General features: G+C 49.8%; 4 protein-coding genes and 1 non-coding gene across 6 annotated transcripts; 4 read left to right on the top strand and 1 right to left on the bottom strand.

The window, feature by feature from the left end:
* Positions 1 to 21,936: 21,936 nt before the first annotated feature.
* On the top strand, positions 21,937 to 94,233 carry Ap2a2 (adaptor related protein complex 2 subunit alpha 2). Of its 2 annotated transcripts, none has more exons than XM_059264408.1 (22): positions 21,937 to 22,128; positions 47,665 to 47,733; positions 58,712 to 58,854; positions 60,211 to 60,404; positions 63,670 to 63,799; positions 66,793 to 66,894; positions 72,436 to 72,544; positions 74,485 to 74,632; positions 77,009 to 77,177; positions 78,553 to 78,690; positions 80,692 to 80,874; positions 81,329 to 81,426; positions 81,663 to 81,894; positions 81,988 to 82,161; positions 85,015 to 85,178; positions 87,233 to 87,315; positions 89,000 to 89,091; positions 90,321 to 90,442; positions 91,188 to 91,304; positions 91,415 to 91,484; positions 91,563 to 91,697; positions 92,455 to 94,233. In XM_059264408.1, exons 1-22 carry the CDS (start codon positions 22,062 to 22,064, stop codon positions 92,530 to 92,532), a joined length of 2,817 nt encoding a protein of 938 aa, XP_059120391.1. In that variant the 5' UTR covers positions 21,937 to 22,061; the 3' UTR covers positions 92,533 to 94,233. The 2 variants fall into 2 exon arrangements, with proteins under 2 accessions (XP_059120391.1, XP_059120382.1); XM_059264399.1 differs by having other exon boundaries at positions 74,482 to 74,632.
* On the bottom strand, positions 92,945 to 123,804 carry Muc6 (mucin 6, oligomeric mucus/gel-forming). Its single transcript, XM_059255261.1, has 35 exons — positions 123,744 to 123,804; positions 120,503 to 120,556; positions 120,112 to 120,352; positions 119,916 to 120,042; positions 119,518 to 119,608; positions 119,323 to 119,432; positions 118,949 to 119,156; positions 118,701 to 118,823; positions 118,243 to 118,363; positions 118,001 to 118,139; positions 117,816 to 117,920; positions 117,635 to 117,707; positions 117,402 to 117,539; positions 116,987 to 117,148; positions 116,803 to 116,897; positions 116,583 to 116,715; positions 116,095 to 116,344; positions 115,956 to 116,008; positions 115,745 to 115,854; positions 115,133 to 115,284; positions 114,802 to 114,943; positions 114,609 to 114,719; positions 113,876 to 114,061; positions 113,535 to 113,774; positions 112,686 to 112,842; positions 112,312 to 112,455; positions 111,408 to 111,470; positions 110,929 to 110,964; positions 110,347 to 110,523; positions 109,563 to 109,781; positions 108,073 to 109,163; positions 97,755 to 97,888; positions 95,798 to 95,900; positions 95,209 to 95,293; positions 92,945 to 93,129 (listed from the first exon to the last, which is right to left on the bottom strand). Exons 1-35 carry the CDS (start codon positions 123,802 to 123,804, stop codon positions 92,945 to 92,947), a joined length of 5,619 nt encoding a protein of 1,872 aa, XP_059111244.1.
* Positions 123,805 to 130,791: 6,987 nt separating this feature from the next.
* Positions 130,792 to 130,898, top strand: LOC131902822 (U6 spliceosomal RNA). Its single transcript, XR_009377108.1, has one exon. It is a non-coding gene; the product is annotated as a U6 spliceosomal RNA (small nuclear RNA).
* A 26,111-nt stretch (positions 130,899 to 157,009) lies between these two features.
* Positions 157,010 to 189,851, top strand: Muc2 (mucin 2, oligomeric mucus/gel-forming). Its single transcript, XM_059255137.1, is given in 50 exon segments — positions 157,010 to 157,085; positions 157,881 to 158,142; positions 159,243 to 159,357; positions 159,746 to 159,836; positions 159,930 to 160,039; positions 160,182 to 160,392; positions 160,753 to 160,878; positions 161,053 to 161,170; positions 161,254 to 161,392; positions 161,586 to 161,696; positions 161,780 to 161,849; positions 162,052 to 162,189; positions 162,291 to 162,455; positions 163,000 to 163,094; positions 163,314 to 163,440; positions 163,817 to 164,072; positions 164,299 to 164,351; positions 164,463 to 164,563; positions 164,941 to 165,095; positions 165,368 to 165,506; positions 166,226 to 166,333; positions 166,415 to 166,594; positions 166,713 to 166,952; positions 167,631 to 167,787; positions 168,013 to 168,144; positions 168,557 to 168,704; positions 169,229 to 169,272; positions 169,717 to 169,929; positions 171,553 to 172,287; positions 172,570 to 178,506; positions 178,735 to 179,013; positions 179,641 to 179,919; positions 180,531 to 180,811; positions 181,091 to 181,265; positions 181,754 to 182,001; positions 182,611 to 182,794; positions 183,076 to 183,292; positions 184,046 to 184,224; positions 184,424 to 184,493; positions 184,625 to 184,722; positions 184,853 to 184,884; positions 186,078 to 186,255; positions 186,570 to 186,674; positions 186,879 to 186,919; positions 187,039 to 187,161; positions 187,421 to 187,519; positions 188,154 to 188,282; positions 188,448 to 188,487; positions 189,089 to 189,215; positions 189,480 to 189,851. Coding segments are annotated over 50 exon segments (13,653 nt in total). The 3' UTR covers positions 189,697 to 189,851.
* Positions 189,852 to 224,900: 35,049 nt separating this feature from the next.
* Positions 224,901 to 256,405, top strand: Muc5ac (mucin 5AC, oligomeric mucus/gel-forming). The gene is given in 52 exon segments (XM_059255017.1): positions 224,901 to 224,973; positions 225,650 to 225,724; positions 226,530 to 226,589; positions 226,916 to 227,177; positions 227,474 to 227,588; positions 227,967 to 228,057; positions 228,910 to 229,019; positions 229,139 to 229,352; positions 229,450 to 229,575; positions 229,766 to 229,883; positions 230,075 to 230,213; positions 231,543 to 231,653; positions 232,155 to 232,224; positions 232,308 to 232,445; positions 232,526 to 232,690; positions 234,213 to 234,307; positions 234,850 to 234,976; positions 235,248 to 235,503; positions 235,652 to 235,704; positions 236,151 to 236,251; positions 236,569 to 236,720; positions 236,944 to 237,082; positions 237,169 to 237,282; positions 237,391 to 237,570; positions 238,967 to 239,206; positions 239,541 to 239,697; positions 240,306 to 240,434; positions 240,712 to 240,883; positions 241,577 to 241,620; positions 241,718 to 241,903; positions 242,649 to 245,855; positions 246,930 to 247,292; positions 247,839 to 248,564; positions 248,786 to 248,985; positions 249,311 to 249,485; positions 249,811 to 250,061; positions 250,161 to 250,344; positions 250,609 to 250,807; positions 251,315 to 251,493; positions 251,871 to 251,961; positions 252,090 to 252,190; positions 252,331 to 252,362; positions 252,856 to 253,018; positions 253,381 to 253,485; positions 253,716 to 253,753; positions 254,301 to 254,426; positions 254,506 to 254,620; positions 255,073 to 255,182; positions 255,379 to 255,436; positions 255,544 to 255,652; positions 256,022 to 256,157; positions 256,159 to 256,405. Coding segments are annotated over 52 exon segments (10,827 nt in total). The 3' UTR covers positions 256,306 to 256,405.
* Positions 256,406 to 261,448: the final 5,043 nt, after the last annotated feature.

Below are 261,448 nucleotides of genomic sequence, written 5' to 3'. Positions count from 1 at the left end.
TCCCTTGTGTGTGTGTGTGGGGGGGGGGTCGGGAGGCTTTTCTCCCTCCATGGTGTTGGATTTGAACTCAGGGCCAAACACTTACTAGGTAAGCACTCTACCACTGAGCTACATCCCCTGCCCAAAACTGATTTCAAGTAGCTACCCACCTTTTAGTCACACAAGAATTACAAAAGGACCCAGCAGTGGTGGCGCACGCCTTTAATCCCAGCACTCAGGAGGCAGAGCCAGGCGGATCTCTGTGTATTTGAGGCCAGCCTGGACTACAGAGTGAGTTCCAGGAAAGGCACAAAGCTACACAGAGAAACCCTGTCTCGAAAAACAAAACAAAACAAAACAAAAAAAAGAATTACAAAAGGATAGATAGAAAGTCTAAGAGAATCAGAACCAAAGCAGCAGCACTTTTGTATTAATGAATCCATTCCATCTTTATGTTCCTGGGATATTTAAGGTAACTTCAGATTTCATGCATCTATTTCCTTATTTGAAAAATATGCCATCCTTTTACATTTATTTATTTGGTGTGTGTGTGTGTGTGTGTGTGTGTGTGTGTGTGTGCAGCATGCAACAGCAGGAGGTATGAGGACTTTCTCCTTCCCCCATATGGTTTCTGGGGATCAAGCTTGGGTTGTCAGGTTTCTAGTCAAGTGCCTTTACCCACTAAACCAGCTGCTTGGCCCAAGGAATTGATTTTTTTTTTTTTTTTTAAATTCAAGTTCTTGAGATTCCTGAGATCTTGTTGCTCATTTAAACAAAGTACAAACAAACAAACAAACAAAAAAAAAAAAAAAAAAAAAAAAAAAAAAAGAAAAAGAAAGAAAGAAAAAGGAAAAAGAATATTTATTTTTGAAATTTAGGCCAGATGTGGTGGTACACGCCTCTGGAATATCAGCGCTTAAGGACTAGTACAAGAGGATTAGCCACAAGTGCAAGGCAAGCCTGGGTTATTTACCAATATATACATACACATACATATATGTTCATTTTAAAATGTTGAAAATCCTTATTTATATTTAACTGTGTTTGAAGTGGAACAAATTTATGATGCAAAGGCATCTAAACAGTGACTAAAAAGGCAGGCATAGTGGCTCACAATTGAAATCTGATATTCAATGAGTTCAAAGCCAGCCTGGGCTAAAAGAGACCCTGCCTATTAATAAGAAAACAAGCTAAATTCTAATTATTAACCTTTAATGTAAATCTGAGTATGATTCCCCTGCTTTTACTTCAGCGCTTTCTCAACCTTTGCTACCACAGCAATGTTGGAATGTTCTGACCAAGGTTCAAGCTCTGACTCTGAGCTGTGGGCCCCAGGCTGGTGTTCTGAGGCTGTTTGTCTGCAGTTGTCACTGGAAAGCAGACAAGAGCAGGAGCAGTTGCTGTTCATCCAGTGGCCTTTCTGCTGCCAATGAGATCCCTGCTTCTGTTCTGGGAACACACCACCTTCATGCACACGGTCAGTTAAGGATCTTCAGCCTAAGGCTATTTCATGGGGACAACCTAAGAGGTGTCCCTGAGTTACTACAAGAAACCCAGCATGTGATTGTCACCTCAACAGTTCCCCTAGAGTCCTAGTCTTAAAGGTGGCTCTGTGCCACTTCTCATTTGCCAAGTCAGCACCAACACGGCCCTGCCTGACAGTGAAGACCCACATCTCTACTCTGTTTTAACCAAAGGTTTGACCTGGGTCATCTGGAGTTGTCTGTTTGATGCCATTCCTGGATTAGAGACACCCCAGTGTGAAGGGTAGAAATCCAGAAAGATGGATGGATGCACCCAGCAGTCCCTGCTACAGATCCCTCCCCCATTGTGGATAGAGACATCCTTTCTCAGTGCTGGAATAAGCAATTCCAGGAAAGAAGGAAGAAGGAAGCTTCTGGAAAGAGCTCCAGGGCCAGCACAGCAAATTGTTTGTGTCCCACAGGCTGGCCCGGCTGACCTTGGCCATGATGATTGCTGTATATAGGTGTCTGGTCAGCAGCTGGGCAGCCATCTGTAATGGCATGTGGCCCTATACCTACAGAATTTGGACTTTGCAAAGAGCTGGTGCCTCAAGGTATCCACAGGGGATTTTTTTATGCTTCTTAGTATTCTGAAACTAACCTAAAACCCAAAACTAAAGTGGTTGGGTAGGTGGCGACGATAGGCAAAGAGGCATTACTTTTTTTTTTTTTAAAGATTTATTTATTTATTATATATACAGTATTCTATCTGCACACCAGAAGAAGGCATCAGATCTCATTAGGTGGTTGTGAGCCACCATGTGGTTGCTGGGAATTGAACTCAGGACCTCTGGAAGAGCAGTCAGTGCTTTTGACCTCTGAGCCATCTCTCCAGTCCGAGGCATTACTTCTTACTGGATGATTATGTTGAATGGTGCCCCCTCCTCAAAGCACTGTGTGAGTCCTAACTTCTACTACTTTTCAGTGTGACCTTATTTGTCAATAAGAACCACACACATATAATTAAATTAAGACTCTTGGATTAAGGATTAGGGTAGACCTTAAATCCAGTGATGTGAGGAGAGGGTGTCCTTATAAGAGGATGAGAGGGAGATTTGAGGCAGACACAGGTAGGAAAGCCGTGTGAGGGTGAGGACAGAAGGGAGTAACACACCTCCAAAGCCAGGAATGCCCAGCAGCTAGCTGCAGCTGCCTTAAGGCCGACAGAAGAACCCCACCTGGATGCTAGCTTTATTTTGGACTTCTGGCCTCCAGAACTGTGAGAAATAAACTCCTGTTGTTTATAAGCATGCTGTGATAAAACACCATGACCAAGACAAACTATATAAAGTGTTTAATTTAATAACACAAGAAAGAAAGTGTTTAATTTAGATTACGATTTCAGAGGATTAGAGTCCACAACAGCAGAGTGAAGGAACAGCTGAGTGCTCACATCTTGATGCACAACCACGAGGCAGAGAGAGAGTGAGCACTGGGACTCACACAAGGGTTTTGAGACCTCAAAGCCTTCCCCTAGTGACATACCTCCTCCAACAAGACCACACCTTCTATCCTTTCCAAATAGTTCTATAAATCGGACTTTCCTTTGAGCCACCAGCTCACAAATAACGACACTGAGACATTATTAATTATGAAAACTTGGCCTTTTGCTTAGGCTTGTCCCACTAGCTCTTTTTTTTTTTTTAATTTTTTTTATTTTTGAGACAGTCTTTCTCTGTGTAGTTTTGGTGCCTGTCCTGGATCTCGCTCAGTAAACCAGGCTGGCCTCGAACTCACAGAGATCAGCCTGGCTCTGCCTCCCGAGTGCTGGGATTAAAGGTACGCCACCACGGCCTGGCTCCACTAGCTCTTATAACTTAAATTAACCCGTTGCTGTTAATCTATGTTCTGTTACGTGGCTTCTTACCTCTCCTTAATTCTGTATGTCCAACTCCCTCCTTGTCTTACTGGCATCTCTACCTCTCTTCTTCCCAGAGCCCTTTCTCTCCCTGGAAGTCCTGCCTATTCTCTCCTGCCTAGCTATTGGCCATTCAACTCTTTATTAAACCAATCAGAAGGTGCTTTAGGTGGAGACACATCTTTACAGTGTACAAAAAGATTATCTCACAACAGTTCTGCCAACTGGGGAACAAGTGTTCAAACGTATATGCCTAAGGGAAGCATTCTCGTTCAAACCACCACAGTCCACACCCTGTCCCCATAGTCTTTCCCGGTCTCAACACCATTTTAATGTCCAAAGTCCAAATTTCTTTTGACATTGAAGGAAATCTCTTAATTGTAGCCCTATGTAAAACCAAAATGCAAATTATGTACTTCCAACTTACAGTGGCACAGACTATACATTACCATTCCAAAAGGAAGGAATTGAGGTCTAATGAGGAAATCCTGGACCTAAGTAAGACCGAAACTAGCAAGGCTGTAGCTCCATGTTCAATGTCAAAGGCTTTGATGACTCCTCTGCCTTTCTAGCTTTGCTCTCTGCAAGACACATCTCTGTTTCCAACTGGTTCTATTCCCTGTGTACAGCTCTACTTGGCAGATATCCCACAGCTCTGGCAACTTCTAATATGCAGGATTTACAACACAATCTAGGCTTCACTTTTACAGCTTCACACAATGGCATTTCAGGGCCTCCACGCAGGACTCCCCTGCCATCCTGGCTTCAGTGCCTCTCCTTAACTTTGAAGGAGGACTCCACAACACCTTTACTCATGTATCCTTCATGACTCTAAAGCTGGAACCACTTAGAAGATACTGCCAAATTTGATGACCAACTTGGAATGAACTCTGGACCCCTTAAATCACATTTGTAACAGCTTTGATTTGTTGTTGTTTAGGAACATAAATTTCTTTGTGTCCTTTTCCTTTTACCGGTGGCAGGATTCTCTGGGTAGGGTCTTGCCCTGAGAACACCACTCCCTCTGTTCCATTATGGGTCAGGGCACTCTTTGGTCTCTTTATCTCTTTTAGCACAAACCTTAGTTTCAACATTAAATTTCCTGGTGCTATTTTTTTTTCCTCTTCAAATTGTACATTTTGTATTTCTTTTTACCCCACTTGCTCTTTTTCATGGTAGAACTGCATAAGGGGGATTACTAGTAACCATGCAACTAGTAACCAACCAGTCAATACTAGACTGTCTTGAAATCTCCTTCAAAGAAATTAGCCCATTACTTTTTAATTTAGCTTCAGGCAAATTATTGAAACAATGGAAAAAGGCAGTTACATTTTTGGCCAAAATATCACAAGAATGTCTCTTGCCACGTTGCTAACACTGTTCTCTGAAACCCCTCCAACTAAGCCTCCACAGTTTACATTAGCTCTCAGCACTGCTGTCTTCCACGCCTAATAGGATAGCCCATTAAGATCTGCTTATTGGGGTTGGGGATTTAGCCCAGTGGTAGAGCGCTTGCGCAAGCGCAAGGCCCTGGGTTCAGTCCTCAGCTCTGGAAAAAAAAAAAAAAAGATCTGCTTACAAAAGCTAGGTAGTGGTGGTGCACACCTTTAATCCCAGCACTCGGGAGGCAGAGGCAGGTGGATCTCTGAGTTCAAAGCCACCTTGTTTTACAGAGTGAGTTCCAGGACAGCCAGGGCTACACAGAGAAACCTTGTCTCAAACAAACAAACAATGATCTTCTTACAGTATTCAACTGCTTTTCTAATCCAAAGTCCAGAAATCTTCCAAATTCCTTCAAAAAAAAAAAAAACACCCCCAAAAAGTTAACTTTTCTATTATTGTGATAAAATACTGTCAAAGGCAGCTTATAAAATAAAGTTTTTTATTTGGCCTACAGTTTCAGAGGGTTAGAGTCCACGATGGTGGAGCAAAGGAGCAGTTGTGAGTTTATGTCTTGATTCACAACTATGAGGCAGAGAGAGAGCACTGGGAATCCCATAAGTCTTTTCAAACCTCAAAGCTCACTCCCAATGACAAACTTCCTTCAACAAAGCTACAGCTCCTAATCCTTCCCCAAGGTTTCCATCAACTGGGGACCACGTATTCAAACATATAAACCTATGGGGGCATTCTCATTCAAACCACTACACATCTAATTGGATGATAACATCTCAACAGCTCCAGGAAAATCATTTAGTGGTGTTGAAAGGCCCAAAGCACTATTCCCAGCATCCTGGGTTTCTGTTGTTATTATTGTGTTGTTTTTTTTTGTTTTTTTTTTTTTTTAATGTTTGAACTTGACACAAGCTGGAGTTATTTGTGAAGGAACCACAATTAAGAAAACACCTCTGATCTATAGGTAAGCACATGGGGCATTTTCTTAATTAGTGATTGATCTGGGAAAGACCAGCTCATTGTGGGTGATGCCACTCCTGCCCTGGGCAGGTGGTTCTGGGGTATGTAAAAACACAGGCTGAGCAAGCCATGGGGAGCAAGCCAGTAGGCAGCATTCTTCCAATTCCTTTGTTTTAGTTTTTGCCTCCAGGTTCCTGCTTTGAGTTCCTCCCCTGACTTCCTTTCATGATTACCTACAAATTGTAAGATGAAATATACCATTTACTCCCCAAGTTGCTTTTGGACATGGTGTTTTTATCACAACAATAGAAACCCTAACTAAGTCTGGCATGGTGGGTTTAATCCTAGTACTTGGGATGCAGAAGCAGATGGGTTTTGTGAGTTCTAGGACAGCCAGAGTTACATAAAAGAGAGCCCCTGTCTCAACAAATAAATAAATAAAGAAAGAAAGAAAGAAAGAGAAAGAAAGAAAGAAAGAAAGAAAAAGAAAAACCCAATTAAGACACCTACATACCTAGTCAGCATGCTCTTTCTATAAGTTCTTTTTCTAGTCAATCTTAAAATGACAATATAGTCTATTAGCTCACCCTGACTGGGCCCTCAGAGGAAGAAGTCAGGGCTAAGAGAGAGACATAGGGGCCTGCCTTTCAGGTCAAGGGGAATATTTCTAGACAGGTTTCTCAGGGATCCTGGAGGCCTGGGTTTGTGATCTGTGGAAATGAGAAGCCTGGAGGGTCTCTCTGTCTCATCTTGTTTCGTCTCTGTTTCATTTCTGTCTCTGTTAGTATCTCTCTTTCTCTGTATCTCTTTTAACAAAGTGGGAGTCCATTAAGAAAAGGTCTTAACCATACTGACTCACATACACCCAGTACTTTGGAGATAGAGACAGAAGGATCAGGAGTGCAAGTTCAGTCTACCCCAGACAGGAGATTACCATAAATTTGAGTATAGCCTGAGCTACATAGTGAGTTTTAGGGCAATCAGAGAAACAAAATAAGACCTAGTTTCAAAAACCCAAGCAACCTAGGGGCTGGAGGACTGGCTCAGTGGTCAAGACAACTGGCTGCCCACTCTTTCGGAAGACCTGGGGATCTGCTGCTCTCTTCGGACTTCCAAGGGCACTGCATGCATATGGTGTGCAGACTTACATGCAGACAAAACAACCATCTACATAAATAAAAATAAATAATATGTTTTTAAAAAAAGTCAAAGAGGTTTGGCTAGATGGTCCTATAGGTAAAGGCACTTGCTGCCAAGCCCAGGGACCCTTGTTTAATCCCCAGCACCACATGGTAGAAGGAGAGAACTGGCCTCCACACATGTGCTGTGGCACTCCCACAAACTTACCCCACCACACAAAATAATTAGTGAATTAAATGTTAAAAACTAACAAGCAAACGTTTAAAATACTAGGTTTCAAGGAGGGGTCTAGGAGAGAGGAAGGTTAGGAACTCAAACCATGTCTCCAAATATGCACACAATACCTCTATTATGCCTTGAATTGTATCTTTAACAATTCCTATGTTGAAGTCCTGACTGAGTACTTCAGAATGAATAGACAGAATTAGGTCAAGTGCAATTATTTCAGATAAAGCCACTAAGGAAAGATGGTTCCTAATCATATATGGTAGAATTAAGATTTATTTTTTTTTTTATGTGTGTGCTGTGGGATGTCTTTCTGTATGCTGTGATTATATACTGTTCCCATTGGTTAGTAAATAAAGCTGTTTTGGCTTATGGCAAGAAAGCTTACAGCCAGGTGGAAAATCCAAGTGGAGGGACAGAAAAAAGGGCGGGGGGGGGGGGGAGAGAGAGAGAGAGAGAGAGAGAGGCAAGCTGCCGCCAAAGGAGCAGCAAGATGTTAGCAGACTGGTAATACCACAGCTACGTGGCAACTTATAGATTAATAGAAATGGGTTAAGTTATAAGAGCTAGCTAGCAAGAAGACTGCCATAAGCCATACAATTGGTAATTAATATAAGCCTCTGAATGATTATTTTATATGTGGCTGTGGGACCTTAGGGCTCTGCGGGACACAAGAAAACTTCTGGCTACATTTTGGCACCCAACGTGGGGCAAACTCCAAAGGCCTGGGTGGCCTCCGCCCTCAACCTCCATGGCTGCTATAGCACACTTCCCATGCTTCCCTGTCTCTTTTAAAATGTTTTGAAAACTTAGACTTTTCTGAATAGTGAGGCATTCCTGCTTCTGGCAGCACCGATTTACTTCAAAGAGGATGATGGGCATCAAAGACAATTCACATGGAGTTTATCTTCTTCTTGGCAAAACTGGCTATTTGGACAAGAAACTACTCATGCCTGGACTGCTTGATAATATGTTGTATAAACTGGACATGCAGGACCAATAAGAAAATGACCACTGAATTCTGATAAAACAAGATGAGATGGTCCTTCAGGTTCCTGAAGAGGAGATTACCAGACATTCTGCAGGATACAGGGAGAAGTGACTGAGAAACTCCAGGCCTATAGGCTGATGATGGATGCCCCAACATTGCAGAGGAACTTTGGGTGACTGTCCAGGCAGCCAGCTGTCTCTATCATTTCTAGAATTATGGAAGTTGCTTACAATGCACTTCCTGTTTACTCAGGTAATATAATATCTTTCTGGGGTCTTTGATGTAGTTAAAGTCTAAATAGTTATATTTTTGGTTATGATAAAAGATAAACTAGACATGAAACCTTAGACTCACAAATACAGGATAGATAGAATATTTTCTTTAATTTTGCCAAATACAAATAGACTAGATATTATATATAATTCCTGCTTGATAAGTATTCTATTATACACAATTTTACTATGGTAAAGTTTAAACCTTCCTTTTTGATTAGACAAAAAAGGGGAATTGCTGTGGGATATCTTTCTGTATGCTGTGAATATATACTGTTCCCATTGGTTAGTAAATAAATTGTTTTGGCCTATGGCAAGAAAGCTTACAGCCAGGTGGGAAATCCAAGAGGAGGGACAGAGAGAAGAAGGGAAGAGAGGGAGAAAAAGAGATGCAAGCCACTGCCAAAGGAGCAGCAAGATGCCAGCAGACTGGTAATGCCACAGCAACTTATAGATTAATAGAAATGGGTTAAGTTATAAGAGCTAGCTAGCAAGAAGCCTGCCATAAGCCATACAATTGGTAACTAATATAAGCCTCTGAATGATTATTTTATAAGTGGCTGCAGGACCTCAGGGCCATGCGGATCACAAGAAACCTGGCTACATAAGTGAGTGCTTTCTTGCATGTATGTATGTATGTATACCACATGCATGTGTAGATATAACCAACCATCTTATTAAATAAGAAACACAGAACCAATGCAAAGAAGAAAGCCAAGAGATCAGAGCTAAGAGCCTTACCCGTCTGCTGCAGCTAGCCTCTTCAGCCAAGAGAGACCTACTTCCTGAGTGTTTGTCTTTATATAGACTTTCTGTTCCGCCTTCCTACTGGTTGTAAACCCAACCACATGACTGCCTCGTCACTGCCTGTCTGTACAGACCTCCAGATCTTCTATGGTTGGTATTGAGATTAAAGGCATGTGTCTCCACTGCTGGCTGTACCCTTGACCACACAGAGATCTACCTAGCTCTGCCTACCAAGTTCTGGGATTAAAGGCGTATGCCACGAACGCCCAGCTCTGCTATGGCTTACTATTAGCTCTGACCCCCAGGCAACTTTATTTATTAACATACAAATAAAATCACATTTCAGTACAAATAAAATATCACCATATGCATGCTTGGTGCCTGTGGAAGCCAGAAGAGGGTGTCAGGTCCCCTGGAACTGGAGTTATGATGAATTATGAGCTGCCATGTGGGTGTTGGGAACTAAATCCTGGTTCTTTGCAAGAACAGTACATGCTCTTAACCACTGAGCCATCTCATCAGTCCTGGTAGAATTCTTAGAAGAAGAGGGAATGGGACACACAATCAAACAGAATACCACTATGTGAGGACTCACGGAAAAGATGCTACCTACAAGCCAGAGAGAGAGGCCTTGGGAGGAGCCAGTTCTTGATCTTGGAATTTTAACAGTGTAAAAGAACTCCAGGACTGTGCGAGAACCAGTGCTTGCTGTATTCAATCTAGCTCACTGTGGTACTAGCTACGGAAGGTGCAAGAAATGAATACCATCCTTCATGTTCTGTTATCACCTGGCAATGTCTAGATACAGAGAAGGCTGGGACATTTATTCTGGGTGGCTGTATGTCCACTTAGGGTTAGGCTGAGGAGTTCACTGGTGTAACAGGAGGAAGATTTAGTGTGAGCAATCAGCTGCAATCTCTACCAGTGGCATACAAGTCCCCCCAGGACTACTTCCTGCTCAGCAGGTCCTCTTTGTGTAATGGCTGTGGGATGATGCAATGAACAAAGGTCTCAGAAACTCAACTCTGCAGAGAGGTCTCAGGAGGAGTTCTTTTGTGGCTCTATGGGGGCTTTTCTTTTTTTCTGGTGGTGGTTGCTCATGCCTTTAATCCCAGCACTTGGGAGGCAGAGGCAAGTGGATCTCTGAGCTCAAGGCCAACCTGGTCTACAAAGTGAGTTCTAGGACAGTCAGGGCTATGAAGAGAAACTCTGTCTCGAAAAACAAAACAATTTACCGCTGGGAGGTGGTGGCATAAGCTTGTAATCCCAGCATTTGGGAGGCAGAGGCAAGTGGATCTCTGTGAGTTGGAGGCCAGCCTGGTATACAAAGCAAGTTCCAGGACAACCAGAGTTGTCACACAAAGAAACCTTGTCTCAAACAAACAAACAAACAAACAAACAAACAAACAATTTATTTGTGTGTGTATGTGTCTGTGTCTGTGAGTGTGTGTGTCTGTGTCTGTGAGTGTGTGTGTCTATATCTGTGAGTGTGTGTGTCTGTGAGTGTGTGTGTCTGTGAGTGTGTGTGTCTGTGAGTGTGTGTGTCTGTGTCTGGGAGTGTGTGTGTCTGTGTCTGTGAGTGTGTGTGTCTGTGTCTGGGAGTGTGTGTGTCTGTGTCTGGGAGTGTGTGTGTGTGTGTGTGTGTGTGTGTGTCTGCGTCTGTGTCTGGAAGTGTGTGTGTCTGTGTCTGGGCATGCAGGTGCTCTCAGAGGCCAGAAAAGGGTGTCAGATCCCCTAGAGCTGTTGTGAACCTACTGATATGGGCACTGGAAATCTAATGGGTTCCTTGCAAGAGCAGCAAGCACCTTCAGCTGCTGAGCCGTCTCTCCAGCTTTCCTGTCCTTCCTTATCTTCTTCTTCTCCTTCTTCTTCTCCTTCTTCTTCTTCTTCTTCTTCTTCTTCTTCTTCTTCTTCTTCTTCTTCTTCTTCTTCTTCTTCTTTGGTTTTTCGAGACAGGGTTTCTCTGTGTAGTTTTGCGCCTTTCCTGGAACTCACTTTGGAGACCAGGCTGACCTCGAACTCACAGAGATCTGCCTGCCTCTGTCTCCCGAGTGCTGGGATTAAAGACGTGCGTCACCACCGCCTGGCTGCTTTTTTAAAAAATCATTTTAAATGTATGGTTATTTTGCTTCTGTGTAATGTCTGTGGACCATGTGCATGCCTGGTGCCCACAGAGGCCAGTAGACGGCATTGGATTCCTTGGAATTAGAGTTACACATAGTTATAAATCACCTCATGAGTGCTGAGAATTGATCCTGGGTCCTTGGAAGAGCAACAGGTACTCCTAACCACTGAGACATCTCTCTAGCCCTCCTGAAGATCTTACAGTGTAGCCCATAATAGCCTGAAATTCACTAGGTAGCCAGACTAGCTTTGAATTTGTGACAATCCTCCTGCCTTAACCTCTTGACTGCTGGGATTGCAGACTTAAACCACCAAGCCCAGTGCCCTGTATAGTGCTAAGGATCGACTCAGAGCCTCATGTATGATATGCAAACCCCCAGCTCTACCCGTGCCTTTTCTACTACCTGAGAATGACAGATGAAACAACTATTCAGAAGCCAGACAAGTGATGTGTGTTGGGGAGCACAGAGCCCTCTGCCAGCCCTGCAGTGTGGACCAGTGGACATTCCATAAAGGAACAATAACATTCTTCTTTAAGGTACTATATCTGAAGTCCCTTGTTAATCAGCTTGGCCTCTGTCCTCATGCATTTGAGAAAACAAAGGACTTTTAGCCAGGTCAACAGCTATGAGTGTGGGCCTGAGCTGAGGAGATTTGTTGCAGAAGGAGGAGAAAATGTTTCTCTTGGAGTCCCCAGCAAGGAAGTTAATGCTGAACCAGAAGGAAAAAAAAATTTGAGATAGGGTTTCTTTGTGTAGCCTTGGCTGTCCTGGAACTAGCTTTGTAGACCAAGCAGGCCTGAACTCAGAGATCTGCCTGCCTCTTGTCTCCCCAGAAAGAATTTTAACATGTAACCTATATGTAACTTATATAATGTCCCTGCTGAGAGTGGGACAGCCTGGAGCATAGCCGCAGGAAGAGCTGCCTTTCCCCTGGAGAGGGCACTGATTTGTCTCATGGCTGGACTTACGCACTTGTGGTGTTACATCTGTTCTCAAAACTGTTAAGACTGAGGGACTGGAGATGTAGCCCACAGCCAGTGAAGGGCTTGTTTTCAGGACCTGAATGATACAGGTACCTAAGCAAAATGTTGGCCATGCTGGCATGCCTGTAAACTCAGCATTGAGGAGGCAGAGACAGGAGGATGGCTGGGCTTACTAGCCTGTCTGTCTAGCCTAATTAATGAGCTCCGGATCATTACCAGATTCTGTCTCAAAGAAGGTGGATGGCATCTCTGAGGATGGTACCCAAGGTTTTTCTTTATCTCCACATACATGTGCACATAGACAGACAGACAGACAGACAGACAGACACACACACACACACACACACACACACACGGCATACACACATACATAATTTAAAAATTATAAGAATACCACAGGAAAGGTAGAGAGAAATTAGGATGATTTTTGTTGTTTTCTAGTTCAGGTTTAGCCAACCTGTAATCAATCCCATGTCCTTTATCAAGTTTTGGTCTCTCAGTTTTTATTTATTTATTTATATTTTGTATATCTTTATGCGTGTGTGTGTGTGTGTGTGTGTGTGTGTGTGTGTGTGTGTTGTAGGTCAGAAGACAACCTTGAGTGTCACCCTCAGAAATCAAGCTACCTCTTTGAGGAATAGTTCTATCTGCCCACAGCTCACTAATTAGGATAGACTTGTTCTCCAGTGACCCCAAAGGATCATCCTATCTCCACCTCTCTCCTGGCTAGGTTTTTTGTTTTTTGTTTTTTTGTATTTTGAGACAGGGTTTCTCTGTGTAGCCTTTGGCTGTCCTAGAACTCACTCTGTAGACCAGGTTGGCCTCTAATTCACAAAGATCCATTTTCCAAGTTCTGGAATTGAAGGTGTGTACCACCACCTCCCTGCTTCTCCTGGCTAGTTTTATGTCAAGTTGACAGATGCAAGAGTGAGCCAAGAAGAAGGAACTTCAATTAAGAAAATGCCTCTATAAGATTGGGCTGTAGGCAAGCCTACAGGGCATTTTCTTTTTCTTTCTTTCTTTCTTTCTTTCTTTCTTTCTTTCTTTCTTTCTTTCTTTCTTTCTTTTGGTTTTTTTCAAGGCAGGGTTTCTCTGTGTAGCTTTGGCCTATCCTGGAACTTGTTCTGTAGTCCAGGCTGGTCTTGAACTCACAGAACTCACCTGCCTCTGTCTCCCGAGTGCTGGGATTAAAGGTATGCGCCACCACCGCCTGGCTTAGGGCGGTTTTCTTAATTAGTGATTGATATAGAAGGTCCAGCCCATTGTGGGTGGTGCCATCCCTGGGCTGGTGGTCTTAGATTCGGTAAGAAGCAGGCTGAGTAAGCAATGGGGAGCAAGCCAATAAGCAGCACCCCTCTATGGCCTCTGCATCAGCTCCTGCCTCCAGGTTCCTGCCTTGCTTGAGTCCTTGACTCCCTTCTGTGATGAACTGTGATATGGAAGTGTAAGCCAAATAAACCCTTTCCTCCTCAAGTTGGGTTTGGTCACCATATTTCATCACAGCAATAGAAATTAAGACAAGCCCTTCAGTACTGGGATTAGGGATGTCACCATACCCGGTTTCTTCACCTGGTTTCTAGGGATTGGAACTTAGGTGCTTGCACAACAAACATTTCCAACCTTGTTTGTTTTCTGAGACAGGGTTTGAGGTAACTCAGTCTAGCCTTGAACTCACCACTTAACCGAGGCTGACACTGAAGTCCTGTTCTTCCTAGCTCCTTCTCCCAAGTGCTGGGACTATAGATCTTGACACCAAGCATGGTAAATGTTGACTGTTTTTTCTCCAGTGTCAGAAATTGAACCTAAGGCCTCATACATGTTAGGCAGTGTTCTATTCTCATTCTGTTGCTGTGATAACACACTGACCAAAAGCAGCATAAGGGTTTATTTGGCTTACATGCCCAGGTCACAGTCCATCACCAAGGGAAGGTATGGCAGGAACACAAGGCACAAACCTGGAGGCAGGAACCATGAGAGAATGCTGTTTGCTGGCTCACCCTCTGGCTTGCTCATAACCTCTTGCTTAGTTAGCTTTTTTATTCAGCCCAGGATGACTTGTCTGGGGATAGTGTCACCCACAGTGGGCCAAGCATTCCTTCATCAAGACAATCATTCAGACATGCCCACAGGCCAATCTGATCCAGATAGTTCCTCAATCAAGGGGCTTTCCTCTCAGATGAGTCTAGACTGTGTCAAGTTGACAAACCTAATTAGGACAGGTAAAAACTCTACATCTGTGCTACATCCTAGCATTTATTTACTTAATTGTTTATTTTTGAAGTAGAGTCTCTTGTATTCCAGGCTGGCCTCTAATTCATAATCCAGCTGAGGATAGCCTTGAGGTTTTGATCCTCCTGCCTCTATGTCCCAAGTGCTGGAATTACTGGCATATTATTTATATGGATGTGTGCTTGTATGCATGTCTTTTCCTATTTGGAGACAGAGTCTTGCTGTGCAGCCCCATCTGGTTTGTCATGTACTATGTAGCTCAGGTTGGTCTCAAACTCATGGCAATTCTCCTGCCTCAGCTTCCTGAGTGCTGGCATTCCAGGTATGCATCATTATACATAGAACCAGTTTTTCTTTTCTTTTCTTTTCTTTTTTTTTAAACAGGGTCTGTGCATTTATAAGTGGACTAGTTTTTCGTTTAGATGCTGTTAACAATAAAACTGAGATACCATTACCATTACAGCCATATACCTGACAATCCATAACACTACCTGAGTCCTGCTCCTTTAAGCTGTGGGCAGAGCAGTTAAAGAAGCCTGTGCTACAGACCACACTCCGTCTCCAAAGAGTCTGGTCCTGAAGGTGTCTAAAAAACTTCCAGCACTATAGAGCTGGGAATACAGCTGAATTGAAGAGCACTTGTCTGGCATGTGGGAGGTTCAACCCCCTGTAAAACACACACACACACACACACACACACACACACACACACACACACACACACCCAGCATTACTGAAAACAGAAATGCCTTCCTACAACTACAATCCTAGTGCTTTGGAAATGGAAGCAGGAGGATCAGGAGTTCAAGATTATCCTCATATTTATTATGTATTATCCTACATTTTTAGTTCACCAGGCCATTTCATCAGAACTTCTGAAGGAGGGACTGGCATCGGCAAGCACCAAGGGTGTTCACTCCCAAGGTCTCCACCTAGCTACCCCACCCTAGTCCTTACCAGTGGTCATTTCTTACTCTCTCAGCCAGGAGGCCAAAGGGGGATTTCTACTGTAGAGTCCAGTGCTTTGTCTACTAACTCTGACCTTCAGGTGTCTCTTTCCCCTGTTTTGCTGGTAATCCACCAGGAAGGGGGGGGCAGGGTTGAGATGTTACTGCAGGCGGTGCTTCTTCTCAGCAGCACCCATCTCCTCTTCTGGCAGTCTCTGGGGTCTGGATCCTGGCCTGTCTTTGGAAATCATGGGGGAACTAGTGGCTTATACTAGGCATGATTCACCAAATCTGGGATTTTCTTGACCAATTGGGGATTAGAGAGTTGACAATTTCCCGGTGGTGGTGCACACCTTTAATCCCAGCACTTGGGAGGCCGGTGGATCTTTATGAGGCCATCCTGCTCTACAGAGGGAGTTCCAGGACAGCCAGGGCTGTTAAACAGAGAAACCCTGTCTCAAAAAAAAAAAAAAAATCAAGAGAGAGAGAGAGAGAGAGAGAGAGAGAGAGAGAGAGAGAGAGAACAGTCGGTTGGCTCAAAGGTCCCCTGTGCAGGTGACCCCCTTCCAGTGCCATCGCTACACAGATCATTTAATGATGTCATAGACTCTGAGGCTGGGAGGATATTGTTCCTTGGGCCATGATCATCTTGGCCAACCGCTTTTTAAAGCAAGGAGCTCACCATTTCTGGCATTTCTGCCAGCCTAAGGGGATGATCTCCAAGAACCTGAGAAGACGCTGACTTTCTGTGTCTTATATAGTTCCAAAGTCAAAGGAGGGGCCAGGCAGGTTCAAGCACTGACATCTGTAAATTCCTTTCTTTGCATTAATTCTAGGAATTCCTGGAATCCTAATTGTATTTGATAACAATCGCAATGATAGGGATGAGGGACTGCCCGAACAGAACATGTTTATGTCTTTCCACTGTGTTAGACTTTATTGAATAACAATAAATTCACAAGTCATGTCAGTTTTGCTGCCTGTAATTTACTAAGTATTCCCAACTTCTCTTGATAATAATTAGCAACCACAGGTTCTTTCTTTTCCACTTTAAAAAAAGGATTTATTTTTCTGTATGAATATTTGGCTGCATGTATGTATGTATATCACATGTGTGCCTGGTGCTCTTGGAAGTAAGACGAGAGATCAGATCCCCTAGAATTGGAGTTGTAGATGGTCATGAGCTACCACCACATGGGTGCTGGGAACCGAACCCAGGTCCTTCAAAAGAACAGCCAGTGAACTATCACTCCAGTTTCCACAGGTTCTTTTGTACAAATCTTTTATTTTTGGAGACAAGATATCATATAGCTCAGGTTGTCCTTGAACTTGCTAAGGAGCAGAATATGAGTCTGAACTTCCTGATCTTCTTGTCTCCATTTTTTCCAATGCTGGACTTAGAGGCATACACTATTACACCCAGTTTTATGTCCTACTGAGCATCAAACCCAGGGCTTTGTTCATGTTAGGTAAATACTCTACGAACTGAGCTTTATTCCCAGTCTTTTGTGGTTTTTTTTTTTTTTTTGTTTCAGTATTAATTACTAATATTAACTCTTAGATCACACATTACACGTCATATAGCAACACACACAAACAAACGTGTGTTTATGTCTTTCTGCAATGTCAGAATGTTGGTTACAGAATGGCTAATAAAGAGTTAAAGGGATAGCATTTGGGAAGTGAAGTAGGAAAACCGACAGCTGAAGTTCGTTCTTTTTTTTTTTTTTTTTTTTTTTTTCGAGACAGGGTTTCTCTGTGTAGCTTTGCACCTTTCCTGGAACTCACTTGGTAGCCCAGGCTGGCCTCGAACTCACAGAGATCCGCCTGGCTCTGCCTCCTGAGTGCTGGGATTAAAGGCGTGCGCCACCACCGCCCGGCTTGAAGTTCGTTCTTAACTCCATAGTGAGTCTGAGACCTATCTGGACTACAGAAGACTCTGTCTCAAAACAAAAACAAAAACAAAAACAAAAACAAAAACAAAACAAAATCCCAAACAACAACAAACATCCCCCCAATCCCAAAACCAAAAATAGAAGCAAAAACAAACACATATAAAACAAATAAGGGAGCTAGAGACATGGCTCAGTGGTTAAAAGAACTGGCTGCTTTTGCAGAGGACCCAAGATCAGTTCCCAGCACCCACATGGTAACTCACAACCATCTGTAACTCCAGTCACAGGGGAGCCAATGTCCCTTTCTGTCCTCTACAGGCACCCACCTGGCACCCACATAGTGTATATATATACATGTAGGTAAGCACTTATACCCATAAACTAAAAGGAAGTCTTTTTAAAAACAGCAACGATAACAACAAAAAGGTCGTGTGGGCTAATTTTATGCCAAATTGACACAAGCCAGAGTCTCAGAAAGGAGGGAACATAACAGAAGAAAACACTTCCATAAAATTGGGTTGTAGGCAAGCCTGCGGGACATTTTCTTAACTAGTGATTGGTATGGGAAGGCAAAGCACATTGTGGGTGGGGGACATCTCTGGGCTGGTGGTCCTAGGTTCTACAAGAAAGCAGGTTGACTTGAATTCAGTGTTGCTCATCTTTAATCCCAGCACTCAGGAGACAGAGGCAGGTGAATCTCTCTGAGTTCAAGGCCAGTCTGGTCTACAGGGCGAGTTCCAGGACAGCCAGGGCTACATAGAGAAACCCTGTCTCAAAAAAAAACAGAGAGAGAGAGAGAGAGAGAGAGAGAGCGAGCCCTGAACAAGCTATGATGAACAAGCTGGGTTTGAGTTTCCTGCCTTGGCTTCCCTTAATGGATTGTGACTCCAGATATGTAAACCAAACAAACCTTTTCTTCCTGTTTTTGGTCATGGTGTTTCATCACAGCAATAGTAACCCTAACTAAGACAGAAGTAAGAGGCCTCTGAATTCAAAGAGGTCTTACTGAAGACAGAGGCAGAGAGCTTATACGCATGTGGTTAGATAAGATATTAACTAATGAAAAGGGAGAGCTGCTGAAGATGTGCAGGAGCAGGGCCATGGAGATGAAGGGCAGGACCAGGTTCAGATGGCAAGATGGACAGACTGAAATTTGAGTGGGCAGGGACAAGTAGTCAGATATCATGCCCCAGGGGACAATAAGGAGTTTTTTTGCCTGTCCATTCCTTGAGGCACATACTTCATGGGATGGTCAGATGACAGTTTATTAGGGACTATCTCTATCACCACTGCTGCCATGGCAGTGTTAGGTGTCTCTTCTTTTAAGTAATCCATTGCATCCTTTTTGGTCTGCTGTATTCAATACATTCAAAAGATCTGGCTTTTCTTTTTTCTTTTTGGTTTTTAGAGACAAGGTTTTTCTGTGTAGCCCTGGACCAGGCTGGCCTTGAATTCAGAGATTCACCTGCCTCTGCCTCCAAAGGGCTGCTGGGATTAAAGGTGTGCATCACCACCACCTAGAAAGGCCTGGCTTTTCTGAGACCTTTTTTAATGAACTCATGGGTCCCTGTGTTCCAATACACTTTGATAAGTTCATAGGTGGTAACTTTGCAACTTGTTAGGAGTGTCATTTATCAGTCTGTGCCTCATGGGTGGTGCTGGAAAGGTGGTGGTGCCTATGTGCATGAATGAGATACAGAGTCGCCATGCCTCTACATCTGCACTCAGATCCAAACGCTGCCTGTAAAATGGAGTCATCCAAGGCAAAGCATGGCCTGAAAGCCATGGTTTCACATAAAATGTAGTAACTTAGAGCAGGGCACGGCCTGATCTCTACACTAAGTAAGCACTTTGCCACTAAGCTACATCACCAGCCTTTAAAAAAGCTTATTTTGAAGCCCAGTCCCAGCTACAGAGCAAGTTTGAGACCAGCCTGAGCCACACAAGACCCGGTCTAAATGAAAATTAATTTTGAGACAGAGTCTCATTAACTTGCTTGTCTGGTCTTATACCTCCAATCCTCTTTCCTTAGCAACTGAAGTAGCTGGGATTATAAGATATGAACTACCATGCTCAATGACATTTATTTTATTTTCCTGTGGTCCTGGGGATGGAATGCATGGTCTCATACATTCAAGGAAAATATTCTACTACTGAGGCACACCCACAAACCACTGTAGAGTTTTTGAATCCCTCCATATGTACACATTGTTTTTGGCAGGGGTTATTCCACTTTTGGAACCTGGCCTTCCCTGGGTTTTTGTCACTTCTGATGACCACAGGTAATTATCTATCACAGAGATAGCCACTGGGTCTGAGGACTTCTCCATCCCTGTCCTTTAATAAGCTCAGGATCTAGGCACACCTGTGCTAGACAGAGAACCCCAATATTCTGTAAGGTTCATTATCTGTAACTCACAGAAGAAATTATAGGATGAAAACTGGGCCATCTGTAAAACTGACAGGAGGTGTGAGCAGATCTAAGTGAGCATAGGAACCGAGACAAGGCCAGGCAGGGCTGCAGAAGCTGTTTGTCAGGGATGCTCTTCTGTTTGCTCTAAACAACCTCTGCTGGAGCTTGCAGAGCCCTTACTACCTTACCTAGTGCTGATGGTGGAAGGCAGGGCTCTCAGTACCGTTCTGTCCTGGGGGAAAAATACTGTGATGAGGCTAATGTGACAAGTCTCTAGTTCAGACAACTCACGAAAGGGAATTGTTACCATTGCACATTAGCAGCCCCTCTTTCAGTGGGGAGTGAGTGGCCTTTGTTTGGAAGCACCATGTGCTCAGGTTCCAGGCTTGGGTGGGGAAAGTGATCTGGGTACTTGTGTATCTGGGAGGGCAAAGGCGCTGGCAGGAGGTGGAGTCTTTCCTATAGCCACTTGAGGGTCCTGATGTGGCACACTTGTGTGACCCTATATTAGTGACTGTTTTTTTTTTTTTCTGTTATCTGACAAAAGCAAGTTAAGAAAAGGAGGCTTTGTTGACGCTCACAGTTGGAGGATACAGTCCACCACAGTGGGGAAGTCAGGGCAGTAAGAGCTTGGCAGCTGCTCACATTATGACCACAGCCAGGAAACAGACGAAAGCTGCCGCTCAGTTCCCTTGCTTTTCAATCAGTGCAGGACCCGTCTTGCCTATATTTATGGTGGGCAATCCCATCTCAATTAAACTAATCTAGAAACTTCTTGACAGGCTTGCAAATTCCATCAAATTGACAAGCAAGATTAACCATCTTTTGAGATGGCTCAACAGGTAAAGGGGCTTCCTGGGACTCACAAGATGGAAGGAGAGAATCAGCTCTCACCATGTGTCCTCTGATCTCCACATTGCATACCCCTCAATAAATAAATGATAATAAAGTTTTATTTAAATATTAACCATCACAGATAGAATGGTTGTGGTGAATCTCAGAGTCAGTGCAATGGAGGAGTCTGAGACCCTCCTGCAGCCTTGTTCTTGTTGGGCATAGGTGTTAGGGGTTCCTATTGCTGTCTGCCCAGCACTCCTCATATGGTCCAGAAGCATCCTTTTGATGGGGGAGGACAAGCTGGAGGGCAAACACTTCTGCTAGGAGGTGGCTGTGGAAGTTTATTCTCTGATGCTGGCTCTTTGCCTCTTAGAATCTCGTCAGGCAAACTCAGCAGTCTTGCCAGACATTTGGTTTATTATGTTCTCAGTTTCTTCCATCAGTCTTGGGGCCTTAGTGGGGTGCCTGATTCCTGGGAGGGTCCTGTCTCTTCCATCTCCTGGGTAGGCTCCACCCGGACTGTGTAAAAGAGCATGCGAAGGGACAAAAGTTTGCCTCGTGGGTCTGGGCCAGGATAACCACCTGAGGTGGGGAGCTTCCTCTTCAAAACCATCTGGTTTCACAGAAGAGAGCTGGGGAAGGGCCACCATACTCTCCATTTCCCGGAGTGTCAGGCTCAGCCAGGTCCTCTGCAAAATGGGTTCATAGGAAGAATCCAATGGGTCCTCTCGGCTAGAGAAGGGGACAGGGGAGCCGAAACAAGAAGTAAAGGGGCCTGGATGGGTGCTGAGAGGTTGTATACCACATAGCAGTCACCTTGGCAAGGGTGGTCAGTCTATCTTCAGGCCTCAGTTTCCCCATTTGTAAAGGAAGTGGGGTCCTGGAACAGCGCTTCCTTTTGTCCCAGCTTAGAGGCTCGCAAATGTCTCAGGCTTCGGCTCCACTCGGATGGCTTGGGGAAGGAGGTTAGTCCCACCACAAGGGAGCTAGGCTGGAGCCGGTTTGACAGGTGAAGGTTGACTGCTGTAGGTGCTAGTGCAGCACCTCCTGCCCCCCCGCCCCCTCTCCTTGGCCCACCATTTGTGTGACACAGGGTTGGTCCGGCTCTGGTGTCGGTATCCCTGTCTGCGTAAAGCCGGGCCCACCCATGACAGCGAGATCCGGGGGCTAGTCAGGTTTACATTAGAAGGATCCTTCTCCTGGCACTGCTAACAGGAGGCGCTGCGCTTGCGCGCTCCGCACAGCTTGGGTTCTCCCGGCTGGGATCCGGCCCCATCCAGAGCCACTCCCCCTTACCCCCCCCCCCCCGCCCAGCACCGCGAGAATGCGCACGCCCTCTTGCCCCGCCCATCGCCGGGCGCGAGGCTCAGCGTGCGCGTCGGCGCGTGCGTCGTGCGTGCTCGCGCGCGCGGCCCAGCGAGCGGCGCTCGGGGCCCCGAGTCGGCTGTGGCTAGGCGGCTCCGCGCTCCTGGGCTCTTCGGCGTGACGGCCGCGCCCGCGCTGTTCCAGCCCGCCGCCGAGGCCGCTCCCGGGGCGCGAAGATGCCGGCCGTATCCAAGGGGGACGGGATGCGGGGCCTAGCGGTCTTCATCTCCGATATCCGTAACTGTGAGTGCCAGGCGCCGGGCGGGCCTGAGCGGGGGCGCGGCTGGGGGTCCGCAGGTGCGGCCCGGAGCCTGGGGGTGCGGTCCTGACGGAGAGGGGAATGTGGGCAGCCACGTGGGTCGACGCAGGCCTGAGAAGGAGGGCTGTGGGGTGCAGATCGCGCGGTGGGGCGGGGGTCCCGCGCGGGCACTTAGGGTGCAGAGCGCGCGTCCTGGATGCACATCTGGCGGGAGTTGGTTGCCTGCTGCGGGGGCCCAGACTGGGGCGGGGGTAGTGGTGTCCCTGCTACTGGACCGACAGTGGGGTGTGGAGTGGAGATTCAGGCCAGCGTGCGGGCCAGGGTCCTGGACGTGCAGTCTGGCAGTAGGGTGGGGATAGGAGCTGAGGTGCTAGGCAAAGATCAGGGAGTGCGGACCCCTGGTAGAGTGGGTGCATGTATCGGTTTGGACTGCTGGGGATTGCCTGTGGGTGTTCAGATTGAGCTGCGGGGTTTAGGTGTCTTGAGATCTAGGGGTAGCGATGGGAGTTTGGGGCGGGGTGGGGTGTCTGTGGGGTTTGTGGCACCGCCGAGGGGCTTCCGGCCCAAGACGCCCCTCCCCAGCATGATGTCATCTTGGTCTTTCTAGTAATGGAGCTTTTAACCCAGCCTTTTCCAAAACAGCGTGGATTTTCTCTTTGGGTGGGGATCGGGACAGCGTACGTCTCGGACCTGATTGAGGCGGCATGTTGGGCGATGATTAGATCTCACCCACTGCGATTAAAGTGACTCATTCCCCCAGGGAACCGGCAGCAGCCGGGTGTGGATGCTGGAAGCTGCTCCTTCTCTGCTGAGCAGTTCTGTAGCCAGTGTCCCCTGGGTGGGGAAAAAAAAATCCGCCCAAAGTGAAATGGGTAGAAAGGTTAAAGGTCAGGCAGGGCGGGTGCCCAGGACTTTGGCTTACAGAAACTTCCGAGGGTTATCAGACATCCCCTTACTGAAGAGAAGAAAAGCCATTTTCCTGTCAGTTGTTTATTTTTTTTCCCCTGGTATCCAGCAAATAGCTGACTCCATGACTTTTGTTACTTTAGAGGTTAATGTGTGTCCTGAGGAATTTTGCCCAGTTTTCTCGTCACACTAACATGTCATTTTATGCGGTATCCCTACGACTGGGTGCAGGACCCCAGCTTGCCTGTAGGACTGTAGGATTCTGGAAGAGTAGACTTCTATCCCTCCCTGCTCTGCAAAGATACAGGCATCCTTGGACTAGGGCTTACCAAAATTTTAAACAGTAACATTCATAGACATGATGCATTTTTCTTAAAATTTTTGTAATAAACTACATTTATAGGTATGTGTGTGTGTAGGTGTATTCATCTACAAGCCATGGTGGCTGTGTGGTGGTCAGAGGACGACTCTCCCTGAGAAATCTCTTTTCCCCTTCCATCATGTGGGTCTTCAGGTGTGGCATCAAGTACCTTTACCCCCATGTCCCCCCTCCCCCATTCCCCCAGCCTTCCCTCCCTCCAGCCATCACCCCAGTCCCATCCTTGTGTTTTCTGAAGAGGGTAACACTGAGCAGGTCGTTGAAAGTGAAAGCCAGTTTCTCACCCAGCTAGTTACCACTTGTTAGACAGGTGTCCTGTGTTTGATCAGAGAGGGCACATGGTGAGAACTTGGCAAATAACTTATTGGCTGACTGTAGAGCAGGCCTTCCCTGCCTTGGCACAGCTCATCTTTGGGGAATGCTTGGCATTTGTTGTGGGGGGGTCATTCTGTGTGAGTATGTTTGGCAGCACCAGGTGTCTCAGTTGTAGTAGTGGTAAATTGTTCCCCAAAGGGGTAGGGGATGTATAAGACTATCCCTAGAGGAGCCACTGAAAGGCAGCTATGCTCACCACTGTACCACCAATGCTCGCTATGGAGGAGCCATTGAAAGAGGGGGTACCTGGGCCTCTCTAGGAGCCAGGTCTCTGTGTAACCCAGCCATTATCTCTGAAGTACCTTCCTTCCTCTCAGGCCTCCATAGACACTGTGGCCCTCTCCCAAGAGCGTGTCCTCTGTTGTGATGTTGGCTTTTCCAGTGGAGTCTATGTCCTGCTGTACAGGAAGCACCAAAGTAAGGGCCTCTGTGCCTTGCTCTTCACTTCACCCCTTCCGTGCCCCTCAGTGTCTGGCACACAATATGTGCTCTGTGAGTGAGTCAGCTCCAAGCAAGACACAGAAGCTCTCACTTGGGAGCAGGGACCAGAGCTGGTGTGAACTTGATCCCTAGGCCGTGGGGAGGGGGTCACTGCTTCCCCTTTTTCTGACTTTGTGTTTGTTGTTATCTCATGATGAGAGTGAGTGGTGGCTCTGTGGAGAGGGGGTCCCAGGTCAGCCCCTAAGGTGCAGTGCTGGATTGGCTTCACTACCAGCCCAGTAGCTGGGAGCCATCAGCCGGTGGGCCTTGGTTCTCAAGGGTTGCTTGTAACCTGCAGTGTCGTAGAGTCTGTTCCGTCTGTTTCAGCAGCATTGTTACCCTGATGTTTCTCTCTGAAGGCCTGTGGTGAACACTGAGAGAAAGGGAACGGTCAAGGTGGGCAGGATGTGAGCTGGGAGGTTCGCCATCTGTTTGCACTTGGGTTACTAGTTTACCCTCTTAGAATAGGCAACCACCAACCTGCTCCCATGTCACTTAGACCTGTAGCTTTGCAGCTCAGGTAACAGATAAATAAAACTGACTTGCTCCTTCCTGATCTACTTCAGCCAGGGCTATGAATTCGGTAATGTGATTTCAGTGTGTCAGAGTCCTGTAAATTGCTTCTGTTTCTCTTGCCTTTATTTTTAATCTATGTGTATGTATGTGTATGCCTGCTTGTTTATATGTACATCATGTGCCTGCAGGTGCCAGAAGAGGCCAGAAGGCATTGAAGTCCCTGGAACAGGAGTTACAGGTGGTTGTGATCTACCCATGTGGTTGGTGGGTGCTGGGAACTGAACCTATTCTTTGCAAGAACAAGTGTTCCTGATGACTGGGCCATCTCAGCTTGTTTCTTTCTTCTTTAAATAACAACACATACACAATATATATATCTATCTATATATCTATCTCTCTCTATATATATACAGTGTATGAGTGTTTTGCCTGCATGTTTGTCTGTCTGTATATATGTATGTATGTATGCCACATATGTGCCTGATGCCTGTAAAGGTCAGAAGAGGATATCAGGTCCCTTGGAACCGGAGTTATAGACAGTTCTTAGCAGCCATGTTGGTGTTAGGAATTGAACCAGTATCCTCTGCAAGAGCAGCCAGTATTCTTTTTTTTTTTTTTTTTCCTTGAGACAGGGTTTCTCTGTGTAGCCCTGGCTGTCCTGGAACTCGCTCTGTAGACCAGGCTGGCCTCGAACTCATAGAGATGTACCTGCCTCTGCCTCCCGAGTGCTGGGATTAAAGGCATGTGCCACCATCCTCGGGATAGCCAGTGTTCTTAACTGCTGAGCCATTGCCATTTCTCTCTTAAGTTGTCATGAAAAAAATTTTGGGCTGGTAAGATAGCTCAACTGGTAAGGGCACTGGCTGCCAAGCCTGATGACCGTAGTTCCATCCCTGGAACCAACATGGTGGAAGGAGAGAACTGAATCACAAAATTTGTTCTTTAACATCTACATGCACATTGGCGTGTTTGCTGTGGCACATGTGCCCCACCAAATGTTAAAAAAGAAAAAATCTAGTTTTTTTTTTTAGGTCCAAGTTTTAAAATAATTTTTTTCTTTTCTTCCTTTCTTCCTTCCTTTCTTCCTTCCTTCCTTCCTTCCTTCCTTCCTTCCTTCCTTCCTTCCTTCCTTCCTTTCTCTCTCTCTCTCTCTCTCTCTCTCTCTCTCTCTCTTTCTTTCTTTCTTTTTTTTTTTTTTTCCAGACAGGGTTTCTCTGTGTAGCTTTGAGCCTTTCCTGGAACTGGAACTTTCCCAGGCTGGCCTCAAACTCACAGAGATCCGCCTGCCTCTACCTCCCAAGTGCTGGGATTAAAGGTATGCACCACCACTGCCTGGCTATAATTTCTTATTTTGAAATAATTATGGATTCATAGGAAGTTGTCTTAGTTAGAGTTTTTATTGCTTCAATGAAATGCCATGACCAAAAAGCAAGTTGGGGAGGAAAGAGTTTATTAGTTTTATTTATACTTCAGCATTGCTGTTCATCACTGAAGGAAATCAGAGCAGGAACTCGAACAGGGCAGGATTGGAGGCAGGAGCTGATGCACAGGCCATGGAGGGGTGCTGCTTACTGGCTTATTTCCCATGGCTTGCTCAGCCCACCTTCTTATAGAACCCAGGACCACCAGCCCAAGGATACCACCATCCACTGTGGGCTGGGCCCTCCTCAATTGATCACTAAATGAGAAAATGCCTTACAGCTGGATATCATGGAAGCATTTCCTTAACCGAGGCTTCTTCCTCTCTGATGACTCTAGTTAGTGTCAAGTTGACACACAAAACCTGTCAGTACAGAAGTTGTGAAGAAATTGACAGGAAGGTCCTTGGCATCCTTTACCCCACCTTTCCTGATGTGGACATCATTTGTAAATAGGGTATTTTCAACATGGGAAAACAGGCAGTACAAACCACTGGGCTATTTATATTTCATTATTTTATTTACTTATTTATTTATTTATTTGCTGCTGGGGAGTAAACTGAGGGCCTTGAGTATTTCAGCCCTAGATGTCAGTAGTTTTACCTGTACTCGTGTGTCTGAGTGTATGTGTGTGTGTGTGTGTGTGTGTGTGTGTGTCTGTGTGTGTGGTGCTGCTGTGTGGTTTTAGTTTGAATAGCTTCGTGTGACTTACACATCTGTGAGAGACTGCTCTGCTCTGTTACCATGAAGCTCCCTGGCATAAGCGCTCATAGCCACACCTACCGCCTCCCACCATGGCAACCGCTAATCTGCTCGCCAGCTCTGTAATTTTGTGATCTCAAGGATGTCACATAAATGGAATTATAGAGCGTGTGACCTTTGGAGGTTGGCTTTTTCACTCAGTATGGTACTTGACACTCATATAGGCTGTTGTGTTCATAGTATTCCAAGGAAACCACAACCCTTCTGACGTTGGGGGTTTGGAATTTTATGTACTTTTCCATGGATGATGTATGTCCATGAAGGAGAACCATATATAACTTATTTAGCATGTCTTCCTCTTTAGTTTTTGCAGTGCTGAGGGTGGAACCCAGGCCTCACTCATATTAGGCTAGAGCACTGTCACTGAGCCACAACCCCAGACAAGTGGAACTTATCTTTATGCACTGCCCTTGACATACCAGCAGTCCAATATGATTGGGAATACCAGTGATCCCCGATGGTTTGGCCTGATGGGGTTTTTGTTTTTGTTAATATGCATGAAAACAATGCACAGTCAATGAAAATCTGGCTTTGAATTTGGATCTTTTCCTGGGCTTCTTGTGTCATGATCCTTTCATAGCACTAAGCAGTGGCAGTGAGAATAACATCCCCTTAGTCCCTGGTCACCAGTATAGACAAGTGTGACTTTGCAGTGTGCTGTGCTGCTGAGCTTGAGGCTCTGGGTTAAGTGTATTCGGTGCCTTTTCTGATACACTATTTTCACCTTACTGTGGATTTACTGGGGCATGGCTTCATCACAAGTTGAAGAACATCTTTTTATAACAGTGCTGAACATGGCATATTCTAAGAATTGATGTAGAACAGGCCGGACTGCCACAGAAAGACAGAAGGTCCTTGTGAGAGTAGTCATTTGCCATGGCAGGAAATTGCAAAAATTGCCGTTTATCCCTGTGTGGGGATGGAGCTTGGAGACAATGTAGGTGCTTTTGTCATGCTTGGATGCCTCATGGTTAATTACTGTAGGAGCTCAAGTGAAGGAATACAGGAGGGTGGTCAAGTGGTGTCTCTTACGTTCCTAAGAGAAGAATGTAGTTTGCTGTGCTCAGCTGGCAGGGTCTACTGTCTTGGATGCCCCTTTGAATTGTACTTTAGCATTACTAAAGTCTCAAACATTTATTTATTCATAGAATCTCAGTTATTAGCCATAAGTTGGACATGGAGAAATGGAACATAACAATTCAAATTCTGCTTAAGTTCCATGTAAACATTAAATATGAAGTTGGTACTTGATTTTCCTGTGTAATGGTAAAGGTAATAAATTAGACCTGGTCTGTTGAATGTTTTTATTTATTTATTTAAAGACTTATTTATTTATTTGGTTTTCTTTGAGACAGGGTTCTCTGGTTTTATTTTTTTGTTTGTTTTGTTTTCTTTGTTTGACTTGCTTTATTATTTATTTATTTAAAGAGTGAGCTTCAGCTGTCTAACTCAGGGTTAGAGGACAGGTTCAATTTTTTTTTAAAGATTTATTTATTTATTATGTAAGCCTGCACACCAGAAGAGGGCACGAGATCTCATTACAGATGGTTGTGAGCCACCATGTGGGTGCTAAGAATTGAACTCAGGACCTCTGGAAGAGCAGCCAGTGCTCTTAACCTCTGAGCCATCTCCCCAGCCCTGACTTGCTTTATTTTTAATTGTGTTTGTGGTTAGGTGCCCATGAAGGCAGGTGCCTGTGGGGCATCAGATGCTCTAGGGCTGGAATTGAAGGTGGTTGTGAGCTTCAGGTCCTCTGGAAGAGCAGAAAACTCAGTTGGGTGGTGGTGCACGCCTTTAATCCCAACCCTTGGGAGGCAGAGGCAGTCTGTGAGTTCAAGGCCAGCCTGGTCTACAGAGCGAGTCAGGACAGCCAGGACTGTTACACAGAGAAACCCCATCTCGGGGGTGTGGGGGTGTGGGGGAGAGAGCAGCAAGCTCTTACAACTGCTGACCCATCTCTCCAGCCCTTGTTTTAATTTTTGAAAAAATTTTACTTTTGTGAGACAAGGTCTCATACTGTGTCCAGGCTGACTTGGAATTTACTGTGTAGTCCTATTGTCTTAGCTCTCTGAGTATAGTGTGAGCTATCATGCTTGGAATATTTATTAATTGACTAATTAATTAATTTGGAAATAAGGTCTTCCTAGGTAGCCCAGGCTGCCTCTGTAGTGCTGAGATTATAGTCATGTGTCACCATGCCTAACTTTTTGTTGAATTTCAAAAGAACCTTCAAAGTTAAAGTCCATGCAGTTTACTTTGTCATCTTCTCTGACTTCCCATTGAAAGTGCTGACTTTTTGAGAAGAATGCTTGCCTTGCTCATTTTCTTTTGCAATCTTCTGCATAATTCATATTCCTTAGAAACCCATTTTGAAAACTTGTGACAGTATGAAGAGGGATGAGGAAGGAAGTCTCTGCTACAGGCAGGGCTCCTATGCTACACTGTTGGTTGGAGCTTCCAGGAAATGCCCACATGATCTTCATAGCACTTTCTCTCCCTCCTCCTCTGAAGGGTGGTATCACTGTCTCTTTTATGACAAGTTGGCTATCCCATCGGTAGCATCTTCCCATGTCAGTACCTAACAGTAATCTCAGCTGCCCTCCCTGCCCCCAGTGTATCCCAGGCTTGCCTTGAATCCACGTGGATTGCTAGGATGGCAGTTGTGTGGCACCATGCTTGGTACCTCTTAGAGAGATGCTTCTGCTGCTTTGGCAACTGCTTGCAGCAGGGTTCTTAGAAAGGCTGTCTCTGTGGGATTAAATGGCATTTCCTTGGCTCTTTGAAAAACAAATGAGTCAGAGTAGAAGGGCAGATGAGCATCTGCTGTAGAAAATGGTTATTTAAAAAAAAATTAGTTTTATTTTATGTGTATGAGTGTTTTGTTTGCATGTATGTCTGAGCACTGAATGCATGCCTGGTGCCTGAGATCAGAAGGTGTTGGATTACCTGCAACTTGAGTTCTGGATGCCTGTTAATGCTATGTGGGTGCTGGGAAATGAACCCTGGGCCTCTGCAGGAAAACAAGTGCTCTTAACCACTTAACCATCTTCTCATCCCCGAAAACAGTATTTTGGAGAGAGTTTATACTAGTATGAGTAGAGGTGAAATATATAGTATGAACTCTTGAGCAGAAGGGCTGAGCTCTGGTGGATCTTACCTGTGGCAGATTCTTGAGCATGAGGCCAACTCCAGAGCTCAAACTTTAGGATATATAAGGTTCTAAAAACAAAAGTATTTTTGTTAATCTGTAGTAAATTTGTCAAAAATGTTGGTTGGCCTAGACGGCCAAGATAGCTGAGAGGGTTAAGGTGTGTGTGTGTGTAGGACTGACAACCAGTTTGCTCCTTGGGATCTCTGTGAAGGAAGGGAAGAACCAGTTCCCTCAGGTTGTCCTCTGACCTCAACACATGTCCGACAGCACATGTGGACGCTCACACATGCACAGAGAAGTAGATGTAATTTAAAAAGAAAGAAAGAAAGAAAACAAAAACTATGCTGAAGCCATGCATGCTGTGTAAACCTTTAATTCCAGAGGCAAGACTGCATTTGATGTCAGCCTGGGTTTCACAGTGAAATACCATCACAAAGAAAAAACCCTCTTAAATCAGAAAACAAACAACAAAACAGTGGACCAGCACTGCCATTGGGATGGACATGATGGGCCCTTGCCTGATCGATTTCTCAGGTCTGGAGGTGGAGTGGGATGGACACCTTTCTTGATGGAATTCTCTGATTGGAGGTGTGTGGTCCTACAGGAGTCATAGAGAAATAATAGAGATACATAAAGTATTTGGATATTATAAATCGGCAATTCCAAGGTAACTTTGGAGGACTGTGTGCTTGGGTGCGGCCTTGCCCAACAAGCATTCTTTTTCAGGTGGAAGTGTATGGTGTAGTCCCTTCCTGACTGAAGGTTAATAAAATACTGGACTGTTCCCCTCCCACCCTCCCATTTGGTCAGCAGTGAATGGCATGTGGCCTGATAGAAGGCCTGATATGGAAGCTATGGGAGGTTCAAAGTTGGATGGCTTCTTTCAGCTTCTGTATGTAGAAGCTAAATAAAAATCGCCCCAGTTGGAAAGCAATTCAGATTGAATGGCATTCACTTAAAACACAGATGATCAAGTTGGGTGTTCTACATACCTGTAATCCCAACACTGCAGAGGCTGAAGCAGGAGGATCATGAATTCTAGACCATTCTGGGCTACAAGACTGCCGAAAACAGCAGCAACAAGAACAAACCCCAAACCAAACCAAAGAGCAAAACCAAACGGTACTAAGTTGTGTGCGGCCTTAAACTCAGTTCACAAAAATACATAAGGGTTTGCTTTCTGTGCTTTCCTGACTTCCACGTGGAGGCCAATAAGGCTGACATGTCCTGAAAACAGTGCCACATGTCAGTTTTATTCTGGGAGAGTTTCGAGGTATCTAGGATTAATTGAGTGTTCCTATGCTGAGATGGGGGCCACAGCAGTGTTTCATAATTAGTCCTGGGGTGGATGTCACATTGTTAGGCTTGGCTAAACAAGATGCATAAAATATATAGCTTGTGAGTAGACAGCAGCTTCACTGGAAATAGTGCTCTGTACACAGAACTGCTGAAGATGAAGAGAATGTGGAGCCTGAGGTCACAAAGTCAGTGCTAGCATAACCCTTCAGGGAACTGGGTGGAGAAGGGTGTTACTCCTGCCTACACTGTGGCCCCTGCAGCCATGAATTCACCAACCTCACCCATTTCTCTTTAGTATTGTTGAAGAAAAAGAGCTAGGGGATTAGAGGTGGGAATGAGGGTAGGTTAGGTCAGGAGGGGTTCTGTGGGGGTACAAAGCTAGGCTGGTAGTAGTAGTGGGATTTTCAGAGGGGTGGGCAGGGATGTGAGCACATCTGCCTGGTGCCCCTATGGAAAAGGGGTCCTGCTGTGGAGGTCCCATTCTTTGTTGTCAGGTGCTGTTGTCATGCAGTTCCCAAGGCCACCGAAGCTTTGGGCCAGTGGCTCACTTCCTGCATTGTGTGCTCATGTGGAAAAACCTGTAGCCAGGGTTTCATGTCAGTCTGGTTCCTCTGCCCTGTGCGTGTCTAGACCCTGAAACTTCAACCTGGTGAGAACCACCATGGCTCTGCATTTGCCCTTCTCCCATTTACCTTTCTTGGCACTGGCCCCAAGGTTGGGTGTCTGTCTACAGGTTAGCTGAAAGGCTGGGAGGCTAGATTTACATTGGATTGTCTTCTGATAAAAGTGAGGCAGGTGGGATGAACCCTTAGGTCGCCCTGGGGCCCAGGCTGCTGGCTTTCCAGGCTCCCAGGCAGCTGCCTGAGGGCAGGCTATGCTTTCTTCTGTGAAGTGATGGAAGCAAGTCTGTTCCAGTTGCAGTTTAAAAAGTACTAGATTGATGGTGAAATCTTTTAAAATGATAAAAATATATGATGAGTATTTTGGAATTTTTCTGGTTTGCATTTTATTTTTTTTTATACTTCAAAATATAGTTCTGAAGCTGGGTGTGGTGGTTTATGTCTTTCCTTAATCCTAGCACCTGGGAGCAGAGGCAGGTGGATCTCTGAGTCTGAGGCCAGCCTGGTCTACACAGTTCCAGGACAGCCAGAGCTACGTAATAATAGAGACCCATCTCAAAAAACAAAAACAACAAGCAAGCAAGCAAGAAAATAGTTCTGAAGTCCAGCATTGTGCATGCCTGTAACCCTAGCACTTGGGAAGCAGAGGCAGGCAGGAGGATCAGGCAATCCTTGGCTACATAGCAAGTTTGAGGCTAGCCTTAGATCACTTGAGAACCTTTCTGAAAACAAACCAAATCAAACCATAGCAAAAACACCAAACCACCCACAAAACAATAACAAAAACCAGTTCAGTAGCTTTTTTTTTTTTTTTTTTTTTTTTTTCTCTTTTTTTTGAGACAGGGTTTCTCTGTGTAGCTTTGGAGCCTGTCCTGGAACTCGCTCTTAGACCAGGCTGGCCTCGAACTCCGAGATCCACCTGCCTCTGCCTCCTGAGTGCTGGGATTAAAGGCGTGCACCGCTTCCCCCCCCAGCACTTTTTTTACTTTTATTTTTGGTGGAGATGGTTGTTGCTGGCCATCGTATCAACAGATCAGAGCCTAGCTTTGAACCCCATTGTGCCTATAGAAATTAGAAAATCTTTGACCAGTTTTAAGCTTATTGGTACTGTGGGCTGTTGTGAGTCCATTTACAAGGAAGGTATCCTCAGTATGTTCTCTCTCTGGTAGATTCCTCACCACTATTAACACATACCAGACTCTTCACTATTAACACATACCAGACTTTTCACTACTGCTACTACTACTGCTACACACACACACACACACACACACACACACACACACACACACACACACACACGCTGATGGCTACATCGATTAGGCTGGCCTCCATTTCCTGGGTTCAGTCATTTTCCTGCCTCAGCTTCAGGAGTAGCTGGGAAGACGGGTGTACTCCACCCTGCTGGCTGCATTCAGTCCGTGTTACACTTTTGTTGCTGTATTTAACTGCATCCTGAATTGTCCCTGCATAGAGGAGCAAATCCCTTTCTCCTAGAAAGTGAGAGCATAGCTGGAGGGAGCTGCAGAGTAAATATCCCTGCCAGGGAGTACCAGGTCCTTCTGCCTCTGAGGCTGGCTCAGCCTCTGAAGATCGCATTCATTTTTTTTTTTTTCTTCCTTTAAAGATCAGGTCACGGGGCTGGAGAGATGGCTCAGAGGTTAAGAGCACTGACTGCTCTTCCAGAGGTCCTGAGTTCAATTCTCAGCACCCACGTGGTGGTTCACCACCATCTGTAATGAGATCTGACACCCTTTTCTGTGTACATAATAAATAAATCTTAAAAAAAAAAAAAAAGATCAGGTCACACTTAGTAGCTCTGGATGTCCTGGAACTCACTATGTAGACCAGGCTGGCCTGGGATTCTCTGGGATTAAAGGCATGTACCACCTTGCCTGGCTTCTGAAGCTGACATTGTTTTCCTTATGGTGGGAGGGTGTATCCAGCTCTGTGAAGTGCTATTTCCTTGATATTCTCTGATGTGACATTGCTGCAGACCTAATTTAAATGTGCTGCTGCTTCTTCTTCTTCTTTTTTTTTTTTAAAAACAAGTAACCTAGAAAATGTTCAGGATGTGGAAGTGCACCCTTAGGATCGCAGCACTCTGGAGGCTGAGGCACGAATAGTGGGTTTGAGGTGAGATTTAGTGAGACTCACAAAAAATAAGACCACAGATCTGTATGTTAGGCTCCTTTGCTATACTTTTATTCTTATTTTCTTTTAGCTTTGCTAGGGGTGGAAGCTGGGGCTGTGGGATCCTAGGCACATGCTCTCTGTACTCCTATATAGTAAATTACAGGTGATTTTTTTTTTCTTTTTTCTTTTTCAAACCAAGATCTCACTATGTAGCCTAGATTGGCCTTGATGCTTGATCCCCCTGTCTTAGCCTTCCTAGTGCTGGGATTCCAGGTGCTACCACATCTGACTTGTGTTGCCTTTTTTTTTTTTTTTTTTTTTTTAAGACAAGGTCTCACTGTGTAGACCAGACTGGTTTTGAATTCAGAGATCCATCTGCTTTTGCTTCCTGAGTGCTGGGATAAGGCTTTTATTGGCTATGATTTTGATGCAACCCCATCCTTGAAGGGTATTCTGAGGGCATATAATTCAAATTTCCTTTAATTTTTTTTCTAGATTGTGTGTATACATGGGCACTGGAGTGCATATTTTTTTTAAAATTAATTGGTTAGGAATGGTTATACACACCTTTAATACCAACACTAAATAAATACATAAAATTATTTTATTTTTTTGAATTTTCAGACAGGGTTTTTCTACATAACCCTGGATGTTCTAGAACTTGTTTTATAAATTAGGCTGGCCTCAAACTCACAGAGATCTGCCTGCCTCTAGCTCCTGAGGGCTAGGATTAAAGGCGTGTGACACCGCACCCATCTAAAATGGATTTTTTTGACGTAGGTTGCACTATGTAGCCCTACTGGTCTGGAACTCCATGTAGACCAGGTTAGCCTTGTTCTACTTCCTTAGTGCTTGGGTTAAAGGCATGGGCCCTGTACCTGACCTAGATCTACCTATTCTCCCCTGTCACCTTCCATCCTGAATGATACAGCAGGAAGGCAGGCCCTTGTCAGCTGCCTGATCTCTTAGCTATGGCTTGTCTGAAATAGAAACTGAAGAGATTGATCCACTTATATAGTGGATATAAGCATGTGCTGTTCTTGCAGACGACACCTAGTGTGCCACCACCGCCCGGCTGATGTTAGTGCTCTTATCCTTGGGATTGGAGTTTTTTAGATCAGTGAGTTTATAGTTCCGAAGTCTGAAAGACAGACTTAAACAGAGAAAAGATTGATTTTTTTCACAGCTTTGGAGTTTTCAGTTCTTTTTTTTTTTTTTTTTTGGTTTTTCGAGACAGGGTTTCTCTGTGTAGCGTTGCGCCTTTCCTGGGACTCACTTGGTAGCCCAGGCTGGCCTCGAACTCACAGAGATCCACCTGGCTCTGCCTCCCGAGTGCTGGGATTAAAGGCGTGCGCCACCACCGCCCGGCTGAGTTTTCAGTTCTTGAGTGGTTTGGTCCTATTGTTTGTGGGTGGGTCTGTGGTGGGACTTCATGGAAGGAACACATGGAGCAAAGTCACTTAACTAAGAGAAAGAGGTAGAGGAGGATGGGGACTACAGTCCCTTAGAGCAGGCCCCATGACTCTGGGTCCCCCTTCTTAGGTTGCTTCCACCCATGGCCTCCCAAAATTGGGGAACAAGCTTTTAACAACACATTGGCTTTTGGGGGACACCCAGATTTAAATAGTAGCTTCATCAATTTTGAAACACGTGTCTGCACTGTCCTTCCAGCTGCTCACCTGCAGTGTTAGATCCCGTCGACATGCTGTGCACCACGTGCCTCAATCTCTTTTGAGTACCCTGTGCTGCCCTACCTGCTCTACCTTCTGCTGTTCACAACCTCTGCCTAACTGTTAGTTGCCTTCTTGCTCCTTTTAAGTTGCTTCTGTTTTTTTTTTGTCCATGGGGTGACATTTTCCTGGGATTTAGACAGTGTGAGTCCCACCGTGGTTTTGAATCATCCTCCTGTCTATAAATACCACAGAGCTTTGTTCTGGGCTGGGGACAGTTTGGTGTGGCAAGGAAGGACCAGAGTAGCCTTAGGCCTGGGGCTGATTTCACTCTTCTCTCTCTCTGTCTCTCTCTCTCTAAGAGTCTTATAGGCTAAGCTGACCTCCAGCATACTGTGTACTTACTATGTAGTGGACACTGAACTTGAACTCGTGATTTTCCTGCCTCCACTTACTAAGTACTGGAATTACAGGTGTGAGCCACAATACCTGGCTTTCATTTCCACTTTTACGGCAGGTTCTTTCTCCAGGGGGAGGCCACATTGGGCTTATTGGAGCTGAGTGATTTTCTATTAACCAGGCAGTGCTTGTCAAGTCTTCCCACAGACTCCCTTCCCTCTCAGTGAGACAGCAGGCCTGGATCCCCTCTCCTGGGCAGGAGGCTGGAGTCAGAGCTTAGCTCTGATGTCGGTCTTCTCTCTTTTTTTTCTTTTTTTGTTCTTTGAGACAGCGTTTCTTTGTGTAGCCCTGGCTGTTCTAGAACTCACTCTGTAGACCAGCTTGGCCTCAAACTCAAGAGATCCGCCTGCCTATGCCTCCTGAGTGCTGGGATTAAAGGTGTGCGCCACCACTGCCTGCCTCTCATGTGTCTTAGATCTTTAAGAGAGGGTAAGTCTGGGCCCTGCTTGTGGCCAGTAGGTTTGGGGAGATATTTGTTACAAAAGAGTGGAGTTTAGAGAAGAGGTAGAAATGTAGGGTACCATTACAGGTGACATTTAAAGCTGGAGTGGAGGGCTCACTGGGTGAGGGCATGAAGGTACAGGCCCAGGAGGAGAAATGGAATCATCACTCTGGCCACCCTAGTTTTGCAGCTGACTGCAGGTTTTGTGCATGTCCCTACTCTGCTGTGGCTACTGCTGCTGCTGAGTGCTGGGGCCCAGATTTGGATCATGTATGCTACAGACTGCAGTGCACACCCTCTTTTGAGGGTGTCCTAGGTGTATTGGGGTGGGGAGGATCATAGGCCAGTAAGGAAGGAGGTTTAGATAAGTCTGGTGGGTTGTAGGGGACAGTAATAATTAACTTAACCCTTCCAGAAGTTTTGCTGTAAGGGGCAATGAGGATGGGTAGTGACTGCAGAGGTAGTGGGTGTGTTGGCTTTCTGTCACTTCATGTCACATCATTTAAAACCATAGCATATCCAGGCACCATTGGGGCTTGGGAAATAGCTCACTTAGTAAAGTGTTTGCCTCGTAAGTGTGGGAGCCTTACTTAAACCCCCAGCACCCATGTAAAAAGCTGTGTAGGGCTAGTAGTGGTGGCATAGGCCTTTAATCCCAGCACTGGAGAAGCAAAGGTAGGCAAATCTGAGTTCGAGGCCAGCGTAGTCTACATAATGAGTTCCAGGCCAGGCAGGGCTACATAGACTATGTTTCAACACCCCTTTTCAACCAAACAGAAAATTGCCTGTGATGTTGTCCTTTGGGGGGGGGGGGGGCGGCAAGGTATCAATATGTAGACCATGTTAGCCTCACCTCAAACTCACAGAAATCTGCCTACCTCTGCTTTCTGAGTCCTGGGATTAAAGGGCATGCACCACCATGCCTGGCTGTGGATTATACTTTTAATACCAGCACTGGGAAGGAGGTGATGAGGAATTTCTGGGGCTGGCTGACTAGCCAGTCTAGCCTACTTGATGAATTCTAGGTTCAGTGGCCAAAACAAACAAGCAAGCAAGCAAGCAAACAAACAAACCATAAAACAAATAAACAAAAATAAAGGTGGACCGGGCAGTGGTGGCCCATGCCTTTAATCCCAGCACTCAGAAGCAGGTGGATCTCTGAGTTCAAGGCCAACCTGTTCTATAGAGCAAGTTCCAGGGCTACACAGAGAAACCTTGTTTTGAAAAACCAAAACTAACCAAGCAAAAAACCAAAACAAGGTGTAGATGGTGCCTGAGAAATGATGCCCGAGGGTGATCTCTGGCTTCTACATGTACACATGGGCAGGCTCATCCACATAGACATGTGTACATATACATACATGAAAGAGAAGGAAGGAATGAGCCCTAGTCACTGTGGTTCACAGCTTACCTGAGTGGGTGTCATAGATTGTTCTGGTGTCTGAAAGAGATTTGGGGTAAATTCTCTAATTTACTTAGAAGCTATGTGCTGATTGTGGCTACTGTGGAAGGGCCTAAGTCCCCTCCTTGACTGGCTGCGAGTCTAGGGTGGGTACATACAGTGGGGATGGTGGCTCAGTCTTAAATATGGTTACCATATGACCAGGAATTCCTCTGTGAGGTATGTGTCTAAGAAAAAGGAAGTATGTATACAGAAACTTACATGTGAATATTCCTAGTTTTTTTTTTTTTTTGGGGGGGGGAACAGACAGGGTCTCACTGTAGCTTTGGCTGGTCCTGTGGGATGTTAACTTACTTACTAAATTTTGTTTTGTTTTGTTTTTTGAGACAAAGTTTCTCTATGTAGTCCTTGCTGTCTTGGAATTTGCTCTGTAGACTAGGCTGGCCTTGAACTCAGAGTGATCCACCTGCCTCTGTCTCCCAAGTATTGAAATTAAAAGGCATGGGCCACCAGCGCCTGGCAGGTTTTTTTTTGTTTTGTTTTGTTTATTTTCTTTTTTTAGATTTATGTATTTTTATCTTATGTGTATGGGTGTTTTGCCTGCATGTGTGTCTGTGTACCTCATATGTGCTATGCCTGAGGAGGCCAGAAAAGGACATTGGATCTCCTGGAATTGGAATTACAGACAGTTGTGAACCACCATGTGGGTGCTGGGAGTGGAACCTGGGTCCTCTGCAAGAATAAGTGCACTTAACTACTGAGCCATCCCTCTAGCTTCCTAAATTTTTTTCTTTAAGATTTATTTATTAATTTTTTGTCAATGACTGTTTAGTCTGCATGTATATATGTGTGCCCTGTGCATGCTTTGTGCCCATGGAGGTCAGAAGAGGGTGTTAGTTACCCTAGAGCTGGTGTTAACGAATGCTTGTGAACTACCATGTGAGTGTGGGAACTGAACTTAGGTCCTCTGCAAGAACAAGTGCTATTTACCACTAAGCCATCTGTCCAGTCCCCAGGATGTTGTTCTTGATAGCCTAAAAGTAGAAAGAACCCAAAAACCACTAGGTAACAAAATACAGAACACAGTGGCACATCACTAATAAATTGAAGTGCTGTGCTAACTGCTGCTTGACAGCATTGTGCTGAGGGGAAGAAGCCAAACTTGGATCACATATCCTGTACTTTCCCATTTAGATGAAGGACTGGGAAGAGGCAAGCCTATTAAGAGCCAGTTGAGATTGCCAGGGCTGGGGCAGGGGATAGTGAGTGACTGCTAATGGTTATGGGTTTCCTTTGGGGAGATAAAGGACAGACAGATCTGAATATGTTGGAAGTCAATGACGTACATGTTTTATGTGAGTGAACGATGTGGTTTGTGAATCATATCCCAAAAAGCTGCTGAAAAAGGTGGGCCCACTAGTATGTCAATGCCACATGGGTTTATCTTCTGGGCTTATCAGCAGAATGATTTTTAATGTTCTATGAATTAATTCTCCCTCCCTCCCTCCTTCCCTGCTTCCCTCCCTCCCTCCCTCCCTCCCTCCCTCCTTCCTTCCTTCCTTCCTTCCTTCCTTCCTTCCTTCCTTCCTTCCTTCCTTCCTTCCTTTCTTCCGCTATCAAACTTGCTTTAGCCTCACATGCTCAGGATCACAGGCATGTGCCATCAGGCCATCTGTGCACTCTTTCACTTGGATTTGTTGGTGTGGATTTTGATCAGGACCCCCCACCCCCATGCCACACACATACATTAACACAAACCACAGAGGCATCCCTAACCATAGCCATGTCAAGCCCATGGCCACTCATTGTCTTCTGCCCATTATCTGAAGTTGTGTTCCTCAGAGCATTCTGATTGATGGCAGTCTTGTCAGTAGGAGATCTGAGGTGGGAAAGTCCAGCAGCCTGAGCCTTGCAGCTTGTGGGTGAGTTGTGAGTGGCTACTATGGTGAACACCTTCAGTGCTTATCAAGAGTCTCATCTTCATTAAGGTGGACGGCCTAGAATAAAGAGTTTCAGTCTTTACATACATTTGACTGAAACTCTTCACTTTAGATAGTTTTATTGTACATGTCAAAGCTCACAGTTTTAATATCTCTCTGTCTGTCTCTTTCTGTGAGGTCTTACTTCGCTGTCCAGGTTGGCCACGAACTTGTGATCCTCCTGCTTTAGCCTCCTGAATGCTAGGATTAGAGATGTCTGCCAGCATGCCCAGGCTAGGCAGGTATTTTGTAATCCAGGCCATTCCCTACCAGTACCAACAGGGATGAGTTTGATCTGTGGAGAAGAAATGATTAACTAGCCTGTTGCTGAGGAATGATTTTCTCCAGATGCTCAATCCCAGCCTGTCCCCATTCTGTGCATTCTTTGAGATTCACTGAGGCAAATTACAGCTTGCTCCTGGCCAATGTCTGTAGCTAGTCTGGGTCACTTATTAGCCAGTGGCACTCCGAAGTCCATGCTGAAATTGCTGCTGCATTTCAGAGAGTCAAGGTAGCTAAGACCAGAATCCCATAGCTCAGACTGTCTGGCAGGCTTGTTGACACAGGTCTGTTAACCACTCAGGCTGGTGGTTACCCTTTCAAAATTGATTTCCAAAGTCAGAATAGGTCAGTAACCCCTGTCCTTCCCTATATCTATCTAACTTTAATTTAATTTATTTATTTGGACAGGGCTTCACTTTGTAACTCTGACTGGTTTAGAACTCTCTATGTAGACCAGGCTGACTCCAGTGGGCTCAAACTCACAGACATCTGCCTGCCTCTGCCTCCTGAGGTTAAAGGCATACACCACCACATCTGGCCCCAAGCTAATTCTTTGTCACAAGAGTGTTTTTTTCCCCCCTCCTTATATCTATTCTTAGATATAAGATATAAGAGATGAGGCCCTCTGCCTGAGGGTTAGAAAGGTGACATGAGGGGCTGGAGAGATGGCTCAGAGGTTAAGAGCACTGGCTGCTCTTCCAGAGGTCCTGAGTTCAACTCCCAGCAACCACATGGTGGCTCTCAACCATCTGTAATGAGATCTGGCGCTTATAATAAATAGCTAAATCTTTTTTTTTTTTTTTTTTTAAAAAAAAGAAAAGTGACATGAATGAGGAGCATGGGCCAGGTGCTGCTGTTCAGTGGCACATTGGTAATATGTGATGCAGATCAGATGCCTCCTGCAAAATATCTGGACATAGGAGGGCAGGTCTGCTAGTATTCCCTGCACTCTAAATTCTGTGTATCACTTTATCTGGTGGGACTTCCTCTATGGCATTTCCAGAGTTCAACATTTGGTGACCCCTGTACTCAACTGAGGGAAAGTAACACTCTGTGGAGGGCAGTGTTTATGGCCTGTGTCACTCATGGGTTCCTCTGTGTCAGACCAGGCCTAGAGCTATCACAGAGCTAGGAAAACATGAGCCCATCTTGGGGCAGCAGTACCGGAGTCTGTGTCTACATGCTTAGCTCATGGTTACTCCTCACATGGGAAGTTTTGACCTGCTCTCCTCTCTCTAGCCCCTGCTGCTCCTCTGTCTGCCAGTGCTGGGAGGTAGTAGACATAGGGGCTCCTATCCAGGGAAAGGAGAGATGGCCTGAGGGCATCTGATCCAGGAGAAGGTGAGATGGTCTCAGTTTCTAGTGGAAGAGGCAGCAGGGACAGCCAGACGGATGCCTGAGGACAGGAGTACATTAGGGGCCTTATCTCTTTGAGCTGCTCTAGGAGTGTGTTGGTGGCAAATGGAAGTTCTTTAAAGGGATAGAGTCATTCCTTGTTCTTGGAAGACTTGAGTTTTCTGTAGGGAAAGCCATGGTCAGATGGATTGAAGGATCCAGATGAAGGCAGGGATGTCCTTATGTCTATTATGGAGAGTGCCTGAGCAGACTCAGGTGACTGTGGAGGACTTAGGGTGATACCAGGATAGTGGGGCTGGAATGGCCTGGCTAGGGTCCCATAGAGCAGAGGCAGGGTAGGTCAGAAACACAAGGAAGGCCAGGCCCACTGAGAGTGAGCTTGAGATCTCTAGGTGTGTATTCATCATCTGTACTTGGGGTGGTTCACTGTTCCCTGTTTTGGGACCAACCACATTGAGCTAGGGCTGACCTGTGCTTTGAGGATAGTACTGCTTCTGGGTTGTGGGTGAAACAGGTCTTCCTTCCCACTGGGAACAACTGAGTAGGGAAACTTAAGTTTTCTGAGTGATCATTCTGGTAGCTAGGTGCTGCTACCCCAGGTGAAGGCTGAGCTACTGCCACCTCCCTGTTGGGCTGTGTTCCTGTGGGAGGTTGTGTGTGACAGTTGCACATTGTTTACATTGCCTGGACACAATGGTTCTGTAGTTACTTTCTTTGTACACTCATGCATGCCCTCCCCTTGCACACTCACCCATCCTGTACATTTAGACTGTCTCCCAAACACTTATGCTCACTCTTGCAATCACCCTCTAACTCATGCTCCTCTGCACACTCATATTCATATGTTGATGTTTTCTGTGGTCCTTCATGTGACTCTGGATGTCTACGATCCATGGCCCACAAAGCATTTAGGGAGCAGGGTGGTCTAGTGTTAGGGGTCTTTCTCTGTCCCGCCAGCTAGCTCCCAAATAATGACGCAGAGAGACTTCTTATTAATTATGAAAGCTCGGCCTTAGTTTAGACTTGTTTCTAACTTGCTCTTATAACTTAATCCATTTCTGTTAATCTACTTGCTGCCACATGGCTTGTGGATTTTACCTATCCTCATGTATGTCCTGCTTCCTCTGCATCCAGCTGGTGGCCCCCCTTTCTTCCTTTTTGAGTCCTCATTGTCCCCAGAAGTCTGGTCTAACCTCCTCCTGCCTAACCATTGACCATTCAGCTCTTTATTAAACCAGTCACAGAGACACATCTTCACACAGTGTAAAGGAATATTCCGCAACAGTCTGGACTTAATGTATGTAGTTGGTCTATGACATTTATACTTGATGATAACTTTGCTGGATATAAAGTCCTAATGTCTTGTTTCTTTTGCTTGAGTATCTTAGATATATTATACCTAGTCTGATGTCCAACACTATCTGGTGTCCCAAGAGCTCCATGTAGTACTTCCTTTTTTTAATTACTATTATTTTTAAGATATGGTCCTGGAACTTGCTGTATAGACCAGACTAGAAACTTACTGTGTAGACCAGGCTAACCTTGAACTCAGAGAAAGTCACCACACCCAGCTAATTTTTCTTTGTTTTTTGAGGCATCCCCCCGCTTCACTACGTGAGATCCTGCCTAAGAAACTAAAGAACAACAAACAACTTGCATGTACAGCACCCACACACGAAACAAAAGCTGCTGTGTACAGTAGACCTTTCATCATACTCTGAAGCTTCATTTTGTATACGTGGGGTTGCTAGTGCCACTGTGCTTGTCAGGTTAGTGGGCAACTTGTAGGGATGGCATTTAGTTCTTCAGTTTGGTAGTAGATGCCTTCGCTCACTACTATCTCACCAGCCTTTTTTAAATTTAAAGACAAAGTGTCACTCTGTACTCCAGGCTGTTTTGAACTCATGGCAGTCATCCTGTCTTTTTTTGTATGTGTGTGGTGCTTGGAATTGAACCTGGGCATTGTCATGCCAGGCGGGCATTCTTACCTCTTCAGTCCATTCTTTTTCATAAGATTGTTTCTTATTGTCTGACTCTTGTTAGCCAGTATCTTGAGTTTTTAAGTTTTTTTTTCCTGAAAGAGTATCATTTTTTAATTTAAATAACACATTTAGAACCTGTAATTGCACACCTAGCTTAAAGGATGTTTGTATTACATCACTACAGAGCAGATTTATATGGAATGATCAATTATAGATAATACCAGAAAGAATTTCTATGTTTCTTGATAGAGGTCCCCTTTCCTTTGTTATAAGAAAAATGAGAGCCAGATGTGGTGGCTGACATCAAGGCAAAAGGATTATCATGAGTATCATGAGTTTCAGGCTAGTTGAGGCCACTACATTCTTTGCCAGACTCTGTCTCAAAGTGGGGGAGGGGGGAAAAAAAAAAAGAGGGAGTATGAAATGCTTTTCAGGTTAAAGCTGTTTTAGTTTATGTAAAACACAAAACAATTTAAGAAAATCCTTTCATTTTTAAGATTTTTTCTTTTCATTTCTTATTCATGGCCTAAATTTTAATTCTCTCTAGAACAACTGAAACCTCTCACAACCCTTTCTGCACTATCCAGTAGGCAAATTGCTTCTGGATAAAAAGTAGGTTCACAAACATCTTTTTCCTTCAAGCATCTCTTTGCTGAAATGAAACTGCAGCCCGTTTTCTCTGTAAATGTTGTCTGTGTTGCAGTCCATAGCCTCTGTCCTGGAAGGAGGAGCTGCCTTAATGGCCGTTTCCACAGCCGTTCTACACAGGTGGTCCTGTATCACCACAGGAACTGTGCAGCTGCAGCCTAAGTTTTTTTTTTTGGACCTCAGGTGACATCTGTGTGTTCCAAGAGCCTCTCTACTAAGGCTGGGCCACTTGCAGGGGATACCTCGATATCTCTTTAGAGCAGATGTGGCAGAACCTGATGCTCAAAGGAGATGTAGAGATGAGGCCTATGCTAGGTTTACGGTAGGCGTGTCCTACCAAGCCTGGCTTTTTATACTTAACTCTTTTTTTCTTTTTCTTTTTTTGTTTGTACTGTTAGGCCAGGCTAGCCTCCAACTCCGCAGCCTCCTGAATACTGGGATTATAAAGTTGAACTACTATACCTGGTTAAACCAGGATTAATGAAAGAAAGCTTTAGAAAAAACAGCTTCTTACCTTGCCCCTGGCAGTTTACGAAGCACCAGTGCTAAGCATGTGCTGGCTGTGCCCACCTGGATGAGCCTTCAGCTGCTCAGGCATGGCAGATGGGAGCCCAAGTCCTAAGACCTGCTCCATCAGGGTTGGTGACAGTGAGGGGAGGATGTTGGGCTCTAGGCCTTGCTGCCCTATACCCCAGCTGCATAGAATCCTGTTAGCCTGTCCTGCTCACCCATGCATCTAGAGCTTGCTAGGACAGAGCTGGACTCACATGCTCTCAGTTCAGCCATAGTGAGTGCTGTTCATGGGCAAGTATGCACAGGAGATAAGTGATGCTTGGGCCTGTCTTGCTGGGAAGCTGATAAGCTGGGCAGCAGCAGTGTGAAGCCAGGCCCTGCAAGGTTTGCTGTGGGATAAGTCAGTGTTGGTGCTCTGACAGCCTTGGGCCTGAGTCGGCCTGTGCTGTGGTTTTGTGTTGCAGATGGGTTGTTCCTTCAGGACTAACTTGAGAGGGTCCTTTATTTTTATCTTTTTTTTTTTTTTTTTTGAGACTGAGTTTCTCTATGTAGCCCTGGCTGTTCTGGGACTCACAGAGATCCACCTGCTTCTGCCTCCTGAGTGCTGAGAATAAAGGCGTTCACCACCACGCCTGACTTATTTTTTCTTTTGTTTATATATTTTATTATAACTTCACACATGAATGCAGTGTATCTCAGTCATATCCACTCTCCTCAACCCCAGCACTTTTATTTCTCACTACCATGGAGAGGGTTCTTTAACTTTTTCTTTAAAACTTTGATTTATGTATTTCATGTGTACAGGTGTTCTGCCAGCACATATGTCTGTGCATGGGAGGGCTTCGGATCCCTGGGACTGGAGTTACAGATGGTTGTGAGATGCCATGTGGATGCTGGGAATCAAACCTTGGTCTTCTGAAAGAGCAGACTATGCTTTTAATTGCTGAGCCGTCTCTCCAGCCACCCCCCCAAGATTTACTTTTATTTTATTTGTATGAGTGTTTGCTGTATGTATGCTGTGTATATACACCATGTGCATACAATGTTCTCTTAGGCCAGAGTGGGGCATCAGATCCCTTGGAGCTGGAGTTAGAGGAGTTGTGAACTGCTCAGCTGAGTCCTCTGCAACAGCAGCAAATGCTTTTAACCATCTGTCTGGCCTTGGATTGGTTTTATTTTTTATTTGAGGCCATTTTAATTACTTTATTTTTAAGTTGTACATAAAAAACACAAAGATCATGCATATTGATTGGGTACCATGTGTGGTACTGTTTGTGTGTTGTCTGTAGTGCTTTTATGCATATAACTTTTACATTTTTCTTTTGCTTTTTTATTCTTTTGAGAATTTCATACATGTATACAATGAAATTTCTATCATATCCGTTTCTCATTTCCCTCCTTCAATTTCCCTTGTATTCCTTCCCCTACATATCTCCCTCTCAATTTTACATTGTCTTCTGTTTTGTTTTTGTCTGATAACTAAGTCCAGTTAATGTTGCTCATATGTACTTGTGTGGGGCCATTTACTGGTGCTCAGGAAACCTGCCAGTGAGCACCCACACTCTCAGAGAAGGAGGATTCTTTTACGTCTTTGAGCAGCTCTCAGTTGTTGAGATTTTGTTTTTTTGAGACATGATCTCACTAATAGACCAGGCTGGCCTTACCTCTGCTTCTTGAGTGCTCCACCATGCCTGGCAAAGCTATTTTTAAAGTTTTCATTTTATTTATTAATATTGCATGTGTGTAAGGAGTGTGATGTGCATGTAGAGGCCAGAGGACAGACAACTGGAGCCAGTTCTCACCTTCCACCTTTACCTGGGTTTCTGGGGATCAGTCTTAGATTGCCAGGCTTGTCCAGCAAGTGCCCTACCCACTGTGCTGCCTTCTGGTCCCTTTAAATTGTTTTCTTGCTGTTTCAAAAAGTGTTTTAAACATACAGACTTGTTTTTACACAGTTATCCTTACCTGGTAAGATGTGTGGTCCCGGTTAATTTCCCAGCACTCTCTAGACTGATTTACATGCCAGTCCAGGTAAAGTTAAAAGACAGGCATGTAACAAGCCAGTGTTTGTGGAAGGCTGGGTGATGTCCAGCAGTGGATATCACATGTGGTAGAAGTTTGACTGTGAAGTAGCTGTTCTTCCATTTCTTCTAATTTCATTTCGTGTTGGGGGCAGACTTGCTAGGTTTTACAGGATTGTGAGTTTCATGAGAGAAGACACTTGGAAGCCTGTGGGTTACACTGTTATTTCATCTGTGCTCCTGGAAGTCAGCTTCTGTGAGCTATAGCTGATGGCTTACTGGGGAAGCCCTCAGTGGGTGCTGTGGACCTTTCTAGCCTCAGAGCTACGGCCACAGGTAGGAAAGAATTGAACCAGTGGTGTAGTGCACCCCTTGTGAGGTGCTGTGGACCTGGTTCATCACTGTCCTGATGGGGTACTCGCCTTGCTGTGATTATGCTAGGCTAGTCAACTAGGGTCTTGGGTTCTGCTGCTGGTCTTGAAGCAGTTTACTTCATTCCTTGGTCTTGCCTCCTGTCTTCCAGTTATGAGGCTGAGTGGAGACCCCAGGGCTTTGTCTGAGTTCATGTCCCATGTAGTTAGACATCCATGTGCCTCACAGCCCTTCCCCACCCCAGCACCACTGAAAACCGTGGTCTGGCATCAGTTCTCAGTGTGGGTCCTAGCAGGAATGAGTGCTTCTTTAGAGGCCATGAAACAATGTGTTTATATTCTTTTTTTCCTAGGTAAAAGTAAAGAAGCTGAAATAAAGAGGATAAACAAGGAACTGGCAAATATTAGATCAAAATTTAAAGGTAAGTGCTGCTCTTTCCTACAACATAGTAAGGGCCTTGTGATGATTGTTGATCTTCGTTGTCAGCCTGATGAGATCTGGAATCCATCTGGGCATGTCTGTGAGGGATCTAGATTAGGTTCATTGAAGAAGGAAGACACCCTAAATGTGTGTGGTACCATTTCATGGGTTGAGGTCCTGGACTGAATTAAAAGAAGAAAGTGAGCTGACTACATCCCTCCAGCTTCAAGAGTGTTCCCAGTTCAGCCCTAGTGATCCCTGCTTATAGAAGCAAGTGTGCACAGGAGATTAGTGATGCTTAGGTCTGTCTGTGGGTTCATCTTACTTGTTTTCTGACTGGATGCAGTGTGACCAGCCACCTCAAGTTCCTGCACTGACTTCTTCATCATGATGGACAGACCTTTGAATTGTGAACCAAAATAAACCCTTCCTGAAATTGCTTTTGTTAGGTGTTTCTGTCGCAACTGTCAGAAAAGTGAGAAAGACAGAAACAGTCTTAACATTCTTTTGTTTGCTTGTTTTTCAAGACAGGGTTTCTCTGTGTAGCCCTGGCTGTCCTGGATCTCGCTCTGTAGACCAGACTGGGCTCCAACTCATAGAGATCCTCCTGCTTCTGCCTCCCTGGAGTGCTGGGATTAAAGGTGTATACCACCACCACCCAGCTTTTAACATTTCTTTAAAACTCCTAAAACACATCAAGTTTTTAGTATAGTGCATCCAGCCACTGCGGGATCCAGGCAGTAAGAACAGCTTGTGTTGAGTTGGGTGGTCGGCCCCTTCCTAGCTGCGATATTGCTCTTTCCTTGGGGGGTGGAAATAAAACTGACCTGGTGTCTTGTCTGGAAAGTGCTGCTCAGCACTATGCTGAGGTGGAGCTGCCTTGACAGGCCAGGGATCCCTGGGTACCTATGTCTGTTAAATACACTGAAGGCCCTTGCTGTTGTTTATCTAAAGTGTGACGAATAACCCCAGTGTATCTGCCCTGTCAGTTGAAGTCAGAGACCTGCTTTACCATGCTGCTTCTGTTAAAAAGGTATGTCTTCTCTGAGCACTCTTACCTGTACTGCACACAACAGCACAGGCTTAGACTCCTGTCTGCAGGACCTTTGGGGAAGCCCAGCTAACTCTCTAAGTTGAGTGTGCTTTAACCATGAGAACAGCTGTAATTTCCTCGAAATGATGAGTAGAGGAGAAGCTTGGAGAGGTGCAAGGTCAGTAAGTGTTAGCCTTGTGGTCTCCTAGAATCTCAGGATTGGCATCCTCAGGGGCCTTGAAAGTGGCATTTCTGGATGATCAGGCAGTGTGAAAACTAGTAGAATTTAAATTATTACTTGTCAGAGTATTTGCTGTTGAGCTGGCAAAGTATGAAATTTGAGTATTTTAAACAGACCTCTGAAAGTCCTGACACTGTACATGCAGTGACTATTGTATTTTTGTGAGTCTGTCACTCACTGCTTTGTAAGGGGTGGGGCTGCCCGTTTTTTGCTTCTCTGCAATGCAGAACCCAGGATGGGTTGCAATGCCGAAGATTTATAGAGGATACACAGTACACTATAATGTAGAGGGAGGCCGTGGGCAGAAATACTGACTGATAGTCACCTGTATCCCACGGGGGAGCTGTGGAGTCAGGCCCGCGTATGGGGCCTTAGGTCATCCATGCTCAGGCTCAGGCAAACTTGAGCAGAGTTGGACACAGCCACCCCTCCAGCTCTCACATGCTGGCAGCTCTCGGCCCTCACTGAAGTACCTGTGTCTGCTGCTCTAACTGTGTTATATGAGGAAACGCATATTGCTTGCTCACTTGATAAAAGATGAGCACCATACTTTTTGTTTGTTTGTTTTTTTGAGACAGGGTTTCTCTGTGTAGCTTTGTGCCTGTCCTGGAATTCACTCTGTAGCCCAGGCTGGCCTCGAACTCACAGAGATCTGCCTGCCTCTGACTCCTGAGTGCTGGGATTAAAGGCGTGTGCCACCACTGGCCGGCACATTTTTAATCTATATAATTAATACAGAGTTTGTGACTTTCAAAGTGGGAAGGATCAAGTTTGGATGTTGAAATAGGAAAATTATTATTATTATTATTATTATTATTATTATTATATATTTTGTTTGTTTTTCGAGACAGGGTTTCTCTGTGTAACAGTTTTGGCTCTCCTAGAACTTCCTTTGTAGACCAGGCTGGCCTTGAACTCACAGAGATCCACCTGCCTCTGCCTCCCAAGTGCTGGGATTAAAGACATGAGCCACCACTGCTGGCTGAAAAATTATTATTTTACCCTTTATCCGCTGAAACATTATTTTTTATCCTGTGTGTATGGGTGTTTTGCCTGCATGTGTGTTTGTGCACCATGTGTGTGCCCACTGCCTACAAAGGCAAGAAGAGGGCATCAGATCCCCTGGCACTGGAATTAGATGGTAGTGAGCTGCTAGGTGGATGCTAGGAATTGAACCTGGGTCCTCTGGTAGAATAGCTAGTGCTCTTAACCACTGAACCATCTCTCCATCCCCAAATGTTGATTTTTTTTGTCAGTTTTATTATCAATAATCTAATTTGTTCATGTGTAAGTTAAAGATTAAAGACTTTGGGGCCTGAGAGATGCCTTATTGGTTATGGGTACTTCCCCAGCTTGACAACCATCCCTGGAACTCACATTGTAGGGGCAGAGAACTGAGTTCTGTAAGTTGCTTTCTGACCTACACATGTGCACCCTGGCATGTGTGCTCCCTCATGCACACACACACACACAAACAGAAAATGAACAAATGTTAAAAAAGAGATTAAGGACTTTGGCTGGGGCCGTAGTGTTCCCCTGACATGGTACAAAGTCCTAGATTTGAATCCCAGCCCCCCCCCCCAAAAAAAAAAAGAAAATCAAAGGAGGTGTTGTTAAATTATCCATTCTATAAACATTGTTGTGGAACTAGGAAGTCTTGGGAAACTTAGCTGTCCTGTGCAGGAAGGAAGGCACTCCTGTGCATTAACGAGATAGAAAGTCTGTCTGTTCTTGGTGAGCCTGTGGCTCAGGTGTCCCCTCTGGTCAGAGGAGTCCAGTTGGCTTAGGTCTGCACTGCTTGGAAGCCTGCAGTAGATGGTACCTCCTGAGTCCAAGTTTCCTTCCTTCCTTCCTTTCTTGATTTTTATTATTATTATTATTATTATTATTATTATTATTATTATTATTATTTAGACAGGCGGTCTCTGTGTAGCCCTTGCTGTCCTAGAATATGCTCACTCTGTAGACCAGGCTGGCCTTGAACTCACAGATATCTGTCTGTCTCTGCCTCTCAAGTGCTGGGATTAAAGGTGTGTGCTATCACACCTGGCATTAATGGCTCACTGAAAAAAGTAAATAGACATAGATGAAGCTAACTTTGATAGCATACTCTGTGTAGCCCAGGTGTTGCACAAATCCTGATTGGTCTTATAATAAAAACCTGAAGCCAGATATTGGGGTAAATGCTGAAAGATCAGAGGAAACAAGTCACAGCCACTTCTCACCTCGTCAACCCCTCAAGCTGAAAGGGGAAAATCCTGTCTCCTCCTGCCTTACATGCCTTTCTCTACCCAGCCATATCACTTCCTGTCTCAACCTTCCTAGTGCTTGGATTAATGGCGTGCATGCTTCCCAAATACTGGGAGCAAAGGCATGAGATCCCAAGTGCTGGGATTAAAGGTGTGGGCCACCACTGTCTGGCCTCTCTGTTTAATCTAGTGGTTGGCTCTGTCCTCTGATCTTCAGGCAAATTTTATTTGTTAGAGAACAAACAAAATATCATCACACCCAGGCTTCTGAATTGTCGCTGCAACATGTTATTGACAGCAAACATTGCAGAGGTGTACTCTGTTTTTTCATGTAACCCTTTGACACCTCTTGTGTTTCTTTCACATTTGGAACCCGTCTCCATTTGGACCCATTGCCTCCCCAGGTGTCTGACGGCATGGGAGGCTTGTGCAGGTGGCGTGTGCCACCTCTGCTGAATACCACAGGAGACCAGTCCTGCCCTTGGAAGTCAGCTGAGGAGTAGACAGTGTTCCAGGGCCTTCTGAGAGCATCAGAGCATCAAAAAGAAACATTCCCAGGGTACCCAGGAGGAGGCTATGGCTTGTGAGGCCAGGACCAGCACTGTTTGTGCCTTTCCCTTACTACCCTGAGAAAGGGAGTCCAGACACAGCCGTTTGGGTGGCGTTAAGGACTTTAGAAATGCACTTTTGATTGTCAGCTGGGGTAGGCTATAGCTAACATCTGGTAGGCAGAGGCTAGAGGCTTTGGACACCCATAGAACATAGCTCCTTCCTACCAAGAAATACCTGACTCAGAATATTGGGAACCCCTGCGTAGAGGGATCAAAGTCAAAATCTGGAGCCCACCAGATTGGAGACCCTCTTCTACATCAAACCAAAATCCCCCTAGAGCTCTGAAACTGGTGGTCCCATTGGCCTCTCCCAGACTGCAACTGGGCTCTGTTGGCATGTGGCACTGCACACAGCCTCACACCTAGACTTGTGTTGAGGCGAGGAACACAGTCCCTTTGGTAGGAAAGTGTTATCTCCCTGACCTGGATGCAGTTGGTTTAAATACGCTCTTTAGTGTGTGGGCAGAGAGAACAAGGGTGCTCAGAGAAACGAGATCCTGTGAGCCAGAGCCCAGAGGCCTAAGAGACGGAGTCATGAAGACTTTAAGTCAGGTTCATGTTACAGTGAACTAGGTTTACAGCAGTTAGAGGGTTAGAAGACGGACTCGATAGGAAACTTCGCCAGTGTCAGAAGTGAGGACAGACTTTGAAATAAGACCAGTTGCAGTAACTTCAATATGTAGTGGATGGCTGTGGGGACAGGGGGTAATTTGAGAGAACTTTGGTGTTCTGCAAGGCTAGTCAGATGAAAACTGTAGCTCTGAGGAGGAAAAGATGGTGGCTAGACGGTGGGAGGTACAGACTGGAGTTGATGCCTGGAAGGTTGCTTGGTGTCTTGGAGGAACCCGGTGGGAGTGGGCAGCTCTGATGGATAGACTTTAGAAAACTAAGAGTTTATGGAAGAAGTAGAATAGGTAAAAGAACCTCCACTGACTGTGTTAGCATACACTGTGTAGGTTCAAAAACAGATGCTCTGAGCAGTGAGGGCAGAGGGCCTGTCTCCACAGCAGCTGTGCAAGGCTGGCAGCTTTGGAGCAGGAACAGCAGGGAGCAGGAAGAAGGACGATAAGTCCAGACATTGAGGAAGTCCATTCTAGGGGTGACTCTGGGAAAAAAAAATGTCTTATTTAAAAAAAAAACAAACAAAAAACCAAAGCTCAAGGAAAAGAGGATTTAAAACAACAACAACGGGAGTGGGGAGGAGGAGGGAAGTAGGAGGGAGGAAGAGAGAGGACAGGAGAAAGTGTGAGCTTGCATATACAAACACTTGTAAAACTCAGGAGGCTGAGGCAGGAGAATTACCAGTTCAAGGCCAGTCTGGGTGTTATAGTGAGACCTTGTCTCAAAAAATGAAATAAGGCTGAAGAGATGGCTCAGTGGTTAAGAGTCTTGCTCTTCCAGAGTACCTGGGTTTAATTTGATTCCTAGCACCCATGTGGTTGCTCACAACCATTTGTGACTCCAGTTTCAGGATATCCAATATCCTTTTCTGGGATTGAATGCACGTGATGATGCATGCAGGCAAAATATCCATACTCATAAAACAAAATAAACCAAATAATAAGTCTAGGCATGGTGGCACATACCTTTAATCCCAGCACTTGGGAGGCAGAGGCAGGTGGATCTCTGTGAATTTGAGGCCAGTCTGGTCTACATGGCAGCAAGTTCCAGGCCAGCTAGTAACACATAGTGAGACCCCATCTCAAGAAAAACAACCTCTTCAAAACTCTAAAATAATAATAATAGTAATATAATAATAAAGCTTAAAAAGATGTTTTAAAGACAAAAATGGAAGAATTTCCTAACAGGCCTCTCTGATAGAGGAACTTTTACAGACTCATGATTCCAAGTACAAGGTCAGTTACACAGAAAGGAATGATAAAGCAAAGGATGCTGGGTAAATTTAGATGGTGATTGTGTATGTCTTGTGTGGGGTTTAAAGTCTATGTAGAAATTAAGTCCTTGATAGCAAGCAGATAAAATGTGAGCAGTGAACATTGGAGAGTTGAATCTGTATCTGTTTATTTTTATGGCAGTCTAAACTTACTGAATGATTGATGCTGAGTTATGCAAAAGGGCACTACTTTAATTAAGACTTAGGACCAGGCTGGCCTAGAAGGACCAAACTGGCCTAGAAAATGTGACGTTATGAAGGTTGACTTTGAACTTCTAACTCCCCTCCACCCTAGTTCTGAGATTATAGGTGTCTGCTGCCACACCTGGTTTCTGTAGGGGATCTGTGGGGTCAAACCCAGGTCTTCCTTCTATTCAATGAGTTTTGTTTTTAGCCCTTTTAGTTCACACTTGGCCACCTCAAAATAGTTATAACATTGAGTTGGTCGACTTAAATAGAGTGGTTCTCAGCTAGACATACAATATTTAAATTTTTTTAACGAGGCATGATCTAGGAAAGCTTCAAATTTGCTATGCAGCCAAGGCTGGCCTTGAACTTTAGATCCTCTCGTCTCTTGCCAAGTGTTGGAATTACAGGTGTGCTGCTATGCCATAGGAATATTACTGTAAGTTCAAGGCCATCCTGGGCTACATAGTGTGTTCCAGGCCAGCCTGGGATATAGAATGAGGCTTTGTTTCAATCAACACCCCTCCAAAAGTTACACATGTGAAACCTTCACTAACAGGCAGAAACACCAAACCTGCATATTTGATGTTACAAACCATATCTGTGCATGAGCAAGCCAGGGATTCATAGTAGGAGTCCATAGTTGTACAAGCCTGAGAGTGAGTTAAAGGAATTGTGAAATTATTAAAACATCATTCTGGAAATAAGTACTTCTTATTGTAGCCTCCTGCTGTTCACAACTACAAATACTGTTCCCTATGTAAACAAAAAAGGAACAAGGAGATTTGAAGAGTCTGGATGAGGAGTTAGGATGTCCTAGAACCCACAGAGATCCATCTGCCTCTGCAGAGGTTCTGAGTGCTGGGATTATAGGCGAGTACCACCACGTCTGGCTGGGATTTTCTTAAATTAACATTGTGATACTTTTAAGATTTACCATTTTAAGCCGGGCGGTTGGAGTGCCTTTAATCCCAGCACTTGGGAGGCAGAGGCAGGCAGATCTATATGAATGAGTTTGAGGCTAGCCTGGGCTATGGAGAGAGCTCCAGGACAGCCAGGGCTACACAGAGAAACCATGTCTTAAACAAACAAACAAACAAAAAACAAAACAACAACAACAAAAAACCCCCAAAAAACAGAAAACATAAAAACTAAAAACAACAATAAAAACTTTTACCATTTTACTTTCCTGCTGTGGGATGTCTTTCTGTATGCTGTATGTGTTGCTCTGATTGGTTGATAAATAAAGCTGTTTGGTCAATGATGAGGCAGAATAAGGTTAGGCGGTACATTCGAGCTGGAGAGAAGAGAAGAAAGGAGAGTGGGGCAGATACCAGCCTGCTGCCAAAGGAGGAACAAGATGCCAGCAGACTGGTAATGCCACAACCACGTGGCAACATATAGATTAATAGGAATAGGTTAATTTAAGATGAAAGAGCTAGCTAGCAAGAAGCCTGCCATAGACCATACAGTTGGTAATTAATATAAGCCTCTGAGTGATTATTTTATAAGTGGCTGCGGGACTGCAGGGTTGGGCGGAACCTGAGAAACTACAGTCTCTCTAGTATAAAGTATAGAGCGTTCTGGTGGGTGAAGATTGTCTCTCAGCAGTAATAATGGATGGATGTAGGCTTTGACCTTATAAGCTGAATATTCTAAGACTATGATACAGGTAAAAGTCTGTGATTAGAATGTAGCTGGTACAGTGGTATTTCTCCACTGGTTCAAGGTTACCAGCACAGGAAGTCTATTTAAGATGATGGTAAGTTTGAGGCTGGAGATTAGGGTCTATTGCTCAAGTGCTTTTCTAGCTCACACAAAGTCCCAGATATGATTCCTAGCACCACATAAAACCAGGCATGGTGGTGCTAACCTATAAGCCCAGCACTTAAGAAGTAAAGGCAGGAAGATCAGAATTTCAAGGTTATCCTCTGCTACATAGTGAGTTTGAGACTAGCCTGAGTCACATGAGATCTTGTTTCAAAAAAAAAAAAGGTAGCAGTTTGTGTACTTATGCATGCTCAGAGGTCAAAAGGGGGTGTTGAATCCTTCATATGTAGACTTACAAGTGTTTTCAGAACACCCAGTTTGTTACATGGGTCTAGAATCTGAATGCCAGTCCTCTTGAGTACCCTGTAAGGACCCCCCACAGTTGAGCCATCCCTCCAGCCTGATCATGGTAGGTTTAACAGAATTGGACTCTTGCCCTGTTTAATTGGGCATCAGAGCTACAATGTATTTAGTCTATTAAAGGAGCAGACAAGATGACTTTGACTTTCATAGGCCTTCCCAGACTCTGGAGGTTTTCTGTTAATTTACCACACTAGATTATAAAAAATTTCATTAACTTTTATTTTTGGTTTTGCAGAAGAGTCTATGAATATGTACTGTTCATTGCCTTGCTAGATTTTGACGAGTTCCTTTCCTGCAGCTCTTTCATCGTCCATCCAGGTCACATTGCCACCAAACAGGAGGATGTGATTGGCACATCCTCAGTGTCTTTTTAAAAAGTTTTAATTTTAGCTGGGTGGTGGTGGCGCATGCTTTTAATTCTAGCACTTGAGAGGCAGAGGCAGGGGGTTCTCTGAGTTTGAGGCCAGCTTGGTTTACAGAGTGAATTCCAGGATAGCCAGGGATACACAGAGAAACCCTGTCTTGAAAAAAAAAAATTAATTATTATTATTATTATCATCATCATCATTATTATTATTATTATTATTATTATTATTATTATTTTTGAGACAGGGTTTCTCTGTGTAGCTTTGGAGCCTTTCCTGGAACTCACTCTGTAGCCCAGGCTGGCCTCGAACTCACAGAGATCCGCCTGGCTCTGCCTCCCGAGTGCTGGGATTAAAGGCGTGCACCACCACCGCCCGGCAATTTTTATTATTTTTAATTATGTGTATGTGAGTGTTTTTATGTGGGCAGGGGCTAGAGGTGTTGGATCCTCTTGGAACTGGAGTTAGAGGTAGTTGTGAGCTGCCTGATATGGTGCTGGGAATGAACTCTGGTCCTCTGGAAGAGCAGTGCATGCTCTCTTAACCCCTGAGCCATCTCTCCAGCCTCATCCTCTGTGTCTTTAACTCAGTTTGCTCTCTGAGATCCTGTATTGTGATAGAATAAATGAAAGCAAAGCTTCATTCATGTTTGATGTGCAAATAAATCTCTCATTGGTTTAAACTGTTCTGCTCTCTGTGTGCTACCGTGTTTGAGCACGGCCTGCCACAGGCAGTTATCTCCTTCTATTATGTGGTACCAGGGATTGAACTCAGGTCATCAGGCTTGCATTAGATGCTTTTAACTGCTGACATTTCACTATTCCCAGTCTTGCTATATTCAGGCTGGCCTTGTACTTACTATATAGCGGAGGCTGGCCTTGAATTTCCTGATCCTCCTGCATCCACTTCTTGAGTTCTTAGATAACAGTCATGTGCTACCATGCTTAACTTCCTGATCTATAGTCTTTGAGGCATACCTCAAAATGGAATTTATTAATTTACTTTTTTTTTATTTATTTTTTTTCGAGACAGGGTCTTTCTGTGTAGCTCTGGCACCTGTCCTGGAACTCACTCTGTAGCCCAGGCTGGCCTTGAACTCACAGAAATCCACCTGCCTCTGCCTCCCGAGTGCTGGGATTAAAGGCGTGCGCCACCACCGCCCGGCCATAACCTTATTTTTTTGAGACAGGGTCTCACTGTGTAGCCCTGACTAGGCTAGAACTCACTATGTAGACCAGGCTGGCCTCAAATTTGGAAAGACCTGCCTGTCTCTGCCTCCCTGCGATTACTCAGGCCACATACACAGAGCACTGAAGATAGCAATAGGCTGAGGATAAGTAAGAGGTACACCCAGCTAGATAGGGCCTCTCAGTGTTTGAGTTTTAGTTATATTCTGCTGCTAGAAAGGAAGAATGATTTCTCAGGGGCTCCACAAAGTCACTTTGAGTTGGTCTTTACCCAACATGTAGGGTGTTTGTTCTGGACATCCCTGGAAGGTCCGCAGTCCTATCCATAGAGATGCCACTGCTCAGCCCTTAATTAACAAGCAGAAGGAAAATGTTGCCGCTTGGTCTTGACCAGCCACATACCTTTATATGTATCTTATACTGACTCAGTGTCACCAGAAAGGCCCAGCTCAGTGAGAAGAGTATATGCCAGCACCCCCCTTACTGCTGCAGGTCGGCTCAGGAATATTCCTGTGCTTCCGATGAAGTGAGCCCCAGTACTGATGGCTCTGGGTTACATATGGAGCTTTGTGCTATAGTAAGTCTCTTGTTGGACCTGCTTTGCTGTGATTAGGAGGGAGTTCAGCCATACCACGTGTTCCTGGACTGTGTGTGTGGTTTTATGGCTAGGTGATTTGCCCCATAATTGTTGTGAAATGGAAGATAATTTATAGTAAGTGTATCTGCCTAAGGCAATAAGCCTGTTTAAAGGATTAGCTTGATGGCTTATGCAGGGCTTGCAGATCTATCCCTTTGGGACTTTTGGGGCCAAGGCAGGTTGAAAGAGGTCAAGGCCCCACTGACAGGCACTAGCAGGTCTTCTTGGGTACAGAGCACTAACTGCCAGGTATTCTGGATTCTGGTGTGCACGGTGATTACCAAGTGAGATAGCTGCTCTGTCTGTGTCTGTAGCTGGATGTCTGACTGGAGGCCTGTGCCCTCATTGAGGCCTTTACTGCAGTCTGCTACACTCTGCTACACAGGTCTCTGCCTTCCTCACCTTGCCCACCAGATATAAACCTTTCTTCACCTTTTCTGTAGGTGACAAGGCTCTTGATGGTTACAGTAAAAAGAAGTATGTCTGCAAGTTGCTCTTCATCTTTCTCCTTGGTCATGACATTGACTTTGGACACATGGAAGCTGTGAATCTTCTGAGCTCAAACAGATACACAGAAAAGCAGATTGTGAGTATGATCGAGGGGCAGGGCCATGTGCCCTGTGTGCAGTTTGCAGACTCTCCTCCTTCACTCTGTTCCATATTGGGTACTAACCACCTGTGCTTCTGGCCTGTGTTCCTGCCTGGTGCTGGTACCTAGCAGCCATGCTTTGCTTCTAGGGGGCAGTGGTGCCAAGGATGGACTTTGGTGGGGTGGCCTTCTTCCCGCTGCTCTCTGGCTTAGACTGGTAGATTCTCTGTGCTCACACCCCTGTGTCTGCTGCCTACAGGCCTCATTGCCTTTTCACAGGACCTTGGTAGTGAGTATAGTGCCAGCAGTGACTTTACTGCATGGCCTTTTACATGACTGTCTGAACAGAATCTGTGCCCACAGAGGCAAGAAATAAAGCCATATGGGGCTGGAGAGATGGCTCAGAGGTTAAGAGCACTGGCTGTTCTACCAGAGGTCCTGAGTTCAATTCTCAGCAACCACATGGTGGTTTACAACCATCTATAATGAGATCTGGTGCCCTCTTCTGGCATACAGGCATACAGGCATACATGCAGACAGAACACTGTATATGTAATAAATAAATTGTAAAAAAAAAAAAGAATAAAACTGTAAAAAAGAAAAGAAAAGAAAGAAAGCCATAGCCGGTGCTGTCCCTTCCTTCCCTGTCCCTGCACCAGAGTGGAAGGGTCCCCGTTACGCAGGCTACTCAGATTTGCTTAGGCTTGGTGTTTTAGCTCTACATTCTTTTGTATGTAGTAAGGCTGTTTGTGTTTCAATTAATAGCTTTCTCTTTTGGTTAAAAATTTAACTTAACAGAAATTAAAAAAAAAAAAAAAGCCAAATGTCTTAGGATTTTCGTTAAGGAAATTAGCCTTCACATCTTCACCTTGTGACAGGCTGGTGATATAAGACGGGGTGTGAGCAAGTAGTGGGGTAACAATGGGGATGAACTTGAGAGGAGGGAGAGCAGTAAACTGGGTTTCTGGACAGACATGTATGTTTATTAGTGAATGGTGCCAGGCTTGGTTCTTGCAGTGACAGCCCCCTCCCATTCTGACCTGAGGATGCTGTGGCATCTGGACACAGATGTGTGAGCTACTGAGAGGGAAGTGAGGCTTGGGAAGGACTGAGTGGTCAGGTTTCCTTGTGCCTCTCACAATGCACACATTTTAGTGGGAATGTTGCATCAGGGCTGGATGGTAGCAAAAGTATTGTTCACTGGTATATCATCTGAATGTGGGCCATCTTCAGGGACCAGACTCTGTGGCACCCATTGGGATGGCACTTGAGGCTTTCCAGGCTTGCTTATATGCGCATTGTGTGTTAGGCTTCTTGTCATAAGCTTTTTGTCCCTGCCTTCTGGGAATACAGGGCTACCTTTTCATCTCTGTATTGGTGAACTCGAACAGCGAACTGATCCGCTTGATTAACAATGCCATCAAGAATGACCTGGCCAGCCGCAACCCCACATTTATGGGCCTGGCCCTGCACTGCATTGCCAATGTGGGTAGCCGTGAGATGGCAGAGGCCTTCGCTGGAGAGATCCCCAAGATCCTCGTAGCAGGGTATGTATCTGGGTGCTTTTGACAGACAGCATGCTCTTTCTAAACACACTCCACTATATGTAGTGTGGGATGTCACAAAGTCCTAGTATAGAGCTCAGAGGCACCGCCAGATTCTCTTCCTGAGACCACTGAGATAGCAGATCATAGAAGAAAGCCCTTCTTAGCCCGCCAGCCCAGAAAGGACTCCAGCCTTGCATGGACTCCAGGGAGAAAGAACAAAGTTGTTTGGCATAGCCCTGAGTCTTATCCCTTCCCAGAAGTATTGGGGCAAAGGCCAAGCTCTTGTATCTTGAGAATTTGAATCATCTCTTCCCTCAAGTGGTGCCAAGGGGCTGCTCTGGAAGAGTTTGAAGCAGCCCTGGGCTGTTTGGGGCCTCAAGGTTGGCAGAGGCAAGTCTAGCTTCTGCCTGGTCACATGCTTTATGTTGTTGTCTAGCCAATCAATAGACATAGTAGTTACATTCATCATGGTCCAGGAGACAGATAGGATAGTTGTTAGTGAATTGAAAAGGGTATCAAGACCCTGGGAGATGTGGCCACATCCCTCTGCTGCCTATGAAGCTGGCGTATAGGTAGGGGGTCCCAGAGGTCAGAGCTAGCCTACATTCTCTACTTAGTCAGCTATCTGAGGGGAAATGGATAGGGCTGGCACTGAACAAAGACTCAGAGCACTCACCATTTTCATAGTGGAGGGCCTACTTCTGTTACTAGTAGACAGAGACCAAAGGTGTTACTAAATGTCCTGTGTATAACACAGACACAAGTAGAGAACAGTGCAGGTCTCTGTCACTGTGTTGTGGTATAGGAGCTTTAAGCCAGCCTTGGCACCTCAGCCCTGAGTATTGTGAAGCACAGGAGTAGAGGAGCCAGGCTGGAGAGAACCGTTCTGTGGAGATGTAGGTGTGGACCACAGGAGATTGATGCAGACAAGCATTACAGAGCTGAGTTGCATTGGGAACTTGAAGGTTTATTACTATAGACTGTAAGCAGAAATCATAGAGAACACCAGGGTACTTGAGGTAGGAGATCACAGTGGATGTTGGTAGAGGAAAGGCTAGAGTTCAGACCAGAGAGAAAGGAAGTTGGGCAGACTGCAAGTGTGAGCTGCCAGCAAGGCCTCCCTGGCCTTCTTCCCTAATAGTCACCATGGAGTCCTGTGGACAGGACACCTGAGTGTTGCCTGCTGTGCTCCATGAGGGCTTCTGGCTTGGATGTCTCTGTTATGTTGCTGCCTTCTGGCACTGCCTCAGGGCTGTTCCAATGGAGGAGGTGTGGACAGGGCAAGCCTTGAAAACCATTGGAGGAGCAGGCATATTTCCTGAAATACGCAAGAGCACATGCAGAGTGACCACAAGGCCCAATGCTGAGTAAAGGTTCTTTAGCAGAAGACAGGTGGTGCCTCCCAGTTGGAGAATGTCGGGCTGTAGGGACAGTTCATAGGCAAAGCTTACCATGGCACCTTACCATGAGATGGGAGGTGGCATTGGTGCTCTAGGATACAGTAGAGGATCAGAAAGAATGCCTTTGACAGGTGGGAGCTGCGCTGGGCTCAGTGGGTATATGAGGATGTTCTGTGTCTTACCTCTGAGCTGGCAGGTACTTGCTCCTTTCTTTTGAGCTTTCTGGGAATAAGGGGAGATGGTCTCCTGGTTCAGCGTCCTGGTTGAACGTGTAGAAACAAACATAGTTCTTGTTGCACAGACCCTGCAGGTATAGCCTACAGTGAGGGCACCTGCAGTGGCTCCCATGGGATTGATATGAGGCCAGAATGAGGCATGGGCCTGCTCTTCTCCCCATGGGATGAGTATCTAAAAGGACTTTCAGCCTAGGCTGCAACTTAGTGGTGAGCATTTATCTAGTACGTGTGAAACCCTAGTTTCCATTCCCAGCATTACACATAAACCAAAATTATTCACAGTAGTAATTTTCTTCATTGGAATAGTCCTGGGGGAGATTTAAAAGGTTTTTCATTTGGGAATAAAAATCCAGTAACTAAAAAAAGTTGACTGAGCTGGAGTCCACAGGCCCTTCTCTTCCTTCTCATCAAAGCCACAGTTCCTACCTCAGTCATAAAGACTCCAGCTGGTTCTTATGGGATGTTCTGACCAACCGCCTCCTCCAGCTGACTTGACCAGCCTGTTTGTTTTCCTACTGCTTGGTTGTTTGTTTGACTGTCTTTGAGAGAGGGTCTCAGTATGTAGTCCTGTTTGGCCTGGAACTCACAGAGATCCTTCTGCCTCTGCCTCCTGAGTGCTAAGACTAGAGACATGTCACTACACCTGGCCTCTTTCCTACTTCTTGGCAGGGTCTGGTAGGGTGAAGGGGAGTTCCCAGAGCTCCTGTCTTCAACAGAGCAGAAAACAGTCGCCTCTCCTTGGTGTCTGCACTCACTTACAACTTTTGTTTTGGCCTGGGTGGCCTTGGAGGGAGTAGAGAAAGGGCAGCACTCCCTGACACCAGAGGCTGCCTCAGGCCCTCACATGCGGTGTGTCTGGAAGGCAGCAGCTGTGTGTCAGGTGAGGGAGGGAGCACAACAGCTGCATGACGATGCTGATGTGAGGCTGCATGGCGATGCTGATGTGAGGCTGCGGGCCGGGCCAGGCCACTGTGCTTTCTCTTAAGATTGACTTAGATTTGGGCATGGTGACGTATACTTGTAATCTTAGCACTCAGGAGATTGAGACAGGGGAATCTTGAGTTTGAGGTAGTGTAGGATACATGATGACACCCTGCACCAAACAGCAGCAAAAATCCAAAGCAATAGAAAAAGAGACCCCACTTCCTCACCAGGACAAGACAACTTGAGCCTGCTTCCTCAGAGTAGGGAAGCAGGGTGAAGTGTGGGGAGCAGGACACATTTTGTAGAAACCACTCTGGTATTTCAGGTCTTCAATCTGTTCTTGCTGTAACAAATTGGGGGGGGGGGGTTGTCCTGTGGTTCAGAGAGGAGCATCATAGACATGGCTGGCCTCCATTGTCTATCTTGTGTATTCAGTGTCCAGGAAGGGATGAGAGTTGAAGCCTTTGGAGGTCAAAGAGCAAACAGTGCAGGCTTTTGTCTGTGGGCCGGTGTCGTGCTTGAACTTTGTCCTTCAGAGTGACCTGTGCAGGGCTGGCATGTTGAGCTGTGCAGGCCCTCTTGACCCACTAGTCTCCTGGTAAACCTGATATGCTCTCTACGCAGCTCCATGCTCTGCTTGGCTTAACTTGTGGTACTGTGAGAGTTTGCCATTCTCCTGAGTGAATGATGATGTCTGTTTTCCAGAGACACTATGGATAGTGTGAAGCAGAGTGCAGCCCTTTGCTTGTTGCGTCTATATAGGACATCACCTGACCTAGTTCCTATGGGTGACTGGACATCCCGAGTGGTACACCTCCTCAATGACCAGCACTTGGTAAGTGTCTGTGTTTCATTCCATTCTTAACCATCCAGTAACCTTTTCAGAAGAGCGCTGTAGAAGTGGCCTTTTGAGACTCTCAGGATGATGAAGGTCTCCTCTGCAGCTAGACACATAGGATGCCAGCCTCTCCCTGCAGCAAGACATTCTCCAGGGATTCCATCTATTCAGGGTGATTCCCATTCAGCATCTATGTCCTTATAAGCGGCTTGTGTGGGACTGTGACGGGTGTGTTCCACCTCTTGGTTAAGCTTCAGTGTGCCAGTATTACTAAATTACCATTTTATAGAAGAGGATTGGAGGTTTGTAATGGTGACTATGGCTGCTCAGCTGGGTGGGAAACAGCTGAGGGCCATGGCCTCTGCTGCTTGGACTGCTGAGCAAGTGAGTCTAATGGGGTCAGGCAAGTGTATTTGCTAGTTACTTTTTCCCCCCAGGATGATCTGCTGTGAAAGTTAAAGATTGTTACATGAACATTCAGAGAACAGTAGATGGGGCTTGCATTGGACGTTTTACTGTGTAATGGCAGCCGTTCAAGCTGTCCTTGTGTTGTGACTTCTTGTGCTTGTTGAGAGAGGAGTTGAGTAGATCTTGAAGGGAGTTCAGAGAAGGCAAGGGCCCTGGAGGTGAGCCAGTAATGCTGCTTTGTGAGTGGGCCCTGAGCACTGGTGCAGATAGCTTAGACCCTGCAGGTTTGAGTACCATCTGGGGGTCAGAAGATGTTGCTGGAGGCCATCAACTGTGTCAGGTAAATGGTAGTTCACCATCAGTAGACTTGGTAATTATAAACAGTGGGAATTTCCCAGTTTTTTTTTCTCGAGACAGGATTTCTCTGTGTAGCCTTGGCTGTCCTGGAACTCTCTCAGAATGGCCTTGAACTCACAGAGATCTGCCTGCCTCTGCCTCCTGGGTTCCGGGATTAAAGGTGTTCGCCACTACCACCAGGTAGGCATTTCCCAGTCTTACAGCTAAGGAAACCAAGGCTCAGAAAGATTAAGATTCTTGTAGCCATAGTAGTCCAGACTTAAACCAGCTTTTCAGAGGCTGTGAGAGTCAGATGTCATGCCTTGGTGCAGGTGAGCTAGCTGTGAAGAGCACTGAGCAGCATTTACTCTGGTAAGATGTCAGATGCTTTCTTATAGCTTGGTGACTTCTTCTGAGAACAGTGTATAATCCCAAGGCCAAGGATCTGCAGGTGAGATCAAGAACACACAGAGGCCTCTCAGTAGAGGGATATACTGGTAAGGAGGCAGGGGTCAGCCCTGATGACCCATAAGGGTGGTGAGATGGAACAGATGACTTAGAGCTATGAGGACTGAATGGCCACCTGGGGAAGAGATTTGAAGAGGGAGCAAAAGGCCAGGATTGCCCTATATCCACCTGAGGCCAGGGGATACTTGAGGACCATGTGTTTGCATATGGCAGTGTGCTTCTTGTTTTTAGCTTCCTGTGAGATCATAGAAGAACAAACCGTGATGTGAAGAGAAGCTGAGTTGGTGGCCAATAGTTAGGTGTTTGCACATAGCTTGAGTAGCTGTATTTCTTTTTTTTTTTTTTTTTTTTTTTTTTTTAAGATTTATTTATTTATTATGTATACAGCTTGTATGCCTACAGGCCAGAAGAGGGCACCAGATCTCATTACAGATGGTTGTGAGCCACCATGTGGTTGCTGGGAATTGAACTCACGACCTCTGGAAGAGCAGTCAGTGCTCTTAACCTCTGAGCCATCTTTCCAGCCCGAGTAGCTGTATTTCTTATGAATTTGGCCTATTCCAAATGCTAAGAATCCTGAAGTACCTGACTGTTGCATGAATCCTAAATGGTCTTAATAAAAACCCGGAGCCAGATACCTGGGGTAAATAATAAAAGATCAGAGCAAGCCATAGCCACTCCTCAGCTAAAAGGGGAAGATCCTATCTCCATGAATCTTCAGACTGAATGCCCTAAGTCCTCAGCTGAAAGGGGGCCGAACTCTCACCTTATATTCCTTTCTCTGCCCAGCCATATCACTTCCTGTCTCAACTTTCCTAGTTTTGGCATTAAAGGCATGTGACTCCCAAGTACTGGGATTAAAGGTGTGAGCCATGGCTGTGTTTCTCTTTTAGACTGGATTAATCTTGTATAGTCCAGAGTGGCCTTGAACTCACAGAGATCGGTCTGCCTCTGCCTCCCAAGTACTAGGATTAAAGGTGTCACCACTGCCTGGCCTCTGGCTAACTCTGTGGCTGGCCCCATCCTCTGCTCTTCAGACAAGCTTTATTTGTTAGAGGATATACAAAATATCACCACACCTGACTCCTAACCTGATGGAATTTACTTTTGTTTTTGAACCAGTATCTTGCTATATAGCTTTGACTGGCCTTAAAGAAACATTTCTTCCTCTTTCTCTGAAGTGCTATGATTACAGGTGTGCCATACTGCCAGGCTAGAGATTTCTTAACCAAAATCTTTCAAGAGATAATGTACTAGAAATGGCTATTTGTTTTCCTGGGACAGTGAGGGAACTGCCATGCTGCACTGGGGAGCAGTGCTCCAATCTGAGTCCGTAGGGTGTGGGGACTCGGCAGGGGAGCAGTCTTCAGCCCTGGGTCTGGGATCTATCCAAGTTAAGATACAGCAGGACTGTGAAAATTCAAGTAAGTTGGAAGGTTCTGTCTCCCACTACAGTGGGCACAGTGATTTAAATGAAAAGCAACTGGAACAGATGGGGACAGAGGCACACAGGTGACAAACAGAATAGGGCTCACAGGCTTTCTAGTTGCAGCCCTGCTTTACCTGCAAGTACCTGGGCCAAGCTAGACTAGATTGCCAGTTTCCAGAGGGAAGGTGGACCCAGAAGGAGCCAGTGTGCCCTGTCTCAGTTTTGCAAACCTCATGGGTCAGTCAGGGCAGGCTTGGGGCTCAGGTGGCTGTGTACTGTAGATTGTACTTTATATGTACTGTCACCTGTGGTGCCTGTGGGCCTCCTGATTGGAGTTTTTGTCTTTCAGGGTGTAGTGACTGCTGCAACTAGCCTCATTACCACACTGGCCCAGAAGAATCCCGAGGAGTTCAAGACTTCTGTCTCCCTAGCTGTCTCTCGACTGAGCAGGGTAAGTCCATTGTGGGGACGGACAGACAGCAGGGGATCTTGATCTTCATTGCTTGACTGAAGTATTTCTTTATGCTTTAGAATGCAGGATCTTTGGCCCAGTTTGTAAATTCCAGGATAAAAATAGTCTCTGCCAGTTCTTGATGTTTCTTTCTCCTATAGTTGAGAAGCACCCTGCCCTATCCAGTGTGCACGTTGGGGGGCAGCTGCCAGTGGCAAGTATTCTCCTGTCCCCTCTCCTAAAGAGGAGAGCCTGTTAGCTGGTGTACTCCCTACCCACCTTCACTGTAGCTAGGACTGGCCCTGGCTTTGTGTCTTGGATTTTGTCAGCGGGTCTGTGCGGCATGTTTATTTTGTGTGTGTCTATCTGGCAGTCTTGGGTGTGAACCCCTCACTTTTGTTTGGAGTAGCTGTTACTGCTTTCCTGATTCTGCAAAGAAGTGGCCATTCGATGGGCTGCAGTATAGTCATCCCTGTTCTCTCAAGTCTTGTTACGTTCTGCTTGGAGACGGTCATTAGTGACGGACTGTGAGCAGCCCAGGATGTTTTGTGGTCTAGGTGTGAAATGTTGGAAGCAGTAGGATGGCATTGCTCAGGCTGTAGGGGTGTTCAGTAGCTTCTACACTAGTTGCTGTGACACCTGCAGCAATGTGGCTGGTTCCTCTGATTTGGTCTTGCCTGAGGGTGCTCACACTGGCCTCTTGGACTTGTATTTTGTTGTGATAGGGCCTGGTAGTCACGGAGACTGAGAAGCATTCACATGGATTTGCACTGTCAGCTGCATTGGATTGGAACATACAACTTGCCACCACTTACCCTTTATTGTTCTTAAAAGGTGGTGAGTGTATATAGCCTTCCTTGATCTGTGTGTAGAAGTTGGTGTGACATGCTATTTGGCTTTCTTGTTGCTTTGAGACAGGCTCTAACTGTGCAGCCCAGGCTGGCCTTGAACTGACAAACTTTCCTCCATGGCTAGGTGTATTACCATGTCACTGTTTTGTAGAGTCCTCTGGTTAGAGACTTAAGTTGCTGAGCCTCCTGTGGTCAGAGCACTAAATCCTGCTTGAGAAGTCAGCTGCTCTGAGGCCCCTCCTAGGTGGCACAGCTGGCCCTGTACAGATGTGAGGGACCCAATACCCTGGACCACACTGGAGAGCCTGCTACTCTGTGAGTTCTACTTCCTGTTCTCCCTACACTGCTCTCTGAAGCTTTGCCAGTCTTCGGTCTCACAAATCATCTGTGTACCTGTCCCTACCCCCCAAAATCCCACGGGGTCATGTACCTTTACAAACAAGGTGTCTCTAACCTTTTGTAGCTTTTCTTTTTCTTTCTTTTTTTTGAGACGGAATTTCTCTGTGTAGCTTTAGACCATGTCCTGGAACTTGCTCTATAGACCAGGCTGGCCTTGAACTCAGAGATCCGCCTGCCTCTGCCTCCTGAGTGCTGGGATTAAAGGTGTGCGCCACCCACCGCCAGATGTCCATGTTAGTATGTTGGATAGGATATGCTACCGCTTCAAGGTTGGAATGGTCTTCCAGTCACCATAGCATCCACTTGCTGGCCTTAGTTCCAGGTCTTGAGGAAGCTGTCCCAGGACCCTGTTGCCACAGCCATACCATCCTCAGTCACCCCCAAGTGCCTTATATATTAGACTGACAGCTCTGTTTTAAAATGCTGTTCTCAGAGATTGCTTAAAATTTTTACTTTTTTACTTTTTTTTTGAGGTTCAGGGGATTGAATCTAGTACCTTGTGTATGCTAGGTAAACATTCCACTGCTGAGCTGTATTACAAGTCTAGAATTTGTACTTTAACTATTATATGAGTTATCTTTTTTGTTTTGTTTTGTTTTTTTGAGACAGGGTTTCTTTGTGTAGTTTTGATGCCTGTCCTGGATCTTGCTCTGTAGACCAGGCTGGCCTCGAACTCACAGAGATCTACCTGGCTCTGTTTCCCGAGTATATGCCATCGCTACCCAGCATATGATGTTATCTTATGCAACTGATTAAACAAAATTTTTCTGGGGCCAGGTTTGGTTGCACCTGCCTTTAATCCCAGCACTTGGGAGACAGAGCCATGAGTTCAAGGCTAGCCAGGGATACATAGTGAGACTCTGTCTCAAAAAAAAAAAAAAAAAAAAAAAAAAAATTAGTGTGGTGGAATACACATAAAATCTATTATTCTGACTTTAAAATGTATATAGTTCATTTGGTGTTAATTAGATCCATAATCTCTGTCTATTGCTACAACTTCATTTCTAATATGTATTTATTATTTGTGCACACTTGTGAGCCATGTATGTCATGGCATGCATGTGGAGGTCAGAGGTCAGCTTGTGGGTGTCAGTTCTCTCCTTCCATGTGGGTCCCAGGGATCAAACTCAGGTCATTAGGCTTAACTGTAAGCACCTTTACCCCCTGAGCCATCTCACTGGTCCTCTATTTCTCTTTTCACCCTGTGAACTTGTCCTCATTAGACATTGATACTCCACTTATCCCCTTGCCAACCTTTGGCACCTTCTACATGACTGTCTCTGGCTTTGACAACACTGGCTACCTTATGCAAATAGAATCACATAATATTTTCCATTTAACATAATGCCCTTAGGGTCCACCTGTGTCGCTAGACTTCTCAGTATTTTCTTTCTTCCTAGGCCTGAATAATTACTTTAGATGTGTGTGTGTGTGTGTGTGTGTGTGTATACACATGTATATTCATACTGCTTACAGAGGTTAGAGAGAGATGGGTCCCTAAGGAGCTGAAGTTACAAGCAGTTATGAGCCACCCAACATGGGTGTTGGGAACTGAACTAAGGTCCTCTGGAATAGCAGTATGTCCTCTTAACCACTAAACTGTCTCTTCAGCTCTGAGGGATGAATAATATTCTGTCTCATATGCCTTTTGCTAACTCCTCAGCCTTGGGCTACCTGGCTTCTGGGTTGCCATGTTTTGGCTGCTGTGGATAGTGCTGTTGTAAATGTGGCTTGGTTGTGCATAATGTGTCTCCTACATGCTGCTTTTTCTTTTGGGAGTGGAGTTGCTGGATTATATGCTAATTTCATTTTTATTTATTTTTGTTTTTTGTTTCTTGAGACAGAGTTTCTCTGGGTAGCTTTGCGCCTTTCCTGGATCTCGCTCTGTAGACCAGGCTGGCCTCGAACTCACAGAGATCCGCCTGCCTCTGCCTCCCGAGTGCTGGGATTAAAGGCATGCGCCACAACTGCCAGGCGCTAATTTTATTTTTAAAAGAAACTGACATACTGTTTGCAGAGTACCTACACCATTTTACATCCCCATCAATGGTACACAAGGGTCTAATTTCCTGTTTCCATGCAGGCCAGAAGAGGCACCAGATCTCATTACAAGTGGTTGTGAGCCACCATGTGGTTGCTGGGAATTGAACTCATGACCTCTGGAACAGCAGTCGGTGCTCTTAACCACTGAGCCATCTCTCCAGCCCTAATGTTTGTCTTTTAGTGTGTATGTGTGTGCACATCATGACTCATGTGGAGGTCAGAGGCCAACCTTTAGGCGTTGGTTCTCCCATTTTTTTTTAAAATACATTTTTATTTTATGTGCATTGGTGTTTTGCCTGCATGTGTGTTTGTGTGAGGGTGTTGGATCCTCTGGAACTGGAGTTACAGTCAGTTGTGGACTGCCGTGTGGTTGCTAGGAATTGAGCTCAGGACCTCTGGAAGAGCAGCCAGTGCTCTTAACCACTGAGCCACCTCTCCAGCCCCTCCCATTTTTTTTTTAAAAGGATTTAATTTTGTTTAGCTTTGTGTGTTTGCATGTGGTTATGTACATGAGACATCAGCTCCTCTAGAGATGGAGTTACAAGTAGTCATGAGCTGCCTGATGTGGATACTGGGAACTTAACTTGGGGCCTCTGGAAGAAACACTGAGCCATCTCTCTAGGTCTCTCCTTCCATCTTTACATGGGTTCCAGGGATTGGTCTCAGGTTGTCAGGCTTGTGAGACAGACAAGTGCTTTTACCCACTGAGCCATTTAGACCACCCTCCCATCCTCCCTTATTTGAGACAAGGTTTTGCTCTGTAGCCCAGGCTGGTCTTGGAGATCCCACCCCACCCCCAAGTGCCGGGATTATAGGTATGTACCATCATGCTACTATGCATCTTTTCATTGCTTATTGGCCATGTGCTTATCTCATCTGCAGAAGTGGCAAGTCTCAGGGTTTTCTTTTTTTTCCCCTTGGGAGGAGGTGTTGGGATTGAACCTAGGGCCTGAGTCTGTGGAAGTTTTTCTATCACTGAGCTACATCTCTAGCCCCCTCTCTATTGCAGCTTCATGGACTATGTCTGAGGTGTGCTGTATTGACTGTACTAATTCCTCTGAAAGCATTCACTTTTGATTTTCTTGGTCTTCTCTATTGTGTTTTCCTATATTGTTCCTGTTTATGTCTTTATTGTCTTATTTCTTCCTAAACATTCAAGAGTTATCCTTGCCTTCCTGTTGTAAATAAATGCATTTAAAGCTTCAGGTTTCTCTCTGAGCATGATGTAGCTGGAAAGAACACGTTGGAAAGACAAAACATATTTTTGCTTCTCTGTGCATTTCCTGGAGGTGGTTTGGGGCTTGTTTTTTGCCTGGTTTGGCTGCTTGCTGTCAACTTCTTGCCCTGTTTAGTCCTTTCCTGACTCTCCAGCTAACATCAGGATGAGCTTTCTAGAATGTGCTCACATGGCTAAAGGTCACACGGGTGCACTTTTAGGGATGGAGCAACTCTGAGTCCCTAGAAAGAGAGGTAACAGGCAGCCAGGTGTGGTGGTGCAGGTCTTTAATCCCAGAACTCAGGAGGCAGAGATTGTTGGGCCTCTGTGAGTTCTAGGACAGCCCGGGCTACAAAGCGAGTTCCAGGACAGCCAGGGTTGTTGCACAGAGAAACCCTGTCTCAAAAACAGCAGCAACAACAAAGAAAGGTACATGAGGTGGAGAGGACACGGAGCTGTCCGTGCAGACAGCTGTTGTCACAGCTAGGCCAGGGGACATAGTGGATTAGGAGGTGGAGATTGTAAGCAGAGCAAGTACTGCCCGGCTCAGCAAGCTCACAGCATGGCTCAGGCTTGGGGGCTCTGGGCGTGGGTCAGAATGTCAGCTTCTTAGCTTGTCGCCTCCCTTCTGAGTGGCCCTGAGGCACTTTCTTTAGTGTTTGTTCATTTTCTAGCCCACAAACGAAAGACTGATTTCCTTCTTCAGGTGTCAGTGTTTAGTACTAAGGGATGGTTGCTGCTTGGTTATTGCTTGGAAGCAGCCTTGGTCATCTGTGCCTCAGGGCACCGTAGCCCTCCTGGTGACAGCATTTGGAGTTGTCCTCTGAAAGGGGTGCACCGTCCCTTTCAGTGTGAGCTGATGTGGCCATGCCAGCTTCTTTTCAAGGGGAGACAGGAAACGGTATTGAAATAGCTAACACTGCAAACTACTGTCCTCAGAAGGCATGGTTCGGGGAACCAGTGTGGCTCTTCTAAGGGTCCCCACAGAGGCTCCTGAGGACAGTGCCTGTTATCCACTCACCTGTTTTACAGATCGTGACGTCTGCATCGACAGATCTTCAGGATTATACTTACTACTTTGTCCCAGCTCCTTGGCTGTCAGTCAAACTTCTGAGACTGCTGCAATGCTACCCACCCCCAGGTAATGTTGCCTACAGCCCTTCTATGTTTTTTTTTTTTTTTTTACAGCAACCCCCTCTCCCCTGCAAGTAGTATTCCCCATATCCCCTTCCTTGATGCTCCCTGCAGCCCCCTACTCCATGACCACAGACTCAGTTCACCCCAGACTCTTTATGAGGGAGAATTTAATTCCTTAGTTGATCAAAATCTTGTTTATTAGATTTAAAAGTTTATTAGGTGCTTCAGAGAGAGGTTAAATTAGTGAAGTGCTGGCATGATAGACAGCAAGGACTTGAGTTCAGTCTGAAACCAGCATAAAAAGCCAGGCTTAGTAGTACATACTTGTAATCCTAGTAGCAGGAGGGAGAGACAGGAGGATCTAGTGTAAGCTACTGGCAAGACTCCTGTCCCATTGAGTGACCCTATCTCAAAAGTGTGGATGTGGGTGGAACCGGAGGCTGACCCCTCCCACATGCACATATATCCACACATAAAATTCATTGGGAGCCTTGGCTCTGTTCTGTCCTTTTCCTCCTTCTCTTTTTTGCAATAGGTTGTTTCTTGTTTGTTGGTTTTTCCAGGCAAGGTTTCTCTGTGTAACAGCTCTGGCTTTCCTAGAACTCACTCTGTTGACCAGACTGGTTTGAACTCACAGAGATCCTCCTACCTCTGCCTCCCGAGTGCTGGGATTAAAGGTGTGCACCACCATTGCCTGGCAGCAATAGGTTCTTATTGTACAGCCTAGACTGTCCTGGAATTCACTGTAATCTTCCTGCTTCAGCCTCTCAAGTGCTAGGATAACAGGCTCCCACCACTATGACTTGAATTTGCTCTCTATAGGTTTTTGTTTTATTAGTTTTTACATTTACATTTATTAGTTTCCATATTTTACAGTGTGTGTGTGTGTGTGTGTGTGTATGTGTGTGTGTGTGTGTGTGTGTGTGTATTGTGGGTGCATGTGCCACAACATGCATGCAGAGGTCAGAGGGCAACTTGTGGGTGTTGTTGGTTCTCTCTTTCCACATGTGGGTTCTAAGGATTGAGCTCAGGTTAGAGCACTGGCTGCTCTTCCAGAGGACCTGGGTTCAATTTCCAGCACCCATATGACAGCTCACAACTGTCTGGGACCTGTTTGACAAATTGATGAGAAATGCCTTTATCCACTGAGCTGTCTCACTGGCCCTAGTTTTGTTCTTCTTTTTTAAAATTTATTTTTATTTCTTTATTTTTTATGTGCATTAGTGTTTTGCCTGTGTGTATGTCTGTGTAAGGGTGTCAGGTCCCAGACAGTTGTGAGCTGTGATGTGGGTGCTGGAAATTGAACCCAGGTCCTCTGCAAGAGCTATCAGTACTCTAAACCACTGAGCCATCTCTCCAGCCTCCCTAGTTTTGTTCTTAATGAGACAGGGTCTTATGTAATAACTCAGTCTGTTCTTGGACTTACTATATAGTCTTGACCTCCTAATCCTTCTGCCTCTGTCTTCTGAGTGCTCTGAAACAAGTGTGTACCACCATGGCTGGCTTTAGTTTTTGCACATTGTTTTTTCCTTCTGCTTTGAACCAAATTAAAAAAAATTTCTTCCTCTTTATGTTGCTGTATATTTTCTCTATTTCTGTGGGTAATAACAGAAAAAAGTCTCCTTGTCTCTGAAGCTTCTTAGATGTTTCACCCATAACTCTTGGATTTTATGACTAATATACTCTTGTCTCAACGGAGGTACTTTGGTTCCATCTGAATCAGAAGCAGGTGTGGCTACCACAGCTGCTCTGTCTCCACCTCATGTTTATGAAACTGAACAGGGAGCTGTCCCATGGCAATTAACAAATGCTCCCAGCTATGTCTGCAGCTGGGAGTAACTGTCAATAGGACAGTGTGTTGGAGGCCTCTTGCCCAGGTGTGGGGTTGGGCTGGTGGGATGTATGCTTTGGTAGCCCAGCCGACAGTTGTGTCTTGCCCAGAAGACCCTGCGGTGCGTGGCCGTCTGACTGAGTGCTTGGAGACCATCCTGAACAAGGCCCAGGAGCCACCCAAGTCTAAGAAGGTCCAACACTCAAATGCCAAGAATGCTGTTCTGTTTGAGGCCATCAGCCTGATCATCCATCATGACAGGTGAGCCACTGTCAGCAACACGTCACTCTCAGAGGTAGCAGGTGGAGGCTGGCACTTGGTGTCTGTTGTTTGTGCAGATGCTGACAGGTAGATGCTGACAGGTAGCTGCCTTCTAGGTTTGGCCTGTGTCAGGTAAGACCACTGACTCCTCATGCTTCTCCAGCTGATGTTCCGTCTCTGGCTACAGGATGTCCCCTCTAGATACTTTGGCTGTAGCAAAGTATCCCTGTCACCAAGAGGCTTCTCTGAAAGGAAGAAGTACCTGTATGCTGTTAGCTTTGCTGCTCAGGAAGGCACACTCCAGTATTCTGAGGTCTCCTGAATCCTGACTCCCAGCCCCTGTAGAGGGCCATGGCTGGGTCACAGGCAGTGGTTGTCTTACATAGCACAGGCTTGCTTCTGGTCTTTGATGCTCAACCCTGGTGGCATGCCCTCGTGTATGCTTGTGGCACTGTGCTCTGGATCTGTGCCAGAGGCATGAGGCTCAGGAGCAGGGCTGTAGAAGACAGCAACTCTAGCTGGTTGGAACCAGCTGTTTTTACTAAATCATTTAGATAAATGTTACTGGGACAGAAACAGTTTGTCAAACTGGAGCAGGGTTGAGAATGAACTGTTAAAAAACAATGTGAAGGAGATCTTATTTGTTCTTTTTATTTGTTTTCTGTTTTTTCGAGACAGGGTTTCTCTGTGTATTTGGTGCCTGTTTTGAATCTCGCTCTGTAGACCAGGTTGGCCTCAAACTCACAGAGATCCACCTGGCTCTGCCTCCCTAGTGCCGGGATTAAAGGCGTGCGCCACCACTGTCCAGCTCTTATTTAAGAAACGTGTAAGGAGGAATTGTGACGATTTATCCTGAGTTCCCCATTAGCCCTCACCACTTACTGTTTGCCCTAGCCTGGTCCAATCCTGCACAGCCCTGCTCTAGGCTGGCTGCTGTTCAAGTCACTTTTCTGGACACAACTTGAAGAAAGTGAAGCCTTGGTCTACCAGAACTTTCTGGAGTCCACACAGGAGTAGGGGAAATCCTGCAGACTCACTAGAAAGTCACCCTTCTTCACTGTAACCCCTCTTTACAACCCTTCATTGTACTCCTTCCTTACAGCTCCCCTTCCTCACTCACTTCTCACTGCACTTCTACTACCTCCTTACTGTGCCCCTCCCCACAGTATCTCCTTACTGTGCCCCTCCCCACTGTGTCTCCTTACTGTGCCCCCTCCCCACTGCATCTCCTCCTTACTGTGCCCCTCCCTACTTCATCTCCTCCTTACTGTGCCCCTCCCTACTTCATCTCCTCCTTACTGTGCCCCCTCCTCACTTCATCTCCTCCTTACTGTGCCCCCTCCCCACTGCATCTCCTCCTTACTGTGCCCTCCCCACTGCATCTCCTCCTTACTGTGCCCCCTCCCCACTGCATCTCCTCCTTACTGTGCCCCCTCCTCACTTCATCTCCTTACTGTGCCCCTCCCCACTGTGTCTCCTTACTGTGCCCCCTCCCCACTGCATCTCCTCCTTACTGTGCCCCTCCCTACTTCATCTCCTCCTTACTGTGCCCCCTCCTCACTTCATCTCCTCCTTACTGTGCCCCCTCCCCACTGCATCTCCTCCTTACTGTGCCCCTCCCCACTGCATCTCCTCCTTACTGTGCCCCCTCCCCACTGCATCTCCTCCTTACTGTGCCCCCTCCTCACTTCATCTCCTCCTTACTGTGCCCCCTCCCCACTGCATCTCCTCCTTACTGTGCCCCCTCCTCACTTCATCTCCTCCTTACTGTGCCCCCTCCCCACTGCATCTCCTCCTTACTGTGCCCCCTCCTCACTTCATCTCCTCCTTACTGTGCCCCCTCCCCACTGCATCTCCTCCTTACTGTGCCCCCTCCTCACTTCATCTCCTCCTTACTGTGCCCCTCCCCACTGCATCTCCTCCTTACTGTGCCCCCTCCTCACTGCATCTCCTCCTTACTGTGCCCCTCCCCACTGCATCTCCTTACTGTGCCCCCTCCCCACTGCATCTCCTTACTGTGCCCCTCCCCACTGCATCTCCTCCTTACTGTGCCCCTCCCCACTGTGTCTCCTTACTGTGCCCCTCCCCACTGTGTCTCCTTACTGTGCCCCTCCCCACTGTGTCTCCTTACTGTGCCCCTCCCCACTGTATCTCCTTACTGTGCCCCTCCCCACTGTATCTCCTTACTGTGCCCCCTCCTCACTGCATCTCCTCCTTACTGTGCCCCTCCCCACTGCATCTCCTCCTTACTGTGCCCCTCCCCACTGCATCTCCTCCTTACTGTGCCCCTCCTCACTGCATCTCCTCCTTACTGTGCCCCTCCCCACTGCATCTCCTTACTGTGCCCCTCCTCACCATGTCCCCTGTTCCTTGCAGTGAGCCAAACTTGCTCGTCCGTGCCTGCAACCAGCTGGGCCAATTCCTGCAGCACCGGGAGACAAACCTGCGCTACCTGGCTCTGGAGAGCATGTGCACACTGGCCAGCTCTGAGTTCTCTCATGAGGCTGTAAAGACCCACATTGAGACTGTCATCAATGCCTTGAAGGTGTGCTCCTTGTTGGTCATGTGTGGCTGCCTTTATGTGGATGCCAGAAGATTAGGAGGTGCCTCCTGTAGGCATAGATGAGTTCCTTCAAGCTGTTTAGTTTGGACCCTAGGGTGTTTGCCTGTTTCTTGCTGACATGTGGGGTGGATGCAGCAATTGGGGGAGAAAGCTGTCTGTCTTCCTGCAGTGAAGTCCTGCTATTCCCTGAGAACAGAGTTCTAGCCAAGTACCTTTACCTGAGTTTGTCTCTGTTGTGACAGTTTTGTCCCATGAGATGGATTCATGTGACACCTGCCTTAAGTCCAAGATAATATAGTTCAGTAAACATAAGTAGTTTGCTTTTGGTCAAAAGATGAAATACTTTGTTCTTATCTCCAGGAAGCTTCACCTTTTACAAAGCAAAATTCCTTGTCAAGGATTTTAGATTTTTTTTTAAGGATTAGAATTCCAGAATTTAAAGAGCCTAGCTGAGGTTACCTGTTCTCATATGTGCTTCTGAGTGTGAGTGACATTGCTGGTTTGCTTCTCTGGAACAGCACACACTGTCCACTGTACCCGCTTGTTAGGATAGTTCAGTAGGGAACTGTGGATGCAGACCCTTCTTCATCTTGGTGAGTCTTCAGCTGCAGTGAAGCAGGTCTGGCCCTGGTCTGTGTTTGTATAACTCAATAGGCATTTGGTGCCTGTCTTGAACATGAAGTTGCATTCTTCCCAGTCCTGATCGATGTCTGTTCTCTTCATTCCCTTTGATCACAAAGCTCTCATCTCAAGCTTCTCTAACCCTTGTTAGGTCCCTCTGCCCTGCCCTGGGTCATCCTGTACTGTTCTCTACCACTGCAGGGGGCTACAGATACCTGCACCATGCTTCTCAAGCATTGTGTGTGGTAGGGTTTCTGGAATCTCTTTCCCATGCCAGCTGGAGAGGGGCCCAAGAACCTGCCTCGGAACCAGCTCCCGGGCAACACGGAAGGTGCTGGTCTGTGCCCACACAATGGAGAGGCCTTAGTGACCACCTGCTCACTAGGCCCGAGTGTAATCCTCAGAAGAGCTGATCGGGGAGGAGGGAGAGTGAACAAACAAGGCTAGAACGGGATTATCCTGACTGAACTAAGTATGAGGGGCAGGCAGTGAGTTGTGTGTGGGTTCCAAGTGGCCTAAATTGTTGGGTCCCATATATTGATAGTTAGGTGGCCCAGTAAGGGACTTGGAGATAGGGGAGCATCCTGCCTGATGGGCACAGTGCTGTAGGGTGCCCCAAGATAGCGCCTATGGAATAAATAGATGCTAGCTCATGGACTGACCTACAGCAGTGGATAGGCACTGTCCACCAACCTGTGCTTTGCAGGAGTGGCTCTGACTCTGCCTTGTTTCCCAGACGGAACGAGACGTGAGTGTGCGGCAGCGGGCAGTGGACCTGCTCTACGCCATGTGTGACCGCAGCAACGCCCAGCAGATTGTGGCTGAGATGCTGAGCTACCTAGAGACGGCTGACTACTCCATCCGAGAGGAAATTGTGAGTCCTGCAGCCTGAAGGCTGCCCGAGCTGCTCCCTACTGTGGATATGAGTTCCAGTGGATAAAATTCCTGGGTGGTTTTCAGTGTCTGGCAGGCTTGCCTGAGTGTCTATGAGACACTAGATAAAAGATTGCTTGGCATCAGCTTCCTTGTCTCTGGCCTTCCAGTGTGGGTGTTTGGCAGTGCAGGGTGTGGTCATCTGTGCTAGGCAGGCATGAGCTGATTCGTGAGGGAAAATCCTCCAAAACTATTAAGAAGAGTAAAATGAAATTCACAGGCAAATGGATGGAGCTAGACAAAAGTCATTATCCATCCATCAGTTGATGGACATCTAGGTTGTTTCCAATTCCTGGCTATTATGAATAGAACAGCAATGAACATGAATGAGCAAGTATCTCTAGTAGTAGGATATAGAATCCTTTGGGTATGAGCGGTATAGCTGGATCTTTTTGAGGTTTTTTTTTTTTTTTTTTTTTTTTTTTTTTTTAAAGACATGCCTTCTTTATGTAGCCCTGGCTATCCTGAAATCCTATGTAGATTTGTTTCCAGTTTGCTGAGGTTCTGAGAAACTGCCACACTGATTCACTGATTTCCTTAGTGGCAGTATGAGTTTGCACTTCGACCAGCAATGAATAAGTACTCCCCTTTCCCTGACTCCTCGCCAGCACATGCTGTCATTTGTTTATTGATCTTGGACATTCTGACTGGGGTAGGATGAAATCTCAAAGTAGTTTTAATTTGCATTTCCTGGATGACTAAGGATATTGAACATTTCTTCAAGTATATCTCAGCCATTTATATTTCATCTTTTGAGAACTGTCTGTTTAGTTCTGTATCCCATTTTTATTCATTCATTCATTTATTTACTTATTTTTTTGTTTCTCTGTGAAACAGTTCTGGTTGTCCTGGAACTAACTCTCTGTAGACCAGGCTGGCCTTGAACTCACAGAGATCTGCCTACCTTTGTCGCCTGAGTGTTGGGATTAAAGATGTGCACCACCACCACCTGGCCTTGTATCCCAATTTTAAATTGGGTTGTTCATTTTTTTTGTTCTTTATTTTAGATACACTCTATTAGATGTGTAATCTGTAAAGACTTTTTCCCATTCTCTAGTCTGCGCTTTGCTGGAATGATGGTGTCCTTGCCATACAGAAGCTTTTAAGCTTCATGAGGCCCCATTTATTAATTGTTAGTTTTAGTGTCCATGCTGTCAGTGTGAAGAGACACCATGACCAAGACAACTTTTAAAATAGAGAATTTAATTGGAGGCTTGCCTATAGTTTCATAGGCTTAGTCCATGAGCATCATGGCAGGGAGTGTGGTGGCAGGTGGGCAGGCATGGCTGCTGGAGCAGTAACTGAGAGCTTGTATGGCTTGCAAGTTGTAGGCAGACTGGGCCTGGCATGGGCTTTTAAATAAAACTTCAAAGCCACCCTGTTCCTCCACAGTGACATACCTCCTCCAATAAGGCCACACCCACTCCAAGGCTTTCCCAAACAGTTCCACTAACTGGAGACCAATCATTCAAATGTAAGAGCTTATGAGGACTATGTATAGGCTCATTCAAACCACCACACTTTGGAAGTATTATGGAGTCAGGGAGGTAAGGTGATGCAGGGTTGGGGTATGGCTGACCTCAGCCGATTGTCTTGAGTGTTAGCACCTTGTCCCAGGTGCACTGTTGTGTCCCTGGAGTTGACCAGCTTTCCTCACCTGAATCAGCTGCTCTCACCTTGTCCCAGGTGCACTGTTATGTCCCTGGAGTTGACCAGCTTTCCTCACCTGAATCAGCTGCTCTCACCTTGTCCCAGGTGTACTGTTATGTCCCTGGAGTTGACCAGCTTTCCTCACCTGAATCAGCTGCTCTCTACTCTCTGGGCCTCTAAAGATCTGCTGAAAGCTTCCTGTCCACTCCAAGCTTTAGGTCCTTCTGCAACCTGGCATAAGCTGTGTGCCAGCCTTGGTAGCACCTTCATGAGGGCCCTGTCTTCCCTGCAGGTGCTGAAGGTGGCCATCCTAGCTGAGAAGTATGCAGTGGACTACACTTGGTATGTGGACACCATTCTCAACCTCATCCGCATCGCAGGCGACTATGTGAGCGAAGAAGTGTGGTACCGTGTCATCCAGATTGTCATCAACCGGGATGATGTGCAGGGTTATGCTGCCAAGACAGTGTTTGAGGTATGGTGGAGAAGAGTGTGCACCCTCACTAGGGCCAGTGGTGTCTGAGCTTAAGGGGACAGAGATGGGCCTCAGTGGTGTTGATTTTCCCCCTTCTTGGTCTCAGTAGTGGTTATGCCCTTCTTGAGCTAATGCCCCCGCCAAGCTGCAGCTTGCTCTCACCCTAATCTCCAAAACCATATTAGGGCTGATGAGGCTGTTGAGCGACCTACGTGCTATCCTATGCATGAGGGACATCATATGTCTGCTGTATCTCAGGCTTTGCTGTTGGGCCCTCTGCTGTTGGCACTGCAGCCAGCTGCAGGAAGCCAGGGTCTGCCAAGGCTTTAGGAGGAAGCTCTCACTGACTTCAAAATACACCTTTCAAGGAAGGACCCAGCTGTCTTTGTTGTAGCTTCACCTTGTGCCAGCTGCCTGTTCTGTGGCCTAGCTCCTGGTGTTCCCTATTTCACAGGCATTGCAGGCTCCAGCGTGTCATGAGAACTTGGTCAAAGTGGGCGGCTACATCCTGGGGGAGTTTGGAAACTTGATAGCTGGGGACCCACGATCCAGGTAAAAGACCCCAGGGAACCAGGGGTATGCACTGCACTGGACTGCCCTGCTCTCTACACTGCTTTGACATCCCGAGGGAGGAGGAAACCCCTACACTGGGAGCTGGCAGTGTGTCCTCCTTAAGGAGGTACTGCTTTAGCGTAGGGTCCCCACTGCAGGTGCAGGCTGAGCACAAGGCAGCACGTGAGACAGATGAGATAGTGTGACTCCCGTCTGTGCTCTCTGCCCCTCTCAAGCCCTCTGATCCAGTTCAACCTGCTCCACTCCAAGTTCCACTTGTGCAGCGTCCCCACCCGGGCACTCCTGCTGTCCACCTACATCAAGTTCGTGAACCTCTTTCCAGAGGTAAAGGCTACCATTCAGGACGTGCTCCGCAGTGACAGTCAACTGAAGAATGCAGATGTGGAACTGCAACAGCGGGCTGTGGAGTACCTGCGGCTGAGTACTGTTGCCAGCACTGACATCCTGGTGCGGGCTCCGGGCTGGGCTGTTTGGTGCTGGGGCCGCTGGGCTGGTACTGGGTGCCAGGGTGGCCACACCAACCTCTAGTCTTTTTAATAGGCAACTGTCCTAGAGGAAATGCCACCCTTCCCTGAGCGTGAGTCCTCCATCTTGGCCAAGCTAAAGAAGAAGAAGGGCCCGAGCACAGTGACTGACCTGGAAGAGAGCAAGCGTGAGCGAAGCATTGACGTGAATGGGGGCCCTGAACCCGTTCCAGCCAGCACCAGTGCTGCGGTGGGTTCCTGCCACTGTGTACCTGGCGCCCATCAGGGCCTTATATCCCAGGGTTGGGAATGGCAGGGCTGGTGTCTGTGGGAAAGCTTGTGGGTAGGTACTCAGAAGTGGAGTCTAGCGCTGGACATGTGGTCAGGTGTGCCCCTGAACTTAGGGTCTCCAGGGCAGCCTATTCTATGAGACGAGCTTATGGATTCTTGGGGCCAGGCCAGGACCCGTGGCCTGAGACTCCACACTTCTGTAGGAGAGCTGGTGTGTGTTCTCTATAGATTTGGAAGGGTTTGCCTTCTTCCTCTGGGAGGTTTCCGGTAGTGACTAAAGTAGAGCAAACTTCCCCCTGATGTGGCACAGTGAAGACATTCCTGTGGGTGGAAGAGGTGGGAATGCCGTTGGAGCGGTACTGTCTTTCTCCAACTAAAACAGGACTAGGAATGTGGTCTTGTGACCACTGGGGCTGTGACCTGGGCTGCTCTAGATGTGCTTCATCAGATGCTGTGATCCCAGGTTTTTCTAGTTCTTCTCTAACCAGCCTCGCTGTGACCCTGTCCGCTTTGGGAGGTGAGGGGTACCCCTGTGACAGGACATCTGTGTTGCTACTTTTGGTGGCCCTTTTGAAAGAGTTATGCAGCCACATGGGGGTGGGGAGAGGCCAGGAGCTCCCTCTGTCCCCAGCCTCCCCATTCTCTTTTTTGTGCTGGCCAGCAGCAGCAATTAGGCCTGTTCCTGGCCTGAGGCCTGGCAAGGCTGTCATTCATACCTGTGCCCCTTGCATGACAAAGACTTTGGGTGTATCATTTATTTGAAATAATATTCATACACGTTGTCACATGCCTACCTACACATGAACACATGCTTTATACAAAGCACAGCATATTACATCTATTTCAAAGGATAAACATTTTGGCTTCCCTGCTAATATACTTCTACCCTCCGCATTCTTTGCTGAGGCACACTCCAAGACCTGGCCCTACTTGAAGGAGTTCCTATGGCTGGGACAGACCATTGCCACCTGTGTGCAGGGTACATGCAGCCACAGAACAGGGCTCTGCACAAGATGTACTGTATTAGAATGGCTTCAGGATCGAGTTTCCTCATGTTTGCCTTCGTGAATGACCAGCAGGATGTTCAAAAGTCATTCAAAGTGACTCTTGAATACAGGGTCTCATGCCAGTAGCACCCCACATTTATAGACTGGTCTGGGGAGTTCTGTGGATAGCACACAGGTGTGTGAGTCAGCTTTGGTATGGCAGGGTCACCTTTGGGTAAGTCAGGTCTGGGAATTGAATGTGGGGTGACAAGCTGTGCCCTTGTCCTGTGTGATGTAGTAATGACTCAAGGCCGCCTCCGCCTCCGCCGCCACCTCAGGGTTTCTCTGTGTAGCCCTGGCTGTCCTGGAACTCGCTCTGTAGACCAAGCTGGCCCAGAACTCAGAGATTCCCCTGCCTCTGCCCCTGAGATTAAATGCATGTGCCACCACCGCCTGGCTTCAAGGGCTCTTTTCTTGTGCTGTCTCCTGGACTGGACAGCAAGGGTTTTGTAAGACGTTTGTATGCTTGTTCATCTGCTTTCTCTCATAATGGAACTGGACTTAAGCTGAGCCGAGAATGCATCCAGCAAGCTGATTGCTTACCTTTGCATCTTTTTATTTTATTTACTTTTTTAAGTCTTACAGGTTTATTGATCAAATTTGTTCTTTGATAATTTCACACATGTGTATAATACATACTGATTACTGTCTTCCCACCCTCCTATCTCTCCTCCACCTCCTCCACCTACTTTCCTTCCTGGACATTTCTTTCATTCCTATCAACAATCAGTTGTAGATGAGGGAAAGATTCACAGGGCTCTAACCCTTTCTGATGAACTTTTGGCTATTGACAGATTCTGGGAGGGGTAGAGTCATTGTCCTCACTTGTGCACCCACTGCTGAGCCTACCAGGTTCCAATAGATAGCTCCCAACCATGCTTATATAGATGGGCCCTGTTAACCTCAGATCACACACCAAAACTTTTCTGTTGTTGTTTGTTTGAAACCAAGTCTTCATATTGTAGCCTGGAATTCACTGTGCTGCTCAGGCTGGCTTAGAACTTGCTATGTAGCAGAGGATAACCTTGAACTCCCTATCCTCCTGCTTCCACCGTGTGTAAACCTTACTCTTTTTGAACAGTTGACAGTAATGTGCATGGACTTACTTCTTTTTCGAGACAGGGTTTCTCTGTGTAGTTTTGGTGCCTGTCCTGGAACTCCCTTTGTAGCCCAGGCTGGCCTCAAACTCACAGAGATCCGCTTGCCTCTGCCTCCCGAGTGCTGGAATTACAGGTGTGCACCACCACTGCCTGGCTGGACTTATTTCTTCTTCTTCTTTTTTTTTTTTTTGGTTTTTCGAGACAGGGTTTCTCTGTGTAGCTTTGCGCCTCTCCTGGAACTCACTTGGTAGCCCAGGCTGGCCTCGAACTCACAGAGATCCGCCTGGCTCTGCCTCCCGAGTGCTGGGATTAAAGGCGTGCGCCACCACCGCCCGACTGGACTTATTTCTTAACCTGTACATTTCAACCTTTTTGATGGCAAGACTTTTTTTTTTTTTAGAACTTTGTTGTTTTATTCAAATAGCATTTGCGGGGAAAATGCAGACAATTTTCTAGTTGTGTGAAATTATGATGGTATTGTGAGGTGAATGTCTTCATCTGGACTCATGGGTAGGGAGGTGGCCAGCAGCCCTCTCTTGTTGATCTGCAGTCTCTGGACTGCTCACTGCCCCTTCCACCCACCTCCCTATTACTTGACCTGGGAGTGGACACAGGGTTGTGTGGGTCCAAGTATCCATGCTGATGTACCCATGTCTTATCTTGCAGTCTACACCTTCTCCGTCAGCAGACCTGCTGGGTCTGGGGGCTGTTCCCCCTGCTCCTACAGGGCCCCCTCCCTCCTCTGGCGGGGGCTTACTAGTGGACGTGTTCTCAGACTCAGCTTCTGCAGTCGCACCTCTTGCACCCGGCTCCGAAGACAACTTTGCCAGGTAGCTCAGTTTCGGAGTACTGCCGGGGAGGCATGGTGGGAGCTAGACCTCGTGGGTGATTTTCTGCTTAGTCCCCAGCACCTAATGGGTACTATTAGAGAGGGGGCTGGTGTTCTTGCAGACAGAGAGCATATGAGTGGCTGTGCTTTGCTTTGGAATCTGATGGTACCTTTACTGTTTCTTTTCTTTGAGACATTTGATAAAAACTCTGAGCTTGTTTCTTCTTCCCACTTATTCCCCAGCCCCGCCCCATGTACCTTGTGCTTCCAGCTCTGTCAAGTTGTATTTTTTGTCTTCCTCTGGCGTAGTCCCTTTATAAGGAAATCCCCTTCAGCTCTGTGCATAGATAGCTGCCTTCTCACCATAGCCTCAGGCTGCCTGGCTCTCTCTTGCTGACTCCATGTATGTCTTCCACTTACATGGCCTTTGTCCAGCTACTTGCTCTGTTTCCCACTTGGAAAGGTTTGGGATCACTTTCCTTCTTGTTGGATGGTTTTGCCGGCTTCCCTGCTGCTACTTACCCTGCTTGTGTCCTGGTTCATGGCTGATGTGGGGCTCCTCACTTTACCTCCAGTGGCAGTGGCTTTTGTCTGGGGAGATTAGAACACATCATAGGATGGCCTTTGTTTCCTGCTGGAGATGATACCAGGATTCTTGTGGTTTCAGAGTTTTCGTTTCCTTGTATTCATTTTGCACACGATCCTTCCTTCCTGTTAGGAAATGTGTGTTTGGAGTGTGTGTTGGAGCAGGCTGTGAACAGACCTCTGATGGCTTGAGAGTTGCTGAGCTTGGTATTTGACATCTGGAAAACTCAGCTTCCCCGACCCTTGTTGAAGAGGCAGCGTGGGGTCCAGCCATGTCCCCTAGTGTTGACAGGGTCCGTATCCAGAGTGCCTTAGCCTTGCTTTGTTGTCGTCGCTCCATGGCAGCCATGGGCCCTGGGTCCCTGGGTCCCTGGTGTCCTGTGGTGATGGCCGTGGGGAATGGAAGTGATAGTTGTTTGCAGACTTGAGTCTTCCTCTGTTGGTGTAAGCTTCTGGTATGTGCTCCCAGCTCCAGGAGGTCATGCACCTTTATTTTTTCCTTACCCTGACCTGCTGGTCTGGTCCTTGATCCCATCTCTTAAGGTTCTATGGCAGTTTTTCAGGACCTGTGCAGGGATTTGCCTGTCTTGGTTTTGATGTGGCCACACAGGGTTACCACATGATGTTTATTTGGTGCATTGTGGAAGGACCTGTTGCTTTGGGCAGTGCAGCAGGCATGAGGGAGGTTGCATCCTCCGTAAGCCTGACATGACTATTCACCTGTGTTCCCTTAGGTCAAGTGCAGTTGAAGTGACCTTTTGGAAATAGTCAGCCATACATGGATGGCAGGGCTTCTTTATCATTTGGATGACAGGTTGATAACCCAGATCCAAGTGTGTGAGCCCCCTAACCTCTGCTCAGGCTCCTTGAGTAACATTCAAGCTGGGCCTGGGTAGAGTGCTGGCCTAGGATGGCGGGCCTTATGCTAGTGTTTGGAGCCTTAGGCCAGGCTTATGGCCTACGAGGGAACATCCTATGAGGGAACAGTCATTCTCATGTGCATTGTTATAGATTCTCAGAAGTGTTTGGAAAATGGCTTCTTATACTGAATAGACAGTGTTTTATTTTGAGACATCTCACTGTATCCAGAGCTGGGCAGACAGCTGTTGGTTGTGGCCTAGATGACTTGGAAGAGCTGGTGACATTTGGGCCTTTGGTGTGTTCAGAGGGGACTCTTTTTCCATTGCTCTTGTGGCATAGTACAGAGTGGGACCAGGAGAGCCCTTCTGCCCCGAGTGCCCCGGCACAATGTGATGGCTTCACTGCAAAGAAACAGCTCTTACATACCCTAGAGACAAGTGTGGGAAAGTTGGTTGAGTTGATTGATCTAGGGCAGAGGTCACTCACCTTGGTCCCTGAGTCTACTCAGGTGTGCATTGAGACGCCCCCAAATACTTTAAGCCCTTTCTGAAACAAATTTTATTTCCTGTGGGTGGCTCTAAGTAATGCTTCACTATCCTTTTCTCCTAGGTTTGTTTGTAAAAATAATGGTGTTTTGTTTGAAAACCAGCTGCTTCAAATTGGACTTAAGTCTGAATTTCGGCAGAATTTAGGTATGTATTTTCCTTAATGAAAATTTCTTTAGAAATTATTGGAAATGGCCAAGCATGGTGTCACACATCTGTGATCACAGCATTTGGAGGCAGAGACAGGAGAATTGTGCGTTTGAGAGCACTCTGGGCTATATAGCACGTTCCAGGAAAGCAAAGGTTATTTAGCAAGATCTCCCCCGAAACAAAACAAAATTTTTTTAAAGGCAGGTATGTTGCTTACATCTCTAGTTCTAGCACTTGGTAGACTGAGGCAGTGGGATTGTCATATGTTCCACGCCAGCCTTGGCAATGTGTAAGATCCTGTCTTAAAGAAAAAATAAAAAAATTTTAAAAAAGGAGACAAAAAACAAACAAAAAACCCCAAAAGGAATTAGGGGGAAATTATGTAATGAGAAATGTTTGTAATTTATACACTGACAGGTAACATGGAAAATTGGATGGTGGGGATGGCTATGCATTACTAAGCCATTGCACCTAGCAGGACTTAAGTTATATGTACTTTATCACGATTAAAAAGGGAGGGGTTTTCTTGAGTCCTGAAAGAAAACATTTTGCCCATCAAACTGTTGGAGTTGCTACTAAGATGGGTTTGCTGTCTGTGAAAAGGGAGTAGGAATGTGGAAGATTAAGAACAGCATACCTGTCCTGCAGGAGCTGTGGGATGCTGGGCACCAGTCGTATTCCTCTGAGAGATGCCAAGTTGATGAGAATGCCCCCCTGTGCCTGGTGATTTCACCAGGTTTGGTTGAGGAGGGAAGTTAAACTGCTCTCTTTTCCAGAACTTTTGGTGTTTGGTTTCTTTTCTGAACCCTAAGGGTATAAGTGTCAACACAGGGTCTGGCCCATAGGTACAGGGAGCATGTCCTGATTGGTCACTGGAGGGGGCATGGCAAGTTTGAAGGACGGTCCTGGCTGTTAGTATCACCAAGTGGGTCAGCTGGTAGACACCAGTGGAAGATATCTGGGTAGGTCTAGGTGGCTTCAACACAGGGCAGGCTGGTCCTCCGAAGGCTCTGGGTGTCCTATTTGTGCCATTCAACCTCCTGACCTGGTGTCTGTGGTTCTGGTTCTAGTTTACAGAAATGTGGCTTTCACCCTTGAGTAACTACGTAAGAAGGAGGCCCTAGGGCAGGTGTGAGAGGAAGAAACCTCCTATTCCCCCATTTCTAATCTTACCATGCTAATTTTTTTTTTTTTTTAAAATTTGGCTTTAGTTTTGTGTTTGAAATAGGTTCTCATGTAGCCCAGGCTGTCCTCAAATGTACTATGTATCTGAGGCTGGCCTTGAACTCCTGATCTTCCTGCTTCTACCTCTCAAGTGCTGGGATGAAAGGCGAATGCTATTGTGCCTGACTGCCGTGCTACTTTTAAACTAGAAGCTTGGTATGATGGCTCATGTGTATAATCCTAGCATTTGGAAGGTTGAGACAGGAGGATTGTCATGAGTTCAGGGCCAGCCAGAGATACATAGGGAATTCTAGGCTAGCGTAAGCTACATACTGAGACCAAACAATTGTTTGGTTAACCAAAAATTTAGAAAAAAAAAGTTGTTTTTAATTTTAGCAATCGTCATAGCTCACAATAAATACATTCAACTGGGAATTGCAGGGGCTACTTTTGACTGACTATTCATGGTAAGTGTGACATATTGTATATAAAATAAACTATCTCTGTTTCCTCTTAGGCCGGATGTTCATATTTTATGGTAACAAGACCTCCACGCAGTTCCTAAACTTCACTCCAACGCTAATCTGTGCTGATGACCTTCAGGCTAATATCCTTGATTATCTCTAGGCTCCCGGACAGCAGACAACAATTGGGGTTAGAGGAAGCTTTAAGGGGGGGCTGCTCCTGTTCATATGGCAGTGTTTTCCATGGCTTAGTAAAATCAGGGGCCTTCACTTTGAGTTGACCTGATGGTGCATCAGACACCACCCACACAGCTGTCCCTTTCATCTGGTTATGTGAGTCACTCTCTTTCTTATTTTGCTCTCCTGTGGATATCATTTGCCCTTTACCCTGTGAAGTCCCCCAAAAGGAGCTGTGGCCGAAGGCAGAGTGAGTCTATGGTAACTAGCCAGTATGGAGCATCTCCTGCCTGCTGGGCTTATGTGTGCTTTGGCACATATTTTGCTCAAGCAGAGGATGGCTCTATGTGGCCACTAGGAACGGTGAGGAATGTTGGATGGCTTCAGCTGAGCGCCTGTGAGAGAGGGACAGCTGGGGTCTGCTGCAGTGTGCAGAGTAGGGTTCACAACAACCGGGGATGCATGCCTTGGGCTCACCTCATAGTATGTAGTAGACCTGTGTTCATTTGGAGATGATATATTTAAATATAGAACCATTTGGAAACAAGTCAGAAACAGTGGTGTGGTGTTTAGGCATGTGGCTCAGTGGTAGAATGCATAAGCAAGAACCAGCTCATGCTGGTTCCATCTCCAGCATTTCCCTACTATACACACAAAAGGACTGATGCATGTAGAACTACCGTCTGTGTGTCTCCTTCTCCTGGGCTCCAAGGAGTTATGAGCTGTGGATACAGGTTGCCATGCAGAATGCACAGGGAAGCAGAAACTGCCCAGGTCGAGCTATGGTTGCATAGATCCTAGATGCAAGGGTGTTACAGTGAACTTAGAGGCTCCTGTTCAGATGTTTCAGTCTCTGGCTTGCATAAGTGCAGAGCTACACTGATCTGTAAAGCTGTGTGCCTTTGAGTTAGTAGGCATGGTTTCTGCTGAGCACAGCGGGAGTCATCACAGAGTTCCAGAGCTTAGTTCTGCAGTGCCAAGGCCAGTATGCTGCTAGTGTACAACTTCTAAGGTCTTTTAGAGAAAGGGAATAGCCAGATACATATGACTGTGGGTGGTCCGGGCCAGTGGGATATGTTGAATGGTGGAAGGACAGGTTGGCAAAGTGATGTGTAGGGGACCCCGCTGCTGTCCGTTGTGGGTGGCTGTGCTGGGCCCGTTCTCCCTGCCTGCTTGGACTCCTTAATGTTCTCACATCTGAACCTGCAGACCAAGCCTGTGGACCCAACTGTGGATGGGGGCGCACAGGTGCAACAGGTGGTCAACATTGAGTGTGTATCTGATTTCACAGAGGCACCTGTTCTCAACATCCAGTTCAGGTGAGGGGTGTGTGCCTCTTGTGTCCTTTCCCAACCTGTGTGCTCCTCAAGGGAGTTCATTAGTTACTGCTGTGCCACTGTGCATGCCTGCAGAGTACTGCCAGACCTGGAGCTTCCAGAGTATAGGAGCAAGTGGAGAGGGAGCTGGTTTCTGTGACCATGACGTGGTACCCATGGGGTTGAGTCTCCTGTGTGGTCTGCAGGCTAGGCTATTTCTGAACCAGATGATTTTGTGGTGAGAAATGGAAGGTCCTGCTTCTGGGAGGCAGAGAGCCAGGCTCTCTGTGCTGCCTGCTGAAGCTGGCTTTAAAGGCCATCTTGAGGGATAATAGTAGCTGGTTTGGAGCTAGACTTCTGGGTCATAGCATGTAGCCTTCTTTTTAGTCATTACAGTGGTTCCTTGTTGGGGAGCTACAAGGCTAATTGATTTGGTAGTCTACTTGGGCCTGTCCTGGGTCTTCATTTGCCAAAGGAGTAGGACTGAAAGGAACTGGTCCTCTGACACTTGGCACAAAGCAGTTGCTTGGTCCCTTGCTCACCTGTGAATGGTGTAGATATGGACTGCAGCAGGAGGGATGGATGGAGAATGTGGCTTAGCCCCTCCAGGAATACTGCTGGTATGTAATCTTTGTGGCTATTATTGAGATGGGTGGCCACATGGCTCTTCTCTAAGTGCTGAAGACTCAATTAACTGGAACATTTTAGCCAAGCATTTGTTCTCCATAACATGACTCTATTGTTACAGGTATGGTGGGACCTTCCAGAATGTGTCTGTTAAGCTGCCCATTACACTCAACAAATTTTTCCAGCCCACAGAAATGGCTTCTCAGGATTTCTTTCAACGTTGGAAGCAGTTGAGCAAGTGAGAGGGCTGTACTATGGGTGGAGAAGGGAATTGGGGGGGCTGTCCCTGGACAGGATGCTCAATGGGTCTCAGCATGGCTTTTAGTACTAACATGCTGTTTTTTATAGCCCACAGCAAGAAGTGCAGAATATCTTCAAAGCAAAGCATCCGATGGACACAGAGATCACTAAAGCAAAGGTAAAGGGTGTATGGTGATGTAGCTGAGGCAGATGTTGTTACCAGTGCATCCTGACCTGCCTCTTCACTCTTGTACAGATTATAGGATTTGGTTCTGCACTCCTTGAGGAAGTTGATCCAAATCCTGCAAATTTTGTGGGTGCTGGCATAATACATACCAAAACCACCCAGATCGGCTGCTTGCTGCGCCTGGAGCCAAATCTGCAAGCTCAGGTGAGGTCTCCACAGTAGGAGGATGGATATGATTGTGTTGCTTTTTATTTTGGTGAGGTTTATTTATAGAGACACGCAGATTCTAAGTGTTGGTGGTCATGGTGATGGTGCAGACACTTAGACAGCTACTGGCCATCAGAGCACATGGATTCCCCTCTCCTCACAGAAGGCCTGGTGTGCCACCACATGCCCATGTAGCAGCCTAGCCTGAGCTGTGTGTGCGCAGCTTTCCTGGTGTTGTCTTGTTCTGCCTCCTGTGAGTGGCACGCATTCTGTTTGCCTCAGCAGTGCTCCTCTGGAGACTCCAGCCTGTGTGTTCCGTTGTTTGTGGATGCTTGTTTTCCCAACACTGGGGTGCTTTTGGGGGTGTAGTGGTCAGCTCAAAGGTCATGCATAGTTAACTTGATGAGAAGCTCTCAAACTGGTTGTGTATGGTGGTGCATGCCTGTAATCTCAGTACTCAGGAAGAGAAGGCAGCAGGAGTACCAGTTCAAGGCCAGCCTGGGCCACACAGTAAGACTGTGTCTCAAAATACAAAAGAGAGAGCTTTCCAGAGTGACTGGCTGACCCCCACCTCCGCTAACAGCCACTCTCCCTTGCTGCAAACATTTGCTTTTATTAGACTTTTCTATTTTGACTGGTGAAACAGTGGTGCGTCGGGAGGGGCTGCTGCGAATAGTGAGGCCTGGACCACAAAAGTACCTGCTAAGAACCTGGGGCTCAGTGCCCGCTCACCTGCTGCTGGTCTCTGTTTCAGATGTACCGACTCACGCTGCGTACCAGCAAAGACACCGTCTCTCAGAGACTATGTGAATTGCTGTCGGAACAGTTCTAATCCACAGGCCAGAAGATCAGGCTCTTTGTTTGTGCGTCTCTCTTGTCTCTACCGTTGTCTTTGTACCACACTGCAGATAAACACCCCTTGTCTGAAAAACTGCCGCTCAAGGCACCTCCAGCCCTACACCTACAGCCAGCCCCTTGGGTGTGGAGAGAATACAGGACACAGTTTGAGAAGGGCTGCAGCAGGCCTGCCCCGTCAAAGAAGGGTGCCTGGGCCTGGAAAATCAAGACAGCCCTGTGGTTCAACCTACAAATTAAAGGGAAATTAGAAGTTTGAACGAAAGTGGAAATTTTGTTCAAATTTTATTAAAATGCCACTGACTCATTCTCAGAATCCAGAAACAGCGCCATGTGCTTATAGGGTTAACACAGGATGTGTGGCCCTGCAGGACGTTTACAACAGTGGCTTAGAAGTGTGTGGCCTCATGGGTTGAACAGTTGATGGGGTTTGCTATAGCACTACTGATGGTGCCGAAGTGCTTGTGTTTATGACTGTTGGCAAACTCCATGCCCCACTCCCGGCAGGGTCCTGTGCCTAGCATACCAATGTTCTTGAAGGGACAGTTGAAACATTTCACCACATAGTTGAGACCTTAGGTTTGCAGCATGGTGGGTAGAGGGGTTCCTATTGACTTTGGAAGACATGGACATCACCCATCTTTTGTTTTTAATGAATGTACTGTCTCTGTGGTACATTCTGGGGACTTGAAGGTTAATGGGTCAGGTGGTGAAGTAATAATTCATAAGGTGTGCTTCTCTCCAGAGGGTCTTAGTTGGTGCCCCAGTATTGCATTCTCACTTCTGTGAAGCCCTTGTGGTTGGGTGGAAAGGGAGACCTGAGTGTGGTAATGGAGGGAGAGGCTGGGGTGAGAATGGCAACCCAGGCAGGTGCTGTGCTAAGGATGCACTGGACTGCCTAGCTTGAGCACTGGCAGCTCAATTGTTAGTTAACCTCTTGTGAGCATTGCACTGTATGTGCAGCCCATCAGGGGTGAGCATAGACCATATCAGAAGCCTTGGGAGCCCAGGCTGGGACCCTGCACTCTGCCTTGAGATGATGCCCAGGATTGCCACAGACTCAGCTGTACAGGTTTATCTGTACTTACACAGCAGTGTTGATGACCCTTGCTCACTAGAGCACTCGGTATGGTCACATATGCATGAGGTTTTTTGCCTCAGCCTTAGGCTGCCAGCCTGCCATGGTGGGTTTGAGGACAGTGGCAGGGCTCCTATCCCACTCAAGCTCCTGCAGCCCCGCTCTGTACAGCCCAGGCAGTTAGTTTCAGAACAACCAATACCTGCTGTGCTGACCCCTTGTGTTCCATGAAGCCCTTGGTCTGGCTGTCATGTGTTGTGATCCACACTTGCCATGGCACAGGCTTGTGTTGCAGAAGAATGATCTGGCTGTGGCCACAGTGAGCCTCTGGAGTTCTCTTGCTCCAGTAGCTGGACAGTGTGGCTCTCCATTATGTGCAATTCATGCACTACTGCAAGGACCATGTGGATAGCTCAACATGTGTGGCTGTGGCTTATGTACCATGTGCTATCCAGTGGTGGTGTCTAGATCAGTAATGCCCCAGCACATGGAAGCTGCTGGGGCACAGGCCTGCCCTCTGTGACTCCTGGGCCTTCATCAGTACAGTGTGCTTGTTCTCAGAGATTAAAAAAAAATAAATGCTAGGACAGGAAACTGGAACATGTGTGTGATCTTTGTGGGGAGTGTCCTATACTGCCCTTAGTCTGTGCCCTGTGGAATTGAGTACTCCTCTCCTCTGCCCCAGTCTGGGGCTGCACATGAGAGATGGTCCATGTCTGGGGAGCCTGGAAGATAATGGGTTTCCCCACAGAATCCCAGATGGGTGCAGCTCAAGACCAGGGCTGGTGGTCTTTCTGTCTTAGTCCCACATGGACCTGGACAGTCCCAGGTCCTAGTGGCCTGGCCTGTGCAGGTGTTTGTGATATCATGCTCAGGATTCTGGAAGACAACAGCAACATGTACACACCAGGTTCTGCCTTGAAAAGAACCAGTTTATTTGCAATCTACTGACTGGTTGGGTGATGGCCTCCTGCCCAGTGGGTACCAATGCCTTTTGCTTCTCCCTGCCTCTGGGGAGAACTCCTTTCCTTGTGCCTCTTTGGTGTTTACCCTGCTGCCTGTCCCTACCCAAGGCTCATACCCCTGCATCTTCTTGTTATTCCCCATGTCTCCCCAGATGCCCTGCCCAGTCTTCCCAGCATCTGCTTTGGGTGTTCTGATTTCTTGGGTAGCCTCTTATAGCCAGAGGCTGGGAGGTGCTATACAGGTGGACAGGAAATTCCCAGGGCATCAAGGTTGAAGAGATGTTGGTAGTTCATTTCCACTGAAGGCCTGTTTTGCTTGGTCAAGGTCCGCAGGAGGTAGGTGGTAGGAGGCTTTGCGTGACAGCTGTTGCTCTGTTTCTCTGCTGTCTCAGGATGAGCCTTGTCCAAGGTCTCCTTGAGGCCATGCCCATGGCCAGTAAGGGGATTGATGGTTACAGGTGTTAGGGAAGTATCAGGAATGGCTGTGTGTGTGTGTGTGTGTGTGTTCCCTTGTGCTCAAGAAACCACTTGGCTGTTGTTTAGTCCTTGCATTGCAGGGGGCTACATACACAGCTGCTGAACACTTGGAGGGTGAGTGTGAGCTGCTGACCTGGTGCATTGGGATCGGGGCAGGGCAGGGAGAGTCGCTTCTCGTAGGTGCTAAGGGGCTGGCAGCAGCCACAGCGGGTCTCCAACTGCAAGGTGTCCGTATTGAGACTGCCAAGAAGCAGAGACCAGCAGGGTCAGGATTGAGCCTCTCCTCCTAGGCCAGTTCCAAAGTAGAATGGATACTAGCTGATTTGTAGGCCAGGCCCTCAAGAACCAGCGTCTGCTCACAGGCAAGGAAAGTGTGGCCAGAGTGCACTGCCTAGACCAGTGGTTCTCAACCTTACTAATGCTGCAACCCTTTGATATAGTTCCCTGTGTTGTGGCAACGCTCAACCATAAAATTATTTTCACATACTTTATAACTAATTTTGCTATTGTTATTAATCATAAGTAAATATTTGTGTTTTCTGATGATCTTAGGTGACTCTGTGAAAGGGTCATTTGATCCCCCCCCAAGGGTAGTGACCCACAGGTTGAGAACCACTGGTATAGACCTATGTTGGTCAGAGTAGGTGTGGGAAACACTGAGAGCCCAGCTCCTAGGAGGGTTCTGGTCCCTGCAGAAAGGAGGGTGTTTACCAACAACTCACCTGACAGAGGAGGCGCAGAAACCCTGGCAACGAGTTAGAGTCACGTTTGCCACGCAGCCCTGGTAGATAATCTGTTGCTCCTCTTCCTGCAAGCTGCAGGCTCCTGGAGATGGAGATGGAGGCCCAAGAGCAGGTCTCAGTCACTTCTAGTCTCCACCCCCCCCCCCCCAGCTCTCTCCTCTTTGTAGCTCCTTATCCCTCCAGTATTCAAGGCTTTCTGAAAGAATCTGGCAATGAGCCAGGCCCAGGTAGATCTGAGTCAGTCCCCAGTAGTCCTCAGTAAAGATGTCTTATGTCTGTTGGATATAGGACATGCTAAGGGCCAAAGGAGGGTGTTGAAGAATGTCCATGTTCCTCACAAAAGAACACACAGGATCTGAGAATAAGCATTCATTGTGCCACCTGGGTTAAGGAAGAGCAGAGAAAACCTTTTGCTCTGGGCTTCTGGAAAGGTTTCAGAGGCCACGGCAGCCAGTGACAAGTGGTGGTGGTGTTGCCTCATCAGGCAGGCAGACTGTTGACCTTAGGAACTGCCAGTGTGGGCAGTGTGTGTTGGTGGACACCTGCATATGTAGGAAGTCTGGGAGTTCAAGAAGAGGCTGGGTTACAAACTGCCCATGTGGTACTTAGATTAAAAAGTTAAAAATTGGGGTTGGAGGCCGGGCGGTGGTGTCGCACACCCTTAATCCCAGCACTCGGGAGGCAGAGGCAGGCAGATCTCTCTGAGTTTGAGGCCAGCCTGGTCTACAGAATGAGATCCAGGACAGGCGCCAAAACTATACAGAGAAACTCTGTCTCAAAATAAATAAATAAATAAAATACAATAAAAATTGGGGTTGGGTTTAATTTAATCCCAGTCCTTGGGAGACAGAAGCAGGTGGATCTCTCTGAGTTTGAGGCCAGCCAGAGAAACCGTGTCTTGAAAAACAAAACAAAACTAAAAGTTGGGGGCAGGTAAGATGGTTCAACAGGTCCCTAGAATTCACATGATGAAAGGATGGGTTCCTGCAAGTTTCCACACAGCACACACGTAGTTTAAGTTCAAAAATCATTTGTGGGTGACAGATAGGCTCCGTATATCATCTCTCTCTTGTGCTCGAGTTTATTCCTGCCCTGCTTCTCTAAGAGGTTTGGGGAGGGTCTGGTGGCCTTCTGTTCTCTCTCCTACTTCCTGAGGCCATTTTCTTGGGAAACAGCCTGAACGTAAAGTGACAATATGTAACCGTAAGACAAGAACTGATTGCTGCTCTGTGAGGGCTTCCTGCATAAGGGAGGCCTAGAGCATGTATGGGGAGCCTGGCCCCAAGGTGGGTGTCTTGAGAGGAACACTCAAATCAGGGGTGTCCTAGGAGTATGTGTTGAACTCATGTTCCTGTGCAGGCTGACACTGTGTAGGGATCACTGCCCTGTGGGGAGCCCTGGTCGTTGTTGGGGAGGAGAGCTAGTGGAAACCATGGGCAGCAAGAATTGTACATACTGGTTTTCAGGCCTTGCTTGGCCTCTATCCCCACCTCTGCCTCCTGCATGTCACCTGGGATGAGCCGTGCCTGGACTAGGCTGTAATTTCCTTCAGCACTGAGGTAGAATATGTGCCTAAACTCAGGGCAGAGCCAGATCTCACATGCTAGCTTCCCAAGGGGCAGGTGTGGAGGGCCGCTTAGACAAGTTAGGACCAAGGGAGGCACATGGGCCTGAAATGTAAGGGGATCAAGTCTCTAATTCAGCCAGACTGGGAGAACACAGACTAGTGTTCCTGAGAGGTGAAGAGAAAGGAGCTTGCTCTTAGATTCAGAAATGCCCCAAAGAAGCTCCAGGACCAGGCCTTCATGAAGGCACCAAGGGACAATGAGAGGAAAACACTAAACAGCAGACCACACTCTGTGAAGAATTCTGTGGAGTAAACAGTTGGAACCTAAGCAGCCTAGGGAACAAGGACCCAGCCAATGGCACCACTTACCAGGATCGATGGGTGGAGAGGAGACGGAGGAGTCCGGATTGGAGAGTGACACTGGGGTGGACAGTGAGGAACTTCCCGTGGGAGTAGCAGGACTGCTCGGGAACACAGGTGTAGGCAGTGCGCTGGTACCAGGCCTAGTGGTGTGGTTGGTGTCTGGGGAACTTGGGAAGACTGTCATGCCCAAGGTTGAAGACAGTAGCCCTGATGTAGAGGCTTGGGTAGTAAGGGAGGTAAACTGGGAGGTGGTGGACTTTGAGGAGAATGAAGAAAAGGTGGGCACATGAGATGTAGTCTTGGAAGTGGATAGAAGGCCACTGCTGGAGGTTGGCTGACTAGATGGGGTGGGAGTCATGTGGATGGTGGGGAGAGCAGAGGAAGGAATGGATGAGGTGACAACGGGGGAAACAGAGGAATTAACAGGAGTAGAGGCAGCAGTTGGAGACACAAAGGCAGAAACAGATGAAGGATGAGATGATGTGGGTTTAGTAAGCAATGGGGAATGGGACACTGAGCTGGGAGTAGAAGTATACTGTAGAGTAGAACCTGCAGAACTTGAAGCAGGTGTGAGAGGGAATGTCATGGAAGAAGATGGGAAAGATGTTGAAGAATGAAAAGATGTAGTGGTACCAGAGTGGGGCAGGAAGGAGGTGGATGATGTTACAGATGGGGAATGTGGGACATTAGTGAGAGAAACCAAAGTGGATGGAAAACTTGTTGGGACAGAAGAGGCAGTTGGTAGGGATGGGAAGGAAGGGGAAACAGTAGAGCTGTGGGGCAATGAGGATGGATTGAACTCCGAGGGAGAAGTTTTTGCTGTTGTGAATGAAGAGTAAACTTGGGTAATGGCAGTTGTAGTGGAAGTGATAGATGGTGCTGTATTGAGGGAACTTGTACCCTTCATTGGGGTAGTTGGAAGAATGGTGCTCAATGGTATAGATGTGGAAGCTGATGATGATGTGTGTTCAAGAGTTTGGGTGGTAGGTATCCCAGGAGTTCGTGTTACGGGGGAGGTTGAAAAAACTGAAAGTGGTGTGGACAAAGAGGTCTGAGGACCCGATGGTGTTGGATAGGTGATGGTGGTGTGCATGGATGTTCCTAAAGGGGAACCAGTGTTACTTGCTGTGCTGGAGACAGAGAGAGTAGGAGCTAAGTATGTAGTGTGTGGAGTATGGGGACTGCTAGATGTGTCAGAGGAGGTATAGACTGGCACAGTACCAGTTACACTCATGGTGGGTTTAGCTGATATGCTTGTAGCTGAAACTGATGGGGATGGATGGGCAGTCATGGAAGAAGTTTCTGAGATGTGGGAAGGAGAGGTCCTGTCTGTGGAGAATGAGCTTTGAGCTTGTGTGGTGGCACTGGTTGTGAGAATGACAGGAACTGATGTTTGTGGAGGGCTTGTGCCTTCCATTGTGGTAGGAAGAACAGTTCCTGGTGTCATGGAAGTGGAGGCTGATGATAATGTGTGTTGACTGGTTTGGGTGCTGGTTCTCATTGAATTTGATGTCACAGAGGCGGTTGAAAATAATGGCAGTGGTGTGGATGAGGTCTGAGGAGCTGATGGGGTTGGTAAGTTGGAGGTGGTGTGTATGGATGTTTCTGAGGGGGGACCTGTGGTGTGTACTGGGCTGGAGACAGCAACAGTGGTTGAAGGGTGTGTGGTGTGTGGACCATGAGGACTGCTGGGTGTACCTGAGGTGGTGTGGACCACAGGAGTACCAGTTACACCCATAGTGGACATAGTTGATGTGGTTGTTGCAGGAACTGGTGTGGATGGATGGGCAGTCATGGAAGAAGTTTGTGAGATGTGGGAAGGAGAGGTCTTGCTTGTGGAGAATGAGTTTTGAGCTTGTGTGGTGGCACTGGTTGTGAGAATGACAGGAATTGATGTTTGTGGAGGGCTTGTGCCTTCCATTGTGGTAAGAAGAACAGTCGCTGGTGTCATGGAAGTGGAGGCTGATGATAATGTGTGTTGACTGGTTTGGGTGCTGGTTCTCATTGAATTTGATGTCACAGAGGCGGTTGAAAATAATGGCAGTGGTGTGGATGAGGTCTGAGGAGCTGATGGGGTTGGTAAGTTGGAGGTGGTGTGCATGGATGTTTCTGAGGGGGTACCTGTGGTGTGTACTGGGCTGGAGACAGCAACAGTGGTTGAAGGGTGTGTGGTGTGTGGACCATGAGGACTGCTGGGTGTACCTGAGGTGGTGTGGACCACAGGAGTACCAGTTACACCCATGGTGGACATAGTTGATGTGGTTGTTGCAGGAACTGGTGTGGATGGATGGGCAGTCATGGAAGAAGTTTGTGAGATGTGGGAAGGAGAGGTCTTGCTTGTGGAGAATGAGCTTTGAGCTTGTGTGGTGGCACTGGTTGTGAGAATGACAGGAACTGATGTTTGTGGAGGGCTTGTGCCTTCCATTGTGGTAGGAAGAACAGTTCCTGGTGTCATGGAAGTGGAGGCTGATGATAATGTGTGTTGACTGGTTTGGGTGCTGGTTCTCATTGAATTTGATGTCACAGAGGAGGTTGAAAATAATGGCAGTGGTGTGGATGAGGTCTGAGGAGCTGATGGGGTTGGTAAGTTGGAGGTGGTGTGTATGGATGTTTCTGAGGGGGGACGTGTGGTGTGTACTGAGCTGGAGACAGCAACAGTGGTTGAAGGGTGTGTGGTGTGTGGACCATGAGGACTGCTGGGTGTACCTGAGGTGGTGTGGACCACAGGAGTACCAGTTACACCCATAGTGGACATAGTTGATGTGGTTGTTGCAGGAACTGGTGTGGATGGATGGGCAGTCATGGAAGAAGTTTGTGAGATGTGGGAAGGAGAGGTCCTGTCTGTGGAGAATGAGCTTTGAGCTTGTGTGGTGGCACTGGTTGTGAGAATGACAGGAACTGATGTTTGTGGAGGGCTTGTGCCTTCCATTGTGGTAGGAAGAACAGTTCCTGGTGTCATGGAAGTGGAGGCTGATGATAATGTGTGTTGACTGGTATGGGTGCTAGTTCTCATTGAATTTGATGTCACAGAGGAGGTTGAAAATAATGGCAGTGGTGTGGATGAGGTCTGAGGAGCTGATGGGGTTGGTAAGTTGGAGGTGGTGTGCATGGATGTTTCTGAGGGGGTACCTGTGGTGTGTACTGGGCTGGAGACAGCAACAGTGGTTGAAGGGTGTGTGGTGTGTGGACCATGAGGACTGCTGGGTGTACCTGAGGTGGTGTGGACCACAGGAGTACCAGTTACACCCATGGTGGACATAGTTGATGTGGTTGTTGCAGGAACTGGTGTGGATGGATGGGCAGTCATGGAAGAAGTTTGTGAGATGTGGGAAGGAGAGGTCTTGCTTGTAGAGAATGAGCTTTGAGCTTGTGTGGTGGCACTGGTTGTGAGAATGACAGGAACTGATGTTTGTGGAGGGCTTGTGCCTTCCATTGTGGTAGGAAGAACAGTTCCTGGTGTCATGGAAGTGGAGGCTGATGATAATGTGTGTTGACTGGTTTGGGTGCTGGTTCTCATTGAATTTGATGTCACAGAGGCGGTTGAAAATAATGGCAGTGGTGTGGATGAGGTCTGAGGAGCTGATGGGGTTGGTAAGTTGGAGGTGGTGTGTATGGATGTTTCTGAGGGGGGACCTGTGGTGTGTACTGGGCTGGAGACAGCAACAGTGGTTGAAGGGTGTGTGGTGTGTGGACCATGAGGACTGCTGGGTGTACCTGAGGTGGTGTGGACCACAGGAGTACCAGTTACACCCATAGTGGACATAGTTGATGTGGTTGTTGCAGGAACTGGTGTGGATGGATGGGCAGTCATGGAAGAAGTTTGTGAGATGTGGGAAGGAGAGGTCTTGCTTGTGGAGAATGAGCTTTGAGCTTGTGTGGTGGCACTGGTTGTGAGAATGACAGGAACTGATGTTTGTGGAGGGCTTGTGCCTTCCATTGTGGTAGGAAGAACAGTCGCTGGTGTCATGGAAGTGGAGGCTGATGATAATGTGTGTTGACTGGTTTGGGTGCTGGTTCTCATTGAATTTGATGTCACAGAGGAGGTTGAGAATAATGGCAGTGGTGTGGATGAGGTCTGAGGAGCTGATGGGGTTGGTAAGTTGGAGGTGGTGTGCATGGATGTTTCTGAGGGGGGACGTGTGGTGTGTACTGAGCTGGAGACAGCAACAGTGGTTGAAGGGTGTGTGGTGTGTGGACCATGAGGACTGCTGGGTGTACCTGAGGTGGTGTAGACCACAGGAGTACCAGTTACACCCATGGTGGACATAGTTGATGTGGTTGTTGCAGGAACTGGTGTGGATGGATGGGCAGTCATGGAAGAAGTTTGTGAGATGTGGGAAGGAGAGGTCCTGTCTGTGGAGAATGAGCTTTGAGCTTGTGTGGTGGCACTGGTTGTGAGAATGACAGGAACTGATGTTTGTGGAGGGCTTGTGCCTTCCATTGTGGTAGGAAGAACAGTTCCTGGTGTCATGGAAGTGGAGGCTGATGATAATGTGTGTTGACTGGTATGGGTGCTAGTTCTCATTGAATTTGATGTCACAGAGGAGGTTGAAAATAATGGCAGTGGTGTGGATGAGGTCTGAGGAGCTGATGGGGTTGGTAAGTTGGAGGTGGTGTGCATGGATGTTTCTGAGGGGGTACCTGTGGTGTGTACTGGGCTGGAGACAGCAACAGTGGTTGAAGGGTGTGTGGTGTGTGGACCATGAGGACTGCTGGGTGTACCTGAGGTGGTGTGGACCACAGGAGTACCAGTTACACCCATGGTGGACATAGTTGATGTGGTTGTTGCAGGAACTGATGTGGATGGATGGGCAGTCATGGAAGAAGTTTGTGAGATGTGGGAAGGAGAGGTCTTGCTTGTGGAGAATGAGCTTTGAGCTTGTGTGGTGGCACTGGTTGTGAGAATGACAGGAACTGATGTTTGTGGAGGGCTTGTGCCTTCCATTGTGGTAGGAAGAACAGTTCCTGGTGTCATGGAAGTGGAGGCTGATGATAATGTGTGTTGACTGGTTTGGGTGCTGGTTTCCATTGAATTTGATGTCACAGAGGTGGTTGAAAATAATGGCAGTGGTGTGGATGAGGTCTGAGGAGCTGATGGGGTTGGTAAGTTGGAGGTGGTGTGTATGGATGTTTCTGAGGGGGGACCTGTGGTGTGTACTGGGCTGGAGACAGCAACAGTGGTTGAAGGGTGTGTGGTGTGTGGACCATGAGGACTGCTGGGTGTACCTGAGGTGGTGTGGACCACAGGAGTACCAGTTACACCCATGGTGGACATAGTTGATGTGGTTGTTGCAGGAACTGGTGTGGATGGATGGGCAGTCATGGAAGAAGTTTGTGAGATGTGGGAAGGAGAGGTCTTGCTTGTGGAGAATGAGCTTTGAGCTTGTGTGGTGGCACTGGTTGTGAGAATGACAGGAACTGATGTTTGTGGAGGGCTTGTGCCTTCCATTGTGGTAGGAAGAACAGTTCCTGGTGTCATGGAAGTGGAGGCTGATGATAATGTGTGTTGACTGGTTTGGGTGCTGGTTCTCATTGAATTTGATGTCACAGAGGAGGTTGAAAATAATGGCAGTGGTGTGGATGAGGTCTGAGGAGCTGATGGGGTTGGTAAGTTGGAGGTGGTGTGCATGGATGTTTCTGAGGGGGTACCTGTGGTGTGTACTGGGCTGGAGACAGCAACAGTGGTTGAAGGGTGTGTGGTGTGTGGACCATGAGGACTGCTGGGTGTACCTGAGGTGGTGTGGACCACAGGAGTACCAGTTACACCCATGGTGGACATAGTTGATGTGGTTGTTGCAGGAACTGATGTGGATGGATGGGCAGTCATGGAAGAAGTTTGTGAGATGTGGGAAGGAGAGGTCTTGCTTGTGGAGAATGAGCTTTGAGCTTGTGTGGTGGCACTGGTTGTGAGAATGACAGGAACTGATGTTTGTGGAGGGCTTGTGCCTTCCATTGTGGTAGGAAGAACAGTCGCTGGTGTCATGGAAGTGGAGGCTGATGATAATGTGTGTTGACTGGTTTGGGTGCTGGTTTCCATTGAATTTGATGTCACAGAGGCGGTTGAAAATAATGGCAGTGGTGTGGATGAGGTCTGAGGAGCTGATGGGGTTGGTAAGTTGGAGGTGGTGTGTATGGATGTTTCTGAGGGGGGACCTGTGGTGTGTACTGGGCTGGAGACAGCAACAGTGGTTGAAGGGTGTGTGGTGTGTGGACCATGAGGACTGCTGGGTGTACCTGAGGTGGTGTGGACCACAGGAGTACCAGTTACACCCATGGTGGACATAGTTGATGTGGTTGTTGCAGGAACTGGTGTGGATGGATGGGCAGTCATGGAAGAAGTTTGTGAGATGTGGGAAGGAGAGGTCTTGCTTGTGGAGAATGAGCTTTGAGCTTGTGTGGTGGCACTGGTTGTGAGAATGACAGGAACTGATGTTTGTGGAGGGCTTGTGCCTTCCATTGTGGTAGGAAGAACAGTTCCTGGTGTCATGGAAGTGGAGGCTGATGATAATGTGTGTTGACTGGTTTGGGTGCTGGTTCTCATTGAATTTGATGTCACAGAGGAGGTTGAAAATAATGGCAGTGGTGTGGATGAGGTCTGAGGAGCTGATGGGGTTGGTAAGTTGGAGGTGGTGTGTATGGATGTTTCTGAGGGGGGACCTGTGGTGTGTACTGGGCTGGAGACAGCAACAGTGGTTGAAGGGTGTGTGGTGTGTGGACCATGAGGACTGCTGGGTGTACCTGAGGTGGTGTGGACCACAGGAGTACCAGTTACACCCATGGTGGACATAGTTGATGTGGTTGTTGCAGGAACTGGTGTGGATGGATGGGCAGTCATGGAAGAAGTTTGTGAGATGTGGGAAGGAGAGGTCCTGTCTGTGGAGAATGAGCTTTGAACTTGTGTGGTGGCACTGGTTGTGAGAATGACAGGAACTGATGTTTGTGGAGGGCTTGTGCCTTCCATTGTGGTAGGAAGAACAGTTCCTGGTGTCATGGAAGTGGAGGCTGATGATAATGTGTGTTGACTGGTTTGGGTGCTGGTTCTCATTGAATTTGATGTCACAGAGGAGGTTGAAAATAATGGCAGTGGTGTGGATGAGGTCTGAGGAGCTGATGGGGTTGGTAAGTTGGAGGTGGTGTGTATGGATGTTTCTGAGGGGGGACCTGTGGTGTGTACTGGGCTGGAGACAGCAACAGTGGTTGAAGGGTGTGTGGTGTGTGGACCATGAGGACTGCTGGGTGTACCTGAGGTGGTGTGGACCACAGGAGTACCAGTTACACCCATGGTGGACATAGTTGATGTGGTTGTTGCAGGAACTGATGTGGATGGATGGGCAGTCATGGAAGAAGTTTGTGAGATGTGGGAAGGAGAGGTCTTGCTTGTGGAGAATGAGCTTTGAGCTTGTGTGGTGGCACTGGTTGTGAGAATGACAGGAACTGATGTTTGTGGAGGGCTTGTGCCTTCCATTGTGGTAGGAAGAACAGTCGCTGGTGTCATGGAAGTGGAGGCTGATGATAATGTGTGTTGACTGGTTTGGGTGCTGGTTTCCATTGAATTTGATGTCACAGAGGCGGTTGAAAATAATGGCAGTGGTGTGGATGAGGTCTGAGGAGCTGATGGGGTTGGTAAGTTGGAGGTGGTGTGTATGGATGTTTCTGAGGGGGGACCTGTGGTGTGTACTGGGCTGGAGACAGCAACAGTGGTTGAAGGGTGTGTGGTGTGTGGACCATGAGGACTGCTGGGTGTACCTGAGGTGGTGTGGACCACAGGAGTACCAGTTACACCCATGGTGGACATAGTTGATGTGGTTGTTGCAGGAACTGGTGTGGATGGATGGTCAGTCATGGAAGAAGTTTGTGAGATGTGGGAAGGAGAGGTCTTGCTTGTGGAGAATGAGCTTTGAGCTTGTGTGGTGGCACTGGTTGTGAGAATGACAGGAACTGATGTTTGTGGAGGGCTTGTGCCTTCCATTGTGGTAGGAAGAACAGTTCCTGGTGTCATGGAAGTGGAGGCTGATGATAATGTGTGTTGACTGGTTTGGGTGCTGGTTCTCATTGAATTTGATGTCACAGAGGAGGTTGAAAATAATGGCAGTGGTGTGGATGAGGTCTGAGGAGCTGATGGGGTTGGTAAGTTGGAGGTGGTGTGTATGGATGTTTCTGAGGGGGGACCTGTGGTGTGTACTGGGCTGGAGACAGCAACAGTGGTTGAAGGGTGTGTGGTGTGTGGACCATGAGGACTGCTGGGTGTACCTGAGGTGGTGTGGACCACAGGAGTACCAGTTACACCCATGGTGGACATAGTTGATGTGGTTGTTGCAGGAACTGGTGTGGATGGATGGGCAGTCATGGAAGAAGTTTGTGAGATGTGGGAAGGAGAGGTCCTGTCTGTGGAGAATGAGCTTTGAACTTGTGTGGTGGCACTGGTTGTGAGAATGACAGGAACTGATGTTTGTGGAGGGCTTGTGCCTTCCATTGTGGTAGGAAGAACAGTTCCTGGTGTCATGGAAGTGGAGGCTGATGATAATGTGTGTTGACTGGTTTGGGTGCTGGTTCTCATTGAATTTGATGTCACAGAGGCGGTTGAAAATAATGGCAGTGGTGTAGATGAGGTCTGAGGAGCTGATGGGGTTGGTAAGTTGGAGGTGGTGTGTATGGATGTTTCTGAGGGGGGACCTGTGGTGTGTACTGAGCTGGAGACAGCAACAGTGGTTGAAGGGTGTGTGGTGTGTGGACCATGAGGACTGCTGGGTGTACCTGAGGTGGTGTGGACCACAGGAGTACCAGTTACACCCATAGTGGACATAGTTGATGTGGTTGTTGCAGGAACTGGTGTGGATGGATGGGCAGTCATGGAAGAAGTTTGTGAGATGTGGGAAGGAGAGGTCCTGTCTGTGGAGAATGAGCTTTGAGCTTGTGTGGTGGCACTGGTTGTGAGAATGACAGGAACTGATGTTTGTGGAGGGCTTGTGCCTTCCATTGTGGTAGGAAGAACAGTTCCTGGTGTCATGGAAGTGGAGGGTGATGATAATGTGTGTTGACTGGTATGGGTGCTAGTTCTCATTGAATTTGATGTCACAGAGGAGGTTGAAAATAATGGCAGTGGTGTGGATGAGGTCTGAGGAGCTGATGGGGTTGGTAAGTTGGAGGTGGTGTGTATGGATGTTTCTGAGGGGGGACCTGTGGTGTGTACTGGGCTGGAGACAGCAACAGTGGTTGAAGGGTGTGTGGTGTGTGGACCATGAGGACTGCTGGGTGTACCTGAGGTGGTGTGGACCACAGGAGTACCAGTTACACCCATGGTGGACATAGTTGATGTGGTTGTTGCAGGAACTCTTGTGGATGGATGGGCAGTCATGGAAGAAGTTTGTGAGATGTGGGACGGAGAGGTCTTGCTTGTGGAGAATGAGTTTTGAGCTTGTGTGGTGGCACTGGTTGTGAGAATGACAGGAACTGATGTTTGTGGAGGGCTTGTGCCTTCCATTGTGGTAGGAAGAACAGTCGCTGGCGTCATGGAAGTGGAGGCTGATGATAATGTGTGTTGACTGGTTTGGGTGCTGGTTCTCATTGAATTTGATGTCACAGAGGCGGTTGAAAATAATGGCAGTGGTGTGGACGAGGTCTGAGGAGCTGATGGGGTTGATAAGTTGGAGGTGGTGTGCATGGATGTTTCTGAGGGGGGACCTGTGGTGTGTACTGAGCTGGAAACAGCAACAATGGTTGAAGGGTATGTGGTGTGTGGACCATGAGCACTGCTGGGTGTACCTGAGGTGGTGTGGACCACAGGAGTACCAGTTACACCCATGGTGGACATAGTTGATGTGGTTGTTGCAGGAACTGGTGTGGATGGATAGGCAGTCATGGACGAAGTTTTTGAGATGTGGGAAGGAGAGGTCCTGCCTGTGGAGAATGAGCTTTGAGCTTGTGTGGTGGCACTGGTTGTGTGAATGACCTCTGTTGGTGTATGTGTGGTCTCTGTGGCTTCGGTTTTGGTTTGTAGAATGGTGCTCTTAGGTCTGGTCACGGAAGCCGATGATGTTTTGTGTTGGCTGCTAGGGGTGCTAAGCTTTTCAGAAGTTGTCACAGTGGAGGTTGATAATGATGCCAGTGTTGTCTTCAGAGAGGACTCAGGAGCTGATGGTGTTGGGAATTTGATGGTGGTCCGCTCGGAAATTCCCGAGGGCTTTGTGGTATGTGTTGTGGCAGAGATAACAGCTGTGGCTTGAGGGGTGGTGTTAAGTGTCTTATGGGGACTGCTATGTGTGACTAAGGAGGTATTGATTGTTGTGGTATCAGTAATACTCGTGGAGGGCTTAGTTGAACTGACTGTCGGTGGAACTGATATGGACTGATGGGCCGTCATGGAAGTAGGGTGAGAAAGGACAGAAGTGTAGCTTCTGGTCGTGGAGAATGAACTTTGAGATTGAGAAGTGGCACTTATTTTGGAAGTGCTAAGAGATGCTGTAAGTGTGGGCCTTGTTCCCTCCATTGTGGTCTTTGGAAGAATGGTGCTAAATATCTTGGTGGTGGAAGCAGTTGAAACTGTTTCTGTGCTTGTGGGAGTCCTAATTATCTGTGAAGTTGGTGTTACAGAGGAGGTTGAAAATACTGGCAGTGTTGTGGCCAAAGAAGTCTGAGGACCTGATTGTGTATGGAAGGTGATTGTGGTCTGCACAGAAGTTTCTAAGGGGGGGCCGGTGGTGTATGTTGAGCTAGAGACAGGAACAGTGGGTGGAGGTTGTGTGGTATGCGGAGTAGTAGGCCTGCTAGTTGTTCCTGAGGTGGTGTGCACCACAGGGGTACCAGTTCCTCCCATGGTAGACCCATTGGATGTTGTAGTGAGGGGAAGTGATGTGGGCTGATGCTGAGTTGTATTTGAAGGGTGTGTTAAGGAAGCTGAGGTGGTTTGTGTGGAGAATGAATTTGAGGTTAGGGTTGTGTAGGTGCCTGGGGCTAATGTTTGTGTTATTTCTGTTTCCTCTACTGTGGTGGTTTGTAACATGGTGGTGGATGGGTTTATTATGGAAGGTGATGGTAGTATATGTGAAGTAGTTGGGGTCATGAGAGTCTGAGATGTTGGTGTCACTTCTGACGTAGTAAGTGTTGGATTTACAGAGGCTAATGAGCTTTGAGTCCTTGGAAAAGCGGTTGTTGTCTGGATGGATGTTTCTGAGGGAGCAGTTGTGGAGTATTCTGTAGTGTGGAAAGAAATGGTTGGTTGAGAGTGGGTGCTCCATGTCATGTGTGTTGACTTAGTTTGAGATACTGTGTTTGGGGTCCAAGTATTTGTATTAGGTGGTGGTAGGCTATTGCTTTGTCCTGTTTGATGTGTGGTCAGGGTAGTCTTTCCTGAGAGAGGTAGTTCTGTGGTCTCAGTTGCATGGCTTGTTGTGGCTGGATGGTGACTTTCCTGTTGGGCTGATGTCACTGTGGATCATGGCAGTGAATAATGTTCAGTTTATGCTCATAGTCCTTTACATATGCTGTGCTGTGTCCCTGGACTGGCTTTTCTCTGTTTTCCTAGCTTATGAGGCTCTTGGCTTTCTTTGGTGAACTTTCCTGCTGTCCTAGCTCCCCTCCTTTACACGTACCGTGATGTACCCCTTTACCTCATTCCTGCCTGTCCTGCGTGGCCTGAGGCGTGGCTGGTTGTCATGCTGTGTCCCTTTCTCCCTGCCACTTGTCTGCCCCATTGGCTCCCCTCTCCCTCACCCCCTGAGCAATGCAGACCCTCTTGTTGAGTTGGATATGCTATACTGAGGGTCAGAGTTGAACATTTGGCTCGGGTGCCCTGGCTTCCCAGGGGCCTTGACTCACCTCGGCTGGTGGACATCTCAGGCATTACTGAGGTTGGTGGTGTCACTGTGGTACTCTCTGTGAACTGAGCTGTGGTCTTTGTGGATGAGCTGGGGGAAGATGCTGTGGGCTTGGTTGTGGCCTGTGTCACTGGGAGCCTTGTGGGTGTTGACCTCGGTATGGATGTAGGAGGCAAAGGTGATGTCAGTGGTGCAGTAGCCTCAGTGGTCTGAGGGTATTCTGTAGAGGAAAGTCATGGCAATACCTCTTTCCCACTTGCTTTTCCCAGATGCGTGTTTAAGTCCCCTGCTCTTTACTCCTGCCTTCAGGGTGCTTATCTTATTGTTATCTCTTCATAGTTTAATGAACACCAGTCTTGTCCCTTTCCTAGCCTGCAAGTCCACCTTGCTGATGTGGACTCACCTCAAGGGCAGTAACCACACAGGCTCTCATGGGCCACTGATCATCCCTCTGCCCACATTTCTGCTCTTAGGGCTGATGTTCCTTTCTCCTTGGTGTCCCCAGCAGCATCTGGGATTGCTGCTGTATGTGAGTGGGGCAGGCTTCAGGATGGAGGCCTAGAGGATCCTATGTATATTCTAGTGGAAGTTTCAGACAGCTTTGAATGGCCACACTGAGTGACCAGCTAGCTTGAGTTGTAAGCTAGGTTTTCAGAAAAATCTCCACCCTGCCTTTCATGCCCAGGGAATTCTGTGCTGAGACACTGCCTTCAGGCATATCTCAGTGGGAAGACAGTGAGAGCCCCCTCCCTACCCTAGGACTCTACTGCATCCCTCTTTTTTACCTGAGGAGACTGTGGATTTCTTGGGGGTGGTCCAGTCTGTTACTTCCTCAGTGGAGGAGGGGGTTGAAGGTGCTGGGGTTGGAAGACCTGGCAAGTAGGAGGGGCCCACAGGTGTAGCTGCAGAGCTGGAACTATAGAACTCAGTGCTGGTGGGAGTTGCCGTGGTGGGCTGTGAACCTGTGTGGGGCATAGGTGCTCTCATGGATGGGCAGGATCTGGCTTTGGTGCCTCTTTGGGAAGAGACTGATCTGCCGGATGAAGGGCTAGGCCAAAGGTACAGGGTGGCTCATGGACCTATGAAGGCAGCATGGACTCCTGATAGACTTAACCTGTGGAGGCCTTGCTTCCTGCTCAGTCAAAGATCAAGTGAGTCAAGTGGCCCCGGCCAATGGCTGGCCAGGAGCTAAGCTTTGTATGCTGTTTCCCTTCTGACCTGGGACTGCAAGATACATTACCCACCCTCCCAGGACCTGGCAGACGTAGAGACTGGGCTGGTGGGATGGGGAGGGCTGTCCACTGGAGCTAAGGTGAGCCCTAGTCTGGAAGCCTTCATCCTGTGGTACCAAGTGGGTGAGCAATCACCTGTGGTGGCTGGCGGTAGTGTGGTAGTGGGTGGTGCTGCTGCAAGAGAAGGGGGTCATCAGGAAGTGCTGCTTGACTGTCCCATTGCTCCTCTGACTGTCCCTCTTCCTCCCTCCCTTGTCAGCCTGGCAGGGAGAGTAGGGGACCAGCCAGGGTGCCATGGCAGGGTAGTGTAAAGCTGGGTTCATAGGAAAATCCCCATTGTGTACCCAAGTTTCCTCGATGGCTTGGGGCGCCCTGCCCTAACATTGTGGCTAAGCAATGGCTGGAATGGGGTATAGAGCAGAGGCCAAGGGGACCAGTACTGCTTTTTTTTTTTTTTTTTTTTTGCTGTGTACTATGACACTGTTCGAGCCTGTGTGATAGTATCCTGAAGGAAAGCATCTAGGAAGGAGTTACTGGTGCTGGACAGGCTTGATGCATATTTTGCCCACACAAGGGCTGTACTCCCTGGTGGCAGGAACATGTGCTAGACTTACCGCAGGGTACACAGGTCCCTTCTTTGTGGTCGAAGTACTCGTTGTGGGAGCAGTTGTAGCATCCTGGGGCAGAAAAGGGTCAAGCTCGGCACTCCTTTTCACACCCACCAGCCCCACTTGTCTGCCCACTACTGCTTGCCCACTACTGCTCTGTGTTCCCTTCTCAGCCCTCCCGCCCCCACCTCTTCCTCTCCCTTCACACCAGCTTCTGGAGTCACCTGCTGGGCTCCCGAGCTCTGCCCTGTGTGTCCTTGCTCTGGCTCTTGGTGCTTGTGTCTGAACTGCCTTTTCATGTCTTTGATTTTGAGACATCTCACTGTTTGGCTCTAGCTGACCTGGAACTCACTATGTAACCCAGAATGGCTTTGAACCTACAGAAATCTGCCTGCCTCTGCCTCCTGAGTGTTGGGACTAAAGGCATGCGCCACCATGACTGGCCTAATTGCTCTTTTTTGATGTGGAGACCACTGTCTCTGCCCCAGCTCCTGCCCCTCTGATCTTCGACCCTGTGAGAGACTCTAGAGCAGCAGCAGCCACCCAGCTGTGCTGTTCCTGTGGCATCTGTCTTAACTTCCACTGTGGTAGGTGTGTCAGCTGACAGGTTTTTAATTCCTTAGTTTGCTTTTTAAGGATCTTTCCCAGGCCAGAGAGAAGGACTAGTTTGTGTGAGGCCAGGTCCTCAGTCAAGAACAAGGCCTGGAATTCAGGACACGTTTGCTGAGTATGTGAGTGAGTGGATGTGTGAGTGGATGAATGTGTGCTGAGTAATGTGTCGGTGAATGAATACATGAGAGTGGGTCTGTGTGTGAACAGATGAATGCATTATGAATAGATGTGTGTATGAAAGAATAAATGAATGAACAAAAGTCTACATGCTTGGCATGTACATCCCTGTGCTTGATACCTTCAATGTTTGTGTCCGGGAAGCTCCCCAAGCTGCCAGGGCAGAGACAGGGCTGGTAGTGCCATGTGCAGTTGGCCTCTTGAGCATACTGGTATTCCTCCTCACCCACCAGTGTGTGGATGTTGTAGAAGTCACAGTAGACAGCTGAGAAGAAGAATGTGCATCAGCTGTCATCGAGGTCTAAGTGCCAGAATGAAGGGCTGGGTTCTGTTTGATGCTGTCTCCTCTTGATGGGTCTGGGAAGGGAGAGCCTGGGGAACCCCTGGTGACTCAGGGCTGCCCTGCAGGGATACAGCCTGGTGCCTGCCTGGAGAGAGGCTTCTGGGGTATGCCCCTGGGTGGAGCAGGGTTTGGGCATGGGGTGAGACACTCACGGCAGAAGTCTGGGGCCCTCCAGTCCACACACACGCCCTTGTCCAGACAGGCCTTGGCATAGGCAGCCACTGCATCGCACAGACACTCGCAGTCTCCGCCCATGTCGCAACCACAGGTATCACGCACGCAGGCCTCATAGTAGGGCAGGTGGTATACCTGTGGAGTGGAGGGTCTCATGTTGGCATTTGGCTTGCAGTGGTGGCAAGGTGGAGTTAGACTTTGCTGCCTTAGGGTATAGATATTGGGGGAATGCCCTGGCACTCTGAGAGCATCTTCTAGCGTAAGCTGCAACTGTCAGTGGGCCACCTTCTGGAGGTCAGTGCTGTTGGTGTCAGTCAACCCTGCCCTGGAGTGTCTGTTAGAAACAACTCCTGTTGGGACCAGGGTGTGGCAAACCAAGGCTGACTGTGTCTTGCTTGAATACCTGATCCTCTTAGGGTCTCTACTCCCTTCTTTGGTCCTCCTGAACACCCCAGCTGGCCCCTGGCTACAGAGGCTTTGCACCACCTGGGGTAGCTCCCTGTCGTTTTACTGAGGACAACATATTAGGGGCTGTACTGAAATTCTTAGCCCTGGCCGGGGCTGGGTTCTTATGACTGATTATCTCTTCTCTGGGCCATGCATCCTGGAGCAGCTAGCTTTCTGCCTGAGGTGACACTTTACTCAACTCTCTTGTCTGCTGTGGTCCTCTAGTGGGCAGAGGTCTGGGTACAGCTAACCATCATGTGGATGGCCCTGGCCTCAGGTGATGGGTATTCTCCTCTCCACACCTGATGCCTCCAGCCAACCTGGAATCCCATGGTAGGAGGACTGTGTCTCATGTCTCCATCTTGGAGGATAGGGCCTACCTTACTGTGGCAGGCGGCAAAGGTTTGGCTGTTGATAATGTTGCATTTGCGCTCAGCCCAGGAGCGCCGGAAGGTATTTAGGCTACAGGGATCCACCACGTAACTCGCATCCCCACACAGTGGATTTTCCTTCCACGAGTTCACAAACTCCAGTTCACTGGATGCCACGTACTTGCTGCGTGTCTCAAAGTCATCCTTCATGTTCCCATTGGAGTTGCCACACAAGCCACAGAGGGCATCCTGTGGGAGCAATTGCTGAGAAGCCATGCAGGCTTCACAGAAGATCCCTCACCCTGAGACCAGCTGGGACCATGGTTCAAAAGCAAGCATGCGGTGAGTACCTGGGTGGCACGGCGGATCTTGATAGAGACACTCATGTGCTTGTTCCACACAAGTGTCAGGTTGAGCCTTCCAGGGATGCCTATGTCCAGGACAAGGTTTAGGGGGCTGGGCTTCACCTGAAGGTGCACCAAGGGTTCTTCCCCGCTGACCGTGTAGTTCCTGTCTGCCATTGTGATGGACAGCCCCTGTGTGGGGAGGGCTGTCACCACTTGGTCTCTTTTCCTGCCCACCCCAGTGCCCCGGCTGCCTGTGATTTGAGTGTTTGGAAGGTAGAGGTGCAATCCAGCATAATAAATTTCCATCTTTGTGAGGATTGGGAGTTCAAAGCCAGCCTAAACTGCATGATAAACTTGAGGCTAGCCTAGGCTACATGAGACCCTGTCTCAAAACAATAACAAGAACAGTGAAAGACATGTGTAGGAGTATCTGCTGGGAGCCAGTTCTGGACAGAAGGTTCTAGACACATGGAAACAGATTTCAGCTTCCTGAAGAACAACTTTCTTTTTGCCCTTGAAATGCTGTACATCCCTGGGAAACTGGTGGAGACCATGTGGCCACAAGTTCTGAGTGTGTAACAACCCAGTGGGTCACCAATCTCTGGCCACCCCTTCCCGTCATACAGATGAAGAGGGATTGTGGGAGGGCTATGCAGTGAGGGTGGCGGCTGGGAGACCTGGGAGGGAACGGATCAAAATCCAGCCCTCCCCCACCCTGTGGGACCCAGCCACTTACACCCAGGGAGATCTTGATGGCTCGGGAGCAGGTGACCCCTGATTTCCCACAGACGACGTTCTCTGTCAGGACCTTGAAGGTAGGCTGTGAGCTGTTGGCAGCACAGTCGTCCTGCAGGAAAGGGTGTTGAGGAGAAGCCCCCGTGGTCCCCACCCTGGCTCCTTGCAGCCTTGGCACTGGGCACAGTGGTTACCGTGGCCAGAGTGTATTCACAGTTGCCGTCAAACACGAAGCGCTGTCCATCGAAAGTTACGACGTGGCCTTCACCGTAGAGGACACAGGTGGATGGGCACTGTGCACTAAGCTGGCAGGTCCACTTCCCCTGGGAGCAAGTGCTGGGGAGAGAGAAGGGGAGGACTGGTAAGAGGCAGTTCTTCCACACAAGGAGGTGGGCTGGAGACCTGGCTGTGACCTTAGGATACCCTACCTCTGGAAGCCCCACCTTGGGGCAACTTACTTTTGAGAGTCCTTGCCTGCCCAGATGGCCCTCAGGGTCTGGGTGTTCAGGCTAAGGCATGACCTACCAATTTTTACAGTCAGTATGGAGCTCAGAGCCACCAGGATAGGACACCCCTGCAAAGTCACATGGGCATTCCTCTGCAGGCACACACTGCCCATCGCTGTTCTCATAGAGCCCCTTGGGACAGATACAGCCAGGTTCGCATTTGGTGGGTACCTGGTGGGGAGACAGGCTTCTTAGCTTCTCGGCACTCTGCTACCGCAGCTCCAGCTTCGAGACTCCTCATGTTTTCCCTTTTGTCTAGCCTTCCCTACGGTCTGTGGCAGCTGAGTTTTGCTTCTAGAGAAGCCACCCTTCCAGTAATGTTCCAGGGGTGTGTGTGTGTGTGTGTGTGTGTGTGTGTGTGTGTGTGTGTGTTTGTGTGTATCAGAATGGGCTGCCACGTGCACAGGGACAGGTGGCCATAGTTCCCAAGCTGGGAGCCAGTCCATGTCCTCACAGAATTGTGTAGACAAGTACCCTGTGCTCCAGCTACCCAGCTGCCAGTCAGCTCCTGACTCAATACCAGCACTAGCTATTGAGACAGAGACATGGCTAGAGGGACATTGCGGATGCAGCATGTCCCTGCCCTGCACTGGGCTCCCGTAGATGTGGGGAAACCCTCCTCACTGCTTACACAGTCAATGCCTGTGGCCAGCATCTGGCACGTGGGGGCACATGCAGCCCCAAACTTGTCTTCTGACGACTGGCTGCAGGACTGCAAGGTCTTGGGTTCTGGGCAGGATGCTGCAGGGAGGAGGAAGACAGGTCAGGTGGACTGAGGGATGCCAAGTGGTGTAGGGGCCTGCCGAACAGGGTCTCCTGGCTAGCTCCTGGTATACACTTACCCAAAAACATCTCGGCCTGCCGTGGGCAGCTCAGGCGGCCATTGATGCAGTAGCTGTAAGAGAGGGGCAAGGGCACATGAGCTCCCAGATGTGCAGGGCCCCTCCCTCACCAGGCATTGCCCAGCCCTGCCCTCCATACCATATGACCCCGTTGATCATGGTTGACTGATCAGCCTGGACAAACTTGTAGCTGTCCAGCAGACAGGGGCACTGGGCCTTGTGCACACATTCTGCCTTGTGGTTCAGGTAGGTGCCCTCAGGACAGTTGCAGCCATCCACTGGCACAGCACTTGCATGACACTCTGTCTCACGATCCGACAGAGACAGGCAGGTGCGGTCACAGGCCTTGCTATCGTAGCTGAATGTGCGGTTGCCAGTGCAAGGCACAGCTGTGGGGGGATTAGGGGTCAGGTTCTCAGGACAGAAAGCTGTGTGGGGAAAGGGTCTGGGGCTTGGGGGTGTGATGACTAGCAGGCAGAGAAATGGCTGAGCAGAGTTAGTTAAGGCCCTGGAATTCCTCAAAATGACCACAGGGGCTCTGTTGGGTTTCAGGCTCCCATTCCTCCTATGTCCACAGCCCTGCCCCTTCTGACTCCTCCACAGCCCCTCACCACAGCCAGCACTCACTGCAATTGTCCACGCTGCTCCTCCAGTCCAAGAGCAGGATGCCTCGGGCAGAGCAGGCATGGGCGTAGGCCCCCAGTGCAGAACAGATGTGAGGGAAGGTCTCCTCGTAGTTGCAGGCCTGGTACACACACCTCTGTGGGGAGGGCAGGACCCAGGTGTCTAGGACTGCATCTGCTGCTACCACTTCCCCTTATCCCCTCCTAAATACCATCGGACCCACCTTGTAGAAGGGCTGGGGGTTCACCACAGTGTGGCACTTCTCAAACACACTGCCCTTCCTCAGCAGCATGGAGCAGTGGGTCTCTGCGCACACCTCTGGGGACAACAGGTGCAGTTGTGGGTGTCCTGTTCCGTCCCCATCCCTACAGGCTTAGGTGGCTGAGGGTGGAGTGTAGGGGACTCACTGTTGAGCTGGCTCATGGAGCAGGGATCAGTCTCACGCTCTAGGGCAGCTGGACAGTTCCCTGCACGCCAGGAGTCCACGAAGAGTGAGGCAGTGCCTTCATCGATGCCCATGCTGGTTGTGAAATCATCCGTTGTGTCACCATTGAAATTGCCACAGAGCCCTGAAGGGTCCGGGATGTGAGAGCAACTGAGTGAGTCCTGGCCCGCCCATCCAGTTCCACCGTATACCCTAAAGCTCTCTTCTCTCCAGCTATGACCCTCTGATTAATCATCACTGTCCTCGTGAGGCTGGGGCTATGGGTTCCCTGGATGTAGAGAGCCAGTATAAGGCACTCCTGGGTCCCCTCTGCGTCTAGCTGCAGCAGAGGAGACAGCCAGGCTGACTCTGGGGTGACCGGCAGGACAGTGGCTCACCTCTGGTCTGGCCTCTGAACTGGGGCCCGACTGTGATGTGCGCCTGGAAGACGGGCTGCAGCTGGACCACCAGTTCCAGTCCAAAGGTGGTCACCATCTGGAGGTGGGTGGATGTCTGCCTGAAGATGGTGATGTTGTCTGCAAGAATTCAGGCCTAAGCAGGCTGTCCCTGCTGCCAAGCCACAAAGGCACAGCAACACAAAATTCTCAGTGCCAACCCCAGAAGGACTCACGTGTCTTGTATGGCAGCAACTTGGTGTCCCCATTGTTGGTGACCACTTCATCCTCTGAGATGACAATTTTGTCCTGGAGGGACAGAGGAGTATGAGCAGGGAGTAAGAGGAGCAGGAGCCAGTTGCTGGGTCTGCAGCGATTGTCCACAGCGTGTGCTTGATTCAGGGCAGATAGCCTTACCTTCTTGGACAGGTAGATGATAGACACTAGGGAGGTCTCTGAGTGTGAGTAACCTGACTTGTCATACACAGCCATGAGGGTGCCTTCGTTGGGAAGCAGTGGGCTCTGGGGAGGTGAGTGAGTGGGAGTGAGTGGGGAGGTGAGTGGACAGACTTCCCTCCCCCCCAGCCCTAGGCTCCTCCTACCTGGAGAAGAGTGTAGGTGCAGGTGCCGTGGAAGCGGTAGGGTCTGGCATCGAAGGTGGTGACAAAGGAGCCACCTTCTAGGGAGCAGTGGCCAGGACAAGGCTGCTTCGTGCACGTCCAGCGACCCATGGTGCACTGGCTGCAGGTGGGCGTTAGGGTAATCCCCAGTGGATTGTGAGGCCCAAGGTAAATGGTACCCATTCTCAGGTTCCATGCCAGCAGAACTTGTTCTCTGTACTTACCAGGTTTGGCAGGCTGTCCTTGTGATCTCCCCGGGGCCATAGACCACACCATTGAGCATACAGGGGCACTGGCTGACTGGCACACAGGACTGGTTTTTGGATATATCGTCAAGTAGTGTACCTAAGGGCATGGGCTCAGGTTGGATGGATGTTCCTTAGGCAGCCTATCACTGTGGAGACTCCTCCCCAGGCTGTTCAGTCAGTCCCAGGCTGTGCTCTTCCTTCCCTCAGCCCTGCCAGCCTTGGCAGTTGCCTTGGATGGCTCAAAGCCCACCTCTCCTTAGTACTGTTAGATCCCTCTTCCCCACTGCTCACTCTACATGGAGCCCTGGGTTGACTGAAAGTTTTGGGGTGGGTAGATAAGGCCTGGACTTGGGACTCAGATAAAGACTGTCTAGGCCAAGCTAGGTCAGTGCGAGTGAGTTATGGGGAAAGTGGGTACTGGTCTATGTCCTCACCATGGGGGCAGAAGCAGCCGAAGGTGCAGAAGCTGGAGCAGCTGTGCTGTGGGTTGGAGCAAGTCTTGACGCAGACCTCACCACACTCCTGGTACACCTGGTTGCCCGGGCACTGGCTCACGGCTGCAGGCAGCAGGCATAGAGTCTGGTAAGAAGATCCTGCCCGCCTTCCTGAGTTCCTACTTCATTTTTGCTTGGCTCCTTCCCTACCCGAAGCTGCTTTCCCTTTCGCCCTGCCTAGGACTCACGGCAGAGTCCGGGGGTCCTCCAGTTGCGGACAGGCTGGCCGGCCATGTTACATCGACGGGAGTACTCAGACAGTGTGGCGCAGCTGCAATTCTGCCGGCCTGGCTGGGCACACTCAGCCATGTCTGCCTGGCAGCTCAGCACCAGTGGCTCCTTAGGCACGTCACACCCAGGGGACACCAGGGTCAGTAGCTGGTTGCAGATATGGGCCTGAATAGAGAGCCGCTCAAAGTCATATGGGTGAGGCCACATTTTGTATCATACATACCAGGACTTGGGAGGCTAGAAGTGGGGGTAGCGTTGACCCCAGAGACCCTTACATAGCCCCCCTGTGTCAGCCACATTCTGGCCTTGGGTTCTGGGCCACCTCACATACGTATTTGGTCTCCAGGGTGGTAGGGCTGGGGATGGCCTCATGGGCACAGATCTCATTGGGGTCATCTAGCTTCTGGAGTGTGGCATACTTGTGAGGTTCCAGAAGTTTGCCTGGGGGCATAGGACAGAGGTCAGCATGTGGGAACAGACTACAGAGGGACCTGGGGCTTGACCACCCAACCCCAACCTAGCTTACCATCCTCGCTTAGAAATTCATTGTCTGTCTTCCCATCGAAGTTACCACACAGTCCACACAGCTTGCTCATGTACTTCTTCTCTACCAGGACCTGCAGGGTAGCACTGTTGGTCCCTGTGGGAATGCATAGGGGTTCCCTACCCAGGCTGGAGAGCCTTGGACTCTTGCTTCAAGGTTCCAGGTGTTCCCACCTCCCCACCCTTCTCTTTGTGGGGTGTGGGGTTCCTTTCCTGGCTGGATCCTGCTCCTTTTCAAATGGGAAAACTGAGCCGCTATCTAAACTCGGGTCCTCTTGGGTTGCTGGCCAGCAGTCAGTGCTGTCCAGCCAGTCTGGGCTCCTGGGACTCACTCTGAGAAGGGCCCTTCCTGAACGCTGTTTGTCAGCTCATGGCTCTCACCATAAGATGGGCATCTGGACCCCAAGTGACAACTAACTCCAGCTCCAGCTGCTTGGCCACCAGCTGCACGCTCTGGCCGTATGGTGTGATCTGGAGGCCATTGCTGGTGTAGGGCAGGCGGACAACCCTGTGGGTAAGACAAGTCAGCAGCTGTCCCTTCTGCCCCTGACCCTGGTTACCCTGCCCCATAGCTTACCCGATGTCTCTGACAGAGATGATTGCCTTGTTCACAGTGACCACAGAAGCCCCGAGTTCTATGATGATCCGGGATATGTTCCCATCCCTATCTCTCCGCAACTGGATGCTAAAGGTGGGCGAGGCATCCCCACATGTAGCCGTAAAGACATAGTTGCACATCCCTTTGAAATCGTACTCATGGTGGTCAAAGGTGGAAAAGTGGCCAGCTCCCCATGTAGAGCACCAGCCCTTTTCTGGGGCTGCAAAGAAAATGATACACTCCCAGTCCTGTGTCCAATGACCAGGCAGGGCATGTCTGGGATAGCCAGGCCCTGCAGAGGCCACCATAGCCGCAATCCCACATGCCCACCCAGCTCTGGCCCAGGCTCCGCCTTCTGTCTAGGCCTTACAGGATTGCAGGTTATCCTCAGTGTTGGAATCTGTGGCATCTCCAGTCCAGGCACCTATAAGGCAGGAAGCTATGACTCAGTGTCCCCCAAGGGCCAGGCACAGAGGTCACAGTGCCTTGGATGAGAACTCTTGGCTGGAGCCTGAGCTGTGGCTTTCATTGCTGGATACTTCTTGTGGAAACCCCAAACCACAGTACCCCTAAGACCTGCATGCTATACATGGGTGTGGTCAAGCAAGCATGTGTGCGTGTGTTGAGGTGTGGCCCCCTCCTTTTTGCCCTCTGGGCCATTGGGTCTCAGGTACTCTGGTCAGTGATGTGATTGCTGTTGGCTCTCACCTGTCTGTGGAGAGTCCTGCTTCCAGGGACCTAGGCTGGCAAAGGAGGTGGTGTCCAGACCTGCATGGGCAGGACCCATGGTTAGTGTTGTGACTGTTATCTCAACTTGTTCCACCCTACTGTCATCCCTGGTGGGTCTGTCCACTTCTACCCGAGGCTGCCCAAGTACACAGCCCCCGTTTGCCCATCATTTGTAGCAGTCCCCTGCCCTGGAACAGCACAAGCTTGTCTTCAGTATGCTTAACTGAGTAGGTAGCAGGCTCTAAGGGAGGACAAAGGATGGAGTCCAGTCCCAGCCCCGGCATCTCAGCTCATTTTTCCCCAGCTGTAACATCCTCCTGCTCTCATTACTTCCTGGTTTGTTCGTTCATTCATATATTCCATCTTTGGCTTAGCCTGGCTGCAGGAAGCTCCTGCTTGGTGCCTGTCACCATGCCAGGTGCTGCAGGTCCACAACACAGGGCTTGTTCCCACAAGGTCCCGGGAAGGTGGCACCCACTCATACAGCACACACATGCTGCAGAAGTGACCTGGAGTGATGAGCACATGAAGCAAGGAAGTGTAGACAGCTGCTACTGTGCATTCTGGAATTGGGAGGACAGCCTCTCTAAGCAAGTAAGGAACGTTGGGACAGGGCCAAGGGCACTTTCTACTCTGGGGCATGCTGGAGGGACACACTGTCCTGTGGAGGCCAGCAGGGAGTGGAGTAGAGCTAGCAGACATCCCTGGGGAACAAGTGCCGTGTCGGGATAGGCATCGATGCCTGTCTGCCAGGATCACTCCCCATTCACCGCTCAGTTGAGCCAGACTGCAGAGCTCAGCAGACGGAGAATCTAAATGCAGGCATAGGCTGAGGGGACCGCTCTGCACAGGGCTCATCTCCATGAAACTCTTGGTAAGGATACAAGAGGGTGGGCCTGGGGTGTGCTGAGAGGTGACAACCTAGGAGAGGACAGAGGGCTGAGACAGATTTTGGCTGTCTCCTCTGCCAGGCCACACCCAGTTGTGTCCCTGATCTGGCTGTCCTGTCTCCCTGTGGGTCTATTCAGTAAACTACCCAGAAGCTGCCTACTCCCCCATCTGGGATCCTGCACTAGGTTTTCTTCCCCTTTTCCTCCTTGGCAGCCTCCAAGACAGCCATAGTGGGCCCTTGGACTGTGGTAATCATTGTCACGGTGACCTCCAGGCAGGGCCAGGCAGCCGCAGATGGCTGTGTGAGGGAGGGTTTCTCTGGGGCTCCCATGGGCTGTAATGTCCTGACCCCTCTGCCAGTGCCTTACCTGACACATTTTCCACCCTGCTGACCAGCTGGATCACATAGTGCATCCTTTGGGATGCAGTTCTCCACCCAAGCTCTCCTGAAGTGTTTGGGGTGGTTGTTTCTAGCTGGGGACCACAGCTGCTCATGTACACACCCTTCATCAAAGAACAGTCCTGTATTGAGGACAGGCACCCTCCTGAACCAAGCATAGCTTCAGGAGGGTCTCACATGGAACAGTGAGGGAGGAAGGGGATGCTTGCTTAGCCAGCCAGATCAGCCAAGAATCAACTTCACCATTAGTGGGTGACAGATGACACATCATCTCAAGAGCTTTGGGCAAGATGCCCTCTCCCTCACTGGCTGCCCTGGTTTTCTTTGAGCTGACCTCTAACTAGAGGCCCTTTTGAAGATGTTTAGGAGACTGCCACTTCTCCTGGGACCATCTGTACCTTCTGTTAACTGATTTCTCGGCCATGGCCCACGGGGACTCTTGTTCATAGGGTCTTCCTTCAGCTTGTTTGGTGGCCTCACCTGTCCTGGGCTAACCGCACTGCCTCGAGTGTCCCCTCCCCAGCTTCTGCAGCCTCAAGTCCCATCTGGCCTGTCTGACTTCATACTCTCCCACCCCTGCCCTCCCTCTAGGCCGCACAGAGGTGATATTCAAAGACTGCTGTCCGAGCAGCCCCGTCCCTTCAGCCTCCTAATGCGGCAGCTCTCCAGAGTCTCTCCCATCAGGCCCTCCTGTGGCTTATTCCCTTATTCCTGGCTGTGGGCCCATGGACCTGGTTCCTGTTAGTCCCCCCACCTCCTCTTCCTGCCAGGAATGCTGGGTAAGAGGCAAGACAGGGTCCCAGGTGACCCAGTAGGACCTATAGGCATTGCTTTTTGGTGTTCAGAGCCACCTTTGGTGTGGACATCTGGCCCTATTTAGTGGGAAGGCTATTGCTGGAGAGAGGAGCAGGGCAGCCTGGGGGGGGGCATCACATTATTTCAAGTCCGAGACCCACCTAGGGTGGGTGTATTTTGAGGGTGGGCTCTATATGACCTGCCCTCTAGGGGAGGTGCCTGACAGCTGGTGATTGGCATACAGAGCTGTGGGCTGAGGTGGCACAAGATGTCTCCCCACATATACAGAAGGGGAAGTTGAGACCTGTTAGTGAATGAGGTCAGGAGTAGTGGAGCCTGGACTCGGCCTAGGAACTTTGGCTTCGGCACCAAAGGGGCAACTCTGTTAGGGTGACACACGCCCCTGCCCCTGCATACCTCAGGCTCCTCAAAGACCTCTCAGGGCCAGAGCCAAGGGGGAGAGGGGAAGAGTGCCAGGTCTGCCCTGTTGCTAACCATTCTGTTCTGCTGTCACCAAAACTGTTGAGACTCCGCAAGAGGGAGCCCCGTCCCCCATTTCAGATGAATGAGCCTGTTCCTTTCCTGGCCCCCATACCCAGCTCACAGGAGGTAATCGGGTTTGAGCAGTTTGCTGGGTGGTCCCTTCTGCCTCCTATTCATCAGTGTCCGCACTGCCAGCCCGTCTGAGGCAGAGTCAATGAGGCGAGACGACCTGAGGACTTTCCCATGCACAGGGACCTGTGGAGGGCATTGGGTACTCGGCCCCCTGGGCATAGCCCGGCAGATGCCCACTCACCAGCATTGATTAATGGTCCCCTGAAGAACAGCAACAGCAGCAGCTGCTGACCCCTGAGCATGGTGGCACTCCTGGAGCAGAGAGGCGGCCACCAGCCCTGGTCTTCTGCTGGGCACGTAGGCAGTCCTGCTGCTGCCCCCCTGCGACTCGAGTGTCTAGCTCTCTGAAGCTTATATAGGGGTGGTGTGCCCTTCCCCTGCCGCACCCACTTGCACCCCGTACTCCAGGCCTGTGATTGCCACCGCCTGCTGGGCACAGTGGTGGCCAAACAGGATATGGGGTTCTGCTTTATCAGGACTCAAGACTTCTTTGGAAAATTCTGCAGTGGCTGTGGCCCCATTATCTTTCTACTCCCAGTGGGGGGCCTGACACATGTACTCTAGGGGCCCATAAGCACCTCCCGCATCTGGCTGTCCTGGAGGCCATGGTGGGGCCTGTCAACAGCCCGTCCTAACTGCCAGATCACTGTGGACACCATCAGTCACACACCTGGGTGCCTGGGATGGGGCTGGCCCAGGGGGATATCAGAGAGGCTGGGCCTCCTCCTGATCCTGCCAGGTAATCCAGCTTCCACCCTGGGTCCTGGTACCCCACCAGAGACATTTATTTGCTGAGTCTATTTATTATGAGTTTTCCCTCCATGAGAAAGACCACCTGGGAAGGGGTCCTGCTGCCTGTACTGGGGTTCCCTGGCACTGTTTGCTATGCGCTGTGCTCTTGCCCCGTGGGTGAAGTTACCTTTGCAGTATCTCCATGGGTTGAGTGAGCTGTGGGTACCCTTAGACAGCTGGCCAAACCCACTTGGAAGATGGGCTCCTGGGAATATGAGAGGCAGGGGCCAAAGGTGGGGTGCATGCCAGCCCCGTAAGGGGCTAATGCTAGGGTTAGGACAAAGGTCAGGCTGAGGGCAAGAATCAGGGATAAGGTTGGGGTGAGGAAAGGGTAGGGTCTTCCTTGAGACTGTCTCAAAGCCAGGATATGAGGTGGGATCCAACAAACCATTGAGTCTGTCCAGTCCCACTGGGAACCTGGAGTGAGACACAGGGATCTCCTAGGGTGGTGCCACTTGCACCCCTGAAAGAACTCAGGACCAGCGCCTAGCTGTGTCCATTGCAGGTTTGGTATTAGCTCTAGCCCTGCCTGAGTCTGGGTCCCCAAAAAGAGCCTGTATCTCATAGCCAAGCTAAGCCAAGCCCCATAGCCTGGACCCAGGTTGTCTCCTCTGGTCCCTCATCTCTACACGGAGCTCTCAGATTCTGTTCTCACTTGGGTCAGCAAATCCAGCAGATCCTGTGACAAAGCAGGACTGTTTGTTTTCTGTAAATAAACCTCAGCTTTAACAGCATGTTTTGGACTTTGGGTGTGGCACTGTGATACAGTGTGTGTCTAGCGTATTTGAGGCCCTAGGTTTGACCTTAGCACCTTCCCCCCCAAAAAAGACAACTCCCTACTGAATCATAGAAAGAACATGATCTTTACAGAAACTCTGAGTTCAGCCTCAGTGGGTGGAGTGGTCATCTAATGCTGTGTGTGCTTCTGGGTTGCCTATATTGCTCTTTCTCTTCCTTCCCTCCTTCCCTCCTTCCCTTCTTTCCTTCCTTCCTTCCTCCTTCCCTCCCTCCCTCTCTTCCTTCCTTCCTTCCTCCCTCCCTCTCTTCATTCCTTCCTTCCTTCCTTCCTCCCTTCCTTCCTTCCTTCCTCCTTCCCTCCCTCCCTCCCTCCCTTCCTTCCTTCTTTCCTTCCTCCTCTCATCTTTTTATGAAATAGATTTATTTGTCTTGTGTAGTGTGTGTGTTATGTGTGCGCACGAGTTTGAGCACCATAGTGTGTATGTGTTCATCATGTGAATGGAGGTCCCTGCAGGGGCCAGAAGAGGGTTGGAACCTGAGTGCGTTACAGGCAGTTACGGGCTGCTATGTGGGTACTGGAAACAAAACCTGGATTATGAATAAAAATAACAGGTGTTCCTTTCTTTAAAAAAAGGTTTATTTGTTTTTATGTGTATGAGTGTTTTGCCTGCATGTATGTCTGGCACCATATGTGTGACTGGTACCTACAGAGGCCAGAAGAGGGAATCAGCTTTTCTGGGACTGGAGTTAGATATGGTTGTGGGCTGCCATGTGCTCTTCCTCTGGAAGAGCAACCAGTGCTCTTAACCACTGAGATATCAGTCTAGTAATGGCAGCAACTGCTCTTAATGGCTGAGCTGTTTCTCCAGGCTCTCTTAGTGTTTTCTCTCCTTTTTAGCTTCCATATTCTGATTTATGTGTATGTGGTATTTGTATGTAGGTATGTGCCAGCAGAAGCTAGAGGAGTTGAAATTGGAGCTGGAGTTAAAGTTATAGGCAGTGTTGAGCTGTGATCCTAATCACAGAGCCATTTCTCCAGCCATCTTAGTGGTTTATTAACACTCAACAGCACCCACTCAGGTGAGAAACTGAGGGATAGAGTGACATTTTCACTCAAAGTGACACCAGTGGAGCTTGTGTAGCTCTGGCTGCAGCCTCACAGCTGGGTTTGGGCAGGTGAGGAGGGACTCGTGGACCCGGACACAGGGGAGTCACGTAGAAGGTGCTTATGACTCAGTGTAGTTAGGAGCCCTGTGTCTGCTTGGCTGGCTGGATGTGCTTGTCTAACAATCTGCAGGGGTGTGTGCATATGACCATGCATGAGTGGTTCAGAGCTGTGCCTTCCAGGATCTTCTGGGCTGTTTTGGGCTGCATGTACCTGTGGCAAGAAGGTAGCTCTAGGGAGTGGCATTGCCCTTTCCCGGGTCAATGGCTCCATCCTGGTGAGGAGGGGCCACAGGAGGGCCTTGGGGCCCACCTTCTGCAACACACTTGATTGGCAGGAAATCACGGCTCAATAGTGTTTTTGTCCTTTGACTTGGGAGAGCGAATGCACTGAGCAAACAGCTCTGACGGCTGAGATAGCTCTGACAGGAAGGTAAGTGTGTGTGCGCCATTGTTCCCTCGGCAATCACAGTGATAAGCCCCAGATCCCGCTGGCGGGCCAGGAAAGCGGAACCTGCAGCTGGACAAGTGTGTGATTGTCCATTCTCACGTCCAGCTCAGACCCTTGCCCTCCACATCCATCAGTGTGGCGCAGCCCTAGACAGTGGCCTCCCAGGGCCTAGGCTTGGCTATGAAGTGTGGCCTAAGCCAGTTCTGGTCACAGAGCCCAGTGTCTAGAGCAATGGTTCTCAACTTTCCTAATGCTGAGACCCTTTAATACAGTTCCTCATGTGGTGACCCCCAACCAGAAAATTATTTTCATTGCTGCTTCATAACTGTAATTTTGCTGCTATTATGAATTGTATTGTAAATATCTGTGTTTTCTGATGGTCTTAGGTGACCCCTTGAAAGGGCCATTCAACCCCCGAAGGGGTTATGACCCACAAATTAAGAACCACTGGTCTAGAGAGAGGTGTCCCAGGATCATGCACAATTAAAAGCAGGCCTCTGTGTGGGGTTGCCAGGGCTTGTCCCTGGCAAGTGCTTCCAGCATCCTTCATTATGCTTGGGTCCTCCCTCCCGCCACAGGCAGCCCTCCTGGGTTGGCTTTGTTTCTTTCATAGAGGTACAGGAGTTGACATATTGGTCAGCCCATCCAGACCACCTGTCCCTGACTTCTGGGCCCATCTGGGTTAGGTGTGACAGTCTCTGGGGAAAGAGCTGGTGTTTTCTCAATCCCTTTGGCTTGGTAGTCATACACCATCAGATGAAAAGGCTAAATTTAGGGAGAGTTTGTGAAAGATGTCCACACCAGAAGTAGGAATTCTCCCCTGTGGCTGAGCCATGCTCTAGGAGGGTGAGCCAGGACTGATCAACCAGTATGGACTCTGGGTGGAGGCTGTATCTGAGTTTCCAAGGACTGGGTATAAAGTATGGGGCTGTGGGCCCGATGTTTCTTGAAGGTTAAAGGTGGGCTCTCTGTACCTTGCTGGTCGGTGAGCTTCAGGGCTGGCTCATGGGCACCTGCTGTTGGGGAGAGGGTGAGAACTGATGACCTTGGACACAAGTAGCTGAGGGACTTCAAGCCTTGGAGCGAGAGCCATGCCTGCCATGTCCTGTGTGTAGTAGGTGGCAGTCAGCCTTAGACTCTGACTCAGTGGGGCCTGAGCTTCATTAGCTGTCCCATAAGAGGCTGTGCCCTCCTCTCTCTCTGTCCCCAAGTATCAGTGGTGCCCCCCCACCCCCAGCCCTAACTCTCAGATGCCCTGGCCTCCTGCTTGCCTTGGGAGTACATAGGAGATAAAGTATTCCTGGTCAACCTTCTCCAGGGGCCTTCAACCCTTGCCCTAAGATCTTGCTGGCTGGTACCCCTACCTGGAGCCACGCTGTGCTATTCCCATACTACCTCTACAGAATGTTCAAGGTCCTGTCTAACTCCTGGCCTCTGGTCCTCTACTCTAGCCAACTCCTGCTTTTTTGGCTTTTGTAGAATTTACCCTGAGCTGCTGGAGTCAATTCTGATGAAAGTAACAATGAAGCCAGCAAATCTTGTGCTATGTCCATAGCTAGAGGGTGTATGTGACCTCCACAGCCCCTTCAGTGACTGTTCCCCAGTTTCTACCTAGCAGAGTGCCTAGACTCCACCAATTGCTTTGGCTTTGGCTCTTAGCCTGGGATTTGGTTGTGGTCAGCCCCTCCTTCTGGATATGGGCCCTGGCCTCCAGCCTTGGCAGAGAAGTGACTACCTGGGGTAGGTCCTGCCTGAGTTGGGTGGAACTATGTTTTGAAATGGTGGAGAGCTCACTAAAGGGCTGGGGCCCTTTAATCCTATTGTTCATGGATGTCTTGTATTGTCGCTAATGAGGGACTGCAGATAATAGGGGTGGCATCAGAAAGGGGTGCTAAGTGGGCCTGGACTCCTAGGGAACCAATAGGTCTTAGCCTGGGGTGAGGGTGGCTACAGCTGGCACCCACCTTCTTCTTTTTTCCTCTTGATATCTGGTCTGATGTAGCCCAGGCTGGTGCTGACTTTCTATGTAGCTAAGGATAACCTGAACTTCTACCCCTTCATCCTCCGACTTCCAGGGGCTGAGATTACTAGTGTGAGCCAACATATTTGATTTATGAGGTGCTGAGGATCAAATTCAAGGCTTTGTTTATGTTGGTGACTGTTCTACCAACTGAGCCAAACCCTAGTCTGAGATACCCACCTTTTGACAGGAAGGCTTCTGGCTCAGCTGTCCCTTGGATCGAGTCCCATGCTGGACTTCCTCATATCCTTCATTCTACATGCAGGAAGGAGAGGAGCCCTGTGCCTCACTGACCATCAGACAGAAGCCCACGGTGTGACTTTTCCCACTGCTTAGATGCCTCATTAAGCCTTCCAGGACACTGATCCCTCGGTCCTGCTCCCATCAGGTACTCCAAAATCACACAGGCACCACTAAACTTAACCCTGGGAAGACTTCAGGATCCCAAAGGATGGGCTGCATCCAACCCTGGCTAGTGTCAACACAATTCCAGCTTCCAGGCCACATGTAAGGGTGCCTTCAGCCTGGCAAGTAGGACGCAATGCAAGATTGCCAGAGAGCCCTGCCCAAACTGCCCTGCCCTCTACAGTGCGAGTAGCAATGTTGAGTGAAAAACAGATAGGGTTGTCCTGGACACAGGGCTCAACCCCCTGGGCTGCCCCAGGTGGCATTGTGGACCAATACCTGTCAGGCTGTGGTTTCCTGGGCTGCCTGCTGCCCCCTGCAAGTACCTGTGTTATAGGTAGGGTCAGTGAAGACTTGCCCACTTCTGGGAGCTGCAGAGGGGGATTTGGGAAGTACAGGAAGGTCCTAGACTATGTAGGTGACTTTTGAAGCTAGAGGTCAGATGTTGAGCTGGCGGGGCACAAGGCCACTTCTCCCCAGACATCTTTGGTTTCTATCATACATGGATGATGTTGGGGATCTGTCAGGGCCCCAGAAACACAAGTCGGATGGCCCCTGAAGCCAGGTGCATTTCAGAGCATGGCAATAACAGCCTAGATTTACTGGAGGCTACCAGACCATTTGCGGCAGAGCCATGACTATAGAGGCCAGGCCTTGGGCAGCAGGTACTCAAGAGTGTCCTGGACCTAGAGTCAGCTGGGAGAGATGGGTAAACTTAGCCTAAGAGCTGATGGTGGTGAAGGTGCTTAGAACTAGCCGTGGGAGTAAGGAGGGTAGTATGTACTTACATGGAGTCTGGGTAAGGTGTCTCAGTGGAGTTTGAGGACAATGTGTAGGCTCTGCCAGCAGCATGGTAAAAAGACATGCACAAAGCCCACAGCCCCGAGGCCACAGATCCTGCAGGAAATTTCTAGAAAGTTATGGTCTCTCCCCTAAGAAGCATGGCAGCCATAGTCAGAACAGTGCAATCCTCAGGAACTCAAAGGCCATCCCAGGTGGGTGTGGCATAGGCAGGCAGCAGGGGAGAGGAAGGTTTGGGCACAGAAGGGCTGTAGCATTGGCCATAGTTGTTTGTAGCTTGAGGAGGGTCGAGCCAAGCAGAGACTATGGAAACAAATGGACTTCTGGGGTCCTGAGGAATTGGGCTCAAGCCTCTCCTGCCCAGGGTCAGATTGAGCAAGGCTGAGACTGGCCTTAGAAATGAAATGCTGCCAGGCGGTGGTGGCGCATGCCTTTAATCCCAGCACTGGGGAGGCAGAGGCAGGCAGATCTCTGTGAGTTCGAGGCCAGCCTGGGCCACAGAGTGAGTTCCAGGAAAGGCACAAATCTACACAGAGAAATCCTGTCTCGAAAAACAAAACAAAACAAAAACAAAAACAAACAAACAAAAAAAGAAATGAAATGCTGGGGCTTGAGAGTTGGCTCATAGGTTAAGAGCACTGGCTGCTCTTCCAGAGGTTCTGAGTTCAATTCCCAGCAACCACATGCTGGCTCACAGCCATCCATAATGAGATCTGGTGCCCTCTTCAGGCCAAAAAAAACCCAAAAAACCAAAAACCAAAAACCAAAAAAAAAAACCAAAAAACAAAAAAACAAAAAACAAAAAAACCCAACTCACTGTATACATAATAAACTTTAAAAATTTTTTAATTAAAAAAAGTGCTCGCTTCAGCAGCACATATACTAAAATTGGAACGATACAGAGAAGATTAGCATGGCCTCTGCGCAAGGATGACACGCAAATTTGTGAAGCGTTCCATATTTTTTTCAAAAAAAGAAAAAGAAATGAAATGCTAGGGCTGGGAGCATATCTAAGTGGTACCGTGCTTGTCTAGAATGTGTGAAGCCATGGGTTCAGGTCTCAGCACCAAAGGGGAAAAAATAAATGTAATGTCCAGGGGCAGCAAAATGGCTCAGCGGGTAAAAGCGCTGTGCAAGCTTGACCACCTGAGTCTGAATCCTGGAGTGCATGGTGGAAGGAGAGTACAGACTCCCCAAAGATGTAGTCTCACCTCCACATAAATGCTGTGGCTTGCTTGCCCTCCTACCCAATGATAATCAATAAAATTGTAAATATAAAACAAAGAAAAAGAAAATCAATGTCGTGTCCTTATGCCTGTGTCCCAGCTCACCCTTGGAGCCTGATGGATGCTCACCTCCTTTGCTGGTTACTTGGCTTGTCTTCAGCTTGAGTTAACCTCAAGTGGGCTGTTGGGAGCGTGTGGGTAGAGGCTCAGGTGCTCACACTTTGCCATGATCAAGTTTTCCATGGCCATGTAGCCTGTGTCTTTGGACTGTGTCCCACTGGGGCATGAGAGACTTCTGGGCCCTTCACATCTCCCTAGGTATGTGGCCAGTGATGCCATGTGGCAGACCACAGTGCCCACTGTGTGCAGTACTGTGGAAGTCCACAGTGCCCACTGTGTGCAGTGCTACAAAGCGGCAGTCCACAGTGTCCACTGTGTGCAGTGCTGTGGAAGTCCACAGTGTCCACTGTGGGCAGTGCTATGGAAGGGCAGCTTTCAGTGGGCTTCCTCTATCTACTATTTTCTCATTATTTTCTGAACCTGTTTCTTCAATGAAGTACTTCAAATCCCTGGTCCATCTTCAGATCAGGTTATTAGTTTAACCTCTCAGTTAAACTGAAGTCTCTCAGTTTTTGTTTTGTGTGTGTGTGTGTGTGTGTGTGTGTGTGTGTGTGTGCACATGAACTGGGGATTGCAAGCTTCATGCATGCAAGGCAAGTACTCTACTACCTGAGCTATGTCCCCAGTCCTTCAAGTCCTTTGCTATCTGCAAGTGCATCAAGTTGTGGCCTCTCTTTATTACGTTACTCGTATCTTTCACAGAGAAGTTGTTCTTCACTTCGATAGAATCTGACTTACCAGTCTTTCTTTAACATTATGCTTCCATTGTTGGGGCTAAGAACTCTTTGGAGGTCACACATCTTTAGCCTTCTTTTCATTAGTAAGTAGCCTTTGTTGATGGTAATATCATTGCTCAAAAACCTGTTTTGTCTGACGTTAATGTTGACGTGCCTTCTGGAAGGAAGAGGATCCACTGGTAAAGCCGTGGATTTGAGGCAGGGTCTCAAATGGCCTTGGGTGGGGCAGGAGCTGGCTGAGTCTGGGATAACCCTGAACTCTGACCTTCCCATCAGCATAGCAGATCCTTTTCTATCCTTTATATAGTTTATGTGTCCTTTATAATAATGATTTTTTTTTTCTTTTTGGAGACAGGATCTTGCTATATAGCCTTGTCTGGCCTTGAACTTACCATCTTCCCCTCTCAGCCTCCAGAGTACTGGGATTCCAGGCATGCATCATCATGATTGGCTGCTGTAGTGAGTTTAGATGCCCTATAGGATAATTTTGTCTTTTAATCGAGTCTGGCAAGCCATGCATGTTTTGACTGGTGTGTTATTAATGTGGCTAGGGAAAAGTCTGCCACCTGCTGGTCATTTCCCATCCCTTCTGTCCTTCCTCCACTGTGGTACTGAGCAAAAACAGGAACGTGAGATGAGGACTCACCTTCACTCAGATGTACATGTGGGCAAAACAGGAATGTTTATGAAATAAAAATAAATTATTTAAAAAAAGAAAAGTGACAGGGGACTGAAGAGATGGCTCAGCAGTTAAGAGCACTGACTGCTCTTCTAGAGGACCTGGTTTTACTCCCAGCACCCACAAGGAAGCTCTCAGCAATCTATAACTCTAGTTCTAGGGGATCCAATGCCCACTTCTGACCTCTGAGGGTGCCAGGCATGCACAAGGCACATACACATACATGTGGTGATATTGTGTTTGTACTCTAACAAATAAAATTTGCCTGAAGATCAGAGGACAGAGCCAGCCACTAGTTTAGACATAGAGGCCAGACAGTGGTGGCACACACCTTTAATTCTAGCACTTGGAAGGCAGAGATCCATCTGGATCTCTGTGAGTTCAAAGCCACCCTGGACTACACGAGATTAATCCAGTCTAAAAGAGAAACAGAGCCAGACAGTGGTGGCACACACCTTTAATCCCAGCCCTTGGGATCTCATGCCTTTGCTCCCAGTATTTGGGAAGCACATACACCATTAATCCCAGCACTAGGAAGGTTGAGACGGGAAATGATACGGCTGGGCAGAGAAAGGCATAGAAGGCGGGAGGAGACAGGGCTGAGGACTCAGGGGCATTCAGTCTGAGGATTGGTGGAAACAGGATCTTCTTTCAACTAAGGAGTTGACGAGGTGAGAAGTGGCTGTGGCTTGTTTCCTCTGATCTTTCAGCATTTACCCCAATATCTGGCTCTGGGTTTTTTTATAAGACCAATTAGGATTCATGCTACACATACATGCAGGTAAAATACTCATATACAAAAAATAAATAAATCTAAAAGAGTGACAGGGTCTGGAGAGATGGCTTGGTGACTAAGAGCACATATTGCTCTTGCAGAAGATTGAAGTTCAGTTCCCGGCACCCACATCAAGTGGCTCACAATTGTTTGTGACTGACTCCAGTTCCAGGAGATCCAACACCCTCTTCTGACCTCTGAGGGATCCAAACTCAGGAGCATATACTCACACATAGATACACATCCACATACGTAATTAAAAATAAAAAATAGGCCAGATGTGGTGGTGCATACCTTAAATCCCAGCACTCAGGAGAAGAGGCAGGCAGATCTCTATGAGTTTAAGATTAGCCTGGTCTACATAGCAAGCTCTAGGCCAGCCAAGACTACTACATAGTGAGACCCTGACTTACAAAACCAAAAATAAATAAATAATAAGTAAAATCTTTAAAAAATAAAAGAGTGACAAATAGAAGGGTTAGAGAGGTGGCTTAGTGGCAGAACATTTACCTAGGCTCATATGCCTGAGGCTCAAGAAAGAAAAAAATAACCAAGGAGACTTCTTACATATTTTTATGCGGGACCTCATCTAGGGGCTTCTGGCCCTTGGGTGGGTCCTGCTTCCTTTCCTTATGCCTAAAGGCTTTGCTTCATACTCCAGTGATGTTCAGGGTCACAGTGGTATGTACGAAAAATATCTGTACTGCCTTTAAGGGTTTTCCAGGGCCATTCAGGGAGGATGTGGAGGAGCCAAGGCCTTGGGGCTTATCCTGTGTGTCCTCTGCCTCCATTGGCTGATGTAGACCCTGTTGTCCTGGTGCCTGTGTGGGATCACCTGGAGCCTGAGTCTGAGGGTCAGAAAGATAAAGGTGGGATTAATAAAAGCTGATGACCTCTGACCTCTGTGGTTCCTGAGAACGTGAAACTGCACATCTAGAGGGCTGGCAGCAAGGTGGACCCCAGAGGAGTTATGAATGAGGGGGACTTGACACAAGTTAAGGTCACCAGGGAAGAGGAAACCTTAACAGAGAAAATACCTCCATCAGATTGGCCTATGTGATGATTGATGTGAGAAAGTCCAGCCCACTGTGGGTGGTGCCTCCACTGGCAGGTGATCCTGGGTTGTATAAGAAACAAGCTGAATAAACCAAGAAGAGCAAACCAGTCAGCATGTTGCTCCATGGCCTCTGCTTCGGTTCCTGCCTCCAGGTTCTTGCCTTGAGCTCCTGCCCTGGCTCTGCTGATGATGGCATGTAACCTCTAAGCCAAAATAAACCCTTTCCTCCTCAGCTTGCTTTTGGTCATTGTGTTTTTCACAGCAGTAGAAAGCAGACTAGGACAGGGTCAGTGCCAGAGGGACCTGTCCCACATGTTCCCACTGCAAGAGGACCCCAGAGTGGACAGTAGTGACAGTTGCAGCCATTCTCATGGTTATGAGAACTTGTACTCACATACTCATACACCTTACTCACCCATACGGGGCCACATAGGCTCGTCCCTTAGTGGGCATATGTGTACACACCCATATACATGCATACACATGCAAATACTTCCTCCTGTTATCAAGCTGTGTTATGGTTTAAATATAGTGTCTTCCCACAAGGCTCATGGAGCCATTTGGAAGATGCTGGAAAACTCTAGGAAATAGAGCATAGCTGGAGGAAGTATGGGGGAGGTGGAGGAAGCATGGGGGAGCTGGAGGAAGCATGGGGGAGCTGGAGGAAGTATGGGGGAGCTGGAGGAAGTATGGGGGAGCTGGAGGAAGTATGGGGGAGGTGGAGGAAGTATGGGGGAGCTGGAGGAAGCACGGGGGAGCTGGAGGAAGCACGGGGGAGCTGGAGGAAGCATGAGGGAGCTGGAGGAAGTATGAGGGAGCTGGAGGAAGTATGAGGGAGCTGGAGGAAGTGTGGTGGACCTAGAGGAAGCATGGGAGGCCAACTCTGAAAGTTACACCTGGTTTCTGGTTCCTATTTTCTTTGTTTCCCAGTTTCTATGAGGGTTAGAACTTTGTTCACCACAGTGCTGCCACCATGATGTGGGACAAGTGACTGTGGACTGAGCCCTCTGAAGCCATAAACCAAGACAAATCTTTCTTCCTGTAAATTGTTCATCTCAGGTACTTCGTCACCGTGATTAAAACAAACAAACAAACAAACAAACAAACAAAACAAAACCCACCAACCTAATCCAAGGTATAATGTGTATAAACTGGATAGCACAGCTCTTACCCATGCAGCTCTGTGAGTTTGCATATGCCCACATGTCTGTATCCCCCTTGCCTGTCCAGCTCTGCCCAGCCAGCCCCACACTTCAGATTTCTATTATCCTAACTAGTTTGGCCTGTTCTAGAATGTACCACAATGGAGCCTGTTGTGTACAGAGGTGACTGAGACCCTTAAGACAGTTTTTCCCTTGGTCAGCACTTATGGCCCAGCCCTCCTCTGAGACGTTGTGTGGACAACAGGTGCCACCTGCTGGCAGGTGAAGGCATCTTGTCATGGCGCTCTGGGATCTTCCATGGTTCATACACCAGCAGCCTCAAGGTTGGCTAGAGCTGGCTTGGGTAGGGTAAGGAAACAGTGGATTCAGGAGGAAAACCTGAATTAGGCGGGGAAGAAATGGGGGTAGGAGTTTGTCCTACCCTGGTCCCCATAACCTGGCTCTGCCTGCCTCCCTAGAGCTAGGCAGGCTCATCTCCTGGGTCTTCTAGGGGCTCAGTAGGGCAAGGGAGTCCAGCCAACCTGACCCAGGTCAGGCTCTCCAGTGGTCTCTACTGGTCAGTTCCAGAAGAGGCCATGGCCTGGACTGGAGACGCTCCGGCAGGAAGCTGGTGTACAGTTCCTGTGCTTCACAGCCTTAGATCTGGCCAAGACAGTTGGTCCCCACACCCTGGAGACTGAAGGTAGGGACAGGACTTCCTTAGCATCTTTGGGACTTCACAAGACATCATGGTTGTTGCTACCCACACCCCAACACAGCCTCCACCCAGGTCTGTTTGCTCCCCTCCCATCTTATCTCCCTGCACAGACCAGATCACAACCCTTGTGGTAATGTTCAAGCTACCAACTGTGCCCACGGGCCCACTCCTTGAGGGGTATGGAAACACTGCTGTACTCCTGTTGGCCCTCAGGCCTACAGCAGGGGCACTGAGGTTTCTGAGAGGCTGGGGTACTGGCCAGATATGCAGATTCCCAGGTACCCCATTCAAGACTGAAAACTCAGGACTCAGCATACTTTTCAAACACCAAGGTGCATCTAGGTGCATCAGAGTGGCAAGTGAGGTGCCTTGGGCAGGTTACCTCTGCCCTCACCCTAGGCCAGCACTCTGGGCAAGCCCTCTTGCCGAGGGTGAGAGATCCTTGAAGGGTCACTGAGGTCCTGTTGGCTCTAAGCCACCAGCAGTGTCTGCTCCCCTCCCTGACCAGTCCCAGAGGCCATATGAGTAGTAGTGAGTGTGAAGACTGTACCACCTTACTGCAGCTGACGTGTGCATGGAGGAAGTGGCTTTCCCAGGTACCCTTACCTGGGCAGAGAGATGGGCTCAGCAGTAATGTCTTAACAGTACTTCCAGTGCCTATTGGATGTCACTGGGGCAGAGCCAGGAGAGGCTACCTAGACACCTAGTACCTGCTCTGGCTGTGTTTTCAAGGTAGCTGATCTCCACTGGTGACCCTGTAGCCCCTAGTGAAGGGAGTGGACAGCTAGTGGCGCCTGTCCAGGGAGAAGGACTAAGGGCTGAACCCACTGCCCTTCAGGGCTGGGAGACAACAGGCAGATTTCTTAGACAGTGGTACGGGACAGCCCTGCAGGTGTAGAATGGATACCCAGTTGCCCAGCTCTCGCTCTGTACCTCTCAGGATCTTGTGTCCTATATCTCCAGTGTCCGAGCCTCCAGCATCACCCCAGACTCCTGAACCCAAGTCCTTACTGTCACAGATCAGTCCAACTCGCAGCCTTAAAAACATCCTACATAAACTTATTGACCCCAAGACTGTAGTCCTCAGGTCTACACTGTACCCCAGGCCCTGACCCTTGATCCTTAACCTTGTCCTCACTTCCCTGCCTAAAGTCCCCTGGCAAGTCAGGTGTGGTGGTGCACACCTTTGATAATCCCAGCACTCAGGAGGCAGAGGCAGGTGGATCTCCATGAGTTAGAGGCCAGCCTGGTCTACATATTGAGTTCCAGGACAGCCGGAGCTGCATAATAGAGAGACCCTGTCTCCAAAAACAAAACAAAACAAAAAGTCCCCTGGTGATGCCCAAACTCATCCTCCCACACCTGCATCCTTTCTCCCTCTCCTATGAAGAGAGAATAGCAGACTACACCCTCAGGACTGATGGACAGCCATCAGTAGGTCCCATCCCCTTTAGCCACGTTTATCACTCCTGGTACGCCTGCCCTGTCCAGAAGACATCCAGGCAGCCTGGGATGGGAGGGACATATGTTAGGGGGTTAATTTATAGTCCCGCTCTCTTCTACATTGCCCCAGCTCTGAGGTCTGCTGAGAAATAAATTCCCTTTTCTGCCAGTCCTCCTAGCTCCCAAGTCCTGGTGCCCCATGCCCTGTGGTTCCTGGAAGATGGCAGCAGAGAGGAAGGGTGGTGGTGCTGGACCTGTGCCTGCAACAGGACCTGGCCATAAACCTGGGTGGGGTGAAGCCCTGGTGTGGAGAGCTGACCCTCCTGGTGGACTTTCCTCCCGGCCTAGCCTGCAGCTGTCGGCCTTGTTTGTTCCGTGAAGGAGCTGCTGGTGTCGCATGCCAGTCCTCAAGCTCCTTCATAAACCTGGGGCTGCACCTGCTTGTCTCCCTCTAGATGTGGGTACCAGCCTGGAGAAGCTGCCAGTGACTGGCAGGAAGGCTGAAGTCCAGAGATCGAAAAGGGCAGATCTCTAAGGTGGGACCAGGGGCCATCTCGGCTCATCTTGGGCATGTCTCTCCTATGGCCGGCTTAGCTTGGATGAAGTGCAGGGTGGCCACCAGGGCCACTCTTTCTGGCTTCAGTTTTGAAAGGGGGCCAGTGTGGGGGAAATCACTGTTTTCTTTTTTTTTTTTTCTGGCTCCCTCCTGGCTGCGACTGGCCTGAGTCTCCACTTAAGGACAGACATTCACCTGGTGACACCGATTATCTTCCTGAGTGATGTGCTGTCCTCACAGCTCTCTGTGGGAGTCTATCAGCCTTCAGGGGAGGTCTTGAAAACCAAATGATTTTCAAAGTAAGATGAGAAACTGCAGGCCTGATACCTGCACTGACCCTGTGTGTCCCCATATAGCGGATCCTTGACCTCTCGTGGTTGTAGGGACAGGACAGAGGAAGATGGGGTGTTTTGGCGACTCAGTCAATGCCATTGAGTTATTTTGCATTCTGCTTTGGGCCCTGGAGTGTGAGTACCATGTGCAGTGGCCTGGTCTTCATGGGACTAGGTTGGCTGGAAGAGCCTCTTGCTGTAGGAGGGGGATTGTGCATATCCTGCTTCTTGGCAGAAATCTCTCTCCCAGCGGACCAAGTGAAGGACTGAGTAGCTATGATCAATTCATGCTTTCTGGAGAAAATCTGAACTCCACACCAAGGTGGTTTTCCAATCAGAAGACTTTCTAAGGAGGGAAGTGATGGGGAACGTTCTAAGGTGAGAACTGTGAGCATTCCATAGGTGTGGTGACATTTGGAATAGCATGGGACCTCTCCCAGGTTGAGAGCTGTTCATGGGGTTCCTTGGTGACCAAGGGGGTGTTTAGGGCAGTCTTTCCCACGGCAGACCTGGATGAAGTGGACTTCCTTCTCATCCTTCCCACAAGGCCATGTGTTCTGGTGGATGGAATAGGCACCAGGAGAAGAGCCCAGCTGCTTAGGTGGAGCCTGGCCTTGGAGATGCAGAACCCCCAAACAAAACAAGAGGAGTAATATTATTAGCCTCTCAGATCCTCAACATTCTTGTCTTGGAAAATAAAGTTACTGTCTTTTTTCATGAAAGTGTTAGGTGTGTTGGTGCATAATGTAGTTATTATTAGTTGAAGTGAATGACACATATTGTAATTTTCTGTTTTAATGTCTAGTAGGGAAAATTTTGCCAAGATCTTACCCATGTTCTCCAAAGACTCTATATATTTGACCTAGGGTCCTGAGGTAGACCAGATTGTAAGCTACATCATCCTACTCTATCTTAGGGACACTAAGTGCCTCAGTGACAGAACTGCCCTCCTGGATTCTTCCTCCGTGGATCTCAGGTGATGGCTGAACACCATCATTTGTGCATTGCATTTTTTCCGCTTTGCATTTTATATATTTATTTGTTATGTAAAATGGTTTTTCTCTCTTTCAAATTTTTTATTTTGCAGCTTGGAGAGAAGGCTCAGTGTTTAAGAGCATATACTGCTCTTACAGAGGACCCAAGTTTAGTTCCCAGCACCCACTTTGGGTGGATCACAACAGCCCATACATAACTTCTAGCACTGGGGGATCTGGTGTCCTCTTTTGTTCACTGCAGGTATCCATGCACATGTGCATACCCACACTCAGACATGCACATAAATAAAATACTTAAATATTAAAATTTTAGCTTTTGACAGATATGGTGACTTATACCTATAGTCCCAGCAGGGAAACTGAGGCATAAAGACTGTGAGAAAGAGGCCAGCAGTGATACATATAGTTTGACCTTTTCTTAAATTTTTGTTGTTGTTGTTTATCATTGTGAAGTGCACACTTCAGTGGCAAGAAGCACACCCACAATGTCATACAGCTACCTCCACCATCTTCTAGAACATTCTACCTTCCCAGGCTGAAACTCACTTCCTATTAAACACTGACCCCAGTCCCTGGTACCCCATCCTTCTCTCTCTCTCTCTCTCTCTCTCTCTCTCTCTCTCTCTCTCTCTCTCTCTCTCTCTCTCCTTTCTTCCTTTCTTTTATTAGGTATCATTGTAGCCTAAGCAGACCTGGAACTCACTATGTAGCCCAGGTTGGTCTCAGATTCCCAGTCATCTTTTCTCACTCTCCCCAGTGGCTGGTTTTACAGAGTGTGACCTGTGGCCTTCTAGATTGGAGTTCACCCTTGGAGGGTCCCTGGGGCATGGCTGAGATGCCCTGGACCCCAAAGGTGGTTTGCAGATGAGGCCTCAATTGCTAGCTCAACTGGAAGCCTGCACCTCAGATTTTGGCATCCACTCGTCACCTATTTTATTCTTGTAGGGAGTCATGTCCCTGGACGCCATCATGTCTGAGGCATGGGGACCTACATTTTTGTCCTTAGAAGAGTACTTAAAGCCTGCTGTGAGCTCTCCAGGGCTCAGGGGTTCTATGGGCCCTGTGTCTCTGAATCAAGTCCTGAGCACAACCTGGCAGTCTGGCAGGGATTTAGGGTGAGGTCTCACAATTTCACTTCAATTTCAGTTTCATGCTGGATCCAGGACTCAGGAAGCAGGACTTCCGGACCCTGTGCCATTGGGCTGGCCGGGATGTGGCAGCCATGCCAGGCCTTCAAACAGGCATTTACCATCTTTATGGCCTTCTTCCTTTATTGTACTATTTAATTTTATTAAGTAGGACCAAGGTGTGAGATTTGGGAGTTTATGACTGGACCTTCCCATCTTCCTTTGTGAGTGATGCCTGTGGTGCCCTGCCTACAGCTGAGATGCTTGGGGGCTGTTAACCCATAGAACAGGAGTAAATAGAGTTGCAAGACACAGCACTATGCTACAGAGAAAGCTGTGGATACTCATTGTAGGAGCTGGACAATCCAGGATACGGGCGGAAGAAGGAAGTTGCCTTCTCTGCTAATTTCGGGATTGCTCTGCACCCTGATGCTCTTTATATGTAACACCACTTTCTGAGTCTACAGGATCTCGAATGCACCAGAGCAACCTGTGGAGTACAGGAAAGTGTTAAGAAGGATGCTGCATCTTGCCATCCTGCACTGAGGTCTCAAGCCAGCAAACTGGAGTCCCCTCTGGTGATGATGTTGTTCTTCTGGTCTAGTGGGATTGAGTTCTGGTGCTGCTGCAGACCAACTGGGTAATATGGCTTTGTCCTGCGTAGTGGCTAATGATGCGTACACCTTCCCTGGTGGCAGAGATGACTTGTGTTTGTGAATCTTTTCTCCACTAGCGCAGAAGCCATGCTGATTATTGCCTTAGATTGCTTTATAGCCTTTTCCTCCCAACAGCAAATGCACTGGGAACATGATTTTAATGGCTCTGGAATATTCCATGGCACAGCTGCATGGCCCTTCATTCATCTAGGGCTTTTGGCTGGATGGCTGGACAGCTGGGCAGCGGCAGATTAGAAAGGCTTCAGGCCACTTCTGGTTGCTCACTTCCTAAGGTGACATCCTCAGAGAGACACTGGGCACACCCCCACTCCACAGTGCTTGGGTTCATCACTGTCATGTGACAGAGACCAGGCTTCCTTGTACCCCCAGGGAACACTCTAGAAACACCCTCCTTTGAAGTCATTGCATCTAGGTATGGCGACACATGCCTTGCGAGCCTAGCACTTGGGAATCTGAAGCAGGAGAATTGTCATGAGTTTGAGACCAACCTGGGCAATGTAGTGAGTTAAAGCTAACCTAAGCTACAGGGTAAGATACCCCCATCTTAAAAAAAAAAAGCCACTGCAAATTGAGGGGTCAACTCGGGGTCTTATTTTGCTTTGTATTTTCTTGATCAAATCTTGTGAACTTGGGGATGTGCTGGTTTTTGGGTAAGTGCCACTGGCCATTGTAAGAGCCAGGGAGGCTGTGTATGCATTACCTTCTCCCAGGGTGCACGGCAGGAAGGGGTGACATCCAGGGATGGGCTGCTGCAATGCGAGCCTGCGCTGAGCTCCATAGAATGCCATGTTCCCTGGGCAACAACGGTGTGAGGTGTCCAGAGCCAGGCCTGGGCTTCAAGAGCTCTGACAACACGCAGTTATCCTAGAGTGTTGGGGAAGACCGGAGAAACACTAACAGTATTTGCAGTGGCATTCTGGGCTCCTTCCTTGAGGGGCCTCCAGCTTTCCCTCTGTCTAACTCTTCAGTTCACTTTGTGAGAAACAATGACCTTCACTTCATAAGTGTTCTGGGGACATTTTCTTTTTCTATTTTGTAGTTACACATCAGCTTAGAGAAAAGGCAGAAATGGCTGGCACACTGGGGCTGGCACAAACAGAAAATTTTAAAACAGAGGTTTTAAAATTCTTATCACACTTCTCTGCACCTTGAATCCCTCACTGCCTGAGTTCTTCAGGGAGGCACAATCTTCCCAGTGTCCAGTGTTGCCCCCTCCTCAGATCTCCACCCTGTTAGTTCAGGACACAAAGCCTTATCTAGTATATGTCCTGGGACTCAAGAATCCCTCCTCATAGCAGACTGCCTGTGACTTTTTCTTTTTCCTTTTTTTTTCTTTTTCTTTTTCTTTTTCCCCCTTCCCTTCCCTTCCCTTTCCTCCCCTCCCTTCCCCTTTCCCTCCCCTCCCCTCCCCTCTCCTCCTCTCTCCTCTCCTCCCCTCCTCTCTGTTTCTTTCTTTTTTGAGAGGGTCTGACTATGTAGCTCTGGCTGCCCTGGAAATCACTATGCAGACCAGGCTGGCTTTGAGATCCGCCAGCCTCTGAGCTATGTGATTAAAGGTGTGTGTCACCACACCCGGCTGCCTGTGACTTTTCAACTCTAGGATGAACTGAGAATGTCTAGACATGCAGACTCCAGCTGCAGGCAGGAGAGGATGGGGGCCTAGTGCCTCCTGCTTATCTGTGCTTCTCTGCTGAGTTCTAAATGCATCTCACACTGAAAATGGACCGTAGCTTCCTCCTTACAATCTACAGCCATAGGGCCAGTCTACTGACAGCTTTGCCCTCTGCATCTCTCATCTGGGGTACCTGAGCAAATGGGAGGGGAGTTTGGGGTGGGTCTGATACAAATACGTTGTTTATATGTATGAAATTATCAAGGAATAAATAAAAGATATTCTATTTAAAAAAAGAAGTCTGCAAAATGTGTCTCGTACTGTTTGGGGTTTGCAGCCCATTTGGTCTAGTTCTGGGCCTAGCTGGATCCCTCCAGGACTCTTTCTGCTGTTTGGTGCAGCCGCCAGGTTCCCCTGGGTAGTCAGGACGGTGAGGCCTCACACTGTAGCCCACACAGAGGCTTTACATACATCTTGTAAATTCAGCAGCAGCCATGGCTTCTGTTTCCACATTGCCAGCACTACTGCCTGAGTGAGTATCCCTCTGGGAGGTGAGTAGTCCTCACTGCAGTGACTGGGCAGCAGCGTTCTGTGAGCAGGTGGCAAGGGGGGCTGCTGTGACCCCAGCCCTTGGCCCCCAGACCTGTGTGTCATAACCACGGGGACATCCAGTTTGACCTGAGACACCCAACGCACTTTGTGGGACAGCATCCCAGCCCTTTAGGGCTCCCACCAGCCCCATAGCTATTCTTTAGTGGACTGCTCTCCCTTTATATCAGATCAGCTGCTCCTGGGCAATGGTCTGGTGGCAGGAGGGTGGTGACTTGCAGACAGAGCCCTTCCCACACTCCTCTGCTTGTGAGAGGAAGTCTTTGGCAGGAGCTATGCTGGGCAGATGATGAATGAGATGCTGTTGGGTCCACATGTACAGTGCTGTACAGCTCTGTGTGCAGGAGAAGCAATCTCATGTCCAGTATACTGATGGGAACCTCTCACTAGCTCTCCATGATGCAGAGGACCAGGTGGCTGGCCACCTTCTGGGAAAGCCTGGTGTAAGTTTCCCAAGTCGACAGTGCAGGGTCTCTATGCTGCTAGGCCAGCCTTGTCCTTAGGCTCTGTGGGCCCCACCTGTCAGGGACACTAGGTGACCAGGTGAGCTGAGATGCTTCACCAAGGGGGTCTTCTGTCCCACCAAAGCATGGGCTGCACGAACATTCCTGCCTCATTTGTCCCTTTTTTTTCCTGATCTTGACACCCACAGAAAGCGCTGACCAGGTATGTGGAGACTGTCCCTTTATCTGAATTTGTGGCATGTTTGGTCATGATTGAAACTGGAGTTGTGGGCCAGGGAGGTGGCTCAGAGGGTGTGGGCACTTACTGCCAAGCCTGATGACTTGAACGTGATCCTTGGAAACTATATAGTAGGAGAGAATGTGTTGTGGGAATTCGAGCTGTTTGCCAATGGTATTGGGATGACTAACCCCATGAGGTGTGGTCTTCTCTGAGTAAATGGCCAGATAAGACCTGAAGAGGAGGGTCACACACTCTCTCTGGGATATGGAAGTTTTCCCGACTCCATGTTTCAGTGAGCTTGGACGGAGCTTTCCCCATCTTTCCCTGGCAGACAAGGAGGCTGTGACACCACTTCATTCTGTATTTGTGAGTGTGTTATTCCCATTGCATTCCTTAATAAATAATTGACCAGACTTTGCGGGTTATCACTTCAAGCATGGATTCCCACAAGTTGTCCTCCGACCTCTATACATCTACAGTGGCATACACCCATACCCCCAGCAAATAAAATAAAAGTAAGAAATAAAAAAAGAAGTTGTAGTTGTGCAATTTTTTACAAGAGTGCGTGGGAGTCATGTGCTCCTCTCAGTGTCCTGTGTTAGAGTGTATGACATGACATTGTCACTCCATTGCTGGGGTATTAGCCTTGATCCCTTGGGTAAGGTGGCACCTGCCAGGATTCTCCTTAGCAAAGCCATTTTTTACTTATTTTTGTGTGTGTGTAAATGTGGGTGGTGTGCATATATGTTCATAGGGATGTGTGCATGTATGGGGCATGCATGTATGTGTATGTGTGCTATGTGTGCATGTGGAGGTCAGGTGTCTTTCTTAACCACTATCTTATTTTTATTTTATTTCATTTCATCTTTTGGTTTTTCAAGATAGGGTTTCACTGTGTAGCCCTGGCTGTCCTGGAACTTGCTCTGTAGACCAGGCTGGTCTTGAGCTCACAGAGATCTCCCTGCCTCTGTCTCCTGAGTGCTGGGATTAAAGACATGGACCATCACCACCCAGCCTCTGTCTTATTTTTAAAGATTTAAATTTTTTTTTTTTTGTTTTTTTGAGACAGTCTGCCTATGTAGCTCCTAGATGTTCTGGAGCTTGCTATATAGACCAGGCTGGCCTTGCGCTCACAGAAATTCTCCTTCCTCTGCTTCCTGACTGCTAGAATTAAAGGTGTGTGCCACCATGCCCCCTGGCTTATTTTTATTATTTTTAATGATGTGTATATGTGTATGTCTATATGTGGCTATGTACACATGAGTGCAGGGGTCTTTGGAGGCCAGAAGCATCTGATCCTTAGGAGCTAGAATTATAGATGGTCATGAACTTCCTGATTTGGGTGCTAGGAACTGAACCTGGGCCCTCTGCAAGAGGCTTAACCACTGAGCCATTTCTCCAGCCCTACCATCCTATTTTTTTTGAGACATAGTATCTCACTGAACTTAGAACTCACTGATTAGCTAGGCTGGCTGGGCAGTGAGCTCTCCTCTCCCAGCTGAGGATACAAATGTTCGTGACCTTGTGTGTCTTTTATGTGGATGCTAAGGATCTGAACTCAGGTCCCTAGGCTTGCCCAGCAGGCACTTAAGCTATGGAGCCATCTTTCCAGCCCCTACAAACCACTATTTTGCTACTTTGTAATCAATCAATTAATTAATACCTTGGAGAAGATGTTTACATCCCTGTGAATATCTCTTTCCCTTCAATGACCCACTGCTTTTAGGATCTTGCAGTAGACGTCACCAAGAGCAATTGTTACTGTTAACACCAGTGATGAGTTTCTGTCCCCTTTATTTTCCGGCATGAATCCATTGGAATTCCTATATAAAATACACCATTTCCTTTTACAATTGTTTGTGCAATTATTTTTATCAGTATGGATTTATATGTATTTGTTTTATCCTAGAAAACACCTGTACATATATATTTGTGCGCATAGTGCACACACACTTCCGTCCACCTATTTTTCAAGTAGTTACGGCTAAATGTGTGAAACCATTGGTTCCAGATGACTGTTATGCAGTGGTAGCAGACTGATGTACATGGCTAGGACTTTACAAATTTTCCATCTCTGCCACATGGCATCCTAGAAGGCAGCATTGAGTGGTGGGAAGGGAGGAATTTTGTTTTTTGACTTCCTTCAAAGTCCCTCTAGATATGAAAGGAAGCTTCTTTTGAAACTGCCTGAACTGGTTCTGCTAAACTCTCCCAGAGGCCCCTCCTCCAGGGCCTTGTGTTCCTGAATTCCAGCAGCCCCTGCTTCCGTTTTGTTTTCTAGGACCTGGGAGTGGAAGTTGCTTCCTGATGCTCATCTTGCGGTACCTCAGAGCCAGTTTTGCTCTCTTTCTTTCTTTCTTTCTTTCTTTCTTTCTTTCTCTCTCTCTCTCTCTCTCTCTCTCTTTCTTTCTTTCTTTCTTTTTTTTCTTTTTGGTTTTTCGAGACAGGGTTTCTCTGTGTAGCTTTGGTGTCTGTCCTGGATCTCGCTCTGTAGACCAGGCTGGCCTCGAACTCACAGAGATCTGCCTGGCTCTGCCTCCTGAGTGCTGCCCAGCTTGGTGAGGTTTTCTTTCACTGACTGGAAAGCACTGGGCCCTGGGTGGGTTCTCAAGACTGGGCCAAGGTACCAATGTTGGAGAGGCCAGAGAACAGATGAGAGAGAAACTCAGTGTGTGCACACATTTGTGTGTAGTGTGGTGACTTGTGGGATGCCAGAGAAACAGTATTTAGGGGAAACCTACAGCACTAACTGTGGCATTAGAACAGGAGAGAAGTCTCTAGTCACTGGCCGCCTACCTTAAAAACCAGGAAAGGAAAACAATATCAAGTTACTCCAAAGTAGCAGAAAAGGATAAATCCTTGATAAACTGACAAAGCAAAACAGAAAAATCTGTGAAACCCAAATCAAGTTCCTTAAACAGATTAACAAAACTGATAAGCCTCTAACCAGACTGCTAGGAGAAGGGAGAAGATAAAGGGATGGTGACATCACTACAGACTTAGTCACTGAAGGACACTAAAGGGATAACACGAACAGCCTCACGACAATGAGTTTAGCAGCATAGTCAGAAGGGTACAGTACTGGGAAGACACAATGTATCAAAATGCACACAATATATCAAAGTGCATACAATGTATCAAAGTGCACACAATGTATCAAAGAACCAGAATAAAGCCAGATTCTAAAGGAATTGAGTTGTGATGAAAAGCAAAGCAAAGCAAAACAAAACAACAAAAAACCTCTCTGCAAGGAGAATTCCAGGCTCAGATGGTGTTGTTGATAAATTCTACTGACTATTTGAGGAAGAGATCAAACAAAAGTCAAAGACTTAAAAAAGAAGGAACCCTTCCAATTCTTTTTCTGAGGCCAGTATTACCCCAATTCTAGTAGCACACAAACATGTTATAAGAAGAAAGACTGAGCCAGGTGGTGGTGGCACAGGCCTTTAATCCCAGCACTTGAGAAGCAGAAGCAGAGGCAGGCAGATCTTTGAGTTCGAGGCCAGCCTGGTCTACAGAGTGAGTTCTAGGATAGCCAGGGCTATCCTGCTCAAAAAACAAACAACAGAAGAAGAAAGGAAGAGGAGGAGGAGGAGGAAGAAATGAAGCTAGATGAGAGATGGCTTAAAGATAAAGAGTGCTCTGTGCTCTTGCAGAGGACCAGAGTTCTTTTCCTAGTACCCATGTAAGACAGCTCACAACTGTCTGCAGCTCCAGTTCCAGGGGATCTGACACCCTCTTCTGGTCTTCATGGGTACTGCAAACACATAATGCACTTACAGACAAAGGGATACACACACATATAAAAGTAAATAAAATGTAAAAGAATTAAGGTGAAAAAAAAAACCAGACCAATATCCCCCCATGAGCACAGAGGCAAAAATTCTAAATGTTGACAAATTAAATCCAACACTAAAAAATATGATGGAGGAGGGCGAGAGCAGTCAGCATGCACTGCACAGGTGTGAAATGGTCTAAAAACAAGTTCAATTAATAAAATACATTTAAAAATGTAATCAGATATAGTTTATTCAGGAAGGCAGAATGGCTTAATGCTCACAACCAGTATCATTCAACATACGACAGCCCATTTCAATAAAGACAGACAGGCACTCTTGAAGAAACCCAATGCACATTCCTGATTAAAAAAAAAACGCATGAGCTAAAAATAGAAGAGAACTTCCTTATTCAGGTAAAGGCTATCAGCAAGGCCAGAGCTGCTGTTATGTTAGAAGACAGTGGTTTCTCTGAAACTGGGGCAAGGCTGGGATATCGGATTTCCTCACCTCTCATCAACACTGTGCAGGAAATAATAGCCAGTGCAACCATGGAGGGAAATAAATACAAATAACTGATTGGAAAGGATGTAAAGCCATCACTACTTACAGATGACATGATTATCCATCTTGGACAACAGAAGTTTGGAAAAAGCCACTAGAATGAGTAGGTACCATCATCATGGTTGCTGGAATCCTAGGATCAATACACAAATACTGATTCTTGAACATGGGCAAAGAGCTTGAACAGACATTTCCACAGTGAGCTGTCTGGGAAGTGCGTGAAGAGTCAAGGTCCATGGCCAAGAAGTACAGGAAATATCCCCAGCACCGTTTGTCACCAGAAACACACAAATCGGAACCACAGTGAGGGCTGGGGTGATGACTCAGTGAGTGAGGTGCCTACTGTGCATGCTGGAGAATCTGCACTTGGACCCAGCACCTCTGTAAAAGCCGGATGTGGTGGTGTGTGCCTGTAACCCTGGCACTGGGAGATATTACTGCTAACCGGCCTAGCCGAAATGGTGAGCTCCAGGTGCAGTGAGAGAGACTGTTTAGATGCTTGATGTTGACCTCTTGCTTCTGTATGTGCATGCATGTGTATACATACCTGCGCACATGTACACACGTACTTATGTCACACATAAACACAAATTAAAAAAAACTATAATGGATTCCATACATTGAGATGCCTGTTGTAAAAAAAAAAAAAAAAGAAAGAAAGAAGGAAAGAAAGAAAGAAAATCGGGGGCTGGGGAGACGTCTCAGCAGTTAAGAGCGCTTACTCTTTACCCAGGTTCAGTTCCCAGCACCCACCTGGTGGCTCACAACCTCATATGTCTCTAGTGATAGGGAATCTGACACCCTTTTCTGGCCTCTGTCATATACACACAGAGACACATAGGCACACACAGATAAAAACAAAAAATCAAACCCACTGAAAAACAGCACGTGTTGGCGAGGATGTTAAAAAATTGTAACTTCTAGCCAGTGGTGACGCACACCTTTAGTACCAGTGCTTGGGAAGCAGAGGCAGGTGGATCTTGGAGTTCTAGGCCAGCCTGGTCTACAAATTGAGTTCCAGGACAGCCAGGGCAAACAAACAAAAATAAAAATAGGAAGAAAGAAAGAAAGAAAAAGAAATAGAAACTGTTGTATGCTTTGGTGAGAGTATAAAATAATAAGAGTATGGTGGTCCTTCAAAAAGTTAAGCCTAGAATCCCTCTAAAATATAGAAATTCGACTTTTTGGCTAGAAACGGAAGAATCCAAAGCAAAGCCTTGAGATATTTGTATACTGATGTTGAAAACAGCACAAGGGATGACAGCTGAACTGTGGGACAACCCAAGTATCCACCAGTGGGTGAAAGGATAAGAAAGATGTGGCTTATGCATACCATGGAGTGTTAGCTAGCCCTGCACAGGAGGCAGTTCTGACGTGTGTCATAGACTGGATGACTGCTAAGGCACTACAGTCAGTGAAGTAAGCTGGGAGGACAATTAGACATTGCACGCATGACCTCACTTACAGGAATCCCTGGAGCTGTCAAGAGAGAGGAGGCAGGGGGTAGGATGATTGCCTGGGGTTGGTAGGAGGGGATGTGTGGAGCCTGTGTTTTGATGGAATTTGATGGAAGTGTTTCTTTTAAAAAGGTAATTTACTTTTTTCTGTTTTTTTTTTTTTGAGACAGTTTTGTTTCAGAATATTCCTTTACATTGTGTGAAGATATGTCACTGTGATTGGCTTAATAAAGAGCTGAATGGCCATTAGTTAGGCAGGAAGAGGTTAGGTTGGACTTCTGGGGACAGAGAGGACTTAGAGAGGAAGAAAGACAAAAGTCACCAGCCAGACGTGAAGGAAGCAGGATGGGCAGGACAGAGTAACGGTAATCGAGCCACGAGAAAGAATGTAGATTAAAAAATATGAGTTGTTTTAAGTTATAAGAGCTAGTTAGAAATAAGTCTAAGCTAAGGCCGAGCTTTCACAATAAGTCTCCGTGTTGTTATTTGTGAGCTGGTGGCCCAAAGGAAAGTCTGACTATAGAGTTCCTCTAAATAGCCCTGGCTGTCCTAGAATCACTCTGTAGACCAGGCTGGCTTCAAGCACAGAGATCTGCCTACCTTTGGCTCCTGAGTGCTGGGATTAAAGGTATGTGCTACCACCTCCCAGCAAGATATTTTATTTTTATTTTTATTTATGTGTATGTGTGTGTGTATGTGTGTGTGTGTGTGTGTGTGTGTGTGTGTGTGTGTGTGTGTGTGTGTGTGTGTGTGTTAGGATGTGTACATATGTGAGTACCCACAGAGGCCAGAGGAGGGTGTCACATCCCCCAGGGCTGGAGTTACTGGTGACTGTGAGTCACTTGCTGTGGGTGCTGGGAACCCAATTCAGATCCTCTGCAAAAATAGCACATGCTCTAAGTGCTGAGCCATTTCTCCAGAGTAGAATTTAGTTTTTTCATGATAAAAAGAGTTCTCAGCCGGGCGGTGGTGGTGCACGCCTTTAATCCCAGAACTCGGGAGACAGAGCCAGGCGGATCTCTGTGAGTTCAAGGCCAGTCTGGTCTACAGAGTGAGTTCCAGGACAGGCACCAAAGAGACACAGAGAAACCCTGTCTCGAAAAACAAACAAAACAAAACAAAATGAAAAAAAAAATAGAAAAAAAGAGTTCTCAAGGTGAGTGGTAGTGACAGCCACACAGCGTGGTAGGGATATTCAATACCACTGAGCTGTGTATTTAAAAAGAGCTAAGATGGAAAGTGTTATGTTACATGTTTTCTATGTCAATAAAAAATGACTGTCTCTATATTTTAGCACCAAGCAATTTGATACAGGAATAAAAAAATACCTATCACAAAATTACCAAAAATACGAACTACTGAGGGAAAAATCTGACAAGATGTAATACCAGCACATTAAAAATTTAGAAAATATTGCTGAGAGAACCCACGACCTAAACAGAAACCCATGCAGAGTCACAGGCTAGAAGACTGATCTTTCTGGGTGTTAATTCTTCCAAATTGATCTATGTGTTCAATGCAACCTCAATCAAAATCTCTTCCAATTTAAGACATAAAAAAGTTTATGTACCCACCCACTCATCTATCCCATCTGCCTGTCCATCCGTCCATCCATCCATCCATCCATCCATCCATCCATCCATCCATCCATCTATCATCTATGCATTCTACCTACTCACTTGTCTACCTACTCACCTATCTACCTACTATCTACTCAGTCATCCAGCCATCTACCCACCCCCACCCACCCACCATCCATTCATTCATACACCAATCTACCCATCCATACTTTATACCCCCTGCTCCAATCCAGAAGCAAAGCTATTGGGTGCATATGTTGTGAGGGTGGCCCATGAGAACTACACATAGATTGCTGTCCTTGAGATGCTCACAACAGAAACAGTCACAGAGTATGACCAGGGTGGTGAGGACAGTGGTCTCTATGAGTGTGAGAACTGAACCAAGTTTTGAGGGGAGAAGAGAGGAACTGCCCCAGAATGGCTGGACTCTTGAAAGGTTGACCTGCCTGATAGACAGGGGCGGGGGAGCAGTGGCCTCCAGTAGCCTGTCCTGTATGAGCCTGCCCAGTGGAACCTACTGACTTGACCAGCCCCTCTGTTGCTTCTTATCTCAGCCTTCACACCTTGGTCAGAGCTGACTTCCTTCCAGGGAACTCAGGTAAGGGACTGTGTGGCCAGGTCTGTCCCTAGTCTTCTCAAGCCTTTGAAGGTGCAGGTGGGGGACCCATTTGCTGCCTTGGAGCTTGCCTTTCTCATGTTTCAGGGGAGGGCCTGCAGAGACGGCTGTGTGACAGAGGCTTGGCTAGGATGTGACAGAGTCCTAGGCCCGGGACTTGCTGCTTCGTCCCTGTGTGGCTGGGGCTGGGGTCTCTTGTAGGAATCCAGAAGGTCTGAGAACTGTGGCTTCTCTGGGAGTACCCTCTGTCTGCTTACCATGGCAAGATACAAGCTTCCCACTTCAACTAAGTCCAGCTGTCTGGGGCTTGGTAGCTTGGTGTTGGATGCTTGGCTAGGATGGCAAGAGGCAGGGGCAGTGGTCAGCATAGGTGTTAAGCCAGCCTTGTCTCCTGTGCCGAGTGAGACTGTTGTAGCAACCGAGACACAAGATCCTCCGTAGTTCAGGTTCTGTTTCTGTAACAGGTGTTAGTAATCAAGTTGACTACGGAGCATCCTGGGGAATGACCTGAGACCATACATGTGGCTGACACAGTAAATGTCAGTGAGGTCACATTGAGGTCAAAATGGGGTAGGGATAGAGAAGAGCTGTCTGGGGTAGGTTCATAAAGCTGCAGTATGGATGGATGGATGGCTGCCTCCCACCCTGAGTGAGGAGGGGTTGTTCAAGTTGCATCAGCCAGGGTTCTCCAGGGAAACCGAAGCAGCAGAGGGTGTGTAAGCACACACAGGGGATGTGTAAATGCATACATATAGACCCTGTGTCTTAGGGTTTCTATTGCTTCGATGAAACACCATGACTAAAAGCAAGTTGGGGAGAAAGGGTTTATTAGGCTTACACTTCAGCATTGCTGTTCATCATTGGAAATCAGAGCAGGAACTCAAACAGGGCAGGATCCTGGAGGCAGGAGCTGATGCAGAGGCCATGGAGGGGTGCTGCTGACTGGCTTGCTTCCCCTGGCTTGCTTAGCCTGCTTTCTTATAGAACCCAGGACCACCAGCCCAGGGGTGGCACCACTCACCATGGGCGGGGCCCTCCCCCATTGATCACTAATTGAGAAAATGCATTTCCTCAACTGAGGCTCCTTCCTCTCTGATGACTCTAGCTTGTGTCAAGTTGACCCACAAAACCAGTCAGTACAGGCTGCAAGTCTGAAACCTGCAGGGAAGTCAGCAGATGGGAGACCCAAAGCAGAGCTGGAGGTAGACTCCTCTCTGACTTGTGGACCTCAGTATCTTTCTGCAAGATCTCACTACCCATTCTGGGGAGGACCATCTGAAAACTACCTTCATGGCAATATCAAAACTAGTGTCTGGGGCTGGAGAGATGGCTCAGAGGTTAAGAGCACTGCTTGTTCTTCCAAAGGTCCTGAGTTCAATTCCCAGCACCCACATGGTGGCTCACAACCATCTGTAATGAGATCTGGTGCCCTCTTCTGGCCTCCAGGGATATGTGCAGACAGAACACTGTATACATAATAAATAAATAAATTTAAAAAAAAAAAACAAAAAAAAAACTAGTGTCTGACCAAACATTGGGTATTAAGACTCAGCCAAGTTGATAGACAACAGAAACCACTGCAGGAGGTCACTGAGAATGGGAGTGGGGCTTGGAGGATCCCCGTTTGGGGGTGGACTCCCTCTTCTCTCTTCTCTCATCTTGTCCCTTCTTCTGCCTCTCTCTCCCTTCTCCTCCTGCAGCCCCTCCTCTCCTCCCCTCCAGCTTCCGGGTGAGTCAGTGTGTGGACAGACAGAGTGGAACATTCACGTTAAGAGCCTGTGACGTCTTTGCTGCCTCCTCCCTGCCGTCAAGGCTGTAAATTCTATGCAATCCCCAGGAACAGTGTCTTGTCCAGGTAAACACTGCAGGGCGTGGGGTCAGCAGAAGAAGGTCCAGCGTGCCTGGGACCCTGTCCACTGTCAGCTTCAGTTCTGGTCTAACTCAAGGACTGGGAAGGCATTCTGCTCCCCGGCGGGGTCCACCTGTGATTGGGCGGGGAAGTCATTCTCACCTTGGTCACCACATCCTTGTCGCAGACAGTGGCACTGCCCAGCAGCTTCTTTCAAGTATTGACATCTCCTCGCCTTCATCCTAGTCTTCATGCCCTGGGGAAAAGCTACAAGGAGGTCGGGGAGGGGCCTCTGGGGCCAAGAGTGGGAAACTGAGCTTCAAGGCCCATGGCAGCTGCCCATCAGACCTCCGTATAGAGGAGGGGTTGATCAGGTGGATAAAGTCATCATCTTTGTGTTGGCTGCATTCAGCGTGGTCTGGGAATCTGTCTAAATGTGTGCTGGCCTCTGTGTGGCCACTCGGTGCCTTCCAGTTCATGTTTATCTTGTTACGGAGCCTTGGCCCCCGACCTAGGCTGTCCTCGTCCTCATCCTTCACCACCAGAGTTGGTAGCTGATAAGCAGGCAATGAAACCATCCACAGCCGACAAAGCCCTCACGGCCATTTGCCCCTGCCTCAGCTCCTTAGACCACTGTGCCCAGCCATGCACTGGGCGGTCTGACCTCAAAGCTCACGTAAGTCACTTGAGATCCTGTAATGGACCAAGAGGTCTCTTAGTGTCAGGTCACTCAGCTTGGGGTCATCACCACTGCGCCATCCAATGGGAACACAGTGTGGACCTTTTCTACCCAGGGTGATTCCAGCTCCTCCTCCCAGCGAGGAACTACTTCCTCCATCTAGGGAGGACTTACTTCTTCCAGATGCTCAGAGCTCAGCTGGAGGTGGGTGCTGGGATCATGAGTCTGGCCGGGATTCCTCTGACTCCCCCCTATAGCAGAGAGAGCCTGGCATGGAAAACCACAGGTTCTTGGGGCCTGGTCCATCCTTGGATTTCCCCAGGGCATGGTGCCAGGCTGAGGGGCCCACAGAGGGAAGTCAAACAATGGTTTCCTTGGCCCAGCTGGTTCTAGTTCCATAATCCCTGTGTTTTGGGCTCAGGCTACACTCAGGTTCTCCCACGTGCCAGAGCTACAGTAGGGAGGAGAGACCAAACCTAGAGCTGGTGGGCGCGGTGAGATGGGAAGAGTGGCCTCCACCCGTGTCCTGGCTGCTGGTCACTCTTATCTTGGATGTCTTTGTAGGGCATAGACCCCTTTCAGATTCTAACTGGGATGGTATAGAGGGCCCAGAGGTCTAAGGGGGTGGCGTCAGAGGACAGCAGTACTGTTTCTTTAGCCCAGGATGTGTTTTTTGTGAAGCGCCTAGAAGGGCAGTATGGTAGCCTAGGAAAGGAAATGCCATTCCCCTTTTAGGGAGTCTGTGACCACTCGATGTGTTTTTTTCTCATTCACCTCTGGAACTTGGAGACTAAATTGGAGCCTGAGGTACCTTGTGACCAAATTCACAAGCCAAAGTCAGGACCTATCCTTGTTTTCAGGAAGAGGAAAACATGGGGGGGGGGCTTCCCTAGGTCTCAGTTTACACTCCAGCTACAGCATGGGTAGCTGGCTACCTGTGCCTCTCCATCTTTGTGTGGACCTTGGGAACCAGTATCTCATAGGCTCTTGTTTGTGGCTTTTACCAGCTTGGATGCTGCATCCTGATTTCCGGAGGCATTTCTAGACATTGGTGAGGCAGCTGCAGCTTTGGGTTAAGCTCAAGGGGACTGAGGATCACTGCCCTTATGGAGGCAGGATCACATCCTTTGAGTGGCTAGGAAACAGGACAGGCTGCCCGAGCTTTAGGAGAAGGATTAGCCTCAGGAGACTCTGCAGGAACAGGGTCTGCTGGGTTTGGGGCTCACCTCTCTGCTTAGACCCCATTCTCACGGAGTGGTCACTCCAGGCCTCCAGCTACTTCCTCTTGCATCAGGGGACATGATTCCAATAAGAGTGGTTGCCTGGGCTGAGGGCTGCCCAAGTTCTAATTACATGTAATTCCAGAGACTGGCAGAGCCTGGGAAAACAAGGGGATTAGAGTGGACTTAGCTGGGCTCTGTAGGTACAGCAGGCTGTATGGAAACAGGTGGCCCCCGGGGCCCCCACTGCTCCTTGCCTTCTGGAGGTGGATCACGAACTGGGGTCAGATGCTCCCTCCCAAACTTGTCTCCCCCAGGTGACATGAACTGAGGCGTTTCAGGAGTCAGAGTTGTCTCAGCCCACACGGCTCGTGGAGAAATAGAATGGAAAAGTTGGCAGACACCCGGAAGCTCCTTCTTTTACCTGGACGTGTTGGAGGTTGCTGGGCTGGGCCTGGGGGCATTTAGAGGGGTATGGCAGAGCTCATGGGAAGTAATTCCAACGGGGACCTCCTGCCTCTCCCAACCTGAGATTGGCCTGGCTTGTAACTTGAAGGAATGGAGTTCACCTGGGGTGTGTGCTGGCATTGGGATAATTGGGGCTGCGACATCCTGAGGAAGGCCAAGTTTACCCAGGGAGTCATATAAAGATAAACTCAGATAACCTGAATCAATATTTCCTCACTGGGACCCACGGAGCCCTACAGCTGTTTTCCTGATAACTCGGCAAATGCCCCACCCACCCTTTGCACCTCCCTTGTCCTCCCGCCCTCAGATGCCTGCTAGGCATATAAGTCCTGGACCCCTGCCCTGGGATGCTCTCCTGTGCCACCCTCCTGAGCCACCATGGGGCTGCCACTAGCTCGCCTGGTGGCTGTGTGCCTAGTCCTGGCCTTAGCCAGGGCCTCGGAGCTCCAAAGAGGTAAGGGGCTGGGTGATCTGGGCAAGAGACTAGACAGAGCACCCTGAGGGTGGGAAGGCTAGGAAGCCCCGAGCAGTTAGTGAGGGATGCCTGGTATGAGGGGGTCCCCAGTCAACCACTCCAGTTGGACTGGGGTCTTAGGTCTCTCACCATTACTCTGAGGTTGAAAGCTGAGGGGCCTGCACCAGGGGCCTGCAGAAGCTGGAATCCCTTGAGTGACCATTGTCCATGGGAGTGGGGGGAAGCTTTGCACGTCTAGGAGAAGCCAAATTTAGGACAGTTCCAGATACAGGGGACCTTCGGCAAGATAATGCCTCTGGAGAATGGGTTGCGTGTCCACATGGGAAACTTCTGTCCCATCAGGACAAAGCTGTGGATTGGGGATGTCCCAGTGGGGACTCTTGAAGACTGAGGGACCCAGCCCAGCCTCTTGCTGGGAGAGGGGTGGCTAGAGGGGGGCTAACTGGAGAATCAGCATCGGTTGAGGGGGGTTGGGCAGTGACAAGTAGATGTACGCTGGCCAGGTGGGCAGAGCGACCAGATCGCCTGAAGGCCCTCCGCCTTACTCCCTGCTTGCATTCCATGCTAGCTAGTGCCCTGAGAGTCTCTGCAGAAGGGTAACCAATATTTAGCAGAGACTGCTTATGGAGGGGGCACCATCTCGGCCAGAAACCTTGGTCTGGAGCCCCAGATGGGTACCCTTGGAGAGACCTCTGGGGTTAACTTGGAGAATGGGCTCAGGGAAGGCCTCCTGAGACATGGGTGTCTCACCTTGTGTCCCCACTGCTCTCCCAGAAGCCAGAACCCGAAACCATGTCTGCAGCACCTGGGGCGACTTCCACTACAAAACCTTTGACGGTGATGTCTTTCGATTCCCCGGCCTCTGTGATTACAACTTTGCTTCTGACTGTCGAGACTCCTACAAGGAATTTGCTGTGCACCTGAAGCGGGGCTTGGACCAGGCTGGGGGTCACCCCCGGATAGAGTCCATCCTAATTACCATTAAGGACGACACCATCTACCTCACCCACAAGCTGGCAGTGGTGAATGGGGCCATGTGAGTGGGATTAATATCTGCCTCCCATGTCCCAGCAGCCAGGGGGATGCTTCTGGCTCCTCAGAGCAAGTTTGCCCCTGAACATTTTGTATAAACTAGCCAGCCTCCAGGATACCCTCTCCTGCTCTGGCACAGGGCTAATAGGAGTTCTTTGAGGTTTGAGCTAGGGCATGGATTCACTCAACAAACACTGATGAGTCCCCGCTGTAGACCAGGGGTCTTAGGTAACATGTGAGTCCCTTGCGGACCTCCCCTGGGGGGCCATGTGGGATAGAACAGTGGCTGCAGAGCTTGTCCCCCAGGCTAAGGTTGCAGAAGCTCAGAAGGGAGAGGCTGCTCGCCCAGCCCCATTGTTCCCTGGCATTGTCTCAGTAACAATGCCACCCTCTTAAATGCATTCCTGTCTTGCAGGTTCACCCCACTGGGGATTTGCTCTTTTCCTGTTCCAGGGGTGTCTGTGTCCTGCATGGGGCTCTCCCAGTGTTTCCTTCCCTTGCCTGGTCTGCTGGACCATGCTGTCATGAGTGGGTTGGGTATGGCAGAGGTCCCTAGGATAGAGGCTCAGGGGCTGAGGTGTGGCAGTTCCAGGCCAGTACAGGAGTAGGATGGGGTCCTGGTATAAGGACAGCTCTGGGTCATGGTCTGGGCAGAGGTTGAATGTCCCACTCTGGCAGATTTTATGAGCAAATACCTCTGAACAAAGGGCCTGGAGAGGGTTGGGGACTCAGTCCCCAACATATCCCAGACCCACTGCCTTTAGGGCTCCTGAGAAGGGCCTCTGTCCTGGACTCAAGAGGGTGTGGGAAGGAAAATAGACGGAAGGGCCTGGCCCTGCCCCAAGGAAATCCACCTAGGCCAGGACAAGGGCTCTCTGACCATTGCCCAGGCCTCTGCCCAGCTCTCTGGCCTCCTCCTGGAGCTTGGCTAAGTCTGTTTGTGGCCCCAGATGAGAACATACTGACCAAGTAAGGAGCCAGGCTGGGGCTGTCTTCACCCAGATAATGCCCTCAGCACCATGTGGACAGCAGAACCCTCAGGAAGACAAGTGGGTGGGTTCTGAGATGCTGGGTTGGTGAGTGACCCCATAGTGGTCCCCACAGGGTCAGCACCCCGCACTACAGCTCCGGGCTCCTCATTGAGAAGAATGATGCCTACACCAAGATCTACTCCCGTGCTGGCCTCTCCCTCATGTGGAACCGGGAAGATGCACTCATGGTGGGCACCAGCATCCTGGGTTCTGAGGTGGTGGGGCTCCTTTATCTAGCCAAAGGCCTGGTGGATCCATAGAAGGGCAGGATTGGGGGATCCACACGTCACAATTGGAGTAGGATTCTTTGTGGTAGAGAAGGCTGCTGGAGACAGTGATTGGTACTAGGGTCTCCATTGGTCTGGCCTGGAAGGGGCTCTCTGTGCTATAAGGCAGTGAATGGTCTGTCTCCCAGAAACTGCATTTTGGCACCCCACCCTGAAGGACCCTTCCTGGTGGATGATTCCTGCCCTCCTCCTGTCCTGCGTTCTTGGAGAAGCTGCCTAGACCTAGGGGCTCTGGAAGCTGTGCTGGGTCCTGAGGTCTGCTCACCTGCCCTCCCTTCCCTCTCAACAGCTAGAGCTGGACAGCCGGTTCCAGAACCACACCTGTGGCCTCTGTGGGGACTTCAATGGCATGCAAACCTATAATGAGTTCCTCAGTGAAGGTGAGTGCTAAGCTGGGCTTGTTGAGAGGAAGACAGGGGTGAGGCTGCAGGCTCCTGGCTCCGAGGACCACTGCTGACCAGCTGCATTCCTAGGCATACAATACAGTGCCATTGAGTTTGGGAACATGCAGAAGATCAACAAGCCTGAGGTTGAATGTGAGGACCCCTCGGTGGTGCAAGAGCCAGAGTCCTGCTCTGAGCATGTGAGTCACTGCTGGGGAACCCCAGGCTCTCAGGAAACCTGTACTTGCTGGCCTTTGTTGGGAATCCCTAGGCTCTAAGGGGAGGGAAGAAGGGGTGTGAACAGGGGTGTGAAGCTGTTCATGCCCATGTCCTTCTCTTCAGCGAGCTGAGTGTGAGAGGCTGCTGACCTCCACAGCCTTCGAGGACTGCCAGGCCCGGGTGCCCGTGGAGTTGTATGTGCGCGCCTGCATGCAGGACCGCTGCCAGTGTCCTCAGGGTGGTGCCTGCGAGTGCAGCACCCTTGCTGAGTTCTCCCGCCAGTGCTCCCACGCAGGTGGCCGACCTGAGAACTGGAGGACTGCCTCACTCTGCCGTAAGTAGCTGGCGACCCCTGTGGTGCCTGGGGGCCACTCACATGGTGCTCAGTGTTAGTGTCCCTGTTTTTTTTTTTTTTTTGGTTTTTCGAGACAGGGTTTCTCTGTGTAGCTTTGCGCCTTTCCTGGAGCTCACTTGGTAGCCCAGGCTGGCCTCGAACTCACAGAGATCCACCTGGCTCTGCCTCCCGAGTGCTGGGATTAAAGGCGTGCGCCACCAATGCCCGGCAGTGTCCCTGGGTTTAAGGAGACCCTGTGGGAGGTGTGTCTGTGCCAAACACCCAGGCACTATCTGCCAGTGGCCTTGACTCTCTGTTAGCTCCTTATTTGTGGACTGATGGAGCTGACTTTGCTTCTAGCCAAGAAGTGCCCTGGTAACATGGTGTACTTGGAGAGCAGCTCTCCCTGCGTGGATACCTGCTCACATCTGGAGGTCAGCAGCTTGTGTGAGGAACACTACATGGATGGCTGTTTCTGCCCAGAAGGTACATGCTATGGAAGATCCTTGTCCTGGACACTGGGTGGGGAGATGAACATCTCCATTGACAGAGCAGGGGTCCTGATGTCTGTGGGTGGAGGTTTGGCTGGCAGCCTCTCCTTGGGGGAAATTGGCACTTCCTAAGGCTTCCAGGGTAAGTTTACATCTCTGGTTACCACAGGCACTGTATATGATGACATCACGGGCAGTGGCTGTGTCCCTGTGAGCCAGTGCCACTGTAAGCTGCATGGGCACCTCTATATGCCAGGCCAGGAGATAACCAATGACTGTGAGCAGTGGTAAGTCTCAGAGCATAGAGCTTGGGGGTCAGACAGGCCAGGGTGTCGCTGAGTCTTGACCTTGTGGCCCTGCTTCCCGGCAGTGTCTGCAATGCTGGTCGCTGGGTGTGTGAAGACCTGCCTTGCCCTGAGACCTGTGCCCTGGAAGGTGGCTCCCACATCACCACCTTTGATGGAAAAAAGTTTACCTTTCACGGGGACTGCTACTATGTCCTGACCAAGGTAGGCAGGCCAGTCTACCTGGATGGAGCTGGGGGCCCTCTGTCTTCTGGGGAAGGAGGAAAGACAGGTTCTGGAGAAGGCTGTCCCTGGGGTGGTGGGTGGTGCTACTCTTGGAAACAGGATGAAAAGTAGTGGGTCTAGGCTGCAGGAGGCTGTAGGATCCTCAGTGATTGTACCACCCTTCCCCATTCAGGGCAGCCACAATGACTCCTATGCCCTCCTGGGTGAGCTGGCCCCCTGCGGCTCTACAGACAAGCAGACCTGCCTGAAGACTGTCGTGCTGCTGACTGACAACAAGAAGAACGTGAGTCCTCTCTCCCTTCCCAGCATGCCTGGGTCCTGCACGCAGACACTCTCAGCTCTATGCACCCGTGACATTTCTTGCAGGTGGTGGCCTTCAAATCAGGTGGCAGCGTGTTACTCAATGAGCTGGAGGTGACCCTGCCCCATGTGGCAGGTGAGTGGCTCAGGGAGGGGTCCTGAACTGCTGCCGGGCAACAGAGCCAGCTGGGATTTGGACAGCCTAGGAGGCTGGGCCTCCGGCAGGCCCTATCCTTGGGTCCCTGCTGGTGGTAGGGGGATGGGATGTGGGCATGCCACCCAACAGTGAGGTGGAACCCAGGAGCCCTGCTGCCTTTCACTGTGGTCTTGTTTTACAGCGAGCTTCTCCATCTTCCAACCCTCCTCCTACCACATTGTTGTGAACACGGTGTTTGGGCTGCGGCTACAGGTTCAGCTGGTCCCAGTCATGCAGCTTTTTGTGACTCTGGACCAGGCTGCCCAGGGACAGGTGCAGGGTGAGTGGTCCCTTCTGTCTTGTCCCTGAAAAAGCCCCATGAGGGTCCTGCTGCCCCCCAGACCCTCCCCAATCCTTCCTAATCCTGTCCTGGCCCTTTAGGTCTCTGTGGGAACTTCAACGGCCTGGAAAGTGATGACTTCATGACGTCTGGTGGGCTGGTGGAGGCCACGGGTGCCGGCTTCGCCAACACCTGGAAGGCCCAGTCAAGCTGCCATGACAAGCTAGACTGGCTAGACGACCCCTGTTCCCTCAACATTGAGAGCGGTGAGGCTCAGGGGAAGCTGGCCGCCGTCCACTGGTTTGTCTAGGACACACAGTTCTGGCCAGTACCGCCTCAGAGCAGATGGGGCTTCTGATGAGGACATAGTATGTGGGTAGAGGGGTGGGTGGAGGTCACATGGTCCACGGTGCTGAGGACCTGCACATCCACCTGCTGTTCGGCTAGTTTATAGTGGCCCCATGGTGGCAGCTTTCTAAATGACAAAGTAGATGGGCTGGTCAGTCTACCTGCTGGGTGGTGGCTGTCATCCAGGCCTGGCCTAATGCTAGGATGACAAGCCCTCCTACCCACTTCTCGATCATGTTTGAAGATTTCTAGCCCCGTGGTGCTGAGAAAGGGAGGTGGTGGGTGTTATGTAAAAAGGTCTCATTTTGCTCATAGCAGCCTGGACTTATGACGGGAGGGAGGAAGGGACCTGGCTTTGGTCACACAGGAGACCGTGTCACCTCCATCCTGGGTGATCAGAATTTTAGGCTCAGGGTATGTGAAGGGAGCCTGGCCATGCTAAGGTTCTGACCCACTCCCCAGCCAATTATGCTGAGCACTGGTGTTCCCTGCTGAAGAGGTCGGAGACGCCTTTTGCCAGGTGCCATTCGGCTGTGGATCCCACTGAATACTACAAGGTGAGTTCATCCCCCAACCTTACATACTCAATGCTGCATGCAGCGTCCCCAGAGCCAGCAAAGTGTGCTCGGGCCACCTGGCTGAGCCTGGGAGTGGCTGGGTATGCGTGTGTGCCTGAGTGGTGGCATGTGCGCACGCGTGTGTTCACTTGAGTGCACAGGGTGCTGGGGCCATGTGCCTGGCCTCCTCACCTTACTGGTCCTTTGTTTGCCTTCTAGAGGTGCAAATACGACACGTGCAACTGTCAGAACAACGAGGACTGCATGTGTGCGGCTCTGTCTTCCTATGCCCGTGCCTGTGCTGCCAAGGGTGTCATGCTGTGGGGCTGGCGCGAGCGCGTCTGCAGTGAGTGCTTCTCCACTGGCTGCTTCCTAGGATGGTGATCCAGCCACAGACCTCCACGGGCTGGGGCTGGGAGCCCTGAGAACAGTCAATCCAGGGAGAGGGGCCAGCTCCTTGTAGCTGCCTCCCAGCGTCTGCCAGAAGCAGCAGCTTTACCTGACCTTTTAGGCTCTGCCTGCAGCGTGGGGCAGAATTCTGCAGAGATGGGCTATGGGACAGCCACAGCTGTGGCAGCTGAGTTCAGGAGCCTGGGAAGGGTTCCCAGGGTGGCTGCCCTCTATCTGCGGTCCTGGTGGAGGGAGAAGGTCAGGGACAGCCTATAGGGACAGTAGTTGGAGTCCAGTGCCATTGCCCCTCACTCCTGTGGTTTCCTCCGCAGACAAAGATGTGCATGCTTGCCCCAGCTCACAGATCTTCCTGTACAACCTGACCACTTGCCAGCAGACCTGCCGCTCGCTCTCAGAGGGTGACACCCACTGCCTCAAGGGATTTGCGCCTGTGGAAGGCTGTGGCTGCCCTGACCATACCTTCATGGATGAGAAGGGCCGCTGCGTGCCCTTGGCTAAGTGTTCCTGCTACCACCATGGTCTTTACCTGGAGGCAGGAGATGTGATCCTGAGGCAAGAGGAGCGCTGGTGAGTGCCCTGGACTCAGCAAGGGGCCCAGAGAGTGGGGGGAGGGGGCTTCTCTTGAATCTCTACCCCAAGTGCAAAAATGAGAGACTCTAAGTGGGACCTCCTGAGGCTCTCAAATGGCCTCAGAGGTGCCAGGGGTGAGATTCTGAGAGTGGCCTGGCTGGCATATGTCCTGTGTGGGGACAGACCTGGACCCTAATCATCCTGTCCCACTTCTCTCTCATAGCATTTGCCGGAACGGGAGGCTGCAATGCACCCAGGTCAAACTGATTGGCCACAGTAAGTTTTACGGATGCTGCCCATGTATGGCCACCGAGTCTTGTTTCCCCTCCCTTCTTACCTGGTACCCTGAATTCATCTTGAGCTAAGACAGGCTTCTTGACCCCACAGGCTGTGAGGCCCCCAAAATCCTTGTGGATTGCAACAACGTGACTGCTCTGGCCACCCGGAAACCCCGCCCCACCAGCTGCCAGACACTGGTGGCTGGTTATGTGAGTGCCAGGGAGGGCTGCTGTGGGTGGGCTGTTTGGGAGCATGCTGGATGCCTGAGTCCACTGTGCGGACTAGGGCAGACTCCCACGCTGCCAGTTCATTAGGCTGGGGGCTGAGTCTTATAAACACCTGGGTCTGTGGATACTCCCTGTGACCCTGGAAGAGAAGTAGCAGCCTACGGCAATGCGGACGTCAGTCTAGGGGCCTTGATCAGCAACCCTACCTGGTCTCCCTGACCAGGATGAGCTTGAAGGGAGGGGTTTTAGGAGAGAGGAGAAGAAGTTGGGGGTCCAGGACACTGTTAGATCTTCTTGTGTGGGCACTTGACCCCTCAATGAGGGGTTGGGCCTCATCTGAGCCCTTCTTGTTGTTCCAGTACCATACAGAGTGCATCAGTGGCTGTGTGTGTCCCGATGGGCTGCTGGATGATGGCCGTGGTGGCTGTGTGAAGGAGGAGAAGTGTCCTTGCATCCATAACAAAGACCTATACAATCCTGGGGCTAGCATCAAACTGGACTGTAACAACACCTGGTGAGCTGGCCCAGTCAAGCTGCATTAGAGAGGCTGGGCTGGTTTTGTGGGGATACAAGAAGGTCCCCACTCCATTGACAGAGCAAGTCTTATGTCTGCCCTTTGCCCTAGAGGTCACTTTTAGGCCAGTATAGGTGCTTGTAGATTTCCTATATGGGCTGCCTCAGTAGCTATTGCCATGGTGTCCAGGGCCTTACCTCGGCTGCTCTCCAAGGGCAGGTGGGAGTCTTGGCCTCAGGCCTCATCAGGCTCCTCTCTATCTTTCTCCGCAGTACTTGCCAGAAGGGACGCTGGGAGTGTACCCGGTATGCATGCCACAGCACCTGCTCTATCTATGGCAGCGGCCACTACATCACCTTCGATGGAAAGCACTATGACTTTGATGGACACTGCTCCTATGTGGCTGTCCAGGTGCGACTGTGAACCTCTCCAGGAAGGGGCCTGCCCTGAGATATGGAAGAGGGTCCTTGAGGTGGGAAGGGCTAACCCTTCCTCACCCTGGAACCCATACTGCCAGGATTTGGGCTCCCAGCAATGAATAGAGAGGATGTGGTAAACCCCTCTCCTGCCTCCAGTGCCCTACCCATGCATGGGGATGGGGGGTGTTGGGAAAGCCTGCATTCTCTGTCTCTCCTCTCTGTCTGTCTGTCTCTGTCTGTCTGTCTGTGTCTCTGTTTCTCTCTCTCTCTCTGTGTGTGTGTGTGTGTGTGTGTGTGTGTGTGTGTGTGTGTGTGTGTGTATAGACAGGCCCAGCTACTATCCCAGTAGTAGCTGGGATAAAAAAGATTTATTTATTATATATACAGCATGTATGACTGCAGGCCAGAAGAGGGCACCAGATCTCATTACAGATGGTTGTAAGCCATCATGTGGTTGCTAGGACTTGAACTCAGGACCTCTGGAAGAGCAGTCAGTTCTCTTAACTTCTGAGCCATCTCTCCAGCCCCCATTTGTGTGGCATTATTATTCCCAGACAACAGATCTGGCTGCGTGAGATTTGAGTTAGGGCCTTTTCCCAGATGGGGAAAGGCAGAGCATTTTCTACTCAGATGGGTGGCTTTAGCCTTGCCAGCTGGGGTAGGCACCTGTGTCCTAGCTGCCTTGGCTGACAGTGTCTTTTTGGACCCCAGGACTACTGTGGCCAGAACTCTACCGGCTCCTTCAGCATTATCACGGAGAACGTCCCCTGCGGCACCACAGGTGTTACCTGCTCCAAGGCCATAAAGATCTTTATAGGGGTGAGTGCTGCTGGTTCCTGGGACAGGAGATCTCTTGGGAACCCTTGGACACAGTCAGTGACCATCTTTTTCTCTGGATAGGGAACAGAGCTGAAGTTGGTGGATAAACATCGCGTCATAAAGCAGTTGGAGGAGGGGCACCATGTGCCCTTCATCACACGGGAAGTGGGCCTGTACCTGGTGGTGGAGGCCAGCTCTGGCATTATCGTTATCTGGGACAAGAGGACCACCATCTTCATCAAACTGGCCCCTTCTTACAAGGTGGGCCACCAAGATGCCAGCCGTGTCCTGGGCTACCCCTAGCATAGACCCTGTGGATGTTGCTCTCACCTACCTCAAGAACTTCTCAAGCTGGAGACTCTTGTCTTTCCTCCTGCAGGGCACTGTATGTGGTCTGTGTGGGAACTTTGATGACCAGACCAAAAATGACTTCACCACTCGGGACCACATGGTTGTGACCAGTGAGCTGGACTTTGGGAATAGTTGGAAGGAAGCTTCCACGTGCCCAGATGTGACCCACACTCCAGACCCCTGCAGCCTGAACCCACATCGTCGCTCCTGGGCAGAGAAGCAGTGTAGCATTATCAAGAGTGGTGTATTCAAAGGGTGTCACAGCAAGGTAGGATTGGCTGCAGGCACGGGAGGGCCACAAGGGTGAGCAGGGGCACAGGTAGGGGTGGACCCTGGGCATGTGCAAACAAGTGTGGGCAGGGGCACAGACGTGTGCGGACTGTGGGCATGGACAAAGGGCTGAGTCCCACTGTAAGTGTGTCGTGGTTGTGGTCAGGGCCACGGTTGGGGCCACTGAAAGAGACTGGTGAGCATGACTGTGGCCATGAGAGGGGTGTGGCCTATTAGTCTTGCTGTATTTGTTTTTCGGGCTCCTAGCCTCTCAATGTAGGCTTAGGATACTTGGAGGTACGTTGCTGTACCACCATGGGGCATTTGTTCTTCAATTCTGTACACTTGGTAAGAAGTCGGTAATTAGATGATCAACTTTTCTCTCTGCGATTCCTGGGTAGACTCTGACCTCCTTTGCCCTGACTACATGCTCATCAGGGAGGGAGAGAAATGACTTATTTTGTTAGTGCCTAGAAGACAGCAGGGGGAGGGCCAGTTTTAGTTTTCATCTTGAGGCACTCAGGGGATAGGTGACAGATCTGTTGGCCAGGGTGGCCTGAAGGTGAGTGCCCTCCCTCCATCAGCTACTCTGGGGCCCTGGGCCAGCTTCAGTGTCCTGCGTTCCAGGCTCTCTAAGGGCAGTGCAGGCCTAGGCACATTGAAGTCTTCTTCCTAGGTGGACCCCACGGTCTTCTATGAGGCCTGTGTGCATGACTCCTGCTCCTGTGACACGGGAGGTGACTGTGAGTGTTTCTGCTCTGCTGTGGCCTCCTACGCTCAGGAGTGCACCAAGGCAGAGGCCTGTGTGTTCTGGAGGACGCCGGACCTGTGCCGTGAGTACCCATGGCAGGCAGCATCTTCCTTCCCCTCCCAAGTGACGACTGAATGTCCCTCATCCCATACTTGTCCCCAGGCATCCTTTCTTGGGGCATAGTGAGACTTGTGTTGGTAGGAGCTGACTGGACCTGTTCTTGCTCACATACCCTGATGCTGGCTCACTTGGGTACCCCCTTGGATGCTCCCAAGCCTGACCGTGTCCCCATCCTCTCTCCCTCTAGCCGTATTCTGTGATTACTACAACCCCCCAGATGAGTGTGAATGGCACTACGAACCATGTGGGAACCGCACCTTTGAGACCTGTAGGACCATCAATGGCATCCACTCCAACATCTCTGTGTCCTACCTGGAGGGTGAGCTGGCAGGGCCCTTCAGCAAGGGAGTCGCCAAGGGGTAGGCCCCTGTCGGGCTGAGGGCTACCATTAGCTGGAGACACATGGGGATGTTTGAGAGGTGCCCAAGGGCTAAGAGGCTTGGGAACAAGGTTCATTTCACTTCAGTCTATTCACTGAACTGGGGCCATAGACCCCAGCTAAGACCCTGACTCCTGAAGAGGTGGCAGAGGAGCACGCTAACTCATGGGTGGGAACAATGAAGCAGAACATCCTAGTGGCAGGGGAGACACAAACCCTGTCTTCTAACTCTTGGTCTTCATAGATGAACATCTCCAAGCAAAACACCACATGGGGTGGGGCTGATGAGGAAGGTCTGGCGGAGCAGGGGGTCCTCTGTGGTGGTCTGAGCCCCATTTCCTATACCCACTAGGTTGCTACCCTCGGTGCCCTAAGGACAGGCCCATCTATGACGAGGATCTGAAGAGATGTGTGACTGAGGACAAGTGTGGCTGCTATATTGAGGACACTCGCTACCTGCCCAATGCATCTGTTCCCACTGAGGAGATCTGCAAGTCTTGGTACTGAGCCTACATTGCACAGGGAAAGGTTGGCACACACACACACACACACACACACACACACACACACACACACACACCATGTTCAGACACATGAAAATGGGAAATGTGGTCACTCCGGTCAGGTGCATATGTACATGCAAGCATGCATATATGGCTCATAGCCACACTCACATGCGTGCACAGCCCATTCAATGTGCATACATACATGGACACAGCCACACCCAGTTGCACACCCAGTCACACTTGGACACATATCATAGGAGCTAGGATACAGAGGTGCTAGTTCCTGTCCTTAGGGGTATGGAGGCCTTTTGATCTCACCCCATCCTCTTGGCCCAGCTTTTTCTTAGCTTCACCGCATCTGGCTGGCCATATTTAGAACCCAATGGGTGGGGTTTCTTTGTAGCTTGTGTTTGGGGAAGTACTCTGGGGCTTTGGGTCAGAGCACAGGGAGATGGGCATGTGGTGTCCGTGAGCAGGGAAGTATGGGGGGACCTATAGCATCTATACTTGCTTTGCAGTATATGCACCAACACCTCAGAAATCATCTGCCGTCCCGATGAAGGTAAGCTGCCCTCTGCTGGGGTCCTGGAGATGGAGGGTTCGAGGTCCCAACCCAGGAAGCCTGTGGGCTGTGCTATTCTTGTACATGGGACCTGGCCTCGGGTAGGGATTGGTTTCCTCCTGGGCTCTGTGTCTTGGTTCCCCAGGTCCTTTCCAGCTTCAACTAGCTGAGCTGTGCAGCAAGCCTGAGGGGCCCACACTACACATCTTTGTTTCTTTTCCCCAATGGGAGTGGTACCCTATGGGGAATTTCTAGTGCATCTCTCATCTGGGTTCTGGGCTCATTGCCTCTGGGTTTCAATGAGGCTCCTTCTTCAAAGCAAGAGGTTCTGGGGATGCAGTCTTGCTGGAATGTATCCCAGTCTTCCCTCACCTATGATAAATTGGGGAAGCCTTGAAAGTCTGTCTTTCTTGTTGATTTAATGGTTCCATACCCTCTGTGCAGGGAAGATTCTTAACCAGACCCAGGATGGTATCTTCTGCTACATGGAGTTCTGCGGCTCCAATGGGACAGTGGAGAAACACTTCAATATTTGTGCCTCCTCTACGGCACCTCCATCCACCCTGACAAGCTTCACCACAATCTCCACCCCTTCTCCCATCTCCACCACCACCACCACTACCACCATCACTGCCACTACTGTCACTGCCACCGCCAGTACCCCCACGGCCACCGCCAGTACCGCCACTGCCACCGCCAGTACCCCCACGGCCACCGCCAGGACCCCCACTGCCACCACCAGTACCCCCACGGCCACCGCCAGTACCCCCACTGCCACCGCCAGTACCCCCACTGCCACCGCCAGTACCGCCACTGCCACCGCCAGTACCCCCACGGCCACCGCCAGTACTGCCACTGCCACTACCACAGTCACGATGACCACTACTAAAGGTGAGGCTTATTCTGGGGACTTTTGTTTTTTTGAGAACCCAGCATGGATTCTTCTTCTGGGAGCCAGAGCCAGGTCTGTGTATTCAGCCTCCATTCAGCAAATCAACTGGGAACTTAGGTGGCATTGACATTTTTCTGAACTCAGGACATTGGAGGATGTCCTTACATTGCTCTGCATTTGTTCCAGTTCACACCATATCTGTGATGTGTGAGCTGTCAGGGGTATGACAGACACAGGGGAGAACACCTGTAATTTTGGGGACCTGGGCTAGGCTTGGGGCTCAGTTGACAAAACACTTGCTTCACAAACATGGGGACATGGATTTGATCCCCAGAGCCCTTGTAAAAATGCCAGGCATGGGGGTGCACATTGTAATTCCATTGTTGGGGACATGGGGACAGCAGGATTCTTGGGACTCACTGGCAAGCCAGTATAACTTAATTGCCAAGTTCCAGGCCAATGGGAGACCTTGTCTGAAAGGAAGTAGATGGCATTCTTGAGGATGACACTGGAGATTGTCCTCTGGTCTCTGCATTCACATATACACATGTTCATGCACATCTGCAAACACATGTACACACACAAATGTGCACACACACAGATGTTCACACACACATACAATGCAGGCTAAGCATGGTGTTGCACACTTACAACCAGCACCTGGGAGGCAGAAGCAGGATGATTGCCATAAGTTTGAGGCCTATGGTCTATGTCAAGAGTTCCAGGCTGGCTAGGGCTGTATAGCAAGACCATGCTTTAAAAAAAAAAGACTTAAATTGTGCAGTGATATCCTCCTTTTTTCCTTGATTTAAGTTCCACCAACAACTCTTAGTAAGTGACATTACAATACTTTTCCATGATAGGTAGGGCCAAGAAGAGAAAATCTTTCCAAATCCCTCCTGGGCTTCCTTCAGAAGCAGACATGAGGGCAGGCTGCACTTACCTGCCTGTGGATCACAGATGGATTTGCTCACTGTTTGTCAAGTCCATGAACACAGAGGTGGGCCCTGGCCTGTGTGGATGACTGTGTTCTTGGTCAGGAATAGACAAAGCCCCTTTCACATTCTTGCTTAGGGATGGCTCCCTTGTTAGTCTTTTTACTCTCTCTTTCACAACATTGCCAAGGAAGGAGTACTGAGCTGGGACTCTAAGACCAGGGTGTGTCCCACCTAGACATGGCCTTGAGTGGCCCCTTCTCTTTGGGCCACAGTCTTTCAGCTGCAAAAAGGTGGAAATGGGTCTGTTCTGAACTCTGACCCTATAAACCTGGTCCATTAGTGATGATGGGGTGGGCAAGTGTATCTGTGGGGTGGCTGAGGGAGTCACTGAGGACTCAATCACCTTAGCCCCTTTCAAACGTGAATAGCGTATATGTAATTTTGCTTCAGTAGGAGGACATTGCTGCTACTGGTCTGACTGGATCAACAACAACCGTCCTAGCGATAGCAGTGATGGTGGTGATCGAGAGACCTTCGACAGCATCTGTAGTGCTCCCGAGGACATTGAGTGCAGGGCAGCCACAGAGCCCAAACTCAGCTGGGAGGAGCTGGGCCAGAAGGTACAGTGTAATGTCTCAGTTGGGTTCGTTTGCCATAATGAAGACCAGTATGGAAACGGAGACGGAGTATTTGGACGTTGTTATGACTATGAGATACGAGTCAACTGTTGCTATCCAAGGGAGTACTGTACTACTCCAACCACTTCACCTACAACTTCACCAACAACTCTATCTACCTCTTCCCCAACCACCTTACCTACAACTTCCCCACTGACTTCATCTATTACTTCACCAACATCCTCACCTATTACTTCAACAGTTTCACCAAGTACCTCAACTTCCATGTCACCAACAAGCTTGCCGACCACTACATCAATCATTTCACCAACCACTTCCCCGACCACTACACCAACCATCTCATCTACCACTACACTGATGACTTCATTTACCACTTCACAACCATCTTCATCAACCACCTCTCCTAGCAGTTCACCAACCCCCTCTGTAACAACTTCACCAACCACTTCACCAGGAACCTCAACTACCACATCACCAAGCACCATTTCATCAGCCTTGCCTACCACATCCACCACTACACAAGAGACCACTACATGCATTGAAGATTGTAAGTGGACAGGCTGGAAGGATTCTGGCAAACCCACCCATGATATAGACAGTGGAGATTTTGAACTGATTGGAGAAGCCTGTGAACCAGGCTGGAGAGTAGACAACATCTCCTGCAGAGCTGTGATGTATTCCAACAAACCACTTGATCAGCTAGGACAGAAAGTGATTTGTGACAAAAATGTTGGGCTAGTGTGCAGAAATGCAGAACAGGAAATAGGAGGGTTCATACCAATGCGTGTGTGTCTCAACTATGAGATCAATGTTCAGTGCTGTAGTATAGAATGTACAACAACCACACAAACTTCAACCACCACTACAGTGACTTCTATCCCAACATCTACCAGCACAGTGACTCCACACACACCTTCAACCACCACACAGACCTCAACTGCAACAACTACCACACAGACTACAACACCAACACCCCACACAAGCACCTCAATTCCAACATCTACTACCACACAGACCACAACACCAACACCCCACACAAGTACCTCAATTCCAACATCTACTACCACACAGACCACAACACCAACACCCCACACAAGTACCTCAACTGCAACATCTACTACCACACAGACCACAACACCAACACCCCTAACAAGCACCTCCACCTCAACATCTACCACCGCAGAGACACCTAGTCCAACCCCCTCTCCTTCAGTGACTCCAACCCCAACACCTACCACCACAGAGACCTCACCCTCAACATCTACCACCACCAAGACCACAACACCAACACCCTCCCCAAGCAGCTCCACCTCAACATCTACTACCACACAGACACCAATCACAACCCCCACCACCACAGTGACTCCAACACCAACTGCTACCACCACAGAGACCTCAACATCTACCACTACACAGACCACAACACCAACACCCTCCCCGGGCACCTCCACCTCAACATCTATCACCACACAGACACCTAGTCCAAAGCCAACTACTACAGTGACTCCAACCCCAACACCTACCCCCACAGAGACCTCAACTTCCACATCTACTATCACAGAGACCACAACACCAACACCCTCCCCAAGCAGCTCCACCTCAACATCTATCACCACACAGACACCTAGTCCAACCTCAAGTACTACAGTGACTCCAACTCCAAAACCTTCTACCACAGAGATCTCAACCTCAACATCTACTACCACGCAGACCCCAATCACAACACCCACCACCACAGTGATTCCAACACCAACTGCTACCACCACAGAGACCTCAACTTCAACATCCCACACAAGCACCTCCACCCAAACATCTACCACCATACAGACCACAACACCACCACCCTCCCCGAGCACCTCCACCTCAACATCTACTACCACACAGACACCAATCACAACCCCAAGTACCACAGTGACTCCAACTCCAACACCTTCTACCACAGAGACCTCACCCTCAACATCTACCACCACCCAGACCACAATACCAACACCCTCCCCAAGCACCTCCACCTCAACATCTACTACCACACAGACACCTAGTCCAACCCCAACTACTACAGTGACTCCAACCCCAACACCTACCCCCACAGAGACCTCAACTTCCACATCTACTATCACAGAGACCACAACACCAACACCCTCCCCAAGCACCTCTACCTCAACATCTTCTACCACACAGTCACCAATCACAACCCCCACTACCACAGTGACTCCAACACCAACTGCTACCACCACAGAGACCTCAACTTCCACATCTACTACCACAGAGACCACAACACCAACACCCTCCCCAAGCACCTCCACCTCAACATCTATCACCACACAGACACCAAGTCCAACCCCAAGTACCACAGTGACTCCAACTCCAACACCTTCCACCACAGAGACCTCACCCTCAGCATCTACCACCACCCAGACCACAACACCAACACCCTCCCCAAGCACCTCCACCTCAACATCTACTACCACTCAGACACCTAGTCCAACCCCCTCTACTACAGTGACTTCAACTCCAACCACCACAGAGATCTCAACTTCCACATCTACTATCACAGAGACCACAACACCAACACCCTCCCCAAGCAGCTCCACCTCAACATCTATCACCACACAGACACCAATCACAACTCCTACCACCACAGTGACTCCAAATGCAACAACTACCACCACAGAGACCTCAACCTCAACATCCACCACCACACAGACACCAAGTCCAACTCCAAGTACCACAGTGACTTCAACATCAACATCTACCACCACAGAGACCACAACACCAATACCCTCCCCAAGCACCTCCACCTCAACATCTATCACCACACAGACACCTAGTCCAACCCCCTCTACTACTGTGACTCCAACCCCAACACCTACCACCACAGAGACCTCAACTTCCACAACTACTATCACAGAGACCACAACACCAACACCCTCCCCAAGCAGCTCCACCTCAACATCTACTACCACACAGACACCAATCACAACCCCCCCCACCACAGTGACTCCAACACCAACTGCTACCACCACAGAGACCTCAACATCTACCACTACACAGACCACAACACCAACACCCTCCCCAAGCAGCTCCACCTCAACATCTACTACCACACAGACACCAATCACAACTCCCACTACCACAGTGACTCCAACACCAACTGCTACCACCACAGAGACCTCAACATCTACCACTACACAGACCACAACACCACCACCCTCCACAAGCACCTCCACCTCAACATCTACCACCACAGAGACCACAACACCAACACCCTCCCCAAGCACCTCCACCTCAACATCTACTACCACACAGACACCTAGTCCAACCCCCTCTACTACAGTGACTCCAACCCCAACACCTACCACCACAGAGACCTCAACTTCCACATCTACTATTACAGAGACCACAACACCAACACCCTCCCCAAGCACCTCCACCTCAACATCTATCACCACACAGACACCAATCACAACTCCCACCACCACAGTGACTCCAACTGCAACAACTACCACCACAGAGACCTCAACCTCAACATCCACCACCACACAGACACCAAGTCCAACTCCAAGTACCACAGTGACTTCAACATCAACATCTACCACCACCCAAACCACAACACCAACACCCTCCCCAAGCACCTCCACCTCAACATCTACTACCACACAAACACCTAGTCCAACCCCCTCTCCTACAGTGACTCCAACCCCAACACCTACCAACACAGAGACCTCAACTTCCACATCTACTATCACAGAGACAACACCACCAACACCCTCCCCAAGCACCTCCACCTCAACATCTACTACCACACAGACACCAAGTCCAACTCCAAGTACCACAGTGACTTCAATGGCAACACCTACCACCACAGAGACCATAACACCAACACCCTCCCCAAGCAGCTCCACCTCTACATCTACTACCACACAGACACCAATTACAACCCCCACTACCACAGTGACTCCAACACCAACTGCTACCACCACAGAGACCTCAACATCTACCACTACACAGACCACAACACCAACACCCTCCCCAAGCACCTCTACCTCAACATCTACTACCACACAGACACCTAGTCCAACCCCCTCTACTACTGTGACTCCAACCCCAACACCTACCACCACAGAGACCTCAACTTCCACATCTACTACCACACAAACACCTAGTCCAACCCCAAGTACCTCAATGACTCCACCTCCAACACCTTCCACCACAGAGACCTCACCCTCAACATCTACCACCACCCAGACCACAACACCAACACTCTCCCCAAGCACCTCCACCTCAACATCTACTACCACACAGACACCAATCACAACTCCCACTACCACAGTGACTCCAACACCAACTGCTACCACCACAGAGACCTCAACATCTACCACTACACAGACCACAACACCAACACCCTTCACAAGCACCTCCACCTCAACATCTACTACCACACAGACACCTAGTCCAACCCCAAGTACTACAGTGACTCCAACCCCAACACCTACCACCACAGAGACCTCAACTTCCACATCTACTATCACAGAGACCACAACACCAACACCCTCCCCAAGTACCTCCACCTCAACATCTATCACCACACAGACACCAAGTCCAACTCCAAGTACCACAGTGACTCCAACTCCAACACCTTCCACCACAGAGACCTCACCCTCAACATCTACCACCACCCAGACCACAACACCAACACCCTCCACAAGCACCTCCACCTCAACATCTACTACCACACAGACACCTAGTCCAACCCCAAGTACTACAGTTACTCCAACTCCAACCACCACAGAGACCTCAACTTCCACATCTACTATCACAGAGACCACAACACCAACACCCTTCCCAAGTAGCTCCACCTCAACATCTATCACCACACAGACACCAATCATAACTCCCACCACCACAGTGACTCCAACTGCAACAACTACCACCACAGAGACCTCAACCTCAACATCCACCACCACACAGACACCAAGTCCAGCTCCAAGTACCACAGTGACTTCAACATCAACAGCTACCACCACAGAGACCTCAACTTCCACATCTACTACCACACAAACACCTAGTCCAACCCCAAGTACCTCAATGACTCCAACTCCAACACCTTCCACCACAGAGACCTCACCCTCAACATCTACCACCAACCAGACCACAACACCAACACTCTCCCCAAGCACTTCCACCTCAACATCTACTACCACACAGACACCAATCACAACTCCCACTACCACAGTGACTCCAACACCAACTGCTACCACCACAGAGACCTCAACATCTACCACTACACAGACCACAACACCAACACCCTCCACAAGCACCTCCACCTCAACATCTACTACCACACAGACACCTAGTCCAACCCCAAGTACTACAGTGACTCCAACCCCAACACCTACCACCACAGAGACCTCAATTTCCACATCTACTATCACAGAGACCACAACACCAACACCCTCCCCAAGCACCTCCACCTCAACATCTATCACCACACAGACACCAAGTCCAACTCCAAGTACCACAGTGACTCCAACTCCAACACCTTCCACCACAGAGACCTCACCCTCAACATCTACCACCACCCAGACCACAACACCAACACCCTCCCCAAGCACCTCCACCTCAACATCTACTACCACACAGACACCTAGTCCAACCCCAAGTACTACAGTTACTCCAACTCCAACCACCACAGAGACCTCAACTTCCACGTCTACTATCACAGAGACCACAACACCAACACCCTTCCCAAGCAGCTCCACCTCAACATCTATCACCACACAGACACCAATCACAACTCCCACCACCACAGTGACTCCAACTGCAACAACTACCACCACAGAGACTTCAACCTCAACATCCACCACCACACAGACACCAAGTCCAACTCCAAGTACCACAGTGACTTCAACATCAACACCTTCCACCACAGAGACCTCAACTTCCACAACTACTATCACAGAGACCACAACACCAACACCCTCCCCAAGCAGCTCCACCTCAACATCTACTACCACACAGACACCAATCACAACTCCCACTACCACAGTGACTCCAACACCAACTGCTACCACCACAGAGACCTCAACATCTACTACCACACAGACACCTAGTCCCACCCCAAGTACTACAGTTACTTCAACTCCAACACCTTCCACCATTGAGATCTCAACCTCAACATCTACCACCACAGAGACCACAACACCAACACCCTCCCCAAGCATCTCCACCTCAACATCTACTACCACACAGACACCAATCACAACCCCCATTACCACAGTGACTCCAACACCAACTGCTACCACCACAGAGACCTTAACTTCAACACCCCACACAAGCACCTCCACTCAAACATCTACTACCACACAGACCACAACACCAACACCCTCCCCAAGCACCTCTACCTCAACATCTATCACCACACAGACACCTAGTCCAACCCCCTCTACTGCAGTGTCTCCAACCCCAACACCTACCACCACAGAGACCTCAACTTCCACATCTACTATCACAGAGACTACAACACCAACACCCTCCCCAGGCACCTCCACCTCAACATCTATCACCACACAGACACCAATCACAACCCCTACTACCACAGTGACTCCAACCCCAACAGCTACCACCACAGAGACCTCAACCTCGCCATCTACCACCACCCAGAGCACAACACCAACACCCCCCCCAAGCACCTCCACCTCAACATCTACTACCACACAGACACCAAGCCCAACCCCCACTACCACAGTGACTCCAACTCTAACTCCTACCATCACAGAGACACCAACTCCAGCCTCAACTACCACACCAATCCCACCCTCGTCCTCTACTGTGACTACTACCACCACCACACATTACACAACCCCAACGGCCACTGTCATAATCACAGAGACTCCAACCCCTTCTCCCACCCCTTCAGAAACCCCAACTCCACCCTCTACCTCTACTGAAAGCACAACCCCAACATCTTCTACTAGCCAAACCCCAACCCCCAAACCCACCACAACCAAAGAGATCTCTACTTCTACAAACACAGTACCTACTACAGGACCAACTTCTTCCAAACCTCCAACCAAGCCATGGACGCCTGTGACCACTGTGTCCACTTCTCCCCCACTCTCGGAGTCCACTACCCTTCAAAGCACCCCTGTAACTACCATAGCAACATCTAGCACAGCATCGTCACCTGGAACAACATCACTGTTCATCACTTCATCAGTGGGCAGCACACCCTCTTCACCTCCAGGATCAACACCAGGACCTACCACAACTCTTGGTAAGCACACATGTGAGGCCACCTCTTCTCCTCTTCTCTTAGGATAGCTTCCTTTCATCAGGGAAGCTTTGTGGCCTCAAGATTGGAGCCTGGGTTCAGCATTTTGTGCTTCATGACCCTGTTCTTGCCCAGGGAGGCCAGTCCCCTGGAATGTTTGAGGCAGGCTAATTGGGCCTTCTCTGTCCCCTGAGTCAGATCCCTGGGAGTGATGAATTGGCTGGAAACAAAGATCACTGTCTTTCTGTAGATAGGCTTTCCTCAGAAAGAGCTACTTCAGCATAAACTTGGTTGCCCAACACTGATGGGACTCTATGGGGAAAGCTCTCCCAGGGAAGTCCCTGCATCAGGCCAGGGCTGGTGTAAGGCAGAGGGCCACTCTGTGTCTGGGCATGGCACAAGAGGCCTTGGAGGGTAGCTAGTCTGGCACTGTCAGATGCCAGTGCGCAGTGTGACAGTCACACAGTGTGCATGGTGATGTCAAATCCTAGTGAGTGGATACAAGGCTTTGACACCTCCACATGGCTTCTTGAGCCAGCTGTTCTCTCTCTGTGGTGGCGCTTGCAGGTTGAGCTCTGCAGCATCTGAGATGAACGGTGCCATCGGTCCACAATGTAACTCTTCTTACAGGTGTGTCTACCTCCTCAAAGACCACAACAGTGCCAACTTCAACCACCACCAGACCACCTTCCACGTCCACTCCTACACCCTCCACTGTGCCAGTGTCCACCATGGAAACCGTCACCCAGACAAGGCTCTCATCAACCACACCAACTACTTTGGAGACCACCAGGACCACCTCTTGGGGGACAGTCTCAGTCTCCCCAATCACCTCTCCCAGCACCAGCTGGACCAACACTGCCACTGTGGTTATTTGCTGTGTTTTGAATGGAACATTCTATGGCCCAGGTATCCATGGTATTCATTTCTAATGTTCATAAAGCTCAAGCTGGTCCTGCTCTTTCCAGTGAGTAGAACCAGGGTCAGATCCCAACATGGTGCTTCCTCAGGAAGCTGGATGCTGGTCATGGGTGGATGCTTTTGTGGTCAGCTTTACCTTGCTGAGAACATGAACCAGAAGTCAGGGCTCTTCCAAGTTCAGGAGAACAAATAGGGGTGGTCTTAGTCTGTTTTCTGTTATAACAAAATACTTGAGGCCAGGTGATTTATAAATAATAGGTCATTCAGCTGACAGTTTTGGAGTTAGGAAGTACAGGAACATGGCACTGGCACCTGATGAGTTCTTCATTCTGCATCAAAACATGATGCAGGTATCAGGTGTTGAGGTGGCACAAGTGCCAGCTCTGGTCTCTCTTCCTCTTCTTGTAATGCCACTAATGCCATGCTAGGGGGCTCACCCTCATACCTCATTTAAGGCTGGTCATCTCCCCTAAGGACCTTCCCCCAGTACAGTAAGTCCCTCCCCATGGCCTCCATGGAGTCTATCAGTGTGTTCTAGTGCCCAGCTATGCCTTTGGATGGTGTAAAGACTACATTCTTCTCTTTCCTTCTCTTCTTAGGTGAACTGGTCTACAACAATACCCTTGGGGACACTTGTTATTATGTGAACTGCTCTTTGGATTGCAAAGTCCAGTTCTTCAATTGGTCCTGTCCAGCTACTCCCTCGACTTCTACACCCTCAACACCAACATCCCCTCTGACGACCACACCTTCCACACCATCTACCACATCTTCCAAGTCGACACCCTCTACGCCAACATCCACATCATCCAAGTCAACAACCGGCACTCCAACCACAACTTCCATCTTTGAGTGCCAAGACTTTGATCCTCCTAGACAGGTCAGTGGGCAGTATGTGGCTTGTTACCCTGGCACTGAACAGGTCCACGTCCAGGCACCCACCATCTGAATGACACGCTTCCTTGTTGTTCAAGATGCCCGTATCCCCACACCCTGCACCTTCTCCAGTAGAACATCGTGGACACAGGGTCTGCTGGCCCTCTCTCTTTTCATCCTAGCTTCCCTCAGCTCCATCCCTGAGTGTGTCCTATCCTCCTGTGTAGACTGGGGGAGCTAAGCTAGGCTACCTGCTGACTGTTTCACACCCTCCATCCTGCAGGTGAATGAGACCTGGTGGCTGTGTAACTGTACCATGGCCATTTGCAAGCATGACAACGTGGTAGAGATTGTGGAAAAGGAGTGCAACCCCCCACCCATGCCCACCTGTTCCAACGGCCTCAAGCCTGTGCGTGTCACTGATCCTGACGGCTGCTGCTGGCACTGGGAGTGTGACTGTAAGGCCCTTAGCTATCTGGGGATGCACCTGCCAGGGCCCTGTCTTCTTTGGTCCCAGTGGCTACAGGGCCAGCCTCTGGGAACAGACCTTGATTGCTAAGTGCCTGCTGTAGGCTGTGCACACAGTCTTAGGGACTCCTCAATACCCTTTATGTCTCCCTGGGTAGGAGCTTGGGTAGGTAGAAGCCTTGACTGGTGGGGCAGAGGCACCTCTCTGAGCAAGGATGCTTCTGAGGTTAGGAATGACCTTCTGGCTCTAAAGTAAGGTCTCACCCTGCAGAAGAGGGGGTGTCTCTGAACCAACTGGGAAGATGTTTTTAGAAGATCTGCTCCAGCTTGGATGCCCCTAGTGGCTCAACCTGGGGACCAGGTTTTTCAGATTCCTTTAGTTACTGCTGGCTTTTCAGCCCATCCCTTGAATCCTGACCATGATTTGGTTCCAGTGGTTCTGGCTTGGTGACATCAACTTACAGAGCTTCTTCCACAGGCTACTGTACCGGCTGGGGAGACCCACACTTTGTCACCTTTGATGGGCTCTACTACAGTTACCAGGGTAACTGTACCTACGTGCTGGTGGAGGAGATTATCTCCAAGGTGGACAACTTTGGGGTCTACATTGACAACTACCATTGTGATGTCAATGACCAAGTGTCCTGCCCCCGCACACTAATTGTGCGCCATGAGACCCAGGAAGTGCAAATCAAGACTGTGCACATGATGCCCATTGAGGTGCAGGTATGTGGCTGGGGCTGTCTGGGCATCCACAGTGTGTCTGCCATGGCCTTATACTGTAGGCCCCGGGCAACAGAGGACTAAGCTGCAGGTCCATTGGCCCAGCCTGGAGCCATGGCACATGTAGGGCCTCCTTAGTGTCACATCAGCCCTTCTCACGGGCTCTCTAAGTGAGCACAGACACTCCCTCTCTGAGGATAGGTGAACAGGAAGTGACTGTGTCTAGCTGAGTCTTCTCTATCCTCTGGGGTCATTGGGGATGTTGACTGAGACAGCTGAGGAGCCCTGACCCTTTCATGGTGCCTCAAAGTCTCTGGGAAGAGCCTTCTTTGGCTTTTCCTGGAATGAGCTGGAACAAAGGTCTGCCCCAGTATGGTGGAAAGGAAGCAAGAAGGGAAGAGAAAGAGGTGAGGGACAGGAAAAGATTCCCTTTTAGATAGGGGTAGAGATATCCCAGGTGCTATCCCAAGGTGCAATTTGGCCTTCTTGATCAGCTATATGGCTTCCAGAGGACAATGGTGGGACAGGACAGAGCAGGGCAAGCCTCTGGCAGGTGGCAGGCTCTTGCTCCTGTCTCTGAGGCCCTCCCTGACTTGGACATGTTGACTACAGGTGCAAGTGAACAAGCAGGTAGTGGCTCTGCCCTACAAGAAGTATGGGCTGCAGGTATACGAATCTGGCATCAACTTTATGGTGGACATCCCCGAGCTGGGTGCCCAGATCTCCTACAACGGTCTGTCTTTCTCCATCCGGCTGCCCTACCGCATGTTTGGCAACAACACAAAGGGCCAGTGTGGTGAGTCCCCCAGCCGCTTTCCTTGGAGGGCAAGACTGGGTGTGAGCTCCTGTCGCCTAGCTGTGGGTTCTCTGTTCCTCTGTGGACGGGCGCTGTGGCAATGTCTTGTGTTTGGTCCCTGTGAGAAGCCAGCAGATGTTAGCTTGGCTTTGACTTTTCCCTCTTGCCTGACCAGTGGGACACAGGGAGCCTGGGCAGGAGAAGGAGAGCTGCCAGGGCTTGACCTGAGTCTGATAGTGTGGTCTCGGTGCTGGCTTGATGGGTGGCTTCTCTGTGTACAGGTACCTGTACCAACAATACTGCCGATGACTGTATCCTACCCAGCGGGGAGATCATCTCCGACTGTGAAGTTGCGGCTGACCAGTGGTTGGTGATTGACCCCTCCAAGCCACACTGTCCTCACAATGACTTCACCACCAAGCGCCCAGCCATCACGACACCAGGGCTCTTGCCCAAGAACTGCACTGCGTCTCCTATCTGCCAGCTCATCAAGGACAGGTGACCTGTGGGAAGTGGAGGCAAGGGAATCAGGACAAGCCTAGGCTGTTGAGATCCTGTCTCAAAAAAAAAAAAAAAAAAAAAAAGCAGGCTCTCAGAGGTCTCGTCTTTCTATTGTCCCTGCTGTCTCCCGAGTAGGCAGAGCAGCCCGAGCAGCCCCTGTGTGGGCCTGGAAGAGCTGGGGTATCACTGTGGATGGGTGTCGGGTCACAGGGGGCCCCAGGACTTGGCTTCTGTTTTCCCAGGCCCTAGCTATCTTCTCTGATATCCCCCACCCCAGCACTTTCCTTTGCTCTCAGACATCTCTCACCTCATGGTCAGCTGCAGGCTCGGGTGAGCTGGAGACCCTGGGCAGATCAACTGACCAGAGGACATTAGCCTATCAGGGAGGCAGGTTTGAGCTTGGACACAGGTCAGGAACTCCTAAATCTGGTAGCCACAGGAGGACGTTCCCTGTCCCTGGGAGGTGTTTGAAGTCAAAGCTAGGTGATTCTCTGCCAGGATTGTTGGAAGGGGACATCCTGACAACCAGTGACCATTCAGGTGTGCAGAGCACATCTCTACATGCCTGATGGCACAGGCACCTGTCCTTCCTTTCCTAGAAGCCAGAACTTTCTGTCTTTTGCTGCTGTAGCCATAGTGCATCTTTGGCAGGTGCCTCTGAGTAGGCTCCAGTAGGGTAAAGGGAGGTCCGGGAAGCCTGTGAAGAGGCCGGGGTGCTGACCAGAGTGTGACCCATCTCTCCCCGCATAGCCTGTTTTCCGAGTGCCACCCCTTCGTGCCTCCCAAGCACTACTATGAAGCCTGCCTGTTTGATAGCTGCTTTGTGCCTGGCTCTGGTATGGAGTGTGCCAGTGTACAGGCCTATGCAGCCCTCTGTGCCAAGGAAGGTGCCTGCATTGACTGGCGGAACCATACCCAGGGGGCCTGCTGTAAGTACCACGCATCTCTCTCCATGTGCTGCCCTGTGCTGGGGATCTGTGGGTCGGCAAGGGAACTGGGCAGCTCCCCATCCTCTGTTGGCATGGGGTGAAGTCCTGTGTGAGAAGGGCTGGGTAGCTCTGTCACCGCAGGGAGGGGCAACCTTGTCTCTCTGGATATGACCTTCCTGATCCTTGCACCCCTCTGCAGCTGTGGAGTGTCCATCTCACAGGGCGTACCAGGCCTGTGGTCCTGCAGAAGAACCCACTTGCCAGTCCAGGTATGCTGCCTGAAGACCCCTGCTGGTTCCCTAGTCCTGCTCCTGCAGTCCAGTCAGCTTTAGCCCCGCCCCCGAGCTGAGCCCCAACTTATGTCACTCCTTCCTTCTGAGCCTATGTCTTGCCATTCCAGTGCCTCCCAGAATTCCACACTCTTGGTGGAAGGCTGCTTCTGTCCTGAAGGCACCACCAAGTTTGCCCCTGGCTATGACGTCTGTGTGAAGACTTGTGGTATGACTCCTGCCTCTGCTGCCTCCCTCCTGTTTCCTCTGTGTCTACAGAGGCAGGGTCAGGAAGCGCATCCCAGTTCCCTCTAATGTCATGACAGTGTTAACAGAGTTTGTTTCCTCTCTCTTCCTAGGCTGTGTGGGACCCGACTATGTCCCCAGAGAGGTAAGTTCTCCCGTGTGCTGGGGTAATTCTCCCTAAAATCCTGAGCTCTGGGGAATGAGTGGGGTGAAGTGATATGACAGCCTGGGAGTCCAAAGACTGAGTCATGAGCCATGTAAGTCCTGGTTGAGATTCACCCACTCATCCATCTGCCCATTGGTACATCTGTCCATCAGTCCATTACCTTGAGCTGTCTGTCACCCATTTAACCATCTGCTATCATCCATTTATCCACCCACCCATCTATCCACTCACCTATCCATTATCTGTCCAACCACCCATCAATCTATCCAATACCTATCCATGATCCTTTCATCTATCCAAACTATCCATCTGTACATCCATCTATTAGCCATCTATATTATCACCCACCCATCATTCATCTATCTTTTATCCTATCCATCATCCATTTGTTATCCATCCATCCATCCATCCAACCAACCAGCCATCATCTACCTGTCCATATTCACTAGCTTATCCTTCATTCATCCATCCATCCTCCATTCATTCATTATTCACCTACCTATTCCACATCCATCAATCTATCCAACCACTCATCCATCTGAACCATTCATCCTCCATCCACCCATCTGCTATCTATTCATCCAACCACCCATCTATCATCTATCTATCTTTCATTCATTCATCTATTTACCCACCCTCAATCTATCCATCATCCACCCATTCATCCATCTATCCATTATCCACCAATCTAAAAACCTACCCATTACCCATCCATCTTTTACCCAAGCATCTATCCATCCATTCATCCACCCATCCAACTACCTACATATTATTCATCCATGCAACCAACCACCAATCCATCATCCATCCATCCTTCTATCTTTCCAGTCATCAACTCATCCATCAGGCCATCCATTCATCTATCCACCCATCCACTCACCAGTCATATACTCTGACTAAATGTGAGATATGTGTAGTGTGTCTGCTGCATACCAGGAGGATGTTGGTGGGTGCTGGTGAGCAAGTAACATCTGTGTGATGTCAGTGACCTTGAATGAAAAGGTGCTGGCCTGTCCCTAAACCTTCCCTATGAGCTCAGGGATGGTGGGGGATATGGCTTTCCCACTTGACCCCTCATCTGGCTACCTGATCTAGCTCTTTTCTCCCTGGTTGGCCATGGAAGTGCCATAGTAGGGCTAGCCTGGTGTTAATCTGATCTTTCCTCTTTGCAGTTTGGAGAACACTTTGAGTTTGACTGCAAGGACTGTGTTTGCCTAGAGGGTGGAAGTGGCATTGTCTGCCAGGCCAAGAAATGTGCTGGGGAGACCCAGACCACATGCGAGGAGGATGGCACCTACCTTGTCGAGGAGGTCAACCCAGATGACAAGTGCTGCAACATTACTTCATGCAGTAAGGACAGCCCTGGGGCATGGGAGCCATTCTCAGACCACTGGGGCTATGTCCTGCTGGGGCTCCTAGTGTAACCAAGCTTGCCTGGTGTAGGTGAGGCTTTCCGCCATTTCCTCACTGGTGAGCTCAGGTTACACTCACTTGAGAGGGCAGTGGTAGTGGCTGTTGGATCAGACCAGGAGCCCCTGCTCCAAAGTACTTCAAGTACTGGTCTTGGTGGGCTCCACAGGGGCCTGGACCCATGCTATGCAGTGGGGGGTGGTGCTCTGCCTGTGTGATCCATCCTGGTCACCGCACTCTTGCTCTGCCTTCAGAATGTGACACCAAATTGTGCAAAGCAGAACGCCCCTCATGCTTGCTGGGATTCGAAGCGAAGAGCCAGCATGTGCCTGGAAAATGCTGTCCAGTTTACTCCTGTGGTAAGTGAGGCCAGCCGGGCAAGAGAAGGCCATAGGCAGGGCAGGCTGTGAACAAGGGGTCAGTGGAGGGAGCATGCTTTCTCCTTGTGCTTCTTTATCATGGCTTTGGCTGTGTATCCACCCAGACCTAAGCCTACTTAGATGTGTGTGGGAGGCTAAGGCTCAGGATGGCTTCTGATGGCTTTTCCCACTCTTTCTTCCAAGAACCCAAGGGTGTGTGTGTGCACCAGAACGCTGAATACCAGGTGAGTTCTGAACTGGAAGGGAGGGGACAGGGAGGATGGTAGCATTGTCTGTCTCCTGATAATGGAGTATGCATGAGTGATGGTGTGTGCGGCTCCCTTACTTCTGCCTGCTCCTGCAGCCTGGATCTCCAGTGCATTCCACCAAGTGCCAGGACTGTGTATGCACCGACACCATGGACAATGACACTCAGGTCAACATCATCTCCTGTACTCATGTGCCCTGCAACAACTCCTGCAGCTCCGTAAGTGCGGCTCCTCACTTCTCTCCCTTTTCCTGCCTCAGTTTACCCTCTTCCTGTCTTCTAAGAGGCCATGGTTCCACGTTCATTTCCATGATTTGCCTTCAATTTTTTAAAAAAACACTTCCTTGCCGAATTGTGCCTCCCACCATAGTACTTGTTCCATCCCTGCCCACAGGTGAGGTAGTCCAGTGATCCCAGGACTTGGTTGGTTGCAGGGACAAGTCTTTGATCTCAACCTTGTCCTCTCCTGTGTCCACAGGGCTTTGAACTTGTGGAGGTCCCTGGGGAGTGCTGCAGGAAGTGCCAGCAGACCCACTGCATCATCGAGGGGCCCAACCAGCAGTACCTCATCCTGAAGGTGCGTGTTCACAGGCAAATGGGCAGTGCTCCAGGCTCCCCCCATGAGCTTGTCAGCCACTGGCCTTGAGTCATCCCGGGTCCCACATAGCTTGGTATGAGTGACCATATTTGGGTGGCTAAAAACCACATGTATGGCTGTTCCACTTCTGGAGCTCTGAAGTCCAGGATTAAGGCTGGCAGAAGCTGTGAGGAGTCCTTCCTGCCTCCTCTTCTTTGGGCTTCAGATGACACTGGTTGTGTTTACATCATCTCTGACTTGGTCTCCGTGTAGCAGCCTCCCTTCTATCTGAGCCTATATCTCCTCTTACAAGGATGCTCATCCCTGGAGTTAGGACCATCTTGGCATAGGATGACCTCATCTCCAGATTCTTTCCTTGAGATTTTCAAAGATCCTTTCCCTGTTCAGAGTCACTTCCTAGTTCACAGGCTAGACCTAGGTTAGAGATTTTTGTGTTTTGTAACCACAAGCAGGTAAGTTCCTGTCTCCAAGACTCTTATGGGTGTCACTTGCCCAGTGACTCTGGACCTAAGGGCCAGCCTCCTGTCTGTGAAGCTGTACCTCCCACATCTTCCTGGGCTGGCCTCTGGAGGGGCACTCGCTTAATCGCATTCTAACTGTGTTGTGTCCACAGCCTGGGGACATAGAGAAAAACCCCAATGACAAGTGCACCTTCTTCAGCTGCATAAAAATCAACAATCAGCTTATCTCCTCTGTCTCCAACATCACCTGCCCGGACTTCAACCCCAGTGATTGTGTTCCGGTGAGTGGGACCCCTATGGCACTGGCCGTGTGTGCTCTGCCTGATGTACCAGCTGCCTGGTTTCCGGGAGGCTTGTTCCATACCCTCCTATGGGACAGCTCTTATGCACCCCACTCACCTGCTGGGGGTGCTCTGGGCTTCCTCCTCATTCCTCTTTCCCTTCAGGGCTCCATCACGTACATGCCTAATGGCTGCTGTCAGACATGTGAGTACAGCTGAAGATGGGTAGGGTGGTGGGTGGGCTTCACCAGAACCTTGGGCAGGAAGACACAAGGGCAGAGCACTTCAGGACTCCTGTTCCTGCTGTTTCTCCTTCGCTTGTGTGGATGTATAGGGATCTGAGTCCCCTTCCAGGAAGGGGCTGGGTGGAACCCGGCTGCAAGCTGGAGCCCATTTCCTGAAAGAGCAGTGAGACTGGGAGTTAAGGACTAGCCATGCTTGGAAAAAGGAGAGGAAACAGTACAATAGAGGGAGGGGGAGGGGAGGAGGAGGAAGGAGAGAGAGGAAAGAGAGAGAGGAGAGAGAGAGAGAGAGAGGAGAGAGAGGAGAGAGAGAGGAGAGGAGAGAGAGAGAGGAGAGAGAGAGAGAGAGAGAGGAGAGAGAGAGGAAAGAGAGAGAGGAGAGAGAGAGAGAGAGGAGAGAGAGGAGAGAGAGAGAGGAGAGAGAGAGAGGAGAGAGAGAGGAGAGAGAGAGGAAAGAGAGAGAGGAGAGAGAGAGAGAGAGAGAGAGAGAGAGAGAGAGAGAGAGAGAGAGAGAGAGAGAGAGAGAGTCTTGACCACCCCCTACACTTGCATCTCCTCCCACAGGCATCCCTAAAAACCATACCGCAGCCCCTTGCTCTGTTACCCCTGTCATGAAGGAGATTTCCCACAATGGCTGCACCAAGAATGTCTCCATGAACTACTGTTCCGGCTCCTGCGGGACCTTTGCCATGTGAGTCCCAGGCTGGAAGTGGGAGATGGAGGGGTGGAGGAGATCAAGGACAGAAGCAGCCTTCCACCAAGAGTGTGGGATTCTGGGAGGAGCTGGAATGGCAAGATACAGGCTCAGAAGGAAGCAGTAACATAGGTTGGGGGCTCAGCTCGGGCGGGGGCTGAAGCTGACTGGACTGCAGGAGCAGGACTAGGGAGCCAGTGAGGGAGGCTGCGGATGCTGTTCCCAGGGAGCTGGCACTCATTCTGCCCTTCATGTCCCCAGGTACTCTGCCCAGTTCCAGGATCTGGATCACAAATGTTCTTGCTGCAAGGAAGAAAGGACCAGCCAGCGCCAGGTGACCCTGGAATGTCCAGACGGCAGTGAGCTGAGCCATACCTACACACACATTGAGAGCTGTCTGTGCCAGGACACTGTCTGTGGGCTCCCACAGACCCAGCGAGTCCGGCGTTCCAGTCCCCGATTTCTGGGAAGGAAGTGAATGGGTTCTACTGTACACATCCCTTCCCATCCTGTACCATCCTGCTGACTCTCTGAGCTTCCTGCACTTCAGCTTGGCTTCTTCTCTGCAGATATTTATTTTCAGAGTTTCTGTTCCATTCTTTGCTTTCTAATAATAAACTCAGGCATAGCCACTCTGGTTGTGTGGTATAAGTTGGTTCTGCAAGGGTCTGAGCTGGCCACTATGTGGATAGCTTCTGGGAATTGGGTGGGGCTCGATGGTTTGGAGGGGGTTCTTCAGGGACCCCTGGGGTCCAGTTACTGGTTTTTGCACACCAGACACAATGTGACCCTGCCCCCTGTATTACTTTCCCTTGGGCTCTGGGCTCTGTCTGTTCAGAGCACTGGTTGAGCAAAGCCCCTTATGTTCCTTTCCAGGGTTTCCCGCTATGCGTGAGACTTTTGTCCACATGCTCTGGGGACAGTGTGTGTTCAGGTGTGAGTGCACAGGTGTGCATGCACATAAGTGTATTTCCATGGGTTTGTGCCTATGGAATATGTGTGTGTGTCACTGAAGAGGCCTCAGGCCACAGACTGGGCGGCAGGGCACTGGCTTCTGCCACAACTGGAAGAAAAACAATGGTAACTTTGTGGACTGTATTGTTTACGTCTGCATCACTGTAATAATTATATCCAACTAGAAACAGTGTCAAGGAAGAAAGGTTTATTTGGCTCAGGGCTTTGAGGGGTCAGCCCAAGATTGCTTGACCCCATACATTTAAACAGAACCCCAAAGCAGCAGCAACATGTGGCAGAGACAAGATGTTCACAGCATGGTTGGCCAGAACCTGACTGAACAGGACTGGAAAAGGCCAGGGGCAATATCCTGCAAGGACTCAGCCCCTTGTCACGTTAGCCAGGTCTCACCCTGCCTTGAGTCTCCCCAGATAACACTCTTACCTTTCAATCTGTGAGCCTTTTTTGGGGGGTGGGGTAGGGGGTGGGGATACTCCATACACAAACTATAACATGTCTCCTCAAAGGCTGCTAGGCACAGCTGTCAAACCCCATGGACCTACCAGCATATGCTTGTGTGGTCCTTAGGAAACATGTCAATTTCCTTAGCTTGCTCTTGTATTGGTTCAAACATGGTGTGTGTGTATGTGTGCACGCGCGCACTGTGTATGAAGCCCTCTCTCCTACCCAGAGTCTCCATAATCATGAATAGGGTTTAATCTCAAAATCTAAAGATTAATATTTAAAAGAAAACTTTCTAAGGTGTATTAGTCAGGATGGACTTTGTCTGCAGCAATGACAAAAACTGCCAGGTGTCGGAGGCTTACAACAGCATGAGGCCTGTTTTCCTCATGTTTCCTGCTTGCTGCTCGGCTGGCATCTTACTGCACACCTCAGCTGCCTAGAACCTGAGGGGACAGGGCAGCTCTCATCTCCAAGGTCTCTTCTGTTGTGGTGGCTAAAGCCAGCTCAGGAGTCTTCCCAGAATCCATCCTTCAGGTCCAGCTCAGCAAATACTTTGGATGCTGGGATTGTAATACTACCATTGAGCAGCTGGGGGAGCCAGAGACACTTGGTGGCTGTCCAATGATGGCTCTTGGATGGAAGCAAGAGAAAATGCAAATGGTCCCCCTTTGGGAAGAGGGTGTGTGTGTGTGTGTGTGTGTGTGTGTGTGTGTGTGTGTGTGTGTGTGTGTGTGTTTTCACACAGAGACTAGAAGGGAGTATTGAATCTCCTGGAGCTGGAGTTATAGGCAGTTATATGTATGTGTTTGTGTTGTGTGTATGTGTGTGCACACGTGCGTTGGTGCACTTAGAGGGCAGTGGTCAACCTTGGGTACCATTCTTTTTTTTAAAGTTATTTTTAAAAAGTTTTTTTTTCATTTTACATACCAATCCCAGTTCCTCCTCTCTCTCCCTTTTTCCCGTCCTCCACCTCCCCCTATTCCATCCACCATCCACTCCTCAGAGAGGGTAAGGCCTCCTATGGGGAGTCAACAAAGTCTGGCATACTAAGTTGAGGCAGGACCAAGCCCCTTCCCCCTTTTCAAGGCTGAGCAAGGTATCCCACCCTAGGGAATGGAAGCAAGGTATCCCACCCTGGGGAATGTGTTCCAAAAAGCCATTTCATGCACCTGGGCTAAGTCCTGGCTCCACTGCCAAGGGCTCCCCAAACAGGTCTGGCTACGTAACTGTCATTGGGTGCCATTCTTTAGGTGCTGTTCACCTTGTTTTTGAGACAGAGTCTCTGCTGAACTTGGGGTATACTGATTAGGCTGGGCTAGCTGGCCAGCCAGCTGCGGGAATCTCCCATCTCTTCCTCCGCAGCTGTGTGCACATGTTTTCTGGGGATTAAATATAGGTCTTCATGCTTTATCTACTAGTACCTTACTGAGGGAGCCGTCTCTCCAAGGTTGCTGGTGTCTATGAGTTTCTACAAATGCAAAACAATACATATTACTTGAATATTTGCAAATGCAATAAACAAAACATTTGAGGTCCAGTAAGATCATTTGGGGTTAAAGTCAACTGCCACCAAGCCTGTAAACCTGAGTTGAGAGGACTGTTTTCCAGGAGTTGTCTTCTGACCTTGACACGTGTGTTGTGGCACACACGCACCCCCCACATAAACAAGCAAGCAAATGAATGTGATAAACACTTGAGAAGCACTAGATTCAAGATTATGGTTGTATCTGTGAAGGGATTGAGAGGGGGCAACTCTGACTGTACTGTCTTATTCCCTCGAGGAAGAACATTTGAAAGCAAAACTTGCTACATGCTAACTTGAGGGGTCATGGGGTCGCTCTTGCTGTTCTTTGTCCTTAATGTTTAAAGTCACTCATAAAAACAGCTGGGGCACCAGAGAATATGTACAGGGCTACCAGCAGGGGGAGCCAGAGAGTGTTACAGGGCCACCAGCAGGGGGGAGCCAGAGAGTATGTACAGGGCCACCAGCAGGGGGAGCCAGAGAGTGTGTACAGGGCCACCAGCAGGGGATCCTGAGGCCACATGGTCTTGAGCCACTTGCTTTTTTTCTCTGCTTGACCAGGTCTTGTCACTCTGGTTCTTCCGCCCCTGTGACAACTCCTCCATGGCCTGGGATACGTAGACTGAGTCTTATATCAATGGTCAGAAACCAGAGCTGCATAGGACTTGTGTGGAGGGAATGGGCTCTGAAAACTTCACAGTGCTGGCAGACCATGGAGAACCCCAGAATGTGCAGAAGGAATGGTGTCCAATCAGATCCAGTCTGCAGGATTCTGTCAGTCACACTAGCAGCCCACCTTCTTTCCGAGCCCTGGAGAGGAGTCAGGTTTGTCCTGAGACCTCAAACCCTTTCTCTGCTTTGGCTCTTGTCTGCTTTGGGCTGAATTGTTTGTACTTTGGAAAAGTCATGCATCGAAGCCTTAGCTTCTAACACCTCTGAGTGACTGCTTAGAAAGAGAGTCCTTTTCTTTGGGATTTATTTATTTTTTATTTTATGTGTATGAGTGTTTTGCCTACGTGTATGTATATGCACTTTTTTGTGTGCCTGGTGCCCTCAGAAGTCAGAAGAGGACATTGGATGCCCAGAACTTGTTGTTGTTTGTTTTTTTATTCTTACTGTTTGGTGGCCCGCCACCCAACTCCCAAATAAATACACACAGAGACTTATTGTTACTTATAAATACCCAGCCATAGCTTGGCTTATTTCTAGCACACTTTTCTCAACTTAAATTATCCCATCTACCTTTTGCCTCTGGGCCTTTTCCTTTTCTTGCTTCTGTAATCTTGCTTTCATGCTTAATCATTGGCTGGCCCCCTTTTTTTTCACTCCTTGGTCTCTCCTTCTCTAGCCCTCTTTTTCTCCTATTTATTCTCTCTGCCTGCCAGCCCTGCCTGTCCTTTCTCCTGCCTTGCTATTAGCCGTTCAGCTCTTTATTAGACCAATCAGGTATTTTAAACAGGCAAAGTAACACAGCTTCACAGAGTTAAACAAATGAAACATGAAGGAATGCAACACATCTTTGCATCATTAAACAAATGTTCCACAGCATAAACAAATGTAACCCATCTTAAATTAATATTCTACAACAAGAACTAGAGTTACAGATGGTTGTGAGCCATGATGTGTGTGATGGAACTGAACCCCTGATCCTCTGCAAGAACAAGTGCTCTTAACCATTAAGCCATTTATTCATCCTCTGAAGACATGGTATTTCAAAAGATGATTAAATCACAATGAGATCATTAGGGTGGGACCTAATCAAATTGGCTATGGATTAAGAGGCGTTCAGGACATGGACACACAGTATGACCAGACGAGGACACTGTAAGCCAAGGAAAGAAGCCTCAGGAAGAGCCAGCCTTGTGACTCTGCACCCTGGCTGGTGCTTTGCCACAGTGTCCTGAGCTGATGACGCCCACACACTCAGCTGTTTGGGGCAGGTGCATGGAGCATGGCCCCTAAGCAGTCATGGAGATGTCTAGCTGATGCTGTCAGCATTTCTATAGGGAAACTGCACCCTTGAGGAGCTAGAAGGGACACCTGGAGTGGTCTTTAGTAGTGGGAACAGTAGGGACTGTTTCTAGAGCTTATGCTGAGGGCACAATACTCAGTCTTCACTGCCTTCTCAGTGACAATGTCCAGGGAGTTGTCACAGATGCAAGACTGGATGAATCAGCAACCCATGAGACCTTGGCATTGAGCTAGAAGATGGAAGGGACTGCCTGGCCACCCTGGCTCATGGGCCCCTATTATTACCCCCAAGTCCTCACGGTCCTTGAAACCCTGGATGTGTTGTGAAAGTTATTCTGCTGTTCATAGCTTTAGATTAGTCCTTGGTCTTTGGGACATCCAGCTAGCTCAGGATGCTCTTCTCCCTCCCCACCTTGCAGACGGGGTTGTGATCAGGACCATGCCCACCTCATGAATCTAGGGGTCATTTCACTGTCTCAAGCCCAAAGCCAAGTCTGACCCTGGCCTGTCTTGGCATGCAGGCCCTTTCCACACAGCCTTGTTCTCTCCATAGGCTTATCTAACATGGCCCAACAAGAGAGCTTCCATTGCCCATTGTCGAAAGGTGTCCTTTTGGTGGAAAGCCTGGCAGCATCCTCTCATCTCAGGGCCTGTGACCAGTACTCAAAATGCAGCTTATCAAGACTTGGTGGTTTCCTGGGTCAGTGAGTCACCTAATTGTCTTCATACTTCCTGTGCAGAGGAGGGTGGCTCCTACTAGCCCAGGGATGCAGATAGTGGCTTGGCTGCCACTCTGCACCTGTGGTCTTTGCTCTCCAACTTTAGAGGTCTCCAGGGAGCTACAGGAGTCCAAGGTCATCTGACCCCTCTGTGGGTTCTGTGGTTTACTCCTGGGCTAAGGCAGTTATAACCAGGGCCCTCTACTTCACTGTTGACTCCGCTGACCTAGCTTCAGCCTCAAGGTAGAGGGACAGGGATAACGTTGGTCAGTTTCGGCAAGCACAGTGCCTCCGACAATTGCTCCTTCACAGGAGCTGAGGCAGGCTCTGCACGTGGACCCTGGGAAATGCAGTCACAGGATGAAAGTGTGGCCAGTCCTGCAGGAGGGCACCTGAGACCAGTTTAGGCCAGGTTAACAGAGGGAAGATAGAGCCTTCCTTCTGGCCTATCTGGTTGGCCATGGTGACCTTCCTGCCTTGCACTGCGCTCTGCTGGATACACTGACCCTACACTGGCCTCTCTGCTAATGTGTCAGGGCTTCAGCTTAGAGGGCCTTTCATTTCACAGAAAGCCCTAGGGAAATTTGGGTCATGACCTAGTCAGCAACCCTATACTACCCAGACTGTTCCCACTCTGTCAGGACAGAGGGCCCCAGTGCAAACTGAACTTGAGTCTGCTTGCAGGGGTTGCACTGTGGCTCTCCTTTATGATGTGGCTTTGAGATCCTTCCCCGATGAGACCAGGTCATGGGTGGCAGGCAGAGGCACATACTGTACTGGACATCAGCATTTCACAGAGGCTCCTGTCCATGAGGCCAGGACCTAAATAGAACCCACCTAAAACAACAGAACTCAGCCAAACTACAGGACCTCAGAGCTCTGGCCAGGTGCAGGTGTGTGTGTGTGTGTGTGTGTGTGTGTGTGTGTGTGTGTGTGTGTGTGTGTATAGGGGTAGTGGGCCATGCTCCAGGCCACAGAAGTTTACCTAAGAACAGAGAGGGCTTCCTGAGTGATAAGCTGGGTCAGAGTCCAAAGGGAGTACCCAGGGTGCCTGGTTCATTCTTGGAACCCACAAATCCCTCTCCTGGGGCCATTCATGCTCTTCTGACTTGAGAGGCGTGAGGCCACCACTTACTACCATATGGCCAAGCCAAGGAAGTGATAACTCCACAGAGGACCATGTGGTTGTGCTACCCGGAACCCCAGTGGTACCCTTGCACACACAGGGGGTGGATGTGGGTCCCAGGAGCAGCAGCCAAAGAAGTCTGGGGATAGCACATTGCTTTCTTCCCTTGAAAGAAGTGTTCCAAGTCCTTTGGCCCACTTTTACTGTCTCTGAGAAGCTGATGCATCATGAGTTCTGGTTTCAGCTCCCCCAGGTCTCCCTCTTCTGACAGAATGGCAACAGGTTGTGGAGACATATTTTCTATTTTGCCTGCAACATGTCTGCAAGCTGTCAGGGCATGCTCCTGTATGAGCCCTGCAACCACATGGCTCTTTAACCCTCTGCCAAACCCTCCTCAGCCTCAGAGTCAAGGGGTCAGTTTTGTGTCTTGTGTGGTGAACACAGCTGGGCTGATGTGTGTTGGATGTGAAGTGTCCCCCCACAGACTCATGAGTTTGGTCCTTAGTTTGTGGCACTATTTTAGGAGGCTGTGGAACTTTTAGGACCTACCAGAAATGACTCACTGGGGGTGAGTGTTAAAGGTGAATCTTCTTCTGGTTCCTGAGCTCTCTGCTTCCCCAAGATTCAAACAAGCTGAGTTGTAAACTTTTACTAGCACTGCTGGAGCTATCCCAGCTACCATGTCCTCTCTGCCGTGATGAGATGCATCCCTGAAACTACAATGAAAAAACCCTCCTCCCTGAAGTTGCTTCTGTCAGGTATTCTGTCCCAGCAATGAGAAAAGAAAATAAACAATTCATCTGACTTTGGAATGCTAGTATCAATTTCTTTTCTTTCAGTACGTGAAGAACATTGCCTCTTGTCTCCCCTGGCCATAGAGACCCCGAATTGATCATGTTGATAGGTCTCTGTGGTGGTTGACTTCAATTGTCAACTAAACAACGTAGAATCACCTGAGAAAAGAGTTTTCATGAGAGATTGTCTAAATTCGATTGGCCCGTGGGCATGTCTGTGGGTGGTTGTCTTAACGGATGTGGGAAGATTCAGTCACCGTGGGCAGCACCATTCCCTAGGCAGGGGCTTGATCAGGAAGTGTATGAGTGAGGAAATGAGCACAAGCGAGCAAGTGAGCACACATGGATTTATGACTCTTGACTGCGGATGGGATAGGACCAGTTGTTTGAAGTTCCTGCCTTGATTTTCTCAATTGTGAATTGTAACTTGAGATTATAAGCTGAAATGAACCATTTTATCCCCTCAGTTGCTTTTTGTCAGGGCATTTTTTTTTTTTTTTAAATCACAGCAACAGAAATGAAGCTACGGCAATCTCTCTGAGTTGAATTGAGCCCAGTAATTCACAGGTACATGGCCTGGTGAGTGTCCACACAGGTACACATGTGGGACCGGCTCCTGGAGAGACCCAGAACATTCCCAGCACCCAGACTTTTCCTTTTGTATATTTCCTGTTTTCTGAATCTTAAGTGCGGGCCCCTTTGGGATCAGCTTTGCCTGGGAACCGTGCACATGGTGGACTTTAGAAGCCCCACCCCCCTTCTTGTTGTTGCTGGTAGCATCACATTGTATGCCCGTACCATGGTTATTTATTCTTTAAACTGTTGATACTTTTGCTATTCCCACTGTGACACTCAAACTATTTCCTTTTCCCACATTCATATGTTGGTGTGAGAATCCTCAGGACCTCAGAATGTGACTGTATTTGGAGACAGATCTTTATGAAGGCCAACACATCAAATAAGGCCAGGAGGTTGAGTCCTAATCCAGTTTGTCTGTGCATTGACTTTTTTTTGTTGTTGTTGTTGACTTGACACAAGCTAGAGTCATCTGAGATGAGGGAACCTCAACTGAGAAAATGCCTCCATAAGATCAGATGTATGCAAGCCTGTGCAGTGTTTTCTTAATTAGTGATTAATATGGGAGGACCCAGACCATTATGGGTGGTGCCACCGCTGGGTAGGTGGTCCTGGGGTGCATAAGAAAGCAGGCTGAGTAAGCCATGAATAAGCCAGTAAGCATTCTTCCATGGCCTCTGCATCTGCTCTTGCCTCCAGGTTCCTGCCTTGAGTTCCTCCCCTTACTTCCCTGGACTACAAACTGTAAACTGAAAAAACCCCTTTCTCCCTGAGTTGCTTTTGGTCATGATCATAGCAATAGGAACCCTAAGACAGACTGGCATCTTCATAAAAAGGGAAATAACACAGTCGTGTTCAAGGAGAGTGCCATGGGAAGAGGAAGGCAGAGGACCGTTATGTTTCCATGACAAGGATGGCTAGCAGCCACAAGAGCTGGTATAGGCTGGACATACTCCCTCACAGCCTGGGAAGGACCAGCCCCACCCATCTGGAGCTCAGGCTCCTGCCTGTCTAGAGCACCTATTTCTATGGTTGAAGGCATGGGTCTGAGGCACCATGTCCCATGGCCCTGGCAGATAGACAGTTCTTGGTTGTTATGGTCATGGTGGCTATAACGTCCACGTATGTGGTTTGAGTGGATTGGACTGCTTCCTCAAGGAACTCGGGAGTGAGGAGTAGGGTCCTATGCAGGCCAAATGCTTTTATGAACAGCTGTGCCCACACATTTGTACACATAGAACGCAGTCTGGACTGCTGGTAGGAGCCCTCTCCTGGCTCCTGAGTCTCAGTGTGGTGTCAAGCATGGGTGTCTCTCTATGCCCCTTACCTTTCTGAACCCCTCATTGGAGCCCTTTTGCCCTTAATTATGGGAAAACTACCTCCATTATGACTTTAATACTCCATTAAAACTGGACAATGTAGAACTGTGGTAAACACAATGGAAGTTCCCATTGCCACCGTTGTGTGGGGCCAACATGTCTTTCCCAGAACCCTGCTCATCTTGCAGAACTCTGGGAGAGACACAGTTCTTCTCTCGATTGCTTCTTCCTACTGCACTCTGCCGTTATGTTGGTGTGAGTGGCGGGGATTGGCTGCCATGTCTTGGTCTGTATCTCTCTGTCTCCTTTTTCTTTGATTTTGCCTGTCTGTCTGTCTGCTTCTGTGTCTCTATGCCCCTCTTCGTTTTTCTGTCTTTGTCTCTCTCTTTCCTTTTGTCTCTCTGTCTCTGGATTCTCACCACTCTCTCTGTCTGACTCTTTATCTCTCTATGTGTCTCGTTTGTGTCTGTCCCTGTGTCTGTCTGTCTCTCTGTGCTACTCTGCCTCCATGTCTCCCTTGCTTTCTGTCTCTGTGTCGGTCTGTCTCTGTGACCCTCTTCTCTGTACCTCCCTGTATCCCTGCCTCTGTCTTCTGTGTTTTTGTCTCTTTCACTGTGTCTGTCTGTCTCTGTACCTCTGTGTGTGCATTCCTGGAGCTTGTCTTACTCCACACCACTCCTTCCTGTAGTGTAGGCATGGCAGAGGGCCAAGGGTGTTCTTCGGTGTTTTTTTCCCCATAGACGAAGAAGCGCTTCCACCCCCACCGTGGTGGGGACAGAGTCTCAGTAGGCCTAGTCTCAGGCTCCAGGACTCAGCTTCCTTGAGGAACCCCTAATTGTGAAGGACAGCACAGCTACTGAGTTGCGGGGGTTTCCTGCCTTCCCGCCTTATATGATCCTGAGCCCCAGACCATGCTGGAGCCCTGGAGTGGGCTGCAGGCTGAAAGCTGCAGGCTGTGGTCTCTGCAAACCACAGTAGCTCAACAGCTCTGGCTTGCATGGTGCCAGAGGCCTCCAGCATGGCCCTAAGGTCTCAAGACCCTTCTCTCCTAGGTACAGACAGGTTTAGTCTTCCTTCTCTGTCCTTCTAAGGCTGACAAAGAATATGGTAAGGCCAAAGAGCCTGTCTTCTTAACTTTGGGGAGTTGAGTCCCCTGACAGTTTCAGCCAGGCTCCTGGTGTGGGAGTCTACCCAGGACTGTCAGTCCTCACCCTCCTGCAGGATTCTGTGGGTTCCTTGGGAGTCAGAGCCAGACAGCCTCTCCTGTGACCACACAGGGCCTGGAGTGCTTGGATTTCTGGCGTGAGGCTCACTGTAGGCTCTGCTAACTTCTCTGGCTCTCAGATGCAGGGGCTGCCAGGGTGGAAATCAGTTATCAGCCATCTCACACTACTATCTCCACTGAGCCATGGAAAAGACAAACAGTCTGAGTCACATTCAAGGGAGCCACCAGGGTGATACCCACATGGCCAGCAAGGAGTCCGCCATCTTTGGGTTGTCTTAGTGCCGTGTCCTCTTCTGACTGGTGTGTAGAACTGTGAGGATGGGCAGGTTGCCAGATGTGCCACAGGGCTCCTTCAATGCCAAGTGTGCATAGTGGGAGAACTAGGTCCAGCTGACTCTTGCTCTTGCCTTGCGAGGGAATAACCTAGACAAGATCTGTGTTTGTGGTTTTCAGGGCATAGATCAGCGTCGCCAGCCTATTCCTTATCTTTCATGGGGAACTTCATGGGGATCTCCCCTCCCAGGCTAACCCCAGATCAGTCCAAACAGCCTAACCACTCACCCCTGGCCAGTGGGTCTGGCTACAAGATAAGGATGTGTGGTGGCTGAGGAGCAAAGGTTCCAGTCTGCAGTTGTCACTGGTCTTGATCAGAGTCCCCTTGCCTCCCTAGGTGGGCAGGCCTGGTGATGCAGGCGCCTGAAGGATCAGGGAGGGCTTTCTGGACTGCCCTCAGGTCTGGGGCAGACCTTGCCAGGAAAGCAGAGGGTTGGAATTGGAGGAGGGGGGTGGTGAGAAGGTTCATGGGAAGAGGAAGGTGGGCATCAGGGTGAGGGCCACTGGCTGTCCAGCTGGGCTAGGCCAGATGAAGGGCCAATTAGTGAAGTGGAAGTGGGGGCATGTTTCTGGGAGAATCTTCTGGAGGCTGAGAGAAGGTGGGTGGGAGTTTTGAGTGTGTGTTTGGCAGGGGCAGGGGGTGGCAGGAGAAGAGGACTAGACACCCGGAACCTTTGAAAGGCCCTGCTGAGTAGCACTCAGGGGACCTGTCAGTAGGTGAAAGATACTGTGGGGCTAGCCTTGGTTCTAGAGGGCTCGAATCCGGACACATGGAGGCTTGCTGGGTAATTGGAGTTTTCCAGGGAATGTAGGATCACCCCCCCTCCCACCACCACCACCATGCTGAGCATCTAGTGGTGATGGCACCATTACACATGGCTTAATTAAAACCTGACAAATCTTACGGCTAAATAAGGCAGCTGGTCTAGCCCTGAGTACAGACCCGGTGCAGCCGTGTGGCCTTACCCCACTGTTTGTGAGGATCTCCCCTCCTTCCTTGGCTGCCTCAGTCCCTAAAATTCTCGCACTTTCTCTTCAAGCCATGTGCTGACACTGTCTGGTTCTGAGAGTCCTTTCCGAACTGAAGAGTGACAGTGTCCCTCAGCACCAGCTCCTAGGCTGCTCTGCCAGGCTAGGAGAGGGTCTGTGTCACCAGACCTGTTAACTCAGTGGAGAATGAAGGGCAGCATGGGAGAGGACTGGGTTCCGGGCTCAAGTGTGTGAGTCTGGGGGCCCCACAGCAGGGTCACATACTCCAGACCTGCACTGTGATTTCAGGTCCTTGGTTGAGGCCTGGCCTGGCTCTCATGAGTCCTATCTTCATGTTGTGACTCTGCTCCTGTTCGGTTGTGAATGTGGAGTGCACACCTTGGTAGCTTGAATTAACGTGTGGCAGCCACACAGGGGTGACAGGTGGCAAGGTGTGAGTGGACCAACAGCCTGGGGATTTATGGGTATTTATGGCATCCGCACTGAATTCCCACCCAGGTATGGTGTGTGGTGTAAGAGGCTATGGGAGTACCGTGAGCCTTAGAGAAGTATTGTGGGGGCTGTGAGACCACTGTGGGCCAATTACAAACCCTTAGCTCGTACAGCCTTGGACATGGCCCCAGCCAGAGCTCCAGAGTAAGGGGTCAGGCTCTTCCCCCAAGGAGGATCCTGTCTATGGCCCAGGACCTGTTCCTGCTTGGGTGTCTCAGCTGCCCCATATTTCCTGCTGTCCACACTTGGCCTTCTTCTCTTACACTGTGGTGGACACAGTTATGCCTTCCACCTCCCAGAGCCAGACAGATTCCCCTCCACCCTCCATTTCCTTCTCACACTCCTCACCTTGTGTGGTCTCTAGACTTGCTGGCCAGCCCCTCTTGTGAACTGAGACCTGGTCCACCTCTCATACCTGCACCCCGCCCCCTAACTCCAGGCATAGTCCTAACACTGCAGCATGTCTTAGGGTCAGGCAGATGTTAATGATACCAGCATGTCCCCAGGCAGTCAAGCAGAGCCACCCAGTCTCTAGTACAGGAGACAGCTGAGGATGATCCTATGTCTGGTCCACGTTCTCTAGCCTGAGGGTGGTGACCATTGTCCTCCCAGGCTTTGATTGGCATTGCTAAGAGACTGTGAGTACTTTTTCTCTTTACTGGGCTCAGAAGAGGCCTTACACTCCCCAGAAGGGCTGGGTAAGGAGCTGGAGTTGTGTCCTGGAGTTCACTTCAAGAAGGTATCAGATTAAGGAAGCCTCATGGGGGTCCCGGTGTCATTTCTGAGGGTGTCCTTCAGTGTGGGTCTTCGAATGCCCTCTGTTATCCCCTTCCCTTCCCTCTTGGCCTGAAGTGGAATCAGGGGCTGAGCATGGCTGCAGAGTCATCTGGTCCACTTGGTGGCAGGTGTTGTTCTTGTTCTGAGACCTTGCTCCGAGCCAGTCTGTCCTTTGTCTGAGGGATAGACTCCCCACCCAAGGCTGGTTCCCATGCCTCAAGAAAAGATAAACCCACAGTTTGTTTTCTGAAGGAGGAGGGTGGCAGGAGAAGATATTTTCTATGAATAAAAGTGTCTTTTGCGAATACGCATGCCAAGGTACACGGCTCATAGGCCCTGGAACCTGGCTGGGCCGTAGCCCATGACTCAGGCTTCCCTAGGGAACCTGGAACCACCCATCTCAGCCGGAAGAAATCCTAGGCTAGCCCCAACAGTAGCCCTACACCTTCATCATCCACAGGGTGTCTTCCAAGTACCCAATGACCCACTAACAACCCCCAGTGGTAGCTCGGGCTAGTCTTCCCCCAGGTACCCCATGTAAAGCTGTTCAGACAGGCTTAAACAGACCGAACTTCCCACAATGAATGAGCTTTGCAGGGGCACAGTGGCCAGTGGCCCAAGGTCATGGCCTGGTAAATATTGGCTGAGTCACAGGAAGAATGACTAGTTCAAATCTCTGCCAGCTGCACGTGTGTCCACCACAGTCCCACAAAAAGGCCCAGGCTCCTTATTTAAGTGTCCTCAGGTTGAGTCCCGTGGTGAAGAGTGGGCTGGACCAGCAAGTCTCAGGAACCCTGTCTTGTTCCCTCTGCCCTCTCCTTCCCCTTCTCCCCTTTCCATCAGGTCTTTACTGGTCTCTCAGTGGGAAACACATTTGACACAATGTCAGACAGGGGGATGGTTCTTCCATTTGTCTCCTCACTCAATCCCTCCACACCTTTGTACATTGGACATTTTTATCCTGTGCTGACTGTGAGTGGCCAGTACCACTATAGCCCAAATCCAGCCTCGGTTTCCACAGGGGACACAAAGGGGAGCTTTCTGGATGAATATGTGACAGTCACACAGCTGTGTGAATATACTCAGTGCCACAGAATTGTGCACTTAACATGGTCATAAGGGTGTATTTCACCACATTATAGAAAATGATATTAGAAAAAAAAAAAGAGCCCGGGGAAGCAGCTTCCCACTGTACCCATGTCTAAGTGCACACTCCAGTGGTATAAATCCCATTCACAATGTTGTGCAACTGTCACCATCATCCACTTCCAGAACTTTCCATTTTTTAAAGTTGAAATCCTGTTCCTGTCAAGCATGGATTCCCCAGCACCCAACACCCTATCTGTTTTTCTGTTTCTATGAATCTGACAACTATAGGGACCGACATGGAATCCTGCTAGATTCAATGCAGCATCCTTGATGGTCATCCATGGTGAATGTCCTTCTAAAGATTGAGGAGTGTCCTCCCATGGGGACGACCACACATGAGACAAGAGTGCTGCTTTGCTTGTCCAGTTATCTGTTGGTTATCCACCTCTTGACTCTTGGAAGTAAAGCGTATACGAGTATGCAAAAAACTGGCTCATTGTTAGAATCAAGTGTGTGTGTGTGTGTGTGTGTGTGTGTGTGTGTGTATGTGTGTGTAGTGCCCACCAGGCAGGTAGTCTGACCAAAGCAGGATTCTCCAGATGCCTGTGTCCAAAGCTCTAGTAGAGGAACTAAGCTGTTCTGACTCCATCCATCTTGGCCCTGCTCAGAAACATGAGGGTACAATTGTCATTCCATGTGGCTAGTTCTCTGGCCCTCCTGGGTGACATGCTGTGTATCAGGACCAGTGGCTACTGCTCGAAGTGTCCAGCTCACTTCAGACCCCCTAAGCAGGTGCATCTTGGAGGGAGGCACATGAGGATAACGATATATATAATTGGATACATATAACTGAGTATATGATTGCCCCACTCCTGTGGGCCAGGCTGCCAAGACTATCAGCACCATAGATCTGCATAATCCTAGAATGAGGCATCCCTGTTGTGGTGGTTGGTATTGATGTTGACTTGACAGGAGTTAAAATCACCTAGGAGACAAACCTCTGGGCATGTCTGTGAGGGAATTTCTAGATTAGGTCAACTGAGGTGGGACAGCCCACCTTGAATGTGGGCTGCACCGCTCCATGGGCTGGGGTCCTAGGCTGAAAAAGGAGAAAGCGAGCTGAGCATCAGTGTTCATCTCTCTCTTTTTCCTAGCTGCAGATGCGATGTGCCCAGCTGCCTCACACTCCTACTGCTCTGTCTTCTCTGCCGTGATGGACCGTACCCTTAAATTGTCAGCCCAGATGAACCTTTCCTTAAGTGGCTTTTGCCAAGTATTTTGTCTTAGCAACAGGAAAAGCAACATGTTCAGGAACCTCTGTCCAGCTTCCTCGTGGATGCTCTGTCCTTTTCCTGCCCTTTGCAGGACGAGCCTGGCAGTGAGGACTCTTGTCCGGCCAGGTCCCCACGCTATACATAGCAGAACGGCCGGTGGAGCCACCCAGCTGCCTTCAGATCTTGTTGCACGCACCCCATCCACATAGTGTGCCTCCTCACAGCTTGACTACATCTCACAGCCCCTCGTCTGGCCAGCAGGAGGGATGCCAGAAGGGAAGAGAGAGTTCTATGGATCCTAAGCCCAAGGAGCACCTCAAGCCTTCCACATGAAGGGAGAAAGGGGTGGCTAAGGAGACAAGCCAGAACAACATGGAAAGACAACTGTCAAGCAGGTCCCAAATCAAGTCAATGAGATGTGTAATTGACCATGTGCCCTCAGGAGGTCAGGAAGAGGGGAGGGAGGTGTGAGGTTGGGGCAGGGGCATGAGCAGGACTGGTGACAGGTTCTTGAGTGGGGGTGTGTGTGGCTGGGATGCCTGGTTCCCCCACCCCATCCTCCCACTGTAGGCCTCAGAGGAGTGAAGCTGTACTTTCTGCCCCATGACCCACTTCCTCAGTCAAGGCCACTATCCACCACACCCTCCTTCATGCAAAGGCTTCTTACGTAGTCTACCTGTGCCTGCCCAGGCATCAAGGACACCAGGGTGGAGCTCAGCCCAGAAGGGGTCTCATGCATCATATATTTTTTCCTATAGTAGCACAATATCCCGTTCTCCATAGTACCTTTGGGTAGGACTATGAAGTTTGTGGGCAGGGGTTCATGGGACACTTTTAGGATGTTACCCTTGGAACCAGGTATAAGGTAAGCTGTGGAATTCCAGAGAGTCCAGCAGCACTGGCCTTGTGCCTTCCTTCTAGCAGGCTGCTAGAGACGAATATGGCCTTGGACAAGGCAGTTCCCAGGGAAAGTCAGCCCTACCACTGGCAATAGTAGGTCTTGATCCTGGTGGAGGCTGAGTAGTGTCCACCATGCAAGGCCATTGGTAGCCATGGAAGCCCACCTTCTCCAGCTCTCTCTCCCTACCCGACTGCTGGAGTCTCAAGCTCGTGTGAGCTTAGGCATGTAGGGTTGAGGTAGGGTGGGTGGTGGTGGTGATGACACTCCCTGGCCCTGAAGGGACGTCAGAGGACTTTATGGTGCTACTTCAACATCGTCATTGTAGCTGGGGAAACTAGGGCCTAAAGATACATAGCAAATCCTGACAGAGCTGGACTCATGCCTACCACCTCACTGCCCTGCTTAGAGCCATATGCCTGCTGTGGCCTGGCCAGGGAACACAGACAGTCGAAAGTCTAAGAGGGAACAGTTGTTCAAGAATACAATCAAGACACCTTGTGATTCTCTCCAGCAGAGGGGCACCCCTAGGATCAGCCACTCCCATGAATAGTGGGCCATCCCTTAGGGCAGCTGTCCTGCATCTGGATACAGCTCCAAGATGATCCCTACAGGTGTGGGGTTCAGGGAAAAAAGGGATTGAAACCTGAGGCTTTCCCCCCAAGGAGGCAGAGGGGCCTGCCAGACTCTGGCACTGGCCTTGATGGATATCTGGGAACACCACCCACCAACTTGTCCCCTTATCTCTACACTCTGTGTGGCTCCTCTTGGGTGCGGTTGCGTTGTGGTAGATAAGCTGCTTAGCTTGGCGTGTGCCCTCAGGCTTTATCGAGGCCAGGATGTTGTCTCAGGTGGAGTTGGGCAGGCCCAGGGGAGAGGTGTTCCCAGGCTACAGAGAGGCAGCACTACCCAGCTCCCACCAAGAAGGGGGAGGGCTGGGGAGGCCAGGCCAGGGGCTGGCTGCTCCAGGGGCCCCGCGGTGGATGGGAGCCAAGGTTGGCAGTATCAGCTCTTGTTTGGTCCTCAGAGGCAGCCTTCCTCATCCCATGTGTGTCCCCTGTGTGTGGAGCATGAAGGTCAATGACAAGGGAGAGTAGCCTCCAACACTAGGATTTGGGCGCCGGGCACCTGTGGGACCAAACACACCCCTATGTTTCCTCTGATCAGTTCCTGAGACTGCACCCACTGTAAGGGAACTGGAATGGGGGAATATCATTGCCTCTTTTGCAGTCAGATCTCATCCCAAGACAGGCCTGAGCATTTTACAGTGATCCACGACTGAAACCAAAAGAAAGCCAGCATGAGAACGTGGGAATCAGGCCGCTTCGGCAAGCCAGGTGCTTGGCTCATAGGTGGCAGGGATGGCGTGGTGAGAGAAGGGCCGGATGAAGTGAGGAGCCTCGACACTAGAGGAGCTGGGGTATGGAAGGTCCAAGAAAGGGGCCCTGGGAACCCTGAGGGAGGCGCAGGGTGTTGAGTGGAGATCTTGGGGAGCTGGGCAGGAGTGGATGCAGTCCACTTCCTCCTCTGTCCTGCCCCAGAGCTCACTTGCGTCCAGCCTTGCTCCAACCAGGTTGACTTGAGCCCCCCTGTGCCTGGCTTCCCACCTGAGACCTAGCATCACCAGGCTCCACCTCATCACGTCCTCATGTCTCTTCTAAGTCTGTGCCAGAGATACACACCCCATCTAACACGATGCCCCACAAGCTGCACATCCACTTATCTAAATGCTCTATGTCCAAGACCCCTTCACAAAGCCCCTACCTTCTCAGCAGGAAATTCAGCCTCTAGAGTCTGTTCCTACCCACCCTTTATTCTCAAGCTGACGAGCAACAGCAGCCTCCAGCTGGTGGGCCTGGGGCCCCAAGGTTGGCTCCCGGCCCAAGTATTGTTTCAGAGCTGGGGGAAAGGCAAACAGCCCTTTGTGTGGGGCCTCCTCGTCTATTCCAAGCACTCTGGGGACAAAAGCTGGGGGCTGAGGAGCCCCACAGTCTAGACAACCTGGCCCCACCCAACAGGCACCTGGGGAAGCAGAAGTTGTCTGAGAGGGAGCTTGGGTGTTCCTGAGACTGCTGGTCCCCAGTCCAAAGCAGGGAGGGCAAGGATTCCAGCAGGAACGTGGTTCTGTACAGCCCTGTCCAGGGCTCTGAGCCTCTCTGGGCCTCAGCAACCCTGGGAACTGCCAAAAGGCCAGAGGAAGGACAGCTGAGGCCAAGCTCGGTTCTTTTGCCCTCTTCCTGAAGTGAGGCCCCCTGGGCCCTGTGTGGGCACTATGGTCAGCACAGGGATGGCCTGGGCTCTGGACAAGGTTCTTCTCTTCTTCCCCGACTCCTTGTCTCCTCCCACTGTCCCTGCCATTATTGCCATGACGTCACTGTATGTGATCCTGATTCCTGAAATCTTAAGGGGTCCTTTCTAAAAACCTCAGTCATGGTTTTCCAGCCTTAGGACTCCTCCATCACTCCCATGATAGTTCACATACACACTTCTTTGTTTATTCAGGCTTATGATTCCTGCCTGGGGAATATAAAGCAATGGGAAGTTAGCACTTCTTACAATGCTCTTGAGCAGAGATTTCCAGTTGTTATTGGTTCTGTACTTTGCTATGATGCCCAGAGTTCCTCTTGGTCCTCCATTAGCAAGGGAGAGGCCCAGCGAGCCCACAGTGTACATACTGGGAGTACCCTTTGGCTCTTTTAAAGCACAGGCTTTTAGGCCAACCAAATGATGTCTTATGGGGCCAGGTGATCCACAGGCCCTAGGGAGATCTACAGAGGCTAAGGAGGCCATGTCCATGTGAGTAACACACACACACACACACACACACACACACACACACACACACACACACTTAACTGTGGTGGGGCCCAAGAAAAACATCCCAGAGAGAAAAACAGGTTATAAAGTAGAATAAGGCAGGTGGAGGGCATGGTGGTGGTGGTGGGGTGTTCCCTGTGAATAGGGAGGAAGAGTGTAGAGCGATAGTAGGGGGTCCCTTCAGGGCTGAGGAGTGGTTCACAAGAGACGACACATCTGCCACTCACAGCTACAGATTTAGACAGCATAGGAAGACCCCTATGTTAGAGGTTGGTGAGTAGAGAGAGGTGGACAGCATCAGAGGGGATGCAAACCAGTACAGGAAGTAGATGAAGGCTGAGCATTTGTCCCATACAGTGGCTGCTCTCTTTATTGTTGTGATCAAGGACCTGATGTGAACAACCTGAAGGAGGAAGGCCTGACTTGGGCTCAGTTTTCAGAGGGTCCGTTCAGCCTACGGTCACTTGGACTCCATGCGTCACAGTGGCGGAAGTGTGTAGGAGAGGAAGTTCTTGCTCTCATGGCAGACAGGAAGCCGAGAGGGAAGTTACCACTTTCAACAGCACGTGGCAGTGACCTACTTCCACCAGCTAGGCTCTAGCTAATGTTTCCAGAACTTCCCAAGATGAGGAGCATGTGTTCAACACATGAGCTGGGGGAGTGGGGGCGTTTCCTATTCAAACTATGGCAGCTGGCTCCCCTGGAGGAGCCTCTCCAGTTTTTGGGGAGAGGAAGAGAGCTCAAGCTAAATACCTAAAATGGTGGTGCCAGCTGGGTGCGCATTTAACGTGTGAGCCTGCGGCGGGAGGGGGCGGTTGCTCCTTCAAACTGTGGTGCCTCTGTCCACAGTCTGCAGGCTCCTGACAGGGAGAACTCAAGATGGAGGCAGCAGCTTGCCGGACGGAATAGACCCAGGTCCAAGCACGATGTTGCCAGACCTTGAGTTAGGAATCTGGGGGACACCACAGATTGGAGCTGAGGATCAAACTCCCCGAATCTTTATTCTGGACCACTCCTGCAACAGAAAACCCCCTTTCATCTACTGAAGTGCAAAGCCAGTCAAGAGCCTTGCTCCCATAGGGGTGAGTCTCCTGGGGTTATATTTTAGTGGGATGGTGACCTCAGCAGGTGGTCTTCCGTGTCCCAGCCACGGAGCTGAGGAGGTTAGCAGAGGGCAACACCAACAGAAGAGAAGCCACAGGCAGGGAACAAAATCTTGCTTTGTAGAGCTGAAGTGATGAGGTAAAGGGCCACCCTGGAGAAAATGGAGAACTAGGCAGACATCGTGGCTCATGTCTGTATTTCCAGCACTTGAGAGGATGAGGTATTTCCACATGTTTAAGGCCAGCCTGGGCTACATTGTATGACCTTGTCTACAGTCTACACAGTAAGTACTAGGCCAGCCAGGGCTGCATAGCAAGACCTTGTCTCAATTCTCTCCCTTCAATTCCTCCACTCTCCAAATAAAAAAAGAACACACACACACACACACACACACACACACACACACACGCGCACACACACACGCACACACACACACACACGCACACAAAGAACGATTAGTCTAGCCAAACAAAACGAAAGAAAAAATAGTGCACAAAGGACAGCAGGGGTGGAGTTAAGGAACCCCAGCTGGGTTTTGTCTCAGCTAGGCACCCATTCCTTCTTCCCTTTAGGCCAGTGAGATTTCAGTGAAGGCCATTTGGACACATGGATCCTCCCCACTCCCCTACCACACTATCAGCAATGAAGCATTCATCTCTCCCTCTTGGCTTCACCTCACTGTTGACCAAGCCTCTACAGTGTCGGTGCAGGACTTGTGAAGAGCTGTAACTAGGTACCTTGTCCCACCCTAGTCCGCAAGAATCAGACCCAGGTGAGCAATGAGCAGAGACCCCTTGGGCACTCAGACACCTGCTGGGAATGTGAGCATCTGCCTCCTCCTGGTGAATCAGTGCCAGAGGAAGCCAACTAAAAGAGTTTTAAGTCCAGAGACTCCTAACAGACCCTGTCAAACATAGGCTTGGATAAAAAGTCAGTATAAGAACCGGGAAGATCTCAAGCTGAGGTCAAAGTGATCAGCAGAGGTCAATGCTGAGACATCGCAGTATGATTACTCAGCCAAGACCTTAACACAGCCACTGTAAGAAGGCTTCCAAGGGGCAACACAGAGGCAACTTAACACACACACAGAGGCTCAACGAAGAGCAGAGAATCCAATCAAAGATGTAAAAAATACCAAGGAATAGGGCTGGAGAGATGGCTCAGAGGTTAAGAGCACTTGCTGCTCCTCCAGAGGACCTGGGTTGGATTCCTGGCACCCACATGCCAGCTCACAACCATCTGTAGCCCCAGTTCCAGGGGATCCAATGATTTCTTCTGGCACAATGCTCTTTAGGCACCAGACATACAAGTGCCACAGAGACATATATGTAGGCAAAGCACCCATACACATAAAAACAAAACAAAACAAAACAAACAAACAAACAAAAAACTACAGGTATCAAGGAGAACCAAATGGAGATTTTAGGACCGAAAACTCCAATAATGGAAAGGATAAAAAAGACAAAAGCTCTCGTGTGTGTGTGTGTGTGTGTGTGTGTGTGTGTGTGTGTGTGTGTATCTGGATGCTTCACAGTCTCATCTGTTTCAACCTTGGTCTTCTACTGAGGGGCACTGTTTCTGGAGGTTGTGGAACCTTTAAGAGATGGGGCTTTGCTGCAGGAAGTGGATCATTGAGGGACTGACCTTGAGGGTTGTAGCCCAGCCCTTGTTCTACCTGAGTCTCTCTGATTCTGGTCCACTGGGGTTAACAACCACTCTGGCCACAGAGTGGCCCACCACCCTACCTTCCCCACCATGATGGAAACCATGAGACAAAACAAGCCCTTCATCCCTTAGGTTGCTTCTTGTATTTGGTCGCAGCATTGAGAAAGGTAGCTACCATAGTGGACCCAAGTGACAGAAGGAAGGGGAAGGATCCTTGAGAAGATGAAACACTGAACTGAAAGATGTAAGTCAACAATGATGATCCAGGCTAGAGAGGAGATAGACTAACAGAAACTGGGAAGGCACACACACACAGCCCCAGCAATCTGAAGGACTATATCACAGAACTCACACTGATGCCTTTCGTGGAGTGCTAGTTACTCTTCACGTGACCAAATACCCACAAAAGCAGCATACGGGAGGGTTTGTTTTGACTCATAGTTGGGGACCAGTCTATCATGGCTGGGAAGGCATGAAGCAGGAGCATAGGGCAGCTGGTTACATTAAGTCCGCAGGAAGGAGACAGATGGATGCCAGCACCCAGCTTGCTTTATTTCTTTCTATTCAGCCCATGGGATGGTGATTCCCATATTCAGGGTGGTGATTCAGTCAACCCAATCCAAAAACTGCCTACAGACACGTCCAGAGTTTCGTTTCCTAGGTTCTAGACTCTGTCAAGTTGACAGTCAATATCAACAACCATCATACACAGTTGATCTTTGGTGTTTCCTGAAGGGCCATGTGTTGAAGGCTTGGTCTCCAGTGTGGGCTATAGTGAGGTGACAATCTTTATGGAATGGGGTCTGGTAGGAGGTCTTGGGTCACTGGGAGCATGCCCTGGAAGGGGCTATTGAGATACTAGCCCTTTCTTTCTCTTTCTTTGCTTTTCACCCACAAGGCTAGAGGGTTTGGTTCACCACACACTCCTGCTGTGATGTGTGACCTTGTCACAGGTCCCAAGCATGAGACCAAGGGGCATGGACTAGAACCTCCATAACATAACCCCCCCCCAACTCAAACCAACTCTATTGTGTTCATTACCATCCTAGGATGACTATCTCTGTAGCATGAATCTTAACAGGTCTTATTAATAAAATCAAACCTGAGGCCAGTTATTGGGGTGAACGCTGGAAGATCAGAGAGACAGAACAAGCCACAGCTTCCTCACCTTGCCAGTTCCTCAGCTGGTCTTGTTTCCTCAGACTGGAAGCCTTTGAGTCCTCATATCCGAATGGCTCTCAGCTGAACTGCAGCTAGAAGCCTGAAAGCTTAGCCAGCCAAATGCTTCTGGTTTCTGGTTGTCACGCCTTATATACCTTTCTGCTTTCTGCCATTACTCCCTGGGATTAAAGGCTCGCTTTCTGGGATTAAAGATGTGAGTCACCATGCCTGGCTGCTTCCAGTGTGGCCTTGAATTCACAGAGATCCAGATGGATTTCTTCCTCTGGAATGCTAGGATTAATGGTGTAAGTGCCACCCATTTTCTAGCCCCTGTATCTAGTGGCTGTTCTGTTCTTTGACCCCAGATAAGTTTATTAGGGTGCACAATATTTTGGGGAACACAATACCACCACATATCTCAGGTATTTGTATTATAGTAGCCAAAGCTGACTCACAAAGCCATGGGAATCATGGAAGAAGAGGCAGAGGGTATGGCAGGAAAAAAAGTACCAAAAAGGGCGAAAAGCTCCTGAGTAGAGTTGGAAAGATGGCTCAACAGTTAAGAGCACTCGCTGTTCTTGCAGAGGACCTGAGTTGGGTTCCCAGCACCCCGAACTGAAGCTCACAATAGCCTGTGACTTCAAATTCAGGGGATCTGATTCCCTCTCTGGCTTCCACAGGTACCTGATCACACATGCACAGACATACAATCACACACCTAATTAAAGATAAAAATAACTCTTAAAAAAGTGAAGTCTCCCGAGTATGACCAAGCACATGGATGCTCAAGAAGCCATGTGAACCTCAAGCAGGATCCATCCTGAGAACCCACATGGAAGCCTCGGTGGCAAACTTCTGAAACAGAAGAGAAGATTCTGAAAACAGTGGGAAAGAAAAATGTTACCCACAGGGAGCACCAGCTCATCTGACAGCAGATTCCTCATCAGAAACCACAAAGTTCAAAGGTGCCAGGGCATCCTCCTCCAAGTGTGGGAAGAGCTGTTCCCCAGCCCAGAATGCCACCCCAGTGAGGGCAACTCTGAGAACCAGAGGGGTCAGGACCTTCTTAGAGGAAGGACTAAAAGCTAAAGAGCCTATGCCCCAAAGCTGTTAGGAACAAAAGGAGCAACACAAATTTACAGTTATAGTTAGAGATGCTGACAAACCCTCTCTAAACAATTGTTAGAACAATGAGACCGAAGGCCAACAAGGATGTAGCAGAGCTTAATGCTGTTAGCCAACAGGACATAGCCTTCATCCGGGGGCACTCCACCCTGGGGCACACACCCTTCTCTCAAATGCCCAGAGACCATTGTTGAGCAGCTGCTTCCTCCAGGTTGTGTGACCATCATTGTCTGGCAGCAGAGCTGCTGTGGTGACCTAAAGAAGACCTTAGCCTGCAGTCACGGCAAGGAGCTAAGCAGAATACAGCTGGTAGTGTTTTACCCAGAGTCCCCCAAGACCACCAAGAGACCGAATCCGATGCAAAAGCAGAGTCTTTGTATTATTACTAGTTAACTCGGGACTTTCTGTCCGTCTGACGCAGCAGCAGGGCAGGAGAGACCCCAAGTAGCAATGGGGTTTTTAAAGCAAGGGGGCTTGGGGTCTACAGACTACATAGGAACAGACCCAGGATTGGTTTATGTGAGTGGCAATCATGTTAGTAACTTTTAATTGGCTAGGGTTAGTTGGGGGTTATAGTTATCCGTTTTTGGGCAGACCTGGACAAGTCCCAGGCTTTGTCCTTTAGTGCCATGGAGGCTGGTTGACCTAGCACATACTGATTATGGGGGCTGGCTCAGTGACCCAGGCTGTCACATTGACCCATGCACATAGCTCTAAGTTGGTGAGGGGTCCCAGACAGTAAACAACTGGCTGAACCTTGAGCGGTCAGAGTATGTGCAGAAAGGGAACTTCTGCAAGGACTGTCTTTTGTTCATGGACCTCCCAGAAACTGCTTGCTCAAGTCTCAGGAAACTGAAATTGAGGCCTTATCTTTGAGAGAAGACTGAGCAGTCTGTTATGGCGTCTGCTTGGTCCTTTCAATAGCATGGTCTGGGGCAATGAGGCTGCTAACATTCTTACGTAGAGAGAGAATCACGGGATACTGGGGTTCTGGTTGCTGGTCTTGCTCCAGCTGTATGTGCTCTTGAGGAGTGCTGGAGTATACAGGAGGTGGAAGGCTGCCTGGGGCCGGGGCTTTAGAGTGATGTAGCTGCCTGAGCATCACCCAGGCTCCTGCCAGTCACTCCAATAAACTCACTGGTTTATGGTTGTGGTTTGAACGTGGACTGCTTCAGGCAGGCTCCTGTGTTTGAACTTGGCTACCGGCTACTGGTAGTATTTTGAGAGGCTGTGGAACATTTCAGAGGTGGGTTCTAGTAGGAGGGAGTGGGTCACTGGTGGTGGCCCATGAGATTTACAGTCTAGCTCTGCTTCCTGCCCCAGGCAGACGTGAGCAAGCTCCCACCACCACCGCCTTGAGTAGCTCCCCTCTCCGTGCCTCCCCTGGACTGTGTTCTTTTACACCACATGCTAGACTAAAGCCATCCTCCCTTGAGATGCTTCTTGCCAGTAATAGATATGAAAATCATAACTCCTGTATATTCACCAAGCCAGACTCAGGCTCTTCGGTCTGCGGGTAACCTCCTTATCAGGGATGAATAAATGTTTCTTTAGGTCTCTGCAGACAAAGGCATGCAACAGGCATATGCTCTCCATGTCCTGGGATCTCAAACAAACCTGCACATACCGAGGAGTCTTATGACAGCAGAGTCAAATCAGAACCATCACAGAAGACAGCAAGAGAACCTCCAAACACTTGATAACCAGGAACACGTGGCTGTGTAACCCGCGTCCAGAGAGGAATGTGAAGAATGTGTTTGGGAAGTTCAACAGTCATTCATGGTAAACTCATACAGAGAATCACCTCAGGAAAATGAAAAAAGTAAAACCATCTATACAAACCCTGCTGTGGGATGAAGAGATGGCCAGTTGCTAAGATGCAGCCCCTGGGGGTGGGGGGAAGCCTGGTGTGGTGACATGCACTGGTCGTCATAGCTGTAGGGAGACAAAGACAGGGGCTCACTGGCCAGCCAGCCTGATCTACTTGGCGAGTTTAGGCCAATGAGAGACCCTGTCTCACAGTGGACAACTCCTAAGGAAAGAGATTCGAGCTTATTCTCCAGCTGCCTTGCGTGCGCGCGCGCGCGCGCGCGCACACACACACACACACACACACACACACACACACACACACACACACACTAACCTGTTAACACCTGCTCAATGGGAAAAGGCCAAAGCTTCCTGTTTCCTCCTGGGAAAAGGCGAGGATACCTATCACCATGAGCAAAGCATAACATTTCTGCTCTAGGTCTCAGATACTATCTGATGACATTTTTAGCTTTTGAATTGGTAGAAGCTAGCCGTCTGCTAAGTCAATACATTCCGAAGGTTTCACCTGACAGTTGAAAGGACATTAGATTAGATCTAGAAATGATAAATGGCTACCTTGGGACTAAAGACAGCTCAAGGTAATTTGCCTCTTTACCTGCCACTTTCCAACTCTCCACATTCATAGTTCTTGCCAGTCAATGAATCTTCAACACAGGGAACCTCACAATGTTCACAGGCTCAGGGGCCTAAAGCAACACAAATGTATGACTACAGTCCAGGAAGCTGGAGGTCTACAGTCAGCAGACCCCGTTTCTCCCAGGGGCTCCTGGGAGAACCTGTACCCTTCGTGTTCCATCTTCCACCTGCATTCCTTGGCTGTTGTCTCAAAGCCCTTCACCTCTTCATCTATTGCTCTGTGAGGGTTACTGGGATCACTTTAGGGTCCCCAGGAAACCCAGGACACTCTCCCTATCCCAAGATCCTCTTACAGCTATACCTGCAACTTTCATCAAGGAAGGGAGTGGACACAGGCATCCATGATAGTCAATACTACCTGCCAACTTGATAGCGTCTAGAATCACCAAGTCTGTGAGGCAGTGATAATTTAGGGGGGAAGATTCACCCTAAGTGTGATCAGCATCATTCTATGAACAGGGGTCCCTGACTGAATAAGAAAGAAAAAACCCAAACTGAGCACCAATATCCATCTCTGATACCTAGCTGCAGGTATAGTGTGACCTTATGATCTGGCCACCATGACTTCTCTGCCAGGATGGATGAACTAAAACTCTTCCTTCCTTAAGTTGCTGGGCCTTTTGTCACAACAAGATAAGTAACTAAGACAGAAGTCCCGGGGGGCCATTACTGAGACTGACACAGTTGGTGAGCAGCACTGTACGTTCACTAGATCCTCATGGCGATGGACCACCAGCAGACTACGAGGAACGAGCAGTCCTCAGCCGATTCATAAAACCGTAAATACCTAGGGTTAAGTTTAACAAAGTGTACACAAGACCTCTACACTGAAAACTGGAGAAAGCAGAAGAAATTTAGAGACCCATATAAGAGGAGAAAAGATGACTCAGGATTGCTGAGATGACATTTTCCCTGCGACTAATCAGCAGATTTCTTTCTTGATAGTGACCACGCTCCTTCTGGTCTGCATGGGCCTGCAGCTCCTACCTAGGACAGCCAGAGGTCTTCAGGAGTGAAAGTAGAGGACACTGTTTTCAAGACCTTTACTGGTCAAGGTGGAGTGGTCTTGGTGTGAACACAGAAGCAGTGAGTAAAGAACCTGGATACACACTGTCGTCCGGGGGTCACTTGACTCACTGTTGAACCCTTTGTGGAAAAAGAGCAGCACGGTGGCAAACCGGAAATTGGAGTGGGTAAAAACAAGCCTTGCTTCAGACTTTATGTTACACAAAACCCCACTTAGTGGTTCACAGTCTCACAGGTGGGACCTTGGCAATGGCATCCTGGGAGAAAACATGGGGGTGAGTCTCCCTGACTTAAAATAGACCGAGTCTTAAGGCAAGGCTACCTGAACAGAATGAAAGTCACTGGGTGCAAGAGAGAGAATCGGTAAATTGGATGCCGCCTGAATTAAGAATTTCATCAAAAGACGAGGTGTTCACAGTATATTTCCAAAGAGAATTTATATAGTGCATACTTAAAGAACTCCTACAAATCTATATGGAAAAGAGACGCACCTCAATTTTATTTCATTTTTATTTATAATAATAATAATAATAATAATAATAATAATAATAATAATTGTGTGTGTATGTGTGTGTGTGTGTGTGTAGGTCAGGGGTCAATGTCAAATGTCATTCCTCAACAATTTTCTACCTTATTTTTTAGACAGAGTCTTTCACTGAACTTGGGGTTTGCCAGTTCAGCCAGACTGCCTGGCCAGCAAGCTTCAGGGATCCTCCTGTCTCTGCTCCTTAGCGCTGGGATCGAGGGCAAGCACCACCATGGGGACCAAACTTAGGTCCTTACGTTTGCCTGGCAAACACTTTCCTTACTGAGCCATCTTCCTAGCTGTTCTTACACTACGAAAAACAAAACAAAACAAAACAACTTGACAAAAGGCTTGAACACATACATCTTAGCTAGGCTTCTAGTGGCCATAAACTGGACAGATCTCTGTATTCTGAGTTCTCAGGGAATAGTTACCACTCAAACCACAGGGAGGCTCCATATCTGTGTCTCTGGAGTGGTCTGGGAAGGAGACACAGCTTTCCTGGCCATGCTGCTAAAGACTGATCTAGATGCATGTGGGTAGCCATGGTTCAGCCCCGCTGCTGTGAGTTGACTGGGCAGCTGGCCATGGTCTGACCCCAGGGCTGAGTCTCGGTATCATTTCAGTGCCTTTCCTCCTCACCTTCCCCTTTATAGCTTTATCGTTCTGAGGACTGTGTGGGTGAGTGTGCACTGCCCTTTGCATGGTGCCATCTCCTAGGGTGACTGCTAGCTGCTGGGCCTGTCTTTTCTATCTTCCTGGTGCTGCTGGGCAGACTCAGCCACTCTTGTCTGCCCTGTGATGAGCCGTCAGGCCTAGTTAAACAAGGCAGGCCAGGGTTGTGCTGTGTGGGCTCTGACTGAAGGGTTGACTGGCTGATGGGGACCCACATAGGGTGGGGGAGGGTAGAGTCCAACACCTTTGGGCAGTAGTGCTTAGCTGGCCTGCTGGAGCCCTGGCCTGGCCTGGGCAGTGATACAGAGCTATGCACCCAAGACACCTATGGGTTGTTTACCTGTTCAGTCCTTAGAGACCAAGGTGTTGGAGTAAGCCTGTGTACTTTTGGAGCTGGGTGTTAGGGTGGTTCCCTTCACCCCAAAACGTGAGTGTCCCTGATCTGGCTGCTCTTGGAGCTAGGCTTTGGGGGGTGATCTCAGTTGTCAGATATTCCAGAGGCGAAAGTTGTAGTTTATGTGATCTGGGAAAATTGGCCCTGCAGCAGCCCCTCTGAGTGACTGGGGGTGGGGGGGTGGGGTGGGGTGGGATGGGGGGTGGGGGGGCTCAGGTAAGCAGCCAAGAGTCCAGTCACTGTCAGGGTCAACAAGGCTTGGAAGAGTGCACACACAGGTCTCAACCCAGAGAAGAAACAATGGCTGCCATGTTCCCTCCTATTTTAAAAGATCGTAGTGAAATCTACACCATGTAAGATCTGCTGCCTTAGTTATTGTCCTAAGTTCATTTCTGTTGCTGTGACAAAACACCTTGTCAAAGAGCAGCTTAGGAGAATGGGAGTTTATAACTTTGGGGAGAAAGGCTACCTTCCATCACTGCAGAGAAACCAAGGCAGCAGGAGCCTGGATCAGCCAGTCGTATTGGATTAAAGGCGTGCGGCACCACACCTGAATTTATCTTTTTATGTATGGTTTAGCTCACTAAAGTTTCATTCACATGCTGGAATTCCCTGCCCCTGACTTTCCTGAGACTCGGTATCTTTCTATGTGGTCCTGGCTGGCTTCAAACTTGCTATCCTTCTGCCTCAGGCTCAGGGTGCTGGGATTACAGGTGTGTGTTGAGTAATATTCTGGAGCCTGGACACAGCATGTCTTGTGCACATACCAGTGGATTTGGGCTTTTGTGAGTAGTGCTGCTATAAACCTGGATATGCAAGCATCTCTTGGAGAGCACTTCCATTGTTCTGGGTGTGTATCCAGAGCAGTACTTTTCTATGACTGTAAATTTCATTGGATGTGGTTTTGTGTGTGTGTGTGTGTGTGTGTGTGTGTGTGTGTGTGTGTGTGTGCATGGCCTGTGTGTGGAGGCCACAGGCTGCTGTTAAGTATCTCCTTCAATAAATATGAAGCTTAGTTTCTGAGACAGGGTCTCTTACTGATTTTAGAGTCATTGATTCTATTAGGCCTGCTGGCCAGCAAGCTCCAGGGATTCTCCGGTCCCTGACTCCACAGTGCTGGTGTTCTGTATGTTTCCAGGCTTTTTTTTTTTTTTTTGTTTATGAGAGAGCAGAAGATCCAAACATCAGGTCTTCGTGCTTCCCTGCTATGGACGCTACTGACTGAGTAATCTTCTTAGCCCCTAGATGTGATGAATTATTGAGGAAAATGTCCTACAGACCCTGTTGTGTAGAATGCAACTTGAAAGCATGTTCTTTTTCCATCCAAAGGGTCAGAGCTACTATCCATGTCCCAGTGGTCTAGTTGGGGCCTGGTCCTGAGAAGCCAGTAAGGGAATATTTCCTTCTCTCCCCTGAGGCTCAGTAAGAGGTGATCTAGAGAAGGTAAGCGACCTGGCCAGGCCCCTTAGGCCAGAGTTGGGGAGCAGCACCATGGAGGGGTGACCAAGGGATAGTCTGACAGAGTCCACTTGACTATCACAGACCCAGTGGCCCTCAGAGTTGGACTGACTGACTGAGTGATGGCTTCAGAGGAGGATTTGGGCCTGGTATTGTGCCTCAGGATCTTATCTGTCCCCAAACCTATCTTCAGGTTCACGCTCTCTAGGGGATACATTAAAGCTGCTTGAGGTCCAGGAGATGAGGTGACCAGAGACCAAAAGAGAGAGGGATGAATGGCTGTAGGACAAGAGAGGTTCAACTCCCAGGGACAGCAGGAGAAAGCCCAATATACTCCCAGACTAGGTAAGCAGAAGTTGGTGTTGGGGGCACCAGCCAGGTGGGAGGCTGGGATTGGCTGTTTTCAGCAGCCATCTAAGTGGTCCTTACTGTGGGCACTGCCAAAGAATTGGCCCTTTGGCGAGTACCAGAACCAGAGGGGTTAGGACTTCCTTCAGCTGCTAGCCAGATCTTGGGAGGAATTCTGTTTGCCTAATGATTCAGAGAAACAAACAAGCACAGGAATGCTCCAAATCAGGGCAGCCCCACCACAAAATCAAATTGACGCTATTCCTTTTACCTCTGATGTTGGGGTGCAGTTCCTGGCCCCAGGCAGGCTAGGCCAGCTCTCAGTTCCTTCCGGGCAGGGTGAAACAACATTCCCATGGTCATTGCTTCACCCTATCTCTCCCTTGGGCCCCCCCCCCCAAATAAACCTGGAGAAATTTAAGATGCTTTTCTCCCTTATCAAGGAAGTTCGTGGCTTGCTAAAGACCCACTGGGCAGCCTGCCCCTTCTGTCAACACCTGAGGTAGTTCCTGAAAGTGGCGGGGCTGCTCAGCCACACGAGGGCTGTCCCCTTCCACAGCTGGTGCCACTTCCTTTCTGCCCCTTCTGAAGAATGGACTATCAGTCTTTTGCAGGAAGCCCCCACAAAGCCCAATCAAACAAGGAGATACAGTTCCCCCCTCAAATGCCGGTTTTGCAATCAAAACTGGACTTGTCAGTAGGATCAGCCCAGCCCCAGCCCCTCAGGGCACCGATGCATTATGTGACTATGGGATAGAACTGCATGGGAAGCCATCAGGATCATAAAATCGGTTGCGTTTTTATGCACTGTGATTGTGCATGTGTGTCCAAAATGACAGGCTAGGAAGTGCCGCTCTGCTTCGTGAATGAGGAAGCAGGAACACCTTTGAGCCCCTTGACTAGCCTCAAGTCTCCAGGAAGTGGGGGGTGCCCCCCTCCTCAGGGAGGACAGAAGGGGACTGCCACTGAGCCCTTTCCCAGAGACCAGGAGCAAGGGTGGAGAATCCTGCGCCGACTGAGACTCAGTTCACCATTGGGCTGGTAGTTCACTGGGAGGCAGCTCCTACAGATGAAGACTCTGAGGCATGGAGAAGATGATGGGCTAGTCCAGGGCCACATAATACAGGATGCCATCTTCTGCCCAGGAAGTCAACCCTACGGCAAAGTGCACCCCTGGCTTCCCAGGAAGAGTCCTTAACCACTCACCTTTGGGAAGGAGTAAGAAGGCTGAGGGACCTCAGGTCTGCACGGTGCCTCAGGGGACATGGACTTCTCTGGGTAGAGCCAGGATGGTCTGAGGGCCTCAGGACTACGCCTAGAAGCTGGAAGGGAAAAGTGTGGGCAGTGGGGGAATGCCAGGCCTGGAGCTCCAGACACTGAGATCTGAGGCCCTACCCAGCTCATACGGACCAGTGACAGGCTGGGCTGGGGGAGGCAAGGGGCCAGTAGAATGGGTATGATACCTTAATGTTTAGTGGGTGGCTTTGCCTAAGGCAAGGAAACGCTTAGCAGTTTCTGCTCCAGGTAGGAAGGGAGCTGTAGTGAGTATACTGCCCATGGGGAACTCAAGCATCCTCCAAGGCAGGGCTAGACTTGCAGGTGAGGGGTCTTGTGTAAGGGTCATGGAGTCTCGACCTTCAATTCTCTAGGCTGTCCAAACTGGCTATTTCTTGCCTTACTGTGGGGCTGATCCCAAAGTTTTCCAGCTGGATGGGACTTAATCTCCACTGAGTCACCAGGCTAGCCTGCCAGAATCAAGGGGATATCAGATGCTGGCTTCCTGTCCCACACTGGGGGGCCAGAGGTGGGGCTAGTCAGACAACAGCGTGACAGTGATGCTCTGGAATACGGCCATGGCCTCTGTCCTGTTCTGGTCCCTAACATTTCCCTGACTCCATGGCAACAGCTGGGGTATAATCCCAGCCCTTCCTTGATGCACTGCAGTGAGCCATTCACTTATCAGTTCCTGAAGGGAGGGCTCTAGTCCAGCCCAGGCCCAGCCCTAGAGCTGAGTGGCTTCAGGGGCCAAGCAAAGGAAGGCTTCTGGACCCTAGTCCCATGGCCCCTTTGCTTCCATGTGCACAGGGTCTTTACTGTATGTCCTTTATCCTGGACAGTGGGGCTCCAGCAGCTGAGCACAGTCCCCACCTGTGATGCATCCTGCAAGTCAGGTCTTGTCACCCTGGCTTCTAGGTCGAACCATTGCTCCCATACCCGTCCTGGATCAGAAGCTGAGCAGGCTCTATCCCAGGGTGGAAGAAGGGTCAAGAGACCAGCCAGACTGACTGGAGCCCGTAGGTGTCAGAGTGAGCTGAAGGTGGGGGCCAGAAGCCACTGGAACCCTACAGGGTGGATTTGTGAATCCTTGGTGCTGAGATGGTCAAGCCTCAGGAAGAGTATTGGGCCCTGCCAAGGGTCCAGGTAGGTTGGATTTGTATGGGAACAGCCAACAAGCCTGGTAGCTGATGTCCAGTGGTTGAAGTGCCCAGACCTGGGTACTAAAGGAAGCTCAGCATCCGGTAGCTGATGTCCAGTGGTTGAAGTGCCCAGACCTGGGTACTAAAGGAAGCTCAGCATCCGCATGGTCAAGACAGGACTAGGCAGTCACATGGGTCTGGTCCCCAGAGCAAGCCTTGGAATCCTGTGTGCCATGGCCTATTGATGGTCTGGTCTGTGAGCTGGTCAAGGGATCAGCTTACAAGGTGTGATATCCACCAAAGTCAGGCTGATAACTCAGAGGGCTGAGGGGTCAAGAAGTGATCTGGGCCTGTTTCCTTGTGCTAGGACCATAGACCCTGTTGGCCAGGGAGCCTCCTGCCTTGCTAAGGGTGTGAGGAAGGCATAGCCATGGTTGTGTACTCCCCCGAGTCTGGGACTGGCTACCACCTGCAGCTCCTTATGGCCTCCTCAATATATCCATCCCATTACCACCTGCACCTTTTCCTGTGTGTCCACTCATTCATTTATTCTTCAACTCACTCATTCATGCATTTGCTCATCTAGTCATCCATTCTTCACTTATTCGTTTACTCTATTCAGTATGTCTATTCATTCAGTCATTAGTCCATATTTACTCATTCATTGATTGAGTTATCCATCAATTCACTCAATTGTCCACTCACTTTTTCATTCATTCATTCATTCATTCATCTACTTTTGCTCATCGATTGATTCATTCACTTATTCACATGCATCCATTCATTCACTCACTCATTTACTTGTTCACTGACTTATATTTGCTCATTAATTCACTCACTCATCCACAATTCCTCTGGGGCTCCACACTCCTGTGATACTTGAAGTGTTCTCTCTCTCTCTCTCTCTCTCTCTCTCTCTCTCTCTCTCTCTCTCTCTCATAGACACACACACACACACACACACACACACACACACACACACACACACACCTGGACCAAGGCATGGCATCTGGACCAAAGGGCAGCACAGGCTTAGGACAAACCTCAAGGGAAGCCAGAAGCAACCAGAAAGTTCAAATGTGTGTCTTTCTTTGACCTTTGACCTCTCTCCAGCAGGGAGGGGGACAGCCTTTCTTCTTCTCCTGCCATTCCTCCCCAGTAGGGTCTTTCACTCTGTCTACTTTGTGAGCAACAGAGCTGCTGACATTAGCTGAGGGAGTATGGCTACCGGGGGTGTGTGTCCAGTTCAATTTCTGGCCCAACCTCATTCATCCTTGGTTTGGGCAAGGGTCCATGTAAAGTGTTTTCTCATCTGAGCATCAGGACAATGAGTACAGGCTCCTCTCAGCAGGGTCAGTAGCGTCTCTCCAGGCCAGTGAGCACTAAATGCCTTGGCTTCTGGCATCCAGTGGGTAGAACTGGGCCTCTGCTGCAACTGTCCACTTGGGTCTGGGAACCTGGAGTATAACCCACGTTTTGGGGAGTGTGAAGCTGAGGATTGCCCTGGGGGTTAGTATTCCTGTTGCTTGCTTGGCTGTTGCTGCCCACAGAGCTCCTCTTCAAGGAAAGAGGGCATGACTGCCCAGGACAAGCCCCGGGGTAGTCTCAAGGGCAGCATTTGGTCAGCCTGGAAGATGTGTCTATTGAGGTACCAGAAACTCATGGGTTTAGAAGGTGGCTTGGGAAAGTCTAGGTGGGGGCTGCTTGGGGAGGACTACACAAGTAAGTCCTGGGGAGCCTCAGGGGAACCAGGCTCCACCTGCAGACACACCCACCTCTGACTGCTGCCATGGACCAGCCTAAAGTGACTGAGTGCCCACTGTTTACCTGGGTGAGGGGAATGATAGGCCTGCCCCACCCACTCATGTGAAGCCACTGGGGCTGGAGCCAGCTCTCAGACTACAAAAGGCAGCTGGTGACTTGAGTCCCTCCTCAGAGGCTGCCAGTGGGGACATTTCCCCATGCTCCACAGCATGGGTGTCGGCCAGAGGAAGTTGGTCCCATTCTGGGTCCTTGCCCTGGCCCTGGCTTGTGGTCAACACACAGGTAAGATTCAAAGTGTCCAGCTTTCCCAGGCCAGTTGGGGAGACATTTTCATTCCCCCATGCTCTGGACTCCAGGTGAGGAGTGAAGTTCAGAGTTTTCTCTATCTGGGCCCTGGCAAGCTAAAAGTGTCTGTGAGAGGGTCCTGCTATGCAGCCCAGCCTGACAACTTCAAATGGTCTTAAAAGGCAGGGAGGTAATTCTATGTGCAAGGGATTGAGGTTTCGCAGCCAGTGTGTGGGGGAGCAGAAAGCTGTGTCTCAGAGCCCCCAAAACTGGTCATGGCAGGCTCTCAGCCCTCTCATGTGCCCCATTGTGTCAATTTTATCATTCACAACTCTCTCTGGGCTGCCATAACCTCACAAGAAACCATGGGCTCTGGGTGTTGGAGCACAGGAGGGTGTTCTGGGGATGTGGTTTCTCCTAGCCTGGCCCTAATAACAGATGCAGGCACCAGGAAACTAGATTTAGGGTGAAGGCCAGTCACGACTTTGCTTGAACCCTCTTGTGTAGGTATGGGGGTGGGCCATTCACCCGCCATCATGGTGACTCTCTGAATCAGGCCATTAGTCAGTGATGTATTATGTCCCTCCCTCCATCTGCACACGGGTGGCCAGCGGCCTGGGCTACCTGAGGCTCTTGTCCTGTTCTCAGTTCAGGCACATCTCTTCTTCTGTAGGCCAGGCCCGGCAAGATACTCTGAAATCCGACCATGAACATCACCCTGACTTCTCTCTCCTTGAAGGGCATGATGGTGAGTCCCAGCCTTTTGTCCCCATATGCCTGCCATATACGCCCCCCAACTCTACCTTCATGTGACTTGGGGTCCCCCAGGACTTCTTGCCTTAATGGCTCCTCAGCTAGCACACTGAGTGAGAACTTGGAGCTGAAGTATACCCTGGTATACATGGCTGTGGTCAGCTACCTCCTGTCCCTGACTGATCCAGCTCGTGGAGACGTCACAGGCATCCATGCTCAGGCTCTCAGGGAGATGCAGAGAGTCTGTCAAGCTGCCTGGCTGGGCTATGTCCCCTGCGGCACGGGCTCATGTTTCACCCATGTAGAGCCTACCTCCCTCTCTCTTGGTTTAATTTACCTATATCAGCATCACATTCACCGTCTGAGACTTGACCTAGGAGCTGGGGGATTGGCCATACGCGCCCAAGCGAGGGGTCTTGTGGGGCACTGGCCAGCGCCTTGCAGTTTATATTTCCCCAAACTGGTTAAAAAGGAGGTTGAGCTGCTGATCTATATTCAGGCATTTGTGAGGATCAAGTCACAAGCCCCCAAGTGCAAACAGAAGTTTCTGGGCTCCGTGGCCACTAAAGGCTGATGGCTCCAGGGGTCTCCAGGGGACAGTGAGAAAAGACAATGCTGTATGTAGGCTTCAGGCTGGGCCATGCCCTACCTGGACCTCGATAGACAGTAGGACCCAAGCTGGACTGGAGACCTAGGAGTCTGCTTCTGTTGGCCCTGGGCCCTCTCCTCTGGGCCACAGTGACTCCACAACCTTCCTCAAGGCTGTGTGCATTCCATGATCCAAGCCCCTGTCTCCACAGCTGCTCCACTCCGTGGGGTGACCATCATCCCACCTCTGAGGACCATCCCTGTGGTACGAGGTGAGTGAACCCCAAAGCCTCTCTGGGAAAGTGGCCCTGCTTAGCTGGGGTACTCACCCTTAGACCTAAAGAGCTAGTCTAGAAAGGGGTGCCTGATTCTTGGCTGAGAATAACATAGGAAAGGTTGGGGGGCATTTAAAGCTGCTGTGAGCTGATCCCAGGACTTTCTAAATCAGATGGGACCTTAGATGCTCACTGTAGGCAGCAGCCTGTCTGATTCCCAGTGGCACATGGAAAACAGATACCCAGTGTGAAAAGCAGAACATGGAGGGCCTATCAGGGACCAGAATAGTGCCCCCAAAGCCTGCCATTGCTTTGGTCCACAGCTCTCAACCCAGCACACACCGGGCGGGTGTGCAGCACCTGGGGCGACTTCCACTACAAGACCTTTGATGGCCAGGTCTTCCGCTTCCCTGGCCTCTGCAACTATGTGTTCTCTGCACACTGTGGGGCTGCCTATGAGGACTTCAACATCCAGCTTCGTCGTGGCCGGGAGTCTAATGCCACCACTCTGAGCAGGGTCACTATGAAGCTTGACGGCCTAGTTGTTGATCTGACCAAGAGCTCCGTATTAGTCAATAACCAACTGTGAGTCTGGGGCAGTATTGGGTGGGTGATGGAGGTGCTGTGTGGTGAGGGGAAATTAGAATGTCAGGGCTGTGGGAGACACTGGGGTTGTTAGCACGACTCCACTCTCAGGAGAGAACCTGAGCAGGCACTCCCTCACCCCATGCTCGACCGGCCCCTTCCGCGCCTCCTTAATACTGACATTCCAGGTCCCATGTCTCTGTCACACACATGGCTGCAGGGGTCTTCTCACCTGGGGTCTCTCTTGTCTCCCCCCCCCGCCCCACCCCGTGCCTTATCCCCACTCTCTTCTACAGGGTTCAGCTGCCCTTCAGCCAGTCTGGGGTCCTTATTGAGCTCAGCAGTGGCTACCTGAAGGTGGTGGCCCGGCTGGGCCTGGTCTTCATGTGGAACGATGATGACAGTCTCCTGGTGAGAGGGAGTAGAGTCTCTTGGTGGTGCGGAATGGGTGTGGGTGGGCAGAGCCTTCTGGTAAAATGGGGGCAATGGGTGGAATCTCCTAGTGAGACCAGGCGGTGGGTTAGGAGAGGGGGCATAGGACGCACAGCTGGGCAAGGTGGGCATCCAGACATCAACAGAGCCTCAGGGTCTTCACCCCCAGATGTAGGTCCTGTGTACGTGGGGTGTTTGCTTCAGCACTGCTCTGAGTCATGACTTCATCTGACTTAGGGGGAAAGTCTTTGGATTGTGTCTCCTCTGGGAATCCTCACCCCCTTTTTCTGGAGTCTATACTTCACATCCTGGTTGTCTATAATGGGGTCACGTGTCTGATGTCTCCTCCAATTTCAGCTGGAGTTGGACACCAAGTATATCAACAAGACTTGTGGTCTCTGTGGAGACTTCAATGGCAGCCCAGAGTCCAGCGAGTTCCTCTCCCACAGTAAGTCCCAGGCGATGCCCCAGGGCCCCAGGAGGCTTAGTTTCCCAGTATCCCAAACCATGTATCTCTATGTGTATACAAACAAATGCTCTCTCTGTCTGTCTCTGTCTCTGTTGCACACACACACACACACACACACACACACACACACACACACACACATGCCTGCAGCTCACATAGGCACATATACACACACAGGCTTCCCTCTCCACAATTACAGCTCATGCATAAGTGCACACAGACATACCTGCACATACCAGCACTCATGTGCATGTACACTCTTGACACTCTGATACACCCCACAGGTGCTGACGGGGAAACCTCTAGTTCTTGGTACCCCTATTCTGAAGACACAAACCCTCACATGGAATCATCCCTGCTTTCTTCACCTTGGGAGGGTCACATTTCTTTACCTCCAAGCAGTGACATCACAAATGTGGCTGCATCAGCCCTCCTCTGTCAGTCCCCCAAAGTCCCATATAAGCTGTGGGTAACAGACCCTGACTGTGCATATGGCTGCCCCTGTCAGGCCAGGCCGTATGCAGAGTCAGCCAGAGTCAGGGCTGGTGGGATGTCAGGTTCACTCTACAGTCCTTTGGGCTGTGTCTGATGGCTATGCATCTGTTAAGGCCTCTACCCACTCTTCCTGTTGCCCTAGGAACTCCAAGATCTTTCTGGGCTTCTCTCATGGGTCCCAGATATCAGTATCTCAGGCAGTGAGGCTGGAGAATCCAGGCAGGGATCATAGGACCACATGGACATTCTCAGTGGGGAGCCCTTTGGACTTGGCTGTTGGGATGATGGGCTGGGGGCCTGGGACCTGTAGACAGAGCTGCTCTGGACTTCCTGCAGATGTTAGATTGACACCTCTTGAGTTTGGGAACCTCCAGAAGATGGATGGCCCCACAGAACAGTGCCAGGACCCCCTCCCTGTGCCTCAGAAGAACTGCTCCACCAGATTTGTGAGCCTTGAGAGGAATGGGCGGGCAGGGTGGGGAGGAGGGCTTTGGACTCTGGGATAGCCCAGGTGCTTCTGGGAAGCCGGGGGTCTGAACTCAGCATGGGTCTTGCCCTTGTCCAGGGCATCTGTGAGGAGATCCTGAAAGGTCATCTGTTCTCGGACTGCTCGGCCCTGGTGGACACCAGCAGCTACCTGGAGGCTTGCCGGCAGGACCTCTGTCTCTGTGAGAGCCCTGACCTGTCCAGCTGTGTCTGCCATACCCTGGCTGAGTACTCCCGGCAGTGTGCCCATGCTGGAGGACAGCCCCAGGACTGGCGGGGTCCCGACCTCTGCTGTGAGTGCCCTCAGCCCCCTTCCCCACCATCATAGCATCATCCAGCAGGTAAGTAGGACCTGGCCTGATACGATCTTTCTTTCTGGTCTCCCTGCAGCTCCAACGTGCCCCCTCAACATGGAACACCAGGAATGTGGCTCACCCTGTGTGGACACTTGCTCCAACCTCCAGCGCTCCCAGGTCTGTGAGGACCACTGTGTCGCCGGCTGCTTCTGTCCTGAGGGTAAGATGGAGTCTCTTCCCCACCAATCCAAACACAGGACCTCCAAAGCACACAGTTGCATGGGTGGTCGTGCTACCACTGTTCAGCCTTGGTGAAAGATCCCTCTGACCCTGGCCCGAAGTGTCTCTGTGTTGCTGAGATTTACTGAGGTTTCTAGATGACACTTACCACACGGATTTGCTTTCTTCAGGGACCGTGCTTGATGACATCAACCAGACTGGCTGTGTCCCTGTGTCCCAGTGTGCCTGCCTGTACAATGGGACAGCGTATGCACCGGGTACCAATTACTCTACTGACTGCACCAAATGGTAGGTCTTGGGCTTCTCACCCAAGAGCCTGACATATGCCAGGATTGCTTCCTCAGGATGTGTGGACTGGTGAGGTCCCAGGCTGTTGTGGCCAATGCCCCATGGGCAGGAGCCTTCAGTCTAGGTGGCAAAAATACCAGGACTGTTGTTTCTGGGACCAGTACACAATATATCCTTCTTCCCACTCACAGCACATGCTCTGGAGGTCAGTGGAGCTGCCAGGAGGTCCCATGCCCTGGCACCTGCTCAGTGCTGGGGGGTTCCCACTTTTCCACATTTGATGAAAGGCAGTACACAGTGCATGGGGACTGCAGCTACGTGCTGAGCAAGGTGAGGCCTATGCTGTCCTGGGGCCTTTGATTTGGGGGGTCGGTGGGCCTCCCCAGGTATCACTAGCCTAGGCCTCCGTCACTGCTGCACCAGGGAGACCTTGGGGACTTCGCGGTGAAACTGTGAGGAAATACTTCTGCCAATTGGCCCAGGGCTCCATGGAGTCATTCAGCTGTTGACTGAGCCTCTGGTGCTGAATGATCCCTGCTCACTGCTTTGGCCTTACTAACCTTGTCTTTTTAAAGAGATGTATTTTTTTTTTTTTTTTTTGGTTTTTCGAGACAGGGTTTCTCTGTGTAGCTTTGCGCCTTTCCTGGAACTCACTTGGTAGCCCAGGCTGGCCTCGAACTCACAGAGATCCGCCTGGCTCTGCCTCCCGAGTGCTGGGATTAAAGGCGTGCGCCACCACCGCCCGGCCAAGAGATGTATTATTTTATTTATATATTTTCACTTATGTGTATGCATGTGTCTCTCTATGTGTATCTATGCACAGTGCCATGGAGGCCAGAAGAGGCATCAGGTTCCCTAGAGCTGGAGTTACATACAGGTGGCTGGGAGCAACCTGATATGGGTGCTGGGCACTGAATTTGGGCCCTTTGCAAGAGCAGTACACACTTAATCATCGATCCATCTTTCCAGTCCCTGTCTTATTTTATTTTTAGATCAGTTTTATGTCCACTAATAAATTAACTAGAAAGTCCAGCGAGTTCCCAAGCCTCACCATGCCCAGCAGTCTTCCTGTACCGACAGTTTACTTTAGTGTAACATATTGGTGATGACTGATAATGGAAACCAGCCAGCCATTACCATCCATGGCAGCGTCCAACAGGGTCACTCACGAGTATACCCCAGGATTTGACTGGTGTGAAATGTCCTGTATGTACTCTGCATTACTAACTAGTGTCACTCAGCAGTTCACCATGCTGGCCACTCTAGACTCCACCTGAGCATCTCCCTCCCCACTTGGGAAACCACTGATCTTAAAACAACAACAAAACAAAACTTTTACTTTTTGAAAATTTCATATATGTATACAATGTATTTTGATCATTTACCTCCTCTCCCCCTCCCAACTCCCCTCAGTCTCCCCCTGCTACACCTCCCTCACAACTTCGCTTTTAGAATTATTGCACTCAGTAGGTGTATTAAGCCCCCTTGTTAGGGAATAGGGGAGCCTTCCTCCTAAAATCCAACGGTTGCCTCTTAGAGTCTTTGACAATGGTGGACCAGGAATTTCCCACAAGGGGATGCAGCAGGGACTGGAGGAGAGGGAAGATGGGGCGGACAGGGGTTTGGGCAGTGTGCAAGGACCGGTGTCTCTCCCTGCAGCCCTGTGACAGCAACATCTTCAGTGTGCTGGCTGAGCTTCGAAAGTGTGGACTGACGGACAGCGAGACTTGTCTGAAGAGTGTGACACTGAGCCTGGGTGCGGGGAAGACGGTGAGTATCACAGGGGAGCTGAGGAGAGCTCGGGCAGGGGGGTTTCTGGGAGGCGGTGGAAAGAGTACGTCCACATGGCCAGTCACCTGGATTCACACTCTGAACAGTGAGTGCATCCACTATTTGGGGCTCTTTGGGGGACGCCCCAGAAGATCGCAGGAGTTTGGCCCTGGGGCTCTTGGGATTGTACCAGTTGGCCCCAGGAAAGAGGATTCGAGCATCTCTATCCAGTACAACTCAATTGACATTATTTTGTATACATTAATTTCTGTTTTTAATATTCCTTAGACTATGATCCTTTTGAAAGTTTAGAAAATCAGGGAAAGTATGTGGACAGACCTTGGGACATAAGTTGACCACATGGGGACTACAGCTTCGTAGCCCAGGGTCTCCCAGACCTAGCAAGCGTACTTCACAGCCTGTGTGGGTCACCAGGGGACAGTTGAGGAGACACCGCCTCAGTGCCATACTGGCCCCAGTTGACTCTGGAATTGCTTCTAGGTGGTCATGGTGAAAGCCACTGGAGAGGTCTTTGTGAATCAGATTTATACCCAGTTGCCGGTGTCCACAGGTGAGGGCTGCTTGTGAATCTAAACTGTGTATCTCCATCCCACGGGGCGTCCCCACCCTGAAACCCTCATCTTCTGCCCACAGCCAATGTCACCCTTTTCCGGCCTTCAACCTTCTTCGTCATTGCCCAGACCAACCTGGGTCTGCAGCTTGAGATCCAGCTGGTGCCCATCATGCAAGTGTTTGTGCGGCTGGCACCTGAGCTCAGGGGTCTAACCTGCGGTAAGGGGCACTGACTCTGGGCCTCAGCCCATTCCATTCTAGAGCCCATATGGGGCCTCAACCTGCTCTCCTGTGCCCAGGGCTCTGTGGGAATTTCAACAGTATCCAGGCCGATGACTTCCAGACCATCAGTGGGGTTGTGGAGGGCACAGCAGCTGCCTTCTTCAACACCTTCAAGACGCAGGCGGCTTGTCCAAACGTCAGGAATAACTTTGAGGATCCCTGCTCGCTCAGCGTGGAGAACGGTGAGTCTAGCTGTCGGTCTGTGTTCTGTTGAATGCGTAGGGGTTGGTTTACCTGCTTCCATTTCTGAGCTGGTTACTTTCCAAAGCAGCATTTTCTCAGCAAACTCTGACCTGGCCTGGGGTCCAACTGTCTGCCCTGAAGTGGTGAATAGGAAAACTAGTGTGTAGTGCATTGTGTCTATCACACATTGAAGACACCCCAGGGAGGGTACCGAAAGACATTGATGTCATATTGAGGAATGAAAGAAGGAAGCTTTCCTCTTGGAATAGTTTGACTGAAAGTGAGCCCGAATTGGAATCCTGCATTTCTCTGCTGGTGTTTTCCATCTGTCTGTAGTTTCTAGTCAGTGGCCTGTCTATTGTATTTGATATGTCCTTGTTGCCTGTCTATAACAAAGGGTTTTGCCCTGTATTTATTGAACACCATGGAAAATACGGTATGGGGAATGAGTGAGGAATTCTTTTCCATAGAAATTTTTAGCAGAGTTTTACAAAGGAAAAAGTTACTTTACTGACTCCAGCTGATCCAGGAAAGCACTCAAAACTGCACACAGGCTTTATCAGTCTGTATCTGCATGTTGCTGCCAACATTTATGGGATATTTGTTTTTCTTAATGTTGCTTTCTACCTGTCAGCTGCTTTCAGCAAATGATGATCATAACACACTTTCATTATTTTGGGTCAGGGGCATGGAGAAGTACACAATTCAAGATTAAAACTATACATTTAGCTTAGGTTGTAGAACTAATTACAAAGGAAATCCAAGACATATTAAGGTCATTTATACTGTTCTCTTAAAGTCAGGTTAAACTCGAACAGGCCAAGCACACAGTAGGACAGCAGATTGAGTACACTGTCTTAAATGGTCACAAGGCTTATTATTAACTTGGCTACAGCATCTGGCAAAAATTCGGTCTTCTTGAAGGCAAGCAATATTTTAGAAAAATATATTGCTGAAGTTTATACCATGTAGTATTACAAGCGAAACAAGTGTGGGTACTCCAGGGAAGAGTGGTGACCAGCATCCATGCTTGCCACCTGACAGGGAGGACATGAGGGATCTCCAGGGCAGAGTCACAGATTGTTAAGGACCTCATCTGCTGCACTGTGTACACAGAGTGTTGGATATTAGGGGCCCTGCTTCAGGGTAAAAGAAAGCCACAGACTCTAATGTAGTTGTGACATTGTCCATCCTCCCAAGTAGGATTGAGGAAGAGGGGTTCAGTATCAGCTGGTACTGCCCCTTTTCCCTCTGTATTTTGGTCCAGAAGTCTTGACTGTTGTCCATGGTGATGGCTACTCACATTGCTGGGGGGTGAGGACTCTGGGGACATAGGAAAGAAGAGCAACAATGACTGTAGCTTTCCCATGCCTCATGTATACTGCAATGACATCCGTGGTGCAGTATGGCTAAGTGCCCATGGTATCTGTTTGCACAGAGATGCAAGGTGTCACAAACCCCAAGTGGGGGAAATTTGGGACTGGGAGAATAAGCAGCTGATGGGTTTTCTTCTATCCACAGAGAAGTATGCTCAGCACTGGTGTTCTCAGCTGACGGATGCCAGTGGCCCATTTTCCCAGTGCCACACCACTGTGAACCCCAGCACCTACTTCTCGGTAATGCCCACTCTCTGGCTAGCTAGGACTCCAACACTGCATTGTGTGTCCTCTTGGGAGGATCAGAGGACACTGGAGGGAGGCAATTGACAGCACGTGGAGCAGGTGGCAGGAATATTCTTCCAGTCTGTATCTCCGGTTCCATTCCTGATATCCATATTCCTTCACTTATTCACATAACGTTTGTTCATTGAGTTTAGATCATCAAGCCTCTGGTCTACACTAAAAACAGGACTAAACATGAAGCTTTTGAGAAATATGAGTAACAGGAGAGTGAGAAAGACACAATGTTGCAGGGCTGGATCTGGCGGGCCACAGAGATAAAGGGACAAGGTCTTTCCAGAATCCATGTCCTAGAGGGAAGGTTGGCTGCATGTGAGATGTCAACATTCAAATGAACTACAGAGGAATGGGGGATGGGGAAGTGTCCTGAGGAAGGCAAGGAAGGTGGGAATATGTTGGGATGGCAGGGGCACTCAGTTAGATGCCAGGCTCCCAGATGTGAGGCTGGGTCCCTGATGCTCTGATGTCCCCACCCCTAGAACTGCATGTTTGACACGTGTAACTGTGAGAAGAGTGAGGACTGCATGTGCGCGGCCCTGTCCTCCTATGTGCATGCCTGTGCCGCCAAAGGCGTGCTGCTCAGTGGCTGGAGGGACGGCGTCTGCAGTGAGTGTTCTGTGGCCAGCTGGGCTCTCTTTCTCTACAGATCAGGGCCCCTCCTATTGCCTAGCAGCTGATTGGATGCTCCAAGGGTCCTATCACCACACCAGTCTCTGAAACTAAGGAAGACCCATGCCATTGTGACCAAGAGCCCTAATCAGGAGACAGTGTCTGGGGGAGCTGGAAAGGCCTTGAACTGTAGGCCCTCTGTTGTTGATTGCCGGGCTGTGTGTCCACCAGTGTCCTCAGTGTCCCCCCTTCTTCTGCTCCTCCACAGCAAAGCCTACAACTACCTGCCCCAAGTCGATGACCTACCAGTACCACATCAGCACCTGCCAGCCCACCTGTCGTTCTCTGAATGAGGAAGATGTCACCTGCCATGTCAACTTCATCCCTGTAGATGGTTGCACCTGCCCTGCAGGCACCTTCTTGGATGATTCAGGCAAATGTGTGCAGGCCACCAGCTGTCCCTGCTACCACAGGGGATCCACGGTTCCCAATGGCGAGTCAATACATGACAGTGGGGCCATTTGGTAAGACCCTTAGGTCTGGCAGACTGTCTTCCCAGAGGACCCCTGGTCACCCTGCTCCCATGCACCTGTAGTTATGCAGACAAGGAGGACATGGCAGGGATTCATGGGGCCCGGAGTGGATGATGTTCTAACAGCCCTCTATTCACAGCACCTGCACCCAAGGAACCTTGACCTGCATTGGAGGTCCTGCTCCGACTCCAGGTAAGCCTGTGAGGGAGTCTGTCAACTCTGGGAGAATACTTCCAAAGACATGTCAGGGTTGATGCCCATCCCAACTGAACAGAGCTGGAGTTAATGATCAGTTTCACTGTGTCTGGTATAGTCTGTGCCTTGGGCTTTGGAACAGGGGAGATGAGGGTGTGGACACTGTGCACACATAATCGTGAAAGCACTCAGTACACCCTCAACACACACACAACACATGCATACACACACACACACACACACACACACACACACACACACACACACACTTACATATATCCCAGCATGCATAACACAGATGTGTATCCTGCCCCCTGCCACAGGGCAGCCACATGCTTGGCTGTCTAGAAACAAAAGGCTGAGATGTTACAGCACTGGCCTCTCTCTGAGAAGGCTCGGCAGGGGTGGATGGCATCACCTCACTGGTCCTCTTCCTTCTCCAGTGTGTGATGCACCCATGATCTATTTTGATTGCCACAATGCTACACCTGGGGACACTGGAGCTGGCTGTCAGAAGAGCTGTCACACCCTGGACATGACTTGTGTAAGTGACCTAGTCACTCCTGAAGAACCCTCCCTAGGACCTTCTTGGTGACCCCCTTACTTCCTTGACCTGTCCTGCTATGGTGTCTATGGAGACCATCAGGCTTCTTCATGGCGGCTCTTGGTGCAGAGCAGCAGGGCTCTCCAATGCTGAGGGCCTTCAGGGCAGCCTGGCTGGGCTGTGTGCCCAGAGCATCCCTGGTTACCTGCTGTTGGGCTTCCTGCTCCCATGGCACCTGCAGTCCTGCAGACAAGCCATGTCAGCCCCAGACATCCATCTACATCCAGTCTCACTTACCTTGTCCATATCTCCTACAGTACAGCTCCGAATGTGTGCCTGGCTGTGTGTGCCCACATGGGTTGGTGGCAGATGGTAATGGAGGCTGTGTTGTTGCTGAGGACTGTCCCTGTGTGCACAACGAGGCTACTTACAGGCCTGGGGAGACCATCCGAGTGGGCTGCAACAACTGGTATGTGAGGGCGGGGAGGTGGGTACCCAAGCTGTCACTAGGTACAGAGGTCTTTATTAGGAATGGACTCAGCTCCAGCATGGCCTCTGATGGACATACACACCACAGACTATCAAGGCATCTGGGCTCTGTGTTTCAGTTTCCTATAAGGGGTCCCCACAGAGCCTCTGGGAAGGTTCTCATTCCTATGGGAGCCCTCAGCTGACCTCCACCTTCTATGCAGCACCTGTGAGAACAGGATGTGGCAGTGTACCGACAAGCCCTGCCTGGCCACCTGTGCTGTGTATGGGGATGGCCACTACCTCACTTTCGATGGGCAGCGTTACAGCTTCAGTGGGAACTGCGAGTACACACTGCTCCAGGTATGCCTGGCTGACAGCCTCACCTGTGGCCACCCACAGGTACTCACATCCCTTCCCTGTCCCTTAACGGCTTTCTGTTCCTCTAGGACCACTGTGGTGGGAATAGCAGCTCCCAGGATGCCTTTCGTGTTGTCACCGAGAACATCCCCTGTGGTACCACAGGGACCACCTGCTCCAAGGACATCAAGATCTTCCTGGGGGTGAGTGGAATGGACCTGGCAGAACACCCCAGGGCCTCCACAGCGGTGCCAGAGCACACAGGAGGGGGTGTGGTCCTGGCTAGGCCCTGAGGATGCTTTGTCGCACAGAACTATGAACTGAAGCTGAGTGACGGCAAGGTGGAGGTGGTCCAGAAGGGCGTGGGGCAGGAGCCCCCCTACTATGTCCACCAGATGGGCATCTACCTGGTGGTGGAAACTGACGTTGGCCTGGTGCTTCTGTGGGACAGGAAGACCAGCATCTTTCTCAGACTCAGCCCTGAGTTCAAGGTGAGACTGAGACAGGGAAGCATTGCTGTTACCCCTCTCAGGGGCTGGGGGCATGAACAGAGAGAGAAAGAAACACATACAGAGTGAGCGAGTGAGCGAGCGAGTGAGCAAGAGAGAGAGAGACAGAGACAGAGACAGAGACAGAGAAACAGAGAGAGAGAAACAGAGAGATAGAGACAGAGAGACAGACAGAGAGACAGACAGACACAGATAGAGAGACAGAGACAGAGAGACAGAGACAGATAGAGAGACAGAGATAGTCAGAGATGGACAGGAAGAGTGAGAGAGATCAAGACACACACACAGAAACAAAGAGAGACAGATAAAGAGGGGCCAGGGAGATGGCTCAGTGGTAAAGGTGCTTGTTGACAAGCCTTATGACCTCAGACTTGAGGTTCAGTGCCCAGGCCCCACATGGTAGCAGAGCTGACTACCACAAGTTGTCCTTGGACCTTCACAAGAGCTCTGGGGCACACGCATCCTTCATATACACATACACAGTAAATCAATGTAATAATTTTTTGAGAGAGGGGGAGGGGATGGATGGGGAGGACCTTTAGAAGAGCAGTGAGGAGGTCCCTTGTTGTGTGTGTCTTGCAGTTTTATAACAAATGACCACAAACCGGGTGGCCAGTTCTCTTTTGTATCTGGACCCCGGGAGCCCAGATGATGTGTTAGTAGGGCTGCAGCCTCTCTGGAGGCTTAGGAGGGTCTTTCAGGCCTCTTTAGTCTTTGGGGCTCCAGGTATCCCCGGATTGTGGCTTCATCATCCTAGTCTCTATCTCTGTTGTCACCTGGTTGACTGTGTGTAGCTGTCTATATTTTTCTCTTTAGTAAGGACACTAGATGGGAGACAGGACTCACTCTTGCCTTAGTGAGACCTCATCTCACTTGACTCTACCTTTAAAGATTCTATTTCTAAGAAGGCCCCATTCACAAGTCCCAGGGTTAGAAAAGGACAAGTTAGGGGCCACTGTCCAGCTCACTGCAGTGAGCTGCTATTTTGGACTGCTATTCAAGGCAGACTCTAAGCTGAATGTCACAACTCCGTGCTCACCCTGCAAAGGGACTGAGAACTGGCCCTGGGGTTGGGGTGGAGGGAAGAGGGACAAAGCAGCCTTATGGGAAGAACGGAGAATGAGGTTTCCTGGGCTGCCCAGCTGGGGAACTCACAGACCTCCCGGGATGTCATGGGCAGGGGTTGTGGCCTGGGGACAGACACAGATGGGCACAAGTGCCTTGCACCACCACTGGACACCAAAGGGCCTTCTAAACTCATACTTGCTGTTCTTCCTGGGTGCATCCTTTAGAAAGTTGCATGGTAATAGAGCAGAGCAGATATCAGGGTCCAGGAAGGGGGCTCAGGTCCGTATCTCTAATCTCTGTGCTTCTATAGGGCAAGGTCTGTGGCCTGTGTGGGAATTTTGACGACAATGCCATCAATGACTTCACCACGCGCAGCCAGTCTGTGGTCAGCGACATGCTGGAGTTTGGAAATAGCTGGAAGTTCTCGCCATCCTGCCCAGATGCCATGGTGTCCAAGGACCCCTGCACTGCCAACCCTTATCGCAAGTCCTGGGCCCAAAAGCAATGCAGCATCATCAACAGTGCGACCTTCACCGCCTGCCATGCCCATGTACGACAGTGGGACTGTGTGGTCTCTGAACTTTAGGATAGAGAAACCATCAGCCAAGGGTGTGGGTGTCTCGGGGTCGGGAACCCACATGCATATGCCAGAATGGGCTATGGTTTGGAGGCTGTCAATTCTGAACATGGACTGAGGAAGCTTCAGACAGCTCCTTGATCAGAGCCAGCCTATGGACACCATGATATACTGGCGGGACGTTCATGGTCATACACTTGTCACTACGAACACTAGTAGAAACGAGCCCAAATTATTAGGCCAGTGTATGCACTAAGAGTGGAGGGGGACAGGAGTCCCCAGAGCCTGAAGCCTTGGTCTCTTTCAGGTGGAGCCCGCCAAGTACTATGAAGCCTGTGTGAGTGACGCGTGTGCCTGTGACTCAGGGGGAGACTGCGAGTGTTTCTGCACTGCCGTGGCTGCCTATGCCCAGGCCTGCCATGAAGTGGGAGTGTGTGTGTCTTGGAGGACACCAGACATCTGCCGTGAGTGGGGCTTTGTCTGTGTTGCTGAAGGGTGGAACTGGGGATGGGTGGGTGATAGCCTCCCCTGTGCGCACGTGCGCATAGACACACAGATGCACACACACACCTCCAATGTGTGTGTCCATCTGCGTGTGTCCTGCACACGCATGTGCATAAATACTGTGGCCACTCAACAGGTGGCTGTAACAGGAGTAGTTCCAAGGGCTCGGGACTGCAGGGGCTGAGCTAGGATGTCTGCTGAGTACTCTGGGAGGGACTATGGTTCCAGGCAGGAAAGCCCAGCTCTGCATGTCCATCAGGAAGCACTGAAGGGCTGATAGTTTCCTAAGGAAAACAGAAATGAGGGTGAGCATCTGTAAGCGGAAGTTTGGCCTCAGAAAATGTTCTACACTGGAGGCATCAGACTGCCTTGTTAGGCGCATTCTATGTGAAGCCCCCAGGGAGGCCTGTGGCTGGGGGCAGCTGCTGTAGCTGGAGAGTCCCATTTGTTGCTCGCCTCTCTGGCACCCCGATCAGCCTGAAACCCTTATCTGAGCCACCTTCTCTCAGGGTGGGGTGGGAAGTGGGTTAGAAGACCCTAGGTGCCAGCAGATCTCCCTGCTTTCCAGCGCTATTCTGTGACTACTACAACCCAGAGGGTCAGTGTGAGTGGCACTACAAGCCGTGTGGGGCTCCCTGCATGCGCACCTGCCAGAACCCTAATGGACACTGCCTACATGATCTTCCCGGCCTTGAAGGTAGGTTGAAGGCTGAACTTGGAGAGGCAGGGTCTGTTGGGTTCCTAGGATCTTGACTGGGGTCTATCCTGGGATCCAAGCCCTAGGGTCTTCTTATATGGGAGCCTTGGTTGGGATGAATTCTTCCTGATTCCACTAGGAACCTGTGTAGCTTCAACCTCAAACACTTGTGGGGATGAAGCTAGGCACTGGGGACTGACCAGGGCCCTGGTGTGAGAGGGCTCGGGGTGGTGGTGGTGGGAGAGACTCTCTGTGACACAGGTCTCTTGGTTCACAGGCTGCTACCCTAAGTGCCCACCAACAGCCCCCATCTTTGATGAGGGCCTGATGCAGTGTGTACACAACTGTACAGTCACCCCTTCGCCTCCACCACCTCGTCCCTGCCGCGTCAATGGAAAGTTGTACCGACCAGGTGCGACAGTACCTTCAGACAAGAACTGCTATTCCTGGTAAGTCGTTCAGCCAGAGTGATGTAGAACCTGGAACACCATGGTGAATCTAAGCCAACCTTATACACAGCATCAGCCTGGGGTCTAGAAGCACCCTCAGCCCTAGGTGAGGAGGTGGAACTGAGGGGAAAGAGGGACAGCTCCAGCCCTAGGGGTCCCTTGCATACACACCTGCCGGAACCCCAGTGGCCTGAACTTCAGCTGGGAGGGACAACACTCTTCTTAGGCTCCATTGAGAAAAAGGACAGCACCCTTGGCTTGTGGCTGAGCTGGGACCGAGGGTGCCCTTGGCCTGGGGTTCAGATGAGGAGAGGACAAACCTCAGCCCGAGACTCCGCTGAGAGGAAGAATGCCTAAGGCCTAATGTGAAAGGGAGGACTTCCTTGACCTAAAATCCAGCTGTGTGTGAATGTGATGGTGTCCTCAGCCAAGATATTCTCCCAGGCACGAGGGGACGATGTCCATCAAAGTCCACCTGTCTCCATCGGTTATTGAGGTGTGGGGGGGGAGATGTTTGAGAGAGTGTGACCTTAGTGGAGCAGATCCTGAAAGGCTGAAGGTTAGGACCCGGTCAGGACCACAGCGTCCAGCTTGGGCTGTAATGGAGCTGCTTCATCCCCAACACTGAGCACACTGGGTGCAGGCAGTTCCCGTTCCCACGCACTCAGTCCCACTTCCCCCTTCTCTTGACAGCATTTGCACGGAGAACGGTGTGAGCTGTACCCATGATGCTGGTGGTGAGCACCTGCAGCCTCCTCTGATCTGGAGGCAGGGTGGGGGAAGTCATTGTTTTAGCAGCACCCCCCTGACTGGCTAAACGTCTATTTCCCACAGCCTGTGTCTGTACCTACAACGGGCAACACTTCCATCCTGGGGAAATCATCTACCACACGACAGATGGCACGGGAGGCTGTATTTCTGCACACTGCAGGGCCAACGGCACCATCGAAAGGACCATTGATGCTTGCAGCCCCACCACCCCCACACCCCCGACCACTTTCTCCTTCTCCACACCAGTTGGTAAGGCAGACGTGACTGGTGGCAGAAAACGTTAGGCTTAGTTGGGGTGTCTCTCTTCCTGCTGACTGGTACTGCTTCTCCTGCAGAATGTTAGGTAATGGCTAGCTCTGGGTATTGGTGTCAGGCCCTGAGGCTCAAGAAGGTGCCCAGGAGTTGGGCATCTGGACCATGGGTACCCTGCTTTTATGTCACAGCAGGAAGGGATCAATCTCCCTGACCCACTCTGGAAGGCCTGGTGTCCATGGTACCACTTTCTGTAGCTACTGGACCCGATCTCAAGGGAGTGTGTGCCTTAGCTTACAGGCTCTAACACAAGTGGCCCCAGGCCAGTACTTGGATGAACATGAGATTTTCCCAGAATTCATAGCTGCCTGCTTGCCTTACATTAAATGGATCACTAGATATCCCTGAGGTCTCATCCTGTTGGGGGTTTGTCAGAGTCCCCCCCACCCCAAGCTAGTTTTGAGAGGTATAAGTATATTGATTCTGCTCAGGGCATGGCCTTTAGAGGAGATTAATTTGTCTGTTTGTGGGCCCAATATACTCTACTTCTGTCCATGAAGAGGTAGGTTCTGAGAAGACAGGCTAGGTGATGTGGCTCTGATGTTCAGTTTTCAAAGTTAGTATGACCATGGTGGTGAGACCCAAGGCAGCTGATGTGTGAGGAGGGAGGATGTGACCAGGGACCCTGCTTTTATCTCAGCACCAAGGCCCTAATGTCCACTCCTGTTACCTTTGTCCACAGTCATGACCTCAATGCCACCCTCCAGCACACATCCCAGCCCTACCCTGAGTGTAGTATACACAGAGTCCCCAAGCAGGGCTGTGTCGACAACCAGCAGCATGTCGTCAGTGAAGACACCTGCCACTGCCTCGACCTTGACTGCATCTACTGTGGCCTCCACCTCAACCACACCAGGCTGCCAGGAGTGCCACTGGTCTCCCTGGATGGATGTCAGCCATCCTGGACGTGGCATTGACAGTGGTGACTTTGAGACTCTGGAGAACCTCCGTGCCCATGGCTACCAGATCTGCCAAGCACCAAGGGCAGTGGAGTGCCGTGCTGAGGAAACCCCTGAGGTGCCCCTTCATGTGCTGGGGCAGCATGTGGAGTGTAGTACAACTGGAGGGTTGACCTGTCACAACAGGGATCAGGTATCAAGGCTCTGTGACAACTACCAGATCAGAATTCAGTGCTGTACCCCCATCAGCTGTCCAACCTCCAGTGGTCCTACCCAGACCACCCATTTGATAACCTCCAGGACAGCTACAAGGGGGACCACAACCTCCTTAACCCCTGTCACCTCAACTGACCACACAGATAGCACAGTTATCTCAGGTCGCTCTACCCATGCTCCAGGTCCTTTTCCCTCTTCCTCACGTCCTTCTTCATCAGCTCCAAGTCCAACTACCCCTGGCCCAGTTAGTTCTACCGCCATTAAAGTAAATCTGTCCACTACTGGCCCAATGCCACAGCCAACTTCAGCCACATCATCTGTGTCCATCCCAAGCTCAGGGTCCACCACAGCCTCTTTTGAGACTACCCATGAATGCACACAGGAGCTTTGCACTTGGACTGATTGGATAGATGGCAGCTACCCTGGGCCTGACAGAAACAGTGGAGATTTTGACACTTTCAAAAACCTGAGATCCAAAGGCTACAAGTTCTGTGAGAAGCCACGGAATGTGGAGTGTAGGGCTCAGTTCTTTCCCGACACTCCACTGGAGGAGCTGGGGCAGGATGTAATCTGTAACCGAGAGGAAGGGTTGATCTGTTTGAACAAAAACCAGCTGCCACCCATTTGTTATAACTATGAGATCCGGATAGAATGCTGTAAGGTAGTGGACCTGTGCTCCACGGCTTCGGCTACCACCCATCCAGCCTCACATGAAGTAAGCACAAAAACAAAGACCAACTGGACCACAAGCTTGCATTCCTCTTCCACCAAGGACACCAGTACTCACTCAGCAACCATACACACAGAGACCTGGGCCACAGACAGTCCACACACAATCACCCAACCTGGGACCACCCACTGCTGGCCACAGTGCAACTGGACCAAGTGGTTCGACACTGACTTCCCGGTTCCTGGTCCACATGGAGGGGACCTGGAAACCTACAGCAACATCCTGAGGAGGGGAGAGAGGATCTGTCACCGGCCAGAGGAGATCACACAGCTGGAATGCAGGGCTGAGAACCACCCTGAGATGAGGGTGGAGGATCTGGGTCAGGTGGTGCAGTGTGACCCCACTGTGGGCCTGGTGTGCAGGAACCGGGACCAGAAGGACGTCTCTGGGATGTGCCTCAACTATGAGGTGCGAGTGCTGTGCTGCCGCACTCCTGAAGGCTGCCCTGGGACCACACCTGCCACTCTTTCCAGCACCTCAGGTGAGACTGTCACCAGCTCGGCTCCTGTCACCACTTCTGTGCATGCAGAAATCAGCACGTCCACTCCCAGGACCAGGACAACCATTGTCCAGACAAGCAGCACCACCTCCACACCCCAAACCAGCTCAACCTCTGTGCAGACAGCCAGCACCATGTCCACCAGGGGCACCAGCACCACATTTGGGCAGACAGCCAGCACCATGTCCACCAGGGGCACCAGCACCACATCTGGGCAGACAGCCAGCACTACCTACATACCTCAAACAAGCTCACCCTCTAGAGGAAAATTGAGCACCACCCTCAAAACCCAGACCAGCTCAACCTCTATAGAAAAATCCAGTACCACATCTGGGCAGACAGCCAGCACTACCTCCACGCCCCAAACAAGAACAACACCTATAGGAAAATCCATCACCACCTCTGGACAGCCAGCCAGCACCATGTCCACCAGGGACACCAGAACCACCTCTGTGCAGACAGCCAGCACCACATCCATGCCTAAACCCAGACCAACCTCTGGGCAGCCAGTCAGCACCACCTCCAAACCCCAAACCAGAACAACACCTATAGGAAAATCCAGCACCACATCTGGGCAGACAGCCAGCACCATGTTCACTAGGAGCACCAGCACCACATCTGGGCAGACAGCCAGCACGACATTCATAGGAAAAACCAGTGCCATCTCTGTTCCTGGAACCAGAGCCACCTCTGCTCCTACCAGCACCACAGGCCCTGGGTCTCCTTCTGTAGTGACTTCTCTCCCAGGGACCACCCACTGCCAGCCACAGTGCAACTGGACCAAGTGGTTTGACACAGACTTCCCGGTGCCTGGTCCACATGGAGGGGACCTGGAAACCTACAGCAACATCCTGAGGAGGGGAGAGAGGATCTGTCACCGGCCAGAGGAGATCACACAGCTGGAATGCAGGGCTGAGAACCACCCTGAGATGAGGGTGGAGGATCTGGGTCAGGTGGTGCAGTGTGACCCCACTGTGGGCCTGGTGTGCAGGAACCGGGACCAGAAGGACGTCTCTGGGATGTGCCTCAACTATGAGGTGCGAGTGCTGTGCTGCCGCACTCCTGAAGGCTGCCCTGGGACCACACCTGCCACTCTTTCCAGCACCTCAGGTGAGACTGTCACCAGCTCGGCTCCTGTCACCACTTCTGTGCATGCAGAAATCAGCACGTCCACTCCCAGGACCAGGACAACCATTGTCCAGACAAGCAGCACCACCTCCACACCCCAAACCAGCTCAACCTCTGTGCAGACAGCCAGCACCATGTCTACCAGGGGCACCAGAACCACCTCTGGGCAGACAGCCAGCACCATGTCCACCAGGGACACCAGGACCACCTCTGTGCAGACAGCCAGCACCATGTCCACCAGGGGCACCAGAACCACCTCTGTGCAGACAGCCAGCACCACATCCATGCCTAAACCCAGACCAACCTCTGGGCAGCCAGTCAGCACCACCTCCAAACCCCAAACCAGAACAACACCTATAGGAAAATCCAGAATCACATCTGGGCAGACAGCCAGCACCATGTTCACCAGGAGCACCAGTACCACATCTGGGCAGACAGCCAGCACCATGTCCATCAGGGACACCAGGACCACCTCTGTGCAGCCAGCCAGCACCATGTCCACCAGGGACACCAGGACCACCTCTGTGCAGCCAGCCAGCACCATATTCACCAGGGACACCAGAACCACCTCTGTGCAGACAGCCAGCACCATGTCCACCAGGGGCACCAGAACCACCTCTGTGCAGACAGCCAGCACCACATCCATGCCTAAACCCAGACCAACCTCTGGGCATCCATCCAGCACCACCTCCAAACCCCAAACCAGAACAACACCTATAGGAAAATCCAGCTCCACATCTGTGCAGACAGCCAGCACCATGTCCACCAGGGGCACCAGCACCACATCTGGGCAGACAGCCAGCACTACCTACGTACCTCAAACAAGCTCACCCTCTAGAGGAAAATTGAGCACCACCCTCAAAACCCAGACCAGCTCAACCTCTATAGAAAAATCCAGTACCACATCTGGGCAGACAGCCAGCACTACCTCCACGCCCCAAACAAGAACAACACCTATAGGAAAATCCATCACCACCTCTGGACAGCCAGCCAGCACCATGTCCACCAGGGACACCAGAACCACCTCTGTGCAGACAGCCAGCACCACATCCATGCCTAAACCCAGACCAACCTCTGGGCAGCCAGTCAGCACCACCTCCAAACCCCAAACCAGAACAACACCTATAGGAAAATCCAGCACCACCTCTGGACAGCCAGCCAGCACCATGTCCACCAGGGACACCAGAACCACCTCTGGGCAGCCAGTCAGCACCACCTCCAAACCCCAAACCAGAACAACACCTATAGGAAAATCCAGTACCACATCTGGGCAGACAGCCAGCACCATGTTCACCAGGAGCACCAGCACCACATCTGGGCAGACAGCCAGCACCATGTTCACCAGGAGCACCAGTACCACATCTGGGCAGACAGCCAGCACGACATTCATAGGAAAAACCAGTGCCATCTCTGTTCCTGGAACCAGAGCCACCTCTGCTCCTACCAGCACCACAGGCCCTGGGTCTCCTTCTGTAGTGACTTCTCTCCCAGGGACCACCCACTGCCGGCCACAGTGCAACTGGACCAAGTGGTTTGACACAGACTTCCCGGTGCCTGGTCCACATGGAGGGGACCTGGAAACCTACAGCAACATCCTGAGGAGGGGAGAGAGGATCTGTCACCGGCCAGAGGAGATCACACAGCTGGAATGCAGGGCTGAGAACCACCCTGAGATGAGGGTGGAGGATCTGGGTCAGGTGGTGCAGTGTGACCCCACTGTGGGCCTGGTGTGCAGGAACCGGGACCAGAAGGACGTCTCTGGGATGTGCCTCAACTATGAGGTGCGAGTGCTGTGCTGCCGCACTCCTGAAGGCTGCCCTGGGACCACACCTGCCACTCTTTCCAGCACCTCAGGTGAGACTGTCACCAGCTCGGCTCCTGTCACCACTTCTGTGCATGCAGAAATCAGCACGTCCACTCCCAGGACCAGGACAACCATTGTCCAGACAAGCAGCACCACCTCCACACCCCAAACCAGCTCAACCTCTGTGCAGACAGCCAGCACCATGTCCACCAGGGGCACCAGCACCACATTTGGGCAGACAGCCAGCACCATGTCCACCAGGGGCACCAGAACCACCTCTGTGCAGACAGCCAGCACCATATTCACCAGGGACACCAGGACCACCTCTGTGCAAACAGCCAGCACCATGTCCACCAGGGGCACCAGAACCACCTCTGTGCAGACAGCCAGCACCACATCCATGCCTAAACCCAGACTAACCTCTGGGCATCCATCCAGCACCACCTCCAAACCCCAAACCAGAACAACACCTATAGGAAAATCCAGCTCCACATCTGGGCAGCCAGCCAGCACTACCTACATACCCCAAACAAGCTCACCCTCTAGAGGAAAATTGAGCACCACCCTCAAAACCCAGACCAGCTCAACCTCTATAGAAAAATCCAGTACCACATCTGGGCAGACAGCCAGCACCATGTCCACCAGGAACACCAGAACCACCTCTGAGCAGACAGCCAGCACCATGTCCATCAGGAGCACCAGCACCACATCTGGGCAGACAGCCAGCACGACATTCATAGGAAAAACCAGTGCCATCTCTGTTCCTGGAACCAGAGCCACCTCTGCTCCTACCAGCACCACAGGCCCTGGGTCTCCTTCTGTAGTGACTTCTTTCCCAGGGACCACCCACTGCCGGCCACAGTGCAACTGGACCAAGTGGTTTGACACAGACTTCCCGGTGCCTGGTCCACATGGAGAGGACCTGGAAACCTATAGCAACATCCTGAGGAGGGGAGAGAGGATCTGTCACCGGCCAGAGGAGATCACACAGCTGGAATGCAGGGCTGAGAACCACCCTGAGATGAGGGTGGAGGATCTGGGTCAGGTGGTGCAGTGTGACCCCACTGTGGGCCTGGTGTGCAGGAACCGGGACCAGAAGGACGTCTCTGGGATGTGCCTCAACTATAAGGTGCGAGTGCTGTGCTGCCGCACTCCTGAAGGCTGCCCTGGGACCTCTGCGACTTCCCCTGTGACATCATCCCACATACCCTCATTTCCAGTTGTGTCACCCTCATCTGTGTCCCCATCCTCATCGTCCAGCCCTAGAGTCCACTCTACCACCCCTTGTTTCTGCAGCGTGGCAGGCCATTTGTATCCTATCGGTAAGTGAGACATCTTTGTGCAGTTTCCCAAGGTACTCCTTACCTTTATTGTCTTCCGTTAACGTCGTTGGGTTTGGCAGATGGCGCCACAATGGCCTTTAGACATTTCTAGTCTTATCCTTCTTTCATTGACTGGGAAGTCTTGAGGTTGGCAATCCACTATCTGGGGAGCAGTCTTCTCCAGGGCCTCCCCAACCTCTACATACCTCTTGATCTTGCAGGATCCATCATCTACAACCAGACAGATCTTGATGGCCACTGTTACTATGCCATGTGTAGCCAGGACTGCCAGGTGGTTAGAAGTGTTAGTCAGGACTGCCCCTCCACCACGCCGTCCCCTACACCAGCTCTATTCACATCTACATCTACCAGCACACCTGTCATTCATCGGGATCGGTGCAATGTGGTCCCGCCAAGAATGGTAAGTCTATCTGTTATCCTTCCTGGAGACTGATGGCCACTATGGAGACCTTGGTGTATTTGCAATTATACCTCAACTTAAGTCCTCATGAAGAACACCAGCCCCCAGTTGACACAGGGCGAGCTTTGGGCTGGGTCTTTTTATGGCTTTGCATGTTTGGTTCATCAGTGTTGCATTGATAGTTGGGTAGTTGGGTGTTGAGGCTGGAGGTTAAAATTCCCCCTCAGTGAGGGGGAAGGTGGCAGAGGTGATGGTATACCCCTGAGAACTGAAGGGTGATCCTATGGCCCAGGACTCAGACCCACAGCTGGCTTTGTTTCTACAGAAAGGGGACATCTGGCACATGCCTAATTGCTCCCAAGCCACCTGTGAGGGCAACAATGTCGTCTCCCTGAGCCCACGCCAGTGCCCAGAAGTGAAAGCACCATCTTGTGCCAACGGCTACCCACCTCTGAAGGTGGATGACCAGGATGGTTGCTGCCAGCACTACCAGTGCCAGTGTGAGTGGGGATAGTGTTCAACAAAGGGAGGCATGACAGAGGAGGAGAAAATGAGGTGGACACCAGGAAAGATGTCCCATTATCAGGTCAGGGATGGGGATGCCAAGTGGAGATAACTGAGTCCCAGAGCCACAGAGCCCAGTGGGATTCTGTGTCTCAGAATCCCAGCAGCTTATGAAGGACCTCAGTCAAAGTCTAAAGGGACTATCCATATGTGTCACAAGGGTACAACAGCCTCAAGAGTTCCTGATTTGGAGGCAGTGGGGGGGGGGTTGGATCAGCTGGATGAGAGCCAGTTTATAAGGTAAGCTACCTCCCCCCCCAGGTGTTTGCAGCGGCTGGGGTGATCCCCACTACATCACGTTTGATGGCACCTACTACACTTTTCTGGATAACTGCACATATGTGCTGGTGCAGCAGATCGTGCCTGTGTTTGGACACTTCCGTGTGCTCATTGACAACTACTTCTGTGACCCCGGAGACAGTGTTTCCTGCCCGCAGTCCATCATCGTGGAGTACCACCAGGACCGCGTGGTGCTGACCCGCAGGCCGGTTGATGGGATCATGACTAACCAGGTGGACATGCCCTCCTGTGTGTGTTTGGAGGGGGTTGCCGCAGGCTTGGTCTAGGTTGAGGACCCTAACTCTAAACTTCCTTCTACTATCTGTATCCAGATCATCTTCAACAACAAGGTAGTCAATCCTGGCTTCCAGCAGAATGGCATTATCGTCTCCCGCGTGGGTATCAAGATGTATGTGACCATCCAGGAGATTGGTGTCCAGGTCATGTTCTCAGGCCTCATCTTCTCTGTTGAGGTGCCCTTCAACATGTTCTCCAACAACACAGAGGGCCAGTGTGGTAAGCTCACTCTGGATATTGTTTGGGTATTAGGAGTAGCCTCTCCATGGGCCTGGAGGGCTTTCTGAATGTGCACACATGTGGTTCACATCTACTTGTTCCACGGTGACTTCCCTGTACACTGGGAACCAAGCTGGCTTCTGGGAGAGTCAGGCACACAGGAGAGGATATGAGACAAGGTGCCAATTCTGACCCTCAGCAAGAGCACACCAGGCACAGCTCTGCTGCCCCGCGCGCGCTGGCTGACCCTTGTCTCACCCGCAGGCACTTGTACCAATGACCAAAAGGATGAGTGCCGCCTGCCTGGAGGGGCACTAACCTCTTGTTCTAAGATGGCCCCCCACTGGAAGGTCCCCAACCAGCCTTCCTGCCAAGGGCCTCCTCCAACATCAACTTCAGTGGTACCCAGTCCTTCGCCGACTCCATGCCCACCATCACCAATCTGTGAGCTCCTCCTGAGCAAGTAAGATTCCAGAAAGTGGGGGTAACCTTGCTGGTTCCATCTGCCAAAAGCTACCCAGTCCTCAAAAGGCTCCTGGAGAAGTGAGGTCAGCCTTGTTCTAGGGTCTGGGCACTGTCTCTAGGGATCTTGTCAGATAGTCGTCGATGCTGGAATGCTACTGCACACCTGGTGGTGGTAGGTTGGCTCATCTCTGGAGTGCTCTATCAGTTCCTCTCACTGATACAAGCTCAGTCACTGCCTGCACCTGGGCAGCACGCACGGTTCCAGAATAAGGGAGGCTGAGGGGGGAGACATTTGCAGGAAGCGGTGCTCTGGCTGATACCTTTCCTGGCATGCACACAGAAGTGGGATGTCCCTTGGCTTAGAAGACAGACTCACAGGGGCTGAGTCATTGTCCAGAACCTCACCTCCAAGGAGAGGTCACAGATCTGGAAGCCCCCACTGTGAGTGGTAACCCGAGTATAATGGATGCACACACCACCTGTGTCTGTCTTTGCCCACCCACAGTCTCTTCCAATCCTGCCATGACATCATCCCTCCACTGGCATTCTACGAAGGCTGCTTGTTCGACTCCTGCCATGGGTTGACCTTGGAGGTGGTGTGCTCAGCCCTAGAGCTCTACGCATCACTCTGTGCAGCCCAAGGCCGGTGCATCCCCTGGAGAAGCCAGACCAACAATACCTGTTGTGAGTGCCCAGCCAGGCCGCCTTCCTGTCCTCTGTTGTGAGAATTTAGAGGTTCTAGGCAGATAGCCTGGGAGAGGAGGAGGACATGAAGCCTCATGGCCAGTCTTCCCTGAAGGGAAAAGCCCCGGGCTTTGGGTTTGTTTTCAGGAAAGGGCGATTATCCAAATGGAAGTATCTGTGAATTTAGGGCCTGGGGTGCCAGCTGTCTTGGACAAGCTATAGAGCAAAGGACCTGAGGGAGTGGGGCAGGTTGTAGAAAGCTATTGGAGGCTTCTGAGTGGGTGTCAGCACTCAGCAGTGGCTGGAGCTTGGAGGATCCCAGAAGTGGGGCCTTGAAATTGAAATGGCTTCTCAGGGGTGGCTCTCTCTCCACGCAGCATTCACCTGCCCTGCTAACAAAGTATACCAGCCGTGTGGCCCAACCAACCCTCAATACTGCTATAGGAATGATGACACCAGCACCAGTTTGTAAGTGCCAGCCCTCTGTTCACAGGGCTGATAAACCCTGGGGATCTACTTCTGGCACTTGGCTTTCCTAGGCTGGGTTCTTTCTTACTTGGGGGGTGAAGGACCCACCAATTCTCTGTTTCTTGCAGGACCCTTCAAGAAGCTGGCCCCTTCACAGAGGGCTGCTTCTGCCCAGATAACATGACACCTTTCAGCACTAATGATTCAATCTGCATGCCTTCCTGCCAATGTATGTCCCCATGGCATGTAATGGGGGGTTTGGAGGGCCAGGATGTGGCTTGACCCCAGATCCCACTATGGTGCCCAACATGGGTCCTGTTCCTGCCCCATCCCTTTGGCCGCCCAAAATGACAGGACCTCTCTCTACAGGGTGCCTGGGGCCTCATGGAGAACCTGTGGAGGTAGGTACAAATGGTGGTGGTTCTTGGGGGGCCAGAGCCTGAGGCGGGAGGTTCTGAAAACAAAGGCCGTGCAGGGCTGTGGTGGGCCTTTCTTAGTGTGCCAAAGGCCAGATGAAGGCAGGGAGAGTGCCAGTGTCCCAACAGGATCCAGAAAGGCCTTCTTCTCTGCCTTGCCTGTGTTTTGGAGCTGCTGGGTGTCTCATGAGGACTGGTCAGTCCTGTTCTTCCCTAGTACTCCTTTCCTGAAGAAGGATGATGAGGTGTGATGAGGTGGAGGGGAAGGGCTGCTCACCAAACAAAGTCCTTCTTCCCTCTGCTCCCGGCCTCTGTGCCTGGACTTCAGTGCCTCAGGCCTTGCACTCCTAAAGCCCTCTCCCCCAGACTTGCTGCACAGACCCTCAGCGCATGTGAGACCTGAATATGAGGCTTGGCTGCAGCTGCCCTTGGCCTGAGCACCTCATTCACAGGCCAGGTCCGTGTCCTTCTCCCGTAGCCGGGCCACACCATCAGCATCGGCTGCGAGGACTGCACCTGCAGGAAGGCCACACTGACCTGCCAAAGGAAGCCCTGTCCCCAGACCACCTGTCCAGAGCCTGGCTTTGTGCCGGTGCCTGAAGCCCTGGAGGCTGGCCAGTGTTGTCCCCAGTCCAGCTGTGGTGAGCCTTTGCTACTGTCCCCATACCCGTAGGTAGGACTATCTCCTGAGGAGCCGTAGGTACACTGGGTCAACAGCCAGCTCTGTGGACATGGTCCCAGGAGGAAGGGAGTAGAAACCATCCCTTCCCAGGCTTTGTACATTGCTTGAGTACAGGGAGCCTGCTGGGTCCTGATCTGGTAATGTCCTAGCAGGTGCTCTTTAGGTGTGTGTGGTGGAGACTCCTCTGTCCAGCCTGACCAGAGCCTGCTCCTGGGGTCCTGGGAACTGTCATGACATCCTGTGGTGGGGTAGGCCCTTGGAACAGAAAAGAAGCAGGTACAGGGCAAGCCCAGCCCCTGACAGCAGCTTTCTCTATTACAGTCTGCAACTCCAGCCACTGCTCTCCTCCTCTGCACTGCCCGGAGAATTCTAGCCTGATGGTCACATACGAGGAGGGAGCTTGCTGCCCAAGCCAAACCTGCAGCAGTGAGTGTCCCTGACCCTTGCACCAAGTCACACCGGGGCCTGGAATTTCCCAGGGGACCAGCCAGATGAAGCCACTGATGGTTGGAGATGGGTTGTTGTTGCTTGGCGTGGAGCCCTTGGTGGGAAGGAAGCCCAAGGTGCTCCAGTAACTAGCAGTAGAACGTGTTGATGTAGGAGTCAGGTTGTGCCCTTGCAAGGCCCAGGCTATAGCCAGTATGTCTCTTGGACAGGTCGGAAGGGCTGTGAAGTCAACGGGACTCTCTATCAGGTAGGAACCACTGGTGCTCAGGCCTGACAGCCTACAGAGGTTGAGCTTCCCATTTGGGGTGCTCCATGAGCTCCGTGGAGCTTGAGTGGTGATCTGAGAAGCTGAGGAGTTCTTAAGCCACTGTAGACCCTGGCACAGAGCTCCTGCATAGACCAACAACACAAACCTCTGTGGATGTAGCTCAGAGCGGTGCAGTTGAGGTTGGCCCCAGTATCCTTGAAGCTGCCAGTACCTGGTGTCCGGGCCCATCAGGATTCTAGCAGCTCTTGGTCCCCTGAAATCACACTGGGTATGCCAGCACCTCACTTCCCCCACACCAATTCTCCAAGTATGTAGTATCTTGGGTCCCCCGACATAGAGACACAGTTACAAGCTCCGCCCTGGGACAGTACCTGAGTTATGATCTCTTCACCATGAGGTAACGTTAAGGATCATCTCCTAGAGAATGGGTCAGCTTGGTGGGCAGCTGGGGCAACTGGCCAGTCAGAGTATAGGGTAGGTCTCTTCCAGCTTGAGCTCACTAATGCCCAGCCTTGACTCTTCCCAGCCTGGTGCTGTGATCTCCTCCAGCCTGTGTGAAACATGCTTGTGTGAGGCGCCCAGCAATTTCCATTCAGATGTCTTTGTGGTCAGCTGTGAGACTAAGCTCTGCAGCAACATCCAATGTCCTCAGGTGAGTCCTGGTCCCAGCCCTGCTCTCGTCACCCTGTGCCAATGGCCTGAACTCAGGCAGCATACCATTCTTCCTGCAGGGCTTTGAGTACCAGGTCAAGCCAGGGCAATGCTGTGGCCAGTGTATACAGAAGGGCTGCCTCGTTAAAAACAGCAACAGTTCCACCTACTTCTACCTCGTGAGTACCTGGGACTGTGCTAGGTGACCTCAGAAAGGGGAATAGATGGTAAGAACAGCAGACCACAGGTTCTGCAAAGCTCCACACAGGCTGGGACAAAGCCACCACATGCTCCAAGGAACTACTAAAAGTCCCAGGCCCAGGTACAGAGAGCATGAAACAGACAGCATTTGAACTGATCCACTGCCCTCTTTCTCTGCACCGGCGGTATGTCTCTGGGACAGGTCGGAAGGGCTGGGGCACTGGACCCTGAGTGGCCTAAATCTGGGGGCTCAGAGACGATCAGGCAGGGTCTTGGGGTCTCCAGGCTGAATAGGCAGGGTCCTGAACCTTGGGGGCACTTGGGAAGCTGTCTCTGGCAGACATAGGCCTGGCCTATGCCAGTGTCTCCCTAGAAGACAATAGGCTGGGGGGAGTCAGAGGATGAGCACTCACTATGTAGGCTGGGCCTCTTTTCAGCCTGGTGAGTCCTGCCAGAACCTGAGGACCCCTGTGTGACTCATAAGTGTGAGAAGCTCCAAGATGTATTCACTATTGTGACGATAAAGAAGGAGTGCCCCAAGATCAACTGTCCACCGGTGAGTTTGGGCTTTCCCTCTCCAGCCAAGGAGGCAGCTCACCTGGAGATGAGGGGGAGGCCAGTATGGACATCAGGCTTGTCCCCTCCATGGAGGGTCATCCCCGCTACTCTTTACATTTGGCCCCATGAGCCATTCCTCCACTTCCGGACGCCTCGTTGCCCCTGGCATTCACAATGGTCCATTGTTGGCACAGGGCCACGCTCAGCTGAGAGAAGATGGTTGCTGCTATGACTGTCTCCTACCCCAGCAGAGTAAGTGGGGGCAGGGGGTCTGACAAGGAAGGGGTTGATCCCAGCCTGGAGCACCCAGGAAATGACTGAGCAGACACTGACCCTCTGCTCATTTCCTGTCCTCCCAGAATGCACGGTACACCAAAGACAGCAGATCATCCGTCAGCAAAACTGCAGCTCTGAGGGGCCAGTGAGCCTCTCCTACTGCCAGGGCAACTGCGGGGACAGCACCTCCATGTACGAACCCTGAGCCCCGGGGAGCCTCAGAGGACAGTGTTCAGAGATGCAATTGGCGGTGGGGGTGGGGTGGGGTGTGGGGTGCACTCAGGTCCAGAAGCAGGGCAGAGAGGGCCAGAACCAGGAGGGTGAGAAAGAGGCAGCAGTGATCTGCTGTGCTTCTGGATGCAGACTCAGGACGCCTGGTGGCCAAAGGCAGCTGTGGCTGAAACGTTTGCCCCAGGGCCATTGGCAAGTGAGAGGGGTGGGGTTTTGTACCCAGGGTGACAAAGACCTCGGGAGCTTGGCAGTGTGCCCACGGGACACGGAGACTGTGGCAGGTGCAGGCAGCTCCTGGCAGGGCCGGGTGCTGAGCAGATCTACCCGCAGGTACTCCCTGGAGGCCAACACAGTGGAACACAAGTGTGAGTGCTGCCAGGAGCTGCAAACCTCGCAGAGGAGTGTGACCCTGCGCTGTGACGATGGCTCCAGCCGCACCTTCAGCTACACCCAGGTTGAGAAGTGTCGGCTGCCTGGGCCAGCGGTGCCATGCTCTCGGTGACACAAGCCACCCAGAGTCCTCAGAATCAGAGTTCAAGTCCAAGGGAAGTAAGGAACATGGCCAGTAGTCGGCATTCAGGGCCAGCGAGGAGGTGCTTGGGCCTTCCCAGTAAACTGAGCAGCACTGCTGTCCCAACACACCACCCCAAAGTCCTCCTGAGGCCAGCAGGACATGTGCTGCTTGTTCAAGTGGCTTGAATTCCAGACCCTCTACCTACCCACCACTTTCTCTTCAAGAGGGACATCAACCTCAGCTGTCCTTGGAGGTGGGAGAGGTCTTATCCACCGATTAGGAGCATGAGGACCCCTGGACTCCTTTGGAAAGAACTTCAGCATCATCAAAGGATCCATGAATGAGTCACCTGAATGCAGTATCATCTGCTTGGCTTCACTCCCACCTCAGCCCTGCACCTGTGCCCCCTTTCAGAAAATGGCCAATTTGTTTTATAAATACACTCAGAGCATTTGTGGATTCTCTCTGTGTGTGTGTGCTATTTTTAAAACATGTCCATAGATATAGGAACAGAACAAAGACAGGCCTGGACTTCAGGGGGCTTATACTTCAGGCTGTTCACTAGGGGCTTGGCAGCCCGGTGAGGGCCACTGGGGAGTTCTCTGCCTCTATTTGCTGGGAGGATATGTCCTAAAGGTGACAATTAGTACACAGAGGCTAACTAGGGCCTGGGTGATGCTCAGAGTCAGAAGCATCCTGGGAGAGGATGATGAGGAAGAGAATGAATGAGTGAGTGAATTAGTGAATGAGTGAGTGAATTAGTGAGTAAGTGAATGAGTGGGAGAATGAGTGAGTAAATAAGGAAGTGAGTGATTAAGTGAATTAGTGAGTGAATGTGTGAATGGATGAATGAGTGAGTGAATGAACTAGTGACTGAGGAGATTAGTGAATGAGTGGATAAGTGAGTGACTGATAGAATTAGTGAGTGAGTACATGAATAATGAAGTGCTTGAATGATGGAGGGAGTGAATGAGTGTACAAGTGATTGAGTGGCTAGGTAAGTGAACTAGGGAGTAAGTGGATGAATGATTGAATAAATGAGTGAATGAATTAATGTATAAGTGAGCAAATGAATGGACAGATGAATGAGGGAGTGAGCCAATGAATGAATCAATTGATTAATGTGTGTTAATCAATGGATTAATCAATGGATTAGTGTGTGAGCGGATGAAGGCACAGATGGTCAAGTGGTTGAATGAATAAGTGCATGAATGTATGAAATATTGAAAGGGACCTGGTGGTGACCAGCCTGAGCCAAGCAAGTCTGGATAGCCCACTGTCCAGAGAGAGAGGCCTAAAGTGGGGCTGAGCAGCCCATGGGCAGTCCAGGATCATGCACATACCACGCTCCAGTGCTCAGGAGCTCCAGACCTCATCAAGAGCAGGCCCATGGAAGGCAGCAGGGCGAGTGTCCCTAGAGCAGACACCAGGGGGTGAGATGTCAGGCTTTTGGACCCAGACATTTGCTAGGAGGCTGGAGCTATATCATGACAGGACATTAAGATAAACAGCTAGACCTCTTTGGATGCCTTGGAGGCATCCTGGGGCTCAGGCTAGGGTCCTCAGACCTGTGGTCGCTGGTGTAGAATGAATGGAGTGGGGTGTGGTCAGACTATCTAACTATCCCTGGTGTGGCATGAGGGGAGGAACACAGTTTCCATGTCCAGGTCTTTGTCTCACCCAGCAAGGCAGCATGCTGGTGGCCAGCAGTGTGTACATGGGAATCTGGACTCATGTATCCAAGCCCAGTCTCCAGGAATTCAATGTCCGTTGCTTCTATTTTATGCTGCCTCAGATACAAGAACCAGGCTCAGCTGGGTCTGGTCTGGGGCCCAGTGACCTGCAACCCTTCACGACCTGATGGGAAACCAGCTTTTGGGAGTTCAGTTGTGTTCCTCAAAGCCACCAGAAGGTGGTGCACACCTAGTTCTGCACCTTTGGGCTTTTGTTCTTGGGTGGACTGTCCCTGGAGGACAGCCCAAAGCAGAACTGAAGTCCGAGAGGGGACAGGAATTTCCCAGGGTCTCAGGGCTTCAGGGTCCGAGAGATAGTGTAAGGACAGGCCTTCAGTTCTTTTCGAGCATTCCCACTGGACAGGCAAGCTTTGGATTCAGCTGGAGAACTACGGTCCTTCCACCTGTCTGTCTGCCCTGCTAGTCAAGGCTTGGGCTGGTCCCTAAGGCAACCTCCAGGTCCATTCTGCCTGAATATAGTCTTCAAGCTTAGGGAATCAGGAGTCACAAGAGATATATCCAGTCTCCATCAGGTCCCTAGGTCACAAAGGGTTTTGTACTAATGGCAGTCCTCTCAATATTTCCTGGCATTGGGTTTCAGGCAGACAAGTCCTGCTTGCACAATATTAGGGGTTCCAGACTTCCCCTACGTGAATCCTACAGCTGCCCTGTTGCTTGGGCTATTACTTCCAGTGGTATGAGCTGCCCCAAGGCTTGATTCCTACCCACGACCAGTGCTGAGAGGAGCACTCCCTGGCTGAGACCCTGTGACCTTTGGTGCAGGCAGGAAGTATATCCTGTGAACCCTGAGGCTGGTCTGCAGGTCTGCAGGCTCTGCAGGTCTGCTCTGCTGCCTGGCTCACCCCACTGACCTCTTAGTGGCTGCCAGTCCCTAATCAGCGTCATTGCCCCTGGAGAGGATCAGGTATCCCAGAGAGCCGCCTCTTCCTCTCAGAGTGGGGTAGTACGGTGGTGACTAATCCCCTAACTCTTGGAGTACCCATAGGCTGAGGTCCTCCCTCGGCGTCACTTCTGCCTAGAACCATGGCAGGTGTGCTGGCAGGAAGCAACCAGATCGCATGCCCCTGGGTGGGAGTGGTTACCTTCCTTACCTGCACACCCTGCTCACCGCAGCCTCAGCCAAATTGTGCAATGCATTGTTTCTGGAAACAGCTGAAGAGCGGGACAGGGGCCCACACACTCCTTGGTGGTAGTCTTCACCCTGACTACAAGGGTAGCTTCTTGACCCCACACCCCAGGCTTTGCATGGAATGGAGCAAGACAACTTTTTATCTGAATGAGGGGCCCCATTGACCTGGGATGGTCCCAGCTGCTCTGGAGGGCATGAGGTCTTGAGAAGGACTAACTTTAGGGGCTTTGTAGGAGGCACCACATTGAGTTCCACCCTCCATGTTTTGAGAGCTTCCAAGTTGAGAACTGGTTAGGCAGAGGGCAGAGCAGGCTCCTGACTGACCCATCACCCAGCACCTTGCTTTCACCCACAATGGGAAGCCTGCTTAGTCTGAGGCCAGAGCCAAGGTACAGTTCCTGTCCTGGGAAGGTGGGGTGGAAAGGGAAGCCCTGTCTAGAGGTCTATGGGCAAGAGGGAGCAGTACAAAGCTGAGAGAGGAGGGTGGTCCACCGAGGGTCAGAGGTGAGAGGCCTCCTCAGGTCCCATTGCCTAACTCCAGTTGACCTGTGGTCTTCTAAAAGTTAAGATAATGATGGGTTGGTACTTGAGGCTGTGCTTATGTCCAGAAGTAGGGAAGGACTCCTCAGTGCTTCTACAGGTAAGCAAAAAGTGCTTCTGTCCTCAAGTCCCAAGGTAAGATGACCAGAAGTGGACTCTAGAGCAGACATGTGCAGACATGCTCAGCCACCGTAGTGGCGGCCATAGTTACCCTATCCCTACTTCAAAGAGGCTGTTCAGATCCCTAAGCCCACCCTATAGGCCATACTCTGGTCTGCCCCTGAGGCCCCATTGCTGTGTGCTGGATTTCTGGGGCCTGGTGGGAATGTCAGGTAGAGTATAGGCAAGCAATTGTCCCCAAGACAGATCACAGTTGACACAGCCAAGTGTAAACCTATCTTCCTTAAAGGCAAACAGCTTGGGGTTCTGTGACACTCCAGGCCAGCTGCCAGCAAGCAGTGCCCAAGACCACTTTACCAGCAACAGGTCCCCAGGCCTGTGCCCAGCTCAGTCTACCTGACAGTATCCTTGTGTAGTGTCTCAGCCCTTTGCCCCATGCATGAGTACAAAAGGTTCCAGCCTTAGAGGTGCAAACTCCAGAGACCCTAGTCTGAGCACGGGATGCTGAGGGGGACAGAGGTGTCTAAGGGCACCTGCTAGGACAGCCTCACTGCACTCACACCCTGGCTCCTTTCTAGTCCCTCCACCCAGCGGAGCCCTCACAGGGCCCAGAGAGCACTTCGGCTGTGCTTCAGAGCTGGGTAGCCCTCGAGAAGCCCACACCTCTGTTGTGTCCCAGGGAAGAGAGACACCTTATCTCACATATTGAAACACAGCCCAGGGGATCAGATGTTTCTGTCATTTCTGGAATTGGATTTCTTCCTGCACCCCAGCCAGTTCCACCAGGATAGGGGCAGCTTCCTCCCCACACAGTCTGGCTCAGCATGAAGCAAGGTCTGGGGTTTCCTTTGTGAGTAGATCAGTTCCTACTGGCCCACTGCCAGACAAGCTCCCAGTCTGACTGACGCTGTGCCTGTCTTTAGCAGGTAGCTCCTGAGCCTCAAGGTTCTACAAAAGATAAGCACTCCTGAGACTCCCTTTCCTGCTGTGAGCCCTGGGGGAACTGGGAAGAAGGCCCCCAGTATAGAAATCACGTACTTAGAATGTGTTCCTGGTACCCTGCTAAGGTACCTGCCAGGACCAGAGCCTGTGTTAGCTTAGGAAGCCCCTGGCAGCTCTTTGAGACCTAGGATATTAAACAGCTGTCCCGAGATTGTATCCACACCTTCAAACTATCTCTGCAGTGGTGATTGGGCTGGTTTGCAAATTCTGCTTTTAGAGAGCTCAGTGCCATAGCTCACTTGTTTACAAGTGGAGGTGTGTCCAGTCATACCTGTAGGTCCCAGGCTGATGTATGGATGTGGATGCTTAGGCTCACCTGGACAGTCTTGGCTCTGCAGGAAGGGACTTCGTCCACTCCTTAGGCAGTAACACATTTACCCCTCTTCTTAAGGAGGGACGTGGCAGTAGCTCTAAGCTGACCATCTCTGGACCTCAGCTGGCAGCCCCTCTCCAGACATAGGAGTCTGAGCTGAATGGGCAAGAGACCCTGTGACTAAGTCATCCCTTTAGGTATCCACTTCATCCTTTGGGCTTTCTCATGATGATGCTGGGGACAACTCAGAACATACTGGCCTCAGGCAGCTTTGACCCTGTGTCCCAGGAGCATGGACACATGGCTAATGAGCTCCTTTCCAAACACTGTCCATGTCCCTCCTGCGGGGTTCAAGTGAGAGGGCCCTGGAACAGGAAGCACCTGG

Source organism: Peromyscus eremicus, chromosome 1, assembly GCF_949786415.1.
Source record: "Peromyscus eremicus chromosome 1, PerEre_H2_v1, whole genome shotgun sequence".
In the NCBI taxonomy this organism is placed as follows: domain Eukaryota; kingdom Metazoa; phylum Chordata; class Mammalia; order Rodentia; family Cricetidae; genus Peromyscus; species Peromyscus eremicus.
This window is presented reverse-complemented; position numbering and strand designations above follow the sequence as displayed.

Excerpts from the sequence above, each read along its gene's own strand:
- Ap2a2 (XM_059264399.1), top strand. The coding sequence starts at position 22,062 with ATGCCGGCCGTATCCAAGGGGGACGGGATGCGGGGCCTAGCGGTCTTC. Across the intron at positions 85,179-87,232 it reads TCCGAAGACAACTTTGCCAG|GTTTGTTTGTAAAAATAATG; the intron begins GTAGCTCAGTTT and ends CTTTTCTCCTAG. Across the intron at positions 90,443-91,187 it reads GTTCTCAACATCCAGTTCAG|GTATGGTGGGACCTTCCAGA; the intron begins GTGAGGGGTGTG and ends CTATTGTTACAG.
- Muc6 (XM_059255261.1), bottom strand. The coding sequence starts at position 123,804 with ATGCTCAGGGGTCAGCAGCTGCTGCTGTTGCTGTTCTTCAGGGGACCA. Across the intron at positions 120,043-120,111 it reads ATCTCTGTCAGAGACATCGG|GGTTGTCCGCCTGCCCTACA; the intron begins GTAAGCTATGGG and ends TCTTACCCACAG. Across the intron at positions 117,540-117,634 it reads GTTGCTGCCATACAAGACAC|ACAACATCACCATCTTCAGG; the intron begins GTGAGTCCTTCT and ends GAATTCTTGCAG.